The 283,668-nt window shown below is 43.0% G+C and overlaps 3 protein-coding genes across 4 annotated transcripts; 1 reads left to right on the top strand and 2 right to left on the bottom strand.

The window, feature by feature from the left end:
- Positions 1–24,329: 24,329 nt before the first annotated feature.
- UPK2 (uroplakin 2) lies at positions 24,330–35,655 on the bottom strand. The gene is made up of 5 exons (XM_065400315.1): positions 35,574–35,655; positions 30,201–30,356; positions 28,806–29,043; positions 26,231–26,310; positions 24,330–24,472 (listed from the first exon to the last, which is right to left on the bottom strand). The coding sequence occupies exons 1-5, from the start codon at positions 35,653–35,655 to the stop codon at positions 24,330–24,332; spliced, it is 699 nt and encodes a 232-aa protein (XP_065256387.1).
- Positions 35,656–50,566: 14,911 nt separating this feature from the next.
- On the bottom strand, positions 50,567–58,469 carry UPK3A (uroplakin 3A). The gene is made up of 6 exons (XM_065410562.1): positions 58,415–58,469; positions 57,381–57,536; positions 53,551–53,830; positions 52,464–52,546; positions 51,737–51,869; positions 50,567–50,666 (listed from the first exon to the last, which is right to left on the bottom strand). The coding sequence occupies exons 1-6, from the start codon at positions 58,467–58,469 to the stop codon at positions 50,567–50,569; spliced, it is 807 nt and encodes a 268-aa protein (XP_065266634.1).
- Positions 58,470–134,312: 75,843 nt separating this feature from the next.
- Positions 134,313–279,449, top strand: KIAA0930 (KIAA0930 ortholog). Of its 2 annotated transcripts, none has more exons than XM_065416957.1 (10): positions 134,313–134,871; positions 219,218–219,366; positions 255,705–255,809; positions 257,178–257,255; positions 261,808–261,909; positions 263,413–263,553; positions 267,689–267,883; positions 272,173–272,335; positions 276,282–276,437; positions 279,402–279,449. In XM_065416957.1, exons 1-10 carry the CDS (start codon positions 134,727–134,729, stop codon positions 279,440–279,442), a joined length of 1,275 nt encoding a protein of 424 aa, XP_065273029.1. In that variant the 5' UTR covers positions 134,313–134,726; the 3' UTR covers positions 279,443–279,449. The 2 variants fall into 2 exon arrangements, with proteins under 2 accessions (XP_065273029.1, XP_065273037.1); XM_065416965.1 differs by having other exon boundaries at positions 255,702–255,809.
- Positions 279,450–283,668: the final 4,219 nt, after the last annotated feature.

The following is a 283,668-nucleotide window of genomic DNA, read 5'->3' as shown; positions in this document are numbered from 1 at the left end:
ACCAGCCGTGTGACAGCAGCACGCCCGGAGCGACGTGCCCCCACGCGCGGGGACGGGCTCGCGCCGCCGGGAGGCCCCCTCCCGCCGCAGGATCAGGAGCTGCGCGCGCGCGGAGCCCCCCCGCGGCGGAGCCGCTCCCAGCAGCGCCAAAAGGCAGTAACGGCCCCTGCTCAGGGTGAGGGGCAGAGAACGAGCCCGCCGCGCGGCGCCAAGCAGGCAGCGCCTGACGGAGGAAGAGGCGGGATGGCGCCGGCAACGTCCGCGCGCACCGCCCACAAACCTGCCGGGCTCCTCCGCCGTTATCCGAGCGCGCGGCCGCCTCCCTCTCGGCTTCGCCCCTAAGGGCGCCGGCAGGAGGGGGCGGGGCCAGCAGTTCAGCCCTCGCGGCGGCGGCGGCTTCTTCCCCCGCCCGGCTGGTGTCCTCTCAAATACCGACCCTCGCCCAGGGGCCCGCCCATGGCTTGGCCCCGCCTCCATGGGGAGACTCGCCCTCTGCTCTGGCTCTAAATACGCTGCAGCCCCCTCCCCCTGTGCAAGTCTCCCCACCGTGGGGGGAGGGGGCAGGTGCGCTGTCAGCCAACACCGGGACCCCACCCAGGGCGCCTCCGCGCTAGACGGCTGAGCCTTGACAGCTTGAGCTAAAGGGCCTGTGACAGCACTTCTGGGGCAAGTCTGCACCACTGCGCAGGTGCGGAATTACTGTCCCCCTCCCCCCCCCCCGCCCCGCATTGATTGTATGGGAGAGCCGAAGGGAAGCTGCAATTACACCTTTTCCCCAAGAGGTGGTGCCAGAAGCGAGGGCAGCAGCTCACAGGCGGGAGCTGCCAGCCGAGGTGAGGGAGAGGGAGGCTTCCTCACAGCGCCCTGCCCGCGGGGCAGGTGAGGAGGCTCGGAGTGTGGGGGTGTGGACAGAGTGGGGCACACAGGGCTGCTGGGGGGGTCACACAGACGGGTTCAGAAGGGCTAGTGGGGGGGAGGGAGAACGAGCAGGGGCACAGGAACTGGTGGGGTGATAACACTGAGGCAGGGACAGATGGGGGAGTGGGGGCAGCTATGCCTGGCTGAATGGAGAGTGGGGGTGCAGGGACACATGGGGAGAGGGGTAGATGTGCCTGACTTAACGGGAGAGGCTAGGGGTCAGCCAAGGTCTGCATGGGGGAGGATCCCTAACAACCCCCCTCCTCCAAAAAAACCTGTTCCATACTTCTCCCACCCACGCCAAACAACCCTCCAGGTTCACTCCCAAGCTCCTTCTCAGCAATTACTTCCCTTTCTCTCAGCTCCTCTGTTACCCCTGACTTCCCCAAGCCTTTGCATTGCTTCTGAGCAGTGCAGGAAATGTTTCTGTATTGTTATAATAATTGATCCCTCTCTGCTATTTAAATGTGTGTAAAGGATTGAAAACTGAATGGTATTTTTAGATGTCTAATAGAAACACACACACAGCAAAAATATTTCATTTTGCTGAAGGAAGGGAAGTGTAAACACATTTAGAGGAGGTCTGTAAAACTAGAAAGTACACAGCTGGAGGGGAACTGATTTTGGAACTTCTGCTTTTTATTGAAAAAAATCATTCCCAAGTCTACTGGCCATTTCACTGAGTATTATTTCTGAAAGTTGTTTGGGAGCTAAAACAGAAACTGTTGTGCAATTATGGAGTTGCTATTACAACTCTGTAACATTTGGAGATACTATTGTCTTATAAACATCTAAGCCCCGTGAACTGTCCCTTTCTTATCTCTGAATTGGATCTGAGTTGGGACTTTTCAAAGTCTCCTATATATTAGGAAAGATAGATAAAAACCTCTTCTCCACTGCCTCATTTCACTATCTCCTTCTTTCCCCTTCATCCTTCGCACAAATGAATTTTTGAGTTAAGGAGGCAATATGGTCTCATGAACAAGCCTCAGATTGGATTCAGCAGATCTAGCTCTGTTGCCATCTCTGCTACTGACTTACTGTGAGAGCTTTGGTAAGCCATTTAACCATTCTGTGCCTCAGTTTCTCTATGAAAGGCAGATTATAATATTACCCACATCTGAAAAATGAATTAAGACCTATGGATGAAAAGTGCTATTATTATTAAAGAAGGCAAAAAGAATAAACTGACAGTCTGTGTTAAATAGCAGACATTTAAATAGCAGAGAGGGATCAATTATTATAACTAGTCAACAAAGAAAAAACAAGAACTAATCACCTTAAGCTCGGCAAAGAGATATTTGAGGCTAGTATTAAGGAAAGCATTAGAACTATAAGAAAGCAGGATAGTAATGGAACTAACTGCAAAGGGAAACTGAAATTGTTTTCACTAGAGATATTCAAGGTTAGGCTTGACTGTCTGTAGGTTCAGGGATAATTAAATAAGATTGTGAACTCAGAGTATTAACAGCAGGTGGCATATGTTGCCTGTAATGATAAAGAAACATACCTTCCCTAGCAGGTTGTTGTATTTGGAAAGTCACTTTTGAGAGACAATAGTTACAGAACTCCTTATCAGGAGGCTCATTGATAGTGTTGAAACTTTTAGAACTGCTACATTAAAGTTCAGAATTCTGAGCTGATTTATATTCTGGACAGTCCCGTTGGTTAGTATAGTGTTTGGCTCATACCATTTAGATCATTTCAGCCAGATTTTCTGGTAACATTGGTCTCCAATTTTGTGTTTACAATATTCGGGATTAATTTAGGCCACCTCACGTAAGTACAAGATTGTGCCTGAAAATCAGGAAGTTAAATGTCTTGGGGTACGTCCATACGGCAAGTAGCGATCGATTTATCGGGGATTGATATATCGTGTCTCGTTAAGATGCGATATATCGATCCCCAAACGCGCTCCCTGTCGACTCCGGAACTCCACTGGAGCCAGCGGCGGTAGCGGAGTCGACGGGGGAGCCGCGGCCGTCGATCCCGCGCCGTGAGGATGGGAGGTAAGTCGGAATAAGATACGTCGACTTCAGCTACGGTATTCCTGTAGCTGAAGTTGCATATCTTACATCGACACCCCCCCCACAGTGTAGACCAGGCCTAAGTGGCACAAATTATGCCTGCAAATAATTACCAGTGCAAAATTGTACCTAGAAATTTCAGGTACAAAGCTAGGTTGAAAATGTGTCATTTTCCTAAATGGCAATAGTTTTTCAAAACATTGTAGTTTTAAAAACTGCTTTTATAAATAAATTAGGATATCTCCATTAATTTATATCTCCTAGAACTGGAAGGGACCTTGAAAGGTCATTGAGTCCAGCCCCCTGCCTTCACTAGCAGGACCAAGTACTGATTTTGCCCCAGATCCCTAGGTGGTCCCCCTCAAGGATTGAACTCACAACCCTGGGTTTAGCAGACCAATGCTCAAACCACTGAGCTATCCCTCTCCTCTTATGCCATGCTTATTTTTACAGTACTTTTTTAAACAGACTTTTCAAAGCTAATTGTATTTACTGGCATAAAACTCCCTTGCTAAATGACTGCATATTTTTCCTGTCTCTTGTGGTCAATTATGAATCACTATTCCATCCTAAAATTTTGGGATATGACCAGAGAGGTCAAGAGGGAGAACTGCGGATTCATAGATGATGGGGTTTGACCATCCTCTTTGCCCCCTTCCTACCTTTAAGAAGGGTAAGGAAGTGGAAACAATAGAGAAGGGTAGTTAGCATTGAACCAGAGTCCCAGTTTGTTGTTAGGAGAATTGTGTTGATAAAGGAGCAGTCTTAAAGACAAAATAAAATAAAAAAGTGTTCTAAGCTTTTGGGGTTCTTGCAAGAGTAATAGTATTAACTCTGATCAAATTCCAGTTTGCATGATTACATTTTGCCTCTCTAAAACTGTCCATGTAATTTATATTGGACATTTTTCTTTACTTCATCATCTATAAAATTAATGCATTGTTGATGGTGCAGAAATCAAAGGTCCTGCAATGAAGTTTGACATCACTATATCTACAAAGATATAGCGGCCTGAGAATAAGGTCATGGAGAAAACCCAAGGTCTATTGGGAAGAGATAGGAAGGAATGTAACCAAACCTATCACCACCCGAAAAAAATGTATTTGGTTCAATTTGGGGATGTGCAATATTTCAGGCTAGTGATTATTTTGCCTGGAACACTTCTCCACTCTCTAGTGTCAGCTCACTCAGAAAAGTATTTGTAGCATATTAATATGCCTGAGTAAACCTCAAGTTCAACAATCTATGTCACCTCCCCTGGAACCTGGTGATAACCCACACTATAACTCACGTTGCTTGGAACCCAATGTCACTGTGAATGAAACTCCATTTGGCATTGCATTGTTAGAAAACTGGAACTTTACCAGCTTTAAATAATATGCTGACTGTCTAATAATATTTTGCTAACAGCAGATAAGAGTCATAGTTGCTTACTAAATATTTTCCAGTGCTCAAGAAGTAAGGTCACCCTCTCCTAGTTTACAATACTTCCTTTTCTTCTTTGTTTTACATTAATTTAAAAAATAATGAGCAGAGTACAACATTATATAGGCACTGTACTTCCTTGGCATAGGACTAGAAAATTAGCCAAGGAAAAAAGCTATTAGCTTGTGAGATATGCCCCTACCCATATCTATACGGTAGTGATATTAGAAGGAGTGTTAGAGTAGCTTTCAGAATCTTGCAATTTGTTCCTGCATTTATTCAAAAGTTTATGCATGTCAGAGACAGAAACAACAGTAAGAAATGTAGTGTAAAGTTCAGTAACAAGAGGCACAGTAAGCGAGAGGTATAGTGTGTTGAATGCTGGGGATACTGAACTGAGAAGAGTTCTCTCTTAAGTACCAGGCAATGAAGGCTGAGAACTGTTGTTATAATTGAGGAATTCAGAGAGAGATGGAGTCCTTAAGAATCAGGGAAAGCCATACATAACTGTGAAAGGGCAGTAAAATGGAGGTGTTCACCAGTTAGTTACCTCTGACCAGACCCAAGAGGGAAGCAAGGTGAGAAGAGGAGGAGGAGGAGGGGAGAAGAAAAGTATGGTGGCTCAACTGACCACCCATTGCTCTCTACCACACAGTGTGCTCAAGAGCCACATTCCAACAGGGTATATGCAGGTGCAACTCCATTAAGATCTTAATATGGCTCAAAAACTTTTACAGACAGACTAAGAATAGATTGTTTTTCCACAACACACAAATGCAGATGTTCTAACTCAGTAGTTCTCAACCTTTCCAGGCTACTATGCCCCTTTCAGGAGTCTGATTGGTCTTGTTCCAAAGTTCACCTCACTTAAAAACTACTTGCTTACAAAATCAGACATACAAATATAAAAGTGTTACAGCACACTGTTACTGAAAAATTGCTTATGTACTCATTCTTATCATATAATTATAAAATAAGTCAATTAGAATATAAATATTGTACTTATATTTCAGTATATAGGATATAGAGCAATATAAACAAGTCATTGTCCATATGAAATTTTATTTTGTACTGACTTTGCTAGTGCTTTTTATGTAGCCTGTTGTAAAACTAGGCAAATATCTATATGAGTTGATGTACCCCCTGGAAGACCTGCACACTCCCAAGTGTACGTGTACACCTGGTGGAGAACCACTGAATAAAAGCTCAGCTAAGCTTTTTAATACTACAGTAGCAGTGAAGCTGCTGAACCTTATCCTAGTTTGTGAGGGTGGTTTTCCTATAAATAAGGTATACTGAACAGGCATAGAAGGTAATTACTTCATGCAGATTAAACTAAGATTCATGCATTTACTGGTATATGTGGGATCCTACCAATTTCACGGTCATAGGATTTTAAAAATCATAAATTTCATTATTTCAGATATTGAAATCTGAAATGTCACAGTGTTGTAACTGTAGGGGTCCTGACTCAAAAAGGAGTTGAGGGGGGGTTGCAGTACTGCTACTGTTATTTCTGCACTGCCCCAGTTTGAGAAACTCTGGTCTCCCCCTGTGAAATCTGTATAATATAGGGTAAAAGCATACAAAAGACCAGATTTCATGGGGGGAGACCAGATTTCACAGTCCATGACACATTTTTCATGGGCGTGAATTTGGTAGGGCCCTAGGTATTTGGTGTAGTTGTATGTTTCTGTCAGGCTATTCAACAGTATCTGATTGCCCACGCCAGGCCTTTTTCAGTGATCTTAGAAATGTTGCTTGTGGTGACAATCCAGGATAAGCATTGTGGCTGGTTACCTTTGGCTGGAACAAGCATTGTGGCTTATTATTTAGTTGTTTTATTATTAACTAAGATTTAATGTTGATTTACTTTTGACTTCTTTCTGTTTAATCTGCAGTAATAAAGTAGATCCTAGTATACCAGATGAATAAAATTCAGTCTTCTAGCAAGGAAAACTGAGTTCTTCCTGGTAATAAAGCAAGCTTGATGAAAAATACCTTTAAGAAATTAATTAACTTGCATTTCATATTCTTTCATGTTTCATAACAGTAGGCAGTTCCCCCAGTCGCTTTAGCTAGAATTTCTCCTGCACCCACAGCTGTTCAGCAAGCTCTGTACTATTAGTTTGCTGACATCCACCCCAGAGGTTGACTGGATTTCAGTGGTGTGGCACATTTTTATGCCGTATAGTCTGTAAAGTGCTTTGGGGAAGAAAGGTGCTATCAAAATATAAAACATTGTTATTATACAGGAGCATTGTTTATGTTTCTAGAAACCAAAATCTTTGTATGGAACCCACTTTTAGTTATCACTGAGTATGGGGACAAATTTTCCAAAATGGCCTCTGACTTTGCATTTGTAATGTTGCATGTACGCATAACAACTTGATTTGCACGGGTAAAATAATTCATTGCAGGTGAAAATGTGGAGGCTGGATTAGGATTGCTTTAAAAATCACTGAGTTCTAAACACATTTTCAATCCTGAACAAATACGTGACCTCCCCAAATCACCTGTCACAGAACACAATGTAACTAGACAGTGAGCTCTGTATCATCTTGTACCTCCTATCCTGGAGTTGCCAGAGCCCAGACTTGATGCCTTCCAAGGCACATCATAAGTATTACTTGTTTTCCCATTGCATTCCTTGGGGTGGGATTGAGTAGATTGACAGGAGGGGGGAGGATGGGATATAGCTTGTTGTGACAATAAGAAGGTTTTAGGAAGTCAGTTTAATTTTTTTAAGTTGCAAATAAACACCACCATCTGTTCTAAATAAACAACACCCTAGGCAGTCATAGGATAAGAGAGAAAGTCCTCTTATGGGTCAGTAACTGGTTAAAAGATAGGAAACAAAGGGTAGGAATAAATGGTCAGTTTTCACAGTGGAGAGAGGTAAATAGGGGGGTCCCCCAAGGATCTGTAGTTGGAACAGTGCTGTTGAACATATTCACAGATGATCTGGAAAAAGGTGTAAAGAGTAATTAGTTTGCAGATGACACAAAATTACTCAAGATAGTTAAGTCCGAAGATGACTGTGAAGAGTTACAAAGGGATCTCGAAAAATGGGTGGCTGGGCAATAAAATGGCAGATGAAATTCTATGTGGATAAATTAAAAGTAATGCACATTGGAAAACAATCCATACATACAAAATGATAGGGTCTAAATTAGCTGTTATCATTCAAGAGAAAGATCGTGAAGTCACAATGAATAGTTCTCTCTGAAAATCTGGTCAATGTCCAGTGGCAGTTAAAAAAGCTAACAGAATATTAAGAACCATTATGAAAGGGACAATTAAGGTGACATAATATCATAATGCCATTATATAAATCCATGGTATGCCTACACGTTAAATATCACATGTAGTTCTGGTTGCCCCATCTCAAAAAAGATACATTAGAATTGGAAAAAATACAGAGAAGGGCAACAAAATGATTAGGGATATGAAACAGCTTCCATATGAGGCGAGGCGAGATTAAGAAGACCGGGACTGTCCAGTTTAGAAAAGAGATTACTAAAGGGGCATATGATAGAGGTCTATAAAATCATGAATGATGTGGAGAAGAAGTGTTATTTACCCCTTCTCATAACACGAGAACCGGGGCTACCCAATGAAATTAATAGGCAGCAGGTTTAAAACAAACATAAGGAAGTACTTCTTCATACCACACACGGTCAACCTGTGGAACTCATTGCTAGGGGATGTTGTGAAGGCCAAAAGCATAACTGAGTTCAAAAGAGAATTAGACAAGTTTATAGAGGATAGGTCCATCAATGGATATTAGCCAAGATGGTCAGGGACTGAACCCCATGCTCTGGGTGTCCCTAAACCACTGACTGCCAAAAGCTGGGACTGGATGACAGGGATGGATCACTCAATAAATTGCCGTGTTCAGTTCATTTCCTCTGAAGCATCTGGCGATGGCCACAGTCAGAAGACAGAATACTGGGCTAGGTGGATCATTGGTTTAACCCGTACAGCCATTCCTATTGAACACCGTGACAATATGCTAGGGTTGTAAGGATTAGTACAGCATATCTATACTTGTTTTGAGGTACCAATGTGACCCATTCATCTCCGCTCACCAGTTTCTCTAAATTTAGCGCAGCAATCTGAAACACATACGCTCTGAAATCCAGTTGCACTGGCACCAAGAGGGGCTTATTAATGTTGTAGTCTTATAACACTAGTAAAAAAAGGTTAAAAGTGAGGAAATGAGTTAAATATGATTGAAGCTGTGTAAGCTGAAATTAGTTTGATCCTGGGTTTAGTCTGACCTTTTAGTAAACAAAGAGAGAGTATGAGCTTATCCTGCAAAAAAACTGAGTATAACTGACCTGAATGTCCTTAGATTATAAAAAGGACATTTGCACCTTTCCCACAAAGGAGCTTATTTAAAAGATCCTTATAAATTGTTTTGTGAGAAAGTATGAAAGAGAAAAGAGCTCTTTCTGCGAGGAGGGAAGCAGAAGACTAATGGAAAGAGACAAAGAAAGACTCCTAGAAGATGACAGAAAAAAAAATGAAGGGAAATAGAATGTGAGTGAGGTTGAAAGTAACAAATGTAAGTCAGTCTAGCTACTGTACTAGTCAGTAGGTAGCTACAAAGAATATTCAGGGAGAAAACTAGAACTTAATTTCTCAGACCTTGCTCACTTGACAAGTCAGTACTTAAGTGAGACACAGAATTACCCCTAGATCAGAGAAAGGCATTTCTGAACTTTTAAGTATATTATTTAAGACAGCTGAAGTTGTCCACCACTTCCTGCAAAGTCTAGGAATGAATCCATATGGAGAAAGCCATGAACCTAGGACTTGAGCCCAGTCAAGGGAAGAGAAACCAAGAAGCAGAGGATCCTGTCCCATGTTCTCCAGCCAGCTGCCTCACCTTGTACCTGGGATTACACCTGTGCAAAATGAATGGTACATCTGCATTGCAAGCAAAAAAAAACCAAACAAAAAACAAAAAAACAACCAACCACCACCTAAAACCCTGGAGCAGTGAGTCTCAGAGCCTGCATCACTGACTCAGGCTTGTGCTATGGGGCTACAAATAGCAGCGTAGATATGCTCACTCAGGTTGGAGCCTGGGCTCTGAAAACCGGTGAGGGGGGAGTGGCTCCAGCCAAAGTAGGAACCTCTACACTGCTATTTTTAGCTCCATAGCATGAGTCTCAGGAGCCTTAGTCAGTTGAGCCAGGCTCTGAGACTCACTGCTGCATTGTTTTTTCCCCCCAGTGTAAACATACCCTACACTTCAAGTATTAAAAGCCTAGCTGGAGTAACATCTATGATTGATGAGAACCATGTATGATTCTCACAAGACAGCTCAGTTCAAAATCCCATACAAGCCCTTCCCAAGACAGGGAATATCACCATACCACATGATATAGCTCAAACTAAGTTATGCAGAAGTTACTGGGTTTTATACAGGAGATCAAACTAGATGATCATAATGGTGCTTTGTGGCTTTTCATCTTAACACACAGTTAAGAATCCTTGAAAATATCCAAATTCCACAATTGCAATCAGAAAGTTCCTGCAGTCTGCAAGGAGAAATAGGCTTTTAAGTATTAACATCTTGAGATTCACTGCAAAACTTTTGCCTAGGTTGAGCTTGTTGTTTTGGTAAGTGACAATGAATACACTAACCTGAATGAAATGTAAAGAGTTCCATAATATGTAGTTTTGTAGTGCAGTCTGTGAACTGTGCAGAATTGCATTATGTTGCAATATGACCCACTTTTTTGGATTCTTGTTTTTAATAGGTGACAAAAGTAGAATTTAGTTTACTACATAGACAGAGTCCTGGATCGCTATCTTGGAGTATACTGCATACTAATTAATTTGGGCTTCCCCCCCAGCAAAAGTCAGCCTTCTAATAAAACGTTTCCAAAGTTTAAGATTTTGTCAAACTTGCGCTTCAAGGGATTTGTAGCCCTTCCAACCCTTTCCTGCCCCTCCCCATCCAGTGGATGTTAATGATGCAGATGGAAAAATAAAGAACAGCCCTCTCATGTAATGAACTAGGGCTGAACATACTCCATGATGAGAAACTACAAATGCCTCAGGTAGTTTCACTTAGGTGTTATTCCTGTTTTTGCAGAAAGATAAGAGTAAAAAAGCCAGACTAACAGGAATTTCTCACAATCATTTTCAGGCTCATTGGTCAGTTTCACTCACTAGCTCTCCCTCCGCTTGCTAAAGCAAATACTTGTACAGCACCTACTGAGATAGCAGGACACGGCAAAACTCCTATACAATTGCATTCTATTATCATTGAATGAAAGACTCTAACATTGACCTGATGTCTCAGAGGGAACTAGCATTGGGATTCAGGGCTTTCCTCAAACTTTAGTAGTTCAATCAATTGCTCTTTGCATCTCAGTCCTGAACATTTCAGCAAACCTAGGATTCTGTCTTTTGATTTTTCTATTACAAAAGAGTTGTAGAAACAAAGAAAATCACCCCCACCCGAAAGACTGCACAGTGATGTACATACCACAAGTATTTGTCTGGGTAATATTACAAGAAGGATTTCTGGCAGCATGACTTCTGGGAAAGAACTCAAGAGTATGCAGTGGTAGTACATGTCTCAGTGATTGTGGGCACTTTTGAGTTTGTGTAGATTACAGCGTTCTACTTTGTATTGTGTTTTTGTCACACTCACAAGCTAAACAGATCAGTACTTGGCAGGGAGATTTCCAAAGAACATTTAAGGTTATACAGGATCTGGTGCTACTTTTCCTTCTAATTCTGTACTGAGCTAAAGCCCTAGCCTGGCAACAGCGGAGGACTGTGTTGCTGGAAGTTTGTGGTTCTGGTGAGCTATAAAACTGAGCTGACAACTTGCAACATGTTTCATATGAGTAGCATAGATAACTCCGGGCATCCTAGTCAAACACCACCTTGGGTAATTAAATGCAGCCTACCTAGTTTCCTCCTGCAGTTTAAATTGGTTCTAGGATGACCCAACACTCCAATATCAGTGGGACCTTTCTGATATTAGGGGCTTTGTTTTATACATATAACTATACCCCTACCCTGAAAAAAAGTGTCCCAATTTTTCACACTTGCTATCTGGTCACCTTAATTGATTGCTTCTTCACTTCCTGTGTTAGACTGTTGCATAGCATTGCTCCCTACATTAAACAGCCACTACATTCCACCTACAGGTGGCTGCATTTCATAGGTGGGTGTAGTGAAGATGATCTAGACTAGAGCATGTTAAATTCATTTAGGATCCTTTGAAATGAAAGACACTTTGACACAGTCAAATCTGTTTTAAGTGACTGAAAGTGACCAGAATAAATGGCCTAAGAGATTAACAAAATTGCACAGAAAAAAAACCTCACAGATGCCTTCAAGTAGTCTCTTAAGATTGGGAGATGGTCTGTGCTGCAGGTTTTACTGTAGGAGATACATATATAATTACACACACAAAAGTACCTTAAAAGAACATTAAAGTTGCAAAGTCAAGAACTCAAAAGTTAGAAAATGCCCTAATTAAGGTAGCCAGTTCCCTCCTGCTCCAACTGCTTGTCCCAGGTCTCCTTGCCCAGCCAGTCCTAGTCCCCACTCCGTTGGGATACTTGGTTTTCTAGCCAGGTCCCTTTGGAGTCCCCCCCCTTCCAGGACATCAGTGTCCTTCAACAGTATTAAGACCCAGGTAGTGAACCAAAAAGTCTTCTGCTCCCCCAGGGTCTTCAATTCCACTCTCTTCACCAAGTGACATGAAAAGACAACAACTCATTCCACCCCTATCCAGTTCCCCTTTGTTCTATTGTCAGGGCACCATCCCCCCCAATCATTTCCCTCAAGTTCTGTCCAGGGCTGGGTCTAAGGGTGGGCAAGCAGGGTGCTCACACCTAACTTTGGGGGGAGGGGGGGGGTTGGGCTTAGCCACTTCAGGGGGACAGCCAAAAATGTTTTTCACCCTAGCGAACAAATGGCTAGGGCTGCTCCTACTCTATCTCTTTACGGACCCTCTACTAAAGTTATTGCCAACTCCTGCAGCTTATTCCTCTCTTCAGCAACTCCACCCAGAAGAAGAATTCTCTCAGCCTCTGCCTAGTCTTTCTCCTCAGAAGAGAACAGATGGTCTTAGCCTGCTAGACATACTGAATTCCTTCTTTTATGGCAACCACCCAGGTCCTACCAGCTGGTTTTGATACCAAATTGAGCCTGACTCACCCTCTAGATGCAACAAGGTGAGCTAATTGGGCTCCCAGCTTCCTGTTAACTCTTTATTGGGTTGTATGGTGTTTGTACACCCTATCACAAAGACCATCCCCCTGCCAAATATCAAGTCCCTGCTCCAAAATATGGGGACCCTTGAACTGTTCAAACAAAAGGTTGCCAATTGTTTTTTACACGGACAAAACAACGTATTTTTCCTAGACTTGTTCTCAGAAACAGCCAAACAGTTTTGCCTGAAATTAAGAAAAAAAATCAACCTGGGGCAGACATCTAGCATGGAAAATTTCAGCCCAAATGGTTAAAATTTGACAAAGTTATAAACAACTGAAAACAGGATCTGATAATGGGAAGTCTTAAATGGGTCCTATAATGGGCAACCTAGTGGCACTATCAGTCCCATCTATAGCCCACAGAATACAGACACAATAGAAATTCCAAGACTTGCTGCATGCTACTAGCTGAAACATTGTGTTGAGGTATGTTACCTAAGGCATAATTTCAGTGGAGCCAGAGTAAAGAATGCACAGTGTAAAATCCAGCTCAGAATGGGCAGTGCATAGTAAACTTGAACCAAATTAGGCTCTGTGCATATCCATTCAGAATGCTGCTGCAGAGATCATTTTCCTAGCCTGGAGCTTTGAGCATGTCACCCTTCACTGGCTCCCCCTTCTCCATTGCATAAAACATAAGCTACTTGTCTTCACTTTCAAGGCCCTTCACATCATGTCTTTTTGTTCTGTGTTTGTACAGCACCTAGCACAGCAGAGTCCTGGTCCACAACTGAGTCTATTAGATGCTATGATGATAACAGTAATAATAATAGTAATAATCATTATCATAATGTGGGGGCTCAAGCTCAGTATGGTAGTGCATGGTGAATCTGAACCAGGATAACTTACCAAATTAACCTGAAATGTTATCAGTCAATTGTAAACTGATTTAAGTGGATCTGGGAGTTTGCTCTGATTTAACTAAACGTGTTTAAAATTATTTTAAATAAACTGGTGCTGGTTCTCCCACTAGTGTTCTACAGTGCCCTGGCAGCCTTACAAAATCTCCCAGAATGCACTGCTTCTAGAAGCTGAGCCAGGAATTGTGGGCTAGATGCCCAGAAAGCATTGTAACTGAAGTTATTTAGTACAGTTCTACTGTGAATGTGAAGCAAAACTTAAACTGGTTCAGCACAGTGGGTGTGGATGCACTGAAATATTTTTTCTTAAACTGGTTGTTACAAATGGTTCAATTCTGTGGCATAGATAATGTCTTGAAAATAGTGATTTTAATATTCCACTTCCTGGGGCATGATCCACAGCTTAGGGAATGAGCTAGGCATGGATAGTGCACCTGTAGCAAAAGGCAGTGGCAACGTTATAAAAAGGGAATAAATGACTTAAATGAACAACTGTCAGAGACAGGAATCTGGTTGCTTTCAGCAAGTCATATTTTTCAATGTGCTTTTTCTTCCACAAGTGTAGTTAGCGTGAATAATACAAAAGGAATCTCATTTATGTTTGTTCCCTCTGTTCAATAATGCAAGTAACAGATATTTTCTGAATGAGTTCCCTTCAAGACTTCAGTGCAACTGGTTATTGCTCTTTTCCAACAGCAATCCTCTATATGAGAGTATGTCAGGTAGTGAGATTGGGAGTGAGCAGGACTGAGAATGATTGTCTTAATCTTCACATATGAAGTCCAGAGTGTTCCTCAGCAGCATGGGAGCAGATTTTCTGACATCAGGAAAGGCAACATCTGGAGACTGTAAGCTCTTTGGGGTTTTGTTCTGTGTTTGTATAGCACCTAGCACAATGGGTTCCCTGTCCATGGCTAGGGTCCCTAGGAGCTACCACAATATAAATAAATAAATAATAATAATAGTACATGCATAAGTTGGCTGTGTTGGTTCAGTCATCTATGCCCTCTGTGTCTCAGCAGTTCTTGTGCACGGTAACTAAGTGGAGAATTTCTCTTCGGAGCAGAAGTCTGTGAAAAGTTCTTTATAACTCTGAAGGCATTTTACACATTGTTGGGCACTGTACCAGGCACCTGATGCGCCAGTCTGTCCAGGGAGAAGATCCACAGGGAAAAGTATCGTATGTAGTAATAGTAATCAGACAAAGACCTTTTGCATGATAATTTGTCATGTATATTACAATATGTTAATGTGTGTGGCAACTCTACTTTATTGTATTTATTGGCATGTCTACTCTGTACTGTATTTAGTTCTATTCCAGCGATACTGAGACCTCAGTGGTTCAGGAGCCAAATTAGTGATCAACATTACCCAAAAGAGCCACAGTACTGTGATTTCATTGTTTCATTTACTATAGGACTATTCATATTTAAACAGTATGATGGGAAATATTTAGTTTGTTATATATATATATCTATTTTTTCTGACAGCAAATAAGTTAATAACTTAGTGCGAGTTGATAAGTTAATTGGTTAATAACATAGTAAAAGCATCCTGATTGGTTAATAATTAAATCACATTGAGTTTTAATATCATATGCTTCAAAGAGCTGCAGGAGACACATTAAAGAGTCACTTGTGGCTCATGAGCAACAGTCTGAGTATCACTGTTCTATACTATAGTATTGATGTGGACTGGTGAATGCAAGGTTTATTTGTGTGTTAAAACAAGATGAGTACTTGGTTTCTGCTATATATAGGATGTATAGCTCATGTCAACAGTATAACACTCAGGACTAGATTCTGTTCCTTTATATACAGCTCAGTAGCACTTTACTCTGCTAGCAGCCCCATTGAAATGAATGGGGCTAGTTGTGGAAAGAGATAATGTTTTCACCCCTCAGCTCACAGAGAGCCAAGAAGTACTCATTGAGAGTAAGGCCTGGTCTACACTAGGAGCTTATATCGAATTTAGCGCCGTTACATCGAATTAACCCTGCACCCGTCCACACCAGGAAGCTACTTAGTTCGAAATAGAGCTCTTTTAAATTCGACTTCCGTAATCCTCGAAAACGAGAGGAGTAGCGCTAAATTCGAAATGGCAATATCGAATTAGGCTAGGTGTGGATGGAAATCGACGGTAATAGCTCCGGGAGCTATCCCACAGTGCACCACTCTGTTGACGCTCTGGACAGCACTTCGAGCTCGGATGCTCTGACCAGCCACACAGGAAAAGCCCCGGGAAAATTTGAATTCCTTTTCCTGTCTGGCCAGTTTGAATCTCATTTTCTGTTTGGACAGCGTGGAGAGCTCAGCAGCACTGGCAACGATGCAGAGCTCTCCAGCAGAGTTGGCCGTGCAATCTAATAGAAAGAGGGCCCCAGCATGGACTGATCGGGAAGTCTTGGATCTCATCGCTGTGTGGGGCGATGAGTCCGTGCTTTCAGAGCTGCGCTCCAAAAGAAGGAATGCAAAGATCTACGAGAAGATCTCTAAAGCCATGGCAGAGAGAGGATACAGCCGGGATGCAACGCAGTGCCGCGTGAAAATCAAGGAGCTGAGACAAGGCTACCAAAAAACCAAAGAGGCAAACCGACGCTCCGGATCCCAGCCCCACACATCACGTTTCTACGAGGCACTGCATTCCATCCTAGGTGCGGCCGCCACCACTACCCCACCAGTGACCGTGGACTCCGAGGATGGGATATTGTCCACGGCCGGTTCCTCCTCGGAAATGTTAGGTGACGGGGAAGATGAGGAAGGAGATGAGGAGGACGAGGCAGTCGACAGCGCTTGCACCGCTGATTTCAACGACAGCCAGGAGCTCTTCATCACCCTTACCGAGATCCCCTACCAACCGTCCACAGCCCTTACCCCGGACACCGAATCAGGGGAAGGATCAAGCAGTGAGTGCTTTAAACATCTAAACATTTCATTGTAACATAAGTGGAATATTTATATTGTTAAGAATGGGCTTTTCAGTCACTCATTTAAACATAGAAACTTTTATTTATAACAAAACAGGAATATTAACTATATTAGTAATTTGTTGTTCATGATTTAGTTGGCTTAGTGAACTATTTACTCCTAACTATGTATAGAAAATCAAGTACTGTCCGGATATTCATGATTAGTCCACCACAGGACGCTCCACTCTGTAGTCCGTAATGCTGAACTTAAATGAAAAGGCGGTCAATGTGCCCGGGAATGGACAGACAGTCCTCCTGGGATAGCTCGGCATAGCTCTCCTGCAGGTACCGCTCCAGCATGCGCACGAGGTTCAACGGCAGGGCGATCTTGTTTGGTCCCCCGTGGTAACACACGTTCCCACGCCATGAGTCCATCAGGTAGTCGGGGATCAGTGCGCGGCACAGCATGGCGGCATACGGCCCAGGCCTCTGCATGCTTTCACGCAGCATCCTTCCCCTCTCGGTCTCCGAGATCCTCATGAGTGTTATGTCACACATGACGCCCTGCTTTAAATTAGGGAGGGGAATGTTAGTATTGGGACTGCTTTACAGCCACGCTGTGGAGGCGGCAGAGGGGCAGCATACAGGGATCTTTCCCGGGGACAGCCGCGAGGTGGTGGGACAGGGGTAGAGCTCATGCTTCCCTGATTGCTGCCAGCAGAGAGTGGCCTTGCATTGAGTGCGAAAGGAGCCCAGTGCTACTATTACATGTTTAAGCTGCCACAAGTCTACGGCTTACCATGTTTTCCTGCAGCAGAAGTAGAGGTGTCCTGCAACGCTTCTCTGATCGCAACTGCAGGACCCCAGACACATAAGGCGAGGGCCGAAAATTCGACCTTGTCCTGAGTGCGCATGTGAAAGGTGCAGTGCATGGTGTTGTTCACAGAGAAAGACTATGCTCTTTGTTAGCAACTTCATTTATCTGTCTCAGGAATTTACTCCCTTTTTCCCATTCCCACAGACACATCTGCGACTGTCTCCCAACCCAGCCTGGCATCACACTCCCAGAGGCTAGCGCAGATTAGAAGAAGGAAGAGAAAAACTCGTGAAGACATGTTTTATGAACTTATGGAGTGCTCACGAGAGCAGGCAGCCCAGACGACACAGTGGAGGGAGAACTTGTCACAAATGCACAGAGCAGTCATGGAACGGGAGGAGAGGTGGCGCCAGGAGGACCAGCAGGCTACTCAAACCCTGCTTGGACTAATGAGGGAGCAAACGGAGACGCTCCGGCGCCTTGTGGATGTTCTGCAAGACCGGAGGCAGGAGGACAGAGCACTGCTGCTGTCTATCTCTAACCGCCCTCCCCCGCCACCAAGTCCCACACCCCCCTCACCAAAAGTACAAAGAAGGAGGGGCGGCAAGGTCCGTTAAAACTGTCAGTCGGCCACAGCACACTGCTGCAGCAATGGAAGGCTCTCGTTCCAAAGTTTGAAAAGTCCTTTCCTACCCATCTCACACTAGCCCATGTCCAAGTTTCCTCCCCCCCCCCCCCCCTTTTCATGTGCGGTTCATAATAAAACATCTGTTTCTGTTAAGTACTGTTTCCAAGAGTGTCTTTTGGAGGGGATTCTGTCTGAAGGGGGGGAAGGGGTTTGTTACTTGGACAGGACAGTCACCTGTAGCAGGCTACAGAGGCGGGGGCAGGTCCAGCATCTGGACACATACACAGCACAGTCACCAGTTACCCTGGTCAGTCTGGGAGGCGGTTTTCTTGTTCTGGGGTGCGAGGGGGTTGATCTGTGACTTTGTGTCGGGGGAGGGCAGTTAGAGATCCTATGCCGCGGTCCTTATCCTGGATCACAGAGCCACGCAGCAGGGGATCTGTTACCCTCCGCCCCCTGCCAGAAAGTCACTTGGCCGACACATACATCCAGTCCCGCCCAGGACTGCTGGCAGGCTGCGTTGAAACAACCAATCCAGCACTGCGGAGCCTGTCATTCCCGGACTTTAGAAGCATCATTTGCATCAAAACACTAAGCCCGCCCCCCGCCACAGTCTGCGTCCCCGGTTTAAAACATTCCCGCGAAAACAGTAAAAAAGAGAACCTTGTTCATTAACAGAACAGAACAGATTTTATTTGTTGGGAAGGTGGGGAAGGGGGTATGTAACTTGGAAGGATAGTCAACAGTAACTGGGTAAAGAAACGGGGGCAGGTTCAGCATCTGTGTCCACAAAGTAAAAAGTCACTGGAGACCCTGTTCAGTCAGGAACCTGGCTTTCAAAGCCTCCCTGATGCACAGCGCGTCCCGCTGTGATCTTCTAATCGCCCTGCTGTCTGGCTGGCCGTAATCCGAAGCCAGGCTATTTGCCTCAAGCTCCCACCCCGCCATAAAGGTCTCCCCCTTGCTCTCACACAAATTGTGGAGCACACAGCAAGCAGCTATCACAATCGGGATATTGGTCTCGCTGAGATCACAGCGAGTGAGTAGGCTTCTCCATCTCCCCTTGAGACGGCCAAAAGCACACTCCACCACCATTCTGCACTTGCTGAGCCGGTAGTTGAATAGTTCTTTCCCTGAGTCCAGTGTGCCAGTGTAGGGCTTCATGAGCCAGGGCATTAGCGGGTATGCAGGGTCCCCGAGGATGACTGTTGGCATCTCCACATCCCCAACAGTTACTTTGTGGTCCGGGAAGTAAAGACCTTCCTGCAGCCGTCTACACAGACCAGAGTTCCTGAACACCCTAGCGTCATGAACCTTGCCAGGCCATCCAACGTAGATATTGGTAAAATGTCCCCGATGGTCCACCAGTGCTTGCAGCACCATGGAAAAGTAGCCCTTCCGGTTGATGTACTGGCTAGCCTGGTGGTCCGGTGCCAGGATAGGGATGTGAGTCCCATCTATAGCCCCACCGCAGTTTGGGAATCCCATCTCGCCAAAGCCATCTCTGATGAGCTCCACGTTTCCCAGGGTCACTACCTTAGATAGCAGTAGCTTGACGATTGCCCTGGCTACTTGCATAACAGCAACCCCCACGGTAGACTTGCCCACGCCAAACTGGTTAGCGACGGACCGGTAGCTGTCTGGCGTTGCGAGCTTCCAGAGGGCTATGGCCACTCGCTTCTGGACAGTCAGGGCTGCCCGCATCCGGGTGTCCTTTCGCTTCAGGGAAGGGGACAGCAACTCACACAGTTCGAGGAAAGTCCCCTTCCGCATGCGAAAGTTGCGCAGCCACTGGGATTCATCCCAGACCTGCAGCACTATGCGGTCCCACCATTCCGTGCTGGTTTCACGGGCCCAGAATCGCTGTTCAACAGTATCAACAAGACCCAGTGACAGCGAGATGTCCTGGGCGCTGGGTCTCATGTTCTCAGAGAGGTCGGAGCTAGTGTCCGACTTCATGCCGTCACGGTAGTGCCGTAGCCTCCTCTCATGATTGATCTGCAGCTGCCTCTGGTACAGGTGGAGGAGAAGCTGCGAGGCGTTGAGAACTGCCACAACTGCAGCGATGGTCGCAGCGGGATCCATGCTCGCACTGCTGTGGCGTCCGCGCTGCCAGTAATCAGAAAAGCGCGCGAACTGATTTCCCGCCGGCGCTTTCAGGGAGGGAGGGAGGGAGGGCTTGAGTGACGGACGGATGACGACAGGCGCCCAAAAGCACCCTCGACACATTTTTTTACCCAGAAGGCATTTGGGGCTCGACCCAGAATTCCAATGGGCAGGGGGGACTGCGGGAACTGTGGGATAGCTGCCCACAGTGCACCGCTTCCAATGTCGACGCTTGCCCCGTTAGTGTGGACTCACAAAGTCTCACAAAGTCGAATTACTGTCCTTAGTGTGGACACACACGTTCGACTTAGTAATATCGATTCCACATAGTCGAATTAACTAAAATCGAAGTACTCTCGTAGTGTAGACAAGGCCTAAGAGTGGTAGAATGCATCTCTCATTTTGCATAACATATAACATACAGATGCTTTATTTAATGATTCACTTTGATAAAAACTGCCACGGTTTATGCACAAATTTATTTAAATTTGGAGAAAAAAACAAAACACCAAGGTCTCCATTGAAGTCCTTGAGAGTTTTATCGTTGACTTCACAGGAGCTAGGATTTCAGTCACAATACTTTAAACCGTTGAAAAGGGAACTCCCGAAGCTCGCATTAAAAATACTTCTGTTTACAATTCATGTTCAAATAATTTGATCTTTTACTTTTCTTTCTGTGCATCGCTCAGATTTCTCTACACCATCCAATCCTGCAGAGTGTATCTTGAGAGGTGCTAAGCACCAGCACCACCCAATGACTTCATTAGCAATTGAAGGTGTTCTACACTTCTCTGGAGGAGCTCATCACCACACAGGATCAGTTCCTTAATTAACAATACATGTACAGAATCAATATATGATTTATTTAAAAATGCCCATAGTAAATAGTAAGTAGCTCAAGGCTGGAAATTAACAAGAAAGTAGGTCTCAACTGACAAAGCATTGTTTGGAGTAAGGCGTGCAAATACCACTGTTTATTGACACCTGGGAAACGCTACCAAGCTTTCTCAATCATCTATCCTGAAGTTAGAATCAGAGGGACTGCTGTTCCCCTGGTTAAAACAAAGGGCATGCTTCTTTGTTGCACTGCATCTAGCGCCAACATTTATATCAGTGCAAAGTTAGTGCAAAATTTGTGTAAAAAAACTCTACTATTTTGAACAGGTGGAAGTGACTACACAACATGCAGCACAAAGGAGAATAAAGTCTGCACTAGACAGCTGTACTGCTTGGACCATTCAGGTATTTTTAAAGGGGTATTACCTCCCCTCCACACCCTCCATTGTGGATGCAATTATATCAGTCAAAAGGTGGTTTTTTTACAAGTTTAATGAACCCCCTACAGGAAGGGGAATAATCTACATAAGTAAAAGTGTTTTTTTAAATGATCTCAGTGATCCCTTCTGCCTTGGAATCTATAGGTGTAGACCAGGCCTCAGGCCCAATGCATTTCAGTGAAATTTGGAGAATGGTCTAAAGGGATAACAAATCACTCTTGTCAAAATGTTTTACTATTTGATCTCTGCTTTTTTATCAGGTCACCCTTCTAGGAAAATAATCCGACTCTTAATTTTTTCCATTCAGGCTGGAGTTTTTTCCTTTCAACCCAGATTCAGTTGCATTGCAAAAACATCAGAACATATTCATGGAGGTCATTATTTTATATACAGCATTCATATTTTTATTTGAAAGTCAAAGTAGTTCACATGTTCAAAACTCGTCTGAAAAAAAAGCAAAGTGTTCGGAAGAGAGGAAGCAACCCCAAACCCTTTTTATTACATGAGATAGGTGGGGGCGGGGGGAGCTCAAATTTGTAATGAGTTTGAACATATAACAATTTATCAGGACAGTACAATGTAGATTATGTGCATTCCATTAAACCAAGGACTTGAATGCAATTTATGAAAATATGGTAAAGGATTGTAAACTATAACACCAGTGCCACTGGACACCATTGTTAATTGATCATTGGTAGGAATTATTCCCCTAACAAACGAATAACTGCTCCAGAGCAGTTGTTGAACTCCCTCTGTTGATATATCACACTCTTGCTATTATGGATTTCATGAAATTCAGCATCATCATGAAACTGCAGCTGAATTTCCACTGTTTTTATTGCTTTTAAATCCTCATCACAGATTGTCATTTATTTCATTTTGACACAGTTATTACTTCATAAAAGTAATCACTGACAGTTACATTTATACCTAGTTGTAAGACTTGAAGACTTGGTACTCAATGATACCAAACATAAAGGGCCTGATCCAGAACTCACTGAAGTCATATGGAAAGCTTCCTATTGACTTCAATGGGCTTTGGATTCAGCCCAAAGAGCCAAATTCTGCTCACACTTACACCTGTGCATCTCCATTGAAGTCAATGGGTTTGCATGGGTTTGACCGAGAGTAGAATTTGGCTCAATGTATTTCTATCATTTCCCACTCTCTCTCTTAGTTATAGGTTGTACTTTTATATAATTATGTAGGGGTCTGCCATATTCGCATCTCCATTAAACTCAGACTCCATGTTCTCAATCTATTTTTTTTTCAGTATTTTTTTCCTTTTGCCACATGATGATGATTGGGAACCTCTCCTCTGTAGCCCATAAAAGTGATGTTTGTTAATATTACATAAAAATGTAATAGAAATGTGCTAAAATGTAAGTGGGGCCAAAGTTTAGATTTGACAATAGCGAGGGCGTGGTAAATTGTGGGTGAAGTGAAGAAAGACAACTCATAGCCAAGTTAGCGATAACTTAGGACATAACCCCAGGCCATTTTGTAAACGTGTTTGGTTCTAACAAGAGTTTTGGACATAATGTAAATGTTCTGGTTGGATGCTATCTATACTGACAGTTATTGGAATGGCATTTACACAGTTGTTAAAGATAATGTTAAATGTTTAATATTAAATAGCCAAAGAGGGAGTAGAAGGTATTTTAATGAAGGTAGCGGAAATATAGATATGGTAAAAGATAGGCTTAATGCTAATTAATCAAGGGTGTTATTGTAAATTATTTTTTTAAAGGATAGCACATTAATTTTAGATTAGCATGCTCATCCACCATCAAGATACCATTAAAAAAAGGATTATTTACCCATTCTTCTCATTCAGGGAATGGACACCCCTGGCTGCACCATTTCATTTTGGAATGTGAGTATAAAAATGCAGTGTGTGGTTATATCATACTTCCTGTTTGCTTTAACCATCTATTCTATTTTAAATTTCTATTTTAAATGAAGTCTTTAATTCTATCACTTATGGTGTCATTCACAGTCTTTGACTAAACTAAATTTATCTGTAACCACCCCAGAGCCTCAAACCTAAAGAATTTAATTTGGTTATTGGTATTATTATTTATACTGAAAATACTAATTGAAAATATTTACACCTCCGAGGGCTCACAGCTAGACCACTTCAGAGGTCTGAGTGCAGTTGCCAAAACATCAAAGCAAATTCTGACAGCTGAGATGAGGCCTCTCAGGGCTCTGCCAAATGGACCTCAGGGCAGAGCCTAACCCTGGGGCTGGGCTTCATGGGTCCCAGGTAAGCCATTGTCAGCAGACTGGCAAGTTGGAGTGTGGTTGTTCCCATGGCCTCTGAAGACCTAGGTTTGAACCCTGTGGGTCATGACACCAGGGACCTGCAGCTCTCATTGATGTCAATTAGAAGCTTGTGGATTTGGGTTAATGGAAGTTATAGCTGCTCAACATCTCTAAGGATCAGGCATCTAAAATCAATTCCTATGACAGTTAGCACAATGCACCATACATCCTCTCCAGCCAACGTGAAATGTCAGACTCAAAGATGGTGGCCTCTGATTCATGGGTGTAAATAGAAATTCACTACACACAATGAGCCATAGCCCTCAGTGCACCCATAATCAACCATTGCATACCATACAACCACTAACACAGCAGATGTGTTAAGACACTGAGATATAAAGCCTGCCCAAGCACCCTCAGAAATGTTGCTCCTAGAATTAAAAGTCATGCACTGTGGCACATGTGATATACAGCTCCCTAGCTGCATGTCTCGGGTTAATGACGATGGATTTTTGTTTATGGCACCAAAGTATCTTAGCTAGAGAAAGGCCCAAGCCAACTTGGAACCAAACGTCAGGGTTGTTTAGACCTAGAGTTTCGGTTTGGGCCTAACTCTAATGTTAGCTCTTGATCTAAAAATTGTCACATTGTAAATCAGGCTATATACAGCTTTCATTTGATACATTATACATCTTCAATTCTGATTTATACTATTTCTAATTCTTCATGTTCCCTCTTTAATGCAGCACTCATTATTGTAGATATTCTTGATTCCCGGAAAGCAGTTCATTCAGATCGGTAGTGGTTTTTGTTCTGGAAGGCAATCTTGGCTTGCCTGATTTATGATTTTTTTCCTCCAAGAGCTGCTGCCACAATTAAGCCAACCACCAGCACGAACATACCAACAGAAAGCAGTACCGTGATCACTATCATTCCTCCGGCCCGCCCTAAGAATGATCCATCATATGCCGTGAAGCTTGTCACTAAAATATAAAGACAAAATATTTAGGGAGTTAAAGCCATCGGGGTAGATTTTCAAACCGATGTTTCCCTTTTGCACCCTGGTGTGAGGGTGTAAGTAGTACTATTTAGTAGGGCTGTCATCGCAGTTAACAAAATAATGTAAAACTTTAGAGCCTACAAGTCCACTCAGTCCTACTTCTTGTTCAGCCAGTCGCTAAGACAAACATGTTTGTTTACAATTACAGGAGATAATGCTGCCTGCTTCTTATTTACGTCACCTGAAAGTGAGAACAGGTATTCGCATGTTACTGTTGTAGCCAGTGTTGCAAGATATTTACATGCCAGATATGCTAAACATTCGTATGGCCCTTCATGCTTCGATTTGTAGGCTCTAAAGTTTTACATTGTTTTGTTTTTTGAGGGCAGTTACGTAACAAAAAAAAATAAATTCTACATTTGTAAGTTGAACTTTCATGATAAAGAGATTGCACTACTGTACTTGTATGAGGTGAATTGAAAAATGCTATTGTTTATCTTTTTTACAGTGCAAATATTTGTAATAAAAAATAATATAAAGTGAGCACTGTACACGTGGTATTGTGTTGTAACTGAAATCAAAATATTTGAAAATGTTGGAAAACATCCAAAAATAATTTAAATTGATATTCTATTATCATTTAACAGTGCGATTAAAACTGCGATTAATCATGACTTTTTTTTAAATCTCACGATTAATTGCAATTTTTTTTTAATCGTTTGACAGCCCTACTATTTAGACATCTAAGCATGTGGTTTTTAGGTGCATTCAGGTACTTAGGCCTTGTTTACACACAAACTAGCAGTTTGTCTAAAGGTATATGTACACTGCAAACAGAGTTGTGATTGCAGGACAGTCTGACATACTGACATTAGCTTTAATCTAGGTAGTGCAGCTAAAATAGCAGTGGATACATGAAGGTACAGAGTTCAGCAAAGGCTGGCAATAAAAGTATGTGCCCAGGGTCCCTAGCATGCCCGCACTGCCATGCTGCCACTTATTCACTGCTATTTTTAGCAGTACTAGCTCCATCAAAGCTAGCACAGATATCCCAGCCCATGCAGCAATCACACCTCTGATTTCAGTGTAGTCGTACCCTAAACGTTTGTTTTTTTTAAGATCCATAATTAAACTGGTGCAGTCTCCAGGTGAAATCTCTCCAAATAAATTTTAAAATGGCTTATGTTAATTCAGCAAGGAATCCATTTATGCTAATTCAATAGAAGTCAGGTATAAATCAATTTAAGAGTGTCCACGCCTAGGTTTTGCACTGGTTTAATTTAATCAGTTTTTAAACCAGATAAGTTAAATCCATGCAACTTTGTGTGAAGACAAGGCATTAGATGTCTAACCTAGTGCAGGAAGTTGGTGGTTACTTATTTTTAAATCTCAATCAGATTCATTATTAGTTATTATTATTTAATCCTTATACTGTAGTGATGAATCAGGCTAAATGAAACCACGGGCCTGCTTCTCACATGCCTTCCACCTTTTTGTAGCCTTTTACACTCGCGTAAATTAACTGATTAACTGCAAAGTGGATACAAAATACTTCTGGTGTAAATGATAATCCAGTCCCAAGTTTCTGCACAGTACTATGAACTGGAGAGAGAAAGGCTAGTGTTAAAATACCTTTAGCAGAGCAGCTTATTATTCTGTAACAGGGTGATTTTATGACTCAGAATGACAGGAGCTTAATGAGAATGACTGAAGTGACTTTTTCACTATGTTAGGGACTCACCATTGTTTGTTTGTATGGCATCTGACCAGCCTGTGTGAGCTCTTATTACCGCATTTTCATCCAAAATAAAGAAATTTACCCTTAAATAAGCATGGTAAAAAATAAGTATTAGACATTCTCTTAAGCAGGATCATACAAAATACCACTGTATGTTTAGTGCAGTTGTTAGCTCTGGATTGTTTTTAACCTAGGATAATATTGTCCACCATAATCAATAGCAAACTTTTTTTTATGATGGAAAATTGCTGTCACAGCCTGTTCTCTGTCTTCATAAAGAAGGACCTTCTGACTCCCATCCCACCATTACTTGAAATGGTTCCTTACTAAGATGGGCCCATGTCCAAAATGTTGAATTGGCATTCAGCTCTAAAGCTCACCTATATTTGGCGGGAGGGTTTTTGGACCTAGTGTTTTGGTTTGGGTCTGTCACTGTTTCTTATTCACCTAAGAAACTATCTACATGTTTCAAAACTCTGCATGGATTTGCTCCTCCCTTCCTCTTTGACTTCATATCCACCCATACTCTTCTATCTCCACATTTCATTCTTAATTCATCCATGTAAGTGGAATTCTTTCTTTAATCTCTCTCTGAGTCACTTTACGGGCCTGATTCAAAGCCCCTTGAAATCACTGGAAAGACGTCCTTTGAACTTGGTAAGCTTTAGACCAGGCCCTCGTTCTCCACCTATGACTTTTCTTTTTTGTCTGAGTTTACAGTTATGAACTATCACTTATGGTATTTGGTAATAAGGAAGCTTTCTAAAGATAATGCATGGCATTACTTAGAGCATTTTGATTTTCAGAAGAAGGTGCAATGAGAAAAATAGAAAAACAGTGCATGCATCCATTGCATCTACACAAGCTGGCATTGTACACTCAGATGCCCATATGTGCTTGCAAAATGGGATTCTGCCTCCTTGATTCTTAAGGCTATGTCTACATGGCACTTTTGTCGGTAAAACTTTTGTCAGTCAGGGGTGTGAAAAAAACACACCTCTGACCGACAAAAGTTTTACCGAGAAAAGTGCCAGTATGGACAGCGCTTTATCGGCAGGAGATGCTCTCCCGCCGACATAGTTACCACCCCTCATTAGAGGTGGTTTTATTTTGTTTTATTTCTCCTGCCAACAAAGAGTGGCGTACCTTATAGTAGAGATAGTCTTAGCTGCCCTAGCCTCAGCATAAGTTAGAATAGGTATGGGGCTGCTGTAACTTGTAACAGTTGACTATGAACTCTAAGGCTTATCTATAGAGTGTGGCAATGTGAACTAGAGGGGTGTGATTTCTGAAGTGCACCAATGTGTTGTGCACTAACTGGCCTGTGTAGACCATGCTGATGTGCAGTAAATGCTCCTCAGTGCACATTATCGTAAATCTGCTTCAAACAGCACTCAATTAATGTGCACAAGGGAACTTAGTTAACACCAGCAAGGTCTACATGAGCCAATTAGTGCACAACACCCTGGTGCACTTTAGAAATCACACCCCTCTACCGTGCATTGCTGAACTGTGTAGACAAGCTGTAAGGAACCATACCCAGCTGTGAATTGGAAGAGCCCATTCAATTCCCTAGCACACCTTCTAGTCTGTAGTGGGGATTGGTTGGAATGGGAGCCAGGTCTGCCAGCTTTATGCCAGCTCTGAACCCACACCCCACTACCTACCACTGGAATTCTCAGCTAGAGCTGGGTAAGAAATGGTTTTCCCGTCCTCCAAAAAATGTTGAGATTTTGAAAAATGTTCCCATCCTAAATCAGGACAAAAAGTCAAAATCTCAGAATTTTAATATTTGTAAATGTACTATCATTAGCTTAAATTTAGAAACAAAATGTGGTTTCAAACCAGAAAACTGACAGCTTTTTGCTTAGAAAATCTCAAAACAGGACGTTTTAACAATTTCAAAAGTTTTTTCAACATTTTTTCGAGTTCAGAAATTTGTCAAAACTGATCCTTCCCCATGAAAAGTTTCAGTTTTGACAAATCAGCAGTTTCCAATGAAAAAACATTTTGTCAACAGATTCCTAACCAGCTCTAGTCTCAACTCAGCAGCTCTGGCCAGATTCTGAATACTTTGCAAAGGGGCTGGAACCAGAGTGGAGAATTTGTCCTGTGTACATAAGAGCCCATTTTTGAATGCCTATGTATGTTTTTTAAGAGAACCCTCATTTTGTCTTCCCCGGAATATCTCAGTCCTAAGGTAGTTGTGGAGCCTGAAAGGTTCATCTCTAAAACCATTGTGTTTGGTTTCAGTGGGTGTCTAAACAAAATGTATTAAACACTAGGGACCATGAATCAGAAGTAAATAAGTTGCATTTTTTGGAGTGCACCTCTCCTGAATTATAGTGGAAATGACTGAACCACACAGGGCAGGAAACAATTCTTAAACAACTCTGAGCCTAGCATGTTTTAAAAAAACAAAAACAAATATTTAACCCTTTTTATATTTGCTAGAGAAAGGAAACCCTCTCATGCTTTCATGTTGCCAGCATCACCTTGTGTAAGAGTACTGACTTATCAAAGTCTAATATTTTAGCCCTACTGAATGCACTTTCATTTCAGTTGGCTCATACGGTACCTGTAAATCGACGATGGCTGAAGGGCTCGATTGCAGAAGGGGCCTTTAGGTTTTTCACAGACTTCTACCCCCACCTGGTAGCCTACGACTGTGGTCAGCTTGTAGTTCCCATCATCAATGTCCATGCTCACAAGATCCCTGGCTATTCTACATGAGACACTCTTGAATTCTCCCGCAAAGTAAACTTGGGCAGTAGAGGAAGAGTAGAGGGATTTGATCTGATTGGTGTCTGTCACAGCTTGAAAAAGGACAGCATAAAAACTTCACATTAATCATATGACCAATCAATGCAGCAAGACCATAACCTATTACTGACACTGTGGTTTGAAGATGTTATCTGAGGGCTCAAGCATCCCATACAGGGGAGTAAGGAACCATAAGGTGCCCCTTTCTCTCCCCTGTGTAGGCAACATGGGTTGTAATGTCTGGGAGAAGTAGCTGCCCTGTGGGTGTTAGTCCCTTGCCTGTGCAGATAGGTGAGGAGTGGATAGAGCATTGGCACAGGATGAGCTGACACAGAGGAGGGGAAGTAGGTTGCAGGAAAAAGGTTGGCACAGCTTACATCCTCTATGGAACAAGTGGGAAACAGGATCTGAATTGGGACTGAGTCATAATTCAGTCCCTGTTCTTTACTCCTCGGCTAGAACAAATATGTCCTGCCCCTTTCCCAGGGACAGATTGCAAGGTGCCAACCTAGTCCTCATTGTCTGTATTAATGAGGGAAGAAAGGATAGTGTGAAAATAGAACTGAACTTTGAAAATGATTTTCTCTCCCAACTTTATAGTGTGCACATAATTCACAGGCCACAACCATGGTGCCTCAACTAAGCAACATCGTGACTAGCCAGAGGCCACAGTAGTATATGGACTGAGCAGTGTGGGTATCTATAGGGCATGGATTGGATAACATGTCTACTTGCAGGAAAAACAGAAAAAACTTTACTGGAAATTCTCTTTGAAAAATGTTTCCACCTTTCTTACAGGTAAAAGCTTAAAACAAAAATTTTCTGACTAGCTGTCCCTGAAGGCCACAGCCATGTTGCAGGGAATGAGAAGCCTCCAGGATAATTATAGGGCACAGATGTGATGCCTGTGTCCTGGCCTTACAGAGCCACTAACGATGCCCACAACCCATGCAGCATGAATGGGATTATGAATAGGGGAGCAAGAAAAGCCCCCAAAAAGGAGCAAGAATTTATTTTTAAAAAATAGAAAAAAGAGAAAGACAGATGAAAAGGAGAAGAAAGAATGGAGACAGAAGAGAGGACATGTCAGAGAGGGAGAACAGGCAGAAAAAAAGATGCCGCACATGTGTCAGAGCACGGCACAAGGATACAGGTGGACAAGTTAAAAGAATCGACACATCGAAAGAGAAAAATCAAGAATACACCATACCTGGCATAGCAACTTTATCACCAACAGCCGCTACTGCTGGTCTAATCGTGGTGGGTGTGAATTGAGAGGAAGAAATACACTTAGGAATATTAACAATGAAAGATGAACTCATTCTTGCTGCTAAAATCACGCTCGCATTTGGAAAGAAATCTAGTGCTGGAAATGAAAAAAAGATAACGTTAGAGCAAATTTGTCTCCATGTAAATATATGATGACCAGGAAATTTAGCTAATGGATATTGATATATTTATTAGAGCTGATGGGGAAATAAGTTTTTCCCATCATGAAAAATCTCTGAGGACACAAATTTTTTTTTTCATTTTCATTGACATTTTTCAGGTGGGGGGGGGGGGGGGTTGATGAAAACCAAAATTGTTCAACAAAATGGAAACGTTTTCACAAGAACTTCCTTTTTGTTGAACAGCCATTTTCCACTGTAAAAATGTTCTGATAGACAATTTTGGACCAGCTTCGCTATTTATCTTATGCTTTTTTTTTTTTTTTTTTTTTAAATGCTATAGACACTCAAGGAACAGATCAAATGTTTAGGAGAGAATCTTAGTTATCTTAATTAGGTGAATGTACCTATGAAACTTATGATTTGCAATTACTACTAACGTAACTGGTTTTGAGTTCCTCACTAGGTCTGTGGTTGGGAACGCAGCAGAAGCCCGTCTTGAGTGGGGCATACCGTACCTTGTTCTGCCACAATCCCTCTGATAATATAATTATTGCTTTATATATCTATGTTGAAAAACATAAACAACATCTACTAACCTAAGAACTAAGCTTACTAGCCTCTGTGAAAAAGACGTGCTGCCACTCCGCTAAAACCACACTCCCTGCTATTTAAAGGAATTGAAGAGTAACACACTGTTTGATTTTAATAAATGGTTAATCCATTTTAAAATAATCTATTTTAAAAACATAGGGCCAGATTCTCTGTTACTCCAGTCCAGCCCTGAGCACAGGGCCCATTGGAGGCAGGGGAAGATGTGGCTTGAAGCTATGTTTGCACTTCCCTAATTGTGGCCCCCGTCCCAACCCAAAAGCTTTGATGCTTCCATTTTCTAAATTCAATGCCCAGGTGAGAAGCCAACCTCTCTCCAACAGCTATTGAAAAAGAGGAGGATGCCGTCCCTTGAGTCTGTTTGGGAGCCCCATCTTTCCTATCAGCCATTAGGTAGTATATGACTGATAAATTCCTACCCGGTCCTCTGACTCTGGAAAGGAGAAGGAAAATTCCCTCTGACAGTTCACTTCCTCTGTTCTCAGAGCCTTCTGCTATTTTAACCCTCCTGCAGCTTTCTTGATTCACAGGAGGGAATGTGAAGAGTGGTAAAGCCTCCACTGCTCCACTCTTCCATCAGCTCTCTTGGCTGCAGAGAGGCTTGGGATTTTGGTTCTCTACCTCTCCCCCAGCCCTACTTTTCAGTCTTCCTCCTAGCAGATAGCCCCAGCACCTGCCACTGCTGATGCCCACTACTTTCCCAAGCAGCTGCAGAATGAACCTCATCTAATTCTTGTCAGCTTCATTGTTGCCCACATGATACTGAACAGCAGCTGTGAAATCTCAAATCGTCGATTTTCACTCTGTTGCTGCTTCAGGGGTCTCGAAGCAGCAGCAGAAGCACTGGGGCTGTCTGACTGCAGACTTAGGAAGACAGCACTGCAATGGCTTACATTCTGTTCACAGCTGGAACCATAAGGACCAGAACCCTTAAAATAAAATAGAAGAAAGCAAGCTTAGATTCTTCAGAAGCTGTTGGCAACCATCTGGGAAAATTTCTTACTTGCAGTGGACAAGTTAGTTTTTCAAGCTCTCTGTGTGGTTATTATGTGGAATCAGTAGCAAGTCAGTTTATAGTGAGAAGCATTTGTAGTTATAAAACATTAATATTATAGCTAGTTTAAATATCAGCCTTTATACACTTAAAAACAACTCTTCTGCCACTCACAGGGGTGGTTTTATTATGCTGACGGGAGAGCTGGGGAGACGGGAGATGCGCTGCAGCTGCACCACTGCCAGGAGCGCCACCAGCTTTTCTGCCACCCTAGGCGGCAGAAGGTCCCGCCCCGAAATGACGCCCCCCACAGAGGCGGCGGAAGGTCCCGCCGCTGAAATACCACCGCGGTTGCCGCCCCCCAAATTGTAGCGCCCTAGGCGACCGCCTAGGTCACCTAATGGGTTGCACCGGCCCTGACCACTGCACCACTATACGTGTAGACATGCCCTGAATCTAAAACTTAACTTTTGTTTAAATAACCAGATATGTACATTCTTTAAGTAAATCTTTTAATTAAAATGGGTTTTGCCCAGGTTGTAGTAATTTCCTACAACGCCAGTGCAAACTAGAAAGTGAAACTGACTAGAAAGGGACTACAAAGAAAAATGAATGATCTAGTCTAATTTCACTCTTCAAGATGAGTGAAATGCAAAGTATCAACAGACAGCCTCACTAATGGAAAGTAAATTAGATTTTTTTAGAGTTAGATTTTCTGCTGATCACTTCAGTGATGCCACTGGAGCTATCTGATATGAGTCTCCAGTTCAGCAAGGATGTGTATAAGGATGTGTCTAACTTTAAGCCCATGAGAACTCCCATTGACTTCAGTGAGACTACTCATATACTTAAAGTTAGACACATGCTTAAGTATGTTGCTGAACTGGGGCCTAAAACTAATGTAACAGAGTGGAGAATCAGGCCCTGAATATTCTCTAATGCAGGGGTTCTCAACCCTTTTCTGTCTGAGGCCCCCCACAACATGCTATAAAAACTCCACGGCCCACCAGTGCCACAATAGCTGCTTTTCTGCATATAAAAGCCAGGGCTGGCATTAGAGGGTAGCAAGCAGGACAATCACCTGAGGTCCCACACCACAGGGGCCCCTGCAAAGCTAAGTTGCTCAGGCTTCAGCTCTGGGTGGTGGGGCTCAGGGTTCCACACTTCAGCCCCATGTAGTGGGGCTTCAGCTTTCTGCCCTGGGCCCCAGAAAATCTAATGCCAGCCATGCTTGGCGGCCCTCCTGAAATCTTCTCGCTGCCCCCTAGGGGGCCCCAGACCCCTAGTTGAGAATGCTCTAATGTACTGTTAGTAATGACTGGGGTTTTTTTTACATGTGACTTTTAACCTGACAGTATTCCCCTTAGTCACCTCTGAGATAAACCTTGGGCTCTCCTGTGCTTGCTGGAAGACCAGGTACAGCATTTTAGTCCGCCTGGATACCAGTGTAATGTGAGCCAGTTCATTGTGCTCTCTACATGGCCTCTGGCCATTTGTCCTAATGCTAATTCTTTTTTTCTTTTTTTTTGCATTCTGATGTACTGATTTCAGTTGTATGCAGTGTAGCTCTAGCCCTGTGGGTCCCAGGATATTAGGGAGACAAGGTGGATGAGGTAATATCTTTTATTGGACCAGTTTCTGTTGGTGAGAGAGACTCGCTTTTGAGCTACACAGAGCTCTTCTTCAGGTCCAGGAAAGGAACTCCCAAGCATCTGTTCCACCTTGCATTTTGTTACGACCCTGGGAGTCCCTTTCCCCAGACCTGAAGAAGAGCTCTGTGTAGCTCGACAGCTTCTCTCTCTCACCAACAGAAGTTGGTCCAATAAAAGCGATTACCTCACCCACCTGACCTTGCCTCTCTGATTTCAATTTTGTTTACTTTGTTATGCTGAAGACCCTGATCTTTCAGTCCTTAGGCAAAACTCCCATGGAATTTTTCTTGCTTGAGGACTGCAGGGCTGGAGCCAAAGGGCCAGACTCTGCTCCGAATAGAAACCCAGAGCAACTTGATTGGGTTGAACAGTCTTATTTTAGGTTTACACTGGTATCACAGAGAGCAGAATCTGGCCTAAAATGTAAAAATAAATAGTTCCATTAATGAATTACTAACAGTAGGTTATATTCTAATACCTCCTTTCATTCAGAAAGAATCAACAGTTTTTTAAAGAATGTACCTATCACTCATCAAAGACCTGATCCAACTCCTGTTAAAATCAATGGAAAGACTCTCATTGTTTTCAGGCAGTATTGGTTTGGGCGGTAAATGAACACATTATTATACACATAATGAAATATGCTGTGAGCTTCATTTTCAGAGGCGCTGAGCACCTGTACCTCCAATGACTGCTGAAAATCAACCTCTATATGAATACTGAATTCAGGGTGAAGAAAAGGGTCAAGAATAGGTGTGTTTGACCTTAAAAATGTCACACTCCTATAAAGACTAATAGGATCTCTATCTGCACTACTTGTACTCTAAATTAGGGTGACCAGCTGTCCTGTTTTTAAAGGGACAGTCCCGTTTTTTGGGACTTTTTCTTATATAGGTGCTTATTACCCCCCATCCCCTGTCCTGTTTTTTCACAGTTGCTATCTGGTAACCCTAACTCTAATGATACCTAAAATGCGCATATAGATAAATTAAGTGACCTTACACATTTCTCCTATGCATGTGCACTATTTATCTTCCTTTGACTAAGACAATGCAGAACATTACCAACAACTTTCCTGCCTTTAGTATTCTATCACCCTTTGGAAACTGGTTTGGGAGCATTCTGATCAGTGTGACAGATACTGCTGAATTACAAGATTGTTACAATATATAAGTTTGTTGCAGTATCTCAGGCACATTTTTCTTTCTTCTTCTTACTAACTACGCCAGGAGAAAGGAGATCATACATTCTGGTACTTTCCTAATACCATTTTTTATTTTGGCTTCAATCTAGATAGTTTCTTTTTGCCTATTATTCAAGTAGCATGGAGTTTTAATTTTTTTTCTTTGTTCTGTACACACATAAATATCAGATTTAAAGGACAAAATTCTTTTCTCAGTTACACCTGTGTAAATCTAGAGTAATTTGATTTATTATTAACTTTATTATTATTACCTATTCTTAGTGTTTTATATAGTGCCATGTGCATGCATGAGCTGTACATATCAGTAATTTTTTTAAGGAAAAGGTATAATTTCTTGCCCACAGTATGTCAGTGGAAGTTGAAGTCCATGGAGATACTTCAGACCTACGCTGGTGTTAATGATGGCAGAATTTGGCCTGACATGATTCAAAATTCTCTATCAAATAGAGTTAGGTTTTACAATCAAGGATTCATGTGGGAAATATGTATAAATCTTCTAATAAATAATTTATTTGCCTGTAAAACTCCTTATATGTATGGCTCTACATAAATAATAATAATAGCAATATCTGAAATAAAACTAAATATTGCTATATTGTTTCCTGTTCATCTAAACCTGGGTTGCACTGTTACAGCATCAATTCAGCTGAGCATTACTAAACATAAATACATTAATTCAAAGCATAAAATCCAATGTAGCTTGCTACTACTGAAACAGAAAAGTGGTACTTACAGATTTTGTCTAAACTGGACAGTTGAACAGCCCATCCTATTCCAAGGCAGCCAGCAAAGCAAATCAGCTGAATTAGCTTCATTGCTGTAATGTGAAGGGATTAGTCTAGCTTGGTGGACAACTGAGAAGTAAGTTTCTTGGTCTGTAGATTTTCTGCCTTGGAAAAGTGGGAGGGATTTGCATCATTAAACAGGTGCATAGAAGGGGGATGGGAGAAAAGGAAGAGAAGAGACAAGGGAGATGCATGTACTAGATAAAGCTGCAGTTCTCATCACACAGTGAGGCAGCAACATGGGTGTAAAGGTAATGGGAACTTTAAGGACTTGATTCAGTAAAGGGCTTAGAAGTAGGGGCTTAGGTCCTTTCCTGGATCTGGGCCTAAATGCTCAAGAGAGCAGTGAGAGGACTTCTGCCCATTGGCGATGACCAACCTGCTCAGAGAGCTTTGCATGAGAAATAATTTCTAAATGACATTCAGCTAACTGATCCATTTCATAGAGAAAATCACAACCTAATTTCTTCTTTAAATGAAATAGAGAGAAGATGCTTGTGTTAAAGATGATGCACACAGCTGATGTCAAACACATACTGATGAAATAATAACCTACCCAAAACTCTCAGTGCTACTATATCTTTCCATAAGGCACCCAAGGAGAAAAGGAAAGATAAGTGGAAGGTAAAAGAGAACCTATAAACTCTAGGAGTCAGCATTCTAATAGTGGGGAGCTTTGGTTTAGTTAATTTCAGTCAATTTGAGAGGATGAGCTATATCCTTTACTCCACTATAAATACTGTATCATTTTTTTTCGGGGGGAGGGGGAGAGCCAAGATTAGTCATTTTTATAATACAGGGACTGAGGATCTTATCCAGGGCTCCTTTAGGTCTACCTTCAAAAGTTTAACATAACGGGATCTTTATACAGTAGATATGAGTAAGTGATAAATTACCCACTACACAGAAATGTATTCCTACAACTTTCAAACAAAAGGTGGGACAAAATCCATCTAGTAAGCAAGAATTTTTTTCTCAATATATTATACTGTAGTCTGTAAGAGTAGCTTCTATATGTACTTTATGCTCAAGAGTGTGGTGAACCCTAGGTACATCAACTTTATTTTTGGAGGAAATAATATACCCATTTTCTTAAATCCCTGAATATTGCTATAAACTAGGAGGACTGAGGAAGCCTGGATGACATATACTCCAATCCTCCAGGGAAAACTGAGGCATTGGAGGCAATTGCTTAGAATTTCCTACTAGATTTTTGATGAAGCTAAACGTAGAATAAAAGTCAAATGTTCCTGTCCATTTTTGGATCTAGAATACTAACCTTAGCTAGGACTGAAGCCCTTCAAGCTAAATGGTGCGGTATGTAGGCATTGGTGTTGGAGATTCATGAGTAAATGGAACCAAGTAAATGGAAGTCTGCCCTCTGAGTCTGTAATGAATTGTTGCCTGATATGTCTTTCATTTAAGAGGTAAAAAACAAGAAATCCATTTCTGGTCAATTAGGATCACATGAAACAAAATGGAAGTGTTAATCCCAGTGCACTAGCCAAATTCAAGTGTGGATACTGTCATTTTGTTCATGTAAATTCCGTTGAGAGTATCAATTGGCGAAATGGTTATTAATAGTTATTTGTATTGCGGTAGTGCCTTTGGGGCTTCACTCAGGGATCGGGGCCTATTGTGCTAGGCAAACAGATGGGGGCAGGTGAAAGCACCATGTAACAGGAAGACAATTATGATAAGTGTAATAAGCATCAGTCACAGTACACCAGCTACCTCCCCATTGTCACAGTTTTGTATGTCTTTTCCTGCATAGGTCTTTTCCTCTTAAAAAACTGTAGTGTGGTGTAATGTAGTGCTGCTAGCAAAGAATGTCTGCCACATTCCACTCCAGAGCTGGCTGCATTCCAGTAGTGGGTGGGGTTTGAGGTCTATAAAGCATTTTTGAGATGCCTCTGGAAGAAAAGTGTTGTGTAGTTTTAATATTTTCAACCATCAGCTGTGGGTAGCTCTCCCTATATAAACACAATGAGCCAGCAGCTGTTCTAACTGGCAGTTCCAGATGGTCATAGTTCATTCAGATTGGTTGCTCTTTAGCAGATTAATTACCTTCCCAACTAAATGTGAGACCTTTTTTTTTTAGGGACATGGTTCATGTCAAGTCTTAATAGGAGAGCAGCAATGTGTGGATCTGATCATAGAACTTTGTTAATATTTTAACCTTATAACTTTGAAGTTGGGCTAATGGTGCCTCTGTGGCATCAGAATGTGGATTGCTCAATCAAATTCCTGATGATGCTACTGCAGTTCCCTTTCCCATCCATAAATCCTAACTGGAAAGAACTGCAGGCTGTTCCAGACATTCCTTTAAAACTGGTTTCCTGGAGAATGAAAATAGGTACAGTTTGGTCGTTCAAAAGGAAAACCCTGAATTTACATAGTATGCTGGGAGGGAAACCTCTGCCTTCCCATTCAGCGTACAACAGACTGCTACTCCCTGGTGTGTACTGTAATACCACATAATCTTTGGTCTATAATTCCTGTAATTTAAAACAGGAATCCGCTGCATTCAGGGAGTTCCTTTTTTCCATAGCCCAGATAAAAGCATGAGACATAATTGCTACTCAATGATTTTATTATGCTCACTTAGGCATTCAGTCCTTGCAGGTAAATACATTGAACATCAGAGCATTTCTTCAAGGAGCAGCATCAGCACTCAGATTGAATGTGGACAGACATTAATGTTGTTTTCTTTCTAAGGGGTCGAGGAGTACACCTTGCAATAACTCACAAATTGAGAACTGTATGGTTTCTGCAAGGGCAGTTGAAGAAGGATTAAAAAATAATCTCCAGATCTACTCCATCCTTGGTTTGTTGGCTGAGATTGGTGACAAAATGTGAGATGGTGCTAATTTTGGTGTGAATGGACTGAGACTAACAAACTCATCTCACAGCCACGTGACTGATAGAGTCTAGTAACAACTTTTGGTCACAGCCAGCGTGGGCTGGATAAAAACTGGTGATGTGTGGGAGAGATGAAAGACTAATTATTCCATTATCATTTCACATAGCCGTATAGTACCCCAGCAGGATACTCTCTGGAGCAGGGCCAAGAGAGTCTAGTTCTACCAGGCAAATGTTGCAAGGAAGGATAAGATTCAAGAAGGAGGAGAGGGGGGGGGGGGGAAGCTGCCACTATCTGACCAGGATCTCAGATCTGAAATTGTTTACCTAGGTTCTATGTTGGTGCCAATTGTCATATTATCTAAGTGTCTCTGTAGTTTCTGAATGTTTACCACCTGACCCTGCACCCAACTGGGACCCAACACAGAATGTGTAAACACCATACAGTGACAGCTAACTGAAAAACCAATGCCTGTAGCTCAATAGAAGATGATTTATGTTTTGTATTGCAAAAGGTCTCAGAGATCCCTGATCAGGGTCAGGGCCCAGTGCTAGGTACTGTGCAAACACATAAAGATTCCTCTGCAAAGCAAACAGGTGACAAATTCAGTTATATTAAATTCCAAAATAATCCCTAAAATACGAAAAAGGGAAACAGGATGGAAGAAAATAAAAATCAACAGAACTAGCCAAAAGGCTCTAGGAACAAGGCTATTTGCAGTGATGACAGCAGCATCTTCCTTCTAAACCTTTTTCTCTAAAAATCAAATGTAGCCAGTGGCTCAAGTAGATCAGAATAGGAGGGGAGCTCACCAGTTTGGATGGTTGATGTTGGCATAGTCCTTGGTGTCATGTACTAATGATATTGCATCATATTGTGTGGTGGAAGATGGTATGGGGAAGACAATGGGGCAAGGGAATACATGTATCTGAAAGGAATCCAAGCAGGCCCACAGACATCTAAATGAAATTGAGTGTATGTTTATGCAAGTGCAGTGTGAAGCTGTGTAAAGGAACAACCGTGCTCCCAGCAGTCTCTCTTCTGTGGAGAGCCAGAAGGTGTCTGAAGTAGCTGTGGTTTCCTCTGGATTCATAGGTAATTGTTATAGAGGGTGGATTTAGCCACTCCTGAGGTGTTGCTATTAATTATTATTAATTATGACATTACTTTGAATGTCTTGAACTGTGTGTGCCATCATTTCCACCACTAAGGTCAGAAATTCAGACAAGGCCCCAGGCTTTCTGTGGCCTTGGCTACACTAAAGGGAAAAGTCAATTTAAGCTACGCAATTTGAGTTATATGACTAGCGTAACTCAAATTGATGTAGCTTAGATCTACTTACCGCGGGGTCCACACTACGCGATGTCGATAGGAAATGCTCTCCCGTCGACTCGCCTTGTTCTTCTCGATCTGCTGGAGTACAGGAGTCAACGGGAGAGCGATCGATGGTCGATTTAGAGGGTCTTCACTAGACCCACTAAATCAACTGCCGATACATCGATCGCTGCAACATCGATCCTCCGGTAAGTGTAGACAAGCCCTGTGACAATGCATGGCTACTTTCCCCTGATTTATTTAATTTTTTCTCGCTGAGGCTGTTAAAATTATTTTTAGGAGGAATATCTGTGGATGTGTGCAGTTTTCCTGCAGTTTTCAGGAAGATTTCTTTGACACCTACTGCTTTTTAAGGGATTCTTTCTGCTTAAAATTCTGAGATTAAGTTTTACACTGCAACAATTTTGCAAAAATTCATTTTTTTTTGGAAATAGTACTAGTTTTTGTTCAAACCTTCAAGTAGTCTTTGCGGTATTGTCCTTAAGCCTGTGTGACTCCTGCAGTCATACTGGACCTTGCTCTACAGAGACACCTGTGAGCTGGCAGCCTGATCACCAACCTCAGATTCTCTGTCCATAACAACACTGGCTGGTTCCAGTGGCAGTGGACTGCAACATAGAAGGAATTCCCTTACAAAGTATATACGTTAATTGTCTATGTATTTTTTTAATGTAAAAGATCATGTCTGTATTAACTTCATTTTGATTGTTTATGGCAACAAACACCATCCTGCTGCAGTTGCACCAGTTGTGGTTTTTACAACTTAAAAACAGAAGGAACCTAATATGAATTCTTTCTTTCTTTCTTTCTTTTGGAAACCTGTCCCTTTGCTAGTTTAGAGGTGTTTCTCTGCCAGTGGAGCTTGGACTAGTGTCCCTTATGGCCAGATCCACGTGTTTCAGTGGGAACCATCTAGATTTAGCAGGCAGTGAAGAGGCTATTTAATTTCCAAATTTGTTCATCTGCTGAAAAAACATGTGGGCCAAGATTTTAAAACAATGGGTGCTTAAGTCAGGGGCTTAAGTTTGTAAATCAATAAGAGCTTCTGGGTGCTCAACACTATTGAAAATCAGGCCACTCTGTTAGGCACAAGATTCCTAAAGCCTCCTTTAGCTCATGTGGTCAAACAGTGTTCTGTTGGTGTCTGATCTATTTTGTCACTGCCTGACTCAGACTGTAATCTTCTCAGGGGGAAGGAATGATGTCTTCTTGTTCATGTGTAGAGCACCAAGCTGGTGGTGCTCAGTAACCAATGAACAATAACAAAAGTGGTTGTTTTCAGCCTAGTGCTGACAGTGATCACCTGATTTTGGGGTAGACTTGCTAAATTACAATGAAGAGGCCAGCTTCAAATATAGACAAAAGGGAACATGCCTCCTCCTCAGAGTAGATTCCTCAACCAACCTTCTCCTCATTGTAGATCCCCCCAATGCCTACTCCACCTATGTCTAGTGAATGGTCTGTATTTTTGCCTATGCTAAACAAAAGTACAACTAATTTACCACACAGACTGATACTTTCTTAATCCTAATCATTGTGGGCTCATCCATCCCCTGATCCAATTAAAAAGTAATATCCATGTTGCATCAGTGATACAGGACCCTAAATTCACTTCTTGTCCTTGATGAATGTCAGGTGACAACTGTATAATACACAAGTATCAGGGGGTAGCCGTGTTAGTCTGTATCTACAAAAACAACAAGGAGTCTGGTGGCACCTTAAAGACTAACAGATTTATTTGGGCATAATCTTTCGTGAGTAAAAACCTCACTTCTTCGGATGCACTCTATGCATCCGAATATGCCCAAATAAATCTGGGCATAAGCTTTCGTGAGTAAAAACCTCACTTCTTCGGATGCATAGAGTGCATAGAGTGCATCCGAAGAAGTGAGGTTTTTACTCACGAAAGCTTATGCCCAAATAAATCTGTTAGTCTTTAAGGTGCCACCAGACTCCTTGTTGTTTTTGTATAATACACAGTGCCTCACCAGTTACCTCTGAGAAGGTACAATGTATACACTTGGCCTCATGGAAATATCCAGCACAATCCAGCAACTAATTTATCCAAGAGTGGCTATAAATAAAAATCTGTTCCCAATATCTCTCATAAATGGTGAGTTAAGTAAGCGTAAAATGAGTCGACTAAACTGAAGGTATGTAGGCTGACACGCACTGACCTCGCTTTCCCATTTCCACACTTCAGATACAATTATGTACTTTCCCAGTGAAATACTGGAGTTAGTTGGCTGTTTGGAGAGGTGGAGTGCATCTGTATTATCTTTAGGGATAGAACATGATCAAAGAATGCAAAAACTTTCTCTACCTGTCCAGTCACCATTAGGTGTACCTTTCCTGTAAAAAAGTAATTTCGATTTGATACTCTTCCAAGATTTCACTTGCTGCAAAGCTAGGTAATAGTTCACAGTGGTCTCACAGTACCAACTTATTATTAGCACAATCTATTAGCCAACTCAGTGCTCATCTGATGAACTGTCTTTGTAGCCCACATTTTAGCAGCTGACAATCCTGATGCAAACCAAGCGACATAATAATCCATTGTCTAACTGTGAAAATGTCTGAAACCACAAGTAAATCCTGTCTAGCCATCCCACCCATTCCTTCTCATTCCCCTGCCTTCCACACCCAAACTTTACAAGCTCCACAGACAAGTTTGGTCACATATCTGCTGGCTAATAGCTGTGGCTGTAATTTTTAACCATAGCGAGTCTTAGGACAGAGAGTCTGTTACACAGGTTTAGGGCAACATTCCACAACATTCCAACTAGAGCCTGAACTGAGGGGACTTTAAGAACATAAGAATGGCCATACTGGGTCAGACCAAAGGTCCATCCAGCCCAGTATCCTGTCTACTGACAGTGACCAATGCCAGGTGCCCCAGAGGGAGTGAACCTAACAGGTAATGATCAAGTGATCTTTCTCCTGCCATCCATCTCCACCCTCTGACAAACAGAGGCTAGGGACACCATTCCTTACCTATCCTGGCTAACAGCCATTAATGGACTTACCCTCCGTGAATTTATCTAGTTCTCTTTTAAACCCTGTTATAGTCCTAGCCTTCACAACCTCCTCAGGCAAGGAGTTCCAAAGGTTGACTGTGCGCTGTGTGAGGAAGAACTTCCTTTTATTTGTTTTAAACCTGCTGCCCATTAATTTCATTTGAATTAGCTACATGAGGTGAATTTAATGCGCTTGACTTTCACACTCAGAGATCAGAATATGAATCTTGATTTTGGTTCCAGGCAAAAATATACTTTGTGGTCTCATCTTAGCACCCATTTCTTTTATGTCTCAGTTTGCAATGGTTAGCTTGACTTGCAGTCTCTGCATAGTAGACCCCCAAGATTGGAATAGGAGAGAAACTGAAAATCAGGACAGAAATGTCCTTATAGAACTGCATTGGAAAACATAAGCAGCACATATCTGTGCTGTGCTTGGCACAAAGTTAATGCAGTTAGGGTTATATTGACCCCTGTGCAGAGAAGTCCACAGAAGAAGGGATTATTCTCATTCCAGCACAATGGGGTCTCTATTCCAGCTGGGCCTTTGTATATTACCATAATATAAATATTTGTTGATAAAATGTGAGCACCACTTAAATCCTCAAAGTAAGACTTAAGTCGTGCCGCACTTTGTAGCCCTTGTGTGGGCTCTTGACACTGATTACATTTTGACCCTTAGCCCCAAACTTTCATAAACACTAAATTAATTCACAAATATATTATTCAAAAGTTAAACAAAGGTGAGGAGAGAACAGAAAAGAAGAATTTCTTTAATTGAATCATGTTTACTATTGGAGTCCTTACCCCTACTGTCTTATCAGTGCTTTGGATATATCCTAAAAGATAGACAAGTGAATAGCTACTTTCCCTAAATGGTCTCACAGAGCCCTATCTGCACTGGAGAAAGGGACTGTTGCAATTTTATTGAACCAGTACCAGCTGTGACTCTGCTCAGTACAGCCACGTTAATTATCCTGTTTTGCAGCACTCTCTACATGCATTGCAGGGCCAGTGAGGTAGGTGAGACTAACACAAAATTCCCAAAACAAGTCAGGAGTAGATGCATAATGCCTCTGGTCAATACTGTATATTTGCACCTGGTTGCAGTATTAGTTTGTTCCAATGGATGCTGTCCAGGGCAAAGATTTGCACATGCACCATGAGGGGCAGGGACTGTACTCTGCTCTATTACCCCACTTGGAATTGCCATGGAGAAGTATCACCTCCTCCCTCATCACAAGCTGCAGCCAACTGACTGACTGTGGGGGCTGGCCAATATTGGGAGCACAAGCAGGTTTGGGTAGGAATGCCTGAAGAGGTAAGGAGCTTAACTTTGTTCCTTATGCTCTATTTGATTTTTTTTTTTAAACCTTTCAGTTGGTTTAGTTAATTCTTGTGGATTTTTGTGTTCATGTTGCATTTTTGTAGCTGCAGTAACATTTTCTCTGTCCTGTGTTTACTGTAGGTTTCCTAGACAGGAGTGGTCCGGGCCCATCCAGAGAGAGGACAATGTCCCCCTGATAGGCTCAGGAGGTTCCTCCATCCCCTTTCCTCAGCAAGGAACCAGAGATGGAAGGGAAACAAGTGAGTGGCTGGAGCAGAGTGGGAGAGGCATTGTCCAAGTGGCTTTGCTGAGTATCCTTTAATAACCTTATTCTGTGCCCTGTCATGATAGTGGTTAGGTTTGAGCACAGTCTTGAAATGGGTTGAGCACCCTCATCTCCCATTTAAATCAGTATATGGACATTTAAAATCGTGCAGGAAGCATTTATCACTTTGCAGGTGGAACTACTCCAATTTTTTTTCCAACTGAAACATTTTCCTGTCAAAAAATGGGGTTGTTAGAATGTGAAATTTGTAGTAGAAAAATGTTGTTTTCATCAAAATATTTTGACAGGAAATTTCAAAGCTAAACAAAAATTTTCATTTAGAATTGAAATCTTCATTTTGATTTTCAAGAAACAAAAATTTGTCAAAGCGTTGGGGTGTTTTTCCTCACTTTTTGGGGGGTTCAGTGGAAGGAGGGAGAGAGAATGTCATCTAGGGATTTTTTCCTTCCCTTTTTCCTCTCTATAACTTCAAAATTACCTCAATTTTTGAAAACTTACAGGGGGCAGAGTTCCTTTTGCTACCCTAACTTTTCAAAAATTAGAGAAGTTTAGAAAAGTTAGAGTGAAAAAGAACAAAACATATGTGGGGGATGCAAGGAGCAGGGGAAGACCTAGACATTCATGATATTTCATTCAGTAAGGAAAAAGGAAGAAAAGGGAAGGGTTTCAATTTTCAAAAAACATTAAAAAAGGGTTTCATTTTGAATTTTTCTTTAAATAATGCCAAAAATTTCAAATGAAAATTTTTTGGGGGGAAAAAACCCAAAACTAGGTCTTTCGACCAGGTCTACTTGCAAGATCGGGCTCTTTGGCTGAATGCAGCTTTCTACTAGATGGGAGATTGTTCTACTGCTCAATGGGCCTATTTCTTTACACAGATATTGGTAGAAAACCTGATGATTTTCATTCTATTACTAGACCTTGAATGACAGCTGTAAGTTAGTATTGAAATCTTGAGATGTGTCATACAACTTATCTAAACAAAGCTAGGGGGAGTTTATTTTGGTAGCAAACTGAACTCAGAATGACTGGATGGCATCTAATTTATTGAACTTAATACTTGCTACGTACAGTGCACATGAAGGGCTAAACTGTACCTCAGTGTTGTAATTTGAGAGTACCTATTATCCTAGTTGATGTTAGGTGTGGAGCTAGGCAAAATTTTTCAGCTGAAAAATGTAGCTTTGGGTTGACTGAAACATTTTGCAAATTTGTGCCAATTTAGAAAAATTGAGATGGGGGGGGGGGGGGGGGAATGAAAGTGTCAAAATGAACCATTTCAACATTTCCAAAACAAAACATTTTAATTTTTTGGACTAGATTCACAAGGGGATTCAAGTGCCATACACAAAAACAACATAGGGTTGCCATGCCTCCCTAATAGGCCAGTGCTCAGGTCTGTCACCTGGGATGTAGGACAACTTGGTTCAAACTCTTTCCTCTTCTCCTTCTTGCTTTTGAACATCCAGGAAATTGAAAAATCAGTGATTCATGCAACTCGAATTAGATGGCACCTACCCCTTGCTGTTAGGGACAATGCAGCACTGCTCTGTGTTTATACACAGTGACCAAGAAGTCTGTATGCACACATCTTGTCTTCCTTCTGGCTAAACACAAAATTAACCAGTAGGAGCAGAAGTAGCCAAAACAGGGACCAATGCACTAGGGGGGAGGGGTAAAATGCGGCCCAGATGGGGCTACTCCTCCCCCCCCAACAGCCCTCTGCACCCGTGGCCCAGAACTGCACAAGGGAGACCCTGCCTCATGAGGGTCACTAGGATCCCAGCAGTGCCTTCCCCCCCCACCGTGTGGCTTGGAGGAGAACTACAGAGAGGAGCAAGCTAGAGACTCCAGCCCGTAGGAACAGAAGCAGCCCAGGCAGGGATCTCTGGACATTGCAGTCAGACCTGTAAAAGTCTCTCTCTGCCCTGTGCTGACAGGCTGTTTGCTCCAACCCTACCCCTCCCTCCTCACAGTCTCTATGACCCCCCTACACAATAACCTTGCAACACCCCCCCCCCACACACACACACACACACAACCCCTTTTTGGGTCAGGACCACTACAGCTACAACACTCTGAAATTTCAGATTTAAATATCTGATATCTTGAAATTTACGATTTTTAAAATCCTGTGACCGTGAATTGACCAAAATGGACTGTGAATTTGGTAGGGCCCTACCCATGTTATATTGCAAAAGGACATGAATCCTTTAACACAGGTCTAAATTTCTCTACTAATACAGACAATGCTTGTTTACAGTATACCTAAAGAAGCTTGGACATAGTGGGATTCTCTATGTTAAGTGCTGTTCGTAGTGGTGGTGGTATTACATTGTTAGCCTTTTATTTTAACTGCTGTTATGGAACATTATTATTGCCTAGATTTCTCTACCCTCTCCCTCCCCGCAGGCTAATAAAGATCTAAAAATGAGAGTAGCCCAAGTGTTGGTCCAGGGTCCTAGATAGACAAGGTGGGAGAGAGATTATCTTGTATTGGACCAGCTTCTGTGGTGAAAGAGACCAGCTTTCGAGCTTACATAGAGCTCTTCTTCATGTCTTGGAAATGTATTCGGAGTGTACTCATAGCCTCATACAAGGTGGAATAGATTGTTTAGCATAAGAAAGGTGGGGAGGAAACTGGGGGGAGGAGTTAGTGGGTTATAGCTTATTGTAATAAGCCATAAATCCAGTGTCTCTACTCAGTCCATGATTTTTTGTGTTTAACATTTACAAATTTAAGCTTCCAGGCTCATCTATTGAAGGGGTTGTGCAGTTTTTCCTCCTTTTTTCCCTATGATTGGAGAGGCTAACCCTAACCCTCTGTTTTTCCTCCTTTCCCCCATGAGTGGAGGGGTATTAAGTAGCCACTTTACCTTAAATAGTCCATTGAAATAGGTTGTATGCTGTGTTGTTGTAGCCATGTTGGTCCCAGGAATTAGAGACAAAAGGAAATATTGAAAGGTATGTTAACTACTTATGCTAAACAATCTGTTCCTCTTTGTATTTAGCTGTGACAATAAGCATGTTTCCCAGACATGAAGAAGGGCTTGTCTTTATTACCAGGGTAAGTTGACCTAAGTTACACTACTCCAGCTACGTGAATAACGTAGCTGGAATTGACATAGCTTAGGTCGACTTACCCCGGTGTCTTCACTGCACTGCATTAACAGGAAACACTCTCCGGTCAACTTACCTCAGGCTATGTCTACGCTACCGCGGTAAGTTGACCTCTGCTATGCAACTCCAGCTATGTCAATAATGTAGCTGGAATTGACGTAGCTTAGGTTGAGTTACCACGGGGTCTACACTCCAGAGGGTCGACGGGAGAAAAATCTCCTACCAACTTACCTTACTCTTCGCGTCGGGGGTACAATACAGGGGTTGACTGGAGAGCCATCTGCAGTCAATTTGGTGAGTCTTTACTAGACCTGCTAAATCGACCGCTGGTGGATTGATCTCAGAGCATCTATCCCTACTGTAGTGTAGACCTGCCCTTACTCTTCTCGGGGAGCTGGAGTACCACAGATGACTGGAGAGCGCTCTGCTGTTGATTTAGGAGGTCTTCACTAGATCTGCTAAATCGACACCCACTGCATCGATTGCAGCAGCATTGATCTCCTCAGTAGTGAAGACAAGCCCAAAGAGCTCTGTGTAAGTTTGACTCTCTCACCAACAGAAGTTGGTCCAATAAAAGATAAGTGACAGCTTAGGTGTTTTATTACTTCTTCAGTTCTTTGATTAGGGAGAAAGCCACCTCAGCCCTTTGGGTGCAATAATAGTGTAGCATTAGCTTGCCTATCTCCTGGATCTCTTTCATAGGTCACTCTAATTCAGAGGTGGGCCAACTTTTTGGCCCGAAGGCCACATCTGGGTATGGAAATTGTATGGTGGGCCATGAATGCTCATGAAATTGGGGGTTGAGGTGCGAGAGGGAGTGACAGCTATGGCTGGGGGGGGCGGGCTCTGGGGTGGGGCCAGAAATAATGAGTTCAGAGTGTGGGAGGGAGCTCTGGGTTGGGGTGTGGGTGGGGGAGGGCTCCAGCTGGCAGTGCAGGAGGTGGATCAGGGCTGGGGCAGGGGCACTGGATGGGGTCAGGGGTGCAGGCAGCACTTATCTCAAGCAGCTCCTCTTGGCCACTGTTGCCGGCCACTGGGAACTATACTTGGGGCAGAGGCAGCGTGCAGAGCTCCCTGGCTGCCCCTATGCATTGGAGCTGGAGGAGGGACATGCTGCTGCTTCTAGGAGCCGCCCGGAGCCACAGCACACGTGGAGCGGGGCAAGCCCCAGACCCTGCTCCCCCGCAGGATCTCGAGGGCTGGATTAAAATGCCCATAGTTTACCCTCCCCTGCTCTAATTGCAGTAGACTACACCCATCTTTAACTGGATCATTCTGTCCTACAGCCAAGAATTACACACATAACAATAGCCAGTAGGATGTCTGGGAAGAAACATTTTATTACAGTGAAGTTTTACATTAAAAGAATGCCCTTTGTACATTTTTCTAAGGGAGTTTAACAGTTAAATATGCTGTTTTCTTTCAGTATATGTTAATGGAAGATTAACAAAGACTTGGGTAATTGTGCCAGTGATGTGTTTATTAGCCACCCATTTTACTGGTGGCTGCATAAAGACTGATATTTGCTAAACTGAGACAGGCTTAAATGGACTTCAGCACTAGTCTATGACAAATTTATTATGTCAGTGACAGCTCTGTAAATGTTATGAATACTTAGTTGGGTATAGTAGGAGTTGCTTATATACACAGTTTATGAGAAGGCTTCAAGCTAGACACATTCAGTGCAACTTGGGAAGGCAAAAGTCAATGTTAGTACAATTTTTCCACTTATACTGGTCAGTGGGACAGAACAGTATGAAGGAAAGTTCATGTTACCATAGTAGGATTAGCAGCTGATGGAACCAGCCAAACCCCCCTCCACTGTCATGTTGTGTGAAGTGTCAAGGATATCTCTGCTCTCAATAGTAGAGGCTGCATATTCCATCACCCAGCTTTCATTAAAAGTGACTTTGTCTCTCAGGCAACATAACTTCCAGCCAATATTTGAGTTGAGAACACTAGTCCTACAGAGAGATAGAAGCTTTCTGAATATTTACGGCCCAGATTTTCTAGGGAGTTGGACACTAACAACTTCCATAAGAAGTAGGGTTGCCTAGCTCTACTAAGATGCTTTAGTGTTGTATACCAGTGCTAGTCCACAGGTATGTAGAACTAGAGACTTGAAGTCTGGCCTTTGCAGGGAAGTTACAACTTTTTTTAAAAAACAAAAACAACAATGGAAGGATGGGTGTGGGGGCTGTGCAGAGCTGAGAAATTTGCTGATGCCATATGCATCCATATCCCTCATTTGTAGTTTCTAGCAATTGGTTAGTTTGCCTCTGCCCTTCTTTAAATGAAAGTTCGGTCTTAAGTTTCAGTTATTCATAGGGTGCCAATTGAAGAGCTTAATGTATCAGATCAGAGGCCAGCTGCTATTAAGCCTTTTAGACTGCATACACTGTTAAGTACCATTCTCAATATGAAGCCTTTCCTTACCTACATCACATTCTCATGTAGGTAAAAAGAACCAAAGGTTGAGCTCAGCTTTAGAATTTATTTAGCTTCTAACCTATAAACAAGGATAATTAAGTACTAAATAACCCTAGCCCAGGCCAGTAAACGTGAAAGTTTTCAGTCTGTTACTCTAGCTCACACTAATACACTTGGTCATTTTCTCTCTCCTCCCACTAAGCCAGGCAGTCAGAGGACTATGAACTGCACTCTAGAGTCAGAATTCTCTACCCCTCTGTTTTTGGAAGCATGTGACCACAAACAAGTTAACTGTAGGATAGAAGTGCCATGAGCTTAATGACAAGATTACTTGCTGCCATAATTTGTGACTGCAGCCAAATAAAGATAGTGGTGCTGCGCTGTAGGAGTTGACCGAACACTATGTCTAGAACACCTGTGCCATTCAGCTTCAGTTACTGAACTTGAGTATCTAATCAATGTGACCTATTCAGAGTTCAGTAGAAAAGGGCAATTCTTTAATATCAGTACATTTGTAGCTGTTCAGTTGAAGCCAGGGTATGGACTCTTCTTTCCCTCAAGGCTCACAGGTTCACTCCCTCAGAGCTACCCTGAGATCTTGGTACACCCTGCTGGGTAGTCTGAGACTCATGTGTGGTCTCTGTGGATGCCTCTCCTGCTGCCCTGCTTAAAGAGAAAGAGCTTTTAATTCTGATGCGGGTTTCTTAAGCTATAGGCCAGTCACACGAATGATTTGGAAAGATTAAAACATCACTTATCACCAAGCTTGATAAAAACCTACCCATCTTTTTTCGATTGTTTGCTCTTCAGTTATTGCATCTAGGACTTAATCCTATACCGTTTAGTCCAAAAGTCAGGCAGGATTCATGGCATGCAAGACAAGGACTTTAAGACAGCAGTTCTAAGAATGAGTTTCTCCCCTTCCCTCCCCCCCCCCCCATTAGAAAAACAGTGACAGTGTCAAGGTTTTTAAGCTACTCCCTATGTAAGTTAGGGGAATGAACTCTTCGGGTAACTCTAAGCCTCACAGGGCCTAAGTTTGATCCTTGATTACTAGGTTTTCCCCCCTCTAATAAGTCAAGAGGCCATTCACAGACACTGAAACGGACAGGAGTCTACTCAAATTGTTATTCATTGCAGAGTGACAGTTGTCATTTGCATCTCTTGGAAGGCAGGAAGAACCAATGCCCAAGTAACCATCCTTAGCAAGTGCAGCATTTGGTCTATATTTCAGGTCAGTAAGTGATCTCCCCAGCCTCCCTTTAGAACCTTGTACCCAGTTCAAGAGACTGGAAGTTATTCCCATTTTCTCATAGCAAGACCACATTCAGAATGTAAGCAAGTGCAACTCCGTGACTTATTGTGCTGCACCCACTTAAGTCAGGTGAGCACTAAGGCCAAGGTTCTAGTTTGTTTTTAAATAATTAAAAAAAAAAAAAAAAGCAACAAAGAGCGATTTAGTGTGTAGGAGGGACAGGTCACTAGGTTTCTTGGTCTGTTGTCATGACCCTCCCTCTCAGGGGAAGATACTGCTTTTAGGTACAGATCAGAAGGTTGAGATACCTGTGCTCTTGATTTTAGTCTCCCTCACAACACTTGTTTATTACACTAGCTGAGAAGCTAGAATTCCCAGCTTGACACATTCATGAGGGGTCAGACCAATCATTTGATGGGTTAGACACTTGGTGGTGGTTAGTTCTGCTCTCAGACTGCAAAGTGTAATGGTAACTTACATGACAAAGAAGAATATGGAGGCAAGAAATCCAACAACTAGAAGGAACATAAGAGTGCTTAAGATTGAGGTGATGACAATCATTCCTCCACTCCTTCGCCCAGGCCAGGTATCAATTGTTGAAGCCTGTTTTACTAGGAAAGGTGGGATGAAGAAAAAAATATATATTACTGTACATATTTAGAGGTTCCAAGAGACCAGAAAGAGTGACTATAGACAGCATAAACTAGGGAAGTTAATGGCTCAAGCCTTCCCCACCACAGTATCTGGTGTTACTTTTGAAGTCTATGTACGGCTTGTCTTGGCATTTCAACATCCTTCATTTGAAATCTTGAAGTCCTTTACAGAATTAGTTTAAGCCTCAAAAATACCCCTGTAATAGAGAAATTTACCCACTTTAAATAGAGGCATAGAGAGGTTGTGAGTTACCTATCTAGTGACTGCAGCAGAGGCAGAAATAGAATCCAGACCTAAGCTCAAACCACTACACAACCCCTCCCCGCATCTTTGTCATGTTTGAGCTTTTTGTCCTGAGGGCATCAGGGGAGGAGTAGTATTCCAGAGTTACCTCCACCACTTAGCTTTAATGATGCATAACAGTTTTTGGGTCAGAGGGGACTGGAATTTGTTTCTTTAGCCAGCATCTTGGCAGGAAGTGACTAAATGTCCTAAAGCATATTTGTTTCTTCCCCAAGAGGGAGCAGTTGACCTTGGTTTTTGGTACTTACCCCTACTGGTTTTCATTGGATCAGACCAGAGAGTTTGGTCTTTCACAACACCTGCAACCACATCTACCAAGAGGTACTTAAACCTGGAAGCAGAGACAGGCAGGTTAATCATTCTAGCAGAGGCTTTGACAATCTGGCATATAAACCAATCCAATAGCTGCCAAAAAAAAGGAAGACTAGGTAATATCTTGTCTTAGAGATGCATATAAAAGGGGTGGCTAGCTAGTCCAGAGGTTTTAGAGGGGGGGAACAGAGGGAGTTAGTACAAAATCCTCTCTCACCTGTCACATTAGATTTTTCAGTTTGTTCTTGAGTGTGCTTGTTAACTGTGCCAGTTGTTGACAGCCTTCCAACAATAGTGTCTCCTAGTTAAATTCAGTATGCCCTATAGTAAATTTCTGGGATGGTGTCCAAAGACTGAGTGTTGCAGAGCTCCCCTGCTACAGGAAAGCATGGAAGAGACAGTCAAGTTACCAGCTGGTGGATTATACTTGAGCAGATGAATAAGAGCTCTGCAGGCACCGAGTCAGAGACATTCAATGGCTTCTACAAGAGCCAGTTAAGACACAAGGTTTAAGGATCTCACTGTAACTTTAAGATAGTCACTTAATTGAGTTTCAACCCAACAGACACACCACCACTGAAGGGCTTAAGCTGCATGGGTGGGGCAGTGAAAGTTATCTTTGCGTTTGGCTGTACTCAGAGCCAGGGCCGGCTCCAGGCACCAGCCCACCAAGCTTGTGCTTGGGGCGGCACCTGGAGGGGGGCGGCGTGGCTCGCCGCCCTCGCTCCGGCCGGTCGGGGAGAGCGGAGCCCTGCCTGGGCTCGCCGCCTTCCCCTGCCGCGCTGGGGCGGGGGGGGCGGGGGGGGGGGGGCGGGAGGCTTTTTTGCCTGGGGCGGCAAAAAAGCCAGAGCTGGCCCTGCTCAGAGCCACCCTTAATGGAGCATTGAGGGCTCTGTTCCTGCAGTTGAAAGGAACAGTTTCACTATGTTCAATTAGTGCAGTTTGCAAGTAAGTTTTATACCAGGTTAACCTTAGTGTCAAGTGCAAGGACACCCCTATCCAAAAGAGAATTGTGAACTATACCTGTAGGTTGTATCATCAGCAAGAGGTGGGTTACAGGCACCGGGGAAGTTTGGGTCATATAAACAAGTCACATCGTCTCCCACTCTGAAGAGGTATTGTTTCAAGACATCTGAAACTTTTTTCACATTTACAACATCAGCCAGCAGGGGGGGTGATGCACAATTGGGCACATTAAACAATGCAGCCCTGTAAGGTCCAAGTTGTCCTCCGTTGGTGTCTTGGAAAGTGGTGTTGAGAGGTTTGCTGCTGTTGTCAGTCACAGCTGAGTTTACAGTGCTTGCTGCAGGAGAGATTGGATACTTCAGTATAACATTTGTGACACGAGCCCTTCCCATCCACCCACCAACATTGAACCCTCAGCTTTGTCAAAAGGAAGTACCCAAACAAACCCACCATGTTCAATTTTAACTTTTAGGGGGCCAACAGACCCTTTCCTTTGCCCCATACCCCTACTACATCACTACCAGTGGGCACAGCAGAGGCCAGAAGAGATACAGACCCAAGACCAGCACTGATGGTGGGAGGGGAGCATTTTCTGTAGCACTGGTTCTGTCCTGCCAAGCCATGAATCAGTTTACTCTGAGGCCTTGTTTGCCTCCATCACAAGGCATGTAAGGAGCACCTGTGCTCTTCTCTCCCCTATGCCTGTAGCTGTCTGACAAGACAGCCTGGGGAAAGAAGGAGTGCCTCTATGGGTGCTCCCCTTCAGAGTGGAGTAAATTGTCAGGGTGTATTGCTCCCAAACATCCTGAAAAGGGACATCAGGGGAAAGCTGAGGGAGCTTGGAAGGCTGGTTAATTAAACCAGGTCCTCCCTCAAGTGACAAGCCAACAGTGGATCCTGTAGGCTTCCTTCCCAGTGGGTGTTTGGGTCTGTGTAGCTACCCCAGACCTCTCTGCTCCACTTCTGGGTGGGGGATGGGTGAATCCCTTGCTCTGAGAGGGCTCTAGGTATTCTCACTCACACACAAAGACAGGCTCCGTATGTCCTTCCTAGCATTAGATCAAAAGACTCTCAGGAGGCCCACAGAGGGACAGCTGTCAACACTACAGAGATCAGGAAGGGGCTTGTGGGGACCAACCCAGCAAGCTCTGCTGATGCCCACAAACACTCTTGTACTTGAGCCTCTGCCACTTTTAGTGGGTACAAATGCTCTCATTCCTGCCTCTGTAGGTGTCCCCCACCACAAGAACTGAGGAGCAGCCTCTCAGCACCTTCGGACAGCTCAGTATGTGAGGATGGAACAGAATCCCTCCCCACCCCAGGGCCAAGCTTCTCCTTACCAGTCAATCTTTGGGAAACCCCCCACCTCATCCTCTCCCCTCATAGTGCTGAGGCTCTGACACAGAATGCAACCGCTCCTCTTCTCAGGTCATGCAGCTGCTCTTTGTAACTAGCCCCACCCCACCCCCACCGGTGAATATACCAAGGAGCAGGGGCAGGACTTATCCCTGCAGGAAGGAGAGGCAGCTGAACCAAACCCTCCGCCACCCAAATAGTGTAAGGCAACAGTCTGGCCTTTATTCACCCCAGCCCTCTCCTGCCCACCAGGGAGAGAGTCAGTACTGAGAGTGCAGCCACACTAAGGCCCAGCTTTAAGTATTTGATATGTGGTAATGCATTTAAATTGGTCAATCCAGGCCTCCCACCCACCCCACAAGTCACCATGAAGTAGTAGTATGGTAGTTCATAGGCAAGTTTCATCTACCCCATAGTGTAATCCCAGAAAAAAAATTCATGTGTCAGACATTAGTAACAATGTGGGCACTGATCAAGTTAGCATAAAGCCTCACACCTAGTGGGGTTACCTTCTCAAACATTCAGTAGAGAATCTCTGCACATTATAAAGGCAGAGCGTGTTCCTTTGATAGCAGGGAATACGCCAAGTACTCCCAGGCTAGACAGGACTATACAATGTACACAAGGGTCTGAGGAAGTTAAATCCACATCAGTAATGCTTCCCCTCACCCTGTGGGGTATCTTAGCATGATGAAACATGCTGTTTTCTAAGGCAGACACAAACTTTAAAGAAATTGTCCTAGTTCAACAAGTAGTCAGGGAATGTTTCCTCATTTCAATGGCTGAATGCAATTCCTCCAAGCATAAGTTCTTCCTTTGTAGCTGTGCACGTGTTTTATTTATGGAGTGCATGCTATGGAATTTACTGTATGTAGAACAGATAGAGTAGTTTGAGAGGAGTTTCATAACAGATGGCTTTCAAGGTGGAATATTTTGAGACAAGCCAGATATCAGGAAAGTCTTTATAAAAACTTCTACAGACAGTGCACTTCCTGGAGCCATTATGTGAAACAGCTGTGTTTTAGTACTAAGGGCATGTCTTCACTAGCAACATCAAAGCACTGCCGCAGCATCACTTTAATGTGATGGTGTAGTTGCAGCATAGCACTGGGAGAGAGAGCAGCACTATTAAAAAAACAAACAAAAAAAAAAAAACACCACACCCCCCTCCACAAGGGACATAGCTACCAGCACTGGGAGCACAGCGCTGGTGCACTGTCTACACTGGCGCTTTACAGTGCTGTAACTTGCTGCGCTCAGGGGAGTAGTTTTTTCACACCCCTGAGCGAGAAAGTTGCAGCGCTGTAAAGTGCCAGTGTAGACAAGCCCCAAGACATCCCATAATACCAGCACATTCACGGGTACTCAGGACAGTTGAGTCTTTTGCAGGAGTTATCTTAAGTATTTAGTCAGAGTTGAGGTTCTTTAGTCATGGGAACTAGGGATGTGCCTGTCAGCTAATTGAATTTCCTGTGCTATTAGTTTGTTACTGCCAGACTTACACAAGGTCTCATTTCCTGTCTCTGATTTGATTTGAGGAGAGAAAGAATCTTGTAGCAACTATAGCCATGTCAGTAGCTACTAAGTTGTTACATGGCTTAGTTGAGCCTATTATTTGAAACCAACATACACTCTTTGAAGGCTCATCCTTCTTTGCCTAGACTCGAGCCTCCTGATATGGCTCTGCTGAAGTCCACTTAGAATCATAGAATATCAGGGTTGGAAGGGACCTCAGGAGGTCATCTAGTCCAACCCCCTGCTCAAAGCAGGGCCAATCCCCAGACAGATTTTTACCCCAGTTCCCTAAATGGCCCCCTCAAGGATTGAACTCACAACCCTGGGTTTAGGAGGCCAATGCTCAAACCACTGAGCTATCCCTCCCCCCTCAGCACTCAAGTGTTGCTAAATTGACCGCCCATACAGTTTGCATCCTTTAAACAGCAAAGCTAGAAGCAGCAGCAATCTAAGCTTCCTTTTTACTACCCTCACCAGGAAGTCGCCTCATCTTTTTCTTCATTAGAAAGTGTACTCATGTTTGAGCAGTCCAGTTAACTCACCTGATGCTAAATTGATCAGAATAGACAAGGACCAGTCATGTGCAACATTAGCACAGTTAGAGCACCCACGACTAGCTGACAACAATGAACATGCTTGGTTCTTGTCTATGCTGACCAGTCAGCCATAGTCAATATAATGTCAGCCAACTTCATTGTGATCATGCTGAAGTGCTAGGGCTAAAGTTTTTGTTAAGACCAGTCCTAGCAGAGAACAAGGAACAGACCGTCAACTGGTATAGATCAGCAGGGCTCCATTAAAGCTAGTAGAGATATACCACTTTACACCCTCTGTGGATCTGGCTTTTGTTCTAGATGTACTTTAGCCCTTGTTCTCTTTGCCCTGGCTTCCAATTACAAGTGGACACTTGTCACACACACTGCCAGCAGAAGTGGAGGCCATCAAGTTTTAAAGAATTACATTATGTAGCTTCAAAGAGGGCAGGGGAGAGAAAGGAAACCAAGCCAGATACTTACCAGAGTCAGCCATTGCATACAAGTAGACCACATAGGAGCTACCTGGAGACAGTGAATCATCAAACACACAGAAAGGTTTCTCTAGAGCAATTGTAGTAAGGGTAGGATTGTTTGTAGCAAGTTTGGGGTTTGCAATCTGAGGCCTCAAATTCTGAGCTAGAAGAGACAGGGAATAGAAAAGTGTAATATTTAATCAGTTGCCCCCTCAGATATAACCACAATGTTTAAATAATAAGACAATTTCAAATGAAAGGTGGGTTTGGACCCTGTACTGGGAATATTTCTGAGCCATGCTCCATCCCTCTCACACCCCACCCTCTTTTCTGGAAAGAGAACAAAGCCACAAGCAATACAGTCACTTCTTGCAACCTCTGGATACAGTTAGTGCTAGCAAGGAACTCAGGGGCAAATCTATTATATCCTCAAGTGGACTAGAGAGCAATTTCAGCAAGTCCTGAGTAGAGGGACAGAGGAGGGTGCGTTCATTCCCTAGGTCTCCTGAATTAGAGGAAAAAAAGAAAAGAAGAAAAAAAAAAGCTGTTTGAGAATAGAGCAATGCTGAAAATATGGTCTTTAAAAAAAAAAAAAAAAAAGGAGAGAGAGCACAAGCGCACGCAAGTAGGGATTAGTACTAGACTCCCACACCTCACCCCATCTCCAAGTCTTTCAGGGCAGTATAAGCAACAACCCCTGCAAAAAGCTTTATGCTCAAGACTGAGTCTGGTGACACTTCTCAGCCCCACCCCCCCAGTTTCTCTACTACTTCAAACACTGGACCAACTCAGAACAAAGACAAGACTCAGTTTGCTTAGGACTGCTTTATCGCTTGAAGCAAAGCCATTTAAATACAGATTTGCAATCCCTAATCATCCCCGCTCTGCCCCCAAAACTCAGTGGGTAGGGGGAAGACATCTAAAGCCTTTAAATTAAGACAGGGGAAATAAAAACAGTTCATTGTTTGTGATCACAGACCAGAAAGTGAGGAGAACTTGAATCTCAGTGGGAGAAATCACAGGCAGACAGATACCACTTACCCACACACAGCTGCCCCAGCCAGCAAAGAGCTAGCACAACCCAATAGCCCTGCATGCTCAGGCACTGTAGAGAATCCCCCACAAAAACTATGCTAGAGGATAGCTGTTGACCAAAATCACTGCAACAGCTCGTTGCTTTGTATCCTCCGTGCTTGAACTGAACACACCTGAATCTCCTCACCTGCCAGTAAGTAACCTGCAGTGTTGTGCCCTAACTAACCCGACAGCCTCTCCCTCCAGCCAATCAGCAGCTGGCTTTGAAATCCCTCTCTCAGCCTATTTGCATTCCTTCTCCCCCCCCCCCAGCACACACAAGTGTATCCAGGCTGCAGGTGAAGCAGGGGATAGAGGCCCTGTCCCTGCCCAACACCATCTCTTAAGGCGTGGAGAGAGGCACAGTCCATCTCCCACAGGTGCAGCTACAATGTGTTTCCATCATCCCTTTAAATGGCTTTGGTCCTGCCCCACTGTTTCCCTTTCACACCTGCTGGGAAAGGGGGCTGAGATCAGTTGTATGAGGGTGTGGGTTAGAGGTAAGCCTAAGAAGAAGTCCAAATGGGGGGGACTGACTATTTGAATCCTGATTCTGATCTAATATTTGAAATGGTCCTGTCTGAAGCCAAATTCTGAATTTATCCAGCCATGAATTTAGGGGTCAAAACTGAGCTCTGAATTTTGCTTCTTGGGGTTATCTTGTATAAAAAACACAATGGATCGGATTCCTGTTATACTAATGTGAATCAGAGGTAAATTCACTGAAGTCAATGGAATTGCACCAATGGCAAACCAGCGTGAGAGAATTGGACTTGTTTTATTGAATTATTGAAGTGGGAAGATCCTGGGCCTTCCTCATTATGTACTGCTGTCATTGATGATATATGGGGTTCCAGCTCTGACCATGGAGCTGATAATCCCATATTTTAAAATAAACAAAACAAGGCAAAAGAACCATCCCAGTTCCCTAAAAAAATTTACAGCATAAGTGGGCCAAATTATTCTTGAAGCAATTGCAGTTAGTACAGATTTATACCACTATCATTATGATCCAACTTTATCTCCCTAATTGTACTTTTTTAGGATAAACCACTTGCCCCTGAAAACTCTGTGAAATTGTAATCAAACGGTTATAACGTAGCTTCCTCCTCCTATGTGTCTCATTCTGTATCACATTTTATACATCAGTTTAAATGTATTAGGTTTGAATCTCCTCTCACACCACTGTTACAAGGGTACAGTATAACTCCACTGACTACAGGGAGTTATTCCTAATTTACATTGGTGTCTGTGTGATCAGACTCAGTCCCAGTGTTTCTTACAACACAGTAATGTATTCTGTGCCAAATTCTATGTTGGAACAGCTCCATTGAAGTCAATAGCGATAAACCAGAAAAGAATTCATCCCTCTGACTTCTATTTTCTGTGATGCTATTTGATAACATTTGCACTGGGAGGTTTGTTTGCACAACCTTTTTACTGACCTGCTAAAGAGCATTTTTGTCCATTAATGCATAACATAAGGCAATACATATGATGCATAGGGAAGAAGGCCAAAAATGAAAAAAAATCTGAATATTCAGCAGAAACAGAGTTTACTGAACCTCAGGTTCCCTTCATCCTTTAGTCAAGCCAGTGCTTTCTTAAACAACTAGCCCTGTTAGAGCTGATCTCAAATTCCTCACTCAGGTAAAACTCCCAGTGTGAGTTTTGATAAGCTCAGGAGTGTGGAGTCAGACACATTATTTGCACAATCTCCAAACAATTAAGTGAGGAAATCGAGGAAAACAGAGATGAAAAATCTTCTATTTCATCTCATGCAATCCATTATCACTGCATGATTATTCCCCACCATACTTTTTCCTGCATTTTAACAAAAAATCAGATAAGAATAAAAGTAAAACAAAAATCAACAAATTAAGGCCCAGAAAAAGTCTTCCTATTAATTTCAGTTTTAAAATAATAATTTGCTTTGATTTGTAATGATCAAACAGATGAATCCTCCAGTGGGAGTTCTGCCTGAGTGAGGATTGTGGTATCTGTTCCTCAGGCCCTGATCCTGCAAAGACTTATACAGGTATTTAATTTTACTACCATGAGCAGTTCCATTGATTTCAATGGGACTGCTCATAGTAGTAAAGTTAAGCACCTGTGTAAGTGTTTTCAGGATTGGGGCCTTATTCATTATTTTTCATAAGGAGAAATACAGAGAGATTTATTTATTCAGATTTATTCAGGTTTAATTTAGTATGAAGTCATCTAATCTTTCAGTGTAGCTGAACAGCCAGTCACAATGAGAACATTATTGTGCATATTGTATTATTTCAAAATTATTTCATGTTTAAATGTATCCGAAACAGAGGTAGAAAAATAGTACAATGAGCAGTCTCAGCTACATCATAATTTTGAAACTTCTTATCTATCTGTGCCAATAGAGGAGCCCTAAGTTAGGGCTAGATTTCATCCTCATTTACACTGACATAAGTCCATAATAAGATCATGGAAGGCAGTTAGTATGGATTTATATTGATGTAACTGAGAACAGAATTTGACCCATATTTATTTTGACTAGGGCTGTCGATTAATCACAGTTAACTCACACGATTTACTCAAAAATATTAATTGCGATTCATTGCAGTTTTAATCACTCTGTTAAACAATAGAATACCAATTGAAATTTATTAACTATTTTGGATGTTTTTCTATATTTTCATATAGTATTCTGTGTTGTAATTGAAATAAAATTGTATATTGTTTATTACAAATATTTGCACTGTAAAAATGATAAACAAAAGAAATAGTATTTTTCAATTCACCTCATGCAAGTACTGTAGTGCAATCTCTTTGTCGTGAAAGTGCAACTTACAAATGTACATTTTTTTTTGTTACATAACTTCACTCAAAAACAAAACAGTGTCAAACTTCAGAGCCTACAAGTCCACTCAGTCCTACTTCTTGTTCAGCCAATCGCTAAGACAAACAAGTTTGTTTTCATTTACAGGAGATAATGCTGCTCACTTCTTATTTACAATGTCACCTGAAAGTGAGAACAGGCATTTGCATGGCACTTTTGCAAGGTATTTACGTGCCAGATATGCTAAACATTCGTAGGCCCCTTCATGCTTCGACCACCTTTCCAGAGGACATGCTTCCATGCTGATGATGCGCGTTAAAAAAATAATGCGTTAATTAAATTTGTGACTGAACTCCTTGGGGGAGAATTGTACGTCCCGCGTTCTATTTTACCTGCATTCTGCCACATATTTCATGTTATAGCAGTCTCAAATGATGACCCAGCACATTTTCATTTTAAAAACACTTTCACTGCAGATTTGACAAAACGCAAAGAAGGTAGCAATGTGAGATTTCTAAAGATAGCTACAGCACTCGACCCAAGGTTTAAGAATCTGAAGTGCCTTCCAAAATCTGAGAGGGACGAGGTGTGGAGCATGCTTTCAGAAGTCTTAAAAGAGCAACACTCCGATGCAGAAACTACAGAACCCGAACCACCAAAAAAGAAAATCAAGCTTTTGCTGGTGGCATCTGACTCAGATAATAAAAATGAACATGCATCGGTTTACACTGCTTTGGATTGTACGTAGCCTGGACGTATGTAGCCGGGAATGGTGGTTGAAGCATGAAGGGAGGACATATGAATCTTTAGTGCGACGCTGGCTACAACAGTGCCATGAGAACACCTGTTCTCACTTTCAGGTGACATTGTAAACAAGAAGCGGGCAGCATTATCTTCTGCAAATGTAAACAAACTTGTTTGTCTGAGCAATTGGCTAAACAAGAAGTAGGACTGAGTGGACTTGCAGGCTCTAAAATTTTACATTGTTTTATTTTTGAATGCAGTTTTTTTTCTACATAATTCTACATTTGTAAGTTCAACTTTCATGATAAAGAGATTGCACTACAGTACTGGTATTAGGTGAATTGAAAAATACTATTTCTTTTGTTTTGTACAGTACAAATACTTGTAATCAAAAATATATATAAAGTGAGCACTGTACACTTTGTATTCTGTGTTGTAATTGAAATAGGTATATATTTGAAAATGTAGAAAACATCCAAAAATATTTAAATAAATGGTATTCATAGAATCATAGAACTGGAAGGGACCTCGAGAGGTCAGCTAGTCCAGTCCCCTGCACTCAAGGCAGGACAAAGTATTATCTAGACCAGTGGATCTCAAACTTTTTTACTGGTGACCCCTTTCACATAGCAAGCCTCTGAGTGTGACCCCCCTTATAAATTAAAAACACTTTTAAATATATTTAACACTATTATAAAGGTGGAGGCAAAGCGGGGTTTGGGGTGGAGGTTGACATCTCGCGACCCCCCATGAATAGCCTTGCGACCCCCTGAGGGGGTCCCGACCCCCAGTTTGAGAACCCCTGATCTAGACCATCCCTGACAGGTGTTTGTCCAACCTGCTCTTAAAAATCCCCAATGATGAAGATTCCACAACCTCCCTAGGCAATTTATTCTCGTGTTTAACCACTCTGACAGGAAGTTTTTCTTAATGTCCAACCTAAATCGCCCTTGCTGCAATTTAAGCCCATTGCTTCTTGTCCTATCCTCAGAGGTTAAGAAGAACAATTTTTCTTCCTCCTCCTTGTAACAGCCTTTTATGTACTTGAACACTGTTGTCATGTCCCCTCTCAGTCTTCTCTTCTCCAGACTAAACAAACCCAATTTTTTCAATCTTCCCTTATAGGTCATGTTTTCTAGATCTTTAATCATTTTTGTTGCTCTTCTCTGGACTTTCTCCAATTTATCCACATCTTTCCTGAAATGTGGCACCCAGAACTGGACACAATACTCAAGTTAAGGCCTAATCAGCGCCGAGTAGAGAGGAAGAATTACTTCTCGTGTCTTGCTTATAATACTCCTGTTAATACATCCCAGAATGATGTTTGGTTTTTTTGCAACAGCATTACACTGTTGACTCATATTTAGGTTGTGATCCACTATGACCCCCAGATCCCTTTCTGCAGTACTCCTTCCTAGGCAGTCATTTATTTCCCATTTTGTATGTGTACAACTGATTGTTCCTTCCTAAGTGGAGTACTTTGCATTTGTCCTTATTGAATTTCATCCTATTTACTTCAGACCATTTCTTCAGTTTGTCCAGATCATTTTGAATTTTAATCCTGTCCTCCAAAGCACTTGCAACTCCTCCCAGCTTGGTATCATCTGCAAACTTTATAAGTGTACTCTCTATGCCATTATCTAAATCATTGATTAAGATATTGAACAGAACCGGACCCAGAACCGATCCCTACAGGACCCCACTTGTTATGCCCTTCCAGCATGACTGTGAACCACTGATAACTATTCTCTGGGAATGATTTTCCAACCAGTTATTCACCCACCTTATAGTAGTTCCATCTAGGTTGTATTTCCCTAGTTTGTTTATGAGAGATTATGCGAGACAGTATCAAAAGCCTTACTAAAGTCAAGATATACCACATCTACCGCTTCTCCCCTATCCACAAGGCTTGTTACCCTGTCAAAGAAAGCTATCAGGTTGGTTCGACATGATTTGTTCTTGACAAATCCATGCTGACTGTTATTTATCACCTTATTATCTTCTAGGTGTTTGCAAATTGATTGCTTAATTATTTGCTCCATTATCTTTCTGGGTACAGAAGTTAAGCTGACTGGTCTGTAATTCCCCGGGTTGTCCTTATTTCCCTTTTTATAGATGGGCACTATATTTGCCCTTTTCCAGTCATCTGGAATGTCTCCCATCTTCCATGACTTTTCAAAGATAATTGCTAATGGCTCTGATATCTCCTCAGTTAGCTCCTTGAGTATTCTAGGATGCATTTCATCATGCCCTGGTGATTTGAAGACATCTAACTTGTCTAAGTAATTTTTGACTTGTTCTTTCCCTATTTTAGACTCTGATCCTACCTCATTTTCACTGGCATTCACTATGTTACATGTCTAATCACCACCAACCTTCTTGGTGAAAACTGAAACAAAGAAGTCATTAAGCACCTCTGCCATTTCCACATTTTCTGTTATTGTCTTCCCCCCTCATTGAATAACAGGCCTACTCTGTCCTTGGTCTTTCTCTTGCTTCTAATGTATTTGTAGAATGTTTTCTTGTTTCCTTTTATGTCCCTAGCTAGTTTGATCTCATTTTGTGCCTTGGGTTTTCTAATTTTATCCCTACATACTTGTGTTATTTGTTTATATTCATCCTTTGTAATTTGACCAAGTTTCCACTTTTTGTAGGACTCTTTTTTGAGTTTTAGATCATTGAAGATCTCCTGGTTAAGCCAGGGTGGTCTCTTGCCATACTTCCTATCTTTCCTACGCAGTGGGATAGTTTGCTCTTATGCCCTTAATAATGTCTCTTTGAAAAACTGCCAACTGTTTTTCCCCTTAGAGACTAGCTTCCCATTGGATTTTACCTACCAACTCCCTGAATTTGCTAAAGTCTGCCTTCTTGAAACCATTGTCTTTATTGTGCTGTTCTCCCTCCTACCATTCCTTAGAATTGTGAACTCTACCATTTCATGATCACTTTCACCCAAGCTGCCTTCCACTTTCAAATTCTCAACCAGTTCCTCCCTATTTGTCAAAATCAAATCTAGAACAGCCTCCCACCAGTAGCTTTCTCCACCTTCTGAAATAAAAAATGGTCTCCAATACATTCCAAGAACTTGTTGGATAATCTGTGCCCTGCTGTGTTATTTTCCCAACAGATGTCTGGGTAGTTGAAGTCCCCCATCACCACCAAGTCCTGTGCTTTGGATGATTTTGTTAGTTGTTTAAAAAAAGCCTCATCCACCTCTACTTCCTGGTTTGGTGGTCTGTAGTAGACCCTTACCATGACATCACCCTTGTTTTTTACCCCTTTTATCCTTACCCAGAGACTTTCAACAAGTCTGTCTCTTATTTCTATCTCAACCTCAGTCCAGGTGTATACATTTTTAATATATAAGGCAACACCTCCTCCCTTTTTTACCTGCCTGTCCTTCCTGAGCAAGCTGTATCCTTCTATACCAATATTCCAGTCATGCGTATTATCCCACCAAGTCTCAGTGATGCCAACTATGTCATAGTTGTGTTTATTTACTAGCATTTCAAGTTCTTCCTGCTTATTCCCCATACTTCTCGCATTACTATACAGACATCTAAGATACTGATTTGATCCCCCCGCCCAGTTCTGTCTTGTCTCTCCCTCATTTCTGCTATAACAGCCCCCCAGATTCCGACCCTTCTCCCAGGTCTCCATGTTTTTGACTTACCCATGGGCTTTGGTCACCTGGCCCTGTCGAACCTAGTTTAAAGCCCTCGGGTTAGCCAGTCTGTAGTCTGTATTCTATTGTTGTTTAACAGTGGAATTGCGATTAATTGTGATTAACTTTTTTTATTGCACGATTAATTTTTTTAATCGCTTGACAGCCCTAATTTTGACCCATATGTTACCTTCCTGTGCCAAAGCGAGCACTGGGGAAGAAATCAATATAAATCTCTATGGAAATCCAGAATCCTTACTGGAGCAACAGGACCAAATTTCTGCTCTAAGTTATACTAGTGCAATTCTGGAATAACTCCATTGCAGCCCATAGAGTTATTTTGGATGTACACCTTTGTCACAGAGAGCAGAGTTTTGCCTAAACTCTGCGCATTCCCACTTGCTCAATCTCATGTGAGTATGGAGTAGATAGGAGGTGGGGCCGAAAAGAAATCCATGAGGATCTGGAGTCTAAACCTAGTATATCTAGCTGCATACTGGGGCTAACGGAAATACAATGTCCAATCTGGAGATAACTGTGGTGACTTCCTATCATCCAAGCAGGTTTGTCGCCATGTCAGTCCCAAGATATTAGAGAGACCAGGTGGGTGAGGTAATATCTTTTATGGGACTAACTTCTGTTGGTGAGAGAGAGAAGCTTTCGAGAAACACAGAGCTCTTCTTCAAGTCTGGGAAAGGTATTAAGAGTGTCACAGCTAAATACAAGATCGAACACATAGTTGAGCATAAGTAGCACATTATTATAAGAGATCATTCAAGTCATAGGGAAAAAAAGGAGGGTGTGTAGGTTACAGATTGATGTAATAAACCATAAATCCAGTGTCTTTATTAAGACTATGATTTTTGGTGCTTAGCAAAGTTATGAATTTAAGCTCCCAGGCTCAACTTTTGAAAGTGTTGTGCAGGTTTCTTTTGAGGATGAGGACTGATAGGTCCGATATAGGGTGATCGCTTTGTGAAAAGTATTCACCCACAGGTGATCGGGTGTTTTTTGTCCTTTATCATTTCCTGTGCGAATTCATTCAAGAGTGTAGTGATTGTCTTCGTTTCACCCACATAGTTGTTATTGGGGTATTTAGTCCACTAGATGAGGTACACCACATGTTGTGATAGGCATGTGTAGGATCCAGGCAAGATGTGATTCCTCTTTGAGTTGGTGTGTCCTGGTCTGTGCAGAGCTTTCTTCTTCTGATGAGTTTGGAGAGGCTTGGGGGTTGTTTGAAGGCCAAAAGAGGGGTTCAGGAAATATTTCTTTCAGGATGGGATCCCCATTGAGTATGACCTGTAGATATTTGATGATACCCCATATGGGTTCCATTGTGGGGTTGTAAGTTATAACTAGGGCTGTGCGATCGGAAAGGGTATTTGGGTGGCCTCTCCATGATGTGATCTATTTCTCTTGTGGAGTGTCCTTGTTTGGTGAAGGCGGTGTTAAGATGTATATCCCGGACTTTCTCCTCAGAGCATATTCTGTGGTATCTGAGTACCTGGCTGTAGATAACAATTTTCTTGGTATGTTTGGGCTGGTTACTGGATCTGCGAAGGTAGGTGTGATCTGTAGATTTCTTGTATATAGTTATCTGTAGGGTTCCATTGTTGAAGCTAATCATGATGTCCAGGAAGCTGATGCTAGTGTGTGAGTGGTCCAGAGAGAATTTAATGGATGCATAGTGGTTGTTGAAGTTGTGGTGGAAATATTTTAAGTCGTCTGTCCAGAGGATGAAAATATCATAGATATATCGCAGGTATCTCATTGGTTTTGTGGTGCATTTGTCCAGAAATTCTTCTTCAAGGTGGCCCATGACAAGGTTGGCATATTGGGGAGCTATCCTAGTACCAATGGCTATTCCCATGGTCCTCAACCTTGATGATTATGTTAATGAGGCCATTTGACAACTCTCCAACACCATCTACTATAAAGAAAACAAAGAAGACCCACACCCCAGTTTGCCCAGAAATAGAAGGATATCAGCAAATCCTTCCCCAAACAACTCCCAAGAACCCATCCCAGGGATCTTCTACGTGCTTCCCAAGATACACAAACAAGGAAACCCAGGTAAACCCCTCATATCTGGCCTCAGCACTCTTACTGAAGGAATATCGGGATTCTTAAAAACCATCCTCCAATCACTCACCACAAAAAGGGCCAGCTTTCTCCAGCACACAACTGACTTCCTCCACAAACTCTGCAACATTAACTACCTCCCTCAAAACACCATCCTTGCCACCATGGATGTCACTGTCCTATACACCAACATCCCTCACAACGATGGCATAGCTGCCTGCCTCAACTATTTACAAAACAGTGGACAACCCTCAGATCTCCACCCCAAACACATTGCCAACCTCATCCATTTCATCCTCACCCATAACAATTTTACATTCAACAACAAACATTTGTCCAAACCATGGACATCATGGTAGCAGCTTTATTGATCAGTTCAGGAAAGGCATTTCATGACCAATGGGTAGCATAAATGAGAGTGCAGAAACAGTTGTTGAAGAAATGGACACTTGAGTGATCAAGGCTGGGCAGAGAGTGACACTGACATAGGGTATGTCTACATTTGAGCTGGTAGGTGTGATTCCCAGCTCATGTAGACATACTCGATCTAACACCTAAAAAGAGCAGTGTGTCCATTGGTGGCAGTTCAGGCTTGCCACCTGTGTCAATGCGGCCACACCGCTATTTTTAGGTGCTAGCTTGAGCACACATTGCACGGGTACATGTACATGAGCTGGGAATCACACCTGCCAGATCAAATGTAGATGTACCTATAGACAAAAATGAATGTGAAGAGACGAAGCTGACATTTGATGCACTGGAAAATGAAGAGCTAGTGGAAGGATTTAAAGTGGGGATGATGTAGTTGGAGAAACAGCTAAGGAAGATTATTTTATCAGCTATAGTTTATGGACTAGTGCGGTGATGTGGGGATAGGGAAGGCAGCAGCAGTCAAGATGTGAGAGAATGGAAGGCTGAGATGGAGAAGGAATTTGCCTTTGTATCAACTGTAGAAGAACTGTATCAACTGCCTTAGCCACTGGGCTACAGGAATTGTGGTGTGGATATTTCTCACTCTCCTGTTGAAACTATTTCACTGTGTATAAATAATTAAACAGTCATTGGAGCAGGGTCTTGGTCTCCCATATCCTAGGGTACAGAGTCAATCTCGCACTCTCTCTGTCTCGTCCAATGATTATTCATTGTCATTCATAATGACATAATGAATAGTCATTGGCCAGGAAAAGACCATGAGACTGATTCTGCAGCTTGGTGATTAGGTTAGTCACTTAGGCTGCAGGAAACACATGTTCGAATCTTTTCTCTACATCAAGCAGAGGGCGAAAATTAAACGTGAGTCTCCCCCAACCCAGGCAAGTGCCTTAACCACTAAGCTAAAGGTCACAAGTGACCTTCTCTTTGCCTGGTAACCTAGGGTTACCATATTTTAATAAAACAAAAGGAGGACACTCCACGGGGCCCTGGCCCCGCCCCAACTCCGCCCCAGCCCCGCCCCAATTCCACCCCTTCCCCTGAACGCTCCGCCCCCTGCTCCTCCCCCTCCCCTGCTTCCCGCGAATCAAATGTTCACGGGAAGCCTGAAACAGGCAGGCAGCAGGTAAGCTGGGGCGGTGGCGGGGGGGGGGGGGCGCGAGGAGGCGCGGCCCAGTCCGGCCCCCCTGGCCGAGCGGCTCCCTCCGGCGGCCGGCCCTGGACAAGAGGCTCTGGCCCTGGCGTCTCCGGCCCGGCTCGGCTCGGGCCCTGGGGCGCCGGCCCCGGTTCCGGCCGAGCGCGCCAGCCCCGGCCGAGCGGCTCCGGCCCGCCCCGGCCCCAGCGGCTCCGGCCCGGCCCTAGTGATTTTGGCTCGGGCCCAAGGGCACCAGCCCCGGCTCCAGCCGAGCGGCACCAGCCGGCGGCCAAGCACCTCCAGCCCCAGTCCCAGCGGCTCCGGCCCGGCTCGGCTCGGGCCCCGGTTCCGGCTGAGCAGCTCTGGCCCCGGCCCTGGGTGAGCGGCGCCGCCGGCGGCCGAGCACCCCAGCCCCGGTCCCAGCGGCTCCGGCCTGGCTCGGCTCGGGCCCCGGTTCCGGCCGACCGGCTCCGGCCGGGCCCCAGCCCCGCCCCTGGCCGAGCGGCGCCGGCCGGCGGCTGAGCACCACCGGCTCCAGCAGCTCCGGCTCTGGCCCCAGCGGCTCCAGCGCGGACCCAAGCCCCACGACCCCTCCCTATTTTCCCGGACATGTCCGGCTTTTTGGAATTTCCTCCCAGACGGGGATTTGAGGACCAAAAAGCCGGACATGTCCGGGAAAATCCAGACGTATGGTAACCCTAGGTAACCTACTTCTCTTTCCCCTTCCCTTAGTGTTTGGTGAATCTAATCCTTTGCTTTTGTCAAAATCAAAATGAAAATGTTCAGGTCAAATCAAAGTGAAATGTTTCATTTTAATGCAATTCAAAAAAATTTCCACTTTTCAATTCCCCCAAAACTTTTGAAAATTTTCATTTTTGGTTTGATGCAAAACAAACCTTTTTTAAAATTTATTTATTTTTCAAAATTGCCAGCGAACCAAAAAATCCATTATTTGCCCAGCTCTAGTCCTGCATATACTTTTGGCTTCCTGGGAGCATGGTTTCTTGTCCACTGCTACCTCTGGGACCTCTCCATAAGGGGAATTCTACAACACAGTGGAAGCGCCACTGTTACTTGGCTCATTACAGGAATTTCCAGGTAAAATGTTATGGTCTGTATTAGCAGGAGATCACACTAGCTGATCATAATGATTTCTTCTGGCCTTAAAATCTAGGAATCTCAAAAAGTTAGTGCAGCCTCAGGATGCATTAACTTTTTTACAGGTTTCCTGCCTCCCCAGTTCTTTACCTTACTATGCATAAGTCCTGGGCCCCAGCCATGGACTATGGGGAAAAGGAAAATATTGTTATGAAGCAGCCAACTCCTTCCTTTCAGCACAGAAATAGAGAGTTCCATGCTGAGTGCATCCCATCTGCATGCAGATTTAGGCAGCATAACTCACTGAGCCATTGATCTCCCTAACTCAAAAATCTTTTATGTGTCCATGAGGAAATAGTAGGCAGTTCTTAAGAGAGACTCTTGGTCTTTATTTTATTTTTATTTTTTTATCATCTAATGAAAACCATTCTGTACAAATTAAAGATCAGACAAGGAAGCATGAGGAAATGAAAGACAGACTTTTGCGTAAGAGGCCAGATCCACAGCTGATATAAGCTAGTATAGCTCTACTGAAATCACTCTACACCAATGGAGGATCTGGCCCCAGGTATTTTTTGTATTCCTAACAGAATTCATGTAAGAGATCTTATTGCTGCAGTAAAATCTAACAATTCTGAAACTTTGAAATATCTGTAACATGGAGCAGCTAGGAGTTAAAAATGAAAGTTCCCTTTGTTGTACTTGGACTGAGTTGTTGTTATTTCCTGTGATGAGGAAATGGGTTAGAATCTAATTTTGTGTTTTATGCACTTTGTGCTGTTAAAAGCCACTAAGAAACAATCTCAAAATACTCTTCCCTTTGCTAAATTCCTGGGCCTACGTGACAGTATAGATAACCCCAGTAAAAAGTAAGCCCCCTTTGCCGGCTGAATTCTACAGGAATCCTACAGGATTACTCTCTGTAGGAGACATTGTACCTTAGGCAAGTTGTTTAAACTCTCTGCCCCCAATTTCCTCATCTGGAAAATAGGGATAATGATAGTTACCTACCTCAGGGAACTCATTATTGGTTAAGGGCCTGTTTCTACCATCAGTTACACTGGTGCGTAGGAGAAGTAAATTCTGATTGAAGCTAATTGAGTTACACAGGTGTAAAATTGTGTGAGAAGAGAACTAGGCCTAGTGGTTGCAGAGTTCTCTGATGATGAAATGCACTGTGCATAAAGCCCAAACAATCTGACTTTTTATGAGGAACTAAGCAGGAGTGGGGTGGGATGGTATGGAATACACCCACCCAACCTGTAAATAGGCTATGATGATGCCCATGTCAGGGTTTTAGGTCTGTGGATTCACGCAGGAGTGGATCTTGGTGGCAATTCCTCTAGCCCACCCCCGTGTACCTCCTCTATGATGGCATATTCTGAGTCAGTGCAATAGCACTCTGCACAGCCCCGCATGCCTAAAATTGGGTTCTACAATAAGAAATTAACATGCACAGCTGTGATGGCGGAAGATAGCTGTCATGAAAGACAAGACCTGGGGTCAGATCCTCAGCTGCTGTAAACTGGCACTGAAGCCAATCAGGCTATGCCAATTTATACCAGCCGAGGACCTCTTCAGTTCCCAATACAAAAAAGAAAATTGTCCAACACTTTCCTTTCCCATTAATCTCAACCCTATTAGGCCGCTCCCTTCCCAAAGGCTTGGCTAAAAAGATAAGCTTTACAGCATTCCCTGAAGGACAACAAATAATCGACTATTTGTACCAAAGTCCTTGTGTGGTGTGATATAGCTATTTTGAAGCATTAGAGTAAATACTATGGGATATATTCTGGTAGGATGCTGTTCAAAAGTACTGACAAGAAAAAAAAAGGGGGGTGGGGGGAAGAATATGGTCAGATATAGTCTACCCAGATTTTGGCTCCTTTCAATGCCCACAGAGACACCCCCCCCACACACACACACTTCATAGGGTCTCCATGACGGGAGATGTAGATGTAGCAGTTCTAGTAGGTAGGGGCACGATCGGCATATTTATGTGTGTATGCCCCTCAAGTAGATTATGCTGGAAGCAGGAGTAATCTACAGGGTTGGGGACTAAAAGTGTATCTGCTACTAGTCAAGATTTAGGTGCAATGTAATGTCAGTATTGCAGGATATGTGCAGTTATGTTTTGGGGAAATTTGCATGTTGTTTGAGAATTTGGTCCTCTATAAAAATGAGTTTCTGGTGGTTGTATACAAATTGGGAATGAGGATGTTAAATCATCAACGTACTTCAGTTTCTTCTCAGTATTTTATTTCTGTTCAATGTTAAAAAGATTACCTGCTGCCAGTTATGCTCCTGTTCAGAGACTTCTTGCATAGCTTTTAACCTGAATAAAAACCAGGGTTACGTGCAAGATTGGAATGCTGCCAAACTTGTATTGAGTTATTTGTAACTGTCTATGAGCAACGTCAAAAAACTGTTTTTTTCAGGAATGCATCCCCATGGCTTGGTATTAGTGCCCAGCCCTTCTCACAGTACCCTCCCATTAAAGATTGTCCTCATGTTATGGCAGAGGGGCCTTCAGGCCAAATTTCAGTTAGTGGCGTTGCAAACCCCGTGAGCCAGGCACAACACCACTCTGTTTGGGGGCCCTCTCAAATGGGGGGTTCAAGTCAAAATGCCCCTACTCCCACCATAGGAGACCCTGCAGTTGTGCTGGTGTAAATCTGGAGTATTTCCTTTGCAGTTAGTGGAGTTACTCCAGATTTACACGAGTGCAGAGTCCAGTCCATAATACTAATCATATTTATCCCGTTTATAGAGCTTTTCATCAGTAGATCACAAAAGGCTGTCCAAAAGAAGACAAGTACGGCTTTGTCCATTTCAGGGCTTAAATTCAGCTGGAGCCATTGAGAGCGGAGCTCCGGTAAATGTTTTCAAACCCACAGGAGCCCAGGTGTCTCCCACTGGGCTGAAGCGCCGCGCCCCAGCACCTCCCAAGCCTTGCGGCTCTGGGAAATACTCTGTGAGAATTTAAGCCCTGGCCCATTTTATAGATGGGGAAACTGAAGCACAGAGAAGAGAAGTGGCTTGCCCAAGGTTACATCATAGCAAATCAAATGCAGGTCTCATGACTCCCAATCCAGTGCCCTATCCCCTGGACTACACTGCCTCACAGATGATAATTTTTTCAGTGATGTTAGTAAGAGGATAGTATTTCCCTTTTTCTCTACTCTTATTGGGTAAAAACCTTCTCTTCTTACATACTAATAAAACCTGTCTCCTCTCTCACCACTCCAATAATATTATTGTTTATTACTTACACAGCATCAGAGGTGTGCAGGGTACTTTGTGGACAAATAAAGTTGACAGACGAAGAAATTACAGATTCAGCTCTATTTTGTATCTAAATAGTATGTCCTTCTTGCTTTGAATACTTTCTCTCTCATTGACTACAGTAGGCTTTGGGTCAGACCCTCTGTTACCCTCTCCCACTCCTGACTCCAGGCCTTTTTATTAACATTGTCCATTTGATTCAAACAGCCTCCTTCTACCAGCACCTCCTCCTCCTCCAAGCATCCTCCTCCAAATCTCTCCTGAAAATCTATTCTATTCTATTCAGGGTCTTATATCACCCCTCACCATTGTACTATCTGAGTGCCTTCCCATCATGCACCAAGCAGTGTGATTAATATCCCTTATGTGTGATTTGTTCTCTCTCATTCTCTCCCCAGGGGAGAATTGTGTTTTGGTAGGGTTTTGTTTTTGATTTTTTTTTAGCTGTACACACTGTTAGGTGTTAATATTAGAGAAGATAATGTTGAAGAAGTGCACCCTGCCCTTGGAGCAGAAGATGATGAGATCTGTGATGGTCATAGTTGCTGTGGGAGTTTGTTCCATACTCTTGAACTAGCCTCCGAGAAAGCTCTGTCTCCTACACAGATGATTCAACTAGCCTTTCACTGCATACAGACTACGGCTTTACCTTCCCCTTCCTTGTGCCTCACCCTTTCATTGCTTGCACCGAATCTGTCCAGTTTAGAGCAGATGCTTCTGGGGACCTGTCTAAAGATTTATGACCTGGTACAAATCCATGTAGCTTCATTGACTTCAGTTTGCTCTTTCTGCTTTGTAAAGTGCTATGCTGTGATGCTACTTAAACAGTAATTATATTGTTCTGCAGCAATATATATAGAATGGTTACTATGATATTATATAAAACTAGGCAGACATATTTTGCCATTGTGATTATTACATTATTGCATATTTAACATGAAAGCCATGCATATATAATGTTAAATCTATGTTACAAATGCTACTCAAATTCCTACTTGGTGTGCGTGTCACAAGCCACCTTGTAGTAGATACACTGCAGTAATGAAGCGAGTCAACATGGCTGTGCAGTTAGTCTAAAAGGCCATCCTTACCAATGCATTAGAAGGACTGCCAGGAGGTTCGTATAAAAGAAGATCTATGCCCACTCTCATATGTTCACTGCATTAACGACTGTAAAGAAGAGTCCTTCCATTTGATCTATGCCAACTCCACCTCCACTCATGGAAAAGTCTGATGTGTGAGAATCTTTACCTGCAGAGGAAAGATCTGTTAGCTGCAACCTTTCATGAAATGTGGGCCCCTTCACAAATGTTGCCATTGTCTATGGAGAGGGGAGGAGTAAATAACAGGAGCTATGGCTGAAATGCAGGCATGCGGAATATGAAAAAATACCCAAGATTGTTATTAGGGACTCATGCTTGAAGGCATAAACCAAGCTCTAACTAGTGAGATCTAGGGAGAAACTCTCTCTGGAGACACGTTATTTTGTACCTGAAGCATCTTCTCTGGGGACTTGTTCCTCTGACGAATCTGGTGCTGGCCACTTTTGGGAGACAAGATACTGAAATAGATGGACCTCGGGTCTGATCCAGTCTGGCAATTCCTATGTTTGAATTTGCCAGCATCTATTGGTTTGTGCTACAGTTGTAATCTTATGTGATGGACTCACTCTCCCTTTTAGAAATATCCCTTCCTGTATATTATTTTCTCTCTCTCTCTCTCTCTCTCTCTCTATTTATTTCTAATTTTTTACAAAAAAAATAAGGAGCTAGAACTTTGGCCTTGCTAAATTCTCTTTGTGCCTCTCTGGCAGCATAAAGAGGATGTAAAGCTGCCCTAAGTGGGCAGCTGGGTCCCTAAGTGGTGTAAAGCTGGTATAGCAAGTTATGCCACTCCCTCCTGCTTCTCTTCTTCCCTCCCCTCCCACCCCCACTCCCCAAGAGGTCGTGGGTATGGAATTGGGAGGAAGTGATCCCCATCATTGTAAAGGCACCTTGGGAGCTCCTAGAAGGGGGAGTCACTTAGAAGAATCCTGAGGGTCTAAACTGAGCCCTAGCAGCCCGGGGGGGTTGGGCAGGTTGTAGTGGAAACCTACCTAAGCCACTCCACCCCAGGTCCTCTGAGTGCTATTCTAATCTAAAATACTCTTTAAATTGGGAAAAAAGAAATACATGAAATGGGGCCAACGTCTTCTCTTGAAGTCAGCAGGCTTGTTCCAGTGGGACTCAGAGAAATAATCTGTTCCTTAATGTTTATATTTACCAAAGGAGGCTAGAGAAGTTCCCAGATCTGTCCTGGAGGTATCACCACTAAAAACTTATTAACCCACAAATTGGGAGTGGCTTTTTGGAATTGTGTTGGTCTGTTGAGTAATTAAGAATTAAGATGGGGGGAAAATATCTTAAAAATGCAAAGTAGGAAACTTAGTAACGAACCATTCTGGTCTGTCTGGAATAACTAGAATCACAGTCAAACCAAAAGAGGAAAGAAACATCTTATTGACTTGGCAGAACAGAATGTCTGTTTTGAGGATAAGATATGGTGTAGAGGGCGGGGCTGCTTGGGACTCAGGAGCAGCAGGAGGTTCAAGCACGGCGCCCTCTAATGACTGTTCCCTACCAGTGCCGTTCTTTCATGTGTAAAACACCTAGTGATCAGGCAGTTTCCTATAGCTTCAGAAAGAGCTGGGAAAGCTGTGACTGAAACTCATCGTGGTTAAACGAAAGGAGTTGCTTCTGTGGGCCAGTAAGTGGCTCAGAGTGAAATGCAGAGGAGAGATGAGCATCTCCTGATGCACAATACATGTTCTCCACAGACTGCCATAGTAGGATGTTCTGAAAAGTGTCCCATGTGCAGCCTGCTTCTGTGCCCCCATCTGCAGGAGTACACAGCACCCCAAAAAAGGGGCATAAGAGGGCAAGAGACTGGGTATGGCTGCAGTAATAGTGCTGAGGCCTCAGCCATGCTATGGAAGTGAGGTACTTAGCAAGCACTTGTGTAAAAGCAATATTTCTGCAAGAATCATTGAATCACCATTGAGCTTCCAGCAGTGTGACCAGAATCACCCTAAGTGAGGCACTTTCATCCCCAGCATCCTCGCCTGTGGCTCACCCAATAGGGCTCTCTCTGCCCTTTGCAGAATCGAACTCCATATGAGCAGTAAACAGAAAGGGCTTTTCAAAAAATATAAAAAATTCAGTCAGGTGATGGATTAGGGAGACCTGTCTTTTGCAAATAAAAAGGGCAAGTTGCTAAGATAATTAGAGCCGCAAAGATGAGTTCTAAAACACTGAGTTGCAGAGAATATTTCAAATAGCAACCAAGGTTCAGGGTTCAGATATATTCATAATAAAGGACAAGTTAGAAAGAGCAGCCTGAGGCATTAAAGAACTAGTCTCAATCTTAACTAGAGTGTTGGTACCACTCCATAATATTCAAAAGGAACTGATGACAGAAGATAAGGAAAGGGATGATTGCATTAAAGATCTGTCTTCTCCACTAGTATTACTCCACTGACCTCAATGAAGTTATGACAGCAGAGAATTTAACCCATTATTGTTAACAGTAAAGGCTGAGTAAGAACTGAGACCCATATCGTTCCATCAGTCTTTAGCAGTGTTCCCTATTGTTCTGCTAAAATGTAGTAGCCCTGGATAAAGCAATCAGGATTTGTTCTGCTGTTAATAAAACACCTATATTTTTAAAATCACTGTACAAACATTAATTACATTGCTACAAATGTACAAATAATTACATGAAATAATTAATTCTGTACTAATCATTGATGACATTAGCATCTCTATTAAATGCCAAGACAAAGATGCTAGCAATATTTCTCTAATGAGATGCTCTACCTTATCTGTAAACTCAATTATATTGGTTTCCTGAGTCCGTTTATAAACTAAAATTCTCTTTTTTCTTTTTAAGACTCTCTGCTGGAATGCTGGTTTAGTTGCCTGCATTTAAAAAGAAGTATGAGTTCTCTGGGATGGGGCATTAGTTCATAGTTCTAAAAGGAAGCCAGATTAACTTCAGTGAGATTACTCCATTTATAGTACCAAGACAAAAGCAGAATTAGGCCCCTAAACTTCTGTCTCACTTTGCCTGTTTATAAAATGGCAATAATACAATACTTGCCACTCTCACAAGAGTGTGGTAATGCTAACTTAAAGTGCTTGGGACTGGAACTTGCTATATGCAGTAACTGCGGAGTATTAGCTTAACTACAAAGAAGTACTTTGAAGAAAGTCCCATCTTTTTATTAAACAAACATTTTTGTTTGACTAATTTAAGCAATGAGGGCCAGATACAAAGCCCTTTGAAGTAAATTGAAAGAATCCCCTTTCCTCACTGGGCTTTGAATCAGTCTATCTGACATGCTTTCAGACAAGATACACATGCAGTATAATTATAGAGGGGGGCTTGTGAGTCATGAGGCGAAAGCATGAACACCTTCCACCTGCTGGTGTCCTGAAATATCACCTTGTAGCATCTCACTGTGAAATGGCTCATTTGAAGAGAAAAATGGCTTTGCAGAGAAATAGAGAGCCTTTTTTTGTTTTTAATATCTTATTGGCAGCACTGGCCCTTTTCCCTGGACATTTCTTCATCCACTGAAATATTTATAACTCAAGTTAGGATCGCCATCAAAATTTAATGATCATCTTTCCTCCTTGCACCAAAATACTGTGTGATGGATGAACAGATAGCTGGAAGGGTCGGGTTTGGTAATAACAACAACCCCTCACATTTAGATAGCATTCTTTCACCCAGATGAAACAGGATCCCAGCCAAGTTGTTTTATAGGCTATGAGCCAAATCCAGAGCTTGTGTAAGCAGGTGCAACTGCACTGATTTAAGGGGAACTGCACCTGCTTCCAGCAGTTTTAACTTAAGGCTTATATGTACATGATCATATATACACATACATATAGGCCCTAGTCCTGCAATCAGATCTATATGGGCAGACCCTTGCCAAGGGCTCCACATGTGTGCAGGGGTCTGCCCAGACAGATGTGACTGCAGGATCAGACCCCCTAATCACTGAAACCCACACTTCTATATCTATACTTATGATTTTTGTATTAGATGTAATATATTTGCAATGTTAGTATAACGTGCAAAGCGCAGAAACTCTTGTCTCATATATTATGCCTTGTGAATCCTAGTTACCTGAACTTGGAGTGGTATTTTGATGCTAATTAATTTCACGGGAAGTCTAATTTTTTAAGAATGAATTATACTTTAAATAGATTTTCAAGAAAAATACAGCAATAGTTAAATGGGCCTTGAACTGCAGAATGAAAAGGCTTCACAAGATGACAGACAGCACAGAATGCATAAACTCCAAATAATATTGGAAAGAAGCAAAGTGCAATAAACAAAAAGCAACTTTACTCATTGCTTTACATTAAATGCAGCCTAAGCAGCTTTGCAATTATTTTATTTGTATTCCAGTAGTAGCTAGAAGTTCCATTAGAGATCAGGACCCCATTGTTGCAGGCTCTGTACAAACAGAGTAGTAGACAAGTACTCTTGAACTGTTGCCTCTCAACTGAGGCTTATGAGGGTGAGGAAGCATAGAGCTGAGTCCTGTGCTGAGTTAGAAGCCTCTCATTGTTCACTGCAACCTCAGCACAGGCTCTAGCTACTGCTGGAGCAATGTACAGATGCTGGAGTGGGAAGGTGCAGAAAATCTGTCCCTAGGTTTGTTTGGGAAAATTCTTTCCTTCTCCCTCCATGCTATGGCAAAGGAGGGTTCCCATGGAGGGTTGAACAAATAATCAAATTTTCAGTTCAGGGGTTGAACTGAAAAATAAAATAAATAAAATAATAAATAAATAAAAAGGTAGGAGACCCAGATTTCAGTCCCTGCTGTGCCTGATTCAGAGCCATCTGGGATGAAAACTGCTCTCAATCAGGCAGAGCAAGGACTGAAACCTGGGTCTCCCACATCCGAGGCTAATACCGTAACCACACACTTATCTTTTTGTGAAAATGTTCAAAAGATTTTACTTCCATTCCAATGAATTTGAAAGCTTGAAAGTTGCTGCTCTGATTTAAACCAATATGCCCTGAGCATGTGCTCACAGCTAATGAAATGACTGCTTGTTAAGGTGGCACTCCTTGGACCAAAGGACTTGCAAGTTCTGCACACAAAACCAGCAAGCCTGTAACAGTAACAAGCTTAAGAGGTGGGGAGGAAGGAACTTCCAAGCTTCATAGGAAAATTTCCTCCAGATAATTAATGCCTTGTTAAGAACTGAGATGGAGCACTCAAAATCAGGAGGTCATAACAGCTTAAGTTGTAAAACAATAGTTTCTCATTCACACTGCGGTATAAGTAGCTTCTATTCCTCTTTCCCTTGTTAAAAATATATTACACCATATTATTAACATAAACTCTTATCTGGCCTGATCAAAGTCATGGAAGTCATTGTGAGTCTTTCCACTGATTTCAGTAACTCCTGGATTGGGCCCATATAGCACTATTCATCTGCACATCTCAAAGCATTCTACAAAGAAGGGTATCATTTTGCCCATTTTACAGGTAGAGGAAACTGAGAGAGAGAGAAATGAAGCCCAGGGTCACACAGCATGCCCCTGCCAGAGCTGGGAATAGAGCCCATTACAGAACAGAAAAACAGAACATCCTTTCCACTGAAATTGCAGCCACCTTTTAAATTGAATGCCCATAAAATTTTCCAGTGCTGGCAAGTCTAGACAATTTAAGACATGCAGTGGAGAATAATTTATCTCAGTGAAACTATAGAAGAAATGTAGGCAAATCAGAATGTAATTAGCTGAGTATGAGTCCTGTTCGTCTCTCATTGACTTAGATGAAAACATGATCAAACTGTAAACAAATGGGACTGATTCTATCTGTGTAGTTATGTAGCCATTATCACCACTATGTCTAAGTGCCTCTGAGCCATTAATGGATTTTATCCACACTTCTGTGAATAGGGAACTCTGTGAGATGGGGAACTGAGGCAGAAAGTAGGTTAGATGATTTAACCAAAGGTCACAAAGGGAGTCTGTGGCTGAGCTAGGAACTAAACCCTGCTTTCTTGAGTCCTCAGCCAGTGCCCTCTCCACTAGATTGTCCATTTGTTTGATTTCACTTAGGGTATGTCTGTACAGCAAATGAAGGTGTGATTGTAGCAGGGATAGGCATGCTAGCATTATTCTAGCTAGCATAGGTAAAAACGGTAGTGAAGATGTGGTAGCATGGACTTCAGGGTGGGCTAGCAACCTGAGTAGGTCCCCAAGGTCACCTGTGGGCTTGTACCAAGGCTTGTATTTAATTTGCTGTATACACATACCCTTGAATTAGTTTTGCACTGTGAACGCTATAGAATTCAGTGGCTGATTTACAGTGGTGTGAAATGAGAGCACAAACAGATGCAGTAACTTTGAAATTTTAACCTTTTTGTACTAGCAGATAAGGTGCCTCACTGTTTCTTTTAATACGTTTCTTCATCTAGAAGTTTTCAAACTTCTCAACAGGAGAGAAATGCATATTTTAACTACAAAATAAATCCACATTTTATCCCTTAATAACTGTGTCACTTATACTCCGAGCTAATTATGTTTTAAAGCTGCCACTACCCCAAGACAGTAAGGGAAGAGGAAGCCCATGTCTTCCTTTGAAACACATGGTCAGTAGTGTGGGAACTTTTTAACACATGAAATAGATTTACGCTCCAAGAAAATGAATGATTTTTTCCTCTTTTCATGAGCTGCTTGATTGGAAAGTAATTGTTCTGCTCCCAGGAGGCAAGAAGGGCTACAGCTTCAAGGCTTCAAAGATGGTAGCCTCAGTACCACATCAAAGCAGAGCAAAGGTGGCTCTGAGTGAAACCAGACAAACATGATGACAGTCAGTCAATATAAGAGCACTGGCCATCTGAGACAATATTTATACATCTGCAGGGAACATATTTTATTTAGTGTTTTGGAGCGTGGTCATTTGATGAACCAGAATTTGACTTTGTTTGGAAAAAAAAGAACCACCAGATGTTCTGGTTGAAAACTGCAGAGCTAGTTGTGTGCTCACTGTTGCCACCTAGTGAATTCAAACAAAATGATTTTTCTGTTTTTTTTCAGAAGCCAACACATGAAATAGAGAAAAGGTCATGGGGCAGCCTGAAAAAGTGAACACGATGGGGAAGGAGTCAGAAAGAGTGAATGGCTTTTCTGACAGATTTTCAGGGCTGATTTCCTGTTTATCAACATTAACATGAATAAACCTGAACCTGCAGATTTTGGGGAAACACAATAACCTCCCAAAAGCTGCGTGTTTGTATTAATGTTCCTTCAAGTACAGAGTAGCTGCCTGGGCACTTCACTAGAGGCAGCACCACTCAAGCTCTTGAGTACATGGGCCTTGTGCAGGAGAAGACATTACTGCTTCTGCCTCCTCCTCCATGCATGATCTCTCCTTTCTCTTTGCTGCCAGCTCTCTTTCCTTCCTTCCTACTGCCCCCAACCACTGCCAATTTCTGCCTCTTCATTCCTCTTCTCTGCCACCATTCTCTCTGGGCTTGCCAGACCCCAGTCCACACTGCTGCCTCCCTCCTGCCGTCCCCATGCTTTGGTTCGGGCCCCCATATCTTTATCTTTGCTGCCAATTCCCCCTTTCCTCTCCCCTGTTCCAGTCCTCCCCAATCCTCTCCTTACTGGCTTGCTCTCTCTCCAGTTGCAGTTCTCCTCTGATTGTCTCCTGCTCCTACTTTCCTCCCTCCCAGTTTATGACAACCTTCTGCTTCCTCTTATCAGGGGCTACCTCCTTCATCCCTCACCCACCCATTCTCATCCACCCTATTCTCTCTGCTTTCATCAGCTAACATGTCTTTCATGAGAACCCCATTTCCCTCTCTTCCCTCCCTCCTGCAGCTGCCTTCCCTTCCCTGGTAACCCCCAGGTAGGTATAGTGGGAGATGGTTCTAGATATTGTGGATATGATTCTGCTGTCCAGCATTCACAGTTACTGCCACTCCCTTAGAAAATTATCATCTTTTTGCCTCTTATGTTCTCTCCCTCTCAGATATGTAGGGGTCCTTGTCTAAAGGGAAAGCTCTGGACTTAGGGAACATTGATTGGGTTTGTTTAGTCTGGAGAAGAGAAGACTGAGAGGAGACATGATAACAGTCTTCAAGTACATAAAAGGTTGTTACAAGGAGGAGGGAGGAAAATTGTTCTTCTTAACCTCTGAGGATAGGACAAGAAGCAATGGGCTTAAATTGCAGCAAGGGCGGTTTAGGTTGGACATTAGGAAAAACTTCCTAACTCTCAGAGTGGTTAAGCACTGGAATAAATTGCCTAGGGAGGTTGTGGAATCTCCATCATTGGGGATTTTAAAGACACCTGTCAGGGATGGTCTAGATAATACTTAGTCCTGCCATGAATGCAGGGGACTGGACTAGCTGACCTCTCAAGGTCCCTTCCAGTTCTATGATTTTATGATTGTGACCAATCGTTTTTGCTCTGGCTCTGTCGTTCTGCTGAAGTAGTTGCTAGCTCACTACAATGAAATGGCAATAGCTCCCTCTAGTGAAATGAATTGCAATCCACGTGTAGCTAGAACCACCATTGTGAATAAGAGTCACATTCTCTTGGCATAATTACTAGAAATGGGCCTTCCCCTATGTTGGATGTCAGATCTAGTATTACAGCATGGACACATTTCTGCTAATTACCAAGCAGTAAAGATGGGACTGAAACAAATCCTGAGGATCTAAACACCCATGAACTTTGGGGCAGTTTGGAACCAGATCTGGATCCAGATCATGCCACCTCAAAACCATGTTTTACACTTGTGTCCCCATCCCCATGATTCTGGGCCAGTCAGTGGCCAAACGAGCCCCTGGAGCATGTTAGAATAGCCACAGGGCTGCTCTAACTTATGCTGACTAAAATGGTCCCCTAGTAATTGGTCTGCCATCTGGGGAATTAAGGAAGTGCATTGTGCTCCAGCTTCTCCCCCTCCAGCCCACATCATACTGCTTCCTGTGCCCCCAGCAGCACCGACACCCCTATGTTGGCTGATGCCCTTCAAGTATTTCTTCACACTGGGGGACTCCTCAGGTGCCTGATATAAGGTCACTTTGTGCTGCCTTACAAATGTGTGAGGGCCAGGCCCCAATTCCTACTTGTCTCGTCTAGCCACTAAACCACACTTCCTTCTATACTAGCAAAACGTTGGAAGGGAGTGAAAGGAATTCTAAGAGACGTGGAGGAGGAAACTTTAAAGAAAAAAGTATAGAAAAGGAACATGGCATTTTAGCCTATCAAACTATGATGTTCCTGACGACCAGTATCAGTAAGTACTTCTCCGCATTTTGAATTGTGCACATGAGGACTAATTCAGTACAACCACACCAAGCTACTATCCCATTTTCTATTGCTTCTATTTTCTCTTCGTTTCCAAGCACCGAGCTTCGTTTTTCCACTTTCACTCCCTTCCCCTTGAAGGACAAGGAGATGATGGCGCTCTTCTTTCAAGAATGACAACCAGAGTTGCAACAGGAGCAACTGGGTATTTGTTTGTCCTTCAGCAACAAAAGGCCAAGAGAGAGACTGAAAAGGAGGCAGCTTGTATTCTAAACCCTGAGATATCAATTATGAGTTCATGGCTGTTACTATGGATGCTGCATTTGCCTTTTGGGAATCTCTTTATGTTGCTATATATACAGTGATGCTTCATTGTCACCTAGTCATTGTACTGCCTGTCCCCTCCGAGTTCTTAATTTTACTCTCCCAGACCACTATTATTCATAATTTGTATTGCAGTAGTGCCTAAAGGTCATACTCAGGATTGGGCCCCATAGAGCTAGGTACTGTGCAGACACAGAGTAAGAGAAAACAAACCATCAGATCTCACTGGGCACCAGGATCAACAGCCAGCTAGAATTTTTTTCCCTTGAGGGTTTTACATTCACCATTTGCAAAGTCTGGTTTCTGCCACAGTGGAAGAAAGCCCTCCAATGCTAAAATATAGTGAAAAAACACAATCCTCCCCATTCATCTCTGCTTTGCAGACTGGAATTTGACCTGCTAATTAGACAGACAGTTGAGAGTTTGAGATAAAAAAACAACAAAAAAACAGACCCTGGTCTGATAGAATTTGAATGACTGTGTTTGCAGTCTGCTTAATTGTGTAGCAATATCAACTAGCTATATAATATGGGTGCACAATGAACAGTACGTATGCCCCTCTTCTGTGAGGCAGCAAGTATCAGCAGTCTTGCAAGTTGGCTTCCCAGTGGAGGAGAAATCAGTGATACAGTGTCTGGTTATATTCTAAGTGTAACTTATTTTATTTTCACATATACCCCAGTACTGGCACAGCTGTGGTCAAAGAGTCCCTTTTTCCCAAGAATCTCAGCCCACCCCAATGCAAGTTCCCAGAGAGCAACTCTGTTTCAAGGATTGACTTTAAACAGAGCCCAAGGCAGTGAACAAATTCTCCTGCTGCTCACATATGTCCCTCTCCCAGGACCACTGTCTTTAAAGAAAGCATTGCATAGCCCCAAAACTAACACCACCGCACAGCTTCCCAACACTAACCATTTAGTTGCAAGTGAAGAACTTGAAAGACTATGTCAAAGAGTGCCACCTAGTGACGCCAGCCATAACAATAGTAATTAATAATGCCACAGGAGATCTCCAACCCATGGTCTAAACCACTGTTTCTCAACTGGTGGATTCTGATCACTAGAGGGTCATGAAGAGCAATGAGGGGGGGGGGTCGCGAGGTGTTGAAAATGTTATTACAATGTAAAACAAAGAAAATCTTGCCCACCTACTCCCCCCACTCCCTTATCCTGCGTTCTGTGTTAAGGAAAGGTTGAGAAACACTAGTCTAACGAAAGGCTACAAGCTTGACTTCTCTCTGACATAGGATGCTCTAACAGCACAGACATTTTGGACCAGAATTAAATTCAAGGATTTGTAGAAGGGCAGGTGAAAGTTACAGAACATGAAAAGAAGTATGGACTTGTGATTAAGGCATTGAATTAGGTCTCAGGAGATCTGGGCTTGATTCTCAGCTCTGCCACTGACTTCCTCTATAACCTTGGAAAAGTCATTTAATCTGTGTGCCTCAGTTCCCCATCTGTAAAATGAGGAAAATAATGTCTTGTCTTTTCAGACTGTAAGCTCTTCAAGGCAGGGACCGTTGCTGACTTGGTGTGAACTAGAATTATAGGGCCTGATCTTGGGGGACACTAGGCAGTACTGTAATAGAAACATGTACTTACAGTGTACATCTTCTCGTTTTATTATAGATACTCCATTGTTGATACATAACATTTTATCTATGTACTTCCGAGACATTTGAGCTGCCCAGAAGGAAAGTTGAGTGGAAGATGTGCCTGCTTTTGGAAGGATGGCGGATGGTTTCTGAGACATGGAACACGTAGGTAGCTCCATAGTACCTGTATACAGGACAGCACTCAGAATGTTAGCTCAGAGGAATCATATAAAACATGGCATAAAATCTTTCTCAGTGGTGGTGACGGGCCAGCATATTCAGAAGATTCTGAGTGTTTCTCAAAAATACCAATTAGCTCAATGAGTAAATGCAGATGCTACCTATAGGAAGCTATCAAAGATATTGGGATAGCTCAGTGCTTTGAGCATTGCCCTGCTAAACTTAGAGTTGTGAGTTCAATGCTTGAAGGGGCCATTTAGGGAGCTGGGGCAAAAATCTGTCTGGGGATTGGCCCTGCTTTGAGCAGGGGGTTGGACTAGATGACTTCCTGAGGTCCCTTCCAATCCTGATATTCTATGCTGTTACTGGGAATGAGATGCACATTCATTTAAATTTAATTTAATGTACTAGTCATTTGTAATAAGGAGCTATAGGAGAGTAAGACTTAAGGAGGTGGATTTTCTGTCATTTACATATGAAGAAGGAATCTTTTGTCTGGTTGCAAATGTCTCTTTTCACCCCCTCCCCCCCTGGAAGTTGCAAGCTAAAAATAAGACCATCGACAGTTGCATCAGGCAGGATAAAAATGTATGGGATACAACGCCTCATGCATCAAGGTACACACCCACCACCAATTAAATGGGTATAGGAAGAAATCTCCCCCTATGGGCAGGTTAATCTATAATTATTTTCAGTGGGATTTCTTGAGCCTTCCTTAGATCCATCTGGTAGTGGCCAATGTTGAGGCAGGATGCTAGGCTAAGGATCCCACTCGTGTTACCTGCTATGGCAATTCCTACTGTCTGTGCTTTCTATCTGAAGACCTCATAGTGCCTTACAAACTAATGTAAGGGATGGGAATTTTTCTACTTCATGTTCTGTGTATAAATGAGGCTATTACCACTGTTTAACAAATAATAAATAATAGTGCAAAAACAACAAGTTGCGTAGGTAACTTTCACTCTATGCATCCGAAGAAGTGAGGTTTTTACCCACGAAAGCTTATGCCCAAATAAATCTGTTAGTCTTTAAGGTGCCACCAGACTCCTTGTTGTTTTTGTAGATACAGACTAACACGGCTACCCCCTGATAAATAATAGTGCAACACCCTCAGAGAAGTATTATCTCCATTTTACAAATGGGGAAACTGAGGCACGGTGGGGCTAAGAGATTTGTTGAAGGTTATACAATGAGCTAGTAGGAGAGCTAGGTATGGAACTTAGATGTTTGGACTCTCCATACCCTACTGTGACTACTAAACATTATCCCTCAGAAAATAAAGAGGTGTGGTTACTTGTATTGGTGGGTGAGGGACTCATGTACCTAAAGTGTTAATGGGATTTTGTATGTACCTCAGTCTAGGTTCCCTAATACATCACTAACCTACCCAAAAGAGAAGAGCCTGAATAAAAATGAAAATGCATGTTCATCAATTGCTGATAGGCCTCATAGGGCAAACCTTGAGAACTGGCTTAGTTACGCTGATACACAGGTCGTTGTCATCGTGTGCTTGAGGAGAACATGCTTGAAACGATTACTCTTCTGGCTTTTAAATATAGAGTTGGCTTATTGAATCAATTTAAGTATTAACCAATTTCATCCCTGTCTTATCTAATTGGGATCTCAGTAATGGAACATCTCAGGCCTTTCACATCTCATTACTGAGACCATATATTTCTGGCATGGCAGGATGACTGAGCTGTTGCTCAAAGCTTCATTTAGGAGGCTGTGTCAGCTGCTTCTAAAATATATATTTTAAACTGTCTAACATCATCTATTTACTGTAAAGAATTGATCTTCCCTCATTTCATGCCAGGACTGGTTAGCAGGCTGATCAGGTATCTGGGACATGAGTTTAAGGTGTATTGAGTTTCCCTTGTTCTATAGCATTAAATCAGTGGTTCTCAAACTTTTGTACTTTCACATAGCAAGCCTCTGAGTGCAACCCCCCTTATAAATTAAAAACACATCTTTATATATTTAACACCATTATAAATGCTGGAGGCAAAGCGGGGTTTGGGCTGGAGGCTGACAGCTTGCGACCCCCCCCCCCATGTAATAACCTCGCGATCTCCTGAGGGGTCCTGACCCCCAGTTTAAGAACCCCTGCATTAAATGGAATGAATTAAGCATTCTCAGTGCTTGGCTCCCTGAGCTAATCCTTTGGATGGTCATGCTTTTTATCTCTGAAGTGGGTGGGAAAATCTCGCTGAGGGGCATATTCATCAGCTATGCTCCTCCTCTAGTCCAGTATGACACATCACACCTGCATGGGGATGCATGGGTGGAGCTACATTCATTTGTGAGCAGGCTTCTCTGCCTCCCCAGAACATCTCTAATTCTATCATTACTGTCCAACCTCCCCCGATCTATGTTCCCACTGGTTCTTCACCACCAGGTTCCCTAACAATACAGAAACCCTCGTCACCCTCCCACTCCAGACCCTACCCTTAGCGCCTGGCCAGGAAAAGCTGGTTAACTTTTGATGAGAGCCTGACTCAGGATGCCGAGAGGCAACAATGGGATGTTCTCCTGGGCAGGGGCGGCTCTATGTTTTTTGCTGCCCCAAACATGGCAGGCAGGCGGCTTTCGGCGGCGCACCTGCAGGCAGTCCGCTGGTCACGCGGATTCGGCGGCATGCCTGTGGGAGGTCCGCCAGTGCTGCGCCATTGGCGTCCCCGCCGCCGAATTGCTGCCGAAGCCGCGGGACCAGCGGACCTCCCGCAGGCACGCCGCCGAAAGCGGCCTGCCTGCCACCCTCACAGTGACCGGCAGGCCGCCCCCTGCAGCTTCCCGCCCCAGGCACGCGCTTGCTGCGCTGGTGCCTGGAGCCGCCCCTGCTCCTGGGGGACATTCCCTCTCATCTCAGGCAGCTAAAGAGTCCACTTAAAAATGCTTAATGTTTACTCCATACATAAAGCTAAATTCAGTGCCTTGTATGAAAAATCATATAGCACTCCAGTCTCACCAGCTTCCAGACACTGCTCTTTCTAGCAGCTGTCCAGTGCAGCGATGTCTCCAGATGAAATAAACACAGCTAGTTGCTCTGCATTCCTACAGATTGGCAGTGAAATCAGGCTTTCCTCTTCAAGTCCCGGGGTTGCATGATAAGGGATTGTAGCTGCTGTCTTTACCATTCAGTGATGGAACTAGGCCCAACTTTTCTCCTCCCCAATTACTATAGCAACATGGTGGTGAGGGGGAAGAGACATTCCCAAAGGGGCAAGTTTCCTTTATGCTTTCCCCCTAGATTCCCTGTTCTTGGTTTCTTCTCTCTGAACAATGTGCCAGACTCGAATGGGAGCAGGCAGCAGACATGCCAGTGGGTGGGAGGTAGCAGCTTCAGGAGGAGAGTCTCCCCCATGCCGTGATTGCAGAAGGATAGGCACAGAACTTTTAAAAATTAGGTCTGTCTGTCTGCTATGCTGTGGCCTGGTGGATGAAATTTGATAGGCGTTAGCCCCCGCTCTTAACTTCAGTCATGGGAAGACAGGAACTGACATACTGGATCAGACAAGTAGCTCCTCTGTTCCAGTGTCCTGGTCCCTCAGTTAACTTGGCTCCAGAGAGAAAGAAATCTATTATATAAGGACTGAATTAAATTCAACTGTGAAAATCACAATCACAACGGCAAACCTCCAAAGGTCTGGGATTTGGGTTTAGCTTAGTTAAGCATCTGAACGTTTGGATGTTTGTCTGAATTATCCAAATCTCTGGAGCCCCCTCAAACCACACTATCTACCCTCTGCCCAAAAGGCTCCACAGCCTTTTCTTCATCACAACGTAACAGGCCAGGGTTTCTTCCATCTTGTCTTGTCTTTTGGAAAGGCTTGGTCGCCTGTAGTTTTATTGGGAAAGGTCAGTATTGCCAATGCCAAGTGTTCAAAAATCATGAGCCAAGCCCCCCAAAATCATAAGATTGGAAGAAATAGTCAAGTTTGGATTCTTTTAATTTGCCTCCTCTTTTTTGAGCCTCGGAGGTTCAGGTTTTCAAGCTTTTCTCTGCAAGCACAAGACCTAGGAACTTCCTTTTTTTAAATGAAACTGTGATTTTGTCATATTCACATGACTCCGGGAGCTAGGTTTAAACATCAAACATCATGAGACACATAATAAAATTGTGCAAGTTGGCAGCACTGAAAGGTATTCATTAGGATTGGTCAAAATTTTCAGTGCGAAACTGTTTTCTGATGGAAAATTTGTTTTTTGTCTAAATTAAATTTTTGGTGGAAAGTTTGGTGGTTTTGGCTGAAAACTATTCAGGTTCAGTTTTCAGGTTTTTGATTAAAAGTCAAAATGTTTTGCAACAAAACAAAACAAAACAAAAAACCCCAAATCATGTTCTGACCAACTCTAGTATTCTTGGTAGATAGGAAGTTTACTTTTTTTCATTGTTTACTCACTGTGTGTATTAGATGAACCAGCTTTCTAAAAAGGAAACCTGCAATGTGATTTCTACCATTTGCAACTCTTGTGTCCCACCAAATGGAGCCAACTCTGGATCTTTGTGTTATCAGAATAGAACTTTTCCACTTGATTTACAGGAGTAATAGCTAGCCTCTATGAGGACCAGTCACTAGAGCGGTACTTAACACACACTTTCCCAGTATGTTATACAATTATTTGCTAGATAACAGTAGAATGTTGGAGATCAGGAATTCTGAATTATATCCCTGGTTCTGGGAAGGGAGAATGGAGTAGTGGTTAGAGACAAAATAAACAAAGCAAAAACAGTAAAACCTGCCAAGAGCAACCACTCATGGGAGTTGAGAAAAGTGGTCACTTGTTAGAGGTGGTCTCTCTTCAAAGGTTTGCTGCCTTCAGAGCTGGGTGGCCAGAGAGCGGCACCCCGGCTCTCAAAGCAGAGCAGAGAGTGGCAGCTGCTGGCCAGGTGCCCAGCTCGGAAGCAGCGCCAGCACCACTAGCAGTGGAGAAGTAGGGGTGGCAATACCATACCATACCATGCCATCCTTACTTCTCCGCTGCTGTTGGTGGCGGCGCTGGTGGTTGGGAGCCCTTTGCAATAGGTGCCTCTCAGACGGATAGTGAAGGATAGTGAAGGAAACTGATTGTGGAAATGAGAATTAAAGGTGCAGCAAGTAAATGGTATAGGTACAGGCCTATTTAGGCCCTCATGTAGTTATATCTAGGAAGATGCACAAACATACAGCACCCTTACTAAAAGGCTGCCCTTGCACTCATTGAAGGCGATGGGTATTTTGCCTTTGACCTCAAGGAGAGCAGGATCAAGCTCGAAATGTAATGTGAAAAGGAAATAATAATTTTCAAGCTTATCAATATGTAATCAGTGAAGTTTTCCACTGCTGTTGTGATGGCACAAAAAAAGCAACAACTAGATTTTTTTCTTGCAGTGAATAGTTGATCCATAGCGTCTCCCTTAGAGAAACGTACTCAGAATGGCATCTACCATGAGGTGGGCTCAGCCAATCAGGGAACAGGGAACCAATACCATGGGACTCATGGAACTAATCACTACCAACCAGGCCAGGTCAAAATTTGAAAGGGGAAGGTAAAAGCTTTCCTGCTGATATTAAAACATGCAGCCACACTACATCTACTATTGTCCTAAATTTCATTTTAAAAAAATTGTCAAATTGATTCTCTTTTATGAACTCAAAACCAAGCATAACAAATCTTCTTTTTATAATGTCTATTTCAGCCAGATCCCTGTACATCAATACTAGATTCTTGGGGCCAGATTTTTAAAAGGTATTTAGGTGCCTCATGGGATTTACAAATGCATCTATCACCCATTGAAATGAATGGGAATCAGGCACCTAGATGCTTCTGAAAATCCACTAGGTGCCTAAATATCTTTAAAAATCTGGCCCTTGGGACCTGATTTTCTGGATTTGCTGGTCAACTGCAACTCCAATTGAAGTCAGCAGGAGCCGCGGGTGCTTAAGACTACTGAAAATCATGCTCTTGATGGACATATCCAACTCTATTAAAATTAGTGGAAGTTACAGGCATGCATCAAGGGGACACCCTTTCGTTTTAAAACTCAGCTGTAGGTCATTCCTTGTTTTCCTTTCTTTGTTGTGTGTTTCATCAGAAGCTGAAAGGTCTTGCCATAAACTTTAGAGTCAGACTCACAATTATGAAGCAGAAAATCATTGTCAGAACAATGCAACATACTGTATCCTAAAGAATCTGCAATTAGAGAAAAATGCCAGCACTAAAATGTGATTTCAATAACCCAGTATTAGTTTCTCCAGCTTTAATTCATTGATACTTATGCTCTCTACTGCCAGCAGTCCCAGCTAGGAATTCCAACTCATGCGATGATGAGCTTCTGGACTGCAGTGGTAATGCCATTCTTGGTGATAAGGGAGAAAAAGAGCCTGTGAGGAAAAAAAGTGAAAAAAAACAACCAACCACATACACACCCTACATTTTAATTTTTCCCCACAGTGATCATGGCACGTAAATACTACTCATACTTAGAATGCAAATAGAGCTGGTCCAGTACTGCCTCTCTGTCTAACACAAGAACTAAGCAAAGATGGGCTCAAACTGCAAAATCTGAATCTGGATCCAGATTTCTAACACCCCAAAATTGGGAGGTGTTCAAGTCACAGGTTTTGATTCAACCCATCATAAAAAGAGGGGCCATAGTTGGATTTATGATGGGCACATCTCTGATACAAAGAAACAGGAGTCTTTTCACAAGTGTTATTCCTGGTGTCTTGGCTAAATTCCAATATAAGTAATTACATAAAATCTATATTAATCCTCCCTCCGGCCCCCACATCTCCAGTTGTAAACAGCATTTTTCCTTATGTCCTGACCTAAACCACTGTGCAGTGTTACTGTGAGTTGTTAAATAGCTGTTGTGCTTCACCTCTAGAGGTGGCTGCATTTCAGCAGTGGTTGAAGTGACAGCCATATATCTTTCATCTTCCTCACAAAGGTGTTTTGAGACATCATTAATGTTGATAAAGCTCTTTGAAATCCCTAGATGAAAGATGCTATAGAAATGGAAAGTATTCCTAATGCTGTATGTATGTCTACAGTATGTTGAATTCATTCATTAATAGTATTCTTGGCATGCTTCTGTGGTGTGTTTGTGAAAGAACTGAGGAATTGGCAATGAGAAATCTAAAGAAAAAAGGGCTGTCCAAAACAGCATAAGAACAGTCCAATGCCCCCTCCCCATTTCCCTTGCAAATAATTCTATAATCAGCTCAGCAACGACACACTGTTTTGAATAATTTCCTTTGAAATCATCCCTCCCCCCGGTACTACTATGTGATCCTGTCTCTTCTGCCACCTTAACAGATTAGCAATGATGCTCCTAATGAGAAGTGCCTTACAGGGTAATGAGATCTGATCCTGGGGTTGAAGGCAGCAGCAAATGCATTCTGAAAGTGCTCTTGGAATGCTGAATTTGCTGAGGTGAATTCAAACAACCAAACAGCGTTAGTTAGTATCAGTATGAAAGTTTCATGTCTCTTCTGGAATAAAAAACTCTGGATATTAGAAGCTTTCGCTCCTGTCAATGCAGCTATTGTTATTCATGGCAACTCCTCCCTTTAGCACATTTTACAGTTATTGAGGGTACCTATTTGGGGGCATTAAAGTGGAGTTTCTTGCACCACTGCATTGGCTGTTGCTTTTGTAGCACAACACACTTACTCTTAGTACATATGACTAGGCAGCTGATAAGAGATGGCAACTGCTACTGACTGGCTCTTTTCACCTGTGAATTGTGCATACAGCCTGCCTATGCTAAATCATCCTTACTCCATCCTCCCCTGCCCCTGAGCCACAGCCACTGGTCTGGTTCACCCAGCTGCTACACCTTGTTATTTAAATTGTGAGCTCCTTGGTGCAGGAATTGTCACTTATACTATAGGACCTCAGTGTTACCAGAACATGTTGCAATTCAATTAATAATAATTTTTAAAATACTCCAGTGAAGGTACAAAACTCTACAGCTTGAAAGAATGTGACTAGAGGGTTTAAGGCCATTACTGTAGAGAATAATGTTTTATTACTCTAAAAATAAAACTAATGTCCACTGTTCCAGTTATGCGTCTTTCACAAAACACAGTAGAAGGCAGCCGATGTGCATCCAGGCTGGATACCAGTTGCTCTTTCCCCCTTTTTATTAACATGAAAAATAAACCAGCCTAACTTTCTTATTTTGAAATATTTATCAACAAAGACTTTAAAAACTAAGGCCAAGATTTTCAAAAATAGGTTCCTAAAGTTAGGGTCCTAAGGACCAAGTTAGGCACATAAATAAGGGGCTGATTTTCAAACATGCTGAGCACCCAGCAGTTCTGCCATTGATTTCAATAGGAACTGCTGGGGGCTTGGCCCTTTTAAAGATCTGGTCACTTATTTAGATGCTTTAAATGTGGATTTAGGAGCCTAACTTTAGGTTCTTGTTTTGAAAAATCTTGGGCCATGGGCCTGTCTGCTCTGGGAAGTTATGAAGATCTCATAGCATTGGCGATGTTTGCTTTAGTGGCCTTGCCCAAAATTTGCCCGCTCTCCACTCTTTTCAGTGTGCTGTGTGCTCCCTGGCTGCCACCTTCCCACCCCAGAGCTGGCTGCAATTCAGTGTTGCTGTACATATATGAAGCCAGACTGTGTCCTGGCTAATACACCTGCACACAGGAGTAAGGAGCCTCTGGCACCCTTTATTCCCCTGTGCCAGCTGCATATTCCCCAGGGAGTAGCACAGAAGGGAGAGTAGCCTACCTGGGCTGTTATGTTCCCTCCCATGCATGTGGGCAGGGAGTAGTCAGAAAGGGGTGGGCAATGGGGGGAGATGTGCTGGCCAACATAGCTGCAGTGGTGCACTTAGGGGAGCATGTTGTGCCAGGTATGGGGCTCATGTAGGGTAAAAGGGAACTGGGAATCTGAGCCATAATCAGGTCTCAGACTGCCCCATCCATGGGGCTCGTGGCAAAGCCACACTTCACTCCCTCGTGTGTGAGATCCTTAAGAATGGAAGTTCCCATAGTAAGAGACTGCAACTCACGTAACATGGCCAGTTATTATGTGATCTGAGTCACGGAGGTAGTGCTGAGATCCAACTTAGATCCTGGGAATTGCCGAGGGCCCTGACATTTCATCAAAGTCAATGGGATTCTAGGGAGCTCAGCATCTTGCAGGGCCCTACTCTAGTGTTTGGGGGACAAATCGGAACTAGGGCTGGCCATGATTGCATGAATGCCTTGCAAAGGGATGTCAGGCAATTTCAGCCCTACATATCAAAATCTCTCTTGTGAGATCAGGATTTACCAACAGTTCTACATCTAGAAGTGAAGGTATGGATTTGGATTCAGGGATCTGAATCATAACCACCACCATCACTTCCAAATTTGAAGAGATGTAGGTTCAAGGTTCCAGTTTTAACTTATCTTTGGTTAGAACACCGTGTTCAGTGCTGAATGATACAGTGCAGAAGCAGGCTCCTCTGCTCTGTGGCAAACAGAGCACAGCTGCAATGACTTCTGACAGTCTGCACCTTTAAATGGATGTTCTTCATGACATTGCCACTGGCATACGCAGCCCTGTAGTAGATAAGGGGTTAAGTCTATTAACTTTGTCACTGGGGCTGCGTGACTGATCACTTCTCTGCCGTCACACCAGACTTCATCCTTTACAGATTTAAATCCTGGTTGATGTTGGGGGGAGAGGAAAGGTGATATATCTTTAAAAAGGGAGATGAGATCATCTTCCTTTTATAGAATCTGAGATCATTTGAAAGCAACACAGCAGTAGTCTGGGTTTGCTTCTCCTTCGGCATGAAAAGACCATTCTCTGGGAATATCTACCCAGTTGAAAGGGAGCATATATTAATCAGGCTTTATCTTAGTATCTGAACCCTAGACTTTTTTTTCTTGCAGGGAATTGAGGGTTTGGTGGTGCGTGTATTATTTTTTCTGCTGACATAATTCTATCCATCAGAGTGACAACCAGGACCTCTTTTTTTCCCCTCTGTGTATGACTGAGAAATCATTATAGCACTTTTAATCTCATCTCAAAAGAGGAAAAGCCTTTTCAGTTGTCATGGAGCTATTATTAGTCATCAGGATGAAGCACTGAGGCCTGCTGAGAACAGTACCCCACTCTACTATTCACTTTCAGATGGGTAGAGTCTGTCAAATGCAGAGATATTTCTTTAACTTGTGTGTAGTGCGATGGAAAGATTAAATACTAATCCTGAAAAAGACTGCACACATGCACACACAGATCTGTTCTATATTTGTACAGCACCTAGCACAATGCTCCATGACTAGGGCTCCTTGAAGTTACCGCAGTGCAAAATAATAATAGTGTCAGATCTGTCATAGGTCACCTTAATATTTTGTCTCATACAAATGGAGTATGTTCTAAATGAGATGGTGTAGGTTTAATTCTTCTCTTGCTGGTTTTATAGAGTTGTAACTCCATTGCCCTCCAAGGAGAACTCCTGATTTACCCTAGTGTAAGAGGAGAATCAGGCCCCTAGACTCTAAAATACTTTACCAAGGTGGGCAAGCATCCTTATCTCCATTTAGCAGATGGGGAAACAAAGAAGGACAAAGAAGAAGTGAAGTGACTTGACCAACATCATACAATGACTCAGAATCAGGCATAGATCCCAGATCTCCTCTCACTCCAGTGCCCAGATCACCAGACCTTGCTGCCTCCCATCAACAAGTACAAAGTAAAAATAGGATTTGTACATAGAACTGTAAACATTCCTCTAAATCAGTAATCAAAGAAAGTGAGGTAAAAATGTGGCGTAGGCAGGGATGAGTACTATTTATGATACAAGAAGTGGGAGAAGCACTGATCTATCATTTAGTTATCTGGTTCTTGTTAGAGCTGGGTGCAATTTTTACACTGAACCTTTTTTTTTCCCCCAGGAAAAAAAATGCCAAGTTCAGTTGACGGAAACATTTGTGTTGAATCCACCAAATTGTTTTGGTCAAACTCCCCTCCCAAAAAAGCAAGTTCCAAGAAACTTGAAGTGTTTCATTTTGATATTTTCAAAATGAAACATTTCAGTTTCTGATTCGAAATGACTTTTTGTTTAGAAATTTCCTTCAATTTTATTTATAAAAAATAAAGTCTTTAAAAAGCTCAGTCTAAACAAAATGTTTCATTTCAGGTCACACTAAACATTTTGTCTGACAACATGAATTTTTAAAAAAAGCTTTTTGGTTAAAAAAAGATTTTGCTTCAGGTTGATCTGAAACAATTTTTTTCCCAGTTTTTCAGAAGTGATGGTGAACCAAAAAACCCCCAAACAAACAATTATTTGCACCGCTCTCATTCTGGAACTGACTTGTCCTTATCCAGGGATGGAAGATTTTGAAACTAAGTAGTTGGCCACCATGTATAAGGAGTTATTTATATTGATCATAAGTGATCTCAGTCTCTAATAATGAGAAATTTCATTATGCTTTGATGCCCTGATTTAGCAAAACATTTAAGCATGTCCTTAACTTTCAGCACGTGCTTAAGTGCTTTGCTAAACAGGGGCCTGAGATCTGAAGAAATGTGTACATACAGCAAATGTAGTCGTGTGTACACCACAATATCAGGACATACTCTACAGTCAGAAGTTATCAGTATTTAGTATGCCGGATTTTGATATTGACTGGAAAACAGAAGTCAGTGGGTCCACATGAAGTACTATTTTACATTTTTAGAGCACCATCTCTTTTGAAGAATCTCAAAACACTTTACAAACTATGGACCTAGTTCTGCAATCCACAAGAGTCAGTGGGACCACTTGTGCCAGTAAAAGTGACTACCCCTAGATATCTAGCACCACTGAAGTGCAGCCAGCTCTGGGGCAGTGGAGAGGGGCATCTAAGCGGACTACTCCACTGAGTGCAGTGTGTGTGAGGGGGTGGAATGGAATTACACTAACTGTTATGTTAATTACAAAGCACATCAAAAGTTGAGGCTACTGTGATTTGTGCTGGGAAATAAGAGGCAGAAACAGGCTGAGAGAAATAATGTCACTTAGCTTTCAAAACCTCTCTCTGGGGGGGGGGGGTGAGTTTGATTGATGAATATCTTCGGTAGAGTTTTACAGCAGCACAGAATATCACAGCATAGAGTTACTATATAGCCAGTCCTATTAGAAATAACCTGGTGAAGAACATAAAAGGAATGTGAGCTTAGTTTCTGAAATACTGTATTGTCCTATAACTGTCTTTTCAATTCCCACTTTATATAAGCCCCTTGGAAAATCAGCTGTGAAATTTCACTCAGTGTTCATTGACAACCAGAAACAGGCACTTTGGATGCTATAAAGAGCAGTTAATCTATTTAAGAGGATTATATTAATGATTTATAATACATAATAACACAGGGACAGATCCTCAGCAGCTGTAAATTGGCATGGCTCCATTGACATCAGTGGTGCTATGCCAGTTTGCACCAATTGAGAACCTGGCTCATAGGGTCCTCTTTCCAGGCTAGCCTTATAATGAGGTGGACAATTCTAAAATTTTCAGCATGCATTAAAATATTACCTTGCTTCTTAATTGTGCCAGTTTGTCTAATCAAAAAGTAGAAACGTAAATTGTGAACATTTTAACATATATTTACATCTCAATGGCTTCATTATATATAGCCATATATATATATGGCATACAAAACTATGCTAAAGGAATTCTAAGGCTGAAAAGCCAAGCACTCACAAGTTATGAAATGCAAGAAATAAGAGCTGATTGGGATTTTTTTCAATGAAAGTTTTTTTTGTCAGAAAATGCCAATTTGTCAAAGCCAAAAAACTGTTTGCGGGAACGGGTCAGTTTTGACAAGTTTCCCATTTCAAAAATTTTGAAAATGTCAAAACAAAAGTTCATGTTTTGGTGTGAAATGACTTTTTGGTTCAATATGTAAGTCAACTTATACGTTCAAAAAAATATTAAAAGGTGAAAACCAAAACAAAACCTTTCAAAATTATTGAAATACTCTAAAATGTTTTGATTGATGTGATCCAAATTTTTGGGCGGTACTTGGTTCATGAAAATTTTTGATGATTGACATTTTGTCCTGATTCGGGGGAAATTTTTTCAAAATCTCAAATTCTCGCAGGATGGGAAAACCATTTCCTGGCCAGTTCTAGAAATAAGGTTGCCTGTGCAACCTTAATTTTGGCCCCTATCCTTGTGTGTGTGTGTGTGTGTGTGCACTATGTGACAGTCTTTACTTACATGAAAACATACTATTTTTTTCCACAATACATGTGCCCCATTCAGTGCTCACAGGGAGGATAGCACTTACTGAATGAGCAGTTATTGTTTTGTTTTATCCTCATGTTCAATGTGTGGCTCTACATTTATTTATCACACACTGTTCAACCCCTGTTCTAAAGACAGAATTATTAATTTCCTCATAGGCTTTTCTATGGCATTCATCACAATGGCAGCTGAGTGAATTACAAATATTAATGAATTTATTTTCACAGTACTCATGTAAGATGGGGGGGAGGGGTATTATTATCCCCTCTTTACAGATGTGAAGCTCAGGCACAGAGAGATTAGGCTAAAAATTTCCACTAATTTTGCGGGCCCAATTTCAGATGCTTAAAATTTGATTTTTCAGAGTACTTAACATTATATTGCATTTTATATGTTCAAAGCATAGCGCCCACTGACTTCACTTGTAGCTGTAAGTGTTCACCACTTCTGCAAATCAGATCCCAGGGTCTCATTTGGACACCCAGAGAATGAGGAACACACAAATTGTTACCTGCGAAAAGTTTGGTTTAAGTGACTCGCCCAGCATCACTTAGGAACTCTGTGGCAGAGGTAGAATCCAGTTCTCTAGAACAGCATGAAACTGCTTTCAACATGAGCCTGTCCTTTCTCTTTCTGCAGCCCCCTATGTCATTCACTACACACCTTCCAGCTTCCGCAAGAAATGAGGCAAGGGTCTTACAGACAACAGCCTCATTCACTACACAACTAATTCATCCCCACAGCAGATCCATCCTGTGCACTAAACGAGGCAGGGGTCCTGTGGAAAAAGTAGATTGTATCATAATGCATCCACACCAGGGGACTGAATTATGGTTACACAGGCAACCTCTTTCCTAACTTCTTAGTACTTGACTTTGCAACCCTAACACTTTTTAAATATATTTTTGGGGTTTAAAAAGTTATAAACATTGCCCCCCCCAAAAATCTATCACGTGGAATCATATTGACACCCATATTGGCCATCAGCAGGCTTGGACCATTTAGATCCTCTGCACAGACCTCTGCTACTTTGAGCTATGGGAGTAAGTGATAGCAGTAGTGGGTTGTCATCCTTTATGTGGAGCACTAGAGGAGGATAAGGCACATATATTGCCAGTGGGGTTCACAGATATTTGCTGACAGCAGAGGAACATTGGGAGACAGTAATCTTGGGTTCCAGTCCAGGTTCTGGAGGGGGACTGTGCTCTAGTGGGCATAGACTCTTCTGCCTTTGTTACCCTATTTCTGCCCTGTCTCCTCCAACCTATCTTTATCCCGGTCCTGTCTCTCCCCCATGGTTGCTGGTCCCAATCCTGTCTCTTTGATCCCCCATGAGTCCTTGTCTCCTCACCTAACCAGTCCCAGTCTCCAGCCCAAGCTTCTCTTCCCTATTCCAATCTCCTTGTTCAGGTAGTCCCATCATTCCCCTCTGGATTCCCTGATTCCTAGCTCCCCCCCCCAACCTGGTTCCCAGTTCCAGTTTCTCCACCTCCACCCCCAAACTCCTGGCCCTCCAGTTCCTCATATGAGGTCAATCTTCCCACCCTTTTCCAGTCCCAGTCTCCCCAGCATGGGTTCCTCATCTGAGTTCAGTCTTTCCCTCCCCCAGTCTTTCCCTCCCTGGTCCCAATCTCCCCCAAAGACTCCTTGTTCTAGTGGTTGTTGTGTAGGCAGGAGCAAGGAGCAGAGACTGTTGGAACCATGCTTGGCAGAGGTATGCACTTTACAAAAATTAACCGGGCAGTGATGCGGATAGTCCGCGCTATTTCTGGGTGTAGTGAAACATGCAGTATTAACCATGCATTCCAGCACATTTCTGTGGCTGCATGGAGCTAAATTCAATCCAGGGTCTATCACCACTCACCAAACAGCAGCTGACCTCCAGAGGGTTGGATAAATTCACATAAGCATCCTACCACTTCTGGGCTTATCCAAATTTAACTGCTACAATTTTGGAGACTCACCCATCAGTAACAAACAAGCAATTTGTGGAAATGAGAACTTTGGGAGGAAATTCAAAAGGTCTGATGGGGGTGGGCAGGAGAGGAGAGAGCAATTATTTATGAAAAGAGAAAGGTGTGTGAGTTCATACATGGAAGTGATCTTTGTCTCTTATCTCTGGATTTTTAGGGGGCCAATCATTCTGTGACTTGTCTTATGGCTTTAATGAATATTCATTTGAGAGTCTCCTGTGCCATCTTACTAAATAATTCACTTATTTGCTGTGATCCCATCACAGCATTCATTCTTCTCAATGAAACCTTACCAATGAACAAAAAGTTCAGAAATCCTGCCAGCACCCAATCATAATAAAGTTCCAATAACTGTTAAATGAAAGCACTGGCCTCTTTGGTAAGGTTCAGTTTGTCATTCAGGCAGAAGTTAAAAAAACAACAACAACAGTATGACTAATACTCTACCTTAATTAAGAAAGGCTAGCAATATCTGAACTGCCGCGGAACTACTCCCTATAATTCTTTGAAAGCCATGTTTAACATTCAGCATACGTCATTAGATAATTAACTGTTTTGGGCTGTTTATCATACCAGGAATATGCAGAAAGGAAGAACACTTCCCATGCTGCCCTTAGCCCAGGTGAAAAATATCCTGTTGTGATGTTGGTGGAATGCTGGAACATCACTGGAAGATGACAGCAGCGTGAAGCTCACTAAGAGGACAAGAGGTGATTGCAGAGTAGTTACGGTCTGCATAACTAGGGCCTGGTTCTGACCTCAGTTACACTCTGTGCAAGCCCATTAACTTCAGTTCTCTTCAGCTGAGTTACACAGAGTGAAAGAAGATCAGAATTTGGCCCAAGGGTGTCTGGAGACCACTAGATGTGTAAGAGCTAAATTCTGATCTCATTTACTCAGCTATCCCTCAGTGATACAGATGCAGGTCTTATATCTAGCTAGAACAATGGATGAACAGTTGAAACCATTGTTATCTCCTTGTGCAAACAACTTCCCTCTCCTATTTCAAATCCTTCCGCAGAACGTACTTCTAAGAAACCTTTCAAAAATGTCTACTTGCTACTAGGATCTCCACCATTTCTGTCTCAGCAAGCCATGTGTTAGCTGTGTTTTATCTGTTCTGTGTCTAAACTAGATTGCAAGCTCCTTGGAGCAGGGAGCATGGGCCTGGATTCGCTGTTGCCCTGCAACTTGTGTAGCCATACCAGAGCAGAACAGGTGTAAAACACAACCACTCTGCTTTGGTAACCTTTTCTATCCACTTTCACTAGTGTAAAGAACTGCACGATATGCAGGATGATTGTGAATGTAGCTTGTGTCTTTTCAGTTGTTTTTAAAAGCACAAAGCATACTGTTGTTTCCCAATAAACAATAAATTATTATTGCCCTGTTGGCCTGGGTGGAAAGTGCAAGTTCATGCACTTGGGCCTGTGACAGGATACCAGACCCACACTGGCTCAGCCAGGGTTAATCCTACTCTGTGGGCCGTGGAGGCCATGCCCCCTCCGCTGGACATGCTCCAGCTAAAACCAGGATATAAAAGGGAGCAACTCTGCTCAGTCTGGGCTGACCGCCAGAGGTGCTCTGCAGGCTCTTGTGGAAGGACCACCGCCACTTCAGGATACAGAGGCCAGCCAGATGGTGACGAACCACAACCCTCAGGCTCCTGACGCCACAGAGGGAGGAGAGACTGTGGGAACCCCAAGACAACAGAACACAGAGGAACAAGTAGGAAGTAACCCAGGGGAACTTAACAGGGAATCGGTCGCAGAACCATAGACTAGCTTGGTGTTTTTTGGCAGGATCCCCACCGAGCTGGTGGTGGGCAACCCCCCACCGCCAGGGCCCTGGTTTGGGACCTGGTGAAGTAGGTCCCTACCCTGGCTGCTTGTGCACCCCATGGTGGTGGTCCACCCCTCCAACCTATCTGGCTGCCAGGCCATATAGTCCTGACAAAGAGGCTACTCATATAGACTGTGTCCGCTAGGCCGCACTGCCCTGACCGAGAGGGGAGCTCTACACGCAGCCCCAACCAAGAGGGCGGCTCTATGGACTCTGTCCATTAGGCCACACAACTCCGACCGAGAGGACAGCTCCATGTACTTTAGCCACTAGGCCTCACTGCCTTGATAGAGTGGGTAGTTCTATTGACTCTAACCATTAGGCCCTACTGCCCCTAGACTTGGGGTAGTCATTCAAACCCAGCTGCAGGAACATAGCGTCCCTTCACCACTCCCCCAACAGGTGATGGGGTGGACCAGCCCCATGACAGGGCTAACAACAAGAATTTTTGCTATAAGCTGGGGATGTATCAGTTGGAAGCGACAGAGGAAGAGAAAGACCTGAGTGTACTGGTTGATCACAAGTGTGATGTGGTCATGAAAAAGGCTAATGCAGTCCTAGGATACCTCAAGTGAGGAATTTCCAGTAGTGACAGGGAAGCATTAGTACCATTATACAAGGCATTGGTGAGACCTCATCTGGAATACTGTGTGTAGTTCTGGTGTCCCATGTTTAAGAATGAGGAGTTCATACTGGAACAGGTGCAGAAAAGGGCTACTAGGATGATCAGAGGAATGAAGAACCTGCCTTATGAGAGGACACTTAAGGAGCTTGGCTTGTTTAGCCTAACCACCTGAAGGCTGAAGAGAAATAGAATTGCTCTGTATAAATACATCACAGGGATAAACACCAGGGAGGGAGAGGAGTTATTTAAGTTAAGGACCAATGTTGGCACTAGAACAAATGGATATAAAACTGGCCAGCAGCAAGTTTAGACTTGAAATTAGACAAAGGTTTCTACCCATCAAAGGGGTGAGATTCTGGAAAGCCTCTCAAGGGGCACAATGAGGGCAAAAAACCTAACTGGTTTCAAGACTGGGCTTGATAAGTTTGTGGAGGGGATGGTATGCTGAGGTTGCCTACAATGGCATGTGGCCCATCCACAACTACAACTTGTGTAGCCATACCAGTGCAGAACAGGTGTAAAACACAACCACTCTGCTTTGGTAACCTTTTCTATCCACTTTCCGCTCTACTCTGCTCTGGTTAGGCCTCAGCTGGAGTATTGTGTCCAGTTTTGGGCACCGCATTTCAAGAAAGATGTGGAGAAATTGGAAAGGGTCCAGAGAAGAGCAACAAGAATGATTAAAAGTCTTGAGAACATGACCTATGAAGGAAGACTGAAAGAATTGGGTTTGTTTAGTTTGGAAAAGAGAAGACTGAGAGGGGACATGATAGCAGTTTTCAGGTATCTAAAAGGGTGTCATAAGGAGGAGGGAGAAAACTTGTTCACCTTAGCCTCTAAGGATAGAACAAGAAGCAATGGGCTTAAACTGCAGCAAGGGAGGTCTAGGTTGGACATTAGGAAAAAGTTCCTAACTGTCAGGGTGGTTAAACACTGGAATAAATTGCCTAGGGAGGTTGTGGAATCTCCATCTCTGGAGATATTTAAGAGTAGGTTAGATAAATGTCTATCAGGGATGGTCTAGACAGTATTTGGTCCTGCCATGCGGGCAGGGGACTGGACTCGATGACCTCTCGAGGTCCCTTCCAGTCCTAGAATCTATGAATCTATGAATCTATGAAACTACTATTAGCAAGTAACTCCATTGGCCAGAGACAGGACACTAGATGAGGAGGGCTCTGACTTCCTCAGAGGATTCTTTCCCAGGTGTCTGTTTGATGGATCTTGCTGACATGCTCAGGATCTAAGTCGGGTGGGCTTTGGATCCGGCCCGCAGTGCCGCCGGGCAGGGGGGCAGAGGGCTCCGTGCGTTGCCTCCAGGTACCACCCCCCACAGCTCCCATTGGCTGGGAACGGGGAACCGCGGCCAATGGGAGCTTCGGGGGAGGTACCTGGAGGTGCAGCAAGGGCAGCACACACGGAGCCCTCTGCCCCCCCCCCCAGGGGCCGCGGCACTTCCGGGAGCAGTGCGGGGCTGGGGATAGGGCAGGTAGGCAGGCAGGGAGCCTGCCCTGGCCCCAGTGCATGCCGCTGCCACCCTGGAGCCACTTGAGGTAAGCGGCGCCGGGACGGTGCCCGAACCCCTCCTGTACCCCACCCCCCAACTCCCTGCCCTAAGCCCTTGCCTGCACTTTGCACCCCTTCAGCACCCCAACTCCCTGCCCTGAGCCCCCTCGTACACCCTGCACCCCAACCCCCTGCCCTGAGCACCCTCCTGCACCCCGCACCCCTCCTGCACCCCAACCCCCTTCCCTGAGCCCCCTCATACATCCCACACCCCTCCTCTGCCCCAATCCCTTGCCCTGAGCCCCTTCCTGCACACTGCACCCCCTCCCACACCCTGCACTCCCTCACGCACCCCAACCCCCTGCCCGGTCCTGCATACAATTTCCCCACCCAGATGTGGCCCTCGGCCCAAAAAGTTTGCCCACCCCGATCTAACTGGTCACCATATTTGGGGTTGGGAAGGGTGTTGGGTGTTTGGGTGTTTCTTCAAACTATCCAACTATCTTGATTTTGCAGAATTACTTTTAACAGTGTCTTGGGGCTACCTGCTTTGGTCCTAACCAAAATAAGATTTTTTTAAAAAGAAAAGCAGAGCCAAACATTCCAGAACATCACAAAAGGTTCAGTTGGTTCTAAAAATGGGTGAAGGTTTCAATATGTGTCTGTGTTTCTTATTCAATCTAAACTGGCTCACTAGAGCCAAGAGGTTCCTATGTATCTGACTGCTACTATTATGGCTGGCTTTTACTTCCAGGGTCATATTTTTGGGCAAGTCCAGTTTTAACTTACAGAAGGAAAAGAATCAAAAGTCTCCACAAAAGTTCCCTTGTCCATTGTTTGGAGCTAGAATTCCAAGAGATTCTGCTCACTTGCAAGTGTCACATTATGATAGGGGACATAAGTCCTGTCCAGGGCCGGCTCTAGGCACCAGCGTTCCAAGCATGTGCTTGGGGCGGCACTTCTCAAGGGGCGGCTCTTTTCAAGGGGCGGCACTCCGTTTTTTGTTTTTTGGGGGTTTTTTTTTTTTTTGCTTTGGCGGTGGCACTCCGGCTTTTTTTTTTTTTTTTTTGGTTTGGGGTGGCAAAAAACCTGGAGCCGCCCCTGGTCCAGTCCACTGTTCTGTGGGGAAACTCTCTCCCTCAGCAATGGAAAAATCACAGGTGTCTGCCCTCACTACACTGGCATAGTACTCTTGATGATTGGTCATTGGGGCCTTATCTAGCTCCCACTGCCACTGACTCCAAAAGAAGTTGCATTGGATCCTAGAAGCGAGACTAAAGAGGTTTTTGGAAATTGGTCTCTCTCACTTCACTTTGGTCAGAGACAGATTTGTTCTAATCCCTGCAGCTTGTTAGAGAGAAGAGGTTAGATATTTCATAGTGCACAGAATGAGGTGGGGGAGGGTGGAACACTACACACACATACTTTAAACATGTGTGCCTTAGCGTTTACGAAGCATATAACAAATCTATGTTGGATATTTAATAGTGATATACTAAAGAAGAAGATGAAATGATGCCTTGCCCACTCCTGTATAAGGGTAAAGAAATAGCCATTCAGTGTTACTTTGGCTGGCTTCTCTGAATCATTTCCCTCATGCCTTTCTAAACTCTCTATGGACTCACTCCATTCAAACTCTGCCTTCAGACCCATTCACTATCTGCTCACTCAGCATCTCTGTTCTTGGCCACTAGTCTGTCCCCTCCCGTGACTCATCAATCTCCATCTGAAACACTGAATTGCTTCTTCCATTCTGTACATCTCCCAGTAAAAATAGTCCTATGACAGGCTTGCACTGTAAAATCTTATAAACACTGTGGGTTAAGGATGAAGTGGGTTAGGAATGAAGTGTATCATATCAGTTTGATTCCAGTCTCCCAGGGTACTGGGGTAAGGCTCATGGAACAAAGACATTCTAAAAGTATCAATACACCATCTGCTGTCAAATGGTAATGCCTTGGGTTGCTGGCAAAGATGGGAAATCTGAATAATCCTGCATCGTGGAGTGAACTTGGATACCTGTTTATGACATTTGAATAAGATTAGCATCACAGATGCTGTGCTCAATTTTTCTGTTTCCAAACACTTCCTCATTATGGGAGTGGATGATAATGGGCAGAAAATGCTTTCAAGTGCTGGGTCTTAGAAACTGCTACTATGCCTCAGAATTGCACTTTCCCTCTCAACTGATGTCAACTGGTGTTCAGAAGTCAGTGGAAAATATTATTAATCTGATGTTTTCTAGAAATTATATGAGACATCTGGATACAGTTGTTTGACTAATTACACTAATATCACCTGTCATTCAAAACACTTACCATAAATGCCTAATATGACCTACGACTATTTTTGATATGGCTTAGACAGCAAGGTTCCAGATCAGATCTTTGTTGGCAGTAGAGGGAGTAAGACTTATTTTATTGCTGTTCATTGGCAATGGTAGTTCAGTTGACTTGGAGAGAACTTCTCTAGGGACTAGATATAGCCATGTCGGCAAGAGAGCACAGGGAAGCTTGCACAGCTGGTGCCTCTCTTCAGTGGTTAAATAGGATACTTTGTTGTTGTTTATTTGCCTTATGTAGTGCAGCTAAGTTCAGGACCCCATTGTGCTAGGCCTAGTGAGAGACAATCTTTGCGGCAAGGAGCCTACAGTCTAAATAGACAAGACAAACAAAAGGTGGGATGGGAAATAAAAGCACAGAGAGGTGAGGAGACGTGCCTAGGATCAAACAGCAAGTTAGTGGCAGAGCCAGGAATATTCCTCAGGTCTGCTGAATGCTAGTCCAATGCTCTGTCCACTAGACAACACTGCTACTCATTTGCCACAGTTGGCAATGTGCCACCTTTCAGAAGTACTAAGTTTTCATTCCCCAACCCATGTTATATCATACATGATAAATAGTAATTAGATACTCTGTGCCTTGTGAGTGACTAAGGAGGTGGTACGGGGGGTGGGAGGGGTGGTCAGGTGAGCAAGGAGATCTTTCCTCTGAAATCAGAGAGCAAATCTCCTTCTCCTCATGTGCAGTGGGTGAATGTCAGCTGCCTCATCACACCCAAATCCTGTGGACAGCTCTGACAGTCTGGGGATGTGCCCTCAAACAGGCTGTAGGTTAGTGGTGCGTTGAGTATTTTATGAGGCTGTGCCAAAGGAAATACAGAGCAATCAGGGTGGTTTTGGGCAGGGCCGTAGCAACAAAGAACGTGGCCCCCTCCAAATATGGCCCCCTCCGAACATATGTCCGGGCGGGGCCCCTTACAATGCAGAAACTGGAATGCGGTATTTATTTTGCCACTTTCAGGGGCCCCCTTCCTTGCGGGGCCCCCTCCGGTCGGAGGGTACGAGGGCGCTCGCTACGCCTCTGGTTTTGGGCAGTTCCCCTTTGCACTATGGAACTACACTTTATGGGAGAGTTGTGGGCAGCTATCAGTGTGGAGTCAATGGGGTCCCTGAGCCAGTGTGGAGGCACAGGGCCTCCATATGGATGTCCATGGCCTCTAGCAGACTTCTGAGATCTGAGCAGATCTTGGTGAATGAGTTCAGTTTGGAGGCCAAACATCTTGCTATTTCAGGGGTTTTGTGAGCAAACCTCATTCCCTCAGGGAAACATTCTGGACCCTCACAGATTTTTCATATAAGCATTAGACCATATTCTATTCAGGTCTATCCAGGCCATTCTGTGGGGCCTTGTCTCTCTTTTTTATACTCCTCCCCACCACTCCACTTCCTTAGCTCTAGACACCTTTTAGGGCTTATCTACATGGGCAGTTACTGTACAGCAAGTCAGGGTGTGAATCTACAGCTCACTAAGTTGCCATACAGTGAAATCCCGTGTGGACACTGCTACAAGACAGTGAATACCCCATACTGCAGTTTGGCTGACTGCTAGTGGAAAGCATAGCCTACTAAACTGCACTCTTGGACTTTCCCTGTGCTGTGGCAGCATCTACATGGGATGTGACTGTGTGGCAAGCTGGTAGATTCACTATAGAGTCACATCCTGGCTTGCTGCATAGTAACTTGCTGTGTAGACAAGCCTGCAGTCATTGACTTGAGAGGTGAGGTTGTCACCCATCCCATTATTTTCAGGATTACCTCAGTTTTCTGCCACAAGCAGTATTTGCAGAGTGTTCATGAGTTCCCATAGCACTTTCAGAGCTGGTGAAATGTTATCAGATCACATTGTAAGAGTGGCAGAAAATTTTCTTTCAAAACTGTTTTCCGATGGAAAGTTTGGTGACGGCAAATGATTTTTTTCTGAAAAGTGTCTGCTTTCTATGGAAAATTTTGATTTTTTCTATCAATAAACAAAATGCCTGGCAACAAAAAAATGTCAGGTTTTGGTTGAAAACATTTTTTTTAATTTGGATATGGCACCTCATGTCCCCATTCTCCTCTATGGACTGGCGTCCACAGCTGGACTTCATCTCCCATAATGCACTGTGGCCAGGGAACTCCCATCATTTGCCACATCTCCTCAACAAGAGATGTATCATGGGAAATGTAATCCAACCAGGCAGCCTGGCCTACAGAGGAGAATGGGAGCATGAGGCACTCAAACTCTGTAGCAGAGCCAGGTTTTGCAACCAGGGGTGAGGGCAACGGGTTATTGGTGGTGGGCTGGAGAGCAAGCCTGCCATTCACTCCCCCTGCAGCGACAGCTTGTGACTGGCCCATCTTCCCACTCCAAGCATTGCAACCTGGTGTACAGGGTTGCAGTGCCATTCAAGTTGTGGTCTCAATAAATAATCAGTTATTATTGCCCCTTTGAGTGAGTGACATTACAAGATGGTTCATGGGATCATAGCACCACATGACTATGGTGCCATGACACAACACTCAGAGTGGGAAACTGGGTGAGTGCAGGGCATGCTTGCTCTCCAGCCCCGTGTGAAAATGTGTGTTGTACAACTGTTTGTCAACTCCCTAATATGCTTGAAAAGACACCACACATATATTTAAAGATCCCTATTAGCTCTGCCGCTGTCTAAACTACAAGTCCCATGAGGCACTGTGGCGGCATTTCCGAATTGAAATATTTTGATTTTTGGCTGAAATATTCTGGTTTTTTATTTTTATTTTTCATTGAAAAGTCAAAATTTTCCACACAAAAAATCCCATTTCTGATCAGCAATATCGCACTGTGACATGTTGCTCTTTTGGCATGTATTTTGCTATACAATCTTCAAGCTATATGTTCTAGAACAATCTGACCATATTGCATCAAAATCTCATCATACTGCAACATCACCATGTAAGTTAACATTATGACGGCCAATTTTATCCTAATTGACAAACCCACAAAGTGGCTATCTCTGGGACAGCTTCATCAGCTCTCCATCTCTTCACAAATCCAGGCTAAAAACATATCTGCTGGCCCTCCATCTGCTATTAATTTTCATTTACACTTTGTCACTTCTACAAATATATTTAGCTCTGTAGACTTTTGGGATACACTCTTGCATGAAAGATGCTGTGCAAAATAAGGGACAAATTCCGCTTGCCTTACTCATTCAGGCAAATAGTCTCATCAAAGTCAACAAGACTATTCTTGTGAATAAGGTGATTTGGTCCTACAACTATATTGTACTGAAAAGAATTGCAAACATTAAGGAAAGCTGAAGCAGTGGACAATCTTACTTGCTGTTCCACTTGTCCCAATGAGTTTTGCACTAAATCAAATACTTTAATTTTCCCTTTATTCATTCATTTTAATTCTAAGAAACTTTTCTCTTGTTTTTATTTCAATCAATAAATATGAAAAAGATCAATATGTAATATTACTGTTCATGAAGGCCAAAAGCTAAAATATTTCAATAAGGATATGCTGCCATTGTGCCTCAGGGGTGTGGTAATTTGGTTGTTCATGTCCTCATTTTCCTCTATGGGATGGGCTTCTCAGCTGGATTTCATCTCCTATCATGCAGTATGGTCATTTTACAGGATACTTTAGCACATGCCTAACTAGAAGCATGGAAGTAGTCCCACTGATTTCAGTGGAAATGCTCATATGCTTAAAGTTAGGCATGCGCTTAACTACATTGCTGAATTGGGGCCTAAAACTAGCAAAACTACAAAGAGAATACAGAATAATGTGCTTTGGGTGCCCCCTCAAAAAGATTACTCAGCTCTCAGCAGTTAGCTAACTTTTTACCCCCTGAATGATTTTCAGCTGTGGATCTCCACTGTCCTTTGCGGGAGAGGTGTCAGCCATTTTCATATCACCATCCCTCTTTCCCTGGTCAGAAGGGAAGTCCTCTGGGATCTGTGGCGGAGGAAGAGGAAGGCCAGTGACACAGTAGACATTGATGAGCATACATAAGTCCCTCCCCTGTGGGATAGTTGGACCCCAAAGGGAAAAGACAGCCTCTGAGCTGAGGCAGAGCTGGTGTCCAGGCAGCCGTGGCATTCTACATGTCCCTTAGGAACTGAAGATTCAAGGACTGGATGCTGCTTATGGGGGAGGGGGGCATCAAAAGTTGTAAGAATGTATTTTTGCTTTGGTTTAATTTTAACAAGACCAAATTGTCTTTGCTAATTTTTTCTATAATGCTCAGCAAACAAAGCAACAAAATTCCTTCATCCTGTTTCCAAGTTACAAGCTGTAATTGTTTTTCCACCTACAGCAAATTTTTATAGCTGAGTTTTAAACAGCAGCATAATAAGGCTTTATAATGGAAGTTTTGACACAATCTTATCTGCAATGGTGTAAGCAGACCACTGTAATAGTAAGACATGCCATCAAACCAGTTCATTAAAAGAAACTCTAGCAGTTATCAATTACACTGGTGTGAGAAAGAATTTTTCCAAGCTAATATCCACCAACACATCCAGGAACTTACAATGCAGCACTAACTAATTACCTGCCAAGTCTTTGTATTCACTTGAAAGAGGCTTGGCAAGTGGACACAGCATCTGAAGTCAACATTGTGCAGGGACCTAATGCTTGTATTTAGAAACATTAGCTCTTCCAGACAGGAAACTTTTTCTCCCTTAAATTTCCACAATAAGCTAGCAAAATATATATTTTGCATTGTGAATTTGACACTGATAAAACTTCAGGGACTTCTCTGAATAGCTAGGACTAGACAAAAGATTGAGCATGCGATGTGAAAGCTTCCCTATTATATCAGCTGTAGCAATGCCCCTCATTCCTGACATATAACCCTCTTATTCTAGTCCAGGGATTCTCTGGAAGAGAAGTCAATAATCATGCCAGTTGCAGGGTGGTTTTGTAACACGGATGGGCACCCGCAAAGAAGCAGGAGAAGATCCCCAGAGTTGTTCTCACTTTTAAACTTAGTAGTTGAATTTATGTCTGGAGGCAAAAAAAAGGCTGCCACATTAATGAACTGCATCATCTATCCTTATTAGTAATGCTTTCTGAATTATTCCACCTGTTGAATTTAGATTGATACTGGTTGGCTTATCCATATCACATGTGCGAAAAACATCCAATACATTGTATCAGAAAAAAAATCCCTTAGTCCTTCTGTCCAGGATCAATGAAAAAAAAAATCCACTTGAATCTAACAGATCTGAGGAGCACTTTTTTTTTTTTTTTTTTGCGCTCATGTAACATATTGGGATGAGAAAGGATAACACTGAAGGAAGCACAGTTTTGTTCATGGGGGAAAAGCCCAACACATGCCTGAGCAACTTCACTCATCTGAATCCACTGAGGACTTAGACCCTCTCCCTTTTCCAAGAACCTGTGTGTCGCGAAGGCAAGGCACAACCCCAAGTTCCTTACTCAGTACCCGTAATATGTGGAGAGAGCTAAGCTACCAAGTTTAGATCCATATCTAAATTACCCCCAAATTCAGGAGTGTTCAGATCTAGGGGGGTTTATTTGGGCTGATCATTACTAACATGTTAGTTCATGTTTATTTTGCTTTAGGTATTAATCTTGTAAAAACAAACACTGCAGCCCTGGGAAAAACGACAGAAAGGGATGGCAAATTCCCCACAAGCAATTGACAGAACAGGAGAACACCTTCTAGCCCAGCATTCTCCAGCCCCTCCCATTTTAGCGTTTCAACACAGTCCTAAAGATAAGGGGACTATATACCACACATGCTTGGATTAAAGCACAGTCTCCTCCATATATAAAGGCCCAGACTTCACCTCTCATAACTGTCAGGGGCCCAATCCCAAATCATCTCTCTGGGCATACGAGGGCCCAAAGAATCTCAAAAGCTGTGTGTGCTGCACTTGAGAAGTGAAGGAGAAAGGTAAAACACTAGTGATGCCATGCATGCATGCGGACTCTGAACTCCCATACGTTCTGCAAAGGAGATTGCGACAAACTACCTGTACAGCTCTCACTGTGGAAGGTGAAGGTGGGGGTGCGGCCAATGGATCCAAGCACAGCACAGATCCATGTGATCACAAACCCACACAGGAGGGAAGCATCAAGTTATGTCTATGTTTTCACTCCCCTTTATCTCCGTGGTAGCTCAGGTGCATTAGACCTTGCTCCCAATTTGAGAGCTAGAATTCTATTTCTCCAGATCTGTGAGATGTTCACCCCACAGCAGCTCTGAGGAGGGCCTAGAAGAAGCCAATTAACCTTCACAGTTGTGCCTGAAGGGAGCCCCAGGGATTTATAGATACTAATTGCTGATGAAGCCCAGCTGAGGGAAAAGCAAGGTAAGGATATAAAGAGAGGACCAGGGTAGAATTAAGGGGAGAGTTTACAGGCATTTGCTAGGAGTGGGAAATGGGGGTGGGGAGAGTTTTGGGATCCTAGTCCTGAAAGAATTGTTGACCAGAGGGGATTTGTGAAGAAAGGAAGCCTGAGAAGGCTGGGTAGGAAGAAGACCAGGGGAAAAACAACAGCAGGGAGGGGGACTGTGTACTCTAGGGTCTCTGGGCTGGAATCCAGTGTAGAGGAAGGGCTTTGGTTCCCCTACCAGCTACTGGGCAGTGGCACCTCCCAGTCCTGTGCCATCTGGACAAGGGATCTAGTGAGACTTTGATACCCTGGAAGGGGGGACCATATAGTGACCTAGCTGAGTCATGGAGAGGGAGCACTGGGAATTACAGGAAAAGAGACCACTGCTCTAACAGAGTAACTATTGGCAGTGGTAACATATAGGAAGGAAGCTGCTACTCCAAGCCTGGCTAGGAGCAGGTGCTATTGCAGTGAGTGAATCCCCTTACAAGCTCCTTTGCTGCTTCTACAAGTAAATCCCTTCCATGCAATATGTATGTAGAATATAAAGATATATAACTGTCTTATTATACTATACTACTCTCTTCTAAGGGTATGTGATGCCCTTTGTCTTGAGTGATCCCAAAGCCCTTTGTGTACAGCGGTCACTAAAATGCAGCCACCTCTAGCTAACTAGCCAGTGCACAGTACCCTGCACAACACTGAAGATGAGGGTAAACCTTGTCTATTGTTAATGTCCACACACAGTAGAAGGGACCTTGTATTTTAAGGACTCTTGGTCTGTGGATGGGTATGGTAAGGTGTACTAACCCTTTAAGGAACAACCTGGGTGAGATCAAGGATCCCTTTTGCCCTGACCTGAGGTGGGCCGTTTAAATAGGAAGAGACAGCTGAGCAAGAGTGTTAGAAGCTTTGCTGTAGGTCACTATTCTGAGGTGGGACCTAGAGATAGTTGATAAAGCCCTTACCTCAGAGCAGCTAGACTTGTAACCCAAAAAACAAAGTTAAATAGCTGTTCTGCTGACACCTCAGGAAAAGGGAGAAAGCAAGCCTGCCTACCAACCAGAACAATATAAGAACTAGGGAAGGGTGAGTGAGAACAGATTACTGGTGGGGAGAACAAGGCAAGATGGATTCCCAGCAGATGTGGGTTTGGTGGAAGAGGGAGATCATGATGTGCAAAAGAGGGCCTCACCAATCCAAACAGAGGGTAGAAGGTCCAAAGCTGAGATTGCAAGGAAGAGAGCAACGAGCAGACGGGCTTGAGAGAAGCCTAGGGAGTGAGTTCTGGAGCAGGAGAAAAGGAGAGCAGAGATGATATCACTGGTCTTTAAGGCACTTCCCCATGGATTCTATCAGAATGGTAGGAGACAGAGGTGATAAATGCATAAGCCAGCTGTGAATATCACACACCACCAACTTTTTAAGATTTAAAATAGCATTTTATAGCAAACACTTACAGAAGGTGAAAACACTAGAAAGTACATTTTATGTAACCGGTGATCCTGAAAGCAAAACTTTAAAAAGAATACAGAATCTGATTCCACAGTCCTTACCCGGGCAAATCTTCCATTGACATCAGTGGGAAATTTGGGTGAGGAAGGAGTACAGGTTCATGTTCTTACTTAGGGTTAGAGTGTTCCAGAATACGATAGGTCAGCTGTATCCAAGCCACCCAAATATCATGGTGATGGGGAACACTTATGAATAGATTTTATCTAAGTTCTTATCAGCAAGATGGATAAAGGGGGAAAGCTCTAGACTGAATTTAATGTTGTGCTATCCGCATCTAAGAATTTGCTCATAGGCCCCTTCAGCTGTGCTGTCTCTGAGGAGTGCAGCTAGCTTGGTAGGATGCAGGTGGTGAGGTGGCTTTTGTGATAGCAAGGTCTGGGGGTAATAATTGGGCCTACAAATTTACCCTAATGCTGAGCTCAACTGTGAGAAAGTGCATAAAAAGTTTGTCACAATACCTATAGCAATCAACATTGATGGGAAAAATACAAAGGAGAGAAATATTGAATTAGTACAAACAAAAAGACTTACTGATATAATTCAAGGACTGTGTTAAGATCATGCCTGGTAAACAAGAGGAGTAGAGAACCGGAAATCAATGAACCAAAATTGGTATGTCAGATACGAGGCCTAATTGGTGGACAAAATAATGAGGGGATGGGTTGTTCCACACATCACTCCCTTTTTGGGTTCTTAAAGAAAGAGACTTTGGAGACAAGATTGGCTGCTAGAGCAAGCTTCATTCATCATTGTCATCTTTCATATCAACTAACTTCTCCTCTTTTGCTTGCAAAAGACAGTTGTTATGATCTTTAATGCCATCTAAGAGACTATCAGACAAGGGGGGGAGGATTTCATTCTAAAAACTTTCTCCAGCTAAAGGTAAAGGGAACAAGTGATGTTGTTAAAATGAAGCCTTACTCAATATGTTACGTTCCAAATGCTTTCTCTGTTTTTCCCTCTTTTGTGTATCTTTAATCAAAGGTTAAAAGGATTTTAATGGTGTGTTTGCCATGGTACTAAGCAGGTTGCGGTCTCTGTATATCAAACCCAGACCCTTGTTTAAAACTGTTTAATGTTGGACAGGGATTGGGTTATGTTAACACCTTTGAGGCCCGCATGTTCCATATTAATACAAGAGGTCTCAGCCTGTTCCATCAGCTTTGCATTAGGACAAGGACTTTGGTTGTTAATTGGAAATGAATGGGGAAGCAGTGAAGTTTGTGAAGTAATAATGTCATGTGCTCAAGAAGACCTTTACTGCTTACGAGGGGACTGCTATGGTTTGCCATGAGTTATAGCTTCAAGTACAGTGAGTTGCATGCTTAAATTTGAGTTGGTGAAAGTATGGCTCACAGGGGCTAGGTATGCATCTGACGAAGTGGGTATTCACCCACGAAAGCTTATGCTCCAAAACGTCTGTTAGTCTATAAGGTGCCACAGGACTCTTTGTCACTTTTTACAGATCCAGACTAACATAGCTACCTCTCTGATAAGTGGCTAGGCACTCATCTGAGAGGAAATGATGTAGTGTCCTGGCTTGCCTAACTGGCAGGAAGTCAGTCCTTGCTAATGTTGCAGTCCATATGTCCATAGTAGTGATGAATGGGGCATAACCCCAAGGCTGTGCATTATCTTGATAATCAGAGCTGCATGCCACCAGAGGTTGATGGTGTCTGTGTGTTACAAATTTCCTTAAGTGTTTACCTCTCTTTACCTTATAATTTCTTAACTGTCTGAGTTTGTACCAACTGTGCTCCAAGTCTGCCCATTTATTTATTTCAGGCTTTGGGACATCTTGAGGATGGTAAAGGCTGCAATAATCGAGTGTTCTCTGCATACTAGTGACATTAGAGTCTGTGGTGTCTTACAGACTCTTTTAGTGTACTTGAATATATTTTATAGGAAGGGTTAGAGTATTGAGCATTGCAGGATTCATCTGAGATGGATCTTTGTGAGGAGTGTCTATTGTGACTTTGTGAGATCTGTCAGAGAAATAAATTGATCCACCATAGTGCTACACCAACTCAATGGTGTTGAAGGTTTGTAAAGGTCTACTTTTGTTGGTATGGAGATTGGTTTTCAGTCCACAGCAAGGGCAAGGTCAGTTAACCCATGGAACATTCTATTGCAGATATTACTGAGGACAGGAACTTAGCTGAGTTCAGAAAAAGATGACACATTTATATGAAAGGTAAAATCATGTACAGATAAGACAGGATTTAATAAAAAATATAAGGGACATAAACCATTCTTTAGGAAAGAAATGTGTGTTAAAGCTTACAAAAATATACACAAAGATCAAAATAATAAATTAGGATGATCTTATTGGAAAGGATCTCTTGAATAGGAAATGGGATTTTATAAGCTCTTTGTAATGTGTTGTTTTGAGTTTTGTGTATATCTGCAAATTTTAGGAGAGAGAGATGGTTGGGTCGGTGATAAGTCAGGAGGGAGATGCTGAGTGATAAAGGATTACATGTCAGAGGGAAACTGACTGGATCCTTTCATTCTTCATTTTCAGACATCCTAATATGGCTTTTTTTTAAGCAAGGTTGAATTTTTTTGTAATGAAAGTATAATATTGGTTTTTGGGTATAATCTGGATGCCACTGAATCACATGCTTAATCTTAACTATTTAAAAATACTTTTTGATTTTTTGCACATGTATGTATATATTCCCATATATACCGTGTAGGACAAGGAATTTATTTTCATTGCATTGAAATTATGACTGTAAAGTCATCTATAATTTTATTAACACAGAGAAAAGTAAGAGAGACAATCTGAGTTATGAGATCTGAGAACAAAGGAATTAATATTCCTCAGATGCAGATCTCCTTTTATAGATTGGGCTCCATTAATAAGTGATTTTAGCAGCAGCTTTGGGAAGAGAAACCATTTAATACAATATGGTCTCTTTTCACAGACTCGTATTTACTCAAGTAAACATCCGGAATGATTCAATTACATGTGATAAAATCTAGCTAGTTATTCCTTCCATCCTATCCTCAGGGCAAAATTCTTCTCTCTAAGTCAGCAGTTCTCAAACTGTGGGTCGGGACCCCAAAGTGGGTCACGACCCTGTTTTAATGCGGTCCCCAGGGTTGGCTTAGACTTGCTGGGGTCCAGGGCTGAAGACCAAGACCCAAGCCGGGGGGCTTCAGCCCTTGGTGGCGGGGCTCAGACTTTGGCTTCAGCTCTGGGGAGCAGGACTCAGGTTACAGGCCCCCTGCCTGGGGCTGAAGCCCTTGGGCTTCGGCTTTGCACCCCCTGCCCCGGGTGGTGGGCTCAGGCGGACTCAGGCTTCAGCTCCCTCCCCCCGGGGTTGTGTAGTAATTTTTGTTGTCAGAAGGAGGTCGCGGTGCAATGAAGTTTGGGCACCCCTGCTCTAAGTCATGTGGGTGATTTCTACTCAGATATTCTGCTCTCCTTATATGAGCAGAACACTCATTGACATCAGATAATGGTATTTCACCGCCTTTGTAAAATACTTTGAAGTTCTTCTTGAAGGTGCTCAAATACTGTAGTGATGAGGGCCATAAAGTTCTAAGCTAGATAAGAGATTCTCTTCTGCTTATGGAAGAAGAGTGTTTTGTGGTTAAGACACTGCATGTGGACTGGGGTGAAATCCTGGCACCATTGAAGGAAGTGGTAAAACTACCATGGACTTCAACAGGATCAGGATTTCATCCCTGGATTCTGTTCCGTGCCCTGCTATGGACTTCCTGTGTGACTTTGGACAAATCATTTCATTCTTCTGTTCCTCAGTTTCCTCAATTTATAAACAGGGCAGATTTATTATCCCCAATGTCAGGGGTCTTTTGAAGATAAATTCATCAGTGTATACAAGGTGCTGAAAATCTATGGTGATTATCATAGAAAAGCCTATAAATATAGAAACAATTCAAATGAAAAGCACTATGCGAGCTCAAAGTATTATTAGAGCTGGTTGGTGGGTGGAGACAAAAAATGTTGCAATTTTAAATTCCTCCGATATGTCAGGGTCAGACTTGTCTACACCTCTTTTTTTCAGTGAGGTACAAGGCAATCATCACAGAATACTTGGTTGACTCTAAAACAAGAAAGTATTTAATGAAGTCTTCCAGTGCTGCGAGGTGCAAATTCCAATTAGCAGTCCTGACAAAATGAATAAAGAGCAGCAAAGACTCACCCATACTGGCACTTGTGCCAGCATTTTCAACTTTTTCCTGATGCTTGATGTACTTTTTCTCCAACCTTGCCAAATTCAGTTTATAGGTGCACTTCTTGTAGCATATAAGGTGCCACTGAGCCTTGTGTTTAACCAGATCCTCTGGGGGGGGTGGGGGAGGGTGGTCTCCAAAGATTCAGCTACTTGTCAGTACTCTTAGTCTCCTCTTTGATGCCTAAAAATGATCAAGACCAAAGTAAAGACAATATATTTGTAATAAATAATTTTGGAATTGTAATTAATTGTTATGTAACTATGTGCATACTGTTTGCAGATGGATTCCAGTAATTTCTAGCTGGAAACTGACATCTTAACCACTGTCTCATTACAACTCTTTTGGCATCACAAACAGAGCTGATAATCAGTCTCACTGAACTGCTTCTTTTTTTTTTGCCAGTGATGGCACATCAACTTGAAGGACTCATTTCATTGATAGTAATCTGTAACATTAAAAAAATAAATCCGGAATCGTATTCTGAGCATTCACTGATAGCATGGCACTGTCAGTCAAGGACCACAATTTTACTTTGTGAGGGCTGCATGTTTGCCATGCCTGTGTTAAAGTATAATCAAGAAAAGATTGAGTTTTAAACCTTTTCTTGACTATATAGCTACATAGTTCTAGGTTTGTCATGTTTGGTACCATTGTGTTCACGGGGAAAAGGGCTTTTGAATGTTACCCAACAACACTGTATTCTCAAAATTTCTACCAACTGGAGTACCGGGACCTGGGGGCCAGCAGGCAGTGAGTCTCCCTGCCATGTCACCCTCTGTGGCACCATTGAAATTATGATTCTGTAGATTTTTACAAGTTGAAGGATACCTCCCCTCACCTTTCTATCATTAATCTGTCCACAGAATAAGATTTTACTACATTATGCTCCCAGCCTAAATGTCCTGTCTCAGTGGCCAGGGCCAGCTACTTTAGATGTAAGTGCAAGAAGGCCTTTATTAGAAAATTGTTCAACAAATTGCCCATCAGATTCTGTGAAGCAGGAGGGTTTTGTATACCTTAAAAATTGCTTATTCTCCCTAATGTAGCGGTGATACAAATGAAAATATTCCTTTTAGTTCTTAGGTTTAGTGGAAAAAATTGATTATTGTGAAATCAGAAGTTGAAATCTTTGCAGGTGGGATTTTGCAAACTCTTTTTGCTGGCCTAATTCTGAAGTAAACCAGTTCTGAGCACTTTTAAATATCCCATCCTATAATTTCACATTGCCTTTCATCCTGAAGGATTCCAGATATTTTTCTAATCTCTGGGGTAAAATTTGCAGTAAAAAACTACACAAGGTAAATGGGAATGTTGCTTGAGAAAAGACTGCAGACTTAAGTTTGGTATTTAAACACACCACAAAGATCACTTCCCCACTGACACACAGCCGTGCATGCAATGGAAAGCAGCAGACAACAGTAGGGGGCGCCATCGTAGTCCTCAACCATGATAACTCCATTAATGATGCCAACCGACGACTCTCTGACACCACTTATTATAAAGAACTCAAAGAAAACCTTATACCACAGTTTACCCAGGAATATAAGGATATTATCAAATCTTTCCACAAACCACTCCAAGAGAAACTCTACAACCTCATCTCCTATAAACCCACCCCCGGGACCTTCTACCTGCTTCCCAAGATACACAAACAAGGGAACCCAGGCAGACTCCTCATATCTGACCACGGCACTGTTACTGAAGAAATATTAGAATTCATAGAGATCATCCTCAAACCACTCACCACACAAAGGACCACCTTCCTCCAGGACACAACCAACTTCCTCCACAAACTCTGCAACGTTAACAACCTCCCTTAGTACACTATCCTTGCCACCATGGATGTCACCTACCTATGCAACAACATCCCTCACAATGATGGCATAGCTGCCTGCCTCAAATATTTGCAAGACAACAGACAACCCTCAGATCTCCACCCCAAACACATTGCCAAACTTATCCATTTCATCCTCACCCATAACAATTTTACATTCAACAACAAACTTTGTCCAAACCATGGGAACAGCCACGTGTACTAGGATGGCTCCCCAATATGCCAACCATTTCGTGGTCCGCCTTGAAGAACAATTTCTGGACAAATGCACCACAAAACTAATGAGGTGCCTGAGATACATTGATGCTATTTTTCATCCTCTGACCAGATGGCTTTAATTCCCTCAAAGATTTCCACCACAACTTCAACAATTACCATGCATCCATTAAATTCTCTCTGGGCCACTCCCACACTAGCAGCAACTTCCTGGACTCAACAATGGAAACCACAATGAACGTCAACAATGGAACCATACAGACAACTAGATACAAGAAACCCACAGATCACCACACCTACCTTCATAGATCCAGTAACCACCCCAAACACACCAAGAAATATGTTATCTGAGATACCACAGAATATGCTCCAAGGAGAAAGTCCAGGATATACACCTTAACTCACTCAAAACCACCTTCATCAAACAAGGACACTCCACCAGAGAAGTAGATTGCATCACAGAATGGGCCACCCAAGTATCCACAAGAGATCCTGCTTCAATACAGAAATAAAACCCCCTCCAACCACACACCCCTAGTTGTCACCTACCACCCAACACTGGAATCCATATGGGGTGTCATCAAACAACTACAACTCATACTCAATGGGGACCCCATCCTGAAAGAAATCTTTCCTGAACTCCTCTTCAAACAACCCCCCCATCCTCTCCAAAATAATCATCAGAAGCAAGCTCCCCACAGACCAGGACACACCAACTCAAAGCAGCACCAGACTCTGCCAGAACAACAGATGCAAAACCTGCAGACATATCTCTACTGCTACAATGATCACCACCTCTTTCAAGATTCCTGGGTCCAACACATGCTTATCACAACATGTGGTGTACCTCATCCAGTGCACTAAGTTCCCCAATAACACTGTGGATGAAATCAGATAATCACTATGCTCTCGAATGAACTCATACAGAAAAATGATAAAAGACAAAGACCGTATCACCTTGGTGAACATTTTTCACAAAGCGATCACTCTATATCTGACCACATCCTCAAAGGAAACCTGCACAACACTTTCAAAAGACAAACCTGGGAGCTTAAATTCATAACTTTGCTAGACACTAAAAATCATGGTCTTAGGCCTTGTCTACACTGGCACTTTACAGTGCTGCAACTTTCTCGCTCAGGGGTGTGAAAAAACTACTCCCCTTGTGGAAGTGGGGTTTTTATAGCGCTGGGAGAGCTCTCTCCCAGTGCTGGTGCCGCAACTACAAAGCCATGCTAAAGCGCTGCTAGTGAAGACATGCCCTTAATAAAGTCAGTGGATTTATGGCTTATTACAGCAATCTCCCCTTTTTATCCTCTGACTACAGGGGTGTTAATGGGTCAACAGAGTGGGGGCTACCCAGTTTATTGCACCCAATGCAGCATGGGCGAATGCGTGCATTTGGTGCAAGGAGCTCCTGGCCCTCATAGATTGTGTACGGGCTTTGGAGACCAGAGTGGCTGAACTGGAGGAGCTGAGGGAGACAGAGAAGTACATAGGCAGGACACAGTAGAATGGTCCCACCCCTGGTTTGACAGCTTCTGTGCTGTTGAGGAGGATGAAAGTCCCAGGGAAGGAGAGCAGCTAACTGGAGCAGAGGGAAACAATCCCATAGTTGGGACCCTCCTTCCAGATGATGTTGTGGTATCCTCTCGCACTGAGGGATACCTCTCCAGGGGAGGGAACTCCAGCTATTAGAAAGAGACAGGGGTTAGTAATGGGCGATTCGATTATTAGAAACATAGCTGGATTTGCGATGACCGGGAGAACCGCATGGTGACTTGCCTGCCTGGTGCGAAGGTTGCGGATCTCTTGAGACATCTAGATAGACTTATGTGTAGTGCTGGGGAGGAGCCGGTGGTCATGGTACATGTAGGTACCAGTGATATAGGGAAGGATAGAAGAGATATCCTGGAAGCCAAATTTAGGCTGGTAGGTAAGAGACTGAAGTCCAGGACCTCCATGGTAGCATTCTCTGAGATGTTCCCAGTTCCATGCGCAGGGCCAGTTACACAGGCAGAACTGCAGAGTCTCAATGCATGGATGAGACAATGGTATAGGGAGGAGGGGGTTAGATTTATTAGGAACTAGGGAAACTTTTGGGAAAGGGGGAGCCTATACAGGAAGGATGGGCTCCACCTAAACCAAAATGGAACCAGATTGCTGGCACTTAGTTTAAAAACTCCTCTACAACCTTTTTAATGTTAAGGGCTGGGGGAAAGCTGACAGGTGTGGAAGAGCACATGGTTTGGACATCCCTTAGGGGAGGATCTATTAATAGAGAATCTCTATGTCCTAGTGAGGATGAGAGGATGGAAAATGATAAAATACAGGCAGGGTCTGATCAGAAACAGTCAAATAAAAGACCTCAGGACCAGATGCAGAGATAAAGTTTCTTGACACCTTAAATGACTGCTTCTTGGAGCAGCTGGTCCTGGAACCCACCAGAGGAGAGGCAATTCTTGATTTAGTCCTAAGTGAAGCACAGGATCTGGTCTAAGAGGTGAATATAGCTGGACTGCTTGGTAATAGTGACCATAATATAATTTAATTTAATATCCCTATGGCAGGAAAAACCCCACAGCGGCATTTAATTTCAGAAAGGGGAACTACACAAAAATGAGGAGGTTAGTTAAACAGAAATTAAAGGGTACAGTGCCAAAAGTGAAATCTCTGCAAGCTGCGTGGAAACTTTTTAAAGACACCATAATAGAGGCAACTTAAATGTATACCCCAAATTAAAAAACATAGTAAGAGAACCAAAAAAGAGCCATCCTGGCTAAACAGCAAAGTAGAAGAAGCAGTGAGAGGCAAAAAGGCATCCTTTAAAAAGTGGAAGTTAAATCCTAGTGAGGAAAATAGAAAGGAGCATAAACACTGGCAAATGAAGTGTAAAAATACAATTAGGAAGGCCAAAAAAGAATTTGAGGAGCAGTTAGCCAAAGATTCAAAAAGTAATAGCAAATTTTTTTTTAAGTACATCAGAAGCAGGAAGCCTGCTAAACAACCAGTGGGGCCACTGGACGATCGAGATGCTAAAGGAGCACTCAAGGACGATAAGGCCATTGCAGAGAAGCTAAATGAATTCTTTGCATCAGTCTTCAGTCTTTGCACGGCTGAGGATGTGAGGCAGATTCCCAAACCTGAGCCATTCTTTTTAGGTGACAGATCTGAGGAACGGTCCCAGATTGAGGCATCATTAGAGGATGTTTTGGAACAAATTGATAAATTAAACAGCAATAAGTCACCAGGACCAGATGGTATTCACCCAAGAAACTCTGAAGGAACTCAAATGTGAAATTGCAGAACTACTAACTGTAGTCTGTAACCTATCATTTAAATCAGCTTCTGTATCGGATGACTGGAGGATAGCTAATGTGACGCCAATTTTTAAAAAGGACTCCAGAGGTGATCCCGGCAATTACAGACCTGTAAGCCTGACTTCAATACCGGGCAAACTGGTTGAAACTATAATAAAGAACAATATTGTCAGACATATAGATGAACATAATTTGTTGAGGACGAGTCAACATGGTTTTAGTAAAGGGAAATCATGTCTCACCAATCTACTAGAATTCTTTGAGGGGGTCAACAAGCATGTGGACCAAGGGGATCCAGTGGATATAGTGTACTTAGATTTTCAGAAAGCCTTTGACAAGGTCCCTCACCAAAGGCTCTTATGCAAAGTGACATGGGATAAGAGGGAAGGTGCTGTCATGGATTGGTAACTGGTTAAAAGAGAGGAAACAAAGGGTAGGTATAAATGGTCAGTTTTCAGAATGGAGAGAGGTAAATATTGGTGTCCCCCAGGGGTCTGTTCTGGGACCAGTCCTATTCAACATATTCATAAATGATCTGGAAAAAGGGGTAAACAGTGAGGTGGCAAAATTTGCAGATGATACAAAATTACTAAAGATAGTTAAGACCAGGCAGACTGCAAAGAGCTACAAAAGGATCTCTCAAAACTGGGTGACTGGGCAACAAAATGGCAGATGAAATTTAATGTTGATAAACGCAAAGTAATGCACATTTGAAAGCCTAATCCCAACTATACTTGTAAAATGATGGGGTCTAAATTTGCTGTTACCACTCAAGAAAGAGATCTTGGAGTCACTGTGGATAGTTCTCTGAAAACATCCTCTCAATGTGCAGCGGCAGTCAAAAAAGCTAACAGAATGCTGGGAGTAATTAAGAAAGGGATAGATAATAGGACAGAAAATATCATGTTTCCTCTATATAAATCCATGGTATGCCCACATCTTGAATACTGTGTGCAGATGTGGTCGTCCCATCTCAAAAAAGATCTATTGAATTGGAAAAGGTTCAGAAAAGGGCAACAAAAATTATTAGGGGTATGGAATGGCTTCCGTATGAGGAGAGATTAATAAGACTGGGACTTTTCAGCTTGGAAAAGAGATGGCTAAGAGGAGACATGATTGAGGTCTATAAAATCATGACTGGTGTAGAGAAAGTAGATAAGGAAGTGTTGTTTACTACTTCTCATATCACAAGAACTAGGGGTCACCAAATGAAATTAATAGGCAGCAGGTTTAAAACAAATAAAAGGAAGTATTTCTTCACACAACGCATAGTCAACCTGTGGAACTCCTTGCCAGAGGATGTTGTGAAGGCCAAGACCATAACAGGGTTCAAAAAAGAACTAGATAAATTCATGGAGGATAGGTCCATCAATGGCTATTAGCCAGGATGGACAGGAATGGTGTCCCTAGCCTCTGTTTGCTAGAAGCTGGGAATGAGCGACAGAGGATGGATCACTTGATGATTACCTGTTCTGTTCATTCTCTCTGGGGCACCTGGCACTGGCCACTGTCGGAAGACAGGATACTGGGCTAGATGGACCTTTGGTCTGACCCAGTAGGGCCATTCTTATGTTCTTAGAATATGTGCTAACTACTTATCCTAAACTATCTGTTTGATCTTGTATTTAGCTGTGACACTCTCAGTAACTTTCCTAGACCAGAAGAAGAATTCTGTGTAGCTCAGAAGCTTGTCTCTTTCACCAGCAGAAGATTATCCAATAAAAGATATTACCTCACCCACCTTATCTCTCTAGTAGAGGAAATAGACATTTTGGCTCAGCAGTAAGACTGAGAGTTCTATTACTGACTCAGCGGCAAACTTCCTCTGTGATCTTGAGGACATTGTTTGACCTCTGTGCCTCACTCTTTCCAGCTGTAAAATGGATATAATAATAGTCAGCTACCTCACATGGGTACCGTGAGACTTAATTCATTGATGTTGGTAAAGAAATTTGGGACATTTAAGTGACTTGCAAAACAGAAGTGCCCAATACTGATAGTACTTTAACGTGCTAAGAAGGACCATGCCAGAGCTCCACAAACTACAAAGGAAGCCTCTGATCCTACAAAGATTTATGTACATGCATGTGAGTAGTTCCAGTGCCTTCAATGAGACTACCAACATGCTCAAAGTTCAGCAGGTGCATAAGCTTTTACGAGATCAGGGCTTTAGTTGTTATAAATACAGATTGGGCTGGTCTGTTAGACTACACCAAATACAGGTCTTACAGATATTTATCCATAAAGAGTAACATGTAAGGTATCTATAGAAAGCTTGTAAGTTATCAAGACTCATAATCATTGTGAGATGTATGTATGGGTAATATTTAAAGAATAATGTCTTTGTACTGAAAGTTTGCTTTAGGGACTTGGAGTAGAAATCAGTCACCAGGAGGGTAAGATGTCTCAGTGATGAGCCATTCAAGCAAGAGGGACTTGACACCTCCTCCTAGTCAGCCAGCAAGGTAATGCAAGATTCCACTGTCTACCCTTGCCATATCCCAGAACAGCCAATGGTTTTCCATCAAGGATAATTGCAAACAATCAAAACCACTTGGAGGTGAAAAGGAGTATTCTAGCAGGCTATAATAAAGACTCTCTGGCTATGACTAAAGACAAAAGATTGTCTCATTATAACAGAGGTAGGAAAAGGCCCTCTGCATCCATTCACTGAGGAAACCACTTAAGGAGCAGGGTGCATTTATGAACATCTGGATCCTGGTTTTAGTGAAACCAGAAAGCTCTGCAACGGACTGAACTTTGCGAGGAAAGGTAACTATTGATAAGTGTAGACCTAGGGTCATTTTTTTTTAAAATCATTGTGTGTGTTGTTACCAGTTGTTTCCATCACTTTCTCTCATTTCTAGTTAAATCTTTAATCGTTCTTAAATAAACCTACTTTTGTTTTATTAAAGTGCTCACAAGTGCTGCATGGTATACAGGAGCACCGGTTTAAGGTAAAACTAATCAATTGGGGTTCACTGCACATTTGTGGGGTGGAGAATCTGGAATTTCTGTGAGTAGCCAGTGTCAAGGGCTGGATATCATGAGAATGATTCAAAGGGACTCAGGGATTGGCGTGCACCTATTATTAACCTGTAAGACAAAGTTAAGGCTGGTGCAGCCCAGAGGAGAGTGCTTAAGTGGCTGAAAGAGCTGGTGGTGTCAGGAGCTGACAGCCAGCTACCACAAGAAAGACTCCCTCTTGCTGGAGGCAGGGGGTAACAAGGTGAATCTCAGTCCTGGGTGCCCCGAGAATGGTCACAACACCTCAGAGTTATTAGCCTTTTCCACAACTGTATCATATTGTTGATTCTTTCAGTTTGTGATCCACTATAACCCTCCCTCAGATCCTTTTTGGCAGAACTACCACCTAGCCAGTTATTCCCTATTCTGTAGTTGTGCACTAGATTTTTCCTTCTTAAGTGAAGTAGTTTGCACTGGTCTTTATTGAATTTCATCTGGTTGATTTCAGACCAGTTCTCCAATTCACTAAGATAATTTTGAATTCTAACCCTGTCCAATAAAGTGCTTGCAGCCCCCACCCCACAACCCCCTAGCTTTGTGTCATCCACAAATTTTATAAGCATACTCTCCATTCCATTATGAAAAGTCATTAATGAAAATATTGAACAGTACTGGACTCTGGACTGACCCCTGTGGGACTCCACTATATACATTCTCCCAGACTGACAGTGAACCATTGGTAACTACTTTTTTTTTCAGTACAGTCTATCAACTAGTTTTGCACCCACTTTATAGTAATTTCATCTTGACTACATTTCTCTAGTTTGTTTTGAGAATGTCATGTGAGACTGTCAAAAGCCTTACTAAAATCACTAGGCCAGTAGCCCTGTCAAAGAAGGAAATTAGGTTGGTTTGGCATGATTTGTTCTCAACAAATCCATGTTGGCTGTTCCTTATAACCCTATTATACTCCAGGTGCTTAAAAACTGATTGTTTAATAATTTGTTCCAGTATCTTTCTAGGTATCAAAGTTAGGCTAATTGGTCTACAATTCCCTAGGCCTTCATTGCTCTTCTTTTTAAATATAGGTACTATATTTGCCTTTCTCCAGTCTTCTGGAACCTTGCCTGTCCTCCATGAGTTCTCAGTGATAATCGCTAAAGGTTCTGAGAGTGCTTCAGCTAGTTCCTTAACTACCTTAACATGAATTTCATCAGGCCCTATCAACTTGAATACATCTAATTTATCTAAATATTCTTTAACTTGTTCATCCCTATTCTAGCTTGTGTTCCTTTTCCCTTGTGGTTAATATTATTTGTATTATGTAGCCAGTCACAATTAACTTTTTGCTTCAGTCTTCTAAGTATTAAAAACCTCAGCCTTCTTGGAGTTGTCTGTTATTAGTTCTCCTTCCCTGCTAAATGGTGGACCTATGCGTTCCTTTGTCTTTCTCTTGATCCTTATGTATTTATAGAACCTCTTCTTATTGCCTTTGTGTGAATTTTGTAACTCATTTTGTGGCTCAGACTTTCTCATTTTGTCCCTACATGCTTATGTTATTCTTTAGTACTCATCCTTAGCAATTTGTCCATGTTTCTACTTTTTGTAGGATTCCTTTGTATTTTCAGGTCATTAAAGCTCCTGGTACAGCCATATTAGCATCTTATTGTTCTTTCAATCTTTCCTTCTCATCAGGATAGTTTGCTGTTGTGCTTTTAATATTGTCACTTTGAGAAACTGCCAGCTCTGCTGAACTCCTTTTCCTCTTAGCTTTTCTTCCCATCTGACCTACAGTTGTCTGTGTTTGTCTTCTTTTTTTAAAGTCTCTTTTCCTTATTCTGTTACTCTCATTCCTTCCTTTCCTGAGAATCACAAAGCCATCATTTCATGATCACTTTCACCCACTTTGCCTTCCACCTTCAGATTCACAAATAATTTCTCCCTGTTAGTCAGAATGACATCTCAAATCTCACATGCGTCTGACGAAGTGGATATTCACCCACGAAAGCTTATGCTGTAATACATTTGTTAGTCTATAAGGTGCCACAGGACTCTTCGTTGCATATCTCAAATGGCTGTCCTCTGGTTACGTCCTCCACTTTCAGAAACGGGAAGCTGTCCCTAGCACATTCCAATAACTTTTCAGATGTTTTGTTATGTCACTGGTTTGTGTAATGATGACACAAACACTAAACATCAGTGAAGAGGAAGTGAAGAAGACTGACGAATCAGATTGCAACCACAGGGGCATGTACTTACCAAAAGCGGAATTTGCTCAGGACACCAGACAGATGGCCCTTTTATTTCAAAAATGTCATAGGGTCTTTAATGACAACCATTAGTTAGTATCTCAGATTTATAACTGATCCTAACAATGGCAAGTCCAGTAGCACATGGCCCCTAACGTCATGCTGGAGGATTGCTTCAATACTAATTCAAAGGGGAAAATACTTGATGCTTTTAAGTAGAACAGACTATTCTATAAACACAGACTAAGTTCTCTCATTACTTATTTCTCCCATCATAGAGGTTCTAGACCATTTCTTTCACATCTTACTAAGGCCAGAAATAAATGATCCGGAGGCTAAAAGTACAGAACAGTCTTCCACTCTTCCCATTTGCAAAACATTGGATAAAAAGAATCTAGAGCATGGACAAAGGTGGCCAGTATGCAAATACAACCCTTTGTTCTTGCAGGACTAGAAATCATTATTAGAAATAATGACATAAGAAGGGTGCCGTAGTCCTGCCATTGTACCAGTTTATGTAGGGTGTCTCTTGTTTTAGACCCATAATTACGTCTGCCCTCTGAAAACCTGTTATTTTACCTGAAGAAAAAAAGTGTTGATTTCAAAATCATACCATATTTAACACACAGCTGACCAGTAGAGAAGGATAATCCCACAAATACCTAAGCAAGAGGAAATACAATGTAGGAGTGTAATTGTTCTGCTAGTGTAGAATGTAGGAATAGTGTCCAGCAAGTTTATTATGGTTAATTTATTTGAATCACAAATAGTGACTCATAAAACTGAGCTTGTAAATAAATGTCTTTTATGGTAAAGAATGTAATCCTTCACCATTCTGAAGTTCCCTCTGCCTTATTCTGCCTCTCACAGGGGGGATGAAATTCAATAGCATTAGAGGGCCAGCCCAAAGTCTATGCACCCCTTAAGTCCAAATTATGCTCTCTCACGAGGCCTTAAGACCCCCTTAAGTCTCATTTAAGTTAAAGTAGGTCTGAAGTGGGACATGAGAGGTGCATAGGCCTTGTGATGACCTTCGGCACTTGGGAGAACTTCACTGAGTGAGAAAATGAGGAGCTGAGCTGAGCGATAATGATCAAATGTTTTCACAAGTAAATTCTTCGATACCAGACACAACAATTTTGTTTAGAAAATTATTCACAAAAGGCTATTTGACCTTCAAGAGTGTTAGTCAGCTAGCTATATTGTGAGCTCTGGGAGCCAGGGACAGTCCTCGTTGATTGTCTGCATGGTGCCTAATGCACTGGGGCTGTGATCCCACTCCACACAGTTAACTCTGGATGTCATCGTGAAAACATTCTGCACCTGTAGGTCAGGGGCCTCCAGGACTGTGAAGACTGTTCACATCGTACACCTGGCTAACTGCTGATCAGGCACCTGGCAATGTAAGCCCACAGCCAACTCATAAGGGGTGGATTTCTGCCCTCCATGTGTCTGGGGGCAGGTGGAGAGGCACTGGGCCCTCCTGGTCCTTCTGCTGTCTGGACAAAGAGGATAATGTCCAGGTTCCAGTGATCTGGTCCAGCAGCAGTGAAAGCCCCTGCTGGGCTACTGCCACACTAGGGTCAAGGTCTGGGTTCTGGAGTGCCCTAGCTGAGGTGCTCTCCTGCCTGGTGCACCAGCTGCAGCTGCTGCTAGCTAGTTTCCAGCTTCAAGTGGGCCAGCTTTGCCCCCAGAAGAAATTATTCTTGGATTCCTGAGTGGGTCCTGTCCCTTCCCACTGGTGTCCCCAGAAGAAAGGGGACTGGCTGAGCTGGGCTGCTCTCCCCTGATCCACCCCAGCTCCATCTGCTGCCAGTTTAATGGCTTCCAGCACCTTGACCTTGCCCTATTGAGAGGATTTTACTCCCTAACCCACATACCTGAAGCAGAGGGCCCTTGTGCTCTCCTCCTTGTTGCTACCTGGGTCTCAGGAGACCTCGATAGTATATTATTTATTTATTTGTATTAATTATGTGTTTGGAATAACAAGTTGCTAATCCTGAACACAAAGGTGTTTGTTTTTCAGGCTTGTGTCCTTAGTACCCTCCTTTAGGGCTGTGAAAGCTGGGTCACGTACTGCAAGCAGGAGCAGAGATAGAACAGCTTTCACCTCCGCTGTCTTAGAAAAATCCGTGGAGTTACTTGGTACTAGTGGGTCACCAATAACGAGATCATTGAGAGAACCGGCCTACAGTCTATGCACGCTGCTGGACGTTCGCAGGCTTTGCTGGCTGGGACACTCGGAGCACATGCCTTAAGACTGTCTGCCGAAGGCTTTGCTCTGTGGCCAACTTAGAACCGCCTGCAATGCAGAGGAAGGCCAAAGCTCCCATACAGCGACAAGGACAAGCAAGGCCCCAAGAAATACTGGGAAAATCCTGCTCACAATCGTTCCGTTTGGAGAAGCCGGGTCAAGGCCAGTACAGTCACCACGGAGAGCTGAGGCCCGCAATGAGCCAGAAAGCAGAGTATGCTTCAACTTCCATCTGGTGCGTGGACCTGTAGCCACTGTGGGAAGGTTTGCTGCTTGTGCGTTGGGCTTTTTTTATCATATCATTGCTAAGCACCACTGACAGACCGACTTTGTTGCGTCTCCTTTCATCTGTCAAGATATTGGACGGCCATATAAATTGTATTACAGTAGTGCCTAGGGGTCCCAACTGAGATGGGACCCCAGTGTTCTAGGCACTGTACAGACATAGATTAAAATACAGGCCCTGGCCTGAACAGCTTACAAGTGTATGAAATACACAGCCCTAGTTCTGCAAAGATTTACACTGGGACGACTAACAGGTTGAAAGTTAAACATTTGCATAAATCTTTGCAGAATTGAGGCCTAACTTACAACATTCACAGTTCAGAAAGGTATCTCCTAGTCCCTAGTGAGTATGCACAGTAGAAACTCGCTAGTTCACACTAATGCCTGGAAATTAATTTACAGAGCTGTGAATGCTGCCAATTGGCCAGTAATCCCTGTCCTGACTAGCAAAAGTACTGACTGACAATGGGTGTCAATAACAGATGCACCTGAAGTGGGTACTGAAATATCCACAATTTAGTTAGGTATAATCCACATGTATATCTACACTTGAATGTTTAGTTGTGTTTTAACATGTGCTAATTAACATGTTAACCGACAAAGACTATAAATTCTAGAGTAGATAGGACACAGACACTTATTGCATGTTTGCTCAGTGTCTGACTACTTGTGTTATTGTTTCCTTGCACTCTCCCATCGGTGCGCCTGTAGGCTCCTGTCATCTTGTCTTATACTTAGATTGTAAATTCTTTGGGGCAGGGATTTTTGTTTGTTTCATGTTTGTACAACGTCTAGTACAATGGGGTTCATGGTCCATAGTTAGGGCTTCTATAGTCTACTACAAAATAACAATAACTGGAGTGTGCCATCTTGTTAGTTAACCTGTTAAAACATGATGGAAAATTCAGCTTTAGATGGATCCTAAGTTTAGTGCCCTTTCAAAATCAGTGAACCGGTGCAGCTGAACACAGCTTGGCCTTGGCTAAGCTTGCAGGTAAACACCAGGTTTAGCTGGCCCCTTGCTGACAGCCTTTTTCATGGATTTTTCCAACTGTAGACAGGGCCTAAACTGAACAGACAGGACAGAGACGCAGAGAAAACCACGGCCAGTTTGCTTTAAAATAACTGTTTGAAGCTGCCCTGGCTTTGGAATAGTTAGAACAAGTCCTGAAAGGAATGGATTAGTGGCCAAGAGGCAGTCAAAAGGGGGGGGGGGGTCTCTACTACCTCGAGCTAGCACCTTTACTTCTATAGCTATATGCATGCATATGGTTAATTGCACAAGCAGAGAGACAGAGAGTGGGGGGGGGGGGGGGATCTTAGCTTGTCATGATGACTTCAAACAAGCTCCACCCTGCAGCCCTCCCCGCCCCCTTTCTCCTTGTCACACATTCGCTCTTTGCGGTCATTGGTGGGGAATTGCCTGATGCCTCTTTAAATCGCCTCTGCTGGCTCCTTGTTTCAGGAAGTGTCATAGGCAAGCAGCCCCAGCTCCTCGGCTATGGGAGGCGGAAGTGCCTCCTAGGTAAATTGGAGCAAATTGCAATCGATCTCCAGCAAGAAGCGGGGTTAAACCCGATATTTCCAGCGGGTGGATGATAAGAGCTCGGAAACTTTCCAAGGAGCTTTGGCATTACAAAGGGAATAACCCTCCCCCACCAGCAGCACCGCCAACGGCAGGATCGGGATTATTATTATTTTCTTAAAACAGTCTCGTCTCCAAAACCAAAAAGCATCCGGCCCCCTACTCCCCGCAAGTCTCTTGCCGCCCCCATTATCTGCCTAGGAGCTCGTGTTTTCGGTGCGGTGGGGCGGGGAGGGGGCAGTCCTGCAGTCTGAGCTCGGAGGCAGACTGAGATGAAATCATTTGCGGTGGCCCTAGCATGGCATCTCTCAAGAGTTTCGGCCGGGCTGGGCAGAGAGAAGAGGAGGAGAACGGAGACCTGGACCGATCGCTCCAGCAGATGCTGCGGGCGATAGTGGAGGAAAGGAACCGCATTAACATCCGCCAGGAGATCAGCGGGCTGGGTGAGTCCCGGGGGTGCGGGGTGGCGGCTGCTGCTGCCGCCTCCTCGTATCTTCCCCCTGCAGAGCGAGCCGGGAGCCAGGGGAAGGGAGTGGGTGGGGAGCACCCGTCCGCAGAGCGAGCCGCGGGGGAGGGAATAAAGTTAGCCCTGTGCCTGGCGCCTCCTGCAGCCCGCCCGCCCGGAGCGAGCGCACCCGCGAGGCGCGGGGAATGCAGGAGCTGTTTTGCACCCCGCCCTGGGCTGAGTCTCCCCCATCTGATCCCACTGCTCGTCCGGCATCCGAAGCCCTCCGCTAACCATAATAGCCAGGACTCCTGCTAATGGCTAGGGCAGGTTAGAAAGGGCAGCGCTTGCTTCTGTTCCTCTAGCATCGGGATATTTGTAGGTCCCCGTTAGCAGTGGGTCTGTTGGTCGGTGGAGCATTTCCTACAGGTACAAAGAGGCTGAGGGGGGGAAGGGAGTGTTTCTGGTGGCTTATTACTATGGCCCAATATTGAGTAATTCCTTGTGATGCAATAAGGTAACAGGTTTGAATTACTACATGTTGTGTATGGTTTCAGAGTAGCAGCCGTGTTAGTCTGTATCCGCAAAAAGAACAGGAGTACTTGTGGCACCTTAGAGACTAATGCTCTAATAAATTTGTTAGTCTCTAAAGTGCCACAAGTACTCCTGTTCTTTTTACATGTTGTGTAGTGTGTGATTTCTGTAGGTTTAGTATACCACACAAACCTGATCCGTCTGTGAACTCCCCTACCTCCAGTCCCCTTTTTTTCTATCACTGGGTGGTGGTTAATGGAAACCGAAAGTCCCTATTATCAGAAGAAATGGGTATCTGCTTTTGTATATGCATTGGTTAAGTGATGAGATAATCACATCCTGTAGAAACAATCCACTGCAACCTGTAAGAGAGTCCGAGAAACAGCATTTATCTTCTTATCTCTTGGAAGAATGGAAGCTTTAAGACGAACAAAGCTAGCTGAGTGCCATTGCTTTCCAGACTGCAGTGGGAGCAGGAGCCTTTTTTTCATAAAAATCCTGTAGACTAAATCAAAGTCGCTTGGTTTGTAATATACTGCCAGCCATAATTGCTACTGGGAGCCTGTTGTGTGCTCTAGGGCTATTGTATTGTTCCAGAAATGGGCCTAATTTTAATCTAAGTAGGCTAACAACTAAAGAGATCAGTTCACTCTATTGTCTGAAACGCCCTTGGAGGAAAATGGTCAAAAGGCACAATATGGATAAACTAATTTTTTAAAATAAATATTTTTTCCTAGATCTTGGAACACATACCAGATATATACTTTTTCCCCCCGGTTCTTGAGATCACATGGCTGTCAAATGATTGATCCTTTTTGTGTAGCTTTTTTTCCCGTATGAATCAGACACCTCCCTTTTCTGAGTAGGTGATTTCATACTGCTTGCCAGGTCTAGTAATAACACAATGACTTTTTTCTTTTTAATCAAAAGATTTTCTTCCCTATTTTTAGCTACTTAGTATTGACTAAGAAGTAAATATTGAAAAGAGCTAATGTTACTTGAGAGGAAATAAATATTGCTTAATCCAGTTACTGGGGAAATGTGTTGTGAAATAAGAGTCCAGGGTTGAAATCTGAGTAACCTACAAACTTGAATGCAGTGAAATTCTTCCTTAACCTAAGTCTCTCATATTATGAAATAATTTGAATCTGGTTAGGTTAATGGATAGAAACTATAACCGTACAGTATTATGAGTAATAAGACTAAAAGAAAAAACAGCTGCTATTCAACAGATGTTCCTAATATGAAAAACTATTTCAACCTTATTTTAAACCTAGCTTGAAATGGTATTTGTGCCTTGGCCCCGATCCTCGTATGAGCTCCATGTGGTTGGACCCTGTGCCAGTATATAGTGCACTACAGGATCAATGCTTTAGATTGTAAGTCTCTGAAACACTCACGGCCTTCTTTTATTTCCAGGTGGCCTAGATGTGTGGTTGACCTTCCTCAGCACACATACAAGGCCCCAACCCTCTTCATTTTTAAGTCCTTCTTAAATACTTACTTCTATTGTGCTACTTATAGTGAATCTCCTTGACTTGCATTGAAAATCCCTTTTTCGTTCCTCTTCCCTGACCTCTGTATTACCTGTGCGTGCATCTGCCCTTATGCTGTGATCTCCATGGGGCAGGGATCATCTCTTATTGTATGTGCTTCATGCATAAGTGGGCGCAGTCACAAATAAATAGGATAATAATCATTACTACATGTTTCTACAGCATCTAACATAATGGGGCCCCAATCCCTGACTGTAGCCTCCAGGTGCTACTGTAATAGAAATAATGGACAATTACTGATCAGCATTTGGTGTTTTGCAGTTTTTATTTGGCCTACATATTTATTAATAGTATAAAGTTAAAGAGATACTGCTAATTAACTTTGGGACTGATAGTTAAGTTTGTTGAAAATGGGGACTTAAAAAAAAAAAGTCAACATTTTTATTACTATAAGTTGTAGCCAAAATGCTGTTTTTTAGTTGGTGGGAGGGAGATTGAAACATTTGCAATAGTATGAACCTCAACACCATGATTCCGCAGCACTGTCTTGAGAGAAGTCCCATTGCATGAGCTTGGGCTGAGCATATGAATAGCACTTGTTGGGAATTTTTTAGCTAAATGTTTTATAATCAGAAAATGCCAGTTCTTTGAAATGGAAACGTATCTTGGGAAAGGGTCAGTTTTGACAATTTTTTTTTTTTACTTGAAAAAACTTTCGCGGGGGAGGGGGAAGGAAAGAGTTTTGGAACTAGTGAAACTCAATGTTTTCTAAACAACAAATTCCAGTTATCTGGCTTGAAATGGCTTTTCATTTCAAAATTGAAGCTAATTGTAGTATAAATAAATAGTTTAAATCAAAATGAAACATTTCAACTGACCAAAATCAAAAATGTTTTCAAACTACCTTTGTGAAAATTTTGGAGATTTTAACTTTTTCATCCCAATTCGAAAACCATTTCCTGCCTAGCTCATCACATGAGTAAGGGGACAATCTTGCAAGTTAGCATGCGAGGACTAGTTAGTCTAATGTTAATGGGAATTGTGCAGCTCAATCACCGTGTTGAAAATGTGACCCTACCAATAGAGATACTCCTGTTACGTCTAGATTTGTTGAGAGAGATTACAAAGTTATACATCGATAGAGAGGTTCTGGTTATATCTTTTTCTAGGACATTGCATTTCCGCACTTTACTCTAGGCTGCAAAATTACAGACAGACAAACAGTGGGAAGACTACAATGGCTTACAGTATAGACCTGCCACATGGCATGTTTGTGTTGAAATAGCCATGATATTGGACCTCCGTCACCATGGCGCTGCATGAGCTAGCCCAATCTTCCATATATATTGCTGCTCAAAGCTTAGAGTGTCTCATCAGGGCGCAGTGGGAAGAAGAGAGAATGGATGCTCCATGTACCATATTGTATACTAAGTTTTCTTATATTGAAAAGCTTCCTTGCACAGGACACTCTTAATTTCAAGCACCATAACGAGTTGCTTGATGTATGGCATTTGTCACTAACTATAAATTAGTTCCTGTTCTTTTTTTCCCTCTTTTCCTTTATTGTTTATGAACCCTTCCAAAATCCCAGTAGAAATCTCAGAAGTCAGGAATTTAGACTATTGCAAGTGTAATCCCATAATTTAAAAGCTCAAGAAACAGTTTTAATGATCTTTCATAATAAAAGCCAAATTCTGCTCATTTTACTTGTCTCTGTAGTCATAATGGGCTAGATCTTCAACTGCTATAAATCTGTGTAGTTCCACTGAAGTCATTTGGAGGTATCCCAGTTTACCCTGTCTGAGAATCTGATTCATTGATTTCAGGGACTAGTCCCTGAAGGCTTGATCCTGAAAATTGCTGAGTGCTCTTAACTCCCATTGACTACAACAAGACTATATAATAGCTCACAGAATTGGACACACTCTCTCTCTCTCTGGCTCTGTTAAATGGTGTTATTCATTGAAACTAAACCTTTTCAATTTTGAGTTGGATTTTATTGCCAGGTTTTTATAGTGCAAATTACTTCTTCCTAAAATCTTGCAGTTGGTGTATTGTATCAATTCTCATTAGACATCCCTAAAACAAGTGTCTTCCCCCATATTGAGGGGAATCCATCCCTTTGTTGTGTGAGTGTGTTACTCTTGAAAGTCACTCTAATTACAATAGGTCTCAACTGGCTGTTAAGGCGTTATCCGGTCACCGAGTGTATTATACTACCACAAGGCTTGCTATGAAATGGAATTCACTAGAGTGTTTTCTGTGGCAAAAAATTATTTCATTTGGGAAATAAGAACCTTGCCCCATGTTTTACTTTGATAATAAAGCATGAATGGTGGCAGGTTCTGCCTCAGCTTCTTTGATTAAAAGTTCAGAGTGGGTGGAGAGGCATAAATCTTGTGTTCTTTTTTTTTTTTTGGATCTAGTCAACAGGAGCACAGAGTTGAAAAGTTCCATGGCTCATGTTGTTTGTCTCCTGTCTTTCTCTACCTCTTGCTATGTTTATCCTCCTTGAAACATTCATTTGGCCACAAACGAGCGTCTGAGGAGACAAAACAGTTTTGGGTTAGAGCTCTGGACTGGGAGGGTTCGTTTCCTGTTTCGCCTATGGCATCTTGTGTGAAGTTCGGTAACATGATTAACTTCTCCGTGCCTTGCTGTCCCTCTAACAATACTTACCTTACAATATGCTAAAGAAAGTACTGCATTTGAGATCCCGGGATGGAAGGTGTTGTTTTAGTATAAGGTAGTATTATAATTAAAATTACTTTTGCTAGGAAACAAGAAATAGACATTTGAATAATGTAATGATGAAATGCGCTGTTGCTGACCAATAATAGACCAGTGTAATACACAGATGGTCAAAGGTGGGAAAGGCCCAAGGAGCCCCTTTGCCTCTGTTGATGTGTATGCTTGGATAATCCAGAGAGCCATAAAAAAGCAACAGCAAGTAAACAATCTAAAATAACTTCTCCCAGAGTACTAAATCTTAAATGTAGCGGGGCCTAGAAGAAAGGCGGCTGGATCATGCAGTGGGCCTGCTCCTGCTGCTGTCAGGGGCTAGAGCAGGGGTCGGCAACCTTTTCAGAAGTGGTGTGCCGACTCTTCATTTAGTCACTCTAATTTAAGGTTTCACGTGCCAGTAATACATTTTAACGTTTTTAGAAGGTCTCTTTCTCTAAGTCTATAATATATAACTAAACTATTGTTGTATGTAAAGTAAATAAGGTTTTTAAAATGTTTAAGAAGCTTCATTTAAAATTAAATTAAAATGCAGAGCCCCCCGGACCAGTGGCCAGGACCTGGGCAGTGTGAGTGCCACTGAAAATCCGCTCGCGTGCCACCTTCGGCACGAGTGCCACAGGTTGCCAACCCCTGGGCTAGAGAACCCTTCCCTTTTCTGTGTCTCCTGCTAACTGAGGGAGGATCAGAAGCTCTCCCATACACTTCTGACTCACAAGAGAGGAAAACAGGATAGGGGGTTACAGTGGCAAAGTGGGAGGGTATGTGCTTGGCTTGGCTTGGCTTCAGAGAAGCATCTGAACGTCCTTAAAATTGCCTGTCAGCAATGTATGAAGTCAGTGGGGTGATTCTCATGCTCAAAAGACAGGCAGGTGCTTAAACACTGTGCAGGGCTTGAATAAGTAGAGCTTTGGTCTCTTTCTGGAAATTGGAACCTTGCATGCATTAAGTGATAGGCTGTTAAGATATATGGGTGTCGGGAAAGAAGGGAGTAAGTGTAGAGCAGGTGAAAGACAAAGGGAACGGTTGGAAGAAAACTTGGTCAAACTGAAGGGAACAAGGGGAGGTAGAGAAGGAGATGAGGGTAGAAATATTGGCAGACATGCCAACTCTTGTGAATTTATCACGAGAACATGATTTCTAAGTAAAATTAAGCCTCACTCGTGATCTCACGATAGAACTCTCAAATGTTAGAATCCTGACATTTGAGAGTTCTATCTTGAGATCATGAGTGAGGCTTAGTTTTACTTAGAAATCGCAGTCAGCCACGTGTGGCCAGGCTCCCGCTGTCAGCCTCCTCTGTCCCCGCTGCCGGGGGCTGACAGTGGGAGCCCCTCCTCGCGGGCTCTGGCTATCAGCTCTGGGCGGCTGCTTCCCTGCCAGCGTGGGGAGTGGGAGAGGGGACCCCACTGAAGAACTCTAAGAGAAGCACAGGTGAGGTTGGGAGGGCTGAAGTGAGGAGGTGGGGGCTGATGGTGGGTTCTGAGCAGTTGGGGTGAGTGCTGGGAGGGTGAACTGAGGGAGGCAGGGGGTTCATGGGGTAGGGAGCTGAACTGATAGGGTGGTGGTGATGGGAGCTGGAGGGACTGAATTGAGGAAGGGTTGTGCGGGGACAGAACTGATCGGGGAGCTGGGAGACAGGATTAATTGTTGGGCAGAAGATGGGTAGATGTGGGGGTGAGAGCTCCTGTAGCAGGGGCCAAAATCACCTTATCCAGTACATGTTGGACAGTGGGCAACACTGATTGTCACGTGCACACATCCTGGGTATGGGCAGGGGTAGTTCAGAAATCAGGAGATTGACCTAAAATACACCATATAATCTTTTTTTTTTTTTTTTTTTTTTTTTTATTCATGTCATGATTTTTTTGTCAATCTCCTGATTTTGGGGCGGGTCCATCTAATGATTTTTGATCTCTTGAAATTGGCAATCCTGTATTGGGAACGGATGGAGTTATACAGTGCTGGGAAAAGTGAGACCTCTGAACTTAGAACTCTTAGACACTGTGCAGAGCCCGGAATGGATTTACAACTTATGTACCCCAGGCACAGCATCTTCAGCGCCCCCCCCTGCCTATAGCTGACCTTCGTGTTTTCTGTAAAACATGAAACAAAAAGAAATATAAACACGGCCTCCCCAGGAAGGCATGAGACCCTCTGCCACATACAGCACTCTTAGCTTCAGCTGGCGCGCAGCCCACCCGCCCCAGGCAAGGCGCAAGTGGGGGACTGTACCCAGGGCCGGCTCCAGGCACCAGCGCAGCAAGCAGGTGCTTGGGGCGGCCAACAGAGAGGGGTGGTACGTCCGGGTCTTCATCGGCAATTCGGCGGCGGGGCCCTCAGTCCCTCTCGGAGGAAAGGACCTGCTGCCGAATTGCCGCCGAAGAGTGAAGCGGCGGCGGTAGAGCTGCCGCCGGAGTGCCGCGGACCGTGGCTTTTTTTTTTTTTTTTTTTTTTTTTTTGCCGCTTGGGGCGGCAAAAACGCTGGAGCCCGGCCCTGACTGTACCTGTCCCCAGGGCGAACAATCCCCAGGTGTCTCCTGTCCCTCCCGCAGCCTGGCGCAGCAGTCATGCTCCAGCTCTGCCCATGCAAGTGAATAGGGCACCGGCCATGTCCCTACCTCTTCCTCCCCGGCACGGGGCAGAGGCAGCAGGGTGGCCAAGATTGGGAAGGGTCTTGGACACTCCCAGCACCCTCAGCAGCCGCCCCACCCGGCCATGGCTCACAGCACCCCCAGGTGGGCTGACTCGGACGCTCACCCTGCCCCAGCCCCACACACTGGGTGGCCACCAACCCATGCCAGGAGCCCGGCCATCCGCAGGGCAGCTGTATGTATTTTTAAATTTAACCCTCTTTTAACTTCTTTTAACCCTCCCAGTCCAGAGCTCTAACCCAAAATTGTTTTGTCTCCTCAGAGGCCCCTAGAACGCCGGCACCCCAAGGAACATGCCTCCTGTGTCTAATTGGAAATCTGGCCCTGTGCAAAGCCAGAGCCTAATTCTGCTCCCACCATTGCCAATGCAGGATCAAGCCTTTAATGCAGGTTCCCATCCAGCATGACATAGCATGACCCACCCTTCACTGCATCTTATAACCCTTCTTGTAAGAGTGCTATAAAAAACCTCCTGGGCTCTCAGGAAGGTGATTATATCTATTTGTTACACTGGCTGCTGCGTTAGGGAGAACAGTAATCCAGGGTACAACTCCAGGGCTGAGCTCCTTGGAGGTAAATAACCTTTTTATGGCAGTTCATTTAAAATTCCATTTAGTTTGTTTATTGTAAGAGCCCCATTCATGCTGTTGTAGTTATGGGCCTGTCATGCTTTCCATTACAAACCAATATTTTCAGGGAGTTTATAACTCAGCCATAAAAATTAGCCTCCGGTTGGAACTTGACAGACATGGTCTCAGGCCAATAATAAGATCTTGTCCTTTTTTGTTGTTGTTTACATATCTCTTGATGTTGGGTTTTTTGGTTTCTTTTCTTTTTTTTTCTTTTTCTTAAAATTGCCTACAGTGGCATGTGGCCCATCTCATCAGAACATCCCCTTCCCTAAATTTATCTTCGCTGAATTTGGAGCACATACTCTGAGTGCAGAATGAATTTTCTCAGAATTTACAAGGGAGTCTGTTAACTCAAAAAGCAATTAACATCAATTAAAAATGGAGTCCTTTAAGAAATTCAGCATATGTATCAACCTTTCCTTTGTCCTGAATGACTAAGCCATTGGAAGGCCAGAAGGACCACTGTGATCATCTAGTCCAGGGGTCGGCAACCTTTCAGAAGTGGTGTGCCGACTCTTCATTTATTCACTCTAATTTAAGGTTTCGCGTGCCAGTAATACATTTGAACATTTTTAGAAGGTCTCTTTCTATAAGTCTATAATATATAACTAAACTATTGTTGTATGTAAAGTAAATAAGGTTTTTAAAATGTTTAAGAAGCTTCATTTAAAATTAAATTAAAATGCAGAGTCCCCCGGACCCGTGGCCAGGACCCAGGCAGCGTGAGTGCCACTGAAAATCAGCTTGCATGCTGCCTTCGGCACACATGCCATAGGTTGCCTACCCCTGATCTAGTCTGACCTACTGTATAGCTCAGGCCACAGAACTTCACAGAAATAATTCCTATTTGAACTAGAACATCTCTTTTAGCAAAACATCCAATCTGAATTTAAAATTGTCTGTAATGGAGAAGCTGTCACAACCCGTGGTAAATTTTTACCATGGTTAATTCCCCTCACTTGTCTAGCTTCAGCTGCAATGGAATAAATACAGACAGGTGAAACTTTTCATGTAGGTAAATTAATTGAAGTCTTGCATGTAGGCTATACTGAAGAAATTGGGTTGTAATAAATCAAAGTTATTAATGACTGTTGTTCCAGTTATGATTGTGTAAGTCAGTGGTGGCCAGACTTTACACAGGAGGGCCACATAAACCTAAACACAACCTTGGGTGGGCCAAACAGATTCTCAGATTTTAACAGGATTTAAAGTCACCTGTATTGATTTATAGTTGTTTGTTTCATATGTATTTAGATAGGTTGTTTCTATGTACAGTATTGTCTGTTTACACATTTGTGTAAACTAAAATAATGTAAACATGACAACAAAACGCTAATGAATCAGCCTTTAGTATATTGTGTTGAAGCAGGAGGTTTTTAAAAAATATATCTTTAAGGTGAATGTGTCACTTTGCAAAAAGACAGAAATATGTTACTGCTGCTTAACCTCCACTTTAGTAATAAAAAGAAATTGTCTCCTTTAATGGAGACATGCCTGCAGTTCAGGAATAGAATGAGGACATAGCTATTGGTGATACTACTATCTTCCTAGCTATGGCTAATTGTGTCTGTCACAAAACACGATGTGATGAGTTGTTTTGTTTCTCAGCATTTGTACAAAAACATTGCAGAAAGCTTTCTAATATAGTAGAGTGGTCCAAATTCAGAGGTGAGTTGGAGAGGATATGACTACATCTTTGTCCAGTGCCCTCAGCAGGTAGGTTAATCAGGTTGGACTTTGTAGTCTTTCACCCTTTACTTAGTGATATAAGCACTATACACTGGATTGGGACTGGCACTGGTTTTGGTGCTGTGTAGTAGTCTCAACCTCAGACACTCTTCTCTCTGGAACTGTTCGTTGAACATGATGGCTTATGTCATCTTGTGCCTTTAGCTGATTCTCCAATAATCCTTGGACTAGGTATAGATCAGTCCAGACTTTCTGGTACTTTAGTATTTTGGCATCATCTGAGCCTTGTCCTGGAAATCTAGATGGGATTAACATGGAACCTGCTCATGAACAATGGCAGATTGACAGCTCTGGAAACAGATTTTCATTTTGTCCAAAGAACATGCATAACATGGGCCAGAGTAGAATCCTACGTTGCTTACATGCATCAGCCTTGATTTGGAAGGACTATCTCCAATAGTGAGAGGGTGGTTCATTTTCCATGTCTACTCAAAATGGTGCCTCTCTGCTGACACTACCAGAAACAAGTGCAATCCATGGTGGTAGTTTTTGTGATGTAAACACATGCACTAGGAGCTGGACTGATGTGTCACGATAACCAAATAGGTTTCAGATAATAGTGTCTTTATTCTCACTTACTACTGACCTGAGTTGGATTCAAATGTATCACTTTTTAGTAAGACTCTGCATAATATTTATCACCATAGATTTTCTGTGTGCCTGGCTTCTTAACTTCAACGGATTTTCAAAGTTTGACAAACTCCTACCTATTGCAATCTCCTTTTCATCTATCTCAAAGAACAGACGTGGTGACAGCTCTTCTAGAGTCATAGATTCCAAGGCCAGAAGGGACCATTGTGATCATCTAGTCTGACCTCCCTTCTAACACCGGCCATAGAACTTCTCCAAAACAATTCCTTGAACAGATCGTAGAACAGTTGTTCTCAAAGCTGGTCCGCCGCTTGTTCAGGGAAAGCCCCTGCCGGGCCGGTTTGTTTACCTGCCGTGTCCGCAGGTTCGGCCAATCGGGGCTCCCACTGGCCGCGGTTCGCCGCTCCAGGCCAATGGGGGCTGTGGGAAGCGGTGAGGGCTGAGGGATGTGCTGGCCGCCCTTTGAGAACCACTGCTTTAGAAAAACATCAATTTTGATTTAAAAATTGTCAGTGACGGATAATCCACCACAACCATTGCTAAATTGTTTCAATAGTTAATTATGCTCACTATTAAAGTGTATACTTCATTTCCAGCCTCAATTTGTCTAGCTTCAACTTCTAGCCACTGAATTGTGTTACAGTTACACTTTTCTCTGGTAGACTGAAGAGCCTATTATTAAATAATTGTTCCCCATGTAGGTACTTATAGACTGTAATCAAGCCACCCCTTAACCTTCTCTTTGTTAAGCTAAATAGAGCGAGCTCCTTGAGGCTATCACTGTAAGGCATGTTTTCTAATCCTTGACTCATTCTTGTGGCTCTTCTCTAAACCCTCTCCAGTTTATCTACGTCCTTTTTGAATTGTGGACTCCAGAAGTGGACACTGTATTCCAGCAGCAATCGCACCAGTGCCAAATACAGATAAAATAAACTCTTTTCTTGTACTTGAGATTCCCTTGTTTATGCATCGAAGGATCATATTGGCCCTTTTAGCCACAGCGTCACACTGGGAACTCATGTTCAGCTGATTATCCACCATGACCTCCAAATCTTTTTCAGATTCACTGCTTTCCAGGATAGAGTCTCGCCCCCTCCCAACCATCCTGTAAGTATTCTTTGTTCTGAAGTGCCCTCAGAATTCTTATGATCAGTGGTGAGTTGATATTCTTTCCCCTGTTCAAATGGATATGGAGGATAATTGTATGTGGAAGTAACATCGTTCTTTTCAATGAACATGTGACATTGCACTCTATATGATTTTATGAAAATATGCTAATGAGTGTGAATATAATGTAACTGGAATATGCTTCACACAAAAGGTCTCTTGTAAGGTATCTTTACAAAGCTTATAAACTACCGAGTGTGGTCATCCTATTTGTATGTATGCATCATTCTTGTGTCTGAAGCTAGAAATATGAAATATAACTCTGAGGGCCTGTTGTAATTATGCAGAGGTTGAGCCATTAATGGTGGTTTGAAATTTTGATGGCTCCCATTAACCAGGACAATTGACTATGGATGGCTCTGTTTGTTTGCAGGCCTTCCTGTGAGTCAGGCTGGGAGGAATGAAGGCTTGGAGTCTTACAGTGACATGTGATCATGTCACCTGAACGGGAATCCATCTTTAACCTGGTGCTTTTCCATTTAGAAGGAGGGGTGGGAACCCAGAGAGGGACAAAGGATTCCCACCTTGTGCAAAGCTATATAAGGGGGTGGAACAGAACAAAAGGGGCTGCAATCATGAGAAATCCCCTAGCTACCACCTGAGCTGGAACAAGGGCTGTACCAGGGGAAAGAATTGTGCCCAGACTAGGAAGGTGTCCAGTCTGTGATAGAAGCTTATTGAAACATCTGAGGGTGAGGTTTTATCTGTATTCAGTTTTCATACTGTATTAGGCATAGACTTCGTGTTTTATTTTATTTTGCTTGGTAATTCACTTTGTTCTATCTGTTATTACTTGGAACCACTTAAATTCTACTTTTTGTATTTAATAAAATTACTTTTTACTTATTTATTAACCCAGAGTATGTATTAATACCTGGGGGGGGGGGGGTGGACAAACAGCTGTGCATATCTCTCTATCAGTGTTATAGAGGGTGAACAATTTATGAGTTTACCTTGTATAAGCTTTATACAGGGTAAAACTGATTTATTTGGGGTTTGGACCCCATTGGGAGCTGGGCATCTGAGTGTTAGAGACAGGAACACTTCTTAAGCTGTTTTCAGTTTAGCCTGCAGCTTTTGTGGGACGTTGTTCAGACCTGGGTCTGGGTTTGTAGCAGGCAAGCGTGTCTGGCTCAAACCAGGCAGTGTTCTGAAGTCCCAAGATGGCAGGGGAAATGGCTCAGAGGTAGTCTAAGCACATCAGTTGGCAGTACCCAAGGGGTTTTCTGTGATCCAACCCGTCACAGAACAGATCCAGTCAAGTGCATCTTAAAGGGCTTTGGGAAATTGTTTTCATTTTCCATCAAATTCTCAGTCCATAAGGAAGGGTGTGCAGTGTAATTAAGGAATCTGTTTAGAGATGATGTCTCAGAAGGGTCATTCATGGTTAGCTATTGCCTGAGTGAATCTCTTCTGACCAAGGTGAGTCTTATGACTCATCACAATGCAACTTGTATGTAAAGCTCTGTGTAACCAAGGAGATTCATATATAATCTGAGTCCAGCTTTACATTGGCCATAGGACTGTTTCAGGGGTTGTTTTGTGAGAAAATTCATTCTAATTAATGAAGGCCTGAACGGAGGGACCCTTTCTCTTAGAACAAGGTTGCCCAAACTTTGTGCCACCAAAGCACCACATTGGAATACCAGAGGGCCACATCTTATTTTCATACAATGGAACTGACTACAGGCATTTCCATCTTTGATACAGAGACCACAGATCCCATTATACAGTGCTCTTTCTTGGTCTGACTGGCTGGGGTGCATACGGGAATTTGTAGTTTCCACGTGGGCTGAACGTCTGTATTAATGATGTGAACAAATTATTTTAGATCTCCATGAGATGCACTTCAGATGCCTCTGAAATGTCCCAGGATCTGAGTTGTTGCTATTTAGTTTTTTACTTGTTATTGGAAGACAAATGCCGGTTTGATTTCAGATATTGACAATCAGGGTTCTGAATTTGTTGAATTTTAGAAATCCTAAATAAGAACATAAAGAGCATATATTTGTCCCTTTGACAAAAGGTGTAACTCCTGTTAGTGCTAATGAAAGAATAATTCCCCATGTACTTTGCTTTAATTTAAAGAAAACTTGTCCGAATACTGTAATATGCCCTGAAATTGTGATGGAATAGTACATATTTGCTGTTCCTTGTCCGTTGAACTGTTAGTGGGAGATTGTATCGTAACTACCCTAACAGACTTGATGAGTGTCACAGGCACTAGGCCAATGTAGGAGGTGGTGGCTAGGGCACCACATCAGGAATAATAATAACCTCCCCTCACCCCCCCTCAAAAAAAATAAAACTAAGGTGAAGTGAATTTTTTGATCCTTGTTGACCTATCTAATTTATGTTTTATTTATTGTTAATTTCTTTTTAAAAGCAGCACTTGTAGATTATCCATAGAGATGGACCCAGTCTGAGAATATGGATGTTTGGGGTTGTCCAGTTCTTCGGTATTGATTTAGGCCAATCTTGGGCATGAGATTTAACAGGGGATGGAACAAAAGTCCTTCTGGTCTGGTTTGTTCCAGATGGTGCTGGGGAAATTAGGCACAATACTGACTCTGAGCAGACCTGTATCTCTGTCGGGACACTCTGTGCACCCCTGTATATGAGGCAACTACTTTTTACTGTGAGGTTGGACTGGGACACCATTTCAATTCAATAACATGATTATTGGCAAAACTTGAAAGAGTTTTCATGCCAAAGTGCAGAAGAGGTTCTGTCTGAGTGAGGTACAGTCTATAAATCTGGGGCCCATAGTGGGATTGGTGGTTTTTCCCTCTGTTAGTTTGTCATTATGTCTGTTCTTTTGTCCAGTGCTTGGTTGCTATGCGCTGGTAGCAGCGCAGAGGGAGTAGGGAGGAATATGTTGGTGAGAGTCCTGTGAAGACAGTTATACCTACAGAGAAGAAAGATGATCTAGTGGTTAGAGCACTAGCCTAGAACTTGGGAGACCTGCGTTGAAGTCCTTGCTCTATTACAGATTTCCTGTGTGACCTTGGGCAAGGCCCTTAGCCTTTCTCTGACCCCTGCCCTACCTCACAGGGATGTTGTGAGGATAAATACAATAAGGATTGTGAGGTGCTCAGATACGCTGGTAATGAAGGTCATGCAAGTACCTGAGATAGATAAGATGGGCAGAAGGGGAGGAATGGCCACAAGCAGCAGACCAGTGGCCAGGGGCGGCTCCAGGCACCAGCACACCAAGTGCGTGCCTGGGGCGCAGGACCGGCTCCAGGGTTTTTGCCGCCCCCAGCGGCGGGAAAAAAAAAAGAAAAAAGCCGCGATCGCAATTGCGATCGGCGGCAGCTCCACCGCGCCGCTTTCTTCTTCGGTGGGAATTCCGCAGCAGGTGCTTCCCTCCCAGAGGGACCTGCTGCCGAACAGCCCAACGTGCCGCCCCTTCCCCTTGGCTGCCCCAAGCACCTGCTTGCTGGGCTGGTGCCTGGAGCCGGCCCTGCTGGGGCGGCAAACCGCCAGGGGTGGTCCCGTGGTTTCGGCGGCAATTCGGCGGCGGGTACGCTGAAGGCATGGGACCGGCAGACCTCCCGCAGGCATGCCGCCGAATCCGTGTTACCAGCGGACCGCCCGCAGGCGCGCCGCCAAAAGCCGCCTGACTGCCGTGCTTGGGGTGGCAAAATACATAGAGCCGCCCCTGCCAGTGGCAACTAGAGGAACATAAAATACTTCAGCACACCAAGCAATATCTGAATTCATCTCTCAACACAAGGTGCACCTAAAAGTCCTACTTCTATTTTATTTTTGCTGAAGGGTTGGGAAGCTGGGAGTGGCAAGGAGAGAGTTAGGGCAATTTACTAAGTGCCATCCTTCAGGATGTATCAGCTTGCTGCCTACTGTACTCTCCATGATCATGTGATGTGCCCCAGATTGAGTGCTATGCCTAGGGTTCATAGTACTGGTCATGTGATATTCAGTGACTAGTCACAAAGGCTTTGGAAATAACAGATCTACATTTCAGTGGTTCGTTAGTCACTGAACTAAATGGGAGCATTCAGTTCTGCATTCTTACTTTAAATTCTAAAGATAAAATCAAAAGGTAATAAAGTGAAGGTAATTACAGAGGGGATTTAAAGAGGCACTTTTTGTAGTTTGTCATACTACAAAAAAAACAGCAACCCTAGAGTATTTCCCCTGTGCTTTTGCTGAAAATTTGTCTGAATAAGATCATCCTCCTTCAACCCACATGATCCAGTTTGAGCCCATAATCATTGTTGCAGAAAGGCAGGAGCTTCTTCGTAGTTAAAGTTGCACCCAGGTTCCATTTTCTAAATCCCATATTGTTAGCCCCTTATAACTTTACCTTTTGTAGCTGGTGGTAAGGTATATTCAGGTTACATAGGTAAAATATAAGTATTCATTCATGCTGAAATGCAAGGGACTGCAGGCCCTCAAGCCTGTAAGACAGATAGGTTGGCCAAAAAAATCAAGGCCTAAGGCCTGAATTTTGGTTGACCCAAATAACTAACTGATGAGTGACCTTAAAGTCACAAGATAAAGTGTTGCAGGTAACAGATTTGCTAAATGGTGAAATAAGAAACTACAGAATCCCAATTATTAATATTTTGGGAGATTGCTAAGAAATGGGTATCAGCAAAACTTGCAGATGTCCAATTGCAATAATGCTATAGCAAGTGATTAACCAATATGCTAATGAGTCTGATGCACATGGGTATGATGCACAGAAACTAGGAACCCCAATATAAGTGGGGTGTGGAAGTTCAGATAAAGAAAAGGGGCTGAACTCATCATGAATATGCATAATACACAGTGGTTGTTAACCAGTTTTATAATGGGTTACGCTGCCTGCCTATGGGCTGGGGGATAGACTAGGACACACGATACTGATGATTTCCTGTTGATCATCTCACCTATTTCAGGGTTTCCCCCATACAGGCTATGTGAGTAACGCTGTTGTTGGACATTCTGTATTATCTTTCTGTCTTTTGTTATCTTGCAGTGTTTGTTCCCTTATTTTGCTGGATAATCAATTTGCTAATAAAAGAACACGTAATAAGAGTAGGCTGGTTCTTTTGTGCTTCACAGGTCTCATTCTGATGACAATGAGAGTAGCTGATCTGCAGACTGAACCCTCTCAGGCCACTGCATGCTAAATTGTGCTAATAAGTTGATCAGGCTACACATGTAACATTTGTTTAGCCTGGAAATTGTCAAACTTACTTTGAAAGGAGAGTGTTTCTGCAAAACGCAATGAAAATTCTTCAAAGATTTTGAATGACGGGTACTTCTAAACGTACCCTGATTTGAAATGACTTTTGTCTTCTTATAGCACAATAATGACTTGTTACTTACCCCTTCAAGCTTCCCAAATAGTTAGTCTTTTTGAAAAGTCATACAACAGCAGCAGGTGGAAGAAAACAGGTTGTAATTAAGCAAGTTATTTACTTTGTGCTCAAAACTCTTCACAACAATCTTGTTTCCATTTATATTAAAGGGAGGGTTTTTCACCATTGACCTGAGTGACAGCAGGATTAGATGCCAGGGTCAAATTTTTCAAAAGTGACTAATGATTTGGGGTGTCAGTTTTTGGGTGCCCAAGTTGGGGCAGCTGGGCCTGATTTTTCTGAGGTGCTCAGCTTCTATTGACTTCAGCTGGAATTGTAAGTGTTCTGAAAAATTAGGCAACTGACAATTTCAGCTGAAACCAGTAGGAGCTGAGCTGAGGTATCTCACCCCAAATCAGTGGCCACTCTTGAAAATGTGGTTTTGTGTGTATATGTGAATGCTGCATTTCAGAAAGAAACTATTGCCGTGTATTAGTTTTGTACTACTAAAGTGCCTAGAGGCCTCAGCCAAGATCTGGGCCTCATTGTGCAAGGCACTGTACACACATGAACAAGATGGCCTCTTGTTCAAAGAGCTTATGCTGTAAATGGACAAGGTAGACAAAGGGTGGGAAGGGAAATAAAGACACCGAGAGGTGACGTGATTTGCCCAAGTTCACACAAAAGCTCACTGGCAGAGCAGGGAGGAGAACTCAGGTCTTCTGTATCCCAGTCCAACGTCCCAACCCCTGGATCACAGCGCCTCTGTTCACTCAGCCACCTCTGGAGACATGCAGAGTTTTTGCTAAATTTGTCTAAGTCCTTTTCAGATGGCAGTCAAATTGCATTTTAAGAGTAATGAGGCTAATTCTAACTGAACATGGAGAGTGTGTATTTAAGCAGCTAACAAACAGTAATGGCTGCTTCATAATAGGGGCTCTTAAAATGCCAACAGAGTGTAGTAGTGGTTTTAGACCCAAGAAGTTCTCCCCAGAATTTGCAGACTTAGAATGGGAAAGGGATCAGTTACTGGGGATTTCTTTCTTTCATTTGTTCGTTGTTTAATATACAGCCCTGCGTGTTGTTTAGGCTTCGGAGATACCATCCCTTCTCTGTGTGCTTAGACTGACTGCAGCACAAAAGAGTTGCACCAGTGCTGTCAAGGGGATCGTTCGACACTGTAAATACCCATAACTGTGCAAGCTGCAGTGCTGTGTCCACTGGCCAATCTTACGTCGATTCTTTCTCCTGTGATGGGTTCCCAGAAAGGTTAGGAACTGCTTGAGCAAATATCTCTTTCTTGTGTGTATGAGGCTTGTTGAAACAGGGAACCCGTTATAAAAGGCACAGTAATTTTGCAATTGAGAGGAAGTCTGCAACGGCATTTCTTGTCATACAAACATCTAGACTTGTGTGGGCTAAATGTTTGGGGACAGATTCAAGACTCAGTTTGTTAGACATTACGTCAAGCACCATTTTATTGTAAGTCAGGATTTTCAGAAAGTGACCCAACCTGAGACACTTTAAAAGGGGCCTGATTTTTACAAAGAGCTGAGTATCCTTCCAACAAGTCTTCTTAAATGTGTATCATTGGGACACCCAAAAATTGAGCGACCCAAAGTTAAGTAACATTTGAAAATTTGGGCCATAATTAATATCAAATGTGTTATGCTGGATCAAAATGACGATCTCTAGCAATCTGTAGGTGCAAGAATTCTGTTTCCCCAAACTCTGTGTACTGGACTTTAGTCCAGGCAGTGAGGGAAGTCTTTTTTGAAACTTAAACCTGTATCTGACAAAAAGATGCACTAGCAATTTGAAACTTGTATATAAATTGGTGGATCTTTCGTTCCCCATCCGTCAGTCTTTCTACGCGAGATCTGCAATTGTATGCAATGCGATCATTAAGGCCCCAATTTGGGAAGGCATCACATTAAGGAAGGGTACGTAAACATATGCTTAACTCCCGTTGAAGTCCTAGATGAATAACACGTGCTTAAATGTTTTCCTGAATTATGACCTAATACAGACAGTATTGTTAGCTACGTTTTCTGGCACAATATTGAAAAATAATGTGGGGTGAAATCCTGACCCTATTTGAAGGTAATGGGGAATTTTTCACTGACTTCAGTGGGGTCAGGATTTTACCTCCGATGTCTGATCCAAAATCCACTGAAGTCAGTGGAAAAACTCTCATTGGATTTGGATCCAGCCCTTGATGAAGAATCAAAATAATCTGCCAGTTAAGAAATATTGTCTCAGGAAACTTTAAAGTTGCATGAAGGCGCATACAGCGTATGCATACCCACTCACACCGGAGTCTTAAACATTTAGTGTGTGGGAAAAGGAAGTTTTAAGTTAACAGACATCACCATTGGAAACTAAACAAGCACATACTGCATAAGACTGGATTGCATCAAAAGGATGCATATTTGTTGGATGATAACATTTGTTCTTTCTATGTGTTAAAATTCAGAAGTAGGTCACTAACATCAACAGCGCTGATAATTTCTGGATTTATGGCATTTAAAACTGAATTGGCCCATGTCTGTAAGTGAGCAAAGGCACAACTGGATATTTATGAAGTGCTTGTTTTCTTTCAGTATTGACATGTGGCAGTTATTAAAAGACCCATTCATTATTTATCTGCTCTTTAATTTTAACAGATAAGATTACAATATGTGCAGAACCATCCCCAAAACTGTTTACCGTTCAACGGTCTGATGAATTTCACATCTGCTGAAATGGATATTAGCTGGATAGACCAATGTTCCATTTTGATTTTGCAATCCACTGTTTAGTTGGTGTTTTATGTCCCTCCCTGTGCCCCATTGTCACATTCTGGGGTGCAATCCAGACCAGTGAGGGGTTGTCACCACCAGGGCCCTGCATCCTTGGGTGCCTCGCAATGCTTTGCTGTTGTAGCTCCCAACATGGGCCGCTCCCAACCAGCCTATTAGTATGCAGGTCATACCCAGAGTATCTGTGTGCTAGAAAGTCTTGGTTTAGCAGCTCTACCCCAGCAGCCTGTCTACAGCCACACTCTGGCTTTCACCAGCCTTGGTTACTACTTGCAGGGTGACCCAACATACTCCAGTGCTGGATTTTCCCAAAAACACGTGTTCTGCAATGTCCAGTCCTCTCCTGGACAGTTCAGATATTAAGGCTCATTGCTTCTGTTACTTTAACTGGAGTTCCCAAACAATTCACTTTAAACACAGCACTGGATTGGTTTAGATTAAAAATAAAACTAGTTTATTAACAAAAGAAGATAGGATTTTAAGTGAATTCAAGTATGAGAGAGAGTTAGAAATGGTTACAAGCAAATAAAAGTGAAAACACGCATCTAAAAGTGTAAAACTTAATCTAGCAAGTTTTAGTTCAAGCTTTGTTAAGATGGCCTTTCTCACCCATGGTCTTCCAGCAAGATGTGACTGACTCTTTCCTTGGTCAAGATCTCTCCCAGAGGCCCCAAAATGCTGGTGCCTTTGTCCTCTTAGGTGAAAGAGAGAACTTAGGGTTTTCTGCCCCTTTCTTTTATAGTCCAGTGAACCTTTGAAGTGGATTCTTCTGCAGGTTACCCCTCAAATCATAGTTTATCCAAACGGTGAGGAAAGTGACATGGAGTGTGGTGGTGAAGGAGGCTCCATGGTCTTTCTTCCCCCAAGTTGTGTTTGCTAAAATGCAAATTGTTCAGTTTCCTGCCATCTACTCCCCCTGCTGTTATTTACTACTTGTATGTAAACTGAGGTAAACACATTCCTTTGTTTAGGATAGGCCTGTTTAACAACTTTTGCCTAGGCAGGGCTGTCCAGTTTTGAACACTTGCTAATAACATCGTACAGGGAGAATTCATAACATTACATATACTGTTGCTACATACATTTCTCTGTGATATTATTCACCAGTGAGTTACTAGTTTTCAGATGAAACCTCACAAGGTATATTTCATACAGAGATTACTACAGGGGTGTGTAGGACGTGAATACAGGGGTTCTTTTGCTCACACTGATCCAAAGAGAATGCAAGTCTATTATAGCCCCATTACGGGCTGGGGTCTATAGTTCAAGCTGTAGAGGTTCATGCTTTTAGCTCTGAAGATCCCTGACTAGGGTTGACAGGTGTCCGGTTTTCAACTGGAATGCCCGGTTGAAAAGGGACCCTGGCCGCTCCGGTTAGCACTGCCGACTGGGCTGCTTAGAGTCCTATCAGCGGTGCAGCGGGGCTAAGGCAGGCTCCCTGCCTGCTGTGGCTCTACGCAGCTCCCGGAAACAGCGGCATGTCCCCCCTCCAGCTCTTAGGCGTAGGGGCAGCCAGGGGACGCGGGACGCTGCCCCTGCCCCAAGCACCGCCCCCACAGCTCCCATTGGTCGGGAACCCCCAGACAGAACCCTCACCCTCTCCCGCATCCCAACCCCAGCCAGAGTCATCACCCCCTCCTAAACCCCAAATCCCTGAGCCAGCCCAGTGAAAATGAGCGAGCGAGTGAGTGAGGGTGGGGAGAACGGGTGACGGGGGGGGGGAGGGGATGGAGTGAGCTGGGGAGAGGCCTCAGAGAAGGGGTGGTGCAGGGGCAGGGCCTCAGGAGGGGCAGGGCAGGGGTCTTCAGTTTTGTGTGAGTAGAAAGTTGGCAACCCTATCCCTGACTTGAGAAAATTTAGATCCTGAGTCAAACTTTGTAGCTGGGTGCTTACTCTCAAATGAACTAAACAAAATCTCAGACACCAAAATATTGATGTTTGGGGAAAGTCCTCATCCAGATCAAAATTTGGCTCTTGGGACTCAGGTGAGAGAAAGTGAGTTACAACACAAAAACACTAGTTCTAAATTTACATAAGTACAGACATTGATCTTGGCTTGAATGTGGGCTTAATAATAGAAACTTTCTCTCTCCACCTACAGGTATCCAGTAGCCTTGCATCTTATGCAATACAACTAAGTTATTAACTGAAATGAACAGGGCACTGCATTCCTTTTGTTGATAGGTTTTGTTTTACCTGTTTGTGTAGAAAACATGGTTCTAAGACCTGGCAAACCTTAGGTCTCAAATCTTTTTTGTAGCCCTTCCAGTTTCAACATTCCTTTGAAATAGCTTATGAAGGAGCCTATTTGGGGGGAAGGGTTTTTTTTTTTTATTGCATCTTGATAGCCAACCTTCAATATTTATGCAGCACCAGTTTATAGTGTTACATATTTTGCAATAGAAAATAGACTTTTGTCTTAAAATGACTAAATTATTTTCATTAACTACCCAGTAATCCAAAAATGGGTTAAGAGGGGTAGATGCTCTTTATTCACTTTAGGTGCAATACACCTCCTGTAGTCAGGGCCAGTGTAGACTATTTTCATGTCTTGCATGAGTCCTATTTTGAGAACTTGTCAGATGGGTATAAAACTTTATGTTGACTCTCTGCATGAGGGTGAATTTCACCCTTTGTGTTCTTATGAGAAAGAAAACATGAAAATGTGTGTGATAAAGCAACAGGAAAGAGTGCAGGCCAAGAGGGCTAGAACATGCCCCAAGTTAAATAACTAGATGCCCAAGGATTACAAACTAACTAATTACACTAGGAGTAAAGAAAAGGCTGAAAGAGGTGAATAAGGACATTTCAAAAAGTAATCCAGGGTTTAGATGAGAGGCATTAGTGAAACACACAACATCTAGGATAGAGTTGGATTGGAAAACATAGTTGAGCTTGAGTAAAGAAATGGAAAAAAACAAGATGCAGAGAGAAGATACTTACACATGACTAATGGCCCAACTCTTAACTTTCTCACACTGGGTGGCAGCTCTTCATAGGAGTAGCCCAGTTGCCTTTGAGGAAGTCTTACAACTGCAAGGGGTCACGGTTTGCCTGTTAGGTAGTAACTTATTCAGTCTAAGAAACAACTTATCTACAGTGTGTATTGCTCTCTTCCTGGTGTAGTTTTAGGAACATCTCTCCATATGTATTCATGGGTCCTTCTCCTGGATATATGCCTTTATGAGAAATTCAGTAAAACTTTCAAGTTTTAAACAAAAATAAAGAGCTTTGTGCCATCTTATTTGAAATGTATACAAGGTTGTAAGAGCTAAGGAAGCTACTGAAAAATACTTCACATTGACTGCCAAGTGTTTGTCTTGTATGTTAGACAAGCAGATGGGATTGTTTCACTTTCAGTTGTTAAATGTTTTAATCTTTTAAGCTTAAAACCATAAAATCCCAATACATGTCTATTTTAATTTTTCCTGTGTTAGGGTTTCCTTTTCTCTCTTGCTGTCTAATATACTAGTTGTCTGCACTCCTTATTTCTTTTGTGTTCTGAAATGTTTTCTTGCTTAAGAGAAGGAGGGCTTGGGGAATCATTCAAGTGGAAGGATCCAGAGCATCAGCAGAATTTCCTAAAGACAAATCAATTTAGTGTTTTAGATTATGGCTGTATCTCCAAGGTTGTCCTTCAGCTTCACCCTGTCAAGTACCTTTCCTGTGACACCCCTCCCTCCAGTGATCCTGCTGTCAGACCTTGGGTGTGTGGGTGAGGATGCTTTGGCTCTGCCCGTTTCTTTTATGTAGATCTTCCTCCAGGGGCATCTGCTTCAGTTCACCCCTGGCTGGGAGGGGTGCACATAGGCAGGCTGAAACAGCTGGGAAGAGGAGTAGGGTGGTCTGGAACACATGTCTAGAGGAAGAAGAGGATCACTTCCAACCAAGTCTGACTTCTGCAATGGGAGGGGAGAATGATGGTTTTGGTAGTTGGAAAGATGCACCTGAAATTGAGGGAAGGGCAGACCAGAATTTTCCATGGTTCCATAGAAACTCCACTAAGACCAAGTCTCCCATGTAATATGATATATTATAAGCTTTTATATCCTTGGAACAAATGTTCATTGCCTGATCTAAACCTGAGGATGTGACGCTGATACTAACTGCAAATTAACCCTTTCTGGGTGTCTGCTACACCACACACCTCCTCTTCTCCATGAACATATAACTGTGGGTGCATCTCCTCCTATCCAAACTCTCAATTGTCTTTCTGTGTTTTAAATTGGATTAGTCTAAACTTGCTATTTCTCTGCTCCTCACAGTGCTCTTAAGTACATTTTTAAGCTGTCTTGAAGCTCTGACATTTCTGCACTCAAGACACTGCAGAGTTATTGGCGATGTAGCCTGAGATCAGTGTACCCTGAGGAGGAAATTGTGGTACAGATTTGTCTCTAATTCCATTAAGCCTTGACAGCAGTCCTACGAAGTAGGAATAATAAAATGTTGGAACAAATGAGTTTATAAACCAAAGCAGATTAAAGTCAGTGTGACTACTCAAATTGAGGGGAGGGGAGAAAATTAAGGTTTTGTGTAATGTCTTAATTTATCCAACATGCCCAAAGATGACCATTCTAGGTGATAATGGTTCAGTAAGAACTTGTGTTAAACTCGAACAGCTCTATAATACGTTCACCATGAATAGTCTCTACTGTCGTGCTCATGTAGTTGTCTTTAACATCATACTGTTACAGAAAATTAGAAGGATTTTAGTCAAGCATAGCCTAGAAAAATATAATTTTACTTTACTGTGTGTGTAAACTTTCCATCTTCAACTCTGCAAGTATTAACTAATCCTCACAACACCACTGCGAGAATAAAAACTATTATTATCTCAGCTTTACAGATGGGGTGAATGGAAACAGAGAAGTTAAGTGACAGGCACAAGGCCATGGAGAGGGTCAATGATGGAGTAGGGATTAGATCACAGCGGTTCCTGGCGCCTGCTCTTGTACTTTTAAGGTTTTAGCAAAAATGGTTCAGCTGTTTCTCAGAATAAGATTGGGGGAGGGGGGGAACAAGTTTTGCGCAGGTTAAAATAGTAATTACAAAATTCACAACCTTTCAATTGAGAAATTCTAGTACCTCTATGCTTTGGAGTAGGGACTTGAAAAATGAGTCAGGAGTCCTGTGGAAAAATAGTATGTGATCTTGTACTTTAAAGACTGCGTCATAGTATATAGGGAGTCTGAGTTAAGGCTGCACAGCGTCGCCTAACTTTTTAATGCTTGACTTTGTAACCTAAACTGTAGTTTGTATGTAATCTTTCTGTACAGTGGTGCAATTTATCCAGAAGGATCACAAAGTATTTTACTGACTAATTGACAAGCTATGTACAGGAATCACTTCTACCCCCACTGAAAGGATGAAACTCAACAACTGTTAAATGACACATTAGTGGGGGTCCCTCCCCCTTTGGCTCAGTGGGAGGCCACTCCGCCTCACTACGTCTCTGGGGCATTGCTCCCTATCGGGGATTAAAGCCACAGCCCTTAAGCAGGATAGCCCAGTCTAACAGTCTTAAGGAGCCTAGGTCCTCAGGCAGGGTGGGACAGACAAACCAGTCTCAAGGCTCAGGCCCTGAGGCGGGGTGGAGCACCAAACAGACGGATGTCCCAGCTCTGGCAGACAGACGCAGGCCTCTTGGCCTAAGGTGGAGAGGCTGCCACCCTATGCGTGGGTTTGGCAGCAGGGGCTAGGGGGACCTGAGCCCACCCTACTCCATCGGATCCCAGCCCAGGGCCCTGACAATGGCGGAGTGTTCCACACTGTGTCAGTGGGGATCCAACGTTCAGGCAGAAACACAACCCAACTATATTTGGCTGTCCCTGGGCTATTTCCTACTCTCCCACCGTAATGTATGTGTGGTGTGGGGTCGTCCCCTGTCTCTTCAGGGAACAGGGTGAATGGCAGTCCTGGTAGCTCTTCTGCTGGATCAGTCTCCTCCAGGGGCAGGGTGTGGAGCAACGCAGGTTCAGCTCTGGGGATCTGCAGCAGCCTGGAGGTGTCTGCTCCCTTCCCTGGTTCAGACTCAACTGAGTTAGAGGCTCCGCCTTTTATATTTCCTGTCCTGCCTCTTAGCTTCCAGTGAGAGGTGTGAGCCCAGCCTGGCTCCGGCCACCAGGGATCAGGGAGGCCACTCCATCAGACTACAGACATACAGTGACTCTATGCATCAGTTTTATTATAAGAGGTGAAGAATATCTTACCTAGTGGGAACTGCAGAGAAAATTTAGGTGGGCAGATGGTAATTTCCTAAATTATACACATGATTCCAAGACCAACTCCTCTAACTTCTTTTAAAAAAGTATTCATATGATCTTCTTTAATGATCAGGAGTAGGATTTCTGTTTCATTTTTCATCTGAAAGGCAAACTGTACCAGTGGCTGCTAATTAATGTGGTGGTAGAGGACAGAGGAGATATATGCACCTTTATAATGGTAACCCCAGAAAGGGTCAGTTAAGATGATTTCTAGAAAGGTCCTTGTATGGTAAATTGGGATGGTGATATTGATAAGTATAACTAGGTGCCTTGGCTATATAGATAAGCACTTCCAAATAACAACAGCAAATGTGAAGAAAATTGAAAACTAAATAATATTAAACTTCTATTGTTTGAGCTACAGTACTTATGTTAGCAATCACTGAGGTAGGAATCAGGGTTTCCTCAGTGTTCCGCACAGCACTATGTTGTTAGTATACAACCAATAACTGACATATCGACAAACCAACCAGACCAAACAGGTTTTCTTTGGAGACCCTTTCAATCTTAAAATTGATTCAGTGTCATGTTAAAACAACCCCATCGAGGAATTATTCCTTGATATTTTTTTTCCCCCAGACAGTGATGCTGTATCTGTCACTTTTGTTGTTTGCTGCTGGCTTATTAAGAGGTGGAAAAAAGAGACCCAAAACCCATTACAGAAATGCTATAATTACATGCATTAGGAAATCTGTGTATATGTCGTTAGATTAGCAGTCACCATCCTTGTTTTAATGATTAGATTCTAGTAATTCTGTTTGGCAGCAAAGCCTCTTGATAATCAAGTTAAATTTACACAAAGTGCTCATTTGAGAATGGTGTAGATGCTGGAAGGGAATGATAAAGTATTTTGCAAATGCGTGGGCAGGCAATAGCGTTTTATTTGACACGGCAGCCACTTGGGAGAGGTGGGGAAATAGAGATGCTGCATTTTCCATAAAAGGCAGTTTTCATTCCATATCTCTCGACTGTACTTCATTTCCAGGAACACCATTTACCTTAATCCCACAGTTCCCTCTGTTCCACACAAATGAAATGTCCCCGTCACCTTTTTGTTTGAAATTTATTTACAGCAGAAATGAAGAATCATGAAATTGAGGTTACAGAAAGTAAACTCTCACTAGAGGAATGAATCCTACGGCATTTTTACTTCCTGCCAGGAATAATTTTTGTATGTTCCTTATTTTGGGTCTCCTGTTGCACATCATGTTCCATGTTTGAGCTTTGGTAGGTTGAGAGGTATGTTTTATGCTTTGAAAGTGTTGAACTACTTCATTCCCCATTGCCACTTCTGTTCCTTAGCTTCGTCTCTCCTGTCATTCTCCAAACGCTGGATCCCTCAGTCGTTACTCATGCAACATCAGGCTGTATCTATATTAGCAATGAACACTGAATCCCTAAAAATCAAAGCATTGTGTTTTTTTTTTTTTGTTTGTTTGTTTTTTGCATTTCATTGTCAACTTAATGTGTCCTTAAAATAAGACTTTTTTTTTAGAATGAGACTATTCCCATTCAACAACTGGTTCAAATAAAACCCCTTGAATTTATTTTATTTTTCTCATAACCTAAGAATTAGAACTCTTATGTGGTTTGATGTGAAACTGTCAACTTCACTAAAGTGTCATAAAAAGTGGTAATTTGGGGCTGCAAAATAGCCTTGAGCAAAATAATTTTGCAACTCCTCACCTGCCATCTCTACTCCCATTTAAGGACTACAGGATTGGGCACTAAGGGCCTGATACAAATGCTGTTGAAGCCTATGGGATTCTTTCTACAGGACTGGATTGGGCCCTAAATGTTGCTGCTTCACAGAAGCGGTTGCCACCAGTCAGTATCCTACGCAGTGCAGTTTTGGTTGGGCTAGAATTGTTGTTAAATACTATTTGGAGTTGGGGGCTAAAACTTGCCTTGCTACTATAAATGATTATATACAGTTAATTGCAGTGGCGTTGTAGCTGTGTTGGTCCCAGAATATGAGAGAGACAATGTGGGTGAGGTAATATCTTTTACTAGGCCAACTTCCGTTGGTGGAAGGGACAAGCTTTCGAGCAACAAAGAGCTCTTCTTCAAGTCTGAGTGTCCAATTCCTTTTTCCTTCCCCAGACGTGAAGAGCTGTGTGATGCTTGAAAGCTTGTGTCTTCCACCAACAGAAGTTGGCCCAGTAAAAAAATATTACCTCATCTACCTTGTATCGCTCCCTATATAGTTACATGATTTATAATTTGTTCTTAATTTGGTTTTGTTACCTATCTTATGTTTTCAATATATATCAGTCTGAACCACGTGGATTTATATAGACACACATAAATCCAGGGTACTGTAAGTGTTTCCATGTGGTCAGACCACATCTTGGAAGAGATTCCAAACCTCCTGATTCAGGGTTGAAACTAATCTCTAATTATTATGGGTTAAGAGGAGGCTCCTTGTGGGGCAGATTATGCCACATCTGCCTACTGTACAGTTCTTACACCTTCCTCTGAAGCATCTGGTGCTGGCCACTGTCTCAGACAGGATACTGGACTAGACGGACCATTGGCAGTTCCAATGTCCATGTGGCAATTCCTGTGCCCATGTAGAGCCCCATCAAAGTCAGTCCATCTGGACAGAGATCCTTGCAGATGAGTCTATATTTTGTAAAATAGAACTGTAAATACATGAGTTCAACACGCTGCATGTAAAAGGTGTCAAGTTTGTAGTGTTTAAAACACATTTTAAATGTTGAAAATACAGTTTTCATATGTGAAGATCCCTTTATGTTAAATTGTCTCTTCTGTGTAGGTTGGGCTCTTGTCTCTTTCTGGAATTGGTTAAAACTTCCCAAGAGCGGCAAACCTTATTGTATGAGGACTAGTTTCCTTTGAGTATGTCTATTCTTGAATTTGTAGTCACATTGTAACGAACATAACTGTAAATTTTTGTGTGGACACTACACAAATGTTTCTTCTACTGTCCTGTCTACACTAGAATTTACAATCATGTTTACTAAAACAGGACTAAAAATTCAATGTAGAGCTACCCCTCAGCAAGAAGTAAGATGTTTGTGCAGCGCCTAGCACAATGGAGTCCTGGTCTCTGACTAGAGCTCCTACGCGCTATAGTAACACAAATAATGACTAATAAAGGGGAAAGGCCTTCCACTTTTTATTGGCTCTTAGATGTTTAAATCATTAAACAATATAGAACCTGCCATGGACTGATACAGTCCCTTAGGTTGTTGCTTATGTCTGCAGTATTCAAAAATGAAACAACTAAGCAAACCTTCAGTTAGGAATAAAAGGGCTGGCTACTGGAAGGCAGCCTGACATACAGGCATCCCTGTTCCTCTTCATCATGTTTAACTGCTTCAGGAAAGAGGGAAGGGATAATAAGCAGTTTGCAGTTACGCATTTGTGGGTGAATAATATGTTGATACATTTCCTTGTGGGGCTTGCAGAATCATTCTAGATCTTACTCAGGCTGCCAGACTAGTTTTAATAGTCACCCAGTAACTTCAAAGGGAGCTTGTCAAAGGATACAGGGCCTATTTAAACAGAGAAGAAACTCTTTCATAAAATTCAATAAAGTGCTTGCTAAGAGGATCATAGAGGAGAAAAAGTAGTTTTGCAACTGATGCAATTTAACCTTCTTCTCACAGTCATTGAATGATTTAACTTGCATGGGAACCAGAGGGTATACGATAAGAGTGCAAACATGAGTTTCCTAAGCTTTATGTCTTTTTCTTGAAAGTAGACTTGGGGCTAGATTCTCAGCTGGTGTCATTCAGTGTAACTTAGTGACTTCAATAGAGTTGCACTGACTTACACTTGTGGAGGAGATCGCCCTTAATTTTAGTAGCCTGTATACTGCAGTGGATGCAGGAGATTTGAATTGAGAAAGCGTTGATAATAATGGACCTTGTAAACGAAAATGAGATCGCGGGGGAGAATTTTGTCATTTTAGAAATGTGTTCATACACCCTTAACCCATTTATTTGGGGTACTAGAGCATTTAAAATGCTGCTATGATCAGAGAAATAACCTCATAAAATTGGCGTAATTTTTCTGAACAAATCTAACTGTATTTGGAGCCTGTCTGCTTTACTTTAAAGTTTTACTGCTTTTTAGCCTTGTGGAGCCAACCAGCTACTGAGGAAAGAATTAGATTTCCTTATTATCAGAATTGCTAACTACTGTAAGTTCCAGTTTCTCTTCCCCCCCCCCCCCATTCTTACCTAAATTGCACCTGTGCCAAAATTTGAAGACAGTGGGGTTCCACAGACATAACTGAAGGCGGAATCTGATCTGCAGAGTCTTTATTATGGCTGCTGATGCACAATCTGGGAGGAATCCAACGTGGCTTTTGAGATCCTTGGTTGCATCTGCAGGACTGGCATTTAGAAAGAAACACATTTGCTTTTAAACCAAGCCAAAGGAGCTGGGAATCATTGAGAGGTCATGAACCCAGAACCTTAATATGTCATACAGAGTTGCTTTCAAGAACAGAATTACATACACTTTAAAAAGCAACAGAGGGTCCTGTGGCACCTTTAAGACTAACAGAAGTATTGGAGCATAAGCTTTCGTGGGTGAATGCCCACTTCATCAGACGCAAGACGCTTGCGTCTGATGAAGTGGGCGTTCACCCACAAAAGCTTATGCTCCAATACTTTTGTTAGTCTTAAAGGTGCCACAGGACCCTCTGTTGCTTTTTACAGATTCAGACTAACACGGCTACCCCTTTGATACACTTTAAGGTGTATGTTTATTTCCTCACCTATAGTCCCAGTATTGCATCAGATCCATGTGGCCAATCCCAACACTTCTGGAAAACAGCTGGCCCCTGCCCCAAGGAGTTTACAGTCTAAGGGCTTGTCTTCACTACCGAGGTAAATTGACCTAAGTTACGCTATTCTAGCTATGTGAATAATGTAGCTGGAATCAACGTAGCTTAGGTTAACTTACTCCGGTGTCTTCACTGTGTGGTATGACACTCTCCGGCCGACTTACCTTACTCTTCTTGGAGAGGTGAAGTACCGGGGTCGACCGGAGAGTGCTCTGCCATCGATTTAGCAGGTCTTCACTAGACCCGCTAAATTGACACCCGCTGCAGTGAAGACAAATCCCTAAGTAATGGATTAATTTCTTCTCTTTCCTGAGGCAATTGGGCAGTTTTCACTCTACTAAATTTCCTCTAAAAACTGATCGAGCCACCAGAAAAGTGCTGAAATCATTCCACTGAGTAATGGCTCAATCCAATCCATACCTGTATTGAATCTGATAAATAGCTCCTATTTTTAATTTTGGTTTTGTAATTCAGTGCAAAGTAATGGAACTTGGTATGGCTGCCTGTAGAACTGACAGCTTTTCTTTTTGGTTACTGCGTGTAATGGGGTACTGGCCCTTTTAGTTCAGTGGAAATCGTGTGAGAGGCCAGTAATCCTTTTCCAGGTGTCCTGGGAAGGCGAATGAAGACTGAAAGAATAACTGATATGGACACTTGGTGAGAGGAAGATGGTCACCGGAAATAGTTGTCTGGCAAGGGGAAGGTGTAGGAAAAACCCTGGCTATTGTTCCTTTAACCGCCTTGGAGCAGTAGCCTGGTAGAAAAGGTAGGGCAAGAATAGTTGTGAGAAATCTCTTCTCCTGTTACAGGCAAATACCTTGTTGCAACAATGTCTGGGCTGCTTAGCTGACCAGTTGCCAATGTTACAAGGAAAATAATTGGCTATCAAATTAACAGTAAAACTTATTTTTAAAATAAATCAACACTTGTGTATGTGGCTTACTGTGTGACATGAATAGGGAAACACTACTTTTTTGATCTATTTAAAATATTTATAAGGTGCCTTGCAATAGGCATCTGTCTTAAATAAACAGTAATAAACATTTAAAATCAATATGAAGAAATGGCCAGCTATCAAGAAGCAAAATATCTAGCATCAGGTGTCAGGATGTTAAAGGGGTGGATTTAGAATTGAATTTACAAACTATCTAAATCTACTAGTTTGTCTAAAACAACCGGTAAAGACCAAGCGTTCGCAGATATTTAGGTCCAGATGCCTTCAGTGACTTCTGTGGAGCTATGCAGATTTACATCCACTAAGGATCTGCCCCTTAGTGCTTATTACCTGTGGATCTCATTCTCAGGCTTGCTCATTTCTCCCTGGTCTCAACAAGAAAATGTTGTTGTGTTTGCACGTGATTGTATAAAGTCAATGCTGTCCAGGACTGATGGGTCAGTGTAGACTGGGACATAATGCTGAACATGATATTGTCCTACTTTACACTGATCAGTCCATCACAATCAACATCGTGTCAGCTAACTCGACTCTTTACGATCATGTTCAAATATGATAATGGTGCCTAGTGAACAGAAGCCCTCTGCCTCACCCTGACACACACAGACCGTAATGCTTAATGCTGCGGCTGCACCACTAAGCCAGCTGCAATCAATTATTATGTCTTGACTTCTCATTTCCCTGTACACTTTAGTTTTGTGTATGGTTTTTAAGTTACCTATCATGCAAACATAAGTCAATTAAGGTTGTCATTGAGTTTTGGTGAGTCACTTACACTTAAAATAAATATCCTCTCCTTGCTAATAAACAATTCTATCTGTATAAAAACAAAAATTAAGGGTGTGGGGCTTCCTTGAAAATTAGAGGCTGGGCGGGATTAGGTCTTTGCTGGTCAGCTGGAAAACTAGGATTGTGTTTCAGGCAGCGATGGCCTGAAATGAAATGAAGTCTCAGTACCACATGCTCCTGTTTTATTGTTTTATTAAAATTGGGCTCCTGAAGTACAACCATCCTGCCTAGTTCATTGGAGAATCGTTGCTTTTAAGAATATTGTTTCCAGTACCGGATTTACCATGGCACCACTGGCACCATGGTGCTGGGCCCACGGTCCAAAGGGGCCCCGGCCCAGCCCGCTCTTCTCCGCCCACCGCTCTCTCCTGCGGGGGCAGTGGGCAGAAGTTTGGTCCTGCTGGCTCCTGCTGCAGGGCAGGCTCCACCGGCAGCCAAGCTCCCCCCTTCCCTGACTCTTTCCCCGAGCGTGCTGCGTTCCCGCCTCTCCCCCTCCCCCTCCCAGCGCTTCCCCCGTGCCAAACAGCTGTTTGCCAGCGTGAGGGAGGCGGAGGAGCAGAGCTGCAGCGCGCTCGCTGAGGGAGAAGGCAGAGAAGAGGTGGGGGTGGGGCCTTGGGGAAAGGGCTGGAATCAGGGCATACCCCATCCAGCCCCCTGCTGTGAGACGCTCAGGGCAGGGGGCTGGGAGCACCCCCATGACCCCAGCCCACACCCTCGGCCGTCTGTCCTGACTCCTGCACCCCCTCACATACCCCCCCAGTCCCTTGCCCTGATTCCCGCACCCCCCACGACCCCAGCCCTGACTCCTGCACCCCCTCACACATCCCAGCCCCCAGTCCTGACTCCTGCACCCCCCACACATACCCAGTCCTCCACACTCTATGCCCTGACTCCTGCACCCCCCCACATCTCCATCCCCACCTCTCGCACCAAACAGGAGCTGCCCCACACACTCCAAACTCCTGCCCCAACCCTGAGTCCCCTCCCTCACCCTAGCTCCTGGCCAGACCCTGTACCCCCAGCCCTGTGCTCTCAGTGCACCCCCACCCTCAGCTTGGTGCAGAGAGAGACGAAGAGAATGGGCTAGAACCAGGGAGAATGTAGGTACCCGCTCTATGTGGCCAGGAAGTGGGGGTGGGGGGATCCTGTTTACCCCCTCCCCAGCCCTGCTGCACTTGCAGTTTACCCCCGGTCCCTCCTTTGCTCCAGGGACCAACCCTAGCTCCCTCCCCGCTGTGCTTTTGCTCCCAGCCCCTGCCTTGCTCCAGTCAGCAGGGACTAATCCTCCCCCCATGCCCCACTATGTTCATCTTGCCCCTGGACTCTGCCTCACTCCAGCTGGGGACCAATCCTCCTCTTCCTCTCCCCAGCCCCCCAGCCTCGCTGTCAGAGTGTATAAAAATCAATGACTTTTTAAAAAAAATGATAAAAAAAATCAGATTTTTTTAATTTAAATTGGATTTTTTAAAGAAAAAACGTATCTAAAGATAGTTTTAAGATACATTATATCTGATCATGGAATAGGGATTATAAATTCTAATTCTATAGTATGAGACAATATATTCATGTATTTTTAAGAAAAGTTTTGTAAATGAGTTCTAATAGTTCATGGATTAGGGACCCAATTTTGTGGGGTTCCAGGGGCTTCTATATAGATTATTTAGGTTAATCTTTCTATCTACCCAATGGGACTCAGTGCTTAGTTTAGAAGATCCCATCAGAGATGCTTAGTCTTGCAGTTCTCAAACTGTGGATTTGTCTCTCCAGAGGTAACATGCTTGTTAACAGCAAAAATGTTTTTAAATAAATAAATATATAGAGAGAGGTGAGAAATAACAGACTCAACTCTATTGTCCCTCTGCAAATTTGTGTACACAGAGTCAATCCCTTACTGCTCTTTAAAAGTGCAAAGTTTCAAAAAGTTCAATGAATAGAAGATTGTTGGGGGCGGAATAGATCTGGACAAGGAGAAGAAGTCTGGAGATAAATGTGAGAAGCGAGGGGCATAGGCTTGTTTTGTTGAAGTATTATATGTTTGCTGTTGAAGAAAAAAATCCAGAATACTTAACACTGTTGTTTTAGTGAAATAAAACAATTTAAATGTTTGTCTGGTGGTGATCTCCTCCTAATACAGCCTGGCAAGAAAATCCTCCAAATATTAACGATTAACCTGTTGAATTGGAGATCGTTCACCTCCCAATGACTTCAGAAATATCTGCTTCAATTACCTTTGGTAAATGAAGTAACCAAATAATCATTCATTTTCTGATATAGCTCTAAAACTCATCTGAAAAGTTTTCAAAATAAATCACTGTTTAAAAATGTATAGTGTGTGCCTTCTAAAAATGTATCTCTGAGTTGTGAAGAATATGTATTAAGGTTATAACAACCAACAAGAATGCATTTTTATATAGAAAACCATGATTAAATCGAGTCTTCCTGACTAGTGATTTAAATCAAATCTACTCTGCTCGCTGTGCTCTTGCCCCTGGCCCCTTCATTCCCCAGGGGGGGCCCCATAAATATGTTTGGGGCCGGGCCCACAAAAAGTTAATCCAGGTCTGATTGTTTCATGCATCTTTTGAACATCAAAAGAAAAAAAGTGAGAAGAAAAGAAGACATAAGGCCTGGTTTCCACATAAAAGTTATACCAGTGTGTTTTGGTTTTTTAACAGTAGCACCATTGCTAGTGTGGATGTGTATAAAAGTGCCTTATACTAGTATAGTTCATTCTCCTTTCTGTAAAGCTATCCCAGTTTAAGTATGCCGGTATAACATTGTCTGCACTAGAGGATTTGACTACTTAACCATGCTAGTATAGTTAAAGCAGCACATCGTGTGTGCATAGACAAGCCCTAAGCTATAGTCTCAAACTGAGCATTAATACTTAAGAGGAAAGCAAGAAATCTTCTGTTTAAAATAGTTATGCCAAGGTCTTAGCATGCATCCCAGCAACAATGTTATCCCTCTGCATAAGCTGAATAAATAAAGTATTTCCTTTTGTCCTCGAGCATCAGAAGTGGCTCACACTCAAGAGCCCATGAATTCTCCTACTGTGCCTCCTTGTATTACACACTGTTTCAATGCACTGCAAAGCCATTGGGTGTACGTAAGTGGTTATATGAGTACTACAGTACATTCTGGACAGGGGCTGAATATCTGTAGGCACCAAAGAGAGAAACATTTTGATTTGTAGACAGAAAGAGCAGTACTTAAGGTAATCTTACATGTATCAAACTATTTTGCTTGGTCTGAATGGAATCTGTTTCCAAAAACCTATTCCTCCTTAGAATCTTGTCACTGTATACTTCACAGACCAAATTAGAGGTGTAACTTACACACCCGATGCACTGGTGGAAGTGAGTAAAACTCAGAGGGAGCAGAAGGGTGGGACTTTATCAGGAAAAACAACTAATGGGAGGTTTTAAGGTTGAATTTGGGAGGGCTGCTTTAAATTGCTCCCAATTTATAGCACATTCCATTGAAGGATCATAAAAAGCTTTACAAATATTAATAAATGAAGACCTTGCCTATACACACAAGTTGTACTGTTTTAACTATACTGTTATAGTAAAAGGGGTACAACCCTCCCTATTGTGGACACAATTATATTGGTATAAAAGTGCTTTATACTATAACTATACCTATTCTTGTGTGGAGAGGGGAATAAACTATACTGGGATAAGTCACCTTTATACCCCTATAATTGTGTCCACACCAGGGCTTTTTCTGGTGTAACTATATTGGTAAAAATCACACCTCTACCCAAAATAGTTAAACTGGAACAATAACTGTGGGTAGACCAGACCCAAGCCACACAACCGATAAAATTGAGGCACAGAGGGAAATTGACTTTAAAGTCCTGCAGAAAACACGTGATAGAACTAGGAATTTCCTTACTCACAGGCTTTTGTGTTCACCACAGGAATGTGTTGCCCTCCTGTACATGTGTATGTTTTGTGTAACATGTGTTATGTGTATGAGTTCATATTCCATCCTCATCGCCAATTTTGTAAAGAGACCATTCAATCCAACACAATTCTCTGCTTACAGGACTGCAGGCTGGGAATTAGTTGCTTTTATTCACAAGCATCACAACATAGTGTGCGTATTTGTAAGGGGGGACTCCCGCTTACAAACTAGGAAATAAGAAAGGGGTGGAGAATAGCTCCATCACATAATACGTAGTTAACCCCATTGTGACCACTTTACTACAATGCGAGTCTAACAGGCACTAGCTGATCTTAAAAATGTATGTTTAAATCGATTAGGTATGTTGTGAATTTTATATTTTCTCTTTTCAGACTTTACTGAGGAGGGAAACAAATGCAAATCCAAATCCTTGGTATCTTCTTCTTCTTCCTCCTTTTATTCCTGTTCTCACTGTTTTTTAAAAACTTCTCCCTCTTCATATTCATTGCCATTTTGGCAGTTTTGAATTTGAGTTAGAGAGTGAAAGGGTGAAATATTTAGTAAATAGGAATTAATAAGGGTTTAGAATGACTCATATGAGCCCTCAAATTTAAAATGTGTGAAGTGGTCTTGAGTTATCCTAGAAACCTGGAATAAGGCATGTTGTTGGGGTGGAGAAAAGGAGTGATTAAATCTTTAAGTAGGGAGAAACTGATTCTTAAAGAGATTAGGTGTCATCCTCATCAAAGCTTAGTTTCTAAGCTGCTGAGCTGTCACTCAAGGAGCACATGCAACATTCTGTGAAAGGGACGTTCGAATAAATCTATAAGGCCGGCTGGACAGAGGTGAAGACATTCTTTATTTCAGAGCCCCAGGAAGGGGAGAGGGAATAGGCCTGAAGATGTATCTTTCAAACACAAGCAAAATCATGTAGTCATACACACTGGCTGGCTGAGCTATTCACAGCAAAATTTGAAACCGCTTGACCTTAGCATGGGTTTGAAGTTCATTGGGGTTCTGAACATCCAATCTGTTATTGAGAGAGGCTCACAAACATGAGCCGAGTTGGTCATTTGTGTTTGTAGAGACCTCTTCCCCCCCGAACAACTGCCACCCTCTGAAAACTAACTTTGATGTCTCTTTGGGGAATGAGGATGATAGCCTGCCCTGAGGCTGGGTGGCTACTTTGCCAGCCCTGCGCCAGCAAGGCCATGTTTTCATGATACATGCTACTGCCCTCCTATCTGCACAGGGCCTCCCTGAAAGTCCATTTCATTGTAGTGCATTAGGAGCAGCAGATGGGTTGCAGCAGCTGTCAGGTAGCAAAATCTAATGACTTGAGGCTGAGTGATTGTGATGGGTTGGATCACAGAAACCCCCTTGGGTACTGCCAACTGATGTGCTGGGACTACCTCTGAGCCTGTTTTCCCAGGCAGCTTGGGACTTCAGTGCTCTGCCTGGTTGTGCTAGACACGCTAGCCTGCTACAGACCCAGGTCTGAACCACGTCCCCCAAAAGCTGCAGGCTTAACTGAAAACAGCTTAAGAAGTGTTCCCTGTCTCCAACACTCAGATGCCCAGCTCCCAATGGGGTCCAAACCCCAAATAAATCCGTTTTACCCTGTATAAAGCGTATACAGGGTAAACTTATAAATTGTTCGCCCTCAATAGCACTGATAGAGAGATATGTACTGCTGTTTGCCCCCCCCCAAGTATTAATGCATACTCTGGGTTAATTAATAAGTAAAAAGTTATTTTATTAAATACAAAAAGTAGGATTTAAGTGGTTCCAAGTAATAACCAACAGAACAAAGTGAATTACCGAGCAAAATAAAATAAAACACGCAAGTCTAAGCCTAATACAGTAAGGAAGTGATTACAGATGAAATCTCACCCTCAGAGATGTTCCAGTAAGCTTCTTTTAAAGACTAGCCTCCTTCTAGTCTGGGTCCAGCAATCACTCACATCCCTGTGGTTACTGTCCTTTGTTCCAGTTTCTTTCAGGTATCCTTTGGGGTGGAGAGGCTATCTTTTGTGCTAGCTGAAGACAAAATGAAGGGGTCTCCCAGGTCTTTATATAGTTTCTCTTGTGGGTGGAAACCCCTCCCTCCCCCTGTGTAGAATCTCCTCTACAAGATGGAGTTTTGGAGTCACCTGGGCAAGACACATGTCCATGCATGACTTAGTTCTCTACAGGAACGTTCCCAGGAAAGCTCAGATGTGGATTGGAGTCTATCAAAGTCTATTGTCAGCTTAAGTGTTTCTTGATTGGGCACTTACTGAGAATAGTCTTTTCTCAAGAAGCTGACCAAATGCTTCACTGAGGCTACTTAAAATCAAATGAGTTCGCAGCCAATATTCATAACTTCAAATACAAAAATGAGACATGCATACAAATAGGATGAATATATTCAGTAGATCATAATCTTTGCAAAGATATGTTACATGGCATATGTAGCATAAAACCTATTCCAGTTATAGCATATTTACATTCATAAGCATATTTCTATAAAGCATTATGGGGTGCAATGTCACAATAATGCCCAAGCATTCCTTGTGGGGTAGATTCTCTCATCCACAACTCAGTAGAGACAATGGCCAGAAGGAGGAGCAACAGCTATGCTGCTTCTGCTATATACTCTGTATGTGGAAACAGAGAGGCTTTAGGAGGTTGGGACCATTTTAGACCAGTGTTTCTCAACCATTTTGATCCCAAGGACCAGCTTTCTGCCTTCCCAAACTGTCAGGGAGATCTCAGGGACCGGCGCTGGTCCACAGACTGATCATTGAGAAACACTGATCTAGACCCATAATATATTCTGTCCCTGTAATGGGACCCCCATGGTACAATCTGGAATGGTGGGATCGCTGTGCCCCCTTAACTCTCCAGCGTGGGCTGTCGCTCACAATGCTTTGCCATTGACAAGCAGCAAACCCTTCCAGGCCCTGTTATCACTCAGCCACCGAATGCAGAGGCACACCCAGCTAAGTTGCATGAATGCTCTCCAAGCCACTCATGAACTATAACAGGGAAACACCAGCAAATATACCGTTTCACACTGCTCAAGACCTTCTGTTGAACAGTGTAAGATCATTAATTAGTTCACCACTTCATCAAAGGAAAGTGGACATGCACCAGACTTTGTAATCTGAGCAGATTCCCCAAGCATTTTCAACAAACTCCCTGGTAAGGATAAAACATTAAAATAATTTTTTTTTAACTACAGAAATATAGATTTTAAGTGATTGGTAAGCATAAAGGTCTGATGTAGTTACCTTAAGAAAATAAAAAATAAACACGCATTCAAAATCCTAAATTTTTAGACTAAGCAAGATTTGAATCAAACAGATTTTCTCACCCCACTGGATGTTGCAGGTAGGCGGCTACAGTTCTTAATACACAGGCTGAATTTCCTTCTGAGCCTGGGACCAATCTCCTCAGTTCAAAGTCTTTGTCTTCCCAGTGTTCTTTTTACCTTCGGTGTTGGTGGGGGAGGAGACAGGTGGTCTCATGATGCTGCTGTGCCTTATTTTATACTCTCAATCCATGTCCTTGGAAAGATATTGTCCCAGGCATGTCCTGGTGGGCCTTGCTGAGTCCCAGAGTTGAGCAATCCCCATTGTGTGGTGCTTGCCAACTGTCTCTTACAGAATTGTATATCTCTTGTTTACAATTCCCCTGCTGATCAATGGTCATTTAACGTCTGCTTGGGTCACTACCCTTTTAGTCACTGGAGAGCTAACAGTGGTTATCTCCCAAACTCAGAACATATTTCAATAACAACCATATAGCAAAATCTCATAACTTCATACACAATAATGATATACAAATTTTGACAGAACAATGAGTTTCAGCAGATCATGACCTTTCATATGATACCTTGCAAAGCATGCTTTCTGTGAAATACTACAACCATATACCAATGATGAATATCGGGGGTTACAGGGTGATACTTTGAGGTGTTACCCCTCTCCCCTTAGTTTACTGCTAATAGTGTTAGTCACTGACTAACTTGAAGGCAGTCGGTGTTAGGGTCCTTTTGAGGTTTAACAACATTATTCCCAAGTGTTGCTTACTATTGTAGCGTTAACCACATATGCTCCTGAAAAGTTTTGTGCATCTTTTAGCACTCTGTGGACTAGTCTAGTGATCTCATAAGTTAACAAGTGCGTCTTCTCTGGGTTGCTAGAAAGCATCTCATTGTACCTTTGCATTACTGCTTTCCCAACTGGTGTTAACTCAATGTAGATATTAATGTTTTCCAGTATGTAGGTATCTTGGCATCCAGCCACTGAAGTAATGAGGTGGTGTGCCTCAGTTTCCTCTTCCACACACCAACCAGGATTATTAGGGCTTCTCTGTTGTGACCAGCTTTAAGTCTGTTTACAGGTAATAGCTGAGAAGCAGCATTACCATAAGGGTTCTTGACATTACATGTGTTCCCAATTACCATTCCTAGCATGTCCGAAGTCAATGAAGCTGGAGCTGTATCGATTTACACCAACTGAGGATCTGGCTCTTCATTAAGATTTCGTAAGTAGCATGGTTGTTATCTTGTAAACTATGTTAATACAAACCATATGACTGTAATCATATCGAAAGGCATGTGCATGCTCTCTCCTTGGGAGGCATGTCGTTCAAGGGAAAACCAGTCCATTATGCTGAAATGCAGTGGTGATCTTATTAGAAAAGTAAACAGGAAGGTGATAGAACACTGCCTCAGCACAGAGTAAGCCATTTTGAGACAAGCAAGAGTGTGTGTAACTGTGGTAGAGCGGCCCCTGGCCGAGGTATATGTATTTTGCCGCCCCAAGCACGGCAGTGAGGCAGGCTTCGGCGGCATGCCTGCAGGAGGTCTGCTGGTAACGCGGATTCGGCATACCCGCCGCTGAAATCACGGGACCGGCGGACCTCCCGCAGGTATGCCGCCGAAGGCAGCCTGACTGCCGCCCTCACGGTGACCGGCAGGCCGCCCCCCGCGGCTTGCTGCCCCAGGCACGTGCTTGGTGCGCTGGTGCCTGGAGCCGCCCCTGACCTTGGCTACCAGGGTTGTCCATTAATTGTTCAGGCTCAGTGAGTATAGGGTTGAGGTATCTAAAGCTTGGTCTACACTGAAAAGTTATATCAGCATAGATACATTGGTAAGAATAGAATCAGTGTAGAATCAGCTTTGTTGACAGAAAAGGGCCAATATAGTCTCCATAGTGTAGACATATCCTAAGAAAGAAGCCCATGCTGTGACAGTGAATGCAACCTACTGTCTATGGATTAGAAAACGTTTCTTTGGCCAAGTCCTCCTTCCTCATTTGGTATGATGCCATAATTCATGCTGAGTAGAACTGGTGAGCAAGGAAAAGATTGTGCAAAGAATCCCAAAAAATTTCAGTCAAAGTGTAATCATCAAGAGAGCTAAATTCTAAATAATCTTGCAGGCACAGATTCATCATCTTTGTCCTCACCCCCTACTGCCTCATGACATTTTAAGGAATGAGGAACAAGAGCTGGAGTGAGGTGCGGGAGTTTGTTTGTCAGTTCCCCTGCGTGACTCATGCACTGCAGACAGATATAAATCAGGTTTGCATGCTAAGCAGTAAAGCGGTAGTGCAGGCACTTATTAAGGATAAGCTAGGACCTTTTCAAGAGTACTGGATATAAACTCTGGTGTTCAGACTGGCAAGGTTCTCGTCACACCTGACACAGCTGCTAAAGCAATCACAGCTTTCTGTGCCTTGGGGAGGGGAAATCTGGCATGTGATCCCTTTCTTCCTGGCATTGTTTAATGAAGAGGTAGTAGGGAGGAGCGAGGTGAATTAGATATCAACCTCCATCTTACAAAAGTTTAGCAGGGCATCTCTGGCCTCCGTTTGAGGCTCCCCTTTGGCCGAACTGTAAACAAGGGGTGATGTGGAATGTAAGAGAGGACAAAGGTATTTTACAGGGACCATGTGCTTCAAAGGGCACAAGCACCCTACAAAGATTCACTATTAACAGGAGCATTTTTAATAAATCCAAATTTAATATTTGTGTGCTCTTTACATATTTTGTTGTTATTATGTAAGCATTATTAAATCATCTTTATTTTTTTTTCTCCCTACTGTCCCTCCTAGCGTAGGTCTTTGTCCCGCCTTTAGTGGCTGGTTGACCGGGCCGGCTCCAGGCACCAGGCAACCAAGCTGGTGCTTGGGGCGGCACCTGGAGGGGGGCGGCACGGCGCTCGGGCCGCCGGGGAGAGTGGGGCCCCAGCCGGGGCTCGCCGCCCTCTCGCCGCCCTGCCCCCGGCGCTCTGGCCGCCGGGGGGGGGGGGAGAGCCGAGCCCCCGCCGGGGCTCGCCACCCTCCTCCCAGGGCTCCGGCCGCCCTCCCCTCCGGCGCCCTCCCCCCGGCCGCCTCGCTGCCCTCCCCCCCGGCGCCCTGCCCCCGGCCGCCGGGGGGAGAGCGGAGCCCCCGCCGGGGCTCGCCGCCCTCCCGCCCCCGGCGCCCTGCCCCCGGCTGCCGGGGGGAGAGCGGAGCCCCCGCCGGGGCTCGCCACCCTCGCCCCGGGGCTCCGGCCGCCCTCCCCCTGGCGGGAGAGCGGAGCCCCCGCCAGGGCTCGCTGCCCCCCCCGGGCTCCCCCCCCCCCCGCGGGGGGGGTGGGCGGCCGGAGGCTTTTTTGCCTAGGGCTGCAAAAAAGCCAGAGCCGGCCCTGCTGGTTGATATAAGTGACTTTATCTGCTGCTGCTTCCAGCTTGGAGACTTTGTCCTTTAGCTCATGTGGCCAACACTCACACTTTCAGCTCCGAAAGTACAGGGTCAGACTGGATTGACAGCCTGAGTCAAGTCAGTTACAGACATTTACCAGCAAATATTGCAGCTATCCATGTATAATGTGTAACAAAACATGGCCATGTATTCAATAGATCTTTATTTCTGTAGATTTTCCTTATTGGAGTGTTCATACTTCTCTTTCTGTCTGAAGTACTTATCTGGCCCCCATTACTGTAGTATCGGAGCGCCTCGCTGTATTTAATGTATTTCTGTTCACAACACGCTGTGAGGTAGGGCCGTGCCATTATCCCCATTTTACAAATGAAGAACTGAGGCGCAGAGAGAAATGTGACATGTGTAAGGTCACGAAGGAAAACTGTGGCAGAGCAGGGAATTGAAACCAAGTCTCTCAAGTCCTAGGCTAATGCTCTAACCACTGGGCCGAGCTTCCTCTCTAATTATTTGAAATGAAATCTTCAAAGAGTGGCTTGACTCTTTCCTGCCCCTTCCCTTTCTCCAGTATTGGGAGCTTCATCTTTGGGGCAGAGATCATCTCTGAAAAGTGTACAGTCCCCAGCACAATGGGGCCTCCACCCTGGGGTGTTTACAGCTTCAGCTGATAAAGGCAATAGTGCTGATGTAATATACTTAGACTTCTGTAAGATGTTTGACTTGATACCACACAATATTTTAATCAAAAATAGTAGAAAGAACATGGTGCACATTAAATGGGTTAAAAGCTGACTAGCTGACCTAGCTGGTTAGGTCTCAAAATTTAATTGTAAACAGGGAATCATTGAGCAGGTGTGTTTCTAGTAGGGTCCAGCAGGGATCACTTCTTGGCCCTATGGTCTTTAACATTTTCATCAGTTACCCGAAAGAAAACATTGAATTATCACTGATAAAGTTTGCAGATGTCACAAAAATTGGGGAATGGTAAATAACGAAGAGGACAGGTCACTGATACAGAGCAATCTGGATTGCTTGGTAAACTGGGTGCAGGCAAACAATATGCATTTTAAATACAGCTAAATGTAAACATGTACATCTAGGAACAAGGAATATAGGCCATACTTACATGATGGGGAACTCTATTCTGGGAAGCAGTGACTCTGAAAAAGATTTGGCACTAGCTAACAGGGCTAATGTGATCCTCAGATGCATGAAAAGGGGACTCTTGTGTAGGAATAGAGAGTTTATTTTGCCTCTGTATTTGGCACTGGTGTGACCACTGCTAGAATAGTGTGTCCAGTTCTGGTGTCCACAATTCAAGGAGGATGTTGATAAACTGGAGAGGGTTCAGAGAAGACTCCGAAGGAAGATTAAAGGATTAGAGTACCTGTCTTATAGTGATAGACTCAAGGAGCTCAATCTGTTAAACTAAACAAAGAGACGGTTAAAGGGTGATTTGATTACAGTCTATAAGTACCTACAAGGGGAAAAAAAATATTTAATGGGCTCTTCAGTCTAGCAGAGAAAGGCATAACATGATCCAGTGGCTGGAAGTTGAAGCTAGACAAATTTAGGCTGGAAGCAGGCTGTAAATTTTTGACCGTGAGAGTAATTAACCATTGGAACAACTTACCATGGGTCTTGGTGGATTCTCCATCACTGACAATTTTTAACTCCAGATTGGATGTTTTTTCTGAAAGATCTGCTCTAGGAATTATTTTGAGGAAGTTCTACGGCCTGTGTTAGACAGGAGGTCAGACTAGATGATCAGAGTGGTCCCTTCTGGCCTTGGAATCTGTGACTCTATAGGCTCTACCATAATACACAGTACTTAAAGTGGTATGAAAAAACTGTGTGTGTGTCGGGGTCTATCATAATCTGGGAGCAGCAGCTTTGGCAAAACAGTAATTAAAATGTGGCCCTCAGCCACCTGGCTCGATTTAAAATAAATAAATAAATAAATAAATAAAAGGCCAGGTCTGTGACCTTTTGAGGTTTTTTTTCTCCCCCACTCACTTGAAACACTGACTACACAAATAATAACATTAATAATTCTTGTAGATCTCTGACATTAATTCTCCTCTTGAAACACTCTCCCTTCCATGGCTGTGGACCCCCACACTCTGCCGATGCCTCAGAGTGTGGTGCTCATACCAGTAGGTTGGGGTCTCTTTCTACTGGCATAAGGTGCCTCCTGAAGATGTCTTGTTGTAATTATTTTGTGGGGAGGAGAAAGAGATGGGGAAGGGGAGACAGTGCACTGGAATGATGAGTGAGTGGGTAAGGAGCCCTAGTGCTTTCTGCTTTCTCTCACTGGACCGCACTCTGCAACCTGGGGAGCTCCCCCCGGTGTGTCTGATTTGACCGGCTGCTGAAGATTAAAGATTTTTGCACTGCTCCCACTTGAGAGTGTGGGTTATTGTTAGGTTACGGATATGAAAGAGAAGGGCCCCCCCCCTCCCAAAATGCCCAGCCCTGCCAGGTAATTGTGGCTCTTGGGTGCTAGAGTAATTAATGTTCCAGAGCAGGAGCTGCATGTGCATGGTGCATGTGTGGAGAGTGCCGTTTGTGACTGCTACCATAATTCAATTAAATAATGGTGAGACCATGGGCTGTGAATGGGAGGAAACGAGTGAGAAAAGGCCAGGCACTGTGCACTAGTCTAATGGAAAACGTATGTCTGGAGCAGCCCCAAAGACCCCTGGGAATACAGAGCAGCTGTCAGCGTTAGGAGGGCACAGGGAAGAAAAGACTGTAGAAGTTCAGCGTAGGGAATGGGACTAAAAGGGAAAGTACAGCTGATGGAGATAGAGAAATGCATTGTATCTGTAGGAGTCAGATTGGAAGGACTAAGGGTAATTCTGTTATTACTAACATATGGAGCGACTAAAAGCATACTAGGTGCCATCTACAAGAATAAAATAGATGTGGTCCCTGCCTCAAAGAGTTTACAGTTTTGCAACTGGAGGCGGGCCCTTTACCACTGTGTCAGTGGAGCTCTGCATGTAGAAACTCACTCCTGTGGATCCAATTGCAGCCCTGGGGCCTAGGAAGAGATGTGAGAAGATGAGGGCAGACAAACCAGAGAGAGAAGGTAGAGGGAATGGAGGAGAGTGGTTGCAAATACAAGGTCATGGTTCAGCCTACTGGTACTGCATGCATCTTAGCTGAATGATGATGTAAGGATCCACTTTTTTCTTTTAAACAAACAGTACAGGATAGGGAACAAACGGCCCAGTTTAGCAAAGCACTTCAGCAGGTGCTTAACTTTTAAAATTCAAAGGGACTTCAGCACCTGTTGAAGTGTTTTGCTGAACACGGATGGATTACTGAATTGGGGCTAAGGTGGACGTGGCAGCAGGAGGAGTGATGTGGAAATAAGGAGGAGTTGAAGAACTAGGGGAGTGGATGAGAGCACTGTCCATATTGCAACTAGATCAGTTATTCACACACACGGTAGTTAATTGTTGATTTGTTTTTTCCTTATTTTTAAAACTGCTTGTTCCTGTTTTGTCAGCTGGAAAATAGTCAAGCCCAGATAAATCAGACTTCTTCAAAATGTTCTTTATTCTCGAGCCTTTGTGCTAATTTGGCAATGTTTCTATAGGAAAATATCAGTATAATTAGGATTTTGATGTCCCAAGTTAATGTATCAGTGATAATGTTGCAGCTGCACAAACAAATGGATTGTTCAAATGTTCTTAGATTTAAACCTCAGTTCAGCAAGATACTTAAGCACATGACTCATTTTTAATCATGTGAGTAGTATTGACTTAAATTGAATTACTTACATGCTTAAATACTTTGCTAAATTGTGATCTCTATAGAGAGATAAAAGTGAATTTTTAATTCAGATTCAACACAGTCCTATTCTGGTTATAAATTATTGCTTCTCTCTTGTTGTCCCAAGGGAAAACATTACAGAAACCTCAACTTTTCAGGCTAGTTAAATATTCATGTATCAACTCTGCACTCTTATTCCGCCATTGAGAAAGGTCTCAGGTTTCTTTCCCTGCTACCTGAAAGGAATATCCCCTATGATGTCCGTATGTTTGGTTCTCCTCTCTCGCTACTTCCCTTCCCTTCCCCTTTCCTCCCAATGAATATCTGTTGTGTATTCTCTGTTCAAAGATAAACCCACTTACTATTTTGCAATTTAAAGCAAAACTTAGCTGCTTCCAGTTTCTGAACAAAGGTGTTAAAAAGAAAGGTCAAGACAGATTTATACAGAAACAGGTGTTGGCAGTCCCTAGTCTGAAACCCTGTTTATGAATATTTGAGCTGACATCTAGAAGGAACTAAGCATAAGGACACAAAAGACCAAGGTGTTTGTCTTGACAAAAGAATAGAGGGGATTTGTGTGGCTGGGAAGAAAGGCTGGATTTAATTGTGTCCACGCTTGTCAAGACAAATTTGACCTTTACATTTATGTTCTGCAGCTTTGATGTGATGAGCTTTATCACATCTGCTTTTCCTGCACTTTGGTTTATGTGAAGTTATTGTGGAGTAATGACTGTGCCTCTAGGTTGTAATGTCATGGTATTGGGGTGGGGGTGAAACAATCATACTGCAGTTATCAGTATGGATTAAAAAACTACAGGTATTTGTCTTTTTTCAGGGGATAGATCAGCTCAAAAATCACACTTGATGAAACTATTTTGTTTACCTGTATTAACTATGACACCATCGTATATTAAAATTAAGATTTTTTTAAAAATCAAATGCACTCTTCAGTATTTGCATGAGTTTATTTCTTGCATTTCTCTCAGTTTGGGTAATGAAAATAGACTTTCTAGTCAGTTTGACTTCAAGGTTCTCATAGATTAGTATAATGGTGGAGCATTTTGAGACTATTTATTTTTTCAAAATAACTACTTCCCTTGGCAATTATTTTTTTTAAAATGTATTGCAGCATTTCTATTAGCCTTAGTTTTATATTTACAGAAAAAGCTAAATATGGGGCAAAATCTGACCCTTCAACAGTTTTTTGCAGTCTGTAGAATTATTTTAAAGTGGCCACCTGAAATTGTAATTGGGCCAAAGAGGAAATAGAAGAATCCTATTTGCTTAAAAACCATAGAGGAGAATTTGTATTGTGTGAATATTTACTGTATCAGTACAGTGTGCAATAAATATCTTCATCTTAGGTTTGTTAAGCTGTGCAAAGGACAGAGAGGAAATACATGGAAGTGGTGGCCCTTTCTTCTTTGAGTGATTGCTCATGTACATTCCACAATAGTTGTGTGTGCTCGCCACGTGCACCGGTGCCGGAAGTTTTTCCCTTAGCAGTGCCCATAGGGGAGCGCCCCTAGCGACCCCTGGAGTGGTGCCGCCATTGTGCGGTATAAGGGGCACTGCGCGCTCCCCCCCACCCTCAGTTCCTTCTTGCCGCCAGTGAAGGTGCTTTGGAACTACTCCAGCTCTGCTGTAGCTTTCCCTCTTGGACTCTGTTAGTTCATAGTTAGTAGTGCCTGTCGTTTAAAAAAAGTAGAATTTAGTTAGAATTAGTTAAGTGCGCCCGGGTCAGGGCATGCCCCGTGCCCTGGGCTTTAAGTCATGTGACACTTGCAAATGGCCTATGCCCGTGAGTGAGCCGCACGCACTGTTTACACTGTGTGGGGGAAACCCATCTCAACGATCCCTGCAAGATTTGCAGATCCTTCAAACCTCGGACCAAGAAGGAGTGGGACATTCGGCTCCAAATCATTTTGATGGAGTCGGCCCTAACCCCGACACCGCTGCACTGCTCCGAGTCGGCACCGAGCACCGAGGCATCAGTGCGCGGCGACCCAACGGTGCCCTCCACCAGTCAGCACTGCTCCCCGTCCATGGGGCACGCCAAAAAGGTGAAGATGAGGTCTTCTCTGCCAAGGTACCAGAGCAAGACTGGGGAGAGACTAGACCCGTGTTGAGTAGCTCCCGGTCCCCCGTCAGCCTCGCAGCCTCCGACTCAAGTTGAGCGGAGTAGCCTGGCCCACTCCGAGCTGGCCTCCCCAGACACCAGTGGCCACATTTGGGTGCCCTCCACGCCGGAGGCTCTGCAGGCAGCTCGAGACATTATGTCTCTGCTGGTACCAATAGCACCGCCGTCATCGGCTCCCCGGTCAAGAGGCAAGCCACCGCTCGGACCTCCACAGTCGCCACCTGGACAGTACTGCTCACGGTCGAGGGAAGGTTCCCGACGCTGTTTCCTGCTCAGTGACTGCCCCGTGCGCAGTCTGCGCCAGTCCCTTTCAACCCCCACCAGGTTGTCTGGCTGGGTACCGACTGGCAGGGGTTCCAGGCACCACTCCACCTCGAGGGAATGTAGGCCTCGCGAGGAGAGCGTGCCCCGTCGAGACCGGGACAGACGGCACTGGAGGTCGTTGTTTCCGAGAAGCTACTGTAGCCCCTCGCGGTACGGGCATCGATGCCGTTCCCGTTCTCCGTCTTGCTCAAAGTCCCCGCCGCGGCACCACTCCTACAGCCCCAGGTGTCGATTGCCAGCACCCCGCCGTCGCAGATCCACCTGTCGGAGCTGGTCGCAGAGCAGCCGCTACCGGCAGTACTCCCGCTCCTCCACGCCGGGATCACAGTCTCGCGGTTGCCACTGCTCCCAGTGCCACCACTCGTCCCAGTCCCAGGATAGCGGTCAATCGTATGCCAGCCCGGCCTCCCTTCGAAGTCGTCGGTCAATGGGCCAGGCTAGTCAGGCAGGACAGCCTGCTCCGCCAATGCCACAGCAGGTGCAGGGGCATAGGGCTCCTTGGCCAATGCCATGGTACCAATGGGTCCCTTTCTCAGCCTCCCAAAAAGTAGTCGGTGGAGCGTTCATCCCCGGTCCCGCGCTCAGAAGGGGACGAAGTGGTGGGACCGGTGGGGACGCAGAGTACCGCATCCTCATCCTCCAATGAGGAGATCACGGTCCCTCCTCCGCCTGTCCTGCAGGAGGACACAAAAGCCCACCAAGAGCTGTTGAAAAGGGTGGCATCGAGCCTCAACCTACAAGCCAAAGAGGTGGAGGGAACCTTCGGACTCCCTCTTCAATGTCTTCTCGGCTTCCGCACTGGGCAGGGTGGCTCTCCCACTCCATGAAGGAGTGGCAAAGATCTCAAACGCCTTGTGGCAAACCCCGCTTCCTTGCCCCCCATCTCTAAGAGGGCAGAACGGAAGCATTTCGTGCCCGCCAAGGGGCATGAATACCTGTTACCCACCCTGCCCTCAACTCTCTAGTAGTCGAGTTGGTCAACCATAAGGAGCGGCAAGGTCAACCCACTCCGACTCCTAAAAATAAGGACTTGAGGAGACTAGATCTGTTCAGTAGAAAGGTTTATTTGTCCTTGAGCTTCCAACTGAGAGGGGGGCAAATCACCAAGCCCTGCTGGGTAGATACGATTTCAATTTGTGGGGCTCCCTGCCCAAATTTGTGGACTCCTTCCAGGAGTGTGATAAGAGGGAGTTCAAGGCTCTGGTTGAGGAGGGCACAGCTGCTGCCAGGGCGGCCCTTCAGGCAGCCTCAGATACCCTGGATATGGCTGCAAGGTCTATGGCCTCCGCGGTGTCCACGAGGAGAGCATCGTGGCTCCTGGTGTCTGGATTGTCCAGCGAGGCACAGAACTCCTTACAGGACCTTCTGTTCGATGGCAAGGCCCTGTTTGCGGAACAAACAGACGTGAAGTTACAGGGTCTGAAAGACTCCCGCACGACATTAAAAACCCTTGGCCTCTATGTCCCGGCCCGGACCAAATTTAAACCGTAGCAGGCTCCCAGTCAGGCCACCCACTCCAGATATGAGCCCCTTTATAAAAAGTCAAGGGATTATAAAAAGCGCCTGCGAAGGCAATCCTGGCCTGCGCCCCAGCCTGGGCCCTCTAAGGGTAAACAGGTGCGAAAGCGCCAGTTTTGACGGTATGCCCGGGGGCGACTTACCAGTTCATACCAGGGATCCACCCGCAATAAAGCTTCCCTTCTCCAACCGGTTGTGTGCATTTCTCCCGGAGTGGTCATGGCTGACCTCGGACCAATGGGTCCTCAACACCGTCTCCTGGGACTACACCCTCCAGTTTACTTCTACCCCACCCACCCTCCATCCCCGTTCCTCTTTAGGGCCCCCTCTCACGAGACCCTGCTCAAGCAGGAGGTGAGGTTGCTCCTTGGCTTAGGAGCAATGAAGGTGGTGCCAGCGGAGTTCAGACGCAAGGGTTTCTACTCCCGTTATTTCCTTATCCCAAAGGCCAAAGGGGGGCTCTGGCCCATCTTGGACCTGTGAGGTCTGAACCAGTACATGGTAAAGCTCAAATTTCGCATGGTCTCTCTGTCCTCCATCATCCCCTCCCTGGGTATGCCGCCCTCGATCTGCAGGACGCGTACTTCCACATTCATATATTTGAGGGGCACAGACGTTTCCTCCATTTCACAGTTGGCAGGAGCACTACCAGTTCGTTGTCCTCCCATTTGGCCTGTCCACGGCTCCCAGGGTATTCACAAATTGTATGTTTGTGGTAGCGGCCTACCTCAGCTGTCAGGCGGTCCAGATCTTTCCCTACCTCATGACTGGCTGGTCAAGGGCAGCTCCAGGTCGCAGGTACAGGATCACATCTCACTCCTCCTGTCCACATGCACCACATTGGGCCTGTTGGTGAACGACACCAAGTGCACGTTAGTTCCGCATAGAGTTCATTGGGGCAGCGCATAGAATTCATTGGGGCAATTCTGGATGCGACATGGGCCAAAGCCTCCCTCCCACCAGACAGATTTGAAACTCTAAGCTCCTCAGCACAGTCACAAGGTTCCCCGTGACCACAACCAGAGCATGCCTCCAACTCCTGGGTCATATGTCAGCATGCATGTACGTGGTTCATCACGCCAGACTCAGGATGCGGCCCCTCCAGCTCTGGAAGGCCTCAGTATTCTTCCAGTCCAAAAACAGGATGGACAAGGTCCTCACTGTGCCCGAACTGGTTATAGCCTCCCTGTGCTGTGGTCCTCCCCGGGGAACATGCTCTAAGGGGTCCCATTCAGGGGCCGACCCCCATATGTGGAATTGGTGTCTGATGCGTCGGACCTGGGGTAGGGAGTCCATGTGGGAAACCTCCAGACCCAAGGTCTGTGGTCCGCACAGGACCTTGCCCTGCATATAAATGTCAAGGAACTCAGAGCGGTCCGTCTGGCGTGCGCGGCTTCCACTCCCACCTGGCGGGCAGAGTGGTCAGGGTTCTCATGGACAACACAGTCTCGATGTTTTACATCAACGGGCAAGGTGGGGCCCATTCCTCAGCCCTCTGCCAGGAAGCCCTCAAGCTGTGTGACTTCTGCATAACCCGTGATATTTACCTGGAAGCCCATCACTTACTGGGTGTCCGGAACTCCGCTGATTGGCAGGGTCTTGGAAAAGATAAAAACGGACAGGGCCCAGGTCCTCCTGATTACCCCGGCATGGCCCGGGCAACATTGGTTCAGGACTCTCGTGAGTCTGGCAGTCACCCCGCCGTGGCTGTTGCCAACCCGCCCGGACCTGCTCTCCCAGGACCAAGGTCACCTCCTCCACCCCAACCTAGCAGCACTACACCTCACGGCGTGGCTGCTCCATGGTTAGGCCGGTAGGAGAGGACTTTCTCGGAAGGGGTTCAGCGCGTCGTCCTGGAGAGCAGGCGGCCCTCCACGTGTCAGGCCTACCTGGCGAAATGGTCTCGGTTTTCCCAGTGGGCCGCTGATCAGGGTATCTTGTCTGTGGCTGCTCCAATCCATCTTATATTAGACTACCTACTTCATCTTAGAGCCCAGGACCTAGCACCCTCGTCTGTCAAGGTGCACCTGGCGGCCATATCGGCCTTCCACCCCCCAGTGCATGGCCATACAATATTCTCTCATGTCATGACTGGCCGATTCCTTAAGGGTTTAGATAGCCTCTTCCCATATGTTAGGCCCTCAGTCCCACAGTGGGACCTGAAGTTGGTGCTGGCCAGGTTAACTGGACCTCCATTTGAACCGTTAGCCACATGCTCCTGGTCACACTTCTCGTGGAAGGTAGCCTTCCTGGTGGCGATCACATCCGCTAGACGGGTCTCGGAGCTCCGGGCCCTGACCTCTGAACCCCCGTACGCTGTGTTTCATAAGGATACGGTCCAGCTCTGACCACATCCTTTGTTCCTCCCTAAGGTGGTCTCCGCCTACCATATGGGCCAGGACATCTTCCTGCCGGTGCTCTGTCCCTAACCCCACGCATACAGTGAGAAGCACTGCCTCCACATGCTAGATGTGAGATGGGCTCTGGCTTTTTACCTAGAACGTACAAAACCGTTCAGGAAGTCTTCACAACTGTTCATCGCCTCGGCCGAACTTATGAGAGATCAGCTGATCTCCACTCAGCAGCTCTCCACCTGGATCACCTCGTGTATCTGTACTTGTTACGGCCTAGTGGGAGTCCCCCTGCCGCCGATTGTGAGGGCGCACTTGACCAGGACGCAAGTCCCGTCGCGTGCCTTTCTGACCCATGTCCCCTATTCAGGACGTCTGTAGGGCTGCCACATGGTCATCGGTTCACACATTCACCTCGCATTATGCGATCATCTCCCAAACCAGGAAGGACGCCGGGTTCGGCAGGGCTTTACTCCGTCCCAAGTGTCTGTGAACTCCTACCCACCTCCAACAGATATAGCTTGGAATCACCTATTGTGGAATACACATGAGCAATCACTCGAAGGAGAAAAGACAGTTACCTTTTCCGTAACTGGTGTTCTTTGAGATGTGTTGCTCATGTCCATTCCACATCCCGCCCTCCTTCCCTTCTGTCGGAGTTGTCTGGCAAGAAGGAACTGAGGGTGGGGGGAGCGTGCAGCACCCCTTATGCCACGCCAAGGCTGTGTATTCCAATGCCTTTCCCTTGCCTTCCACGCCCAGTCCCTTGTATTATGTACTATATCAGGTCTGCTGTATTGCTCATTTATGTTAAAGTTTTTTCAGGAACCAACTGTAGTTCAGATGTGGATATTGGTAGGGAAAAAAATGAATGAAGTTCAGTTCTGCAAAGCAAAGACAAATGAACAACAATAGCTGAAGTGGTAGCATGTCATCAAGGGGAGAGAGCTCTCTCTTTGGGGAGTAGTCTGCAATGTTTCCTGATGTCTGATGCTTATCAGGACTCAGAACAAAAGAAGCATAGATCTGCTTTTCAAAACCAAAGGAAATGATGCTACTTCAAATAAAGGTCAAAAATAAAAAAATCATTATTCTGTCTATTTAAGGTATTTATATGGTCCCCATTACCAAAGTATCTGAGTGTTTCACATCACCACTGTAAGGGAGGAAAGTGCTCTTATCCCCTCCTAGAGATGGGAAACTGAGGCACAGATAGATTAAAGATGGGTCACACATGGAATCTGTAGCAGAGCAGGGAATTGAACGTAGCTCTCCTGAGTCCCGGGCTAGCACCTTAATCACTGAATCGTGTCTCTCCTTCCTCCCCAAATTAAAGGAGCCATCGCAGCCAGGGCTAAAGCTAGGGTATGGCTGGGATCTGAACCCTGAACTACTGTCACCAGAGGTCAGACCTCTAGGCTACCCAGCCACTTGCACGTAGATCAGACAGTGTCTAAAACCAGAACAGCTGCAAGAAACTAGATTATGTTTTGGTGAGATTTCATATGAACATTAATTTGTGTATCAGTTTGGTTGGATTCTCCCTCCACCTTTTGGACCCTTAGTTTGGCTTTTGAATGAACCCCAAAGCTTCTAAGCAAAATTCAGACTAGTTTGACTTGTTTAACTTAAAGTTTGTCTTCACTGCAGAGTTAACTAAAGTTATAGCTCAAGTATTGCCCCTAACTCGAGTGCTGTCCACCCACAAACTCCCTCAACTTGAGTGTGGTGGTGCTTCTAACTTACTTTGGCTGACCCACCAGGGGCTACAGCTCTGATTAGCACAAGGTGTCAGCTAACACAATCTCGCTGTGCATCTCTAGTGTTATTTCGCAGTGCGGCTGCTCTTGCTCAAGCTAGACTAACTTGGGAGGAGTAACTTAAGTGTAGATAACTCAAGTTAACTCTGCAGCAAAGACATACCCTGATGTCTGCATGGTTTCCATCCCCTCATCTTAAAGCACCTTATTGTAAAGCAACTCAGTCAAAACTTGACTCAGCTGTGCTGGAAAGGTTCATGGCCTTTGCTGAACCTTCTGGTGAGCCTGGCCTGAGTTTGGAGTTGGTGACAAAATCTTAACCTGGATGAGTAATTCCTAGCTTCAAGTTTCATTAATGAAGTTCTGCCTAGCTCCTGTAATAAACAACTTCTGATCACTTTTGAAAGCAGGAATTAACCACTCTTTAGAGTAAACAGTAGACCCTGCTCTAGTCCTGATAAAGTTAATTCATACAAGGTTCTGAACTAAAATATATTAATAAACAAGTAGTGAGAAACAGACAGACATCTGATTTGGTTTCATTGCCCTTGTTGTTGTTTCCATGCATGAAGTTGCACTTATGTATTTTATACAAAGCAGCCACAGGTAGGAACTGAATCTACTTATGAGGAAATAAGTCTAGAGAAGAGTTACTTTATTATTATTTTTAATCATCTATTTGTAACTTTAGTTGTCTGTAAATTGTGAAGTTCAGATTGGGTCCAGATCCCAAAGTTTAGGTGTGTTCAGACCAAGGGTTTATACATCTCTATAAAGCACTTAATACCATTGACTCAACAACTTTCACGTACTTTGGGAATATACAAGTCAGAGATAAAAAAGGATAAATGTTTTTAAATGGTTATTTTGATATTGTGTTATTTGTACTGTGGTATCACCTAGAGCCCTCCAATGCATTATGCTAGGCATTGTATGGAATATACAATGGTCCCTCCCTCAAAGAGTTGACAATCGAAGATGGGATGCAACAGCTGGATACGCAAAAAGGCAGTGGAGGGCACAAGGTAACAATGAGAGTACATGGTCCATTACTAGCACCTCACCCTTGAAACAAATCCGTTATATAAAAAATAAATGTAAAGGGCAAGGACTGTAATTTGATCAGCTGAAGGCAGAATCTCTAATTGTTCTATTATGTTTCTGCTCAGTGTTTTTATGCAGACAGCACATTTGGGGGGATTGCTCAACACTGAGCAGATGAGGAACTTGACAAATGATACAAAGACGACTTCCTTTTGTTTTAGTAAACTGATCTTCAACAGTGAAACCTCTGCTGAAATTGAGGTCAAGACTTACCAGTAAATACCAGTTTAAGCCCCCCAAAAGGTAAACAGTTATTTTGGGGATGGTTCTTGCCTACTGTCAGCCTTAGGTTGCTATAGAAGTTCATGCTATAGAAGATTTTTTTGGATTAGTCATGTTGTTATGCATATTTAACTAAAACGCTCAGTTACTTTGGATACTAGAATGTTTACAGTTTTGTGGCTACAGACATCCAGAGTTCAGGCAAATCCAGAGTCTAACTGTCTTTAGGAAACGTTGCAAAACCTTCCTGTTTGGGAAAAGCCTTTCTACCATAAGAATGATGGTCACAACTAGGGAAGCCATTCATCCAGTTTTAAGCTGGACCATCCTGTTTTTCTAAGGTTTGTCCCCCGTCTAATAGTGGGGAAAAAAAAAAAAAAAAAAATGGATGTGGTTTTGTTCAGTATCAGACAGGGGACACCATTTTGAAGAGAGCACCCCGCCCTGTGGCGGGACCTTACATGCCTGGTGGGCCTATGCTGTTCCTGGAAGTACTGGAATGTCTGGTATTCTGGGGATGCACGAGTGCCGCCCCCTCCCCAGTCCCAACAGTGACCACTGACTTCTATTCCCAAGTGTCTACAAACCAAAAAACCAACACAACCCTACCCCTTGCAGAGATTTGACTCCAAAAAAAAAAAAAAAAAAAATGCCAGAGACTCCATGAAGTCCAAAAGGGACTTTGCTGTTGCTATTGATTTTACATGGAAGGCGCTCAGACACCGTTATGGTGGGTGGCAGTTTAAACCCTAAGACAGATAAATGCATAACAAAAATCAGCAAAGAAACCATGGCCTGGAGCACCCCACACTCAACCCCTCCACATACACATTGCCCTCACTGTCTGGAGGTTCCTGCTCCCTCACACTGAAAGTGGGGGGAGGAATAGCTGACTATGAGGCAAGTCTGAGATCCATGCATTGGGGAGGAAGCAGAGAATAAGTGGGCTGGGTTTGGAAGTGGATAGGGGATGGTGTTATGCTTATAAGAAACACACGGGATCTTTTTCAGGGGAAAAGGCAATACGCTGCATTTATTGAAAATACAACAATTAGCATATGCATTCAATCTCTCTCTCTCTCTCTCACACACACACACACACACACACACACACACACTCCCGCCAATCAATGTTATAGTTACCAGTTCAGATCAATCTAGTGGCCAGCTAGGTTGAACACAGGTAGAGAGGAGCCAGGTTCTGTCGGTCCGTGACACGATGCTCCGGGAAAGTCTTGGCAGGACGAACCCAAAGTGTCATGGCAAAGCACCCTGTTTATATAGTGATTTTCCTTCATTGGGACTAATGAGTTTTGCACCGTCATGCTGTAATCAATTGTTGTTTGACAAGTGCTTGTTTTCTTAAATTGTCTTTCTCATCCTTTTATCTTGTTCTTTCATCACGTCTCTCAGGGAGTTACCCCATGCTGGTTTTGATCACAGCTATCTTGTCCCCACTGATAGGTGTCTGTCTCATCTTTAGAGTCGTCAATCTGCCCTCTTCTGACATTTCAATAGGGGTGTGTTGCTTTCTCCTGGCGCCCTTGCGTCTGTCCTCAGTTCCTCCCTAGAACATCTTGTCCAGTGATGGCCTTCACACTTATCTTCTAACACACACATTCCTCATTTACACACAAAACAGAATTGATTCACACAGAACATTTGAACAGGAACATCAAATTGCAATGCAAGAGAAAAACAATCATTGCATTCTTTTACTTATTTTAAAATGCTAAACCTACAACAAAGTGGTGACCCTAAAGGTCTGTCACAGCCTTGAAATCAGCTTCAGACACAGATTCTGGCTGCTGCATCTCTACCAATGGCCCATTAGGCCATTCCTTTCTGCTATTCAAAAAGGGTGGCTGGCAGAATATGGTCAAATCATACATCAATACATTTAATACATGCTATGTTGTTATTCTTTATCCTTCATTCTAAATTATACAAAATACAAACATAAAATCCTACTACTACAGTGGGTTTGGTGTGAGGCTTGCATTGGTCCTTCCTTCAGCCTCATATCCAGGACTGACTGCATTGTCTCTTCCACAGATCCTCTCCCAGGGGTTGGAGCAGCCAGGGAGAGTCCCAGGTAGCATGACTCTACTGGACTTTCACTGACAGGGACTGAGGGATCTGTTTTGGTCCTGAGCTGCTGTACAGGCACAGGATCTTCCTGTCGATAGCCCTGGGGTCATGTTAAATTCAGGGCTAGATCTGGCACTTTATTCTGGAGGGTGGGAAGGGGAAGTTTGTTTCCACCCTCCTGACGGAATGCTAGGGCAAGAACTCTGTTCATACTTGAGGAGAGGTTTCTTCCCCAAACCCTAGGGCTGATCCAGGCTCATGTTTTGTTTTTCAAAGAAGGTGATGCATTCAGACTTGCCTGCACTGGAAAATATTGACTCCTCTTCCCTAACTGTTTGTCTCCATGTATTCATTACTATATGCTGTCTTCCTTAATCTGATCCACCATCATCAGTTTCAACAGACCTTCCCCCCCCCCCACCTCTTCCGAGGTGTCAATCTCTCTGCCTTTTTTTTTTTTCTTCTTCTTTTTCTTTTGGGATGGGAGTCATCCCTACCACAGTAGTAGTATAATACATCTGAGTAGTTCCCTATCCTCTTCTTCCTGTGCATTCCAGAGCTTTTCCCATCTGTATAACGGGCTTGCCTCACAGGCACACTGTGAGCATTAATGAGTTAATGTTCGTAAAGCATTCCTGAAGTGCTAAGTATTCCAGTGCCTCCAGCCACGAAGCCTCAGAGCTCTGAAACAGTTGTGTATTATGATAGCCAGAGTTAGGCAGCACTCTGTAATAAATGACAAACTGCTGACTTTGTTAGCAGCCGAGCTCTCTCGTTGGGATTTGAACCAGATGAACCAGAAAGCATAAGTGGAAACTCGGTTAAGCACAGAGATGCTTATGTTGGTGTCAGGATATTGGCAGCATTTGGCCCAGAAATAAATTTAATATTCTAAAGTTGCCTCTTCCCCACTCCACCTCTGAGATATCTTTTTGGTTCTGTACACTCGGATGCAGTATTCACTATGCATCACTCTGACATTGTGAACACCAGAAATCTCATTGCAATCCAGGGTATCTGTGATAACTTGGGACACATTGGGCCCAGTTGTACTGCCATGCTGGGGTAAATCAAGAGTAGCTCTGCTGAAGTCAGTGGAGTTACAGCAGTGTAAGAACATGTCAACGCATGGAGTTATTCCAGAATAGTTATTCTGCTTTAAAGTCACACCCTATTATATGCTGGAATAACTTTCACGTGTAGAAAAGCCCAAAGAGAGAAGAGAATCAGGCTTTTCATTCTGTAACCTCTTCTGCCTGATTTCAGAGGGTGGGGAGTGAATTGTTAAAAAGTTAATTTAAAAAGAGTCTGTGCAGAATGCCACAGCCCCCCAGTACTCCCAAACGTTCTGGTTGAGGGTGCAGATTCAACATGTGTTTTCAGAGGTTAATTATTTTCACATTTGTTTTGCCATACAGCTAATCTCAGGGTGACCAGATTTGAGTACAAAACTGGGACACCTGCCTATATGAGGAGAATGAGGGTGGAAGGGAAGGAAAGGGGAGGGGCCCCATGGTTGGCTTCAGTAGCTAGGGGTGTATTAGTTAGGAGAGAGGTTTTCTCCTTTCTCTTGTTCTCTCTTTCCCAATCACACTCTCACAGAGGTATGCAGATGCTTTCTTATTCCCTGGTCACTCTCTTTAGGGTTGCCAATTTTGGTTGGATGTATTCCTGGAGATTTCATCACGTGACATAATCTTTCATTCAAGATTCATCTTTAATTCCTGGAGACGCCAGGCCAATCCTGGAGGGTTGGCAACCCTAACTCTATTGCATTCTCCCCCTACATCCCCACTTTGTTAACCTAAAGGACCTCAAGGGCCCCAGTGTCTCGTTTGGGTGTTGGGATTTGACAAAGATGGGAGAGGTTTAGACGTTGAGGTGCCCATGTTTGTTATGGGCATATGGATGAGTGCAGTAGATAACTACGGCAGAGGGAGGCAGAGAAAGAATCAATAACCTATTAGGAGGTGAGAACAGGTTTCAGTGCAAGAAACTAAGGTTGCTTGCTGTTAACATCATAACAACATAAGGCAATTACCGCATGAACAGAAAGCACCAGCAGATTGTAATTAAAATGTCATCTGATTGCAGACAGTCTTCACCTCAGAGTCTGATACTTTCTCAGGGCGAGTATAGAACACATGAGAGCTTAGCACAGCACGCTCCAGACTAGTCATGTAAAATGTTTGCAACAAAATCTCTGAACACCTAAAACTAGGTGAGTTACATGTTTCATCACAAACTGTCATATCCACCTAATGTTGCAGATAGCATCTTTCTGATCTCTGTGTTCATTCTAAGTGCCAGGTACTAAGTTCCCAAAGTTTTTAAGCAAACTTTGGATGGTTTCTAGTTTGCAGCAAAATCCTCTGAAATTTCATGGTTTCCTCTCAAACTGAAATTCTCTGTTTAGTCTCAGTGCCTCTGAGATGTTGCTGTTTGTTTTGTTCAATTGCCAGATTGCAAGCAAAAAATGGAGGCACAAAGCAGTGTGGAGCAAATTTGTGATTTTTTTTTTTTTTTTTAAAGGGGCATGGATTTTAGCTCTTTGCATCACCCAGCTCTGGTAATCATATTGGTGCTTGTTGCTGCTGCAGTTTATTTAGCCTGGTCTACCCTGGAGCTGATGTGAATGTACAGAATAATTGCTTGCATGGTTCATGGAGCATGGCAGTGGTCCTCTCCAAGGATATGCTGGGAGTTCAGTTAGGCATTAGGCCTCCAGTAAAAATTGTTATTGATTCTGCCTTTATCCAATTACAATGTTACATACTCACTCCCACTCAGACTACAACGAGAATTTGTCCATTTGGATAAATTATGTATGACACTTTTTGGCTCTAGACATATTAAAGTATAGATGTGAAATAATTACATTCATAACACTTTTATTAGTTGTTGAGAAATCAGCTTGTTCAGCCTGGAAAAGACTAATTGTTATTTCTTGGGGCAGGGAGGCTAAACTAGGAATTTTGCTGAAAATGTTTCCTTTCCCTATTCAACTCTCTAGCTGTTTTTTGTCCATCAGTAGCATTTCTTACGTTAAAATTATGATCACTTTATGCCATTAGAACACTGGAAAACACCATGGTCTAAATTCAGATCTGGTGTAAACCATTGGCTTCACTGGATATATTTGGACCAACGGGTGTGGTATTCTACTCAGGAATGTGACTCTCTAACTGTAAAGGCCCTGAGTAAAACATCTTGATGATCTCATAATTTTTAACCTTAGTTTTTGCACTTGGAAAAGGGAGAATTCAACTCCTGTTACTCTAAAAGAATAAGCTGCTTAGCATTTCCACATTGCTCCAGACCTGGCTAACAACATTAACATCAGCAATGAGAATGGGGTGAGGGGTCAGGGAGTGTGATGTAATGGAATCAGGAAAGGATGTGGAGTCAGGAGGTCTTCCGTTATAACCTTGGCTCTGCCACTGATTCATTTGTATGATCTTGGGCAAGTTGCTTTGACTTTCTGACTTCGTTTTCCTCATTTTATAAATGGGGAAATCCGTGCCGACCTATCTCCTCTCTTGTGAGGATTAATTAGTAAATATTTATACAATTCTTTGGACATTGAAAGCTCTATAGAAATCACACACAAAAACCCTTTGTTAAAAGACCATTATTAAGGTTGCAAAATCAAGCACTCAAAAGTTAGGAAATGCCAAAATTAAGGTTGTCTGTGCAATCTTAATTCGGCTCCCTTGCATCTGCATTATGATACAGTATTTAATTACATGATCAGACTGTTTTTTTTCCAGAGGACCCCGCCTCCTTCAGTGCAGAGGATGGCTGTTGCTCTCTTAGTGAGCAGCTATTCAATTATTTTGTTTTCTCCTCCTTGCTCAATATTTGGCTTGTGGCCTTCATTACTGCACACACGCTATTCAAACCTTGGCCTGAAGACAGAATTATTAAAATTTCCTCATGGGTTTTTCTGTGGTGCTTATCACTATCGTATCTGCTTGCTCCACCAAAACCCCTGTTAAAAGAGCGGGTTGATATTATCCACATTTCTCAGCTGGGGAGCTGAGGCACAGAGAGGTTAAGATCAAAAGTATCCACTGATTTTGGTGCCCAAATTCAGACACGTAGGACTGGAGATTTTTTTCAGTCCCAGTCTCATCAGACTCCTTTTCCCAATTTGCTCCTTTTACTCCCCCGTGCTGTGGCTTTTGCACCTCTGCATTAGAATCAGGCACCTTTCCTCCCAGCCCCCCCCCCCCCCCAGGCTGCCTGGATGCCAGCAGGGGGGTCACTGAGAACCAGGCTTCCTGTTCTCAGTTGTGCAGCTGGGAGCAGCCATTACGGGTAACCTCCATAGTCCTGGGTCAGAGCATGCTTGGCCACTCTGCGTGGATGGAGCATGTGCAGTCTAGTCAATGCTAAGAGCTATGGAAACTCGAGCGTGCCCACGGAGGTGATTTTAGCTGTTAAGCTCTAACAGGTCTTCACTGAGCACCTGCAACTGTTGTTGTTATTTTCCAAGGCTTGTAATGTGGCCAAATTTGGGTGGATTTTCACAAGATGGCAAGAGGCACACCCCTGACATAAAGGCCTTCCCACTCCAAATTTCCAGTCCCTGTTCCGAAGCCTGGTGGCACTAAAGCTGTTAAAAGAAAAGGTCTCAAGAATTTTTTGACATGGGCAAAACTGATTATCTTTCCCTAGTCTTGTTCTCGGAAATGGCTGAACCATTTTGGCTGAAATTTTCCAAAACAATTCAACCTGAGGCAGATGCCCAGCATAGAAAATTTCAACCCAAACGGTTAAAATCTGGCAAGCTATAAGCAAGTGAAAAGGGTCTTTTAATGAGAAGTATTAGGCAACCTTAACAATAGGCTGGGCTACTAGTTCTGCCTGTAATGCTAAATATTGGTAGTAGTCATGTACACCAGTCTTGAAGAGAATGGGGGCCAGACCACTTGTTAACAGAACCTTTTACACATCAGATGATTTTATAGTGTGCATCCATGATCTGTTTCTGGAGTTTGGGAAGAAGAGAATACATATTGAAATTCACTGGATAACAAGGGGACTGGACGCTTCACGGGATTAGTAATAGGGTTTTAAGGCTAAGTCTACCAAAACACTACAGAGGCACAGCATTCTCCCATTGCTATTGTAAATGCATCTCCCCAAGGGGCAGTGTTAACCAGTGCTGTCTACGTGGGGACTAAGGTCGGCTTTGTTGCATGATCTTAAATTATGTATTGATTACTTAAGAATCCCCATTTATTACTGTGAGGGTTGCCCGGTTCTTGCCCCAAGATCAGGACCAGTATAATTGACATTTATTTTATAGTTGGGAACCCTGATGTGCACAGTTGCATCACTCACACTGTAGGAACTCTTTTATATTTACAAATATAGTTTATTAGTACATGTAGCACAGTCACAAACACCCCAACATAGTAAGATAGAGATACTCCAAAATGTACATCTGCGCATCCATATACTCTCACCATCTCCTGCAGAACACCCTGAAATGTTAGCCATCATCTTCCTCATCACCTTCCCCATCATCACCAGTGGTCATCATTCTGGCACCTCCCAAGGACTACATCTCCTTCTCCTACCGCCCCTAGGCTGGGATGCCACTTTTATAATATGTTACGCTGATGCCACCATGTTTGATGCATATTCAGTAGGGGATTTTCCCCTTTTCCGTATTTGTATTTCCTCACTTTACTAATGGAGTGTCCTTTTCCTATAGGTTAGTATATCAATGATCTCAAATTATTATCATATACATCCATTCGTTACCATGGAAAGCCCCTATGCCAACCTGCTTTAACGCATCCTCTGTGTTAAAGGTCGCATCCCTACATGGACCTTATGCTTTAGCTCATCACCATCTATCTAGGTGAAAGGTCCCAAACATATGTATGCTAACTTTGCCTTAGTTCACCATACAGGATGTGGCTGGCAGGTCCCTGGTGTTACAGCCAAAATATACTCTAATATAAACCTATTATAATAAAACAAATAATCAAAACCATACGAAATTTATAAGAAAAGATATATAGGCAAGCAAGCAGGCTAGCCTTAAATGTCATGTATGGCAGTTTGTTGCCAGGATGTCATTCAGGGCTGTGGAATTTTCACAAGCCTCAATGGCATGGCTTTGTCAATCTAATTTTCTAGTGTAGCCCAGCCCTGAGTGCTTGGTTCAAATTCAGCTCTGAACAGTAGCAAATGAAAGCTTGTTACCCTGTGATGGCTGATGGTGAGAATTGTTGAATTTGGTGGTTTCTATCCAGTGTTCAGTGGAAAGTTTCCATGTCCCAAGCCCAACGTTACAGCTGCCATGAACTGGTGTCTGTGGGCAGTGTCTGTAGAGAAGGACTGAATGGGCATGAGGGCTGAACTACCCAGTCATCTGTAGAGGGGGTCCTTCCAGGTAAGAATTGAGGCAAATATGAAGGGCAAGAAGCTTGCACTGCTGCTAGCAGTTCTATCCACCCATTGCCTGCCTTGAGCACTAAATTCTCTGTCATGCGCATTCAATGTTAAAATAAAATTACTGGATGGTCTTGTAAGGATGAGCTAACACTTTAACACACCTTTCTACAAAAGATAATTGCAAAGCAAAACACAATTAACATTTGCTAAATTGAATTGGAAACCCCAGTGTAACAAATTAGAACACTTTGGGCAAATCCTAATTTTCAATTCTGGTTCTACGTTAACAAAAAACATACACTATCACAAGAGTAGGAAAATATTTACTTCATGATTAACTCATAACAACAGCTGGTGATAGTTTCGTCATGGCAAACAAAACGAAAATGTCATAGGGAGAACCAAAGATCAGTATGACCCTAGATCTGCTGGGCTATGTCTGCTTCAAGCCTGGCTGTGCAGCTGTTGGAAATGGAGCAGGGTAAATGTGAGATGTAAGTGTTAGTCTGCTGCATGCTAATGATGAGCTATTTGTGTGTGTGTGTGTGTGTGTGTGTGTGTGTGTGTGTGTGTGTGTGTGTGTGTATGGGTACGCGAGGAGTGTGTGTATGATATGCATCTATAATAACCGTGTGTATGTGTCTTTCTGTGTGTGTTATAGTAGTGAGTTACTAAAATACTCCATGTACAGATGAGGAAACAACTACAATTAAAACAAAACATGTTTGTTTCTCAGGTTGCAAAAATATTTTAAATTGTTTGTAAAGATTATAAACACTAAAAATATAGGTCATTTTTATCTGTTACATTAACATATGGCCTCTGCTGTCAGTTCCTCACCCTCCTTGCTGCTCTGAAATCCTGGTGCGATAGCAGTAGGTGTTGATGATATGGCAGAGTGTTTGGTGTAACAAATTCATTTGAAGGCATGGTTCTACTGGGAAAATGACTGTAGAATAGCATTATAAATTTCCATGTTTGTGTCTCAGTGAAAGGTAAATGAATTCAGCTTACAGTTGAGAAGAGATTCTTTTTCCTAATGAAGACAAAAACTCAACCGTGAATTTCAAGTCAGTCTGGGTTCTTCCCTGCTTGTGCATCTTCCTCAGTAACCTTGACCAGTACAGAAATATACTTGTAAGTGTTCACCTATATTAACTACAACTATAGCTCACCTTGATTTGGTCACAGTGGCATGTGATGATGCAAAACAAGAAAAGTCCAGCTTGATTTTCAGAGATCAGACATAGTTTGCTTTGTTTGCATTAAAAAGCAAACCAAAACTTGTGAATAGAGCAAACTTTATTTGAAGCTGTTCAGAGGAATACAGTAGGAAAGTTTGTGGTTCCATTTTTTTCAGATACCCTTTTGCAGAATCCCTCTTCAGAGTCAAAGCATTGCAGTGCCGTTTGGGGGATTTTATGTTCAGTTGCTCTAGAAGGAAACCAGTGAAGAGTAATGTCTGCAGTGCAGAAAGGTCTGATTGTGTTGTGAAATGTGTGTGCATAATGTTGCATTCAAGCCATCTGCATTAATATTGTCAACAAAACAAAAATTTATTGTTTCAATTTAACACTAGTTGTACCACTTCTCAATTTTTTTCTCTTAGTGCTGGCCCTGGAGCCAGTCTCATAAACGGACCTCCCATTGGAATCAAAAGCAACAAAAGGCCTGAAGCAGTGGTTTCAACATATGTCTTCCTAATGCTGTAGTGTAGGTTCACTTCGCTTAGAGTGAAGATCAGTCTCTTTCTTGATTGTATGTGCTATCCTCTTTGTGTAGGATTGTGTCTATCTTACCTGTGTAGAAGAAATTCTGACCGTATACATCTGGTTCCTGATATATTGCATCATGATAACAGACAGTGTCTCTCTTTTGTGAAAAAAGCAACAAAAAGTCCTGTGGCACCTTATAGACTAACAGACGTATTGGAGTATAAGCTTTCGTGAGTGAATACCCACTTCGTCAGACACTTTTGTGAAAGTGTCTATTGAAGAACTGTTAGAACAGTTTAAAAGGTTTAATTTGGATGGAACATCATATAGCTGTTCAATGAAGATGAGTTGCTGTTCCTTACATTTTACTTCCCTTTCAAAATGTGTTTATATATAGGTAAATGCAGTTTCCAAGAATAGTGCACTTTGTTTGTACCATTTTCAGTTATTCAGTAAAAAAAGTAATTTGTGTGAATTTGTAAGCAATTAAAACTTTGTTTTAATAACATAAAAAGTGTTGGGTCTGTTGTTACCATGATGTCTGGGTGACACATTCACATAACTCTTCTGTGTATCCAAGAGAGAGATGACCCAATAATCTTGCAACCAAAAAGCAGAAGGATGATTCTATAGGATAGATGAGGGCTTTTTCAGTAGAAGTAGTGCAGAAAGCAGTCTCTTGAGTTCTCTATCACATAAGCAGAATCTTTAGGAGGTTATCCCAGCATAGCACATTCAGTATAGTTCATTCTAAATAGCCATGCTGAATATTGATATGAAATATAGCTAATCTAAAGCAAAGTCTATAGCACATCTAATATTCCGAGAATACTTACTATTCAAAGTTATCCAAATGTCTTGAATATTCAATTGATGCAGTACCCAATAAACCCAGGCAAAGATCTTTTTCATTAGTTGCTTAGCAGTGACTTCTGAATAAATAAAACGTAAAATCAGCAAGCAATTAATGATGTTAGGACCTGTCCTTGGTCCTGATAGACTCTTAGTCTGTGGAGGTTAAAAGATTCCATGTTTAACATGTGTTAAGATATAACAGTTTTTAACTGTTCAGTGCATTGTTGTTCTGACTTCTGGGCTCCTCAAAGACAAATAGAGCATCAAAAATTGTACTGTAAAGGGGATACATTAAACTCCATTAACTTGGTTAATTGACTAATTGCTGCTGATAATAATGTCATCTTTGTTTTGTATAGAATTTTCTTCATCCTTCTGTCTTTTTGCATTCACTGCTACAATTACTAGATAGGCCTGAGGCACAACTGAGCACATAACATATCTTGGCATTCTGCATGTATTTGACAGTTACTGCAGAGAGTAATGATACAAAGGATGGGCATCCCCAGTGGGGCTAACTTAGATCAAAATAGGAAAGGGTTGTGTGATGTCATGTGACGCGGCATCACTTGTGTGGCATGACATAGAACAGGGAAGAGAATGGGAACAAGTGATGTATCTGGAAGGAGTCTGTGTCCCCAAGTAAGCTTACACCCAGAAAAGCATTGTAGGGGAAAATATCCTTTGTGCTCTCAGCAACCTCCTCTACTCATATTCTCCTCTATGGGCTTCTAGGAAGGAAGAGGGCACTGATATGGCCACTCTGTTTCCCCTAGATTCTGGCTAGAGGAAGGAATATAGAAGAGTCATGTTTCCCCTGGGGGTGGGGAAGATCTGTAGGAACAGGATCTGTGTCTTAACTTCGAGGGAAGGAGGAAACCAGCAGTGGGAGAGAAGAAAGGAGGCAGATAGCATAGTTCCTGGCTGGGCAATTCTTATTCTCTGTTCAGGCACCAGTGCTGTTCCTCTGACTGGTGGGAATGCAGAGTATTCCATGAATGCCTCATCAGCAATTCTGCCTATTGCTCCCTATCCTCCTACTATGAGGGTCTTAATCTCACTGGCCAATGAGAAGCATCAGGAGGAAGAGCTGGTTTCCCCCAAACTCAGGCGAGGAAGATTTCAGCATTGGAGAGGGAGCGGCACTCTCCCATGCTCCCTTCTTGTATAACAGCTGCTCAGCAACTCTGGGCTGATGTCAAGGCACAGACTTTTGGGAGGCTCCTGGTTTATCTTTAGCTTGCTGCTCTGATGTCAAGGGTTAAACTGCAGTGAAGTCACTGATCCAGGAACTCTGTCCTGCAGGGATGATAAGGTACAGGTTTCCTTGCGGTCTCATGCTCTGCATATAGCCTTGCTGGGATGATAAGAAGTCATGCACGTTTGCGAAGTTATTAGCTCAACCCCTTTCATTTTCTGGGCTGATGTTAAGCTACAGGCCTCTGATTCTGCAATCTCTAGCTTGCTGGGCTGATGTGAAGTCTTGTGAGGTTAATAGCTTTGCTCCTCTAGTTTGCTGGATTTATGTGAAGGCCAAGACTTTTGTGAGGTCTCTGTCTCAGCACCCTCACTTGCTGGGATGATGTGAAAGTGTGTGTGCGCGTTGCGTAGGGTTACCATTCGTCCGGATTCCCCCGGACATGTCCGGCTTTTTGAGCTAAAAATAGCGTCCGGGGGGAATTTGTAAATGTCCGGACTTCCCCCTCCCCCCCCCCCCCCGCATGCAGAGCGCGCGCGGCTAACAGGGCAGCCGGCCGGATGGTGCCACTTACATGGGGCTCCGACAGCCAGAGAGAGCCCCTCCTCCTCTCCCCTGCAGCAGAGATCACTCCCTCCCTCCCTGCATTCGCAGATCGCCTCTGGCAGTCTGGAGCTCCTCCCCCGCTCCTCCTCCCCCACTGCCCAGCGTGCCGGGACGAGCGGCTCAGGCTGTTCCTGAGCAAGTTCACAGAGACATTAGGCGAAGGCCAACAACAAGGGAGCCAGGGGGTCGGAGAAGGGGCAGGGAGGTTCTGGGGGGAGCAGTCAAGAGACGGGGGGAGGGGTCGGGAGTTCGGGGGGGGCTTTCTGGGGGTGGGAGTGTGGATAAGGTTTTGGGCAGTCAGGGTACAGGTAGGGGGTAGGGTCCTGGGGGGAGCATTTGGGGGGGGGTCTTAGGAGGGGGCAGTTAGGGGACAAGGAACAGGGAGGCTTAGGTAGGGGGTGGGGTTCTGGAGGGCAGTTAGGAGCAGGGGTCCCAGGAGGAGGCAGTCAGGGGACAAGGAGCGGGGGGGAGGGTTGGGAGTTCTGGGGGGGGCTGTCAGGGGGTGGAGAGTGGTTGGATGGGGCATGGGAGTCCCGGGGGTCTGTCTGGGGGTGGGGGTGTGGATAAGGGTTGGGGCAGTCAGGGTACAGGTAGGGGGTACGGTCCTGGGGGGCATTTAGGGGGGGGTCTTAGGAGGGGGCAGTCAGGGGACAAGAGGCAGGGAGGCTTAGGTAGGGGGTGGAGTCCTGGGGGGCAGTTAGGGGCAGGGGTCCCAGGAGGGGTCAGTCAGGGGACAAGGAGAGGGGGGAGGGATGGGGGTTCTGAGGGGGGGAAGTGGGAGGGGCGGGGCCAGGGCAGGACGGGGGCGGGGCTCCTCCCGTCCTCTTTTTTGCTTGCTGAAATATGGTAACCCTAGCGTTGCGGTCCTAGTCCAGCCAAGAGCATAGTCTTGATATAAACACAAAAAGAAAAGTGCCAGCTGTAAGATTTAGCGTAAGTTTGGTCTTGTTAAAAATAATTATTGCTTTGTGCCCTTTGCCCCCAGCCTCTTGTGCTATTGTGTTATGGATCTGAACATAATTACAACAGCAAAAAAAACTCAGGGTCCAACTAACCCAGTATGTTCTCTCCACCAGTAGCCAATAACTGATCTTTTTAGAGGAAAGGCTAATTTCTCCTCCATCTCCCTCATTACCACTACCAGCCAAAAAAATTCAACTAATTTTCCAGTACTGTTTGGGGAAATTTCTCCCTGATTGCAGCTTATTATCGTAACCCTGAAACATCAGGATTTAGACTAGTTTCCGTGCTGGGTAGAGTGCTACAGACATTATCCTTATCCATATAAATGTTTAAAATGTTTAATCCTTTTTTTATTTGCTGGAAACTTACTAAGCTTTTTGCCCCATCAGGAAGGAAGGCCTGTCTAGCCAGGGCTATTTGGCATAAAGATATTTTCCTTCATTTATGTCAACTTGCCATAAGGTTTCTGACAAGTGCTTTCATTACTTAGACAGTACAACAATAGTGATGGGGAAGGGACATGTGACTCTTACTCTTCAAGACAGTTTGACAGCTGAAGTACTGCAAAGAACGCTCAGCTTGACTATGGGAGGAAATGAATATGCCAAAGGTACTGAGATGTCAGCTAGCCTCTGCAAAACAAGATTGTGGATGCAAGAGTAGATTTGAAATGCTGACTTTCAACCTATGAAGCACAAGATTTGGAATAGGTTCAGGTCACTGTTGTACCTTTTAGCCTCCTCTGCTCTGTAGCTAACAGGCAGCCAATTTATAAGATGCACACTTACCATCTACCTCTTCTCCTCCTCCTCCTCCTGCTCCAATCACTATGCATGCACACATCCCATTAGACTTATTTAGCACTGTCCACTCAACACATCATTTGATTACAGAATATATTTAATTAAATTAACTGCCTCACCAAAAACAAGAAGGGATGGGTGTCTGTAGTAGGGATGGGTGAGCTTTCTTTTATACTGTCCTCTATTCACATGAGCACCTCCCATTGAAATCCATGACAGTTCTACCCTAGTTCAAAGGACCGCAGAGAAGGGGGAGGGGGGGCTCGTGCATTTTGCCTACTTTATGTAGTATTCAGATCTTTTTTTTGCTCTTTTTTCATACTTAATTTCCCAAATATCCTGAATCTTGGTCCTATTTGGCTACATATTTCTAAATTATTTTCCTGATACTATCAGCTCCAAGTGCTGGTGACAAAACAGAGTAGAAGCTTGGGGTACATTTAAGTCTCACAAGAGCATGCCATGACACTCTTGGGGGCAAATCCAGAGGTGACCTATAAATGATGGAGTAAATTACATATTGGTGTATGTTGAAGGTAAATGGGTGCAATTTACACCACAAGGTGCTGCCAGAAGTGTGGGGTTATGGCAAGAAAGCCAACAAAAGGAGAGTGTAAGAAGGTGTACAATGAAGCAGCTTCCCCTTTCTTTTTGTCACTTACCTGTATAACAGTCCTAACTTACTGCTCTCCATTGAGGGTAAATTATACCCACTTATTACTATGTTACTTACACCACCAAATAGGACATCACCTGAATTTGGTCATTAGTCATGTGACATGTGACTCAGCCATTTTGCAACCACACCTGTAATAACTTTTTAAAAATGTGCTTTCTCCTCCGTCTGCTTTGTGGTGTTGATGCTGCCATTGCAATTCACATTTTAGCCCTCCTATTTTCTCTCTCCATTTTTCTGAATTCACATGTTCCCAGATAAAATCCAAACAGTAGGCTCCCAACGGTGAATGTCATCTGAGTACTGGCGTATTCGCCCATCCTGTGCCTGTAGGTGAAGTTTTGTTGTTGGCCCAGCATGGCAGCTAGAGGAAATCCATGAAGAATCTCCAGTCCTTTGTAGCCTGAGGATAAGAGCTTTTAAATGTTCACATGTATTTCTCAAGTACCCAACATTTCTCAGATTACTGCTTTGCCACGAATGGGGACCCGAACTTTTCAGCATCTCACACCAATTGATGTGTGTGTGAGTGTGTGCGCGCGCACACAGTTACAAAGCCTTTGGTCTGGCATGCTGCTTTGTCACTGAGGTCCCCACTGGGATCAAAAGGGCAGAGTGAGATGTAGAGTATTTTCTTAGTGTATACTGCCTTGGGTGGTTGGTTTTGTTCAGTAAGCAAATCTTTCCTTGTACTTATTTATTTTTAAATTTTATTCTTTAATGTTTGTCTATATGACAGTGACACAGCTGAGATCAGAGCCCCAATGTGATTGTATTGAAGAAACACCTAGTAAGAGAAGAGAATATCCCTGTTCTGATAATTTTACAATCTAAATAGACAAGGCAGCCAAAAAGAGGGAGAAAGGAAGTATTGTTACCCCCATTTTTACAGCTTGGGGACTGAGGCGCAGCCAGATAAAGTGCCTTGCTTGAGATCACTAAAAAGGCCTGTGACAGAGCCAGGAACTGAACCCAGATTTCCTGCACATTAGTCCAGTGCCTTCCCTACAAGACCTACCTTCTTCTTATGTGCTGTGGGATTTGTTCTCAAGTATGCTTATTTCTTTCTTTCTGCTTGGATGGTTCTAACACGAAGATGTGAGTGGTGAGCATTCTGAAAGCAGTTTGGCTCAGTCTTTCCTTTGCAGCTGAAAGTAAAATTCTAATTGCTACCTTTACTGTAGATTTTTTTTTTTTTAAAACAGCCTTTTATTGTTCTCACAAGTATTTGAATAACTGAACACTACCCCGTCCATGGTTTTGTATCCCTCGTTTCTCACTGCTTGCCATTTACCATTCCTCTTTATTTTTTGACTGAACAGCCCATTCATACGCTTCCCTTGCATCATAATATAAAATATTAAAGGTTTGACCTTGCAGAGTATACGTTTAATGTACCAAGCCATCACTCCCAGGCTCCACACAGGATCAATCACAGTGCATGAAAGTCATGCGTGTGTGTCTGTTGCAGCCAGAGGAAAAGTGTATCAAATTTAATCTGTTTGCTTGATAAATTGTTTTTCAACCACTATAACTAATTGTCTATTACAACCGTGTCTACTTACTGAGTACCATACTTTATATGCATGTAGGTGCTAGAACAGGGTTTGAATGTTGAGTAGCAGTCATGAGAGCAGATTGCAAAATCTGATCACGCTTACTATAAGGTTTGTGTCTTGGCTCAGTGAATTCAGTTAATGTTTCTAGTAATCTTCCCATCTCACAAGTCAGTCATTCATTCTCCTTCCGGATTCTTGTCTTTGAATTAAAAATGGGGAAAAAATCCATTGCTTATTTTTTCATCAAGTTTTTTAAATAATTGTGTTCAACAGAGAAATTAAGAATGAATTCTGTGTAAGAAAATACTTCTTGTTTAGAATGAAAAATACCTGCATTAAACTAATGTGTGTATCATCAGTGGGCCAGGGGCCTTTTTAGTGACAATATCAGAGAGTGATTTGTAGTGGGATTTTCCCCACTCTTTAAAACGAAAACAGTCTCCCCCTGTCCCCAACCCCCTCCCGCTCCTATTGGGCTGCTGTTTCCCTTGTTTAAATTGATGGGTGTACTTCATAAATGCCGAAGGACATTGATCTGACCTTAACCGACCAGAAAGAGGCCCTCACTACGAAACATTGACCGGAGTCAATGGAAGTTGTAATATTAACCATGACACAACTATGAATTCAGGGGACCACAGCAAAACAAAAAGGTTAAAGAACTTGTGTGCACTGAGTCCTGAAAAAAAAAAAAGACAGTTTTTAATTCTAGTATTGACATCAATTGATATTAGGGTTTGTCCTTCAGGTAGTTAGTTATTTTGGCATTATGAGGTCAGCCCTATTCCCTGAGGAGAAAAGGGGTGTTTAATCTCTGTTAATCAGGGGTTCTGAAATAAAGGCTATGGCGTGGGGAGGGGTGAGAGAAGTATCTTGGATAACATTTTCAAAAATGTTGGAATCCCATTTTCAAAAGAGACTTAAGGCATTCAGGAGCCTAATGCCATTGACTTGCAATGAGACTTAGGCTCCTAAATCACTTAAGCATTTTGAAAATTTTACTCCTTGTCTGTAAATATAGTGCTTTACTGAGCGTGTTGAGAAGGCTACAAGGTGCTGCCTTTATGTGCTTGGACAGCTCTTGTCAGCATGCGGAGGGTTATCCCCAGCATATATGGTTTGAGAGTATTTTTGCTGTTTTTTAAATTTGTTGGCTGGTGTTTTTGTTTTTTGGTTTGCAACAGTCCCATTGGAAATTGTAAACTTGCCACCTGGTAAAAGTATCCAAATGGCTCACAGTATTTGGTATTGCTAATCCACGCCCGTGACAGTATGGTTGTTTTCAGATTTACCCCAATAAAATGTTCTTTAGGAACATATTAATGCTCCTGTTGTTTTATAATGTTTTTCCAAAGCTGGGGAAGTAAGAACTTTGAAATGTGTAACATTTCCCTCTCTCCTTCACCCTTTTAGCAACAGTAGCTCTACCTTTTTATTGACTATAAAAAATACAATCTTTAAAAATAAAGAAAAAGGAAACTAGATACTGTTTCGTTGAGGCTGAGACCTTAGCAAGATTCAGAGAGGGACTGGATAATTATATGGATTACCAGACTAACTGGAGTTATAACAGATAATGTTAAGGAAGAGCTTGGGAAAGTATTAAAAAATACCACATGCTTCTGAATTTTAAGACAATCTCCATCAATTAAATATTAAAATGAGATTCTCAGGGTCATATTTCCCCTCATCTGCCTATTGTGGGGTTCTTACACCTTCCTCTGAGGCCTCTGGTTCTGGCAACTGTTGGAGACAGGATACTGAATTAGCTGGACCTTGGGTCTGATCTAATCTGTCAATTCCTATGTTCCTATATTTAACATGCTATATTACTGTATCTCTCTTGAGGCTTGCACATTCATGAGTCGCCTTATCAACTGCTCCATTATCTTGGCCATACGTAAAACCACTGAAATCAAGAATTATTTATGATTTAGGCTATGTCTACATTAGAGACCTTACAGTGGCAAAGACTGCAAATAATGTATAAATTTTTAACAGCGAGTGTAATTTAACCATTGTAACAATTTAGCAAGGGTCACGGTGGATTCTCCATCACTGACAATTTTTAAATCAAGATTGGATGTTTTTCTAAAAGATCTGCTCTAGGAATTATTCTGGGGAAGTTTTATGGCCTGTGTTACACAGGAGGTCAGACTAGATGATCAAGTGGTCCTTTCTGACCTTGGAATCTAGTTATTTAAAAAACCATATCAATCGAAATCTGAATAAGGCTCCTCAGTCTGCCAACTTGGCTGTCCTAATGTTAGGTACCAAAATAGGATTTAGGTGCATAAACCAAAGTATTTGCTTTTTTTAAAGAGAGGCAGAACACGTATAGCTCAAGCGGATTTCATTAGTTTTGATTTCACTGGATTTGCAGATGCACAGGCCAGGAGTCTAACCTTGGGTACACAATTTTTTAAAATTATGGCCCTACTGTGCAACTTGGTTTCAAAGTAACAACATTTGAACCAGTAGTGTTTATGGAGTATCATGCATGAGGCTTGAGTTAAATCTGTTAACTTTCTTGCCAAAATTTCTTTAATTACTGTACAATTTACTTTTTGTTTTCACAGAATATTTAGTGTTACTGAGGCCTTTTTTCAGCTGTCTGATATTTAGGGCCCTACCAAATTCACGGCTGTGAAAAACATGTCACGGACCATGAAATCCGGTCTCCCCTCTCAAATCTGGCTGTTGTGGGGTGGGGGTCACAGTATTGCCATGGTTCTCTTTCATTGATTCCAGTGAATCACTGTTTCTATAAGTCTCATACAAATCTAGCGCAGGCCGGTGACAATAACCAAAAGTTGTATCTATGTGTGGCTGTTCAGTGGTCTTGACATGAGTCGTCTCAGTTGAATCTTGGGTTTTCATGTTTTTTTTTTCTTTTCAGCAATATCAATACCATTATTTTGGGAGATGAGTGGGTAGGCATGTGATTGGTGATAGGAGACTCTCAAATACAAAAGATGGGTCTGATTGTTACAAAGATGAACAAACTTCACTTGGAGCTGTGTTACATAGGAGAGAAATTAGCAGTGGGCATAGGTAAGGGTGCTTGTTTCCAGGATTTAGTTTCCTTTCAGATACCATTTAGTTCTGCACAACTGAAGCTTTTTTCCCCACTGATTTTGATGTCACTTTTACATTTTATGAACATTACTCTGAAGTGATCACCTGAAGACGATCTCAAAAGTTTCTTAGGGTTTGTCTACATGATGGGGTAATGCACTCAACTGTAATCTGACTTTTAAAGTGCACTAATGTACTGGGCATTAATGAGTTCGTGTAGACCCTGCTGGTGCGCACCAAAGGTTTCCTAGTGCACTTTAACATATAAACAGCACCACGTTAAAGCACACTAGGGAATCTTTGGGGTGCACCAGCAGGGTCTACCTGGACCAATTAATGTGCAGTACATTAGTGTGCTCTAGTAATCATTCCCGCACTCCCCCCATCCCTCATAGTGCATTACCCCATTGTGTAGATGAGCCCTTAGAAGCCTTAGTCTTGTTTGGAAATGTTAGATCACAGCAGCATTAACAGTGCTTAGCAGCAGAGGTTATCTATTCTGGAAGGAAATGATGCCCTTATCCTTCCCCTTTCCCTTTCCATAGGAAGGACACCACTTGTAGTTGATCTTAATGGCCACAGTGATAATGGGCCACAGGCTCACATGCTATTTCAAATCAAAAGTGTCAGTTATCTAGCAATACCAGAGCGATTACATTTAAGGTGTGTACTGAAAACTGCAAATTGAGTCTAGAGAGAATATATTGAATTCAGACAGCTGTAAAAATGGAGTCATGTTTAGAAAGGTGACAAATACAGGAAAATCAATTTCCATCTATTGGCAATCAGGTGTACGTGGTGCAACTGCTGCAGAGTTAATTGCTTACCCTAACTCAGTGTGTTTTAACCCTTTCGTGTTGGCGACCCTTCTTTGAAATCAAAACGTTTTGGGACCCCTTTCCATTTGCTGTAAAAGTAAGAGTAAAAAAAAAAAAAGTATCAATGATCAGTTATATAGGCTTATTTTGACAGAGAATACTTGACCTTGAAGGGTAAAGGTGTGAGGAGAGCGGGGGAGCGAGATTTTCTTTGCTTTAGATTGTAATAAAATTTTCAGTGCCTCATGACCCCCCCTAATTGACCAACGTGACCAACTGGTTGAAAAACACTTGGTCTAATTTAAGCAAAGTTATCCTCTCATATCTTTAATAATATTCTGTTTTCCCTTCCTGTATGGATCTTCCATTTACGTCAGTGGAACATCCATGAAAAGTTGAATACTGGAGTCAGGATCTGCAGCACAGGAAAACCTGTCTCATGTTCTGATCATTTATTCAGTATCTTTCTCTCTCAGTATTGGAGGCCCCTGTAATAAGTTCAGTATTTCTTTCAATTCTTTGGTATGATTAGATAGAAGAAAAATCCAGAGCAACAAGGGAAAAAAATTAATGCTCACTCTCTTTAGTGTAATATTTGCTTGTTATTTCAGTCTCTCTCTCTTTTGATGTCACAGTGCTGAATTCCCTCAACATCTACTCTAGTTAGTGAGTGTTGATGGTGCTCATTATCACAGGGGCCACACATATATATAATTTCCAAATCTACATAATCTTGCATTATACTTTTAAACGTGAAAGATATATTTTTTACACTTGGATGAGCCCATGTATTTTGTTCATTTTCAAAGAAAATTGGTCTATCTGTCTTAGATACTTATATGGCACTCATTACTGTACTATTTAAACATCCCATAATCTTTAATGTGTTTATCCTTGCAACACACATGTGAGGTAAGGCAATGGTGGTATTCCCATTTTACAGATGGGCAATGGAGGCACTAGAGACTAAGTGATATGCCCAAGGTAACACAAGAAAACTTTGGCAGAGGAAGGAATTGAACATGGGTCTTGCATGTTCCAGGCTAGCCCACTAGCCACTGGTCTTTCCTTCTTTCTTTTCTACCAAAATTTCTACCAGAAGAAGGATGAGAGATTTCTGGTGAAAGTATAACTTTTTTTTGAAGTGGCTTGGACCTTCCTGCCTGAGTGGGCACGTCTCTTCCCAGGCTGTATTATCATGGTTAGGATTGGTAGAGGTGTTCATGTTCATGTCCATGCCCCTTGATATATCAGAGAAGAAGCTGTTGGCAAGATGTCCTCTATGAGGGCCTCTCATTTTGGTGATTTCCCACATGGTCTGGAATATCCTGATTCTCTTGATCTTCTGGGCTTGTTGCAAAGTCTGTCTTTTTGGGATCACGGAAGTGATTGGGGTGAGCTTTTTGGAGGAAAGCCTGGGTGCTTTTGGTTTCTAATATGCTGACTAGCTGATGTCTGATATGCGGGCGGGACAAATGTGCCATTCTGGTTTTGTGCTAGTTGTACCTTTTTAATACCAAGAGTGTCTATAGCCCAGGGTTGGCTTTTTATGTTAAATCTGAATATTTTGAGAATATATGGCTAAAGGAGCAGTTTATCTCATGCAGAGTATTTTGCTAACTCAAAACCAAAATGAAGTGTAATAAAAATCACTTGCATGTCTTGACTGCCTTAAATTGTAAAATCTTGAAGAGCTTCACAAACAATTTAATTAACCTTCCAGCACCTCAGTAAGATCATACTACTAAACCCATTTTACAGATGATGAAACTGAGGCACAGATTGGTTAAATGACTTGTCTGATGTCCCACGGATCATAGTAACTCATGGCAGAATTGGGGATGAAGCCTGGGAGACCTGACTCCCAGTCCCTTGCTCAAACCACCAGATCAGAGTGAGATTATTTTTCTTCTCTACAGTGTAAGTAATAACTGCCAAAAAAGTAGTTATCCACCAAATATGAAATCACATTTTTTTAAGTTTTCCTTTGAAGCAAAAAAAAAAAAAAAAAAAAAATTCTGACATTTCTTTTTAGCCTGTGATTTTTGCTTTTTGAAAGCATTAATTAGAAACAATTCCTAACCTGTTGTTATATGGGTCTGGAGCCAGTTCCCTCAAATGAATACTTGATATAAAATCAAATATAGGTAAAAGAATACATTGACTGCATACCAGCTGACATAAAGCTTGACTATAATGAGAGTAAAATCCATGCAAATGAATCATTGCAATGAATTGTTGTAATTAGGATGTATTCATTACAAAGGTCTCATAATCATATAATTAACTTTTGGTGTATTGAGATTTATAATCTGAACTCCTAATTCCATTTTGTTCATTTAGAAGCAAAATCTATTAGTGGGCAGAGTGTTCTCACTAAGCTCTCTCATGCTGTGTTCTGTACTGTGTGTGGAATTGATTCTCTTGAATCCCTGATCTAATTCCATTGTAATAAAGGGCCCAATTCTGCTCCTGTTAAAGTGAGAGTTTTGCCATAGATTTTAGTCGGAGAAGCAATAGCTCCATCAGACCTTTTTCAAAGTCTTCAGTGCTTTTATTAACTATCTTCCAGCTTGGCAATGGTATTTATACAGCCTTTTTATTCTGTAAGTCTGATGTAAGTCCAGCCAAAGACAAGAATGATAGAAATGTATTACCGTCTCGTGGTTGTGAGAAACGAGTTAGGTCTCAGTCCTTCCCACTGGATTTGTCTACATCACAAAAGCAATATCAATATCAAGGTGAACTTGTTAGCAGAGGTGCCAAGGATTAAGTGCCTGATCCTCCTAGGAGCAGAGTGCCTTCTACTCCAGTTGCTCAGCACCTTGCAGGATTAGTCTATGGCTTGGAGAGAGAACCACTCTCTTGACCCCCTAGAGGTGGCCCCTACAGGGCAGGTTGTGGCAGTTTGGTAGGATAATGACCAGTCAAGGCCTGCGCTGTCTCTATTCTCTGTATTTAAAAGAGGATTTCTGTCTCCTGGGCTTTACACCTTTCAAAAGCATGAACTACCCAAAACAATAATATTTAAAAAGCAATTTTGTGCAGCTAAATAGAAGGCTCCCAACTTTGCCAAGGTTTTAACGATCAGCTGTGGATTTCTAAAATAATGGTTGCCGTATAGGCTGCTTTTGTTTTTGTTGAATAAATTGGAGAGCTAATGAGCTTCAGATGAACTTGAAAGGGTTTGTTACTTTCTGGCATGAAATTAAAATTTAAAAGGAGAGAAGTCAATGATTAAGAGCAATGTGTTCTCCCCCACAATTAATTCCACTGCATGTGTAGTAGATTTTAAAGTCCAATTCTCTGCACCAGTCTCCCTCTTGCCCCTGACATGGGGGGTGTGGTTGTAATTCTGTTGCATTCCAGCTATTTTTGGCTGCCACAATCCTTTAGGGGTCATGGCAGCCAAAGAGAACTTAAAACAGCCCTGAGGCTGCTCCTAATTACACTGGAGCCGGGGCAGCTCTGAGAAGACACTTCTGCTCCCATTCCTTCATCCCTCTCCCTCCCGTTCCCACTTTGAGCACAGCTCAGTCAGGACAGAGAATCTGCCCTAAATCTCAGGTGGAGTTGTAAAGTCACCGCCTCACGTCCTTGTTTCTGGGTCACCAGTTTTTCCTGAGAAGTTCCATTGTGGCTCTGTGGAAAACCAGTTTCATTGCAGCAGCATTACTGCACGAAAGGAAGCTGACAGTTTCCTCTCTTGTTAGGGATGATCAATTTAATAAGTCAAGCTCATCTCCCTTCCCCTCTTGTCCTGTCTCTGTAAATATTCTATCCTGAGGAGTTCCTGGTGCAAATCCCCAGACCTGGTCTGTTCTCTGCACCTCTCCCATTTATACTAGTGCATTGCAATAACTACTTCAACATCATTCTGGTACAATATATTAATAGTTATATATTATTGTAACACATGCATGACACATAGCACTGAATGTTGTCGACTCAGAATTTCACAGCTGCAACAGAGATTGAATTGTGATCCAAAAACATGGTTCCTGAACTGGATAGAACAATATTGCAAGCATGACTTAAGTACAACATTGTATAGAGTCACACCACACCAGAACACACTGTGTATTTAGTTATTTAGACCGCTTACCTAGATACCTATATCTGCTTGCATGTGTTTATTGACCTGTATAGAAAGCACTCTAAGGCTTGGTCTACACTTGCCCCCCAAGTCGAAGTAAGGTACGCAAATTCAGCTACGTGAATAACGTAGCTGAATTCGACATACCTTACTTCGAACTTACTGCGGTTCAGACGCGGTCCACACGCGGCAGGCAGGCTCCCCGTCGACTCCGCGGTACTCCTCTCGTTGAGCTGGAGTACCGCAGTCGATGACGAGCGCTTCCTGGTTCGATTTATCGCGTCCAGACCAGACGCGATAAATCGAACTCGGAACTTCGATCCCCAGCCGCCGAACTAGCGCGGCAGTGTAGACAAGCCCTAAGAAAGCATCTGGATCTCCCTACGCCAAAAGCAGAGACTCCTACAGCTTGAGTTGAAGGAAAACTCTCCTCAGCTCACAGTAGCTTTGGGCCTCTGACACATGTGAATAAGAGTTGAACATCTCTTCATCCATCCAGTAAAGGTCAAAGGGAGACATGTACATATAGCCAGTTAATTAAAAACCCATTCTATTCCATTTTAGGTTCTTGTACTAAGCCCATCACCATGATATCGGTATATACCAAGTTCCAATTGCCATTCTAAACCCTCCTGGCCACCAATTTTTAGTCGCCTATACATTACTCGAATGAATTTGTAAAGTTCAGTTTAAATCAGTTGGCTTTGGGTTTTCTAAGTGACAAGTTCAGACTGACATTTTATAGTCGTCTAAATTGCCTTGTTATATAGACTTAATTGATGAAGGAAAACTAAGTTTGAAGGAAGTTTTTTCCAAGTGTTGAACATGAGAACTTTTTTTTTTTAAGCTGACTGTACATGACACCTCCATTTTTCCTCATCCTCACTCATTTCTGTAAAACATCAGAGAAATTAAATACAAAGCCCCTTAATATTTAATTCAGTGTTAAGACTGAAATCCAAGCACTCAAAAGCCAAGAGACTTAACAAGCCCAGATTCCTGTGGGACATTTAGTGGGTCATGATGTGTGCCTGTACTGTTTTCTGTTCTCTGCTAAATATGAAGTTTAATGTATTACTGCTTGTTATTAAATGTCTCACAAACTTTACACAAGGCCAAGTGTTGTTGCTGTGCACACTTGAGTAGTTACGGTGACTTCAATACAACCACTCAATGAGTAAAGCAATTGCAGCCAGGCTGAGAATGTGCCAAATTACTGGAAACGTTTTGACTATCCTGGCTTCTTTGTGTCTGTCTCAGCCTTTTTATTAATGATAGTTATCACATTTAATATACAGTAGATATTTCCTACAAATGCTGTGGCTTATTGATGATGTTTAATGTATTCTCTGCATGGTCTTGCAGTGAAATTTCATTTCGTTTGAACTGTTGCTCTTGGACTTAGTTGGAAATGAAATCTAAGGTCTCTCTGATCAGCTATTTCTCTGGTTAAAGATTTTAAAGTCTAATCTCCTTGCCTGCTACATTCATTAAAAATGGGAAGAAAGGTCTCGCCTCTAAATATTAAATGCACATATAATGAGGTAGGAAAATGTGCTGAACAACATTTGTGGATTAAAAGACTGACTGGTCCCTTATGAAGCCCTGAAGACGGTGACCAGAGTCCAAGAAAAATATTTTTTGTTGTTATGAGAGATGGCACTTTTCTTTGCAATTGACTAAAAACTCTCTCAAAGCTTAAGTCAGATACCCCCATAAATAAGTGTCATGTCTCACTGAATAAGATTGATTTGTGCTTCTCTACAGAAATTGTTGTGTATTCCATATATGCAGTATACTGCTATTAGGCGAATGTGCTACATTGAAAGATAGCTGTGGGATACAAGTCTACAAAGAGGTGGTACTTTTAATGAATAGAAACAAACTGTAGTATCCACTTCAGGTATTTTTGTTTCTTTGCTATGAACAAGTAACAACACTTGATAGAGCGTCTTTCAGTCCAGAGGACTGCAAAGCAGTTAAGAAGCTGGACTATGGCACATCACCGGGGTGCCACCTTTGAGGGCAGATGGAAGTGGTAGAGAACCACAATTCACTCACCCACTAGGCCCTATTGTAGCTCCAAGGAGTGCTGGAGAAGCACAGTTGCCTCACTACCAGCCACCATATGAGAGGATGCAGCATCTGTTTCCCTCTCTGTGCTCCAAGACCTGGCTAGGCAAGGACTCCAATAGCAACTGGCCCCTGTGTGGCTGCAGAGGGGCTCCTTGCAGTATCTTTACCCTTTCATTGTATTTAACTGTGTAAATAGCTTCACAAAATTGTAAGTCAACCTCTGCTGTGACTCCTTCTCCCAGTGAGATCTGAGAGACTGAGTCTCATGCTGCTGCTTTCCTCCCACCGACTCCTTCTCTGGCACTTCTGTGGCATCAGAACTAGCAGGAACAAGAGACTTCAAAGTCTGGTGTCGTTAGCAGTTCTTGTTTCTGCATTCAAGAGGACTTTGCTACCCTTCATTTCCCACCCTCCTTATCCCCACTCAAGGAAAAGTTGATTCCCCATGTAACGTAATTAGACTTCTTGGTTTGACATGAAAACCTTCTAAGCTCTTTGGTCGGTTGGATATTTTGGGGGAAGGGTTGGTCAGTTTTATATCTTGCCAAATGTGGGATGCATTAGAGGGTGCCTTCAAGGTATGGGCTCATTAATGCGAATTGGCTAAGGAAAGATAATTAAATAATTCACTTTCTGCAGTGCTTACCACATTCTCCTGCCAACATACGGTAAGGCTATTGCAAGCTGACAGATTTAAGTAATAAACTCTGGCAAATGGTGGTGTTAGCTGCATTTGAAATTAACTCCCTTCTGTGCTTCTCTAATGTCTTCTAGATTGGTGCCTTGGCTCTGTCTTTTCCAATGACACCACCAGAGCAGCTGGAAAAAATAGAGAAAAACTTTAAGGGCCAGATCCTCAGCTGGTGTGAAGTGTTGTCTATCTGTATTGTCATCAGAGCTGTGCCAACTTACACCAGCTAAGCACCTGGCCATAAACATATTGTCTAGCATGGGTGTCACGCAACAGTTAAACATGTTACCTTAAGCCATACAACTAATCCTTCCGTAGGATCATGCTTAAAATCAAATGTGACAGGATGTCTTCTACAACTCTTAATTCTCCTGTTTTATTCCCCTTAGGTTGTTTCAAAGATGATCGCATTGTGTTCTGGACTTGGATGTTTTCTACTTATTTCATGGAGAAATTGGCCCCCCGGCAGGATGATATGCTCTTCTATGTCCGCCGAAAGCTATCCTACGTTAGTGGCGATAGCACAGAGGGAAAGAAGGTGAGTGAACAAAATTCAGAGTTACGAACACCAGAGTTATGAACAGACCAGTCAACCACACAGTTCATTTGGAACTGGAAGTATGCAATCAGGCAGCAGCAGAGACAAAGGAAGAAGGAAAAAAGCAAATACTGTACAGTACTGCATTAAATGTAAACTACTAAAAAAAATAAAGGGAAAGCAGCATTTTTTTTCTGCATAGTACAGTTTCAAAGGCTGTATTAACTTAATGTTCAGTTGTAAACTTTTGGAAGAACAACCATAATGTTTTGTTCAGAGTTGCAAATGTTTCAGAGTTATGAACCTCCATTCCCAAGGTGTTTGTAACGCTGATGTTCTACTGTATATTGTAGCCTGGAAAATATTTTTCACCCATTTAGCACAGAATTTGGCCTTTTGCTGTGCCTTACTTGTCTGAAGTACTGCAGGGATATTGTAAATTAAGGCTTGGAAAAAATCAAGCTCTGCCCACAACAAATGTTAATGTGAAATTGGCCTGCAGTGAAATATTGTAGTTAACAACGTGGATTTCAATAATGGTATCAGTAGGCTTCAGTGTTAACATCCCAATGAGATGAGGGAATGCAGCTCACATTTCTGGTGGAGCTATTGTGTCTGTCAGTCTGCAGACTCAGGAAAACAGCACTGTGTTGGTCCACATCCAGAAGGTTCCGTTTTTGCAACTATAAGGAGTAGAAACATATATATATATATATATATTTTTAATGAAAGCTTAACTACTGCAGAAGGAGAGAGCGAGCCAGCCAGCCAGCAAAGTAGTGCTGGTTTCATGCATCCATACGTACCAGGACAATCCAATATTGCACCCATTAGACACTCGGCAATAACTTACGCACAACCTTAAGAACTCGTATAAAGGGATGATGAGGCGATGTAGAAGCAACTAGTAGACAGAACCTCAGTCATCAAAACCTATTTGTTGAGAGAGAGAATTTTGGCCAGAGGGCATCTTGGGATTTTTTTTTCTAATTTTTGAAGATGGGGGGGGGGAGAGAAGAAGAGGGGTAAAGTGTCTTCAATCAATGGTGCTACTAGACAAAAAAGAGACCGTAAGTTCAGCATCTCAAGTGAACAACAGTTACTGATTCAACTGATGTCTACTAGTCTTCACTGAAGACTTAGAACAGGGTATTTTGGAGCTTTGGAGCTCCTGCAGGAAAGCGATGCTTTAATAAATGACCCTTACCTGAACCCTTGAAATTCCACAGCTGTATTACTTGCCTGCATAACACAAGATTGTGGCTTCATTTAGCCTGGTAAAAATGTGGGTCTTTTGACCTCTTATTCTTCCCAATGGGAAAGAAGAATCACTTTTAATGCTTGTCCACTTGAACAGTTTCATTCACATACGTACACTTAGCTAATTTCTGATTCCTAAAGCTTTTGAAATTATTCGTCTTTCCTATCGGGATTAGGAGATCAAATAACCCCTTGCTTATATCAGGCTAAATGAAGCTCCAAGCATAAATGCAGTCATAAATATTTCTGATCTGTGAGGCTTTTTCATAAGTAGAAGTCCTTGTCTCAAATTCAGCCTCAGTGAACTGCTTACCACAATGGTTGATGTGGGAAATAAGAACTTGTGTGTGCTGTAGCCTGGCACACTGAGCAAAGGGCACATTGTATGCTTCAATACTGTGCCTGGGTCAAGCTTTGAGAATTAGGCTGTTTCCTCTTGGGGATATTGCAGTACTTTAAAAGGTCTTGTGGGCTCACATATTTTATGAGTTCTTTTCAAAATTGTCCTGTAGGCTCCTGTTTGAAATGAGGGTTTGTGTTGCTTGGCGGTTTCAACTGCTGCTTATATGGGGTTATTGAGCCTGTCCTGTGAAGTGAAACATCGATCTGTTACTTTTAAATCTTGATTTATGGTTGGTCTGGTTTTAATTTGACTTTGCAGCTTTGTCAACTATCTTGTGAAAGACAGACAACTATCTGCAGTCCCTGATTGCAATCCCATCACTGGGACTGTAAAAGTGCCTCCTATTTATTTGGATATGTAAAGGCGAGGGAGAACGAGACAAAAGATTGGGCTTTCAACATCAATCACATTTTAAACTACCTTTTAAATCTGCCCACCTCCAAATTGCATACTCTCCTTAGCTACTGACTCTTGAAAACAGGCCCATTCCACTCTTTTCTACTGTGTGTGTGTGTGTGTGTGTGTGTGTGTGTGTGTGTGTGTACGTACATACAATAAGTTTTTGATAGGGCCCATGTCAGTACAGAACTTATTTCTCTAATCCTGGGGACTTACTCATGGTGTTCAATCTAGGATGTTGATTCTATTAAGCACTGGAATAAATTGCCTAGGGAGGTTGTGGAATATCTGTCATTGGAGATTTTTAAGAGCAGACTAGACAAACACCTTTCAGGGATGATCTAGAGAATACTTAGTCCTGCCTTGAGTGCAGGGTACTAGACTAGATCAGTGCTTCTCAAGCTATCTGATGTGGGGGACCGGCAATTTTTTTCCCCAATGTGCCAGGGACCGGTGCCATATTATTATCTTATTTGACGCTCTTATGAGGAAACTCGCCGCGGACCGGCAGCCGATGGCTCGCAGACCAGCACCGGTCCGCGGACCACCACTTTGAGAAGCACTGGACTAGATGACCTTTCGAGGTCCCTTCTAGTCCTACAATTCTATGATTCTATGCCAGGAAAGAGAATTAGATTCTTGAGTAACCGCTTTTCTTTTTTATTTATGACAAGAGTGCATCGTATCAAGTTTCTAAGACTTTAGTCTCCAGAATCTCTGTACCAAAATCACAGGACCCATCTATCATGACCAGAGAAATCAGGGTAACTTAGAACAAACCTTTTTTCTTATTTAACAGAGCATTAGCATTTTAAGGGGGAACCCTCTGACTCACAGTTGTTCATACTCCATTATGTCAAGTTCAACAAAAAAAAAAGAAGAAGAAAACCTCACTTCCCACTCTGTCCTACACCAGCCAGTATAATTTAGTGAAAATTTAAGACGTGTTCCTCGTTTACATTAAAACCCCTTTTTTACTGCAGGAGTGATGTAAAGAGGCCTTAGTATAAATGGAATCAGGCTTTTGGTTTAAGAAGTATAATGGTTTACATTAACGGTACAATCTCTCTGCCACTGCTCCCTGCAATAGACATTTTTAAAGAATTACATTTTGGTACATTTACAGACAGCTCTGATTTTTCTGTATAAGACAGTAGGGAAATTGTGATCTCAGGGTATTAAGGGAAATCATAGCATGGCTTTCTTGGCAACTCACCAAGGAAGAGACCAAAGTAAAACCTGAAGCGGCAGTATGTCATCAGTGCCAGATTGTATTAACCCATTTGCCTTTGAATTCTTCTTTGCCACGTGGAATGTACACCACATCTCTGGTAGGACTGAGAAGGACTAATACTTTTATTGTATGTATTGAGTTTGTAAAGGGTGCCAAGACGTGGGGGTGGGTACTCTCTTGGTTAGCATAAACTTTAATAAATAAATGGTGTTGGAGTCACTGCCAATTAGATGTAACTTAGTTGCCAAAACAGCTAATCTTCCTGAAGGCATAAAAGTTACCAGTGTTGGTGCTCCATCTTCAGAAGTAGAGAGAAATGTAGCCCCATGGAATATAAACTAATGGGCCTCCAGAATTTGAGTGCTATCTTTGTACTATCTCCCTTTCAAGTACCAAGTATTGGCTGTTGTGGGAGACGGGTTGGTTGAGATTTTTAAAGCCAAAGGGATATGGATTTCCAATGAAATTCACAAGAGTTGTGTGTCTAAATCCCTTGTTCAGTGAAAATTTCATCCACCAAAATTTCACCCACCAAGAGTTGTGTGGTCCGACAGTCAGAGCCGAGATGTCATCTAACAGAGATGGCAATTTCTTTGTTTCATATCGTTGTTAATTTAAACTCTTTTTTTAAAATACTTCACCTTACTAATCAATGGTGGTCTGGTTTTTTTAGCAATCTGTGGGGCTGTAGGGAGAAGAATCTAGTGTAAGTTGTAACTTCTGGCAGTTCCAAATAACTGGTTGAAAATCACAGTCACAGAAACAAGGAGCAAGATTCTCATTTCTGCCTGCCCAGTAACTCACCAACTGTTCTGCATAGTTAGAATGTGGGAAGGGATTACAGTCACTGTGTGTGTGAATCAGTTCAGAGACAGCTGTGCTGCCTAAATGCTTAATATTTTGCTGAGTCTTCGAGTTGTGTTGTAGTCATAGCTGTGAGTAGGAGTTGCCAGCATTCCTGGAAGAGGAGAATGTTAAGTTAGACAAAATCACTCTCATTGTAAAACCTGAAAATGAAAGAGAGAGAGATTGTTTGCATTGCCAGAATTTTACTATGACTTTCTTAAAGGAATTTCAAAGCCTTAGAAAACATGGTGATCTTGCTTTCCAATGTACATATGTTACCTGCAAAAACTCCTCCTGCATTTACCTTCACGCTTTATTTTGCTGACATTTTATTGATCCTATAAATTTGTGAAGATAAAAAATTCTGCTACTTGATAGCTTTGAGACAGCCTGTCTCTTATCTGTGACATCAGAATGCATCACAGAAGAGAGCATAAGAATATCTAAAACTCATTTGAGAATCTATATTCCTGCACAGTTAGGAAAGTAACCGAAATAGCTTTATTGTACAGTGATCAATAAAATACCTTCTCTGTTGGACTGAATTTGGGTGTGGCCATCGAGGTTAAAGCACTATTACTAAATTTGATCATTTTTAGTGCTTTTTAAGTTTAATATTAGGTGTATATGTGTGGGTAATGGGTAGGGTTACCATACGTCTGGTTTTTCCCGGACATGTCCGGCTTTTTGGTAATCAAATCCCCGTCCGGGGGGAATTGCCAAAAAGCTGAACATGTCCGGGAAAATACCGGCCGGGCACTTCCCCTCCCGCGGCTGCTCTGCTCCTCCCCTGACTCTTCGGCTCTGTTTAAGAGCCAAGCTGCCCGAGCGCTCCGGCTTCGGGCAGCCCCCTTGCCTCCGGACCCCAGCCGCCAGCCGGGCACTTCCCCTGCCGGGCTCCAGCTGCTCTGCTCTAGCGGCGCAGGGTCTGGAGGCAAGGGGGCTGCCCGAAGCCGGAGCGCTCGGGCAGCTTGGCTCTTAAACAGAGCCGAAGAGTCAGGGGAGGAGCACAGCAGCCGGAGCCCGGGAGGGGAAGTGCCCGGCCGGGGGCGCAGGGTCCGGAGGCATGGGGGCTGCCCGAAGCCCGAGCGCTACCAGCTTCACGGTTTGCCGGGCAGCCTCCAGACCCTGCGCCCCCGGCTGGGCGCTTCCCCTCCCGGGCTCCAGCTGCGCTGGGGAAGCGCCGGCCAGGGGCGTAGGGTCTGGGGGCTGCCCAGCAAACCGTGAAGCCGGTAGCGCTTGGGCAGCCCTTTTCGCATGGCTGGGACGGAGGCGGGGGAGTTAGGGCGCGGGGACTTTGGGGGATAGGCGGGGAATGGGCAGAGTTGGGGCGGGGAAGGGGCGGAGTTAGGGCGGGGCCGGTGGTGGGAAAGGGCGGGGGCAGGGTCCCGTGGAGTGTCCTCTTTTTTTATTTTTTAAATATGGTAACCCTAGTAATGGTTATATAATTACAGTTTCTGTGGCCATATATGTTTAAAATCTTTGTAGGATTTTTGAATAATTTAAATAAAGTGAATTTAAGAAAACAAGAGCAACAACTAAGTGGATTCCTAATATAAACTATATAAAAGTGTAGCAGGATTGAGCGATGTAATTGAAATTACATCTTACTGGAATCTACTAAATACATATTATTCTTATCTATATTAGATGTTAAAAGAAAACAGGGCCACAAATTTGCTTGCTTATACACCTCTACCTCAATATAACGCTGTCCTCGGGAGCCAAAAAATCTTACCGCGTTATAGGTGAAACCGCATTATATTGAACTTAATTTGATCCACCAGAGTGCGCAGCCCTGCCCCCCCGGAGCACTGCTTTACCACGTTATATCCGAATTCGTGTTATATCGAGGTAACGGTGTATTTTAAACCTAGCTTCTGTGGCAGAGATGAATTTCGTTATGAAGGAAGTAAATACAAACCCAATTCCCCATCTGATGGGGGAGAAAAATGTCATGAATTATTCATTACTGCAAATGCGGCACTTGTGAGCCACTGGAGGACTGAAGGACAGGGGAGAGTGCCTAGGCTGGGCTTCAATAAAAGAAGTGGCTGAGAGGAGCTCTCCGACAGTCTCGTCAGTGCACTTCTCAAGCACCAAAATGCACTGAAGAAAGATCAGTGTACTCAATCAGTGAGTTACATGATGGGGTGTCAACTACTTAACAATTGCAGGTATGAAAATGTCTCTATTGAGGCCAGAAACTTGTCTGTCTTGTATATAATTTATGCAACCAAATCAGAGCTTTTGAATATCATAATTAAGGCTCTAATGTCAATGATAGCAAAATGCTCAGGGCAGAAAATCTTAAATCTAGTCCATTTACCAGCCCAGTTTTGTATTCCCCACTTTTTATTCAGTCACCATTATAAATATTTCCCAATCGGGCAAATATAATTTGAGATACAGTAGTTTATTAACTTATTCAAATCTCACTTCCTCCATCTCTCTCTAATGCAGTGATACTCAGACATCAGTGGTTCAGGAGCCGAACTAGCAATCAACATTACCCCAAAATAAATAAATATATAAATAAATACATTTATATATATATTTATAGAAAGAGAGAGAGAGAGATGACTGACCAAGTATTCTACAATTGGTTAATAACATATTAACCCATCAGGATGTTTTTACTAACTTAGATTGGTTAATAATAAAATCACAGTGTTTTAATATCATGTGCTGCAAAGAGCTGCAGGAGACACATTAAAGAACCACTGGCAGCTCCTGAGCCTCAGTCCGAGTCTCACTGCTCTAATGCATCAGTTACTTCTCTAGCATAATTTCCGACGTTATGTCAATTTTAGGCATTCCATTTCAGATATTCACCCCTGTATGAATGAGTCCAGTAAGGCTAAGGAATTGCACTCATAATGGACAATCCATTGCTATAGTCTGTGTGTGCCCTGCTGCTCTGAGGATAAAATATGCTGATCTTTACACTCACTAGGAATTGCTTATTGAACAGTTCTAACAGAGTAAAAATCTAGGACAAATGTTTTTGTCCATGACACACCCATGTGAATACGTTGGTCACCACATGGCCTTTGATCACACTTGGCAAATGCTTAAATTAGCAGATGTGTACAAGAATAGGAACAACAATTTAGCAAATTTATGGAGGCTGAAACCCAGACCATTGAGGGACTGAATCAATGAATGAAAGATGTTACTGTTTTCAGAATACTGGCATAAGACAGGAGCTAAGAGCAGTTAGTCAGCATCTTAAATGCATTGATTCTTCATCTTTCTCATGCTGATCACAATCTCTTCAATCCTATGCAGGAAGTAATGGTTCCATTTCCCAAAGCAGTTAAAACACACTTCTTATTTTGCAACAAGCACAACAGCTTTCTCAGTGCCAAAGCTATGCGTCAGAAAGACCATTTCTGTGCCGTCAGTATCTTCTAATCTCTAAGGTGTTTCTTCCCCCCTCACATGTTGGTCAGGCATCACTGGACATTCAGAGCTCTCAGATTTTTGGGCATGTTCCTCTCTAGCTTCTCACTTATCTATTATTTGAATTGCAATAGTGTCTAGACAGACAAGACAACGTGTGTGAGAGGAAAGAGAGGCACAAAGCAGTGAAGTTCTCTCTCTCTCTCTCCCCACCTTACCCATCAGGCTGGGAGGCAAGATATGGAAATATCCCTCTCTGTGAGCAACAGATTGCAATAGGAAAGGGGCTTTCCTGAGCCTAATGCAGCTGTCTTTAAACAGGGCCTTTTTGCAGTCCTGTATGTCCTCCAAGGCTTCGCTTTTGTCAATTATGCCAGCTGAGCTATAGAACAGCTTCCTCTCCAAATAACTTCCCAGAGTACGTGGAGGAGTAGAAAGAAGAATGTATGGAGGGGCTCCGCTCACTTGGGAATGGGGCTAGGGAAAAGTCCTGGGTCCAAAATCACTAGTCACTCTTGAAAATCTCAGGGTACGTCTGCACAGCAATTAAACACCCGGGCTGGCACGGGTCAGCTGACTTGGGCTCTCTGGGCTTGATCCGCAGGGCTACAACATTGCTGTGTAGACATTTGGATGTAGGCTAGAGCCTGGGCTCTGAGACCCGGTATGGGAGAGGTCCCAGGCCCGAGGCGGCCAGCCATGGGTGTTTAATTGCTGTGGAGATGTACCCTGAGATTTTCAAAAGTGTCTAGTGATTTTGGACCAGGACTTTTCCCTAGCCCCATTCCAAGTGAGCCACGGGTCTTTCATTGCAGAGTAGATGCACCTTCAGTGGTGTGTCCGACTCCTGGCTAATGAGGTATAGAATCTCTAGATTCTAGATTTTTGGGGGTATTTTTTTCTAATCTAGGTTGCCCCTCCCCCCACCTCAGGAGCTTTGTTTGTTAGGTTCTACATAATGTAAGAGTCTTTCTAAGAAAATAAACTAGCTGCCAATCCATAGAGTGAAATCATGGCCCCATTGATGGCAATGGCAAAACTCCCACCCAAGTCACCCAGGATTTCACCCATAGACTCGCTTAATGATGATTTGGGAGAAGGGTTCATTCCTGCTACACACAAAGTGCAGGCATTTGCTTTGTCAGTCTTTGAATAGAAGTTCAGGGACAAAGTGGGATTTAATCTTATGCATTGATCACTACCCTTTTTTTTCCAGGTGTCATTTTTGCCAAAGGTGTCTTTATGGTCCATTATACAGTACTACCATAGAATATGTATCTTGTTTGGACTGCTGTGTGCCTTTGTCATTAGGGTAAATTACTATTAGGTCTTCATTTTCTTGTAGTTAACATAGTGTCCGCTGTGGCCTTTACTGCCATCGGAAGAGTAAATCGGATACTATTATTTCATGTAGATAATTTTTGTTCTTGTGTGTGTGCACACTCAAAAAATTGTGCATCTTTTCTTTAGCAGCCTACAAATTTGGTTGGCTCTCTGTCTATTTGAGAAGACTCCTGCCTTGTTTCTGTGGCACTGAAATGGCAGATTATACCTGTAAAAAAGAGAATTTAGAAACTAATGATGTTCCACAGACAGTTAACAGCAGCACCATGCCCTCTGGTTAAACCAGCCATTGAGAGTTTGTTCCTGTAATGCAGTGCTTGTAACTGGGAATCTCCTTCCGAGTTTGTGGAAGTGCAGTTTCTTTAGAATGAGACAGAACTGGAATTCTTCCTTTTTGCTTCTATATATAATTTCAATTAAACTAAGTAGAAGTAAATATTTAACTTCTAGCTATCCTACTAGCTTTATTCAATTTTCTCATCTCTAGACTCTTATTGTTGCTCCAAACATGACAGTTTGATCCCCATAATTACAGACCTGCAGATCCTGAAAATAAAAAAGTGTGTGTATTTTAAATCTTAGTTGTCTGTAACTTGGATCCACCAATCCAGCAATAATTTCCTGAATTCTAGTTTGTTTTGTGTTTTAGCTTCATATTAAAAATAGCGTTGAAAGCAGTTGACTTGGGAAAGAAAGGAAACCAAGGTGGAAGATGCCATATAGTCTTACAATTCTGCATGTTTGCTGGTGAGTGTCAGAGAGAAAGTAGCAAACAGTAGTTTTGGACTGGTGACTCTGGGAAGTAGAAAGCATCTAAGGGTATATCTACACTATGAAATTAGGTCGATTTTACAGAAGTCAATCTTTAGAAAGTGATTTTATACAGTTGATTGTGTATGTCCCCACTAAGCGCATTAAGTCGGCGGAGTGCGTCCTCAATACCATGGCTAGCATCGACTCATGGAGCAGTGCACTGTGGGTAACTATCCCAGAGTTCCCGCAGTCTCCACTGCCCATTGGAGTTCTGGGTTAAGCTCCCAGTGCCTGATGGGGCAAAAACATTGTCGCGGGTGGTTCTGGGTACATGTCGTCAGTCTCCCCTCCCTCCGTGAAAGCAACGGCAGATAATCATTTCACGCCTTTTTCACTGGGTTACCCGTGCAGACGCCATAGCACAACAAGCATGGAGCTTGCTCAGCTCACCGCTGCTGTTGTGAGCATAGTAAACACCTCACGCATTATCCTGCAGTATGTGCAGAACCTGGCTGGGAGCCGCCAGCATGAGGACAATTGTGAGGAGGACATGGACACACATGTTCCTGAAAGCATGGGATGTGGCAATTGGGACATCATGGCGGCAGTGGGGCAGGTTGATACAGTGGAACGCTGATTCTGGGCCTGGCAAACAAGCACAGACTGGTGGGACCGCATAGTGTTGCAGGTATGGGATGATTTCCAGTGGCTGCAAAACTTTCGCATGCATAAGGCCACTTTCCTGGAACTTTGTGAGTTGCTTTCCCCTGCCCTGAAGCGCAGGAATACCAAGATGAGAGCTGCCTTGACAGTTGAGAAACGAGTAGCGATAGCACTGTGGAAGCTTGCAACGCCTGACTGCCACCAGTCAGTCGGGAATTAATTTGGAGTGGGCAAATCTACTGTGGGGGCTGCTGTGATCCAAGTAGCCAAGGCAATCACTAACCTTCTGCTATCAAGGGTAGTGACTCTGGGAAATGTGCAGGTCATAGTGGATGGCTTTGCTGCAATGGGGTTCCCTAACTGTGGTGGGCAATAGATGGAACACATATCCCTATCTTGGCACCGGACCACCTTGCCAACCAGTATGTAAATTGCAAGGGGTACTTCTCAATGGTGCTGCAATCACTGGTGGATCACTAGGGATGTTTCACCAACATCAACATGGGATGGCTGGGAAAGGTGCATGACGCTCGCATCTTTAGGAACTCCGGACTGTTTGAACAGCTGCAAGAAGGGACTTACTTCCCAGACCAAAAAATTACTGTTGGGGATGTTGAAATGCCAATAGTTATCCTGGGAGACTCAACCTACCCCTTGCTCCCATGGCTCATGAAGCCATACACAGGCAGCCTGGACAGTAGTAAGGAGCAGTTCAACTATAGGCTGAGCAAGTGCAGAGTGGTGGTAGAATGTGCCTTTGGACGTTTAAAAGCTCGCTGGTGCTGTTTGCTGAATAGGTTAGGCCTCAGCGCAACCAACATTCCATTATTATTGCTGCTTGCTGTGTGCTCCATAATATCTGTGAGAGTAAGGGGGAGATGTTTATGGCAGGGTGGGAGGTTGAGGCAAATCGCCTGGCGGCCGATTGTGAGTGGCCAGACACCAGGGCGATTAGAAGAGCACAGCTAGGCGCGCTGCGCATCAGAGAGGCTTTGAAAACCAGTTTCATGACTGGCCAGGCTACGGTGTGACAGTTGTGTGTATTTCTCCTTGATGCGAACCAGCCCCCTTTGTTAATTTTAATTCCCTGTAAGCCAACCACCCTCCCCCCTTCGATCACAGCTGGCAAAGGAAATAAAGTCTCTATTGTTTTGAAACCATGCATTCTTTCTTTATTAATTTTAAAAAAAAGTGAGATAACCGACAAGGTAGCCCAGGTAGGGTACAGGAGGAGGGAAGCACAAGGCCACATTGCCTATTGTAGCCACACTACAAATCAAAACTGTTTGAATGACAGCCTTCTGTTGCTTGGGCCATCCTCTGGAGTGGAGTGGCTGGGTGCCCGGAGGTCTCCCCCCACCCAGCGTTCTTGGGCATCTGGGTGAGGAGGATATGGAACTTGGGGAGGAGGGCAGGCGGTTATACAGTGGATGCAGCGGTGCCCTGTGCTCTTGTTGCCTTTCCTGCAGCTCCACCAGACGCCTGAGCATATCCGTTTGCTCCCACATTAGCCTCAGCATCGCCTCCTGCCTCTTCTCATCGCGCTCACTGTATGCTTTCCTGGCTTCTGTCACTGTATGCCTCCATGCATTCAGCTGTGCACTATCAGTGCAGTAGGATTGCATGAGCTCGGAAAACATGTCATCGCGAGTGCGTTTTTTTCGCCTTCTGATTTGCAATAATCTCAGGGACGGAGATGATAGGGGGAGTGTAGAAACATTTGCACCTGCGGGGGGATAAAAAGGGAGAGAATTTAAGAAGATACATTTCTGAGAACAAAAGGGAGACTTTCACAGTGAATCAAGCAATTCACAGCAGACAGCACATGTGCTTTAGGTACAAGGTTGCATTTTGCCTTTTATATTGAGCACCTGCCGGTATGGTGACACATAACACACAGTTGGGCAACAGAATTCGGTTTCCAGGCAGCCATGGTAAGCCAAAGGGTATGTGGGGTTGGCTTCTTCTGCCTTCATAACATGTGGGAATGGTTTCAAACTGCAGCACCCTCCTTTCCCATAGCAAGCAATGCTGGTTGGGTTTGCCGTTTAAAAGGAGGGGCTGCGGTTTTCGGGTGCATGTGTAGCACACCCCTCCCCCCACCACCACGTAGCTATTCTCTGGGATGATCCCTTCACCCCTCCCCACCCCTCTCCCGCCACCTGGCTATTCTCAGGGATGATCCCTTTTACCCAAGCGCAAACAGCCCAGCATGAACGGGGTCCTTTTACTGTTCCCTTACAAAAATTCCCCTATTTCAACCAGGTGACCATGCTCTCTCTCACTCTCCTGAGGCTAACACAGAAAGATATAGACTGAATGTTGCTTGAATGCGACCAAAACCCAGGACCATTCACTGCTATGCTTTGTGCTGCAATGATTCCAGACTACTTGCTACTGGCTTGGCGTGGAGGACGAAATAAGGCGGAAACCTTCTGCAAAGGCTTTCAGAGTACCTCCAGGAGAGCTTCATGGAGATGTCCCTGGAGGATTCCCGGTCCATCCCCAGACACGTTAACAGACTTTTCCAGTAGCTGTACTGGCTGCGAATGCATCCCAAGTCTTCAGGGCAAATCAGACATTAAACACTATTGCTTTTAAACCCTGTACTGTAGTTACAAATGTGCACTCACCAGAGGTGCCTTCTCCGGCTTCAGGGTCCGGGAACCTGCCTTGGGAGGGTATTGGCTCCAGGGTGATGAAAAGGTCCTGGCTGTCGGGGAGAATGGATTCTCTGCTTGCCTGCTGTGCATTCTCCTCCTCCTCCTCTTCCTCATCCACAAAATCCTCCTCCCTGTTGCGTCAGACTCCCCCCTTGCAGATGTCCATGGACAGTGGTGGGGTAGTGTCCCCCCCCCTAGAATGCCATGTAGCTGATCACAGAAGTGGCATGTATGGGGCTCTGACCCAGAGCCACTGTTGACCTCCTTTGTCTTTTGGTAGGCTTGCCTGAGCTCCTTAACTTTCATGCGGCACTGCTGTGTGTCCCTGTTGTAGCCTCTCTCCACCATGCCCTGTGCAATTTTGGCATATATATTTGCATTTCTTCTTTTTGATTGGAGTTCTGCCTGCACAGATTCTTCTCCCCATACAGCAGTCAGATCCAGTGTCTCCCGTTCAGTCCATGCTGGAGCTCATTTGCGATTCTGGGGGGACTGCATGGTCACCTCTCCTGCTGAGCTCGCCATGCTGACCAAACAGGAAATGAAATTCAACATTTCCCGGGGGTTTTCCTGTGTACCTGGCTAGTGCATCGGAGTTGAAAGTGCTGTCCAGAGCAATCACATTGGAGCACTCTGGGATAGCTCCCGGAGGCCAATAACATCGAATTGCATCTGCACTACCCCAAATTCAACCCAGCAAGGTCGATTTTAGCGCTACTCCCCTCGCCGGGGAGGAGTACAGCAGTTGATTTTAAGAGCCCTTTAGGTCGACGGAACGGGGTTGGTTGTGTAGACGCATTGCTTATAAAATCGACCTAACGTGGCTAAAATTCGACCTAACCTCGTAGTGTAGACCAGGCCTAAGTCAAAATTCTCTGGCTTTGAGAAAGGATGTGTAGAATGTTTCCCATCAGTGTATTGGTGTGTTAGATTGGCCTCCACTCTTGTTTTGTCTCACTAGAGATAAATTAGGTTTGTCTCTAAAGTTTACATTTCAGTTCAGAAATGGTAATAGTTCAAACTCTGATTTTAGAGAGAGGGACAAGGTGGGTGAGAATTTTTTTTTTTTTTTATATGGACCGACTTCTGTTGGTGGAAGGGACAAGCTTTTGAGCTTCAGAGCTCTTCCTCAGGTCTGGAGAAGATAACCAGAGTGTCCTAGTTAAATACAAGGTGGGACCTGTCTGATTTTATTTTTTAGAGGTTCAAGAGCTCAGGAAACTGGGATACTTGTAGATCTATATCAATGTGAGATTTGTAGTGATTGCTCAAACCTTTCTGGAAGGGGGTTGGGATGGCAATCAAAGTAATTAACCTGGAGTTTCAGGGTCTCGGCTCCCCAGACAAGGGAGACTGCTAAAAGGTAGACTGCTCGAATTCTACATTTGAGTCTTGCACCATTGAACTATCACCTGTTACTGGAGCAATAAATGACAGGAAAAGGATTGTGTTATAAGAAATTATAGCAGTGCTGCTGTCCCCATGAGTAGTGGGAATAATTGGGCAAGAAACTAAATATCAAAAGGAAATAGGTGAAGAGGAAAAGAGATTGAGTGAAGGTTGATTTTCTTCTGTTCTTTTGAATTTTGACTGCAAATGATCAGATTCAGCAGAGAGAAACTGAAATGATTGAGACTGATATATGTGGTAGTATTAAAGGAACAGTGTTAATTTAGGAGTATAACTAAATTTATAGGAGTATTACAGTATGTCTACCAGTATTGAGGGGTGCAAACACCGAGGAAAGAAAGCGCTACAAGGCAGTGTAACTAAAAGCAATGAGATAAAATGAAACAATGGAAGATTTAGGCTGAATATCAGACAATTTCTAAATCTTGAGACCTTTGACTGTGGAGTAGTTTCCCAAGGGAAATAGTGGAAATCTCATCACTTAGGTCATTTAAAAGTGGAGTGGACAAAGCACTAGCAAATATGCTGTAGGGTAACAGACCTTCTTTTGCAGAAAATGACCAAATGTCTTTCCCCCCCCCCCTCCTTTTCTAATTTCTGGCTTTTAAAGCAATTCAGCTCTGCAATCTGGACCCCAGTGTTCAACAAGTTTACATGGAGAACCCTTTCTATAACCAGTCACAGCCCTGTTATCCTCTGATAAGATTACCGTCTTCTCTAGAAAGCTATTAGCCAGGTTAGGGGGGGAAATTCTCATGCAGTATAGTGTATACAAATAAAGATTACCTTTAGGTTTAACTTCTATTTATTGGTACTAACTTGTGACATAAAAAAACTAGTAAATATTGGGTTTTTTTAATCTCCTAAATAAACTAGAAAATGTAAACACTTCTCTCGGCTTCTACAGACGGCTAAGTGTTTCTCCTAAATGAAGTAAGCTTAAGTGACTGGAAGCCACATTGTACTTTATTATAGATGGTGGAATGGATGCTGCCTGTTAACCTCCTCAGATAATAAACCATCAAACCACAGAAATAAAGCGTAATAGTCCTGCTGATTATACAGCTGCACTGTCAAAATGTTCTTCCGACAGAATACTTTTCTTTCTTTCCCCACCATGCTAATTTCATCATTGTACATCTAATTGTTTGTGACAACAAAATAGAAAATGATTTTTTTCCCAATTCAACCTTCCCCCAATGCCAAAGCATAAAGGTTTTATACAATCAGATGTTTTCATTCTCTTTTCCTCATCATTCCCTACCTTATTTGTAATCATTACTGTCACTTTATATATTTCTTCCAGTATGAAGACTACTAAATCCTACAAGGTCGGTGACTTTCAATGATATGACTGCAGATAGCATTATAAATCTGGCAAATTACTCCAGCTGGCCCCAAAGAAAAGGTTATACAGTGAATCTTTCTTTGTATTTTTTGAAAGTTATGTACAATTATCCTTATTAAGAAATTAGCCAGAGAAACGTCTTTTTTCTCTCTATCATTTTATCCAGGTTAACGTAGAATAACCAATCAGGTCTGCATCCAATATCAAACGTAGCCCTGTGGATATCACAATCTACTTGCACATAGTTAGAAATTCTTGGGCTGACCTCCTGCCCCCATTGCAGTCAATGAGTTTTTGTCATTGACATTAGTGGGGCCAGAATTTTGTCACTAGTTAATACAAACGGTAAAAGCAAAAGTAAAAGATGTAGCAGTGGTTTTAGATTTGTCACATTTTTTTTCTCCTTATGGTTTGTTGGACGCTTGTACACTACTGAGGAAACCATCAGATTCAGGAGGTAATATAGGCTCCTGAACAGTGTAAATAAACTTGAGAATAAATGTCCTTTGCCTTTGTTCTCGTAGGAATAAATAAATAAATAAAAACCTGAAGTTGTCTAAATTTTATCAGATTAATGATCAAAATCCTTAGCTGGTGTAAATCAATGTAGCAGATGAAGTCAGTGGAGTTATTCTCATCTTGACGGATAAAGAGGAACAGACCACAAAACTAAAAATTAATTGTAACTTAGGTACAAGTGATCATGACTTTCAGGGCCGGCTCTAACTTTTTTGCTGCCCCAAGCAGCAAAAAAAAGTGCCGCACCCCGAGCCTCCCCCGCCGAGCGCCGCGCCGCCGGAACCCCCCCCCCCCCCAAGCGCTGCGCCCCGCGCCCCCCCCCCGCCAAGCGCCGCGCCGCCGGAGCCCGCCCCCCCCCCGCCGAGCGCCGCGCCGCCGGAACCCCCCCCGAGCGCCGCGCCCCGTGCCGCCCCCCCCGCCGAGCGCCGCACTGCCGGAGCCCGCCCGCCCCCCCCCCCGCCGAGCACCGCGCCGCCGGAGCGCCCCCCCCCCACGGAATGCCGCGCCGTGCTGCCCCCCCCCCCGCCACCCCAAGATTGGCCGCCCCTTACCAGGTGCCGCCCCAAGCATGTGCTTGGTTGCCTGGTGTCTGGAGCCGGCCCTGATGACTTTATCACATTTATAATACACAAACAGAACAAGGTCTAGACTGCTGATATATACACACTTGGTGCTTTAAAGGGCCCAGTTTCACAAAGCTGAAAACAATTATGAGCCAAATCAGCTGGGAGGAAGAATTTAATCAGAAAAAATGTGAATGATAATTGGGAATTGTTCAAGAACACTTTACTAGATGCCCAGAAAGTCACAACTGAGGAAGAAGGCTGTATTGGTTTTTAAAAAAGCAACCTGGTTTAGAGCAGAAGTGAAGGCAACTATTAAAAAAAAAAAAACATATAACAAATGGAAGAAAGGGTAAGTTGGTAGTAATGACTATAACTCAGAAGCTAGGAATTGATAAGGGAAGCAAAGGGACACAAGGAGAAATCTATGACCAGCAGAGCTAAGGAGAATAAAAAAGAAGTTTTTTTAAGTTTATTAGAAACAAAAAGAATCCTAATGATGGTATTGGGCCATTACTAGATGGAAATGGTAGAAATATCAATAAATATTTCTGTTCTGTATTTGGGGGAAAAAACCGATAATGTAGTCATATCATATGATAACACTCTTTCCATTCTGCTAGTATCTCAGGAGGATGTTAAACAGCAGTGACTACAGTTAGACTTTGTTAAATCAGCAGGTCTGGATAAATTGCATCCAAGAGTTTTAAAAGAACAGGCTGGGGAGTTCGTGGGACTGTTAATGTTGATTTTTCAATAAATTTCGGAACACTGGGTGATTCTAAAAGACTGGAAGAATGCTAATATTGTGCTAATATTTAAAAAGAATAAACAGGATGGCCTGAATAATTGAGGCCTGTCAGTCAGACATTGCCAGGCAAAATAGTGGAGCAATTGATACAGAACTCGATTAATAAAGAATTGAAGGAGAGTAATATAACTATTGCCAGTCAACATGAGTTTTTGGAAAATAGATCCTGTCAAACTGTAATCGACTTCTGTAAGGCATATAAATTGGTACTGCACGACACTTTGGTTAAAAAATTAGAAAGATATAAAATTAACATGGAACACATTAAATGGACTAAAAGCTGGCTAACTGGTAGGTCTCAAAATGTTGTTGTAAATAGGGAATCATCATCAAATGTGTGTGTTTCTAGTGGGGTCCCATCGGGATCAGTTCTTGGCCCTATGCTATTTAACATTTTTATTAATGACATGGAAGAAAATATAAATTCACTGATAAAGTTTGCAGATCACACACAAATTGAGGGAGTGGTAAATAAGGAAGAGGACAGGTCACTGATCCAGAGCTGCTTGGATCACTTGGTAAACTTGGCCGCAAGCAAACAATATACATTTTAATATAGCTAAATGTAACTGTGTACATCTAGGAACGAAGAATGTAGGCCATACTTACGGGATGGGGGACTCTATCCTGGGAAGCAGTGACTCTGAAAAAGATTTGAGAGGCATGGTGGATAATCAGCTGAACATGAGCTCTCAATGTGACACCGTGGCTAAAAGGGCTAATGCTATCCTCGGATGCATAAAAAGGAGAGCCCTCAGTAGGAGTAGAGACGTTACTTTACCTCTATTTGGCACTGGTATGATCGCTGCTGGAATACTATATTCAGTTCTGGTGTCCAGAATTCAAGAAGGATATTGATAAACTGGAGAGGGTTCAGAAAGAGCCACAAGAACGATTATAGAATTAGAAAACATGCTGTATAGTGATCGACTTAAACTAAATAGATTGAGCTCTTTATCAAAGAGAAGATTCAGGGGTGACTTGCTCATAGACTTATAGGCAGTGTTGCTGTAGCCATGTTGGTCCCAGGATATTAGAGACACAGGGTGGGTGAGGTAATAGAAGTTGGTCCAATAAAAGATATTACCTCACCCCCCTCGTCTCTCTCATAGACTTATAGACTTTCAGGCCAGAAGGGGCCATTGTGATTATCTAGTCTGCCCTCCTGCACATTGCAGGCTGCAAATCTCTCCCACCTACTCCTGTAATAGACCCCTACCCTCTGGCTGAGTTACTGAAGTCCTCAAATCATGTTTTAAAGACTTCAAGTTACAAAGAGACCACCATTTATTCTGTTTAAACCTGCAAGTGACCTGTGCCCCATGCTGCAAAGGAATGCAAAAACCTCCCAGGGTCTATGCCAATATGACCTTGGGGGAAAATTCTTTCCTGAACCCAAATATGGTGAGCAGTTAGATCCTGAGCTAAGACCCACCAGCCAGACACCTGGGAAAGAATCCTCTGTAGTAAATCGGAGCTCTCCCCATCTAATGTCCCGTCTCCAGCTGTTGGGGATATTTGCTACTAGCTGTCGCAGATGGGCCACATGCCATTGTAGACAGTCCCACCATATCATACCCTCCATAAACTTATCAAGCTCAGTCTTGAAGCCAGTTAGGTTTTTTGCCCCCACTGCTCCCCTTAGAAGGCTGTTCCAGAACTTCACTCCTCTGATGGTTAGAAACCTTTGTCTAATTTCAAGCCTAAACTTGTTGACCAGTTTATATCCATTTGTTCTTGTGTCCACCTTGGTGCTTAACCTAAATAACTCCTCTTCCTCCCTGGTATTTATCCCTCTGATGTATTTATAGAGAGCAGTCATGTCTCCCCTCAGGCTTCATTTGGTTAAGCTAAACAAGCCAAGGTCTGAGTCTCCTCTCTTAAAGTAAGTTTTCTATTCATCTGATCATCCTAGTAGCCCTTCTCTGCACCAGTTCCAGTTTGAGTTCCTCTTTTTAAAAAATGCAACATAGTATTCCAGATGAGGTCTCACCAGTGCTCTGTATAATGGTACTAACACTTCCCTGTCTCTACTGGAAATACCTCACCTGATGCATCCTACAGATTTACGGCTGTATTACATTGGTGGCTCATAGTCATCCTGCTATCAACCAATACACTCAGGTCTTTTTCTGCCTCTGTTGCTTCCAACTGATATGTCCCCATCGTATAACAAAAATTCTTGTTGTTAGTCCCTAAGTGCATGATCTTGTACTTTGCATTATTAAATTAATCCAATTTCTATTATTCCAGTTTTCAAGGTCGTCCAGATCAGCTTGTATGATATTCCAGTCCTCCTCCGTATTGGCAATACCCTCCAACTTTGTGTCATCTGCAAATTTTATTAGCGCACGCCTACTTTTTGTGCCAAGGTTATTAATTAAAATGTTAAATAAGATTGGTCCCAAGACGGATCCCTGAGGAACTCCACTAGTAAACTCCCTTCAGCCTGACAGTTCACCTTTCAGTATGATCCATTGTAGTCTCCCCTTTAACCAGTTCCTTATCCACCTTTCAATTCTCATATTAATCCCCATCTCCAATTTCCCATGTAGAACTGTATCAGATGCCTTACTGAAATCCAGGTAGATTAGATCTATTGCATTTTCTTTGTCTAAAAAATCAGTTATTTTCTCAAAGAAGGAGATCAGGTTGGTCTGACATGATCTACCTTTTGTAGAACAATTTTGTATTTTATCCGAATTACCTCTGTCCTTAACTACTTTTTCTTTCAAAATTTGTTCCAAGACCTTGCATACAATTGAGGTCAAACTAACAGGCTGGTAGTTTCCCGGATCACTTTTTTCCGCCTTTCTTAAAAATAGGGACCATATTAGCAATTCTGCCATCATAGAGTATGACCCCTGAGTTTACGGATTCATTAAAAATCTTTGCTTGATTAGTCCTTAAGTACCTAAATGGGGAACAAATATTTAACAACAGGCTCTTCAGTCTATATAACATGATCCAATGGTTGGAATTCGACTAGACAAAGTCGGACTGGAAATAAGGTGTCAATTTTTAACAGTGGGCATAATTAACCACCAGAACAACTTATCAAGGGTTGTGATGGGTTCTCTATACTGATGATTTTAAACTAAAAATTGTGTATTTTTCTAAAAGATCTGCTCTAGGAATTATTTTGGGGGAAGTTCTGTGGCCTGTTAGACAGGAGGTCAGATTAGATGATCACAGTGGTCCCTTCTGGATTCGGAATCTCTGAATCCATGAATTCTGCTTTATATCAGGTAAAGGTCTGGCTCAACATTATTTTTTCCTCCCTCCAAACTTCTGTTGTTTTTGGATGCCCTGACATTGCTGTTTGTATACTGCTGCCATACAAATAATTATAGGTCATGTTGTATATTTCCACATGAATCTGTGTGGGTTAAGATGTGCCAAAAGATCTGCTACAATTAAAAAACACATGCTACCCTAATCCCGCTGAAACCCACACTCCATAGGGTACTGTTGGAAAAGGGGACATGGTTTTAAAAGGGCCATAAAAGAATGCATTACCTAGAAAAGGCAACATCAGTTCCACTGGTCTAACCCCTGAGCAACTTGGTTATGTGGTGGTCTTGCATGCATGTGAGATCTCCTGCCACTGGAAAGTTGGGCTTGACTCTTTCCTATTATTGTTACAAGCATTTCTCCTGAGCATTTCTCAGTTCTGTAACACAGTAGCTGGCACATTAAGCATCTTATATAGGCCCAGACTCTGATGCTTATAAATACGCTCAGTATCACTGTACTCCATAAGTAGGTCTCACTGAATATTTTATATATGTATACAAGAGAAGGAACGGAGACATCTCCATGCACCTTCTATTTTTAGAGGTACAACTGTAGTTCCAGTTGTGATTTACCCTTCTGTGACCAAGGAAACTACCAACACACTAGGTAGTGACTTGGGATATTGGACTGTGGTCTGCGGATCTACTGGACCTTTTGTATTGGGGAAGCTATTTCTCCTCACAGAGCTGGAGTTGTTGTGGGGGATATTTTGTGTGGAGGTGGGTTGCAGAGGACATGTGGGAGGAGAAGGAGAGCAGCAATTGTGAGAATGCTTTACCCTAGGTTTAGCTATTTGTTTAAATGTATACATCATTGTCAAAGTAAATCAGAACTGGTCAGTCCCTAGAGGTAAGAAAGATGTGTAGTGCCTGTTCTTGCAAGGTGTTGAACACTCTCAACCTCTGTGGATGGCACTGAGTAAGGATCTCCTAGTTAGGAACAAACGGATCAAAGGAGAGTGGGTTATTCTTGTCTTTTTTTTTTTTTTTTTTTTTTTTTTTTTTTTTTTTTTTTTTTTAAATGCAACAAGCCTCTTTTCTGGTGGTCATCTTTGGGTACCATTCCCCTGACTAGGCTGGGAAGGGTGTATATGAGATGAATATCTTCTTTAAAGCATCATCAAAGACTCTCTGTAGCTTGTGCGGTGAAAGGATACTCCATCGTGATCTAAGGTCCTGATCCCACAAACATTGACACATGTACTTAACTTCAAACACATGTTATATGTAATCCCACTGAAGTAAATGTTAAAGTTAAAAACACATTTAAGAGTTTTGCAGGAGCAGAGATAACTATGTCCTTTCTCTTGGGACTCTCATACATGGGTTCTCGCAGGAGGGTCATGGACACCCTGTCCTTTCCTTAATGTCAAATGGGGGGCGAGGAGGGGTTCCCAGGGCAGTTCCAGCTGAGAACCACAGCTCTCGTTCGTTCATTCCCTGTTGGGATTCTTCAAGGAGCCACTCCACCATGCTGGAGATACACCACAGGGTTAGCTTTTTGCCATTTTGGTTTATCAGAGCATGGAAAATCCTGGGAAAACAAGCTACCCTACAGACAATGTTTAGTTGGCTGCAGTTTTATTGTTCTATGTCAGCTTTATTATTACAAAAAGAAAAAACTTTAGGTAATTAACATCCATAGAAATTAAACCTAATTTGACTTTGGTTTTGTTGTTGTTAATGACTGAACTTTGCCCATCACACAAGCCAGTTCACAATTGCATCATCGCTGGAGGCTTCGTTAGGGCTTTAGAGCCAAGAGTCTAGTTGCCATAGCTACTGAGAACTGTGCCTTCTTGTATGTGGGCTCCAGTCTGCATTCCAGGGGCATCAGGTGCAGATTGTAAATGATTGAGTGTATGTGAGAAGGGGGAGTGGGTTTTTACTTTTGTCTGGGTTTTGTGTCTAATAATTCTGAAGCACTAACTCCAGTGAAAATTAAAATGTCAGGTACTTTCTAAATAAAAACCCATATCACATATAAGTTGTTTTTTTTTGCTGTTTCTATTGAGTGGTGTGCTGATAAACACAATAGTCCCTTTGTAATTTCAGTCTGGATAAATATTGTAGGCAGGACTGGTAGTGCCACCTATTATTGTTAAGGTTGCTGGACATTTCCCATTATAAGATACTGTTTTAAGTTAATTTTCACTTTACCAACCTTCAACAATTTGGGCTGAAATTTGCCATGCAGAGTGTCTGTCTAGGGCTGAATCTATTCTGAGAGTGAGACTAGAGAAAAATACATTGTTTTGCCCATATTAAAATCTGGTGACCCTTTTTTTTTTTTTGAAAAGCCCTGACCAACCCATACTTTGGAACAGACTTCAATTTTGGCAGTGTAATGGCTTTTGTGTGTGAGATGTGCCTTTTGCTGTCCCTGTGTAAGTCCAATCAAATTAAACAAGTCATAAACCTTTTGAAAAATCGCAGTTCACACATTCTCAGTTAAGACTTTCTTAGGTTTTTGCAGCTAAATTCCCCAAAGGCTCTGTCTGCATTAAGGATTCTCCAGCAGGGGACTGAACTTTCCCTGCAACTGCAGTTCTGGGGTTCTGTGCTTTGGGGCTGGGCACCAGGGCTATCTCTTCTGTGCTCTCAGTGCCCTCCCTGCTGATGCCCAGGCAGTGTGGAGGCAGAAGCTGGATGATTTGAATGCAGAAGCGACAAGAGCGGGACTTGTGAGGGTTGAGGGAGTAGATAGGTACAGGGTGCTGTGGGGTAGAGGTAATAGAAGGAAACTGGAAATTGGGAGGATTGACAAGACTGGGTTGGACAAGGAGATAGGGAACTAGAGAGAGAGAAAGATGGAGGGGAAGACTTGGAGCTAGTGGGTGTGGGGAGACGAGTTATCTGGGCAGGGAGGAAACAGTGGGGTGCGGGAAAGGAGGAGTGGGGGTGGTGACATGGATCTGACAAGGAGCTGGGGGTCAGGGGAGAGCTGAGACTGGCTGGGCAAAGAGACTGGAGAAAGGAGCTTGGGGGAGAGACTGGGAGCCAGGGGGGATGGAGAACTTGGGTGAGGTTGGTGGCAACTGGAGCCTGAGTAGGGGAGACAAATGGGAGAAGGACCTGGGGATGAGGATAAACTGGGAATGATTGGGCAAGGAGACTAGAACGGGTGGGGGGAAATTGGGCCTGGGCCAAGAAGTCCTAATGGGGAGACTGGGTCTGGGATGAGAAGCCCAAGGAGTAGAAACTGGAATTGGCTAGGTTAGGAGAATGGGACTGGGACAAGGAGCCAAGATTTGAAACAAGGACAGGCTGGAGAGGAAGGGGCAGAAGAGGTCAAGTGTGGGGGAAATGGGCAAAAGAGTTGGTGCCCATTAAACCATGCACCTTTCCAGAGCCTGGAATGGAACCCAAGGTTTGTGAGTCTCACCATTCCTCTCCTGTCAGCAAACACTTGTGAAACCCACTGGCAAAGTGTCTCTCTCATCCCCCTCTAGTGCTGTTCCACATAGAGGATGATAATCTACTACTGCCACCAGTTTCTCTGTTAGCTGAAGTGACAGAGGTCTGTGGGTTGGATCTAAAGTTTCCAACCCTGCTGATGATATGTGGGTGTCAATATGATGCCACGTGATGCAATTTGTTTGCTCTTTTATAAACCTGGGAAATTATACACTCACACAAAACCTACGCTGAGAGCGTTATTGAGGTTGCAAAGTCAGACACTCAAAAGTTAGGAAATGCCTGGTGCATATGAGTTGTGATACCATATTTTAATTATATGATCGCATGCTATTTATGATGTGCTATGACAGGAGAAGTTCCTACTGGAGCAGTCTCAATGCAGCCATGCTGCTGTGTGGTGAGGAGGGCACCAGACCCATTGCAGGGTCTCCACGCACATCCCGTGGTCCCACTAGTTTTGGATACAGTTTTTCTGTGTTCCACAGCCTCTTTTCACCTCACCACCCAGAGGATGATAGAGGGGAATCTCCATGAATAAATCCTCTCAAACATTTCCTCACACAAAATGCCCTTCCAAGGCTTCGAACCTGGGCCCAGGCTTGCCCTACCCAACTTATCGACTGATTTAGTCCTGACACCTCCTGAAAGACGTGATAAACTGTTCAAATCATGGTGGAATGATCTAAATCAAGGCAACTATATCACTTTTTTTTAAATGAGTGATATAAATCAGCTTGATGCTTTGTAAAATAATTTTGAAAATTTGTGCTATTGCAACTTTATTTTGAAATACACCTCTACCCCGATATAACATGACCCGATATAAAATGAATTCGGATATAATGCGGTAAAGCAGCACTCTGGGGGGCAGGGCTGCGTGCTCTGGCGGGTCAGTGTGTCTGGCTCCGACACGCTGCTCTGAGCGGCGTGTTAAGGGTGCTGGGCCGGGGCCGAGGGGTTGGATAAGGGGCAGAGGGTCTTGGGGGGCGGTCAGGGGACAGGGAGCAGGGGGGGTTGGATGGTTCGGAGGTTCTGGGGGCTGGGTGGTCAGGGGATGGGGAACGGGGGCGTTGGATAGCGCATGGGAGTCCTGGAGGTGATTAGGGACGGGGCGGTCAGGGGACAAGGAGCGGGAGGGGGTTGGAGGGGTGGGGGTTTCTGAGGGGTCAGTCAGGGGGTGGGGCCAGGCATGTTTGCTGACTCTTAATAACGGAAATGCTCGAGGCCAAAGCAAGTTCGTTATAACACGGTTTCACCTATAACGTGGTAAGATTTTTTGGCTCCCGAGGACCGCGTTAATCGGGGTAGAGGTGTATATAATCAGCCAAATTATAAATGCTCCCATTTCCTTTTAATGCCATTATTGGTAGTGATACTGGTATTTGAATTTTACAGAACTGCTATAAGCAAAGGAAAAAAAAAAAGAAAGAAAATGAAAGCCCTGATCCTTCAAACACTTAAGCACATACATAGCTTTACTAACATGGATAGTCCTATTGACTCCAGTAGGATTACTGGTGGTTAAAGTTAAGCATGTACATAAGCATTTGCATTGTTACCCTTTTTGGCCTCAGAAGCTAGTCAAAGTTTGGGGCCCTTTGGGTTGTTTCCCTGGGAGGAGAAAATGATGGAGGAATCTAGTACCTTTGATGCAAACTTATTTATTTATAAAGAATGTGCAAAGTCCTGTTTCCCTGAACACAGGATGAACCAAAAATAACAGGAGATAATGTCATTGCTTACTTCCCCAAGCTCCTTTTAGCCGGCTTGTCCAGGCTGTGTGTGTCTTCTCGTGTGCGCACATATACAACCCCCAAAACAATACTCAATGAAACCCCCCCTTTCCAAGTTATTGGAAATCCTGAGTGGCCTTTGGTGTGCCTTTGTCTTGCAGACCATTATTCTTTCTTAATAGTGAATGAAGGGCAACTGTATTACGTTTAGTTTAACAGCTATAACAGCTTAACACCCAATAACAGATGCATCCTGCACAGCAATTGTTATTTTTAATTAAAACCTTTTCTCATAGTCTTTGTCATTTTAAAATAAAATTGCTTTGGTGTTGGCAATCAAAATGTATGTAGATGGTCAGTACATTAAAGATATTGCGAACTATTTCATACACAGACCAAAAAGTAGACCCTAATGTAGGCTTCTAAAGCCATATTTAGGCGCCAAAGTTTGGGATTTTCAAATGCTGCTAAGTTATTTAGTAGCTTAAGACCCATTGACTGAGAACTGCAGATCCTGATGGAGTATCACCTGGTCAAAACGTTTCTCCTTCTTTGACTTGCGGAAGCTCAATGTACCAGAGGGTGGTGTTGGTTGCAAATAGAGTGGGAGTGATTTACTCTTCAACTTTGTTTCAGTTTATGTTGTTCTATCAGTAAGGATGTGAGAGAGGCTCTGAGCATGTCTTTTTCAGTGTAAATGAGCATTTAAGTGTGAAATTTTTAGTAGCAACAATCTGTATGTAAAATCTGGAATTCTTCTAACAATTAGGAAATTAATTGAAAAAACAAGTGCAAAAATCCTCTTTAGCAATTTATGAGTATAAAATAGGAAGAAAGTAAAGAACTAGAACACGTAAACAAAAATTCTGATTTAAATGTCAGTCATTATTTATTTAGATTTTTTTTTAAAATCATGTTTTAAAACCATGATTATTTTTATTTATACTGATTCAGATGCAACAATAGAATACAATTAGACATCGAATCCAGAATAACTGCTATTTGCCATTGCATATGTAATATCAGCTAATGTACAAACTCTTCATGATGCCTTCTCTAGGTTTTATAGACGAGATGGGGAGAGTCTGGCTAGGAAAGATAATGTGCTGGCTGAGTGAATGAGACGAACAACCCAATATCCTTTGTCTCATCTTGAATGAAAATCTAGATGAGAAATCATACGTAAATCTCTAATCTATTCTATTCTAATCCATACATGATTATAAAGAATACATTACAGCCTTATAGAAATCAGTTCCTCTGTTTCCAGAAAAAACATTACCAGCCTATGAGCCCTTAGAAGACATTTCAGGTTTCTCTTCATTTATTTTTGAACACATTCCCAGTGCTTGTTATGACTTTGCTTGACTGTTGCCTCTTGAATTTATTTGTATAGCTGATCAGTAGCATTGGTATCCTTAGTCATTAACGCAGTGTGATTAGGGCGGCCACTCGTGCATCCCCAGAATATTGGCCATTCAAGTACTTCCGGGAACAGCATAAACCTTCCCTTGCTGGCGTGATCTCACACACATGGTGTGTGCAAGGCCATGCCAGCAGGGTGGGGTGCTCTTCACAATGTAGTACCCCTCCTCCCCCCTCCCCAATACCAGACAAAACCATGTCTGGTTTTGTCTCAGTACCAGATGGGGGACAAACCTTAGAAAAGCAGGATTTTCTGGATCAAAACAGGACAAATGCCCTGCCTAGGTGTGATGATCCAAATATTTGGGCTAAATTGGCTTTGAGAACAAATTCAAGCAGTGTTTTTTGAGGTTACTTGCAAGAAATGTATAGAAAAATGTAAGAAAACAAAGGAATTAGGGACAAAAGCAAAGGGGATGTAATGTTCTGCCTGGGTTTGGCATGCAGACCACTCTAGTTATATCCATAAAGCATATTTATTTGGCAGTGCTTGATATATCCTGTCAGCATTTAGCAGCACATTTTTGTTGTTCTTAAATAGCTCCATAATTTTTAAGAGGTCTTTCTTTTGTTCTTGTAAATGAAATATCTGGCTCTGTGATAGATTAAAGACTGGTAAAATGTAATGTTACTTCATGGTCCTAATTTATAGCTATATGCATCATGGTGTGTAAAAGATAATGTGCATTGCTTATTCCTGAATCTGATACAAAAGCTGTAAGTACCACACAGATTGAATCTTACTTGTGCAAAACTGCTAGTCAGATGAAGGCATGACGTGTCCTGGAGAACAATTGCTTCCAGTGGGCTGTTTATGGATCTGTGTGTGTTTGCCTACAGACTGTGAAACAGCTCTTTACTATTTGACTGGTTGCTGATTCATGCAGTGATACTGTGCTACACAGGAAACTACTTAATGGAAAAGGGATGCTTTAAGACCACAGTTCAGCTAAGCATATTAACTTCAATGGGTCTGCACATAGTGCTTAAAGTGTGTCTAGAAGAGGGGGGAAATAATAAAAATTGGTGTGGGTCACTGAGAGATGTACTTTAAGCACTGTCTTACGAAAGTTCCTGCTCCCAGATTGATAGACCCCCAAATACACACTTTTTTTCCAGACTAATTTAAGCACTGATTGTACATGTGTTTAAAGTTAAGCACATGCTTAATTGCATTGCTGGATCAGGACCTAAGTTTTTTGAAGCATGTTAATGTTGTGAAGTCAGCTAAAAAGACTTCTCACATTGGAGAGTATAATAGCTTCCTTATCTCTCCCCCCACACTCCCCTCAAAAAGGTAATTTAACAAAAATTGATAGTAAAATCCTAAATCTAGGAGTTTTCAGTCTTAAAGTTATAAATGGACAATGTATGTCAACAGCCTGTTGCATCTAGTATTGTGGGCTCAGCACAAATTGGGCAGTTTATTTGGGTGCCTACCTGTGGACGTGGGGTGTGTAACTTTGGGCATCCAAGTTTAAAAATGTTGGCTGCATTGCCATCAAATGGCATACTAGACCAAAACAAAGTTTGACACCAACTTTTGGTTCCGTGTGTAGAAGCATTTCATTGTTGATCAGAATACTTTCTCTGCACTGAGTGATGGAGTGACTCCTGCATCTGAAATATAGCACTGGCCTATGGATACCTCATTCCTAGAAAGAGACAGATAAAATGGAAGAACAATATAAGTGGCTGGAGAGAGCAACATACAAGGAAGGATGAAAAGAATGAAATGTGTCTAGTTTGGCAAAGTAACAGCTAAGATGTGGAGGCAGGACATAACTTCTCAAATATTTGAAGTCTTTTGAAAAAAAGAATAGCTAAATCAGAATTATTTCGGGTAGTAGTAAAGGTGTAAGTGTTAGTAACAGGGGAAAATGAAAAAAAGGAACATTTGGGATGACTATAAGGAAGATTTCCTTATGTTGAGAGAGATTAGGCTGTGGAATAGTGGAAGTGGTGATAATGCTATTGGCTGGGACATTTAAAAAACTAGTCTGGACAAATCACACTAGTACATTTACAATAAGGAATAATTCTGCTTTTGCAGGGAGATGGACTACATTAATTATATACTGTATATTCCATCACTAATTTCTTTCACCAAGAAAGCTTAATAATCAAGTATCTACCTGTGTGCTTATGTTTCACTTTATAGATACGAATAACATTTTACCAGTTGAACTTGCATGTTTATTTTTGTGAGTGAGCCTTGCCTCATCTCTTGATTATAAAATAGTTTCTTTGTTTTTGGATCTGATCGAGTAAACCAATAGACGATGTATCCTCTGGAGAGACCTGCAGTCCCCCTAGAGTCTGCAAAAGAGAACCAGAATCTGATTTGCTGAACTGTTTGTGAATACCAACAGCTCACTACACCCTATTTTACCTCTCTCTCCCCCCACGGTCTTCTCTCCCCCCAGCTGTTTTCTGATGGTCTGTGCACAGTCACGGATTGTCTACCTGGTTCTAAGTGACCCTGTGTAAGACAAGCCCTCTGTGATGTCCAACAAGTCCATATTAGAGCTGGAAGTAGATCCAAGGTCTGGCGCGTGCTTCCTCTCTTAGGAAGCAAGCACTGGTGAAAATCCAACAGGGTCCAAGAGTTGTCCTGTCACAATACACTTTTGAAGAATATTCTCACCATCCATCACAGTATTGCAAACTTCAACTTTCTAAAATCTTGGGATTGACTTTTAAAAAAATACCTTTGGGGTTTTTATTTGCCTTCTGGTTTGTGAGCCTTCGGGTCACATTTTCTAGCTTTTCTCCGCAACCAACAGGGCTAGACACACATTTTTGTTTTTTAAAATGAGGGCTGAGATTCTCGTGTATTGACATATCTCCTGGAGCTATGGCTTGAAGAAAAACACCAAATATCATGAGGCTCGCAATAAAATCGTGAGAGTTGGCAACAGTGACCTACAAAAATCCATATACAGTAGAACCTCAGAGTTACGAACACCTTGGGAATGGAGGTTGTTGATAACTCTGAACAAGACGTTATGGCATGCTTCTCAGGGCAGACTGCTTGGAGCGGGGCTCACAGCTGTGCCTGCGACCTTCAGCATTTTCACCTCCTACCTGTAAGTGGCTGCCCGGCAAGTGGGTGGTGGGGACAGGCAGCTGGTTCTAACCCCCTGGCTGCCAGGGTGATGAGTGAGGCACCCTGGGGCACCGCGATGTCAGTTGGCACGTGGTGCAGGCTGTGGCCCTTTAAAACTGAGCAGCTCCTGCAGAGCACAGTGTCAGGCAGGAGCTTGGGCTCCAGCAGCTCTCACTGCAGGCCAGGCTCCAGCAGGAGCTCGGGAAGTTTCTTTCCCAGGCTGGGACTGAGCATGCAAGCTTATCTCCCTCCCCAGGGGGAGGGGAGAAACTGCACGCAGGAAAGCAATGACGACCCCAGCACTGCTGCTGCTCTGCCTGCTCAAGGGCTCACAGCTGTGCCTGTGAAACTCAGCGTCTTCACCTCCTACCTGTAAGTGGCTGCCCCCCATGTGGCAAGTAGGATGGGAGTGGGGACAGGCAGCCCAGATGTGCCTACCTTTAAGATGCAATACAGGCACAGTACAGTACAGCTGGTGTTCTCTTTTTTTTTTTTTGGTCTCCCCTGCTGCCTGATTGCTTGCTTCCGGGGCCACATGGTGTCTGGTTGACTGGTCAGTTTGTAACTCTGGTGTTTGTATCTTTGAGGTTCTATTGTAGTACACTGTAGTTTTATAATGCACCAGGGGCCTAGAGGGGTTTTGCAGCAATTCCACTGCTGCTTGATATTTCTCAGTGCATAAGGTTATGTTGGTGAATAAAATGTCAGCCTTTGGTTTCCCACACTGTCATCCCTAGTGTCTTCAGCACAGTGCTAAACTCTCACTTTAAAAATACAAACAGTCACTGTTGGGAATTATTCTGATTCTTTTGGATTTGGGGTGGAAATTAAGACCGTTAACGATAATTTTGAAGTAGATTCTAACATATTGTTCATTTTGTTTCATTGACTCTTGTCTTCTGCCCATTTGCTGACTAGATAAAGTGTTAGGGGTTTTGGTTTGCAGGTTTTTGATATTTTGTAGCTTTTTCATGGTATTTGCAGACAAAGCCAGGAAGATGAATGAGTAAATTTGCATATAATCCATTAAGGACTTTCTAACATTGATTTTTGGATCCCTTTAGTCATGGGTCAGCCTTAAAGGACAGCGTGCCAAGGAGCTTAGATCTCTTATAGATTTTATTGTTTTAAACAACAGTGATTAGCTCTAATAAGCTGCAAAAGCTTGGGTGCCAGGATGTTTAAGCACTGTATGCCAAAATGTCAGTTTACTTAGATACTTCTTGTTTTTTTATGCACTCCCTGTTGGCTATCATATAAATTTTGTGTATGACTTCAATGAAAACAACACTATTTGTTCTTGCATCCTTGGCTTCTCAGCTGAGACTTCAAGCACTGGGGGCCAAGTGGTAATGTGTTTTTGTCCAACAGGAACTGGATTGAGCCTGTTGATTGATTGATTGATTTATCTCACATGAAGTATTAAGCACCCATTGTTTGGTGGTGACTTTCAGTTACTACCATCATTTTCTCACCTACCTGTCCCCAGTTGCACAGAGAGGTAGGATTACTTCCGGAGCCACAGAATTTACAAGGGATACTGGGCCCCAAGGGACTACTTTGCTTTACTTCAAGAAATCTTACAGTATCTTTTTTTACTGTTATTTTTTGAAAGTAGATTTTGGAAACTAAATAAAAAGAGAGACAAAAATGTGTAAAATCCATAAGGTGGTTATAAGAGAATGGCCAAGATTTCCAGATGTGCCTAGTGATTTTGGGTGCCCAAACATATTAATGAGTAGGAGAATGGTCCAACTTTTTCCAGTGACATAGGCTGCATGGGTAGTTGTGTGGCACATCCATGGGCCACGGAGAGAAAAATGGCATCCTCCATGCAATGTGATTTTGCTCATATGGTGCATGCAAGGTCACACCATGTGGCATACACCATTTTGTAGAGTGGGTCTGCTGTGGGGGCAGACACATTTGGGGGCTGGATGGAATCATCTTGTGGGCTGGATTCGGCCCACAGGCCACCAGTTGGACCAGCCTTATCACTTTGTGCAAGTCGGGCCCCTGTTAAAGTGTCTCAACTTGGGCAGACAAAATTCAAGGCACCCAAAATCTCTAGGCACTTTTGGGAATTTCAGTCTCTTACTGTAATCACCAGAAAAGTGCCATTAGGGCCGGTTCATTCTCCTGCTACTTCCCTGGACATGCCCAGTAATGTCAATAGGAGCAGAAGCATAAATCCCCTACATGTCAGCTGGAGATGAACTACCCCGGCATAATGGAAAACATTAAGAAGTCCACTAGTCTCTTTTCTTAGACAGATTAGTGGGTGTTCCTCAGCTCTTGCCCATGATGATTGCTTTCTCTGCTTTTGGGGAGACATTGTCCTTCTGCCCATGTGATATTGGGTGGCTTTCACGGTCAAACCTAGAGCTCTGCATAGTGTTAGTTATTACCCAGCCAAAATTGTGTTCTGATTTCCCTAAATACATTTTCTTTTGGGGACAATGACACTGAAGTCTTTGACTCCTAAAGTAAAGGACCATGGCAGTAATTCACTGAGATACAGTGTCCTCAACCATATGTTGTACTGCTCACAAAATCATCTTATAAATGAGTATAAAGGAAAAGGTCTCAGAGCTGATTAGAATCCCCTTTATCTTCTTCTCCACTTCTGTAAGTTAAGGGACGAGGGGAAGGGAATGTGTGAAAGCAGAATAAAATTTAGGTGCAATGAATGTAATTATTGAATATAAGTACTGTAAAGCATGAATCACTTTTCACAGGTATCTTGCAACACTTTGATCAAAAAACATGAACATCTAGTGACATTTGTGAAATTATCTTTGAACTTTGTTGCTGAGAGACAGTTATGTTCTGCTTCTATGGCACTGTGTAAGAATAGGACTATGTATGGGAGAGTCAACTAACCTAATGTCTTATAGGAACCTGTACTGCTTGATCTGTCTTCTCCTGCATAGTCAGCCCGCCGTGATCTCATTGCTTCCTTCCTTGAGTCAGTTGGACACTTCCTTTCCATTTTCCCAAGGGGAAGTTTCTCAAATTCTGTAGCCATGTGAACATTCTACCTCTATGCTCGTAAAATGTGTCCAACTTGGAACCCTGAGTGTACAAAGGTGCAGCCATCCTTAGTTTCATGTTGGATGTGGATATATATTAAAATACTGCTTTGCATTTTACTCCTTTCCTTTCTTCATCTTGTTGCAGCCTCCTATCTGCAACTCACAATTAACCCCTGGAACTCATTGCCACTAGAAATATTGGAGGCCAGGAGTTTAGCAGGATTTAAAAAAAGGATTAGCCATTTAAGGAAATCCTTTTTGAAAGGTGTTTATAATGGTGATAAATTCATACGGGGTATGCTCATTCTTCAGGACATAAACCAACTGACAAGCATTAGAAGAAAAATCTTCCTCTATGATGCAGGCTGTTCCATGACTGACAGTTTATGGTGATTCTTACGCCTTCCTCTGAAGCATCTAGTACTGGCCACTCTAGCATATTCAACTAGATGGCTGGCCTGGTCTACTAGGGCAATTCCTGCTGTTCTATCCTTCCCGCACTCTTGACACTGCTGGTACCAGGAGTTTCTCTGGTGTGTCTCCTACCATCAGGAACGTTCTTTATGAACCTTTCTACCTCACTGACTTTCTCGTCTTTGGAAATCTCCCCTGGGGAAAAAAATGTATCTTTACCCTTTTGCATCTAACTTAGTTTATTATTTTTTTTTACTATCAGCCTTAAGACTGAATACTTTAATATATTCACCAAAGAGTGTCCCAACTTCACCGTGTTTATACCATGTACAGTTTATGGTCTGGCACTATTTAATTCTATAAAGTATTCTGAGATGTATCTCCTGTGAAAGGTGATTTACAGAATAATGTTGTATTTTACTTTAGTAACGTAACATTGTTCTTTCAGACCTCAGGATATTTTGATTTTGATTTTTGCTGCCTGCTCTGAAACACTGTGCTGCCTCATTTCCTTTCTTCTGTATATGTCAGCCTTTATTCTAGCATTGTTCTTTTCAGAGGATTTGAGTTATATTTAGAATTAACATAGTGCTGGATCATATTTCCCGGGGTGTTTATTTCTTGTGGTTTTACTCTCCTATTCTGGCTTTTTCTTTTTTGCGTTCTGTTTTTGTTTTTTTGTTTTTTCTTTTAAACTCAGTGGTTCTCCTCTTGCCCCAATGAAAACAAAATAAAGGTGCATGAGTGGACGCTTCTTAGCTGTACCCTGCTGTCTGGCATTTTCTGGACACTCACCCTTTTGTAGTAAGGAACAGATTCTTTTCAGCTATTCTGGTGTTCTATGAAATAATAGCTTGCAAACATATAAACAAATATTCACATAACAGACCTGAATAGCTTCTTTGGAGATATTGTATGTATTCAGGTGTATTGGTCATGTTCCCCATCAGATGGGGGGAGGGATAGCTCAGTGGTTTGCTAAACTCAGGGTTGTGAGTTCAATCCTTCAGGGAGCTGGGGCAAAATCAGTACTTGGTCCAGCTAGTGAAGGCAGGGGGCTGGACTCGATGACCTTTCAAGGTCCCTTCCAGTTCTAGGAGATAGGATATCTTCATTAATATAATATATAGATTTTTTTTAATATACTGCAAATTCAACATATTGGTACTGTGCCAAACAGAGTCATCATTTTATAAATAATACATGTGCACTATTCAGGTTTTCATCTTCATATCTAGGCTATTGTTCTCATTGTCGTCATCTGTAGTTTCATTCGTGTGGGTTTTGTTTTATGTTTGAGTTCAGACTATCTTGTGTTCTTGACAGATCCCTAATGGTAAGCAGAGTCAGTACTTGGAGGGAAACCTCTAAGGAAAACCCAGGGACTATAGGAAGTAATGTTAGTGATGTTCTCTCTCTGGGTGAGATGAAAAACCCAGTTGCAAGTAATGTGGTCAGTAAAGATCCCCTAGCACTTTTTGCATGAATAAAGAGATGTGTGCTGGCCAAATTCTAGTTTGTGTAATTATATTTTGCCTAAGTTTCCCTTGTGATTTCAAATGCCTACAATATTCCTCTTTGCTTCCTGTCCATTGTATGCAGAATTGCTACAGAGTTGCTACAGTGCACCCCAAAGGACTTTCACTGTGGGTGAAGTGATTCCTTACAAAGCACTTTCAAATCCATTGGAATGAAGGTTTCTCTACCTCATCAGATGCCTTTCATTTAGGATTGCTAAAGGATTCCTGCTGCTGCCCCCAACATTCCAAACAGCCACCATTAGATTACATTATGCGTTAATCTGCTGACATATTTCACTTACATGGTGCCATTATCCTATCCCTTTTATGTGAGTATCTTATTTATGTGTTTGGTTAAAATATGACTAGCCAAAGCTCTAGGCACACACGCAAACTTTACTTGTACAATAAATAAATGAGACCAATGTCCAAAACTAAAATCCCTTCCAAATTCTCAGAACTATAAAATCATTAGAAAATAACACTTCAGTGTATCTCCTGGGTCATCTAGTCCAGTCCCTTGCTATTGCAGGCTACTATTATCTCTTCCACATTCCCTATTCTACATTCATCCCTTACCTGCAACCCCAGAAAAAGCCTGCAAGAAGAGCTGGCATTGCCTGGTGATCTGAGGGTCAACAAATCCAGGCTCTGGCAGACAAATAAGGCAGTAAAGTTCAAAGCAGAGGTTCAAAGTACTGTGCAGATGTGTGCACACAAATGGGTGTTCGTATATCATCCGGATGTCTTGTTTTCTATCAGCAGGTTGAAGTTGAAGTTTACCGTAGGGATTCTAAGAAGCTTCCTGGCCTGGGTGACCCAGACATCGATTGGGAGGAGAGCGTCTATCTGAACCTCATCCTGCAGAAGGTTACAAGAACCTATTTCTCTTCTGATGCTCACTTTAGTCTCACAGACTACTATAGGGGTTTCAAAACCAGCTCTGGTCTACAATGTAGTTTGAGGCATTTAAGCTATTAGAGAAAAGGAAAAAAACAACCGATGTGTTTCAACAACCGATGTGTTGTCTCTCTGGGTCTGAGTGAACATACTGAACAGATGAAGTCGTCATGTTTTGTTTAGATTTCGATAGCTACGTGATTCCGACCTAAAAAACATAAATCCACTAATGTTCAATGAATCTGTGCTGAGGTTTGTAACCAAATGGGAAAATAGGTGAGCTTCACCAAGTGATAAAAGAAGACTGTTTTAAAAAAAAAATAAAAAAAAAAAGCAACATCTTCATTAAGTTTTGAAATGTTGATGCAACTAAGAAACCGTTTTGAGCTCTTGCCAGTAGCACCACTGCATTTCCATGGAGTTGCCACTTGCCAGCTACTGGCAGCAAAAGTTTAGTAAGCCATTTCTCATCTGGAGACGTCTGAAAGTAGTATAGGTTGTTTTTGTTTTTGGATTAACACATGGAGTGTTTAGTTAGTACACGTGTTATATTGGAGTTTTTGGGAGGCTGATTATTTTTATTACAATCATTCCAGATCCATACCATATTTTGTTGATTATGATCTCAAAATGGGAGACCTTTCATTTATGGCACATGTACTGAGTTGTGTTCATTTTCCTTCTTTCTCCACCAAAAAGACTAATTCCAAAGTTGCTCCTCAGAGAGCAATTTTCACCATTATTTTTTGATGTAGAATATAATAGAACCATTTCACTGCAAGTCAGAATTCTGAGATTATCAACACAGCTGGGAAAGGTTTGTTGCAAGGTTTGTTTTCTCAGATTACGTGGCAGGGAACATTATGGTTGTGGATATTTCCTGGGTGTTGCCCTTTTTCGTTAACGTTTCCATTTTTTCCATGCCTAGGGAGGCGATTTTCATCCATTTCACCCTTAAACTAAATACTACATGTGGCACACCTACTCCTCCAGCTAACCCCTAACCTTGCATCTGAATAGAGTGCTAGAGGGATTCCCATACCCACATCCGTAGTCGATTGTACCCCAAAGTAAGGGTCTTTGCAGAGCTGTTAGATATTGAAGTAATGGTCAGAATAAGTGTGTCTTGGCTATGAATAAAACAGCAGTGGTTTCAGTGTGTTCAGTGAGCTGGGGCAGAAAGGAAATTGGAACGCAAAAATGTTTTTCTTTGAAGCCAGACAGAAAGATGAAAACCATGAATGTAGAGTGTTTTCTGTTTTGTGCACTGATACTTAGCTCTGAACAGCTGTTTTCCCCACCCCCACCACCAATTGACACCTCTGTCTTCTGTTTCAGCTGGACTACGTGGTCACCTGTGCTGTGTGCACTCGCTCAGATGGAGGAGATATTCACATTCACAAAAAGAAATCTCAGGTGAGCAGATCCCACTATTGTTGAGGCTTCAAGGACAAACATTTTGCACCCAACTTTCCCACCCCTAACAACTATATTAAAAACCAGGGCAGCGAGACTCAAGTTGTGGACTATGGAGCTGCTTCACAAAGGTGACGCCTCCATCTGTCTTCATGAAGTGACATTTCCTGTTAGTTACATCCCAGAGCAGAGCTCGTTTAATTTCTCAGAATGTTTTTTTGAGGTTGGCTTAAAATCCCCCCCCCCCCAAAACCCACCCTAATGCCTCTCAGCGTCTTTGTTTCTTGGGTGTCTCTCTTTGGTGTAAATCCAACTGTGATCAGATCTGAAGGTCGCCCCAAAAGTAAGAAGAGGACAGAACCAAAAGGCAGCTGGGAGAGATTGTAGCATTGGAGGCTGCAGGCAAGAAGAGACTTGATCCTACTAAAAGGTCAAATCTACCGAGAGGCCAAAAATCAACAGCACAGATATAAAATAAGGACAAGAAGCAATGGGCTTAAATTGCAGCAAGGGCATTTTAGGTTGAACATTAGGAAAAACTTCCTGTCAGAGCAGTTCAGCACTGGAATAAATTGCCTAGGGAGGTTGTGGAATCTCCATCAATGGAGATTTTTAAGATCAGGTTGGACAAACACCTGTCAGGGATGGTCTACTTTAGATAATACTTAGTCCTGCCTTGAGTGCTGGGGACTGGACTAGATGACCTCTCAAGGTCCCTTCCAGTTCTATGTGAATTTATTTCCAGCTTGTCTCCTTTAATGCCTTTGCTTTCTCATGTAACCAGCCATGATACTTTTGGCAGGGAAGGCATGAGATCAGGGCTGGGAGGATCCCTGCTTTCAGAAGTGGGAACAGGGAATTGTTTGAGAACTAGTGAATTAGGGAAACAGTTGACAAGGACCAGGACTGATTGTCCATGTCTAAAACCTTATTTAAATCTAAATAAAGTCATCCTCCTACTTAAAAACAACAAAATACCCAACAGTCTCTTGTTGAAATCTGTACAAGATTTATTGTCAAGGATTTTCCTTTTGAAGGCAACCTGGAATAGTCAGCTATAAAAGTGACCTCTGTGAACTTTGCTATTTACATAGCTGTAGGCTTCGCTTATTTTGTACAAGGCAAAGACATAGCTTTGGGATGCGGGAAGAAAGAAAGAAAAACTTTTTCTTATAGAAAAGTTCTGTATGAGGTTCTGTCTCTTTCTCTCTCTCTCTCTCTCTCTCTCTCTCTCTCTCACACACACACACACACACACACACACACACACACACAGGGAAGATGGCCGTGGCTCACTTACTGAAGGGGGGAGGAATGAAAATTCCTCAAAGAAAACAGTTTCAAAAGTCTTGCTAACTCCACTTCTACATTTAATATCAGATCGTAGTATATCATATCAGTCTATCAGTATGCTATGAAAAAAAATCAAGGTATATACATTGCATGCCTTCTTATGGGTATGTTCACCAGGTAAATGAAGGTGGGATTGTAGTGTATGTAGACATATCGGCACCAGCTTTTAATCTAGCTACCATAGGTAATGATAGTTGAACAGGATTACGGATTATGAAATGGAAGATTTGCTGCTTCTCAGTGATTACTGTAGATCTGCCATATTTGGGAAATCTTGTTAGCCTTTGCATTAGAAATTCTATAACTTGGTTTATTTTTCATATCAGTTGTCAACATGAAGCAACTTTTTTTAATACTGTATATACAAATTTGTATTCAGGATTGCTATGCCAGATCAAGCCTATAATCCATGTCCAATGTCTTACCTCCAGCCATGGTCCATGCTTGATGGTTTGAAGCAGAGGTGTCAGATCCAGATCACTTGATATATTTATGTGGCCCATGTTGTGGGTGGATGTTCTGCAGAACCTCATGGTTGTGAAGATAACATTCCAAATGTGAACAGAGTGTAAACCAAAGCCATGTTGTCATCCTGACTCTGCAAACAGGCAGCTGGAAATAATGCTATTTAGTGTGAACTCTTCCCCCACCCTTGTGCCCGTTATTCTCAGTAGGACATTACCTCTAAAGCATAAAGAGGACACTTTAAATGTCAGTGTCCACTATTTCATTAGTGGACATTTTAGACAATGAAATGGGAAAGGGGGTGAGAATTGGGAGTTGCTGCAGAGCGGAAGAAAGGAGGAGAGGCACAGAGAGGAAGAAAAAGGAGGATGGGGATGAAAGTGTAACATGGAACAGAAAAAGTAATAGCCCTAAAGAGGGGCATATTTTCTCAGCGAGTGATGTTGAAATCAATAACTTACAAAATAAATAACTAAACATTTATACCTGGGCTGTCGATTAATCGCGGTTAACTCACATGATTAACTAAAAAAAATTAATTGTGATTAATCACTGTTTTAATCACACTGTTAAACAATGGAATACCAATTGAAATTTATTAAATATTTTGGATGTTTTTCTACATTTTCAAATATATTGATTTAAATTACAACACAGAATACGAAGTGTACAGTAATCACTTTATATTTTTATTACAAATATTTGCATTGTAAAATGATAAACAAAAGAAATAATATTTTTCAATTCACCTCAAACAAGTACCACAGTGCAATCTCTTTATCGTGAAAGCGCAACTTACAAATGTAGATTTTGTTTGTTTGTTACATAACTGCACTCAAAAACAAAACAATGTAAAACTTCAGAGCATACAAGTCCACTCAGTCCTACTTCTTGTTCAGCCAATCGCTAAGAGAAACAAGTTTGTTTACATTATGGGAGATAATGCTGCCCACTTCTTATTTACAATATCACCTGAAAGTGAGAACAGAGGTTCGCATGGCACTTTTGTAGCCGGCATTGTAAGGTATTTACATGCCAGATTGTATGCCCCTTCATGCTTCGGCCACCATACCAGAGGACATGCTTCCATGCTGTTGACGCTTGTTAAAAAAATAATGTGTTAATTAAATTTGTGACTGAACTCCTTGGGGGAGAATTGTATGTCTCCTGCTCTGTGTTTTACCCGCATTTTGCCATATATTTCATGTTATAGCAGTCTCGGATGATGACCCAGCATGTTCTTCATTTTAACAATACTTTCATGGCAGATTTGACAAAACGCAAAGAAGGTACCAATGTGAGATTTCAAAAGATAGCTACAGCACTCGACCCAAGGTTTAAGAATCTGAAGTGCCTTCCAAAATCTGATTGGGATGGGGTGTGGAGCATGCTTTCAGAAGTCTTAAAAGAGCAACACTCTAATGCGGAAACTACAGAATCCGAACCACCAAAAAAGAAAATCAACCTTCTGCTGTTGGCATCTGACTCAGATGATGAAAATGAACACTGCACTGCTTTGGATTGTTATTGAGCAGAACCCATCATCAGCATGGACGCATGTCCTCTGGAATGGTGGTTGAAACATGAAGGGACATATGAATCTTTAACGCATCTGGCATGTAAATATCTTGCAACGCCGGCTACAACAGTGCCATGCAAACACCTGTTCACACTTTCAGGTGACGTAAACAAGAAGTGGGCAGCATTATCTCCTGCAAATGTAAACAAACTTGTCTGAGCGATTGGCTGAACAAGAAGTAGGACTGAGTGGACTTGTAGGCTCTCAAATTTTACATCGTTTTATTTTTGAATGCAATTATTTTTTGTACATAATTCTACGTTTGTAAGTTCAACTTTCATGATAAAGAGATTGTACTATAGTACTTATATTAAGTGAATTGAAAAATACTATTTCTTTTACTTTTACAGTACAAATATTTATAATAAAAATAAATATAAAGTGAGCTCTGTACACTTTGTATTCTGTGCTGTAACTGAAATCAATACATTTGAAAATGTGGAAAACATCCAAAAATATTTATATAAATAGTATTCTATTATTGTTTAGCAGCTTGATTAATTGCGATTAATTTTTTTAATCTCTTGACAGCCCTAGTTTATACTTGGTCCATATTCTACCTTTGATCTCTGTGCAAACCTCCCATTGATACCAGTGGCACTTTGGATTAAGAGTAGTATTTAGTCCTAAACGTATACCCTGGCCATAGACTATAATTATAAATGCAGCTCAGCTCTCTCAGCAAAATGAGTTTGGCACTCCTAGCTTAAAGCAGAGGTTCTCAAACTGGGGAGTGTGCCCCCCTGTGAGGGTATGGAATGTATTCTGGGGGGGCATGAGAAGCTATAGGGGGAAAAAGAGGGTCTTAAGCCTATTGTAGAGGTGTCGCAGTATTGCCATCCTTACTTTTGCATTGCCTTCAGAGGTGGGTGGCCAGAAAACAGTGGCTGCAGGCTGGCCACCCAGCTCTGAAGGCAGTGCTGCTGTCAGCAGCAGCACAGACATAAGGGTGACATGCGGTGGGGTGGGAAGGGGCATAAACTACTACAGACACAAAGAAGTTTGAGACCCACGGGTTTAAAGGAAGGTGAAATTCCCCTATAATATGCCTTTGGCCAGTTCTGCAATGTTTTACTATGGGTTTATTTTTAAGTATTCATAATTGTACATACATTCAAGAAATAAGATCGATAACATCTTCAAAATTTCTTTCAGCAAGTATTTGCATCTCCAAGCAAACACCCAATGGACAGCAAAGGAGAGGAATCAAAGATCAGCTACCCTAACATATTCTTCATGATTGATAACTTTGAAGAGGTGGGTCTGTTATTAGAGCGGAAAATTTTCCTCATTTTTGTCCTATAATCTCCCTTTTCTATTGTGTGTCCAACTTGATGTATTCCCACCACTATATCACTGCCCTGGACCACAAGGCAACAGATTACTTAATTAGTCTTCGTGGAGCCCCCGACCATGATCCAGCCAGCTGGGCAAAGCCATGATTTTTTCCCAGAAACATTAATCTTATGTGACACTCCCAGGGGTACCCAGGATTGGTGAGGCACCTCACCACCACCTGCCATTAGTATTGAGGCATCTTTGTCTGTGCCTGCTGTGAACCAGCTCCCTGAACCCACCAGTCTCTGGCAACATGAGCACTACGTTCCAGACCTCTGCAGGCCTTGCTCCCTCTGTGCAGTTTAATGAAAGGCACACATCAACACCTGAGCCCTCTCCGCGTGTTCCCTGGAGTGTCCAGCCCCTCATCCACTGAACACTCACAGAATTACCAGCCCTGCTGTTCCCAAAGGAACAGTACACGCCAGCTTGTAGAATTCAGCTCCAGACCAGCATTTTGCTTGGCACCACAGCACGGAGATATATTTGCAATGAAAACAAGAATACGTTTATTATCAAAGACTAGAGATTCAGGACATAGTGAGTAAGGATATTGGAAACAAATGGATAAATATAAAACAAAATCATAACATGCTTTCTAGCGACTAAACTTAGCTAACAGGTTATCCTCCTCTCTAAGGCAGTTTATCTCATCCAAAGTCCTCTTCAGTGTTTTCAGCCAAGGTTGGCTGAGACCCTGTTTTCAGGAATGCAAACATGCTATCTGTTTACTTCCTAGGTGCAGGATGAAGGGGTATCTTCTTTGCTTTCTAGAAATACCCCAGAGATCATTATCTTTGCTCATAGACAGGATAATCACCTGGGCCTTGTTTTTTCCTGTGTTCTCCTTTCCTGTTGAGCTTACGTCTTTAATATTTGACTTCATATGTAAACGAGCAACCATTGTGTTTAATGGTACTTAATTTACGTTACAACAGAGTGATGCACATTTCTTACCTCCTATCTGGAGGAAAACTGGTTTTTCATCTTTGCTGGTGGTTGATCCCTTGATACAGACTTTACAAACCTATTTTCAGTATATAGACATAACTCCTTATATAGTATCTGTGTACATACAATTCAAAACAGTATTAATGACCAGTGTGACACCGGCTTTCATTTGAAATCTCACATGACATTCTGTGGTGAACTAGAACGTACACATGAAACTCATGAGATTTCTGTAACTCCTCCATACCCCATTGCCAGTTGGCATTAAGAAGTTCCTGGGTCGTAACTTAACACCCCAAACTTTCTGGGTTTTGGAAACACAGATCTAGATCTGAATTTTCCAAGTGGCCCCTGTCTGTACAATGGACTGAAGTAAAACCCTGGATCCTGAACACACTTGAGCTATGTCTAAAGGATCTAATCACTACAGCTTTTCCTTTAAGTGTTTGGTTTCCTTGGATGCAATGGCAGGTGTTCAGTGACATGACCGTGGGGGAAGGCGAGATGGTCTGCGTGGAGCTAGTGGCCAGTGACAAAAGCAACACCTTCCAAGGAGTGATCTTCCAGGGATCCATCCGTTATGAAGCACTCAAGAAGGTCTATGACAACAGGGTAAGATACTTCCTCTCCAGAGAACCTCTTTTGCAGCAGTGGTGGTAGTGAAATTTCCAGGATGTTTTCAGTACTATTGATGCTGCCATCAGTTTTTTGTCTTCTCAAGCTACTTATGCTGAGTGTCTGCTAGTCTTCATGGCTTTGAAAGTTACCAGAAACGGCTGTACGAAAATCCACTAGTTTTAGTTCACACAGCCGTGGTGAACTGAAGTCATCAGAAGAGTCAGGCAGGATTTGTAACTCTTGATGTTTGACTGGGATTTAAAATTGGTAGGAACCCAAGAAATCTAAGTGAACCAGGTGTGAATCCTAAGAAACTTTCCAGTTCTGTAATTAAAAGAATGTTTTGCCATACCACTTTTTTGTATGATCCTCTTCTTTTCAGAGGTACCTATAGTTATCTTCTAAGAGCCGGGAAGACCCTCTTAGCATTTTTACACCTGTTGGTTTTAACCTTTCACTGTTGTCTTGTTACATAAATACAGTAACTCCTCACTTAAAGTCGGCCCGGTTAACATTGTTTCGTTGTTATGTTTCTGATCAATTAGGGAACATGCTCGTTTAAAGTTGTGCAATGCTCCCTTATAACGTCGTTTGGCAGCTGCCTGCTGTGTCCACTGCTTGCAGAAAGAGCAGCCCATTGGAGCTAGCTGGTGGGGGCTTGGAACCAGGGTGGACCGGCAGCCCTCCTATCAGCTTGGCAGCCTCCCAGCAGGCTATCAATTGTCTGGGAGTTCAGCTGTCCCTCCCCCCACTGCCCTGTGCTGCTCCCGCCCTCTGCCTTGGAGCTGCTTCCGGGAGCCTCCTGCTTGCTGTGCTGGGGAGGAGGGGAGAGAGGGGCTAATGTCAGGGTGTCCCCTTCCCCCTCCCCGCTCCTGCCCCCCATCTCCACAGAGCGGGCGGGGACATGACAGGACTCAGGACGGAGGGAGCTTGCTGGCAGTAGCTGCTGTCTCAACTTGCTGATCTGCTTAAAAAGGCAGTGTACTTAGAGTGGGGTCAGCATACTTAAAGGGGCAATGCGCATCTATATCTCTCACACACGGTGTGTGTCTCTGTCTCTCTCTGCCATACTGTGTCTCCTCCCTCCATTTGTGCTGCCTTGTAGAGTGTGAGGCTGCATTAACAACATGTTAACCATTGAGGGCTCAGCCGAGTGCTAGTTCATCTTTTAGCAGTAAGGCATTCCCTGGGAAATATCCCACCCTCTGACTCCACCCCGTCAACCAAGCTTCACAATCATCATTGCTGTGTACAGTATTAAATTGTTTGTTTAAAACTTACACACACACACACACACACACACAGTATATGTGTATATATATATATAAAATATATGTGTGTGTATGTATGTATATATATATATATATATATATATAAAAATATAGTCTTTTGTCTGGCAAAAAAAATGTCCCTGGAACCTAACCCCTCCTCCCCCCCATTTACATTAATTCTTATGGGGAAATTGGATTCACTTAACATCATTTCGCTTAAAGTAGCATTTTTCAGGAACATAACTACAACGTTAAGCAAGGAGTTACTGTATCTCTCTCTCTCTCGGGTGCATTCTGTATGTCCACATGGTTTGAAAGGACTCCTGCAGTTTTCTTAGCCGCTGAAGTATTAATTTGCTATGGAAATGTGAAATATAAACAGTAATGGCTTATAATTCACATACACTTGGTGTAGAATTCCAGAGAGAGTGAGAACCAGCAATAGAACCTCCCAGAGACCTCAGCACTGAAGGCAGCTCTGACAAACATGCTAAAAAGTTGATCTTAACTAAGGAGGTTTGCCTCCCTCTACCATAAGCTCAAGCTAAATCTGGAAGACATTAAATCATTGGCTAGGCTTTATGTTTTGGAAATTTAAATTGTAAAATATACATCTCTGCCAAATGAGAGCAAATTCTAATTCTCAGATCCAACAGTCTGATTCTGAATCTAGCAATATATGCATCAGTTCACCTGTTAGACCAAGGAGGGCTGTACCTATTCTATTTTGACTCCATAGACTTTCTTTTCTCTCCCACCCTCCTTTAAAAGAGAGGGCCTGAATAACTTTGTCTCAAGAAAAATAGTTTTTGCTCCTGTATTAACATAGTTTCAGGAGACCATGGGACTGCTTCTCTAGCCCACCTATACCTCATGCCATGTGAGTCTATGGTTTTGTACAATCAGAAGGTGTGTCCGCACAGAAGACACAGTAGAGTGGAAAACGTCTAGTGGGAAGTCAAAATGTGGTGTATCTAATACACAGGAGGGCAAACTATGGCCCGCGGGCCACATCCAGCCTGTGGGACTGTCCTGTCCGGCCCCTGAGCTCCTGGCCCAGGATGCTAATCCCCAGCCCCTCCCCTGCTGTTCCCCCTTCCCCGCAGCCTCAGCTCACTGCGCCACTGGTGCAATGCTCTGGGTGGCGGAGCAGAGAGCTCCTGTGGCAGCGCAGCTGCAGAGCCAGGGCCTGATCCGGTGCTCTGTGCTGCGTGGCTGCCTGTCCTGGTGCAGCTGCACCACCTGCCACCGGTGCTCCAGGCAGCGCGGTAAGGGGGTGGGAAGCGGGGGGCGGGGTGGTGGATAGAGGGCAGGGGAGTTTGGGGGGTGGTCAGGGGCCAGGGGTGTGGATAGGGGTCGGGGTGGTCAGAGGGTGGGGAATGGGGGCATTGAATGGGAGCAGGGGTCCCAGGGGAGAAGTCAGGAAGGAGAGGTGGGATTGGATGGGGTGGCGGGGGGCATATAGGGGTGGAGGGTCTGGGGGCAGTCAGGGAGAAGGTGTGGTTGGATGGGGCAGGGTCCCAGGGGGGCAGTCAGGAAGGAGAGGGGGAGTTGGATGGGGCAGGGGATCCGGGGCAGGCGGGGGACAGAGAGCGGGGGGGTGGATGGGGCAGGAGTCCCCGGGGGGGCCATCAGGGAGTGGGGAGGTTGGATGGGGCAGGAGTCCCAGGGGGGCTGTCAGGAGGCGAGAAGTAGGGGGCGGGTCGGATGGGGGTCGGGGGCCGGGCCATGCCTGGCTGTTTGGGAAGGCACAGCCTCCCCTAACCGGCCCTCCATACAATTTCAGAAACCCGATGTGGGCCTCAGGCCAAAAAGTTTGCCCGCCCCTGAGCTAATACATAATAGCTAAGGAATGTCCCTGCATACTGCTAATGATGTATGTGTGTGATTTCACTGCAATTTCACGTTGTTATGTTAGCTGAAATAGACTAGTTAGATTTGTTAAGTACTCTAAGTTGCAGACTTGGGGGGACTCTAAATCTGAACTTTGATCCATTGTCATTTTTTGCTACTACTTGAGGGAAAGGAAGAAAGTGTGACTGTATTTTTGAAAGCTGCTTGGTTTCACTTGGCCATATTAATCCCTGGTATAACTCTAATGTGACTCATTTTTGACCAGGAATAAATTTGACCCATTATCTTTAACTGCTGAGAATTTTGAAACACATAAAACTTCGGGAATAAATTTCCATTTATTTCAACAGGCTGATCCTTGACCATTTTGTGACCTATCCCTTTTTCAAACCGGTTTTCTCTGTTAACTGGGAATTGATCCATGACATCTGGTGTGTTTGTTTAAAAAGTATCAGGTTAACCTTTGTGACAGACTATTTTGTTCAGGTTGGTTGTGTATTTGGACTAGTCGGCTCTTTATTCTTGCTAGGCAGTGTTGCCTAGTGGATAGGACACTGGACTGGGAATCAGAAGACCTGGGTTCTATTCCTAGCTTTGCCACTGATCCACTGTGAGGGAATTGCCTGAGCTCGGTTGCCTCAGTTTTCCCATCTGTAAACTGGGGATGTCATCCTCCTTTGTAAACTGCTTTGAGAACTACAGATGAAAAATGCTATATAAGAGCTAAGTGTTGTTCATTATCTACTACTATTTATTATTTTGATTTTAGACCAACATTTTGAAAGTGCTCCCAAACCCTGATTTGCACAACTGTGTGTGCATAAAATTCACAGTTCCAAAAATGTAGGCCTTAATGTTTTGCATTGGTGTTATTGTGTAATGCTTAGATGCCTGCTGACAGGCACCTCTACAAATGTTCTATAGAATTATAGTGTAGAGCAAATGTATGCTCTAATGTTTAGCAATTCATGTTACATGCTTCTTTCCTTTTCTGTGCATTGAAGGTGAGCGTTGCAGCTAAGATGGCTCAAAGGATGTCCTTTGGCTTTTATAAGTACAGCAACATGGAGTTTGTACGGATGAAGGGGCCCCAAGGTAAAGGACATGCAGAGATGGCAGTGAGTCGAGTTTCAACTGGAGACACTTCTCCATATGGAACGGAGGAAGATTCGAACCCAGGATCCCCTGTGCATGAGAGAGTAAGTAGTATATAGAAATACTGGATGGCAAAATAAACATTAATGCACCTTGCTTCAGAAACCAACATGTGGGCCAAGGCTGTGATTAGTCACGTGTAGACTCTGAAGTTTGCTTCTGCATGTTGTGTACAGCCAGTAGGTTGGTTGCTTTCTGTGCCCATTGCTCTTGACCAGATAGTGGATATAGAAAATTATCAGACTACTCCACAGTTTTGGAGGGATATTTTAATGAAGCAATAGTCAGGGTGGTGCAAGTCAAAAGGCCCTGTCTCCTTTGTGCAGAAATCAAAAGATCCCACTGCAATTTCCATAAGAGATGAGGGTTCCCTACCAAAAGGTGCTGTAATAATTTAAAGTATTGTATGCATTACTACTAAATCTAATAGGACACAGCACAATGAGGAGGCACTTTCAGGGAATTTTGCCACAAATGTGACTTTTAGTCTGGGACCTGTATATTATTAAGGCAAAGATTAGGGCCCCAATCCAGCAAAGCACTTAAGTACATGCTTAACTTGTAAGCATGAGGCTAGTTCAGTTGACTTCAGTGGGCCTTCACCTGGAGTAAGATACTATTCCATGTGAGAAGAGAGATCACAATCTGGCCATAATTCAGTTCTAAGCACAGTTTCAGCTAAGCTGTTTTGCCTGGCTGGTAGGGATGATGCCATACTGTGTTAGAACTATTTTTAAGAGCCAGGTCCCAGCCTAGGCAGTTACTGATGTATTCTCCTATACACAGTGATGGTTTATGGATGGAATACACTACCAAAAGAGCCCCAGGAAACAATGACTGCAAGCCACTTTATTCTATAGGTCTCAGCAGTGGGCTCTGCCCCTCCTTCCTCAAAGTCCCTGTTTCATAGATTAAGGTGAGAAGGGACACTTCTGCTCATCTGACCTCATGCATGAAACAAGCAATCTCGTTTGGTCAAGGAGAGCTGAACAGGACTTCTTCAAAGCTCATCCATGCTACCCCTTTGCTTGGCCACTGCAGTGTGAAAAGACCTTCCTGTGTCCGTGGCTTCCCAAAGGGGCGAGAAGAACTGCCACCACAGTGCTCTCAATGCTTTGCTGGTCTGCGGAGTGAAAGATCAGGCTCCTTAACCAAGCCTGGTGTCTCATATCCTAGAGTAGATTTTGTTTCCCTGCATTGCAACTTTGACGAGCCAGGCCTGGAGGGAGTTCCTGGTCTCTTCGTGTCTCAAGACTTCCAGTGTTCTTACCTGATGATTGCTTGTGTCTTAACATTACCCTGCTGGTAATGGTTTTAATTATGCATAGTTTACTATTGTTTTTCCATGTATGTGTTATATCTAGTGTGTACAGAATAAAGAAAATGCTTTTTCTAAGGCAGCCAGAAAATAGAGACTAAATACAAAAACAGGAGGATCAGATGGGTGTAAAAAAGCTTTTTGAATTTTTCGTATGAATGACAGAGAAATGATGTGGAGGGATTCTGCAGTGCACCACCAACCTGGCAGACTTTGTTGTCATCCTCAATCATGTGTCACATAGCTCTTTATACGTAGGGACAGATACAAGCAATGTAAGACTGCATCCTACAAGCAGCAGCAAAATTGTTAAATTAACGGGTTGGATCACAGAAACCCCCTTGGGAGCTGCCACCTAATGTGCAAAGACTACCCCTGCTCCTGTTTTCCCTGCCAGCTCAGGATTCCAGCACCCTGTCTTGCTGAGCCAGCCACTCCAATCTGCTCTAACAAAGACTCAGGGTCTGAATCACTTGTCCCAAAGCTGCAAGTTTACCTGAAAACCAGCTCACAGGAGTGTGCTTGTCTTTAGCACTCAGATGCCCAACTCCCAATGGGGTCTAAACCCAGATAAATCCGTTTTACCCTGCATAAAGCTTATGCAGGGCAAACTCATAAATTGTTCGCCCTCTATAACACTGATAGAGAGATATGCACAGTTGTTTGCTCCCCCAGGTATTAATACATACTCTGAGTAAATTACTAAATAAAAAGTGATTTTATTAAATACAGACAGTAGGATTTAAGTGGTTCAAAGTAGTAACAGACAGAACAAAGTAAGTCACAAGCAAAATAAAATAAAATGCGCAAATCTATGCCTAATCAAACTAAATACAGATAAGTTCCTCACCAGTTCCAGAATGCTCCCTTTTACAGGCTACTCTCCCTTTAGCCTGGGTCCAGCAATCTCTCACAACCCCTGTAGTCTGTCTTTTGTTTCAGTTTCTTTCAAGTATCCTGGGGGGGTGGAGAGGCTCCTTCTTTAGCCAGCTCAAGACCAAATGGAGGGGTCTCCCCCAGGTATAAATAGGCTCTCTCTTGTGGGAGGAGACCCCCCTCCTCCCTCCTATGCAAAGTCCAGCTCCAAGATGGAGTTTTGGAGACACCTGGGCAAGTCACATGCCCCTGCATGACTCAGTCTTTACAGGCCAACGCCATTGTCCACATGGTATCTTGCATGTCTCCAGGAAGACTTCTTATGTGGATTGGAGCATTCCAAGATGCATTGTTCCCCAAGTGTTTCCTGATCAGGTACTTAACCTGGCGAATTCCTTCCAAAGCTTACTTAGAAACCAAGCAGGCATACAGCCCATATTCTTAACCTCAAGTAGAAAATGATATATATATGTACAAATAGGATGAATAGATATAGTAGACCATAACCTTTACGGAGATATGTTACCTGGCACAGGCAGCACAAAACATATTCCAGTTATGTCATACATACACTTATAAGCACCCCCTCCCCATAAAGCCTTATGGGGTACACCGTCACAGTCTGCGGAGTGAAAGATCAGGCTCCTTAACCAAGCCTGGTGTCTCATATCCTAGAGTAGATTTTGTTTCCCTGCATTGCAACTTTGACGAGCCAGGCCTGGAGGGAGTTCCTGGTCTCTTCGTGTCTCAAGACTTCCAGTGTTCTTACCTGATGATTGCTTGTGTCTTAACATTACCCTGCTGGTAATGGTTTTAATTATGCATAGTTTACTATTGTTTTTCCATGTATGTGTTATATCTAGTGTGTACAGAATAAAGAAAATGCTTTTTCTAAGGCAGCCAGAAAATAGAGACTAAATACAAAAACAGGAGGATCAGATGGGTGTAAAAAAGCTTTTTGAATTTTTCGTATGAATGACAGAGAAATGATGTGGAGGGATTCTGCAGTGCACCACCAACCTGGCAGACTTTGTTGTCATCCTCAATCATGTGTCAGATAGCTCTTTATACGTAGGGACAGATACAAGCAATGTAAGACTGCATCCTACAAGCAGCAGCAAAATTGTTAAATTAACTGTGTAGAGAAGAAAAGATGAGATGGGGATTTCTGAGGCAGCAAAGTAGCTATCCATTTTTTCACTTGAAAAGAAACCATTAAAATAATACTAGCAGCAGCACTCAACCAAGGCAGTGAAAGCGTTCCTGAACTGGTCAGTCCTAGTCCTGGTTTGGCCCAAGAGAAACTGTCTTTTCTTTACTTTTTCATCCTCTGGCTTTGCTCCACTCTAGGCAGTTGTCTCCATGCAATTGTCATCACTTAGCCTAACTAATCATTACTAGTCCTTTCCGCACATTTTCTCATCTGCCATAATGATGTACTGACTTCATTTTCACATCAGCATCCTGGTCTAAGTTGTTGCTTCCTGCCCCTGCCTGTGAGGCAGCATGACCTTTCTAAAAGATTCTATAAGGCAAGAAAAGTCAACCTCATTTCCAAGGAAAGGTGCATGTGCCATTCATATGCCAATCCACAACTTTAATAGTTGTTCATTCTTGTTTTCTTCTCCGTTTTGCCTAACTTTTTAATGTTAAGGTTGATATATTTTTATTGTTACCCAAATCAGTTTATAAATCTTTTTTTCTCTAGTTTTGTTTCCTATGAATGAGGTGCTCAATAGACAGCCCTGAAGAATGAAGCCCTCTCTTTACTCACAGCACAAATAGCTGCGGTGCCAGACACTCTGCTCTACCTCCACCTTGACAAACACTTCTACGCATGAAAGGTTGTCCAGTCACCATGGTTCATTTGCTTCTTGAGCACTGTGCTGAAACAACCAGTGAGAGTGCCAGCTGTGGTGGTGATTTTTGCTAGCCTTACTGAGACAGCCAAATAAAAAGAGAGTTCAAACAGGAATTAATTCAGGGAAGTCCCCAGGCCTGTGTTATACAGGAGGTCAGACTAGATAGATCACAGTGGTCTCTTTTGGCCTTAGAATCTACGAACTCATTACATAGAAGCAGAAGTCATCAAATAAAACTCTGCCTCCAAAAATTCTTCTGTTCCTATTTCCCTTTCAGGTCACTTCCTTCAGCACACCACCGACCCCAGAGCGCAACAATCGGCCATCCTTTTTCTCCCCATCCCTCAAGAGGAAAGTGCCCCGAAATCGGATCGCTGAGATGAAAAAATCCCACTCGGCAAATGATAGCGAGGAATTCTTTCGAGACGACGATGACGGAGGTGAGGGAGATTACATCAGAGAACCCAAGTGGTCTGGCTTAGGGTACAGAGCTCGGGAAAGAGATCAAAGCTGAGATTTTCAAGGGGCCCTAAGCAAGATACGCACCCAACTCCACTGAAAGTGTACTAAGCATGCACTGATTTTCATTGGGCGCCTAACCCCTTTAGAAAACTTTTGAAAATCTGAGCCTGACTATTCCTACCTGCTTCTAATAATACCCTTCTTTATCTGGGGGGAAAATTGTGAGAAGAGAATCCTTCATTTCAGATGCACTTTCCAAGGCAGTAATGTACAATAAACTCATTGGCAAGTCCTCTGAATACCTTGTGTAATAAAGGCCTGACCCAAAGCTGATTGAAGCCAATGGAAAGTCTCCCATTGACTTGCATGGGATTTGGATCAGGTCCTAAGTGCACAGATAAAATGTTTGATACTACTAATGAATTGCATTTATGCATTTAATGATTTAACACTTCATACAGATCTTAGCATATTTTCTCTCTCCACTTCTAATTAAATTAGACTTGGTTATTTAATAGGAAAAACCAACAAGATTAATATTGAGCCCCATTCAGAAGATAAGTGAATACAATCACCTTATTTTCCAGATCATAATTTTATAATATAAAAACTCAGTGAGGAGAAAGTCAGAACTGTTTTTCATTTTCAAAAATGTATTCAGTAGGAAGGCCAACAAAATTAGGCCCCTATTGATATGATAATATGTAAATACAAAGGTGGTATTTTCTAGATCACAAAATGTTAATAGAAATGATCAGTCACCGTTATTTTATATCAGTCAAATTTCAATTAATTTTGACCAGATTATCCAACCAGAAACCATGCAAAATTAATCCCCAATTAATGTCTTGGTAAATACATTCATTTCTAGATCAGAGTTTCAAATAAAAAAGCAAACTTAAGTAACAACATTCCATTCAAATTCTGTGAAATAAAACCAAGGCGCTGATCTTCATCTAAATTCTTGAAATGTTCATCCACAGACACCACTCCCCTCCCCTTTCCCTTAATTTTACTATTCAAAAAATTCACCACTTCATCATAACCAGAGAAGATATTCTTCGCATACGTGACTAGACAAAGTTTAGTACAAGAGCCGAGGCCTGAATCCTGTACTGTGTAGTGTGTGGGGGAAAACTGCTGTGACTACACAGAGTCCCACTGACTTTGTTGTGCTCCTGCTGCATGTAACACACTGTGGGATAGGGGCCTGTGGGACTAATCCTGCTGAACTTGCAGTTGGTTATAATGCTTACTGTGATATCAGTGGGACAAGACTCATGATCATTTACTCTGATCTCCTGCACGTTGCAGGCCACAGACCTTCACCCACCTACTCCTGCAATAGGCCTATAACCATTGGCTGAGTTACTGAGATCCTCAAATCTTGATTTAAAGACTTCCAGTTACAGAAAATCCACTATTTACTCTAGTTCAAACCAACCCCAGATCCATGCACCATGCTGCAGAGCAAGGTGAAAAAGCCCTAGGGTCTCTGCCATTCTGACCTGAGGAAAAATTCCTTCCTAACCCTAAATATGGTGATCAGTTTGCCCCTGAGTATGTGGGCGAGACACCTGGGAAAGAATTCTTTCCAGTAATTCAGAGTAATTCCCCATCTAGTGTCCCATCTCTGGCCATTGGAGATATTTGCTAATAGCAGTCATGGATGGGCCATACATTATTGTAAGCCACCTCATTATATCATCCTCTCTATAAATTTATGAAACTCAGTCTTGAAACAAGTTAGGGTTTTTGCCCCATTACACCCCTTGGAAGGCTGTTCCAGAACTTCGCTCCTGTGATGGTTAGAAACCTTCATCTAATTTCAAGCCTACACTTGCTGATGGCCAGTTTATATCAATGGTAGTAAAATACTTTACTTGGTAATGTTTTGCAGAATCAGACTCTAAAACAGTAAATCCTAGTGACAACAATTCTCACTACTTAAACTTTTGCTCTTCTCATCTGAGTTGGGGTCTCTCTCTTTCACTCCCTAAGAAAATATAGATTTGTTTACCATTATAATAAATCTTTTATTTTAATCTCAAAACCACTGAACTCAATCTCTCCTGATCTAAAAAGGACACAAATATTACAAGAGTAGTTCAGGTTAGAGCGTTAGAACCAGATAGAATTACTGGAATTTTGTTGGGAATCCAGACATATTTTAACATGTTGTAATAAGGGGTTAAATTTACCCATAGATCTAGAATTTAAAAATAGCTAAGTAACGTACATTAATTTGGTTCGTGGACTTCAGAAACCCAAGAATCCTAATGTTATTTGCTTGGAAAGTTGTTGAACTTCAGAGGCATAGCACAGAACTTACAAACCAGGGGGAAGGAGGACTAAACCACCTTGGAGCCCTCCCCAGTCTTGGGCTGCTCTGGGAGAATGAAGAAGCCCTTGGTATTACTTAAAGATCATTGGGGGCTTGTCTAAGTTGTGGCAGCCTCTGTAGGCCTGGAATGTGTTCAGTACTGCATGCTGCCACTGGCAGGATTTGCCACTATGCCAGGATTTGCAAGGGGATCCTTGGAGGACAGCCTTTTGGCTTTCTTCCACCATGCTTGTGCCTGGGGAATCCTGCTCCAGACAGAGCTTTTAGGGCCCAGTTATGGTGCTGTGGCCTTTTTACCAGGCATAAAGGGACCAGAGCAGCAGTGAGGCTCTGATCTCAGGATTCTGAAAGATTGATGTGCAATCCTCTAAGAACCCCTACTTTTTCCTCTGCCTTAGTTTGCAGATGGGGCATATTTTCTTCTGCTCGTCTTAGAGACACTTCTGCTGTCTCTACTTTTTTTTTTTCTGAAGATTTTATTCAATCAGAATTTAATCAATTAGATGTGGGGTAAAGTTTTCAGTAGCGCCCAAATCATTTTTGAAAATGAGTTAGGCACCTAAGTCACTTACATGCTTTTCAAAACTTTGTCCAAAGTCTAATTGAATTGAATTGGTCACGTACTAACTAAATTGTTGATAATACTCTTTTGACCCTATAATGCTAGATCTATGTATGTTTGGGTTTGCTAAGGCATCTCTTGGAATGGTGTCTGAGTGGGAGGGAAAACTAGATTTATGGGCTGAACACCTCTAGGTCTCTGACAGTGAAGAGGAAAGATGAGATTGTCTTCTCACATCCTTTGTTCTAGATGTTGCTGGAATGGTCACTCCTACACATTTTTCTACTGTTAAGGCCTTTTGGTTCTGATCTATCTTTGGGTTTTGAGCAACTCCCCCCTAGAGTTGGGATTTCAGATCCCAAGTTTTTGTTCAGCCCAATCTCTACTTTTAATCACTGTTGTTCCTTATTAAGTCCCTGTTGTTCCTTTGAGAGCCTATTTGTGGAACTGTAGATTGACAATGTAAAGAAAGCCATATGGCAGGGGATCCCAAGCTGTGGTCCATGGAATACTTGATGGAGGGGTGAACTGAACTGGCTCATCACATGATTCTGTCTCTTCTGGCTTCCAGGTGTTGATCTTAGTTGAGAGCTAAAAATACATTAATTTCCTAATATTACTTTTCCATATAAGCAATTTCTGTACAGGGATATTTTGTGATCAAGAACATCTCTGTATCCAACATTCTAGAAGAGCCCAAGCTCCACACTGTTGGTGGACCTCTAGAGGATAACAGCTTACTACTTCCCGCAGCTAATGGAGTCATTCTGTTAGTTCAAGTGGTAATGGTATATGCCGTGCAAGACCCTGCATTCAACTGCTACTAATGACCTCTGCCTGATGAAAGTGTATCAATGCCCTGCATGGAATTCAGCTCTAGATGATAATTTACAACCCCATCACTACCATCCTATTTGTGATGGGTTCTTTTCAAGATGAAACTGATATCTGAACGTGCCAGGGACATGGTGGCTATAAAGCACAATTACTTTAAGGTTATTGTCTTCTACCTTGACAGATCTGCAAAATGCTTCGAATCTAAGGTCACGGTCCTTATCTGGAACAGGACGGTCTCTGGTTGGCTCATGGCTGAAGTTAAACAGAACAGATGAAAACTTTCTACTCTATGCACATTTAACCTATGTCACTTTGCCACTGCATCGAATTTTAACAGGTGAAACCTTTCAGATCTTCCCATAAATACCAGAAATGGGCTAGTCCCCAGGTGACGCACAGCTGTGAGTTAGCTAGTGTCTTAGGGTTACGCTTCCTATAAAACTATCAAATGATATTTTCTTTGGTTTTTCCCTACAGTCACGTCAATTGAATACTGCCCAGTTAGTTGACCTGTGTCACAGCCACGACACAGGCTTTCAGTAATGGGGTTAGACGCCCTTCATATATTTTGCTCTTGACAATCTATGTAGAACTCCTAAACACTCCCCTCCCATTGCACTATTTTCAAGGGCCATGTAAGTTGATATACAAGGTGATATATGTACACCAGTGCACAGATTTATATCCAGCTAACTCCAATCTGTCTACTAAAGACAGAAATTATTGATGGGCTGAGGGAAACAACTGGAAGGATCTGCACTAGTGCAATCAATTGAGGGAGCATACAAACCTTTCCATGATAAGGCTGTCAGTCTAGAGTTCCTGTAGGATCCTGGGCTGCTTATGGATGCGGAGAAAGCAGCAGTGATCAAGAGTTCTTGTTTATGTCGGTCTGGAGACTGTGGCACTTCGCTTGAGGCAAACCTAACCATGCCCCTTTCAGCTCCAGATTGGAGCATTGTAATACCCTGTCCATGAAGTTACCCTTTAAGACCACTTAGCAAGTTAAGGCAGTGCAATATTTAGTTGCCCATTTACATAATGTTTCATGCCATAATACAACTGTGCTCCATAGTCTACACGGGCTCAAAGATATTTTTTTGGGTGCAATCGAAGGAGCTGGTTTTGATCTGGGAAGGTATTTGTTACTTGGACCTCCTGTATCTTAGAATTCATCTCTCTCTTCGTCCTCCAGTCCAGCAGTTGAGCTCATCTGGGACATGTGAGCTGATAGGTACTAGATTGGTTTGTCTGTGTGCAGAGCTTTCACCTAATGAAATCACTTCTTGCAGTTCCAGTAAAACCCCAAATTTATTGCAATTCAAGGAACATTATAAACATTATCTATTTGTCAGGATCTTCCTGTGAGGTTGCTTGAAGAGGGGGTGGACTTGTAATAGGGGAGCTTTTATTACATATCCAACTAACGCTGAAAGAGAGAACTGACGTGCCTATCATGCCTCCAGTTGCACTATCCTATTATAATAATAGCTTGCAAGTATATGCTAGTTTTTATCCAGGGAGCTCAAAGCACTTTACAAAGATGCATCAGTATTATCCCCCTTTTACAGACTGTGAAACTGAGGCAGTGGCAAATGCTGTAGATAGCAAAGAGATATATATGGATAGCATTTTGCCCTTTCATTGAATACAGTGATCAGTGTAATTCAGAATAAAACTACACATTTAAGTTCCATTCTTATAGTAAGAATTAGCCCTGCATAATTAAAAGTAGACTCTGAAGAATATTTGAGGAAAATGGGTAACCGTAGATACAGATTTATCTTAATGAATAACTATTTATTTATATTAAAAATCACCTCTAGGTTGTTGAGAATATGTTTCTGCTGCATAACTGGAACCTTCACCAAGACCCATCTCTCCTACTATAGGCATTTTGGAATAAGTAGAAAGTGTATGGTTTTTTCTGGCATTTAATACTTGTTTATTGGTTGGCATAAATGCCTCCATCCTCAAATATTTGCTGATAGCTCACATACCCTTCTGAGGCTCTGCATAGGAAAACGTTTAAAAGGCAGGCTTACAAGAATCAGTGTCTATATCCAACCCACAGCTGAACAGATTCTATATCTATATATATCTGCGGGTGGTCAGCATTTCAGCACTGATGAATCTGCCATGTGGGATAGCTCTTTGTGGGGAGGATGTTTAGCTGTCTTTGCAGATAATTCCCAGAACAAGCGACTATAATCACAGCTATAGCGATCAGAGGGGAAAACTGGATAGAAAGATGTACCTAGTTTCATTGTTTACAAGTATGAGTGGGAGCTAGTGAGAATCTCGAATCAGTACTAATACCTGATTTTTGCAACTTTGTGTGAACTTATTTGATCTGCCTCCTAATTATGAAATATAAATCAACCCTCTTTTATACCAAATATTAATCCTTACTCTTTTTCTGTTGCCTTATTAAGAAGAGACTGGCAGCCCAATTTCTAAATGTTATTAAATATCTCAAGTGCCCATTTAGGCACCTAAATACAGATTTAAGTGTCTGCCTTTCAATGCCCATGTTGAAAATGAGGCCTGACTCTCAAAAGCGCTCTTCCAAATTAATGTTTTGCTGAATTAGAACACAGCAAAAATGTTCCAAAATCCCTTAGGTCTTGTGTCATCTGTAACCAAGGCCAGCAGTCAATGTTTGTCTCTGTCTCTGAGTAGGGTGGCCAGATGTCCCGTTTTTATAGTGACAGTCCCGGTTTTGGGGACCTTTTCTTATATAGGTGTCTATACCCTCCACCCCATCCCATTTTTTCACAGTTGCTATCTGGTCACCCTATCTCTGAGGCTTCAAGAAAACCGGATGCTCCGTTGGTCTGTGAGAACAGAATTTGGGTGCATTTCTCAGTGGCAGCAAAAGCTTGTTTTGCTACAGTAATTTCTTAGTGATGGGGCTCCCACCAGTTCCCTTGGAAGACTATTCCACTGTCTAACAATGTTATCTGAAAGGATCCCCGTACAACTGCACCTTTCCTGTCAAAGGACCCCATACCACTATAAAAACTATACATTGGATCAGTTGTCATCTCTCTCTGATGGCACATAGCTCTTGTTTACCACTACACTGTTATAATGCAGAACAAGAAATTAATATGAATTTGGTGGTATATGATGTGACAGTTCTGCTTTTTAATCCCCTTCTGAATTAGTGTGAAAACAATTTGACTAACATGCAATCCATGATTAGATCACTGGTTCCTCTGACTTGCTGTTTAACAATTATAACTTTTGCCAGATATTCTCAATATGGACTGTAACTTGTCTTCCCGTGTCTGTTTAGATATTCTGGAAGTGCGGCAGAAACCAATTCTGATGACATAGCAGAGCGCTGGGCACTGCCTTGGAATTTTGCTGCCAAGTGCCTATCCATGATGGTTTTCTGTGACAACGCTACCATCTAGTGTCAGGAACATAAACCTACACAGAAAAAAAGGGAAGTTAAGAATACCAGCCAATCAAAGTGCCTCTCTTTTCCTTCCTCTGCTGTCATACACCGTCTGCACACAATAGTAATACATCTCTTTATAGTGTTCTGACTAGAGGACTTTCAAAAACAAAACCAGAAGGGGCTGTGTTTAAAAACAAAATCAATGCTTTATGAACAATTTGTTACCGTGTTTACTTTATAACTGAGAAACCAACATGTACAGAATGTGTTGAACTTTATTTTCGTTGAGAGAAACAACTTTAGGATTTCATAATGATGTACCAATGAACTTTGTTCATAGACTCTTGTCCATGCCCTCCTTGTTATAATGGCTTTGTGTGCATGTGTTTTGGGATGCAAGGGACAACAGAATATTTTACTAGTCAGAAGGGGTAAGGAAAGAGATGCAACCAAGGTGTGTTGCCGTTGTGGTATGTGCAGTTGGTCAGGATGGAGCTAAAATAATGCTTTCAATGCTCTATTTCTGTTGGTGTGTCGTTCCTGAATTCCTAAGACAGCTTTATTCCGTGATGACCGTTTCCCCATTTACCAAAGAACAGTGAAGACTTCCTGCTCTAGAATGGTCTAAGGGAAAGAGCCAACATAAGAGGGGAAGAAAATGCTGCTCTAGAAAATCTGTAGTCCAGTTCCAGTACTGCTGCTGCTATGATGTAGGAGTAAACCCAAGTCTTAATGTATAGAGCAATGGGAGAGCATAACTAGACTCCAGTACCAAATACGTTCAGATTATTATTATCCTTCTGCACTCGCAGGACTGCAGCGTAACAAGTTCTCCTCCCAGAAGCTTTTGACTGACTCAGCAATTTCCCTGGATTCTATGTTTGTTAGTTTCTGTGATGATTCACTGTACTGAGGCACAAAGGATTTTCTTTAAAGACAAGCTTAAGTATAGTTCTTCTCTGAAAAGTAACTGAAATGACCTTGTGGGAGGCTTGTAGTTGTGTGCTGTGTTTAGCAGTAGTGCATGTTTTTCTAAATAACAGCCCTGTAAACTTCTCTGGGAATCTGAAAGTTCAATTGGTAAATACTCTGCAACCAGCATTCAGTTAACAATTCTGATGGGGGAGCCAGAATATAGCATAGTTCCCTTTCTTAGCACTGCAGAGCCAATGCAGTAACTGGCAGACTCTAAAATACACACAGGAAAGAGATCAGTTGAGAGAGCAGATGCCCTTCTTAGTTACTTTTCAGGGCTTGTCTACATGTATAAACAAGCCCTCAGAATATAACCACCCTATGCTCCATGCTGGCACTGCGGTTACCAGCATGGCATGTGCTTAAAGCCTAAATCTTTGGTTTTCCCCTTGACCTTTTCCCAAACTGCTTTGTTGTTATTCTCTCAGTAGCATCAGGCGACTTTCAAATAAAGCTTTTCAGCTTCGTTTCTGCCCAGAATCCATGGAAACGGTTCCACTACAGCTTAAAGGTAGACTGTATCTTTATTGCTCACCCAGCATGATGGCTCCATCTGGTAAGAAGTACTTGTCAGTCTGTTTATAGTTACACTTTAAACCTAAATTAGAATATGCATTATTGGAGCCTAAGGCTGGAAGAAGTCAACTTAATGCAAAGTGATGGTATTTCTAACACTGGCAATGTGAACACTCTGCAAGAGACTGTAGGCCAATTTCCCATTCACTTTAGTCAAACTATTTCAGCTTTAAGTAACTCATTAACCAGTAGAGTTTATTTTGTTAGTGCTAACCAATATTATTGCAGGTTAGAGACTGTCTTAAACATTGTTCCTCCCATCCCTGTGTCAAGAATTAAATCACTTTTGGCAAGAGAGCAACCTCCAGTCTTTGTCTTGAGCCTCTTAAAATGCCCTAATTCTGCACTTTCGTACTGCTGGGCTAAGCAAATCGATGCAGTTTTCCTTTAACTGTTTATTGCAGTGGGGAGGGAGAAGAGAGAGAACATTTGTACTTCTAGAGGCAATTGGAACATTTGAACCAAATACTCTGAGATTAGTAAATATTATGAATAGGAAAATTTACCCATTTGGAAATGTGACTTAGGTGTCTGAGTACTGTTCTGTCTCCAGCCATGCCCCCCCCCACCCCCAGGCTGACGTCAATATGGTAGGATTAAATAGCCTAAATTCTCATGGGCTGGAGACCCAAACAGTTCATGCTGTGTATATTTTCAGAATAAATGGCAAACACGGCATGATACTAAACTAATCAGGAATGTATGGACAATTCTAAGATCAAGCAGTACAAATTCTATAGCCTTATGCAAGACATACTGTCTTGCTGTATTGTATCTGGACTGGAGTTTTGCTAATGTCTAGTTTTTAAAGGGCTAAGAAAGTCAGCCAGTCATTTTGGTATATTTTATACTGTGTTAACAGATCTGCCACAGGCACTCTGAATGAAGAGTCACCTTTTTGACTAGCCAAAATGGGCTGGTAAATTCACCAGCTTGGACAACCACAAGAAATACAAATCCATGTGTTTTGAATGTCATTAGTGCTCTGAGGAAATTGCTAGATGTACCAGACTCTAAAATAGCCCTTCTAAAAATCTGAAGTAGAACTCTCTGTACAGCTCTAGTCAGTTGTTTTCTGTCAAGTGAAAAGCTTAAATATTTTTAATGAAACCTAATATTCCAGAGTAGGAGGATTTGGGTTGGTTTTTTATTAAACCCTAAGAATCAAAACCTACAGTCCTCGCAGGCAGGAGTCCCAGTGACGTTAGCAGGAGGTTGGCTTAAGTGAGGCTGGCATATTATTTGGACCTTGAGTCTCTTAAAATGCCCTTACTCTGCACTTTCATACTGGACGTTTAGCATATTATTGCACTACACTACATAAGAGAATGTGAGGTGGGAGCCCCTGATCTTTTTATTTGGAATTTTTCCATCCTGTAGCTCCAAAGCATTAAATCAATGGAGCTGAGGCACCACTGGAATAAAAAACTACCAAGGAATGTACTGAAGTGTTGTTGAGCTCCATAAGTATACCATATAGACGACAAATAAGAGTAAACAGGGTTTTGTTTGCCCAGTTACTGTTTTGACTATTGAAGCAGCAGTAATTTTAATCATGTATACTGAAGCTTGACAACTAGAATGGAAGTTCTTTTAGTATGAGAAAGCACTATGGTTAACATGAGCCTGGAAAGCTTTGCTGCTCAGGTCAGTCTGTTAATCAATTGGTTATTCTTGTTTGGTCTGATAGCTTTTTCCATTGTGCTGCACAACCACCACCTCTGGAGAACTGAAATTTGCCATATCCATCATCCTCCAGATAAATATAGAGACAGATGTCAAATACAAGTGTGTAAGAAATCTGTTTAGGTTGGAAAACTTAACACGAGCTTATTACACCTTGAAATGGTAACATGAAAGACATTCTCCATGATCAATTATATTGTATTAGCAGGACGGTGATGTGCCTTAAAGACCACAGTGTATGTAAAATTCCATTCAAAGTCTTTGCAATTCCCCCCAGCCACCACAGGATGTCTTCCAAGTCTGTCCAACCTCTTGCATATGTCACATCATTGATAGAAGCCATTATTAGAAATGTATAAGCTTGAGCAGGCTTGGCTCATCTAAACTTTGAGAATGGGTTCACTTTCTTCTCGTTGGATTTACTCAACCTTGAGGCAAAGCTTGACTGAGGCAAAGCCACATGAACCAACCTGGGTTTGCATAGTCCCTGTTCAGAACCATAAGTCGGGTCACCTTGTTCACCATTGCAAACCTGGCTTTGAAACGAAAGTAGGGGAGCCTCTCAAGTTTTGCATAGGTTGAAGTGTGATGTGACCTGAATCATGCTGTTATCCACAGCCCTCCATTTGCAGAAAGGATGTGATGGGCTTTTCTAAAAAGAGGGATAAATTTAGTTTGACTTGCAAGGGGAGATAACACATTAAATTTCCAAAATATCTTCTTGTACCAGCATTCAGTTCTGAAACTTCTAAGGCCACAACTGGATCCAAGTAGCTACAGCCTTATGTCCACACGTGCAAGTGCTTGTAAATCCCCTTTGACATTGCTTTCAGCCAGTCACTGTAATATTTTGCTTTCCAGCTGAGTTTGTTTTCTCACCTACTTTTTCAAGTCTAAAATCTTCCTGATAAAAATAGATGTA

This window comes from Emys orbicularis, chromosome 1, assembly GCF_028017835.1.
Source record: "Emys orbicularis isolate rEmyOrb1 chromosome 1, rEmyOrb1.hap1, whole genome shotgun sequence".
In the NCBI taxonomy this organism is placed as follows: Eukaryota; Metazoa; Chordata; order Testudines; family Emydidae; genus Emys; species Emys orbicularis.
This window is presented reverse-complemented; position numbering and strand designations above follow the sequence as displayed.

Bases quoted from the DNA above. Each gene is read 5' to 3' on its own strand.
- UPK3A (XM_065410562.1), bottom strand. From the start codon at position 58,469: ATGCAGGGCTATTGGGTTGTGCTAGCTCTTTGCTGGCTGGGGCAGCTG. The intron at 53,831-57,380 runs GTAAGTATCTGG...TCTCTCCTGCAG, and splicing joins GTATGCAATGGCTGACTCTG to CAAGCACTGTAAACTCAGCT. The intron at 50,667-51,736 runs GTAAGTTACCAT...CTCTTTAAGCAG, and splicing joins TCCATATTCTTCTTTGTCAT to GGCAGCAGGAGAGGCATCCA.
- UPK2 (XM_065400315.1), bottom strand. From the start codon at position 35,655: ATGAAGCTAATTCAGCTGATTTGCTTTGCTGGCTGCCTTGGAATAGGA. The intron at 29,044-30,200 runs GTATGGTGTATT...TCCTTTTTCAAG, and splicing joins TGATAAAGTTGCTATGCCAG to CTGTGACAGACACCAATCAG. The intron at 24,473-26,230 runs GTGAGTCCCTAA...TTTATATTTTAG, and splicing joins TGCCATACAAACAAACAATG to TGACAAGCTTCACGGCATAT.
- KIAA0930 (XM_065416965.1), top strand. From the start codon at position 134,727: ATGGCATCTCTCAAGAGTTTCGGCCGGGCTGGGCAGAGAGAAGAGGAG. The intron at 267,884-272,172 runs GTAAGTAGTATA...TTTCCCTTTCAG, and splicing joins GATCCCCTGTGCATGAGAGA to GTCACTTCCTTCAGCACACC. The intron at 276,438-279,401 runs GTGAAACCTTTC...GTGTCTGTTTAG, and splicing joins ACTGCATCGAATTTTAACAG to ATATTCTGGAAGTGCGGCAG.